This window comes from Drosophila rhopaloa, unplaced genomic scaffold, assembly GCF_018152115.1.
Source record: "Drosophila rhopaloa isolate 14029-0021.01 unplaced genomic scaffold, ASM1815211v1 contig_47, whole genome shotgun sequence".
NCBI lineage: Eukaryota > Metazoa > Arthropoda > Insecta > Diptera > Drosophilidae > Drosophila > Drosophila rhopaloa.
In genome coordinates, this window is record NW_025335142.1 from 838186 (window position 1) to 1117843 (window position 279658).

Consider the following 279658-nt stretch of genomic DNA (forward strand, 5'->3'; position numbering starts at 1 on the left):
ACTCATGACTCGTGGCATGATATGATGGAAGCGACACCGAAATATTAACGAAAATTGCATATGGAAGTGATCCATCATACTTCTCCTTCCAAACGAATATATAATGTGTGGCGCGACAAACTTGAAAAAAAAATTTTAAAAAGGGTTAATTTTGTGTGCAAAAACTTGAATACTCTAGCTGATAGGCCAATGTATTTAGTGATCTTATATCAAATAAAATTTGTAGCATCTATCGATACCTTACTTTTTTAAAAAACTTTGTAAAAATAAAAAATATTTTCTTCTTACCTAGTGGGTTACCATGGAAAATGAAAGAATATTGTTATCTGATTTAGAATATTTAATTCATCAATTTTATTTAAAAGTTATCCTAAATAGAGAATTAGAATAGTATTGATAAAACGGTACTTTAAATGAAATGTAAAGCCGGATATATTGAGTTTCTGTCTTGAAAATTTGATAGCATCTGTAGTAGAGTAATGATAAAAGCAAATATGTTTTGCAAACTTCAACCTATATCTTTTATACCCCACAAAGAGGTATAGAAGCAGATATCCCGCAGCTACGAGGCGACAATAAAAGTCACACGAAATCACAGTTAATCAACCGCAAACGGGGGCCCGAACTGATCCACCGAAACCCCTGTAATTGTGGCTATGAACACCACCACACCGACAAACCACCAGCGCCCTGTGTGTGTCTTTTACAATTAGATTACCAGAGTAGCTCCACGGACCCAAAATGAACTGATCCCGCGGCTGAGCTACTAAACTGTGTGGAGGCGCTTCACTTGTTTTGTTTATTATTTGTAGTACTTTTTATAATGGGCGCGAGTGAGATATGTAGCTAATCCATATAGTCAGACGGCTACTAAAGGTTCACGATTCACAATTGAATTATCACAGTTTGAAATGTCAAATGCACGCGCCTGTGCGACGCCCCCTTCCCCCACGAAACTACAGTTCATGATAATCCGCTCAAGTGTTTAACAAAAGTCACTCGGTTCGGTGTACTATTATTATTCCCCCACATTAATGAGTATAAAATCACACAAAAGACCGCCAAATCTATTGGAGTAATCGGTGTCAAATGAGCAACAAAAGGTGATGGAACAGAGAAGCCTTATAGGGGGCTCTACGGATTACCCAAGAAATTATAAGCCCGGGAATTACTTTAACTGTGGTTAGCACACAAATCCCAATACTTAAAGCTGTAAAGTTAATTGACATTTGATTCACAGATATGTCTTCGCAGTTTTATAATCAGTAATATATTAGCTGAAGCATGGCTGGGGCTTCTTATCACCCATTTCCTCCTATTCGAAATTTAAATTGTACCGGAAATCAGCCACGCACACAGTGATCATTGTTTGAGGGATACTATTTGAAAGAAGTAATACTTTTTTATACTAAAATATCTTTCAATTACCCACTAAAGTCCTTTATTTTATTCAGTATTTTAATTCCTAAATATTTATGGAATACACTTTTTTTATTCATTTGTAAAACATTTTACAAAAGTATCCTTTAGTTATTACTCAATCACTCTGTGCTTTGTTTTTTTCCAAAGACTTTTTTTGTAAACTTTGGAAACATTTATTAAAATATAAGGAAAAAATGCAATATAATATTTAAATATATGTAAAATATTTAATTATAGCTTAAGCTATTTCAATACATTGGGACTTTTATAGATCACCACGTTGCATTAATAGTTTTTGGCAGGTTTCACTTGCAATATTTATTATTTATTCATAAATACGCTAAATCAAATACAATTATAGATATCCACAAATCAGTGCGCTAATATCATTTGGCACATACAATATCCAGCGCTTGAATAGACTGACAACAAAGTGGCTAGAAGATTACGGCCGGTATCGTCATTCCGACTGTGGGCAACCCAAAAGGTCAATGACTAAGACGGAAGAGCATTTAGTTTAAGAGATATGGTGGGGAGTTTCTCTTAGGCGGATACACGTGCTTTATTTTTGGCACTCAAACTTCTGTCTAGCGAAATGTTTGCGGGGTCTTGCATCATGCGTTTGATAAAACCGGCAAGCGGAAGCCTCTGTGGAAAGTGCGGGCTCCTTTTACAGGTAACAGGTAAGATGTTTATGACCCAAAAGAGCGCGAGAGAGCAGCTGCTGCTTTCAAAAGAAAAAACCTAAAACAAAAACGAAATCTAAAAGCAGAAAAAACGACAATGCAAGCCCAAGTTGAAGCGGCAGCGCAGCCGGCAGAGCGACAGGCTTCGCTCATAAAGGGGGGTAAAATAATATTCCAAACTTAGTTTGAACTCGGAGCGTGCGGCGAGCGGTTCACCCGGCATTTGTAGTTTTTTCGGTTTTTTAAAAAAATCAACCAGTCTCCTTTTTCGGTTTCTTCGAATATACAAAGGTGCGGACAACATAATAGGACCACGTGTGTTTATATAGCTTATCGGTATTATAATATACATATACTATAACCCAATGAGAAAAGTGTGTGTGTTTGTGTACTGAAGAGCACTAAATTAGTTGAATCGCGGAACAAAACAGAGCTAAAAACCATGTGGACTGAATCGAACTGAACTGTATTCGAAGCTCCACATCAGCACAAAGAGAGTGCTGATAAAAAAAAAAACAGAGAACAGTTCATGAAAACCCCGATAAGAGCAATGCACTTAATTACATAAAAACCAACCGCAAAAAATCGGAAAAGTTATCTTAAAAAATTAAATCCTTAGGGGTCCTAGGAACTACCCCAACCACTCAACATACACATATCCTGAAAAATGGCGCGCGTTCAGGCCAGCGACTCCTTGATACCCCGCCAGGTGTTCGAGGTAATTCCGACGGAACCCAACAACTCCACGGCGGACAGCGGGAGCCAGGGTTCCGGGGTGAGGATGAAGAAGCAGATCGGCCTTCTCGACGGAGTGGCCATTATCGTGGGCGTAATCGTGGGCTCCGGCATCTTCGTCAGTCCCAAGGGAGTGCTCATGTTCTCCGGCTCCATTGGGCAGTCCCTCATCGTCTGGGTCCTCTGCGGCGTTCTGAGTATGGTGGGAGCCCTATGCTACGCGGAACTGGGTGAGTAACGACGCGCCATGTAAAGGGGTCGCCTCTGGAATTTTTTCTGCTTGTCGCTACCTATTCGATAATAAGCCCCCACGCCCAGTCAACATGGTTGTGCGGCGCTGGCAGTTATTGCTTCTGGCTGATGACAGCACTTCATGGGTCAGCATATGGCACATGGCGAGGTGGGGGAGTTGTTTACATAGGTGTAAGACAAGCACCTGTGGCAAGCACAGCACAATCGACGAACTGGAGCAAGAGCACTTCTCGCTGAGAATTGAAAAGAAAATGCTTGAGTCAGGAAAATCTGCTTATGGGGTTAAGGCTACAGATTATCCGCAAATCTAGAAATGCACTGAAACAAAATATATTCAGTTGTTTTGGGTGTACGTATTTTATAGGTTGCTTGTCAACTGCTAAGACGATTTTAATCATCAATGACTCTACATTTAATCTATAAAAATAATAGCCTTGGTACAAGCACGCACTGTTAATATTGGTTTTAATATAAAAATGGTGATTATTTCAGCGATGGCTTATTTTGAGTTTGAACTGTAATACGAAAAGTTCAAGTGACATCTGGTACTTGGATATTCCATAAATAAGCAGCAAGCGTTTTTAGTGGGAAATATTCAGCTTAGTTTCAATTAAAACGACTCAGATTCAAGAACCAAAAACGAAAATTCACTGTGAACTTTGGGTTAGCTCTCCCGCTGAGAGAATCTGTTGAGATTAGCTACTCCAACCAATTACCATGGAGACACATTTAAGGCATGGAAATTAACTAGGGTCCATCAAGATGCCCTCTTGAAGGGGCAGACAAACCAAATCAGTTCCAGTTCCCCAACGAAATGATGAACTGAATTTGATAGAAAGAGGGGACCAGAAAATGAGCCAGACAAAACATTCAATTATCAACGAACTAACACTGGTATCTCTTAGTATAGTGATCCCTTTTTTAGTTTAATTTATTATACTCATTAAATTCGGAAAGCTTAATAGTTTTCGTAAACAAAACTAGAAACCAAACTACTACTGAGTACATACATATGTACATACATACATTTCATAACCAACACAAAATACTTTTTTTATAAATAAGGATTCATAAAAATGGATTATTTCATTTGTGTGCTTTTGCAAAGAATTTTCAACCCTTTTAAGTCCAAAAAAATCTTATGATATTCGAATAGAATGAGAAATAAAATTATTCTCTTTTAAACCTTAAATAAACCCTCAGAAGATTAAACAATTTGAAGAGAACCATTTCTCTTTTTTTTACGTCATCTTTACCAAAGTATTCGTTTTCATTGAAAACCCGTTTATAATAAGCCTGGGAGACTCATTTCGATAACGTTTTCGGCAGACACAAATTAGCATATTTTTTTGAGTTTATCTTACGCAGGCTCAGTCTTAAAATATCTAAAGTAAATAATACGATTTTTTTAGTATGTTTTAAACCCACATTCAGATTTTTTTAAACAAATGTGGAGAGTTAGTAACCAAAACAGCTCCCTAATTTTATGTATTTTTAATCGAAATTATTAGATATTATTGACTAATTCGCCTAAGCAATCAATCAATCCTCTAAAAAGTTAACACCTATCCCTCTACAATAACTGTATGATAAATGGTATAAAAGAACGATCACTAATTGTTTGAACAACCCTCGTTAGGTAGACAAATATTTCTAAGCATTAGCGGAACTATGTCACGCTTATCAGTTTGCTACTGTTTTCAGCCCATGGGGAAAACTCTCTTATAATAATAATATCTTCTTAAGCTTCATCAGCATTGTGGTTAAAGTTATAAACAAATATTTATTTGAGGCATTAATCTTTACAAAAAGTAGATAAGTGTGCTGGGATTATATAAGACGTTTTAAATTAGCATACTCATTTAAAACTATTTTAAATATGATGATAATGTTTGTTAAAAGGTGAACTAATAAAATTATTAAATTCCGGTTCTTTATTGCATTTCCTTGTCTAATCATTGATATTTTCGCAGGCACGATGATACCTAAATCGGGCGGAGATTACGCCTATATAGGAACTGCATTTGGCCCCCTGCCTGCGTTTCTTTATCTGTGGGTGGCCCTGCTGATTTTGGTGCCCACGGGTAATGCCATCACGGCATTAACCTTCGCCCAATATCTGCTAAAACCTTTCTGGCCCTCCTGTGAAGCGCCCATCGAAGCGGTTCAGCTGCTGGCGGCTGCCATGATATGTAAGATCCGCTGATAGGCGGGATTAATCAGTTGTAGAACTACTATAGACTAATTGCTTGCCCTTTGACCCTAGGTGTGCTAACACTTATCAACTGCTATAATGTGAAGTGGGTGACACGTGTGACGGACATTTTTACGGGCACCAAAGTGGTTGCCCTGCTGGTGATCGTCGGAGCTGGAGTCTATTGGTTGTTGAAAGGACACACGGAGCACTGGGAGCAACCGTTCTCTGGAAGCCAAAAGGATTCCGGCTTTATAGCTCTGGCATTCTACAGCGGCCTCTTTTCATACTCTGGGTGGAACTACCTGAACTTCGTAACCGAGGAGCTCAAGGATCCGTACCGCAATCTTCCAAAGGCCATTTGCATATCTATGCCGGTGGTCACCATTATCTACATGATCACGAACATTGCATACTTTTCGGTGCTCTCTCCGGACGAGATTTTATCGTCGGACGCAGTGGCTGTCACTTTTGGGGACAAGATGCTGGGATTTCTGTCCTGGATAATGCCTTTCGCAGTGGCCTGCTCCACTTTCGGCTCCTTAAATGGAGCGATCTTCGCCTCCTCTCGACTTTTCTTCGTGGGTGCCAGGAACGGTCACCTACCTGCAGCTATTTCCCTGATCAACGTTAATTGTCTGACGCCTGTGCCGTCGCTGATATTCCTGGTGAGCTATAAGTGAATCCTACAATCAGGAACAACCACAAAATGCTTCCGCAAATATTAATTAAATTCCATTCCGTTAACATAATTAAGTTCTTAGTTTTCCCCTTTCCTTTCCAAAACATATAATTTAATGAAATGTGAAAATTACCACTAACATATTTATTGAGTTTAACTATTTAAGAATACTTTAAGTCAATCCCAGTATAGTGAACCGAGATATAAAGTTAAAACTTTAACCATTTTATTCGGTAACTACATAAGTTTAAAACAAGAGAGAACGCTATAGTCGGGTGCCCCGACTATCAGATACCCGTTACTCAGGTAATGGGAGTGCGAGGGAGATGGAGATAGAAACTTTGATCACGCATAACTTTTTAACGAATGGTCCGATTTGAAAAAGTTCTTCTACATTTCGATAGGTATTGATAAACACAATAAAACTGCATTTTTACTTTTCCGAAATATTTAAATTTTTAAAATCGTATATAAGCGATTGTGGGCGTTAAAGGGGGCGTGGCACCTTTTTGAAACAAACTTGCGCTGCGTAGGAACTCCTAGAATCTACATGCAAAATACCAATCTTCTAGCTTTTATAGTTTCCGAGATCTCAGCGTTCATACGGACGGACAGACAGACGGACAGACGGACATGGCTATATCGACTCGGCTAGTGACCCTGATCAAGAATATATATACTTTATAGGGTCGGAAACGCTTCCTTCTAGCTGATACATACTTTTGCACGAATACAATATACCCTTTTACTCTACGAGTAACGGGTATAACTATTAAACCAATTTAATTTTAAAACGACAGGAAAATTGTATATAAAAAATTAAATACAAAATATTTAATTTTATGAAATATTTAAAATGTATTATCTTAAAGTTCTTCTATTCATTTAGTAAGCATAACTTTTCTCTTCCAGGGCGTACTTACCATGCTACTGCTGTTTATCAAAGACACCTATGTCCTGATTAACTACGTCAGCTACGTGGAGGCTCTATTTACGCTAATCTCGGTATCCGGACTGCTGTGGCTGCGCTACAAACAACCTAAGACAGAGCGACCCATCAGAGTCAGTTTGGTACTGCCCATAATCTATCTGATCGTCTGCCTGTTCCTGGTGATCTCCTCATGCTCACAGTCGCCCTACGAAGTAGGAATAGGCACGATCATCATACTGTCTGGTATTCCAGTCTACTATCTAACAATTCACAATCCGGTCAAATGGTTAACGGACACGTCGCAGACCATCAACCTGTGGTGCTCCAAGTTCTTCATCTGTATGCCAAACCAGGAAAAGTTCGACTAGGATTGGAGGACTCTACGATTTAGTTGATGGTGTGCCTTTTGTAGATGTATCGATCAACACAGCTATCGAAGGAAATATCTCGTAGTTACCCTAAGTCTCAATTTACAAATAAGATAGTTAGCAACGCGAAATTTGGAAACCTACGCACAACATAACAAAAGTGTTATTGTATATAACTCAAATGCATTCTGGTAGGGAAGACTCTGCTAAATTTATTATTATAATTATTTTCTAATATATTACTATTGTATATTTCGCCCAAAAAAATAGTTCCTCGTCAAATCAAGAAAATGGAGACACACGAACAATGTCTATTAAATTAAATACGAACCAATTTTTATATATTATACATTTAATTAGGAGCTTATTTAGTAATTAATAAATATTATTAAAACAAGTAAAGATTGAGTTTGTTGTTTATAAGAAAGTTAATAATAAACCATATACAAATATAAAACTCAATGAGTATTTAATTTATCTGATTTTCGAATATTTCAGAGAAGGATGGCTTCGACGTCATCACTTTAAGCAGGGGAAAGTTCAAACCTGAGTTCGCTTTCCAGCTAGTTGGACCAATTATCACAACAGTTGGAATAAAGAAGATTTTAGAATTCGAATTCAGATAAACACTCAATCCTAATAACTCTGAATCCTTCAACTAATTCAATGAAATTTAAACAAGAAAGGAAAGCTAACTTCGGGCGAAGCCGAAGTTGATATACCCTTGCAGAATATTCTGTAAATTATACTCTCCAATATTATTCATATGATGCATTCTTAATACTCATAAAAAATCACAACTTCCTAACTTTAAAAACAAAGTTATCGCATTTTGGATCGTTCAGTTATATGGCAGCTATAGGATATAGTCAGCCGTTCCCGGCCGTTCCGACTTATATACTGCGTGCAAAGGAAAGAATGGTGTGTGCAAAGTTTCAATTCGATATCTTTAAAACTGAGAGACTAGAAAACAGAGAGACTGCGTAGAAACAGACATACGGACATGCTTATATCAACTCAGGAGCCGATCCTGATCATGAATATATATACTTTATAGGGTCGGAGATGTCTCCTTCAATGCGTTGCACACTTTTGACCAAAATTATAAACCTTCTGCAAGGGTATACAAATTACAATTAATATTTACATTTAATAAATACAATTTAAATTGATCTTTTTATTAAAGTGATTGTATTATTTTTCATACTTCCGCTTCCCAATATTCTTGAGTACGTTGTCCATTCCCTCGGAATGGACAATTGTTCCCTCACTTCGCATCGTACTGAGCGCGTAGGGCAGGTGCTTGGCGGGCAGCTGGAACTCGCGGACCAGGACTCGACACTGCTCCAGGGTCACCGCCATGCCGGTGCGATCCTTGGCGCTCTTGCAGGAGGTGAACCGCAGCCCGTCCATCAGCCGGCAGGCGTCCTTGGCCAGATGGAGTATCTTGACGTTCTTGGAGACGTTCGCCCGCAGCTTCTGCTCCATGAAGCCGAGGAACGACTGCAGCGACTCGCCGGCGTCGACGGAGCCGAGGCCCAGCTTCCGGTAGCGCCCGAAGTACTGGCTCAGGCGGAGATAGTTGTCCCAGTTGGAGCGGTGCTGCTCCCGCGTTTGACCCAGCGTCTCTGCAAAGCTGGCCTTCTCATTGATGCCGATGTTAAAGACGACCTGCGTGATTTTGGAGGAGATGGAGGTGCCATTTCCGGGCAGCACCTCCAACGCCTGCCGCGATCCTGTAATCCGGGGCGTCGGCGCCAGCGTTGCCTCGCCCTGTGCTCGCACCAACTGGAAACTGACGGCGGACAGGTCTTCTATGGCGATACACATGTTGCTCCACATGTCCGCCTCGTTTCCGTACAGCGTCAGCAGGCCCTCGAAGTAGGCCAGCGGCCCCAGGCCGCGGAGCATCACCAGGTAGCCCATGTCCAGCTCGCTGCCCCACAGCCGGAGCATCAGAGAGCTGACCAGCGCGGTCATGTGAGTGGCAGTGGTATATATAGTGGTATACACGGTGAATTTGAATCTTATAGAATTTTTACGAAGCAGGTTAGGTGATTATTTAAAGAACTTAATACATACTTTGCTTTGATCGAAATAGGAATTTGAAGTAAAAGGGAATACGTATGTGAAAATCATATATTCCGTTTAAAAAAACCCTACTCCAAAGCCAACTTTGAGAAGAAATTAAAGTTCAAAAAGTCGAAAAGATTAAAACAAGTGCCAAGGAACTATCTGGCTTTTTGATTTGGCTGATTTTCAACTTTTATTTTAATGTCCTCCGTCCCAGCCACTTCACTTAGTCAAATATGCAAATGGAATGCGTTCAAGTACTTGTTGAAAATTAAACGGAAATAATTGAATTATGCTTAAATCAAATGAGAAGCATTCGATTCAATTCAAACGAAAGGCAACAATCGCATTGAATAAATAAATATCTGAGCCCAGAAAAAGTAACCTATGGCGAGGAACATAATGTAAATATTTGCGTAATATACCATCATTTACATAAAGCATCAAGGAAAAACTGTTGGAATGAAAAACTCAACTCTTTTTTAAAAATAGTCATTTGACTAAGCCCGAGATCCTAACGAAGAATGATCCCCTTCCCGCGGAATCTCTGAAATGTAGTAATGTATGGTTTTTCCAAAAAAACAAGAAAGGAAAGCTAACTTCGGGCGGAGCCGACGTTGATATACCCTTGCAGAATATACTGTAAATTATACTCTCCAATATTATTCATATGATGCATTCTTTTTTTTTTTTTTTTAAGTAAAAAATTGTATATTTATTGCAAAATTTAACAGGTATACTGCTACCTATGTGGCAGCTTGAGCAGGTTGTAAATAAAGGGGATAACAAATTTTAGGTATAACCAGAAAGGAAAGCTAACTTCGGGCGGAGCCGAAGTTGATAAACCCTTGCAGAATACTCTGTAAATTATATTCTCCAAAATTCATATGATGCATTCTTAATACTCATAAAAATCCCAACTTCCTATCTTTAAAAACATCAAAGTTATGGCATTTCCAATCGTTCAGTTATATGGCAGCTATAAGATATATTCGGCCGATTCTTATGAAATTTGGTAGGTTGGATTGATTGGCCAAAAATAAAACCCATAGAAAATCCCAACTTCCTAATTTAACAAACACCAAAGTTATGGCCTTTCCGATCGTTCAGTTATATGGCAGCTATAGGATATAGTCGGCTGATCCGGCTCGTTCCGACTTATATACTACCTGCAATAGAAAGACAACTTTTGGGAAAGTTTCAAGCAGATATCTTTAAAACTGAGGCACTAGCTTGCGTAGAAACGGACAGACGGAAGGACAGACGGACGGACAGACGGACATGGTTAGATCGACTCTCCTGGTGATGCTGATCAAAAATATATATACTTTATAGGGTCGGAAATGTCTCCTTCACTGCGTTGCAAACTTTTGACTGAAATTATAATACCCTCTCCGACCCTATAAAGTATATATATTCTTGATCAGGATCACCTCCTGAGTTGATATAGCCATGTCCGTCTGTCCGTCTGTCTGTTTCTACGCAAACTAGTCCCTCAGTTTTAAAGATATCGAATTGAAACTTTGCACACACCCTTCTTTCCTTAGCACGCAGTATATATGTCGGAACGGCCGGGATCGGCCGACTATATCCTATAGCTGCCATATAACTGAATGATCGGAAATGCCATAACTTTGGTGTTTGTAAAGTTAGGAAGCTGGGATTTTCTATGGGTTTTATTTTTGGCCAATCAATCCAACCTACCAAATTTCATAAGAATCGGCCGAATATATCTTATAGCTGCCATATAACTGAACGATTGGAAATGCCATAACTTTGATGTTTTTAAAGATAGGAAGTTGGGATTTTTATGAGTATTAAGAATGCATCATATGAATTTTGGAGAATATAATTTACAGAGTATTCTGCAAGGGTTTATCAACTTCGGCTCCGCCCGAAGTTAGCTTTCCTTTCTGGTTATACCTAAAATTTGTTATCCCCTTTATTTACAACCTGCTCAAGCTGCCACATAGGTAGCAGTATACCTGTTAAATTTTGCAATAAATATACAATTTTTTACTTAAAAAAAAAAAAAAGAATGCATCATATGAATAATATTGGAGAGTATAATTTACAGTATATTCTGCAAGGGTATATCAACGTCGGCTCCGCCCGAAGTTAGCTTTCCTTTCTTGTTTTTTTGGAAAAACCATACATTACTACATTTCAGAGATTCCGCGGGAAGGGGATCATTCTTCGTTAGGATCTCGGGCTTAGTCAAATGACTATTTTTAAAAAAGAGTTGAGTTTTTCATTCCAACAGTTTTTCCTTGATGCTTTATGTAAATGATGGTATATTACGCAAATATTTACATTATGTTCCTCGCCATAGGTTACTTTTTCTGGGCTCAGATATTTATTTATTCAATGCGATTGTTGCCTTTCGTTTGAATTGAATCGAATGCTTCTCATTTGATTTAAGCATAATTCAATTATTTCCGTTTAATTTTCAACAAGTACTTGAACGCATTCCATTTGCATATTTGACTAAGTGAAGTGGCTGGGACGGAGGACATTAAAATAAAAGTTGAAAATCAGCCAAATCAAAAAAGCCAGATAGTTCCTTGGCACTTGTTTTAATCTTTTCGACTTTTTGAACTTTAATTTCTTCTCAAAGTTGGCTTTGGAGTAGGGTTTTTTAAACGGAATATATGATTTTCACATACGTATTCCCTTTTACTTCAAATTCCTATTTCGATCAAAGCAAAGTATGTATTAAGTTCTTTAAATAATCACCTAACCTGCTTCGTAAAAATTCTATAAGATTCAAATTCACAAAATTCAAATTCACCAGAAAGTTCCTTGGCACTTGTTTTTATCTTTTCGACTTTTTGAACTTTAAGAAGAAAGGGGCTTTGGAGTAGGGTTGCTTTAAACGGAATATATGATTTTCACAGTCGTATTCCCTTTTACTTTAAATTCCTTTTTCGATCAAAGCAAAGTATGTATTAAGTTCTTTAAATAATCACCTAACCTGCTTCGTAAAAATTCTTTTAGATTCAAATTCACCGTGCATACCACTATATATACCACTGCCACTCACATGACCGCGCTGGTTAGCTCTCTGATGCTCCGGCTGTGGGGCAGCGAGCTGGACATGGGCTACCTGGTGATGCTCCGCGACCTGGGGCCGCTGGCCTACTTCGAGGGCCTGCTGACGCTGTACGGAAACGAGGCGGACATGTGGAGCAACATGTGTATCGCCATAGAAGACCTGTCCGCCGTCAGTTTCCAGTTGGTGCGAGCACAGGGCGAGGCAACGCTGGCGCCGACGCCCCGGATTACAGGATCGCGGCAGGCGTTGGAGGTGCTGCCCGGAAATGGCACCTCCATCTCCTCCAAAATCACGCAGGTCTTTTTTAACATCGGCATCAATGAGAAGGCCAGCTTTGCAGAGACGCTGGGTCAAACGCGGGAGCAGCACCGCTCCAACTGGGACAACTATCTCCGCCTGAGCCAGTACTTCGGGCGCTACCGGAAGCTGGGCCTCGGCTCCGTCGACGCCGGCGAGTCGCTGCAGTCGTTCCTCGGCTTCATGGAGCAGCAGCTGCGGGCGAACGTCTCCAAGAACGTCAAGATACTCCATCTGGCCAAGGACGCCTGCCGGCTGATGGACGGGCTGCGGTTCACCTCCTGCAAGAGCGCCAAGGATCGCACCGGCATGGCGGTGACCCTGGAGCAGTGTCGAGTCCTGGTCCGCGAGTTCCAGCTGCCCGCCAAGCACCTGCCCTACGCGCTCAGTACGATGCGAAGTGAGGGAGCAATTGTCCATTCCAAGGGAATGGACAACGTACTCAAGAATATTGGGAAGCGGAAGTATGAAAAATAATAAAATCACTTTAATAAAAAAATCAATTTAAATGTAAATATTAATTGAAATTTTTATACCCTTGCAGAAGGTTTATAATTTTGGTCAAAAGTGTGCAACGCAGTGAAGGACATCTCCGACCCTATAAAGTATATATATTCTTGATCAGGGTCACCTCCTGAGTTGATATAAGCATGTCCGTCTGTCTGTCCGTCTGTCTGTTTCTACGCAAATTAGTCTCTCAGTTTTAAAGATATCGAATTGAAACTTTGCACACACCCTTCTTTCCTTTGCACGCAGTATATAAGTCGGATCGGCCGACTATATCCTATAGCTGCCATATAACTGAACGATTGAAAATGCTATAACTTTGGTGTTTTTAAAGTTAGGAAGTTGGGATTTTCTATGGATTTTATTTTTGGCCAATTATATCCTATAGCTGCCATATAACTGATTGATCGGAAATGTCATAACTTTGGTGTTTGTAAAGGAAGTTGTGATTTTCTATGGGTTTTATATTTGGCCAATCAATCCGACCTACCAAATGTCATAAGGATCGGCCGACTATATCCTATAGACGGACATGCTTATATCAACTCAGGAGGTGACCCTGATCAAGATATTATATACTTTATAGGATCGGAGATGTCTCCTTCAATGCGTTGCACACTATAGGATATAGTCGGCCGATCCCAGCCGTTCCGACTTACATATATACTTCGTGCAAAGAAAAGAAGGGTGTGTGCAGTTTCAATTCGATATCTTTAAAACTGAGAGACTAGTTTGCGTAGAAACAGACAGACGGACAGACAGACGGACATGCTTATATCAACTCAGGAGGTGACCCTGATCAAGAATATATATACTTTATAGGGTCGGAGATGTCTCCTTCAATGCGTTGCACACTTTTGACCAAAATTATAATAACCTCTGCAAGGGTATAAAAAGAAATTTTCTTACGCACGATGGACCAGAAAATATATTGCTCTTGTGAGTCTTGGCATGTGGTTTTCAACGTTAAATAATAATAGTTTAGATAGGCAGGTGCAGACAACTAAAATATAAACAAAGCTACATTTTCTCACACTTAGCTGGGTCAAAAGTCTCCACAAAGTTTCGAGAAATTTAAAGAACTTACTTTAATAGCAATTATGAACAGGCAAGTATGAAAAAGCACTACCCGTGGCCTTCATTTCCGGAAGAAAATCTATTTACAATGGAATTTTTACCAACGAACAAAAATGTATTGTTATATCTTAAATAATACAAAATAATGAATACATAATATTTGTATGCAATTAATAGGCTTGCACAGAGCGTGTGTTTAAGCATTTTTCCGTTTGAACCGTAGTAACGGCCAGACGATTTGAACTGTTTTAGCTGTCAAAATTACTGGTCAAGTGAAAGCTTTTCCGAAGCTTTACCCGAATAGCAGTTAAGTTGACAGCGAGTGCGCAGAGTGATGAGAAATCCCCGAGAGAGAGGGAGAAAGGAGAACCCGCCTCTCGCCGAAAGTCGTATAAAAGCGTTGCGTGGGCGAAACTGTCATTTCAAAAGACCGTTGAGCGGGATCGGTAGTTGGCCGCAGCGTTACGGATCGCACGCGTCTGTGAAAACTCGAGAAAATCCCGGTGAAACCCCGTGAAATGACGAGCGTCTAGTAGAGTGCGAGTTCGACATTAAATATTTACCACTCAAGTGTTCAGTTCATAAAGATGGCCAGAAAGCAGGTGCTAGTCCTAACCATCCTGTGCCTGGGTTCCTTTTTTTTCGGAACCGCACGGACTTCCACGGAATATAATCGCTACTTGGCCCAGATATTCCAAAAATACGGCAATGGCGGGACAATCAACTTTGAGGTAATAACCAATAAACCATCGAACTAGCCTTGTAAACACACACAAGAGTAATTTGAGCACAGGTAAACACAGGTAAACAAAGTCGGACACGGACAAAGCTTTTGCGGTTAATGTTATGGCAAAAAATTAGTGAGTTTGTGTCTTTTTTTTCGGACAGCAACAAAAACAAAGGGAGTTGGGGAGGCGGGGTTTATATAAATTAGAGTTCATCAAATATTTGAGCATTGTGAAAGTGAAGCCATTCTGTTCTGGCCAAGTTGCCAAACAAGCAAACAAAACACTCTCGGCAGTTATAAACGCGTCACTCTCAAAAAGGTTGTAATCTTTATAATACGCGGAGCAATTTTATAACACAGGGGGCGATGAGGAGCACTCGTCGTCTCGTTTGGAACGTATGATACAAAACGTAGACTTTATTGCGGCCATTATCATAAATTTAATCAAAATCCAGACAAACGAACAACACACAGTCTGATATACAGTGCGAGTCTTGAGCATCCACACGAGTGTCGTCGCAGTACCGTCCAACATCCTCCGTTATCCGAATCAGAGATTAGGAGATTAGCCCGATAAGTCTGTTTCCTCTAATGAGGATGATAGCCCGGCACAGCTGACGAAATATGTATAAGCCCTCATCAACAACTTTCGCAACGCGATCGTTATGCTTCTGGACTCCAAATTTATGGACAGACAGCCCGAGTCCATACAATCCGAGCCAATTGACATTACTCATGCGTATAGTCTACGCAATACGCTCTGTCCATTTAAATGGCACGTTACTAAAATGTTTCTACTTTTTACGCACTCGGCATACTAACACGAAAGGTCCCACCCCCTCCCAGGCCACCCACCTCATATTCTATTATCATTCTAATATTCCAATTTCGATTACATAGTATACTTGGCACACAAACAAATTTTCGCTGAATGAAAGTAAAACTGCCATTTGGTGGGTTGAAGAGCTCCATAATAAGTAGTTTTTTGGTTTGTTTTTTGCCGGCGCGTGTTGCTTAACGTTTGTTGATATGCAAATTCTGAAATCCTGATCTTGGTTAAGGAGCCACTCATCATTTACCTGACACACGCCCCAATCCCCGGCGACAGGTAGCTGTCAAGGCAATTAGATGGATTTCCCCTTCCCCCTGAAACCTCCACCCACTTTTCCAACAGCAAAAATGCGGCAGACAACAGGTATAACAATAAACAAATGGATTCAGATGTAAATATAATTGCTTGGCACGTTGACAAGTAAATCAAGTAATTATCTGTGATAGATCGAAGCCAAAGCAAATATGTACCTACTTTGACAAATTAGCAGAAATCTGTAGGTGCGAATTGTAGGCGGCAAAATTTGTAAAGTATTATTGTGAAAAATTGACAAAAAGTGGGGGTTTGTTTTGATGGAGATTTTAGGGAGGCCTCGAATCAAAACAGCTGACAATTGTTTTTTGCTGATGTCCCCAGATTATTTTCTATATAGGTTTAAAAAGTTCAAGGTTGATAACAATGTACAACATACAGCTTGAATAGTTTAGGGCAATAACACAAATTTCTACGTCAATAACTTTTGGCATATTAAAAGTAACCAATCAATAAATTCTAAAGCTTGACCAAAATGATGAAGTTTAAATAACTATCTAATGGTTGGTTTGTGTTTCATTTCAGCAAGTGGAAAAGAAAAGAAAAATATTTTAAAATTTAATTAGTGCTCTTCTACCACATCTCGATTTTTTTTTAATTCTTAGAAATTTAATTTTTGTTACAATGTTTATTTTAATTACTTATTTATTATTATTATTTTATTATAATTGATTATTTCATTAAGTAAATTATTTTTTAATTTCATTTCCAGGGTCTCGAGCATTTGATGTTTAGCTTGAACTTGGGCCAGATCCAGTTTGACCCCTCCCACACGATTGATCAGCATCGACCCGAAGGATACTCCAAGGAAATATCACACATAACAAATGTCAGTAGTTACTTTGAGCCAGCAAGAGGTAATGCCACCGATGAGGAAGTTTTGGAGGTGCAAATCTCTATGCCTTCTAGTAATCTCTCAAAGCCAGAGACGGGACCAGAAGTTCCGGAATTCCTGGAAATTCATGACCCCAAGCACAGGCACCCAAGGGAGAGCTCTGGTGAGTGTTGCCGTGTTATGTTTATTTTAGAAATGGCCTGGGTTATCTTTACGGTAGGGATTTGGCACTACACTTCTATACGTTGTGTTTACCCACCATCAGCGATGACTGATAATACTTCAGATAAGCTAGTAAAGACAACAATAGTCATAAACAGTAGGCTAACTTTCTTATTTAGCCAGGGTCTCAGGAATCCGAAAAGCCGAGAAATTCCAAGAATACTTGGATTAAAGCAATTATAAACAGGCACATGTGGTATCACCTAAATGTCGCATCAGAATGAAAGTATAAATACATATGTAGATGAAGCCGGGCCTCGACTCTTCCCATCAATTGGCCGATTTCCAAGTACAAGGCGACCGGCGACTGCGGTCTATCATCAATTCAATTATGCCATCCCATCCTCCCATCTCATTTGGTTGATAGGAAGTTCCGTCTGTGATCGCGGCCTTGTCGCATAAATTATCAGATATACATATATAAATTATCAGATGCGTATATCTTTCTCCTTTTGGGCAGTAAATGTAGCCGTAAATCAGCAGGTAGGGAAGATCATTGTGAGCAGGCGACGAAAACAGGGCGATAACACAATAAACGAACGCATTATGGATGCGGAAATCCAAAACAAAACAACAATTGAAACAGGTACAGATGCAGATCGAGAAACAAACAGGCCTCAATCGCTTCGTTTGTTATTTTTGTTGGTTGGGCTTTACAGTTAATTGAAGTGCACACAATCATTACAACGTTGTCCCATATAAAGTTGACGCTAAACAGCCGACTAAATTAATGGCAAGTTCGCACAAGTGAATTGGATAACAATCAACTGATGAGAAAGCAACGTGTAGGGATCGGAGAAATGTAATTTCTATTTCCGTAGAAAAATAGTAACAAAGCTTGAGAAGTAAACAAGATTTCTAAGGGAAAGAGGCACGAATAAAACCACTTAATAGTTTTTAAATAGAACTAACAGGTGCTACCCAGAAACTTAAAGAAGCTCTGAAATGAACTTTACATTTTAAGTCATTATTTAACTTATAAATTTAAAAGTGTTTTGGGCTTATTATGGTTTAACTAGGAAATGAGTATAAATATACATTGTTTACCTTGGACATAAATAAAATTTTTTAAACCTAATTACATTAACCATTTTTCTAAATTTGATTTTGAAGAAAGTGATAATAAGCAGCGTCTCCCACTTTCAGAGCCTGTGGCCGCTTGTTTATCTCCAAAGTCCCTGCTTTCTCTTCTCGTGGACCACAATGATCTCCACAAAAACATTGCCTACAAAAAACTGATCAAAAAGGATGGCCACGGTTCAACTGATACTATTCACAACTCGGAGGAGGAGTACAACGAATTCATCAACTCGGTGAGGATTACACCGCGCGCATTTATGAAACTCTGTCCAGCTTTACTGGCTCAAATCGATAATGGAGTTTGCAAGCAACCAGCTCCAAGATCAGAAAATCTTCACGATAAAAACCAAAAGATTTGGTACGGTAGGTATCCTTAAATGTATTCCTGTTAACAAAATAACTTACAGGCATTTTTTCAGCATGGATGTATGCCAGCATCTCCATGTTGATTCTCTCTGCATGCGGTTTGCTGGGAATTCTGCTGGTTCCTCTGATGAAGACAGCTGCCTACCAAGAAGTCCTCAAGTTCCTGGTGTCTATTGCAGTAGGCACTTTAGCCGGCGATGCCCTGATGCACTTGCTCCCCCATGCTCTTTTTAAGGAGGAGAAACATGAGGAGGAAGTGACTGGTATTAATCCCTTGGAATCGGATCACAAACACAGCAATGAGGCTGCCCTGCTCTGTGGTTGCTCCTTCTTGGCGGCCCTCTTCATGTATATGCTGGAGAATCTGATACCTTTGCTAAAAGGAGGCAAGCCAGGCCACGGACATAGCCATGGACATGGTCACAGCCACGGTCACGGTCACAGTCACAGTCAATCGGAAAAGCCAGCACAACAGGATGGTCCTGATTACCCAGCTCCTCGAGAACTTAATGTAATGCTCCAAGAGGCCAAGTTGGATGAGAAGACCCCTGATCGTCCACTCACACCAGTTGCCTTCATGGTGATCATAGGTGATGGGTTGCACAATCTCACCGATGGTCTGGCCATTGGCGCAGCTTTTGCCAGCGACCCAGTCACTGGATTTGCCACTGCTTTCGCAGTCCTTTGCCACGAATTGCCCCACGAGCTGGGGGATTTCGCTCTGCTCCTCCAAACAGGTGTGTCCATGCGAAGAGCCGTCTACATGAACATTGTAAGCTCAGTTCTCAGCTTCGTGGGAATGTCCGTGGGTCTCTTTATCGCCGGCATTGGTGACGGTATGACCCAATGGATTTATGCAGCCACCGCTGGTTCCTTCCTGTATATCGCCTTTGCCGATTTGGTGCCCACAATGAGTGTGGCCCACAATCCGGAGATGGCCAAAGATCCAAAGGGTATAATTATACAAATTATTGGTATCCTCCTGGGTGGACTGATAATGTTAGTTATTGCCCTGAAAGAGCACGATTTGGAGGGTCTGTTCAAGAGCTTTCAAAATAACTGATGGGAATCTCAAGCAGATAAAAATGTTATTTCTGTTTTTGTATTGTATATAGTAGCCTATAAGCATCTGTTTCTTTGAAATCTCCGATTCTCTGCCTTATTCAAGCATGCCTTAAATGTTAAAGATGAAATCGTTACCAAATGTTAAAGTCTGTATCCCTAGAATAAAATAGGTTTTTAAGGTGTTTTAAAGACCAAATTGAATGAAAAAAAAACTTTTTTTCCAAGTAAGATATACCCTAATAAAAACAATGTTTCTAAAAAACCATAAGTGTTTCATTGAATGAATTCAGCTTAATTTTGAACGCTGATTTATCAATTAAAAATAGTATGAGATTTCCAGAAATGCATTCCATAAGATAAGTTAATAAGTGGAAATTGTAAAAACTTTAATATTGGTTAGTATATAATTGTTAAAGACGAGTTTTTTTTGTAACAAATGATACGCTCTTTAATGATTTACCTGTTAACACTTATTGTATATATTTAAATATTAAAGAACGTTTTAAGATAATTGCAGTTGTTGTTGTTCCTCAAAAGGTTCATTGGGCAGGCGTGCGGGGCTCTACAAAAATTGTTTAAAAAACTGTCACAGAACCTTCTTATTTGATTAGCTAAAAAATACTTACAGGTTTCTTTGACCTCTCCTCTAGAATGCCGAATGCCACATGGTTCAGCTGGAAGCCAGAGGGCAGGGCTACTCCCTGAATGCGATAGAAGGCGCCTGCTGGGCCTTCCGCTGCAACATTGTAGGCCGCTGAGATTGTGCATTTGCCCAGAAAGCCAGTAGAGCCAACCATCGGACCACGTGAGATGTCGATGTGATCCCCGATTCGATACAAAGTGACTCTTCCATTGGTCTGCTGTGCAATGCTGGGCAACTGCTCACTCTTATACTTGGAATCCTTAAACATCTCCTGAGCGAGATCCTGCTGGACGTCCAAGCGCTCTATGCGTAGATCCTGTGCGGATAACTTAACCATTTCAGCCGAAATGGCGCGCATCTCCTCCTTTGATGGCTGCCAAGTCTGGGTCTGCAGTACAATGTCATGGACAAAGCTGCCCGATTTGACTGTGAAAATGCATAAAAAAGATTTGTTTTAGGGGAACCTTTTAAATGTATATAAATATTAATATAAATCTGTTGTGTTAATGAATACACTATTTCTATTTCTAATTAACATGTTTTTATTTTCAAGTCCATGAGATGTTGTTAACTGTCCAATATATCAAATAATGGTTCTTTGACTGTTTTTATACCCTTGCAGAGGGTATTATAATTTTGGTTAGAAGTTTGTAACGCAGTGAAGGAGACGTTTCCGACCCTATAAAGTATATATATTCTTGATCAGGATCAATAGGGGAGTCGATATAGCCATGTCCGTCTGTCCGTCTGTTTCAATACCGTTTGCGAGCTCAGTTTAAAAGCTAGCGATCTGAAACTTTCACACTCGTCCTAAAACATGTGTACGCATATCAAGTTTGAAAATCGCCCCGATCGGACGTCTATATCCTATAGCTCCCATAGGAACAATCGGATATATCTAGCAAGAATTGATGATATTTCGCCAGTGTAAAAGCTATTGACATAAATCTTTCCGAATCGTATTTTTTTATGCATACCTTGATCAGGGTAAAAGCGCGTGGCGATCGGACGTCTATATCCTATAGCTCCCATAGGAACAATAGGGTAAAATCGGTTTAAATTTTATGTTTTTCAGAATATTTCGCGCTGTGTAAAAGCTATTGCTATAAATTTTTTCAAATCGTATTTTTGTATGCATTCCTTCATCAAGGTAAAAGCGCGTGCTGATCGGACGTCTATATCCTATAGCTCCCATAGGAACAATCGGATATAACTTTCAAGAATGGAAGATATTTCGCGCAGTGTAAAAGCTATTAACATAAATCTTTCCAAATCTTATTTTTTTATGCATACCTTGATCAGGGTAAAAGCGCTTGGCGATCGGACGTCTATATCCTATAGCTCCCATTGGAACAATAGGGTGAAATCGGTTAAAATTTAATGATTTTTAGGATATTTCGCACAGTATATAAGCAATTGACATGAATCTTTCCAAATCGTATTTTTTTATGCATACCTTGATTGTCTATATCCTACAGCTTCCATAGGAACAACAGGGTGAAATCGGTCCAAATTTGATGATTTTCTGAATTTTTCGCGTAGTGTGTAAGCTACTGACATAAATTTTTCCAAGTCTTATTTATTTACGCATATCTTGATTAGGGTAAAAGCGCTTGCCGATCGGACGTCTATTTCTTATAGCTTCCGTAGGAAAAATAGTTAAAGGCTGCGAAAGTATCCCTTTTTTTCTATTTTTATATGACATTTTTGCAGTATAAAAGCAATTGACATTAAACGATGCAAATCTAGTTTATTTATGTATACCTTATTCCTTTCGCTACTTTTTCAGTTTTAGCAATTTCGGCAAAGTCTGCAAGGGTATTAAAACTGCGGCTTGCCGAAGTTAGCTTCCGTCCTCGTTAAAATTAAACTAGGGTGTATTTTATAGGTTGACTATATTCAAATTTGATTCACGCCAAGATGCTGATAAAGTTTTAGCTGTAGCCCGATTTGTTTGTAAAGGTATAGATCTAACAAGAAAAATAACTTCAAATGTAACAGCCGAGGCACGCCAATTTTTTTAAATAGCGTATTATTACAGAAAAAATTAATTTTAAATAAAAAGGTACCATAGTAATCTGAATTTCAGCTCTAGTTGTTATATTATTATTTGACCACGCTTTTCTCAAAAAATCTTTTCAGAATTATTTGGTCTTTGACTTTTTTTGTTTTGTACTGTAGTGTTTTTAATTGTCTCCTTAGATATTTTTAGGTAATTCGATAGGAAATTAATTTTTCTCAACCCCTCAAACTGCATTTGACTTTGTGAATGGGAAGCCGGGCCAAATAATATAGATATTTAAGCTTACTGTTCGGTCCTGGGAAGCTATGCAGTTGAAGATTGGCTTCCGGCTTAAAAGCACGGTTCAAGGCGGCGCCCAACATAAAACTGCAAGTACGCCAAAAGGCTCTGCAAGAAAGGTATTGAAATGATAACAATATTTATTTTTTTCCATATACAGAAGCACACCCACTTGTTGACCACGTGCGGCTCGGAGACATGGAAGTTGAGCAGCTGCAGAGTACAGGATTCCTGCAAAGGTCTGTGCATATCCCAGGGCACACTGCCGTCGACAAGGGCCAGTGCCGAGCGCTTGCAGTGTCCCTCACTCAGGTGCTGGGCACAATTGAAGGGCGTGGAGATGTTGCTGTTCATCACCAGAGTGACATCTTCGGGAAGTCCCAGGTAACGCACCTCGATCTTATCGATACGACCCACAGCATCCCGTTGCCGGCGCTGCTCCTGGTTGAATAGGTCGTTTCGCTTGGCTATCGAAGCGCTGAAGTTTGCTGTAAGTAAAAAGTTTAAATTCACATTAATATTCAAAGCTATTTTATTTGTGATACAATACCGAAATGAAAGTATTACAATTTAAAGGTAAGGCCCTTAAATTGATATTATTTGAAGTAAAAAAGGTCTTTAAATTTGTTATAAGACAAATCAAAAAAGGAAATTAACCTTTTGATCTAAGTTTAAATTCGTATACATTTTTAATAAGGATGCCAAATTTTTCGAATCATACAATTAAAACAAATTTTTGTATACTTATAATGCGAATATACATATATAAATATGTATTTTCACTTATTTTCTACTGATTTTCGGAATATATACAAGTATTAAAATTTGTCCCAGTCTAGCTATTTTCCGACGAAGCACTGCCGAACATGCCATCACTGCCACTGGAGCTCCGCCAAACGTGAGAGTGCACCGGCATTATGTAAACCGCTTCCTCGATCTCTGATCAATTAAAGGGCTCTTAATTGTCATTACTTACCATTAGTTCTGTATTGTTGGAGCTGTCGAAGGGCGCACCAGCTTGTTTTATGTAATTTTGTGGCCGCAGACATTGTAAATTACCAAAATACTCTCCAGGGATGCGATGAACAATGCCGATGGCAATAACCGAGGGCAGTAGAAGATTAATATATATCGATACTGTTGATTCGATAGTATTTTAAAATAAAAATTTGATTATGTTCAGATTTATAAACTGTTGGACACCAAAGGTTCAGTAAATTGAACAAATATTTATTTGCCAATATTTACAATAAAATGATTGCATAAAAAAAGGGTAATAAATTATTAGAACAACATTTATTTATTTTATATTATTTTTTTTGAAACATCCGCGATAGTCTTGAAATAATCGATATGGCCGTTTGCTCTAAACTATCGATGCCTTATCGATGTCACTTCCAGCTCTATCACGCCTTCAACAATTTTGATTGTCATTCCGCTTGGCAAAAAACAAGAAACTTAATTTTTCGTGTGAATATAATTAAAATAAAAAGCACAAACAATGGATTTGGATATGGCACGCGATCTGCCACGCGCTGGCTTTAATTTCGAGAACTGCAAGCGGTAAGAACTATCTAGGCTGTCCAGAAATCGTTGAGCGGCTTTTAATAAATACTCCTTATTTGCTTTCAGCAATACGACTCTTTTAACTAAGGGCTTCAAGCCACCGACCACAACCAAGACGGGAACCACCATCGTGGGCATTATCTTCAAGGACGGCGTTATCCTCGGCGCTGATACGCGTGCCACCGAGGGCCCCATCGTCTCAGACAAAAACTGCGCCAAGATTCACTACTTGGCCAAGAATATATAGTGAGTCCATAGGTGGCACACAGTGTGTCCATAAGGTTTAACGTTCTGATTTCACTAGAGAATGTCAGTAGCCGATATTGATTACCCTACTAAAACAGAGCCGCTTAACATACGAGCTGTAAGACTTTCAAAAACTTTTCCTCGCCGGTTTCTATGTTATAAAGACAAATGTAAAGATGTACTTACTAGGATTAGGTACACTTCTACATAACAAATTCAAATGAAATTATGTTGTTGACTGAGGAAGTGAAATCAGAATATATTATTGAACGTACAAAGGAACTACAGTCAACCCTTTCAAATTCAACTAATCGTTAAGTTTATCTAATTTTATTGAAAATAGAGAATGTGACAATGTAACATTTTTTGCCATAATTGTTTTTCAGATGTTTGGTGTTATACAAGTTTGACTGCAGTTCATTTGGTTCTGGAATTACAGATTCAAATAAAAAAGATCTTATTACTTAATCCTATATATATACTTTCGAAAAAACTCCTTGCAGTTGCTGTGGAGCTGGAACCGCTGCGGACACCGAGATGACCACAGATCTGATCTCCTCCCAGCTGGAGCTGCATCGTCTGCAAACGGAGCGCGAGGTCCGCGTGGTGGCCGCCAATGTGATGCTGAAGCAGATGCTCTTCCGGTACCAGGGTCACATCAGTGCCGCCTTGGTGCTCGGCGGAGTGGATAAGACCGGACCCCACATTTACTCCATCCACCCACATGGAAGCTCGGATAAGCTGCCTTATGCCACCATGGGATCGGGTTCCTTGGCTGCCATGACCGTGTTCGAAAGTCGCTGGAAACCCGACATGACCGAGGAGGAGGGCAAGAAACTGGTTCGCGATGCCATCGCTTCTGGAGTGTTCAACGATCTGGGATCCGGATCCAACATCGATTTGTGCGTGATTCGCAAAGGCAGCATGGAATATCTGCGCAATTACGAGCTGGCCAACAAGAAGGGCGAGCGCCAATTGGACTACCGCTTTAAGCACGGAACCACTCCCATCCTTCACACCACTGTCAAGGATTTGCTGGTCACCGAACGCGTCCAGGTGGTGCCTATGGAGACTTCTTAGATGGATTCCCTTTATACCTTTTCGTACATTTATTATATAAGGGCTTCAGCCCGGTGGATCTGCTAGGAGTGGTTCAATAAAGGAAGCCATGCTTCAACTCAAGTCAGAGTTTTATTCAGGAATTTTATTAGACTAGCGATACTCCTACAAGGACGATGCTTTGGTCATTAACGAACACTAGCCGGGGACCCAACAATTATTACATTACAATTTAATAAATGTCTTCAGAATTTAAGAAAACAACCAGTTAAAGCTTTGTTTTCAATTGGTTTGTAAAAAATACTTTTTAAAATGATTTAAATTGATACCATAGGCTTAACTTTTATAAATAAATTGAATACATTAATTTAAAGTAGTTGACTTCGATGAAAAGCAATAGTATTAATGTAGTACAGTCCCCGGCATAAACTAAATAATAACTTTAAAAGGACATTTCTCGTTCGGGATCTGTCACTAAAAGCTTAACGATTAATTTAGCTAATATCACATGGTATAGAGGGTCAATTCCTAACAGTTGAAGGCACTTTCCATCTCCTTAGACTAACAGATTAATTGGCACCAAGAATTCACTTGATTGAGTCAGATAATACACACTCCTCCTAGGGCTAACTTAAACTATGAACAATCTATAAGCTAACAGAAGTAGGGGGAGTATCCAAATGGTGTGACCACCATAAGATATTGCTCCATTTGGCGTGGGTTCTAGTAGATGCGATACCGTCAAACAGGAAAGGGCTAGATTGGTGGTGATCCTGGGGGATTGGGCGTTGATAAGGGAGGATATCTTCTCTGCCTCGCGGGTGCAGGCCTCCAACTGAAGGCGCGTGGGTCTTTTGATGCTACTGGAGGGCACCAAGGCCACAAAGATGCCTACTTCCATGGTGAGGAATCCAGTCAGCTGACATTCGCTGACCTGCACCAGTCCATCGAGTTGCTGGAGCACACCATGCAGGGTCAAAAGAGTGCTGCTCTGGGCCCTCAGTCCGTACATGGCCCGATCGAACTGCTTCCTGGAGTAAATGATCCTGAAGGCGCCACCAGCACACAAGGGGCAACATGCTCCTGGAGGGACTATCAAACGACAGTGCTTGGATGCGGGAGCTGGGCACTGGACAGTTCGGCAGCGTCGTCCCATGTCGCTGGCTAGCAGTCCCACCTCCCGACATCGACCCGAATAATCCACCATCACGTATTCAGCCTTAGCCGCATAACTACTCTTGTAGGTCACTCCATTGATGCCACAGACTGGTGAGGGTGAGGCAGCATGGCGAGTCGATTGGCACGCGGACCAATAGGCCACTTGCCCTTGCGGATTTGCTTTCACCAGAGCACAGGCATTGGGATGAGTGCGTCCTTGAGTATCGCATACCTCTCCCTGATGGAAGGAGGAACAGTTCGAAGCGGTCGCGTTGACTGCAATGAAGAAAGCATTATTAAGCGAGGATTCCAATATTTATGTTAGGTTATGCTATTTTTATCTGTTATTAATATTAATATTTTAATATTTTTTGTTGATCAACAAGCAACAATTTGGCTTGTTTTGGTCTAAACAATTTTACAATTTACAATTTAACGGAGTTTCAGAAATGTAAGTTTTGAATAGAATTATTCATCATATTTAATTGTTATTTATGCCTACTATTTTTACTGTTGTACATTAAAAACTTACATTTCTGAAACTCCGTTAAAATTGTAAATTGTAAAATTCTATTCATCATATTTAATTGTTCTTTATGCCTATTATTTTTAACATTGCTTAAAGCTTTTTAAAAATGAAAGGACTAACTTTTGATTGTCATGCGTCACTGCAATTAAAAAATGTTCAGGCAGTACAAGTGTATTAAAAGCTAATCGGACATTGCGAGACCATGACTGTGAGATTAGCAGGTAAATAAATCATGTCTTTTGTAATAATTAAGAAAATAAATCGATTGCTTAGTCCCCTGTAACTCACCACACACATACTGCAGACACGGCCGCTGCATGCTGGCCAGGCACACCTTCCTGTTGTCCAGACACAGCGTCCCAAGGGGACAACTATTCGGAGGAGCCGCCTGGCAGGCATTTCGGGCATTGCAGGCCCCGTAGACGTAGTCGCCCTCCGGTAAATGGCACTTGGCCACGCAGGCCGAAGGATAGGTGTTGCCGTTGGAGCCGCAAACGGGGACATAATGGGCTGGGCAATTGCACGGGAGACTGGTGTATCCCGAGTCCGCGAATCCCGGCAGCCGACACTGCTGCTTGGTGCAAGTGATCTCGCCGGCGAAGCAACTGCACAGGTTACATTCCAGGTAGAAGGAGGAGCCGTGCCGGTAGCTCCTGGCTCCAGGAAGGATGCAGTGGGAATGCATATAGCTCGGTAGGGGCTGACATTGCTCCAGGCGACCTTGCAAGCCACACGAGCAGACTATGTGTTCTGCTAGAGGAAGCTGACCCACTTCACTTTTTTTGTGCAGAGTGCTCTTTCCAAGTCGCACATACGAACCGAAGGGCACAAACAGCTTTGAGTCCTGTCCCAAATTGCAACCTGGTATGCAGGAGTAGCCTTGGTTTCCCCCCCGCTGCAGAATGCATACCTCGCTGCCATTGCAGGGTTTCTTCGAGCAGGGTGAGGTGATGCCTTGGGACTCCTCTGGACTGGCGTCCCCGGGTTTCAGATAGCTCTCTAGGGAAATGCAAGGCAGTGGGGCGTCCTCATCTTTTTCTTTTAGTCTAGAGCATATGTCCTTCGGTCGCTGGTGCTGCAGCGTCCAGTCCAGACACTCATCCAAGAGCTCATGGCAATCCTCACTGCAAATGCCATTGAAGAGACCCACTCGCGTGCAGGGCTTCAATTGGAGGGCACACACCAACGCCTGCCACTTTTCCGGAGCACACCGACTGGTGTTCTTGATGAAGAGCTCCTGCCCCAGGACCCTTACGGTTCCTCGCTGTTGCAGGAGCTGCAAGTCCTCTCGAGCAGCTGCATCATGTTCTGGCGTGCAGCTGCGAAAGAGTTCCGTAGGTCGATTGTTGAAGTTGGAGCAAAAACTGAGACCCTGACATCCCAGTTCACAAGGTGCATCTACACTTTCTATGCATCGTCGCAGTTCCCTTTCGCCTGGCTGATCCATGCACTCGTTTTCGAAACTGGATCGTGCTTCCCACCAATTGCTGGTGTAGATTTGGTTGCACAACCTTCGGCACTTGTGACTGACGGCTTGTTCACAACATTGTCTTTTACCCGCGTCCATTCCTAGATGATTGGGCTCTCCCAGAGACCCTCCTTTGCCAGATAAGTGGCCTTGGGAAAGGGATCCGCCAGCTCTTCCCGATCCTCCCGGGACATATAGTTTTCCGGTTACCGTGAGAAAACACTGCCAGAAGGGAAGTTGGGGCAAAGGAGAGCCACATCCTGCTGCCTCTAAGCGCGAGAAGATGACCTCACTCCGTTCCATCAGAGTGGCATTTTGGTGAAGGATGTTCCGGCAGGTATGACGACAATGCTCCTTGTTGCTGTACTCACAACAGGGGATATCTATGGGAACATGTTTTACATTTACCCTAAATATATTAACTTTATAACTTTTTGTCATTATATTTACTTACATTTCTCGGCATTTGCCAGTGGAGTCATGTCCGTGTGATTGTTTATGCACTGAATCACATCCGCGTTGCGATCTCCACAGGCTCCGTTGATGTCCACATGATCATGGTTGTCGTTCGCGGGTTCAAATACGGCGCGACAGCCCTGCAATTATTTTTAAAAATAATATTAATTCATAAATACACATGTTATAGGTCTTGCTCGAAATTATTTCTTTATTTATTTGAAGAGTCAATAAATGTATAGGTAGTTATAAAAAATACATTCACAAGCTTTTATTTATTTTGATCTTTAAATACCTTAAAGAAAATGTAATAAATTTGAGGTTTCATAGTTCCTTGACAAAAGCTTTTGCTTTAATATTTGCTTTTCAAAAATATTTATGTATCAAATAAGACTATTATGGAAAATAGTCACGAACAATAACTAATTAGCATATATATCTGCAAATACAGAAAATAAGTTTGCTTTTCTACTCAATTATTTCTAAGTTCCATGATCATGGCCATTGTGGAAAAATTGAACAGTTTATGTGAATAAAGAATTAAGTCTGGAAAAATGTAATGCCATCTGTAAAGGTGTAAAATCTTACGTTCTGTAAAAAAACTTAGAATCTTCATGCGAAATCCAAAAACTCTAGCTCTTTTAATTGCCGAGATCTCAACATTCTTACGGACGGACAGACGGACATGGCTCAATCGACTCGATTATTGACCCTGATCAAGAATATATTTACATATATTTAGGACTTTCCAATACACACAATAAACCTTTTTACTTTTCCAGTAACGGGTTTAATAATGGTATTAAATAATTATTAAGCTTAATTCACATCAATAAAACACGTTTATAAAGTGGTTCCAATGGAAATTAAGTATTGTAAAATATCCATCCAGGTAGAGGTTAATTTTTTCTTTGTAGGAGTAATCATTGGCTTATAACTAGACTCACCTCCAGACACTCGGAGGTGCGGGCTTGTCCGCAGCACTGATCCGCAGCCTCCTGGCGCTCCAGGCAGTCGTACAAAGTCTGTTCGTCGCTGCGACGACAATTCTGCACAGGTGAACGGTTCGACGTGGCGCAAACGTTGCGGCAATGTGGCAGGACTCCAAATTGGCAGCAACGCCTTCCCGACCAGTCCGCTCCGCGGGAGACCGCTGCGAATGAGAATGGATGTTATTGAATGGATTTTACGGCTGGAATTCCCCCACTCACCATCGAAAGTGCGGTTGACGCAGGTCCAGAATTCCACCTGGTGCAGTTGACAATATTTGCGCAGTTCCTCGCGACTATCGCCGCCAGCGCCATCGGCAAACTCTACCAGAGATAACTGGAAAAATATGCATAAATTGCAATATACAACAAGTTATTAATCGCAATCAAACTTAATCATCGGCCAAGCGCTTAACCCGCTCCTGACCCGCAACCTGTTGGGTTTCAAGTGCTCGGTGCGCAGTCTAACAGCCTTAACACTTTAAGAAATGAAACATTTTAAAGAAATCTGAAATAATTTGTCAACTAGCATTTGAAAAATAATTAAAAAGTAAGCAAAAGAACACCTTAACTTTAGAAAGCAGTAATTCTAATTTAGAAACTGAGTTATAATGGGCACTTATACTCTTTTTAAATTTTTGGAACCACGTTTTACCAAATTTAACTCATCTTTTGTTGAGTGCATAAGGTTATAATCAGGGTCGGGGTTGATTTTGGGGCAGGGTTCAAAACATGCAGGTTGCAGTTTTATCCTGCTCTTGTCGTTGTATTTTTTGGCGTATTATGTTACATTTCTGAATGCTGTATTCTTCCTGACACCATCATAAATAACATTTGCTGCTCTTTCTCTTTCTATTGATAAAGAACTGGCCCAGGGAACTTCAATAACAAATTTTCAGGCTCATTCCAGCCTGGGACTCACGTATCTGCCTCAGTAATCTGAGTAAAGCGATGTCTATTCAAGATACTTCGTGTGCTTGTCCTCGGAACTTGTCTGGATCTTGAGCCTGGTGGCATTCCCATAAATACAAATTAACATAAACTGGGGTGTAGATGCTGTGGGTTTAAGGGGGTCTGCATTTGGTAGAGGTTTGGTCGTAAGAATTAAAGAGATTGAGTTAGATTTAAGTAGCGTAAAATAATATATTTAAAGGGATTTCCCTTTCTAATTATATTTTAATTACCTATTTAAGTTTCCTCATGAATATAACACAAATATATTTTGAAAGAATTTTCAAAAAATGTACTGTACACTGTAAAACTCGTTGGTAAAACTTGTATATTCCTCTTAATACATTTTTTAATTTACATACACTGTTACTCCTTTAAAAGGGGAATCGCTTTTAAATCTTTGGTTCCTTGCTGGTTTATTTAGTTAAAATAAGATATATGTATTTAAAATTAACAATTGTAGCCGGTCACCGATGTAAAAAAAAAGTAAAATTTTATGGTACCTTTATCATCGACGCTCCTGGCTGGTACGCACTTCTCCCATGTGAGTTACCAGTCTGTTTTCCCTCTTGGAGCTACAAGCCACGAGCATGTCTGTTGCAGTTTTGTTAATGAAGTGTCCGTGGCCATGTCACGCACTCCCACACTCTCGGATAGATACATGGCATCCCACCGGAACCTCCTCTTCGAGGACAACCTGCGCACCACGGCATGAAATCCCATCAGATAGAGGCCCACAGAATTGTCTGTTGCAATTATCAGACCTCGAGCCACAAAACAGCATTTTGTCAATAATAAAATTCGCGTAAATTTTCACTTATCTCGGGGAGATCTCTCGTCTCGGGTTCGACTTTTCACACATTCAGGTACCGAAGAGAACAATTTGTGAGTGGGGAGTCGGATATCAAGGGGTCTCCTATTTCCCGACACCCACTTGTAAGATCCAGCTCTCTAATCTTTCGCACGAGAGGGAAAAGCAATTCAAAAGTGGATTTGGGGAACGCCTATGGGAACCGAACCGGTTGCCATTATCCTGTTTGTCAGTTTCAATTTGGCCGAAAGATTTAATGCCTTCATTTGCATTTCTAAATGAAAAGATTGGCAAAACCCCAGCCCACTTTCGGCTGGGAAAACTAATTGGTTTCGGGTGGAAAATGGTTATGATTACAAAGTTAAATGATGTCAGTGATTTGATTGCTGGCATTGCCTCCAACTAAATCGGGGCTAGGAACAGACTACCGACAACTGCACACACGACACTCGCTCTCAAAGACAACAAATTGATTTTCAGCCGGCTCGGCTTTATGAATGACTTTGAGTGGCAAACTGGTTGGTCTGGCTCTCGATCTGCAGACAGAAAAAAATAAATTACCGCGCAAAACCATTTCAATGGCTAGTAAAAATAATGTGATAAATCAAATATTCAAATAAATATATTTTAAAGATATTAAAAATTAATAATCCATTTGATATTAATGAAGAAGCCCTGATAGAGTGCAATATTTTCAAATTAAGGATCAAATATCTACCTACAAGTATAGAAAAAAAGATTTTATATATATATAAACTGATACGTTTGCTTTTAAATAATATTAACAATACCACCTCAGGACGCACAAATGTTTTAATTGTCACTCAATTAATTTTCTCTCTGTACAAGTCTGAGTGTTTGGTCTGGGTTCGGTCTTTGAGTTGCAATTACCTGTTTGCCAGTTTATGCTAATTAACAATGCAATTTGTGCGTATTTTTCTATCCTTTTTGGCACAAGGCTCTACAATCGGCAGTCAGCGGATGTGAATATGGGTATTCAAAGTTCTACCGAAATCAAGCGATCATTAAAACCTGTCATAATAATTTTCAATGGATTTTCTGCGTGTGACAGTCTGACGGATCAACGTTTATTGAATTCTAAATATATATTGCTTAGTATGCACCTCTCGCACACCGTTCATAAAAGAGAAAGAGGATTCATGGGCACATTAAAATACCAGGAAATGCATTGTGGCTCGATCAGTAGTTTTTCCACCATATCGGCTTGTTCAATCTGTATCTGATCTGCTGTCCGAGGTGTTCATACTTATGGCCGATTGCCTGTGGCTGGCGTTTAATATTTATGACAGACACATCATTTCCCTTCGAGTTGGTTTTGCCTGTGTCTAGGCGCCCCACACACACTGCATTTGGGTAAAATAGTTATGAGTAAACATATTTGGAAACACAAATTTATGCAGATGCCGTAAGAGGACTTACAAAAATTTTATAGATTTTTCGGAAAGGTAAAATTTTTAAACATTTATCTATTATAATATTTGTGAAGCCATCAATATCCCTTAAAATTGAGTTTATTCCATAAGTCGTTCTCATTCTTTATTTTTTATTTATTCATCTCTATTTATGTCAAATCTTTACCATATTTTTTTATAAAAATATCTTTAATTTACTTAGCCAAATAATAAAATTAATTAAAATCTTTAAATTTGCAATGGTTTTATTTTCGTTATCTATAGACCACTTTATTTTCATTTGCAAAACCCAATTTCAAAATTTACTTTGTGCAATAAAATCGTTGCCCCTGGCTGTACCACCCGTTGCAAGCACTCAACCATTCTTACGCATTTTTGATATATGATCAATCCTACCCACCAAGACCCCGATTCCCCCATCTCGATACTTACATTTTCGCATGCTGTGCGACATGAGCCGAAGACCTGATTGCAACATGTGAAGATATCTGCAAGAGAAGCAAACAAACAAAAAATAAGCATGTTGCGAGAGGAAAACAAGAAGTTAAGTAAGCAAAGTGCAGCATATCAGGGTTTAATGGCTTGGCTCACGCATTTTGACACCACTCAGTAAATTAAAATTAAAATAAATGCCACGGGAAACAGCGAGCGATCTGGCAGAGGATCGTTAAAGGAGTGGGTTGCAGTCAGATTTGCTTGATGCCCGATTCCCGATTGTGGTCATGATCGTGATCATGATCGCCACATGTTGGTCTGAATCAGTTCCAAGATACACTTCCTCCTCTGACACAAATCACACTGCGACTTTATGGAGGCGGGGTTTCACTTTTCGCACTAATTAGGTGGCTGGTCTGGTATGGTATCCTGCTTATCTACGAGTACTTCGGGTGACTGATTACTTATTAAGCACTTACGGCTTGTTTTTTTTTTTTTTTTTTTCTGTTTTCCCCTTTTTTCTGGCTGCGGTTCATTTGGAAGATTGCTCATTGGGTGTTGAACTTTTCTTGCGAAAAGAAATGGGGGACATGGTGAGATGTTCGGGCTTGGGACCAGAGATGAGAGTGTGATTTGATAGGCAATGAAAAAATATTTAAAAAAGTTGTAATAATCAAATTAATTAAGGATTAAAACCAGAGGGCATATACATTTTAGTATGTAAAATAGTTGAAATTAATGACATTACATTTTACGGACAAAAAAATTTCAAAACAAAGTGTTTTTTTTTTTAGTTTCAAAATATTTTATTTTTTGCTGAAATTAAATAATATTAGAGTATACTTTTCAAATAAAAATTATATATGTAATTATAACATTAAGTAATAAAAATTCCATCATTTAGATTTTTAAATCTTATACGATTTCAATAATCTATCACATGTCAATCGTAACAACTTGTCTCACCTACCTATTATTGACATCATTCTGATTGCCTTACAGATTGAACAACAAGATAGGCTGCTGCGTATATCCCAACCAGATGCATATGAATGAGATTGGTCGAAGAGATCCGGGAATCGTGATTCGAATAATATTGAGTGATCTCCGGGGAACCCTTAACACTTGATCACTTTCCTGTGATCACGCCACACCACGCATCACTGGTTGGAAGCGCTTCCCATGTCTGACATCTGCGACACATGTCCCCGATCTCCGGACTTGCAACTCCGGATCCGGGGACGTGGACGTGGACGTGTGACAGTTGGCTGGGCGTAAAGGGCGGGTTCAAAGAGTTTTGCTGAGTGCGTGAAAAATTCAGGTTTTGTCACTTGCGGCAGGAATTGGGGGGCTACTGAACTTCACAGAAGATCAAAAGCAGTGCCCATTAATTAAGTGTGCAATTGCGAAAGGAGGACAAGAACCATGGATGGGGAAGTGAAAACGGCTAAGTTTTCCCCCATTTCTTGTTCGGAAACTCACGTATTTTTGGCCCAGCCATTCCATTTCGGCCAAGCGAGTCCGGACAGTCGGGTTAAGTGACTAATTTTAGCGGAAATTTACTTTGAAGTCCACCAAAATAAATTTGGCCGCGGCCTATGAACATTGATTTGGGGAATCAAATGTGCAAATGCGAAACTGTGACAAATCGCTTGGAAAATGCCTTTTTGATTTGCCGGGCGTTGTCTTTTACCCCATTTGATTCTCCCCCGATTCTGATTCTGATTCAGTTTTTATTTGGCATTTATTTTTAAAACTGTTAATGTTTTCATTTGTGTTTGCTACTCTGCGTATTGTGTGTCGTCGGGTGCTATTTTTGTTATGTATCTTAGTTTCAGTTTTAGTTGCAAAGTTGCGCAGTCTTCCGATGCTGCTGCTTCTTTTTAACTCTGGCCAATGATCTAAGTTGCCTGTCAACGCACCACACAGAAAAAAAGGGATGTGCTTAAACGGTTTTATAAAATAATTAAAAATATTGTGTTTTGAATTTCAAATATTTATTTGATATTAATCAACAATAAAAATTGAAGAAAAAGGCAAAAAATGTTGATATTGAAAAAATTATAAAAAAAATATTTAAAATAAAATTAAAAGACTTAATCTAAGTGGATATAAGCTTGACCATATGATTGTAATGTGCAAAAATATCTTCCATAGGACAAATATAGAATTTGGGATTATTTTTTAAAGTCTCTGATTTTAAATATTTCAAAAAAATAACAACCTAGAAAAAGTCAATGAATGTGTCTGATATTCCTTTAATAACATTAGAAGCAATATATTTAAAAAAGATTTAAGGAATTTAGCTAAGTGGGTTTTAACTTATCCATATGATTGTGAAATGTAAAACTTCACTAAATTTAACGTAATTCGGGATAATTTTGTAAAAATTTTGTGTGTGCTATATTTTTTCAGTGCACAGTGGATCTGTGGAATGGGGTGACTTCTATAAATAAAGGAATCCACTCAATGGCCGTCTCCGATTCGCTGCCGCATGTCAAGTGTCACAGCTGATTTGTCGCCAAGTTCTCCGGCATTTGCAGAGATAACTCGCATCAAAAGAAGTGGACACATCCGACCACCCGTTTGATTAACGTGTGTGCAACAAAAATTATTGTTTAATAGCTTTTTTTACGGCATCGAATAAAAATCAACGCCACTTGCGGTGGCTATTTGTATGCAAAACACTTCAAATGCCGCACTATTCAAATCATTTCGGATGCACACCATCACGCAACGAACCCGAAGAATTTCCTTTTGCAAAAAGAGCGACAATCAGTTAAGCTCAAGGCGGCGACATATACGAGCAGGCCATAAAATTTCATTGGAAATCTAACACATTTATCATACACTGACACCCCAACCCCATCCCCAACCATAATTCACTCGGGCTGCGAGTTAATAAAACAGACGGTGGAGGAATAACCGAGCTGAAGGGGCCGAATCCGAAGTATATCTTGAGATACTACATGCTGGCGCCATCAGACAACGCAGCTTTGCAGCAATTTAAACTAATTTTTAACACAGTTTCAATTTAGATTCGAGCGCAAACACGCATTCGCTCGGATTCAGATGGACCTACATATCTGGAAACAGTGGCATCGTCATCATCATCAGCACTTTCAATTAAAACATTTCGTTCGCGCTCAAAAGGAAATTATTGCTTTTGATTAAGTGACTGGATGCGAGTGTGGACCGGAGTGTGGTTCCATTTACATGCAAATCAAAGTGGGAGGGGCCGTAAAAGTTTATATTTGTCGATTGCTCTATCTCGGCCGAACTGACCAGCCCTAAAAATGCGGGCCGGCGAAAGGGGAGTGAATGAACGCGACAGCGTTAAAACAAATAAATGAACCAGTTTTTGAAAATAGCAATAAACTCGAAAGACATGGAATATGAAGTGGATATGGCTTAGATATGCAAAATCGCGAAATGTATATGTTCGACAATAAATATATATTTGCGCTCAAAATATTTGAAATATCAAAGCCACTTTCTTTACTTACTACAAACTTAAAAAAAAAATTTGCTTATACTAAATATTTCACAGAAATAAAATAAGAATCTATTGTTGTACTTTTATTGTACTGTTATAAACTATATATTTAATAAGATGTTTAGATAATTTTCCTTTAAAGACCTAATTTCCAATAATTGCCAAAGATAAATTATCTTACAGTTTTTCTCCCTGCTCATTATATTAAAATTCTTCTTTGTTCAATAAAGTCATCAGCGGAACATTTTTTAAGATTACATTTTTTCTAAAATGTCCAATTATTTTAAATAACCCTATGTGCAGCCTAGCCATTTGTCATTCATGACATATGTGCGTTTAACTGATAGCGGCTGCTTTTGATGTGACAGCAAAGGTCACGGGTCTCAGAGGTCTTATCAACTTACCATGTGATTCTCCGGACGATCGCACAGACTCCGCAGCAGTGGTTTCGGAGCTATCGATTGCCTCACTGGTATCCGCATCCAGCCAATCGTAGTCATCCGAATCCAGGCTTACGGATGATGGCCTTCGACCGTTTTTCTTGGGTCCGCCGGACAAATGACGATGATGATCCGCGGAGGCATTGCTCTTGTTGTTACGGCGGCGCACCTGTCGCTCCCCGGAATACTGGGGATCGTTCTTGGTGCTCTGGTTTTCCTCCAACTGGCGGACAGCACTCACCACCCCAAAAGGCAGAAGGAGCAGCAGAATTCCACAGCCACTCAGGCGCATTATTATAGTTGTTTTGTCCGGGTTTTTGCTCACTAATTTATGCACTGAGTTGATGGTATTTTATTCTGATTATGTCGAGTGCATTTTGTGCACACTGATAAGAAGTTGCGGCCAAAGGAAATGAGTGTGTCACAAGTCAAATGTTTCACTGGGTTCATCTACATGGCCAATGGGCATCCGTTCGATAAGCGTTCCCTTACGCACTTTACTTTACAATATATACAAACTGATTTTCCTGCACAGAAAAAAATATTAATGTTCGGGTGTTAATTTAAAAGCCGACAATTAAAATATAAAGTTGGTTAAGCAACAGATAATCTGTTTAATATGGCATAAACAGAATATCTAGAAACTCATTATTTATTTTTATTATAACCATTATTAAATTAAGTGATTTTAATTTCTGTAAGATTTTATTTTCAGGTAAAATTCATAATACATATTATTAAAATAACTGAAATTACTTATGTTGTTGTTTATTAACGAATTATTCCAGAAGGACATATTAATGAAAACATTTTTTAAGGCCCTCAAGGAATCCATGTAAAATGCTTTCTTTATAAATTTAAAAACATTTTAAAGTTTTCATTTTGCATAGTGTAAATGTTTATGGACAGTGGGGCTGCAATGCTCGTTACTAGATAGTGATTGAAAAAACACAGACAAAAATGAAAAACGATTAAATTTAATGGTCTGCCGCACAAGGGACTCTATTGATAGGGAGTTGAGCTATCTGTTGAAATATACATAAGCAAATGTAATACTGTTTACGCGGTGGCGAGTGTGGAAGCATTCGGAAGACGCCTCCGCCTTCGCCACTTGTCCACACGATGTCACACAGTAATTAAGCCAATTGACCTCGCTTGGCCGCCAGTTTGGCAAAGCGATTTAAACTCTGCACTGCGTGCTCCTCCTTTCCACAAAGGCAAAGTAGCAAAGGCAGTGGCAGGCGGCAACGGCGACAACATTTTATTAAAAGTGAAAAATATAAATAAATAATATCAAAAAGCGCCAGTCGAAGCGGCCGACAAAGTGACACAAACGGAGGGGGACCCACTAATGACGAGACTCGTTTCGGGTTGGTACTTCAAGAGCCTTCTTTTCCACCCTTTTCTTTTTTTTCGCCTAGTGTCCTTGTACTTTGCACTCGAAAAAAGCTAGCCTAATTTAAAATTCCTTAAATATTTGATTAGAAAACAATGTAGTTGGTATTGCAGGAATATCATTTAAAAATAAAAATAAAATTTTCCACCATTCTTTTGAATTTAAAACGGTATTCCATCTATTCAAATTATTAATTAATTGTATAAATTTTAAAATTCATAAAATATTTTTAATTAAAAATAACGGAGGTTTACCTAAAAACAGTGGTTATATTTTTCTGGTATTTCCGCCAAATTCATGATTTAAATAAAACATTAAATAAAACGTAATTCAATGGGTATAAAAAATGTTTGAAAGCTAGAGGAGCCCTTGGACCTGGAATTTCCTGAATATTTGGAAATTGTTTACTGAGCTAATCCTTTTTAATCCTTCCGATACCCAACATGTATTTAAAAGAACATTGTCAAGTTCCCAAAATGTCCACACAATTGTTTTGAGTGTGCGTCTGTGCTTGTGTCAAAGCGCATAGGAAAGCAGGCAGGCGACAGAGAAAGGGGGAGTGGCGCTGGGAGGGGCGGGAAAGTAAGTGGCGGGCGGTGGGTGGTGCCGGGCTATCAGCATTGAGTTGAGCGGTGACTGTGCTTTGATGTCTTTCTAATTGCATATTTTACAGCGCCAGGGAGTCGTCCTCGCACACCCGCGCATCCGCATCCGCAACCAGTGCAGCCCAGCCATCCTGCAAAAGGATAGCACTTTCGGCGAGAGTGGAAAGTAGAGCTATTTGCTGTGATGTGGATGCCCCTATGCCCCGAGCCTCCCTCTGGCCTTTCCCTCAAAGACGCCGTCATCCAAAGTGGACCAGGACCTGGTTGGTTTGTCAACTTCAGCGTCAACGTCAGACGAACACGAGTAGGAGGAACACAAAGGCTGAGACAAAAGCGGCATGTTCAAAAACTAGACAAATATTAACTCATATGCAGCTTGAGGTTGAGCGGAGAAGAAGAAGCCTTTGTCTTTGGCATTACAGTCCTACTTCCATAAGTACATTTCCTACAAAATCCCCCTTTCTGAGTTTATTTAAGGGCATTCGAAACGACTTAAATATTAATATACTATTCGAATTCACAAAATTCAACAAAAAACTTCATCTGTCAAAGATATTTTTATACCTTTTCTTTCAATTGGCAAATAAAAACATCCAATAGATCTTAAAAAGTATAATATCTTTCTATCTATAAGTTACATTTTGAATGACATTTCACTTCACAAAATTTTTAATTTCAATATTGTTTTGTTAAAATATGTTAAGTACTTCAAGTTTTTGGTCGTCACTGTGCATGTACGATTGTGGCATCAACTCCGTTTTGATTGCAATGGGAGAACAATATGCACCACACAGAAAATTGCGCCACTTTGCAAAAGGGATGCAAAAGGAGCCGCAAAGGACCTGCACAAATATATTCATCCCAATATCCACACACACACACACACTCACAGCGCCCAAATGCATCCCATAATCACTTGTCGTTTGATTTGTTTACCGGGTTCACTGAGCTTTCTCGTTGAGTTTCACACTTTGGTTTGGATTGTGCCCAAATAAATATTTCATTTTCTTTAGGCTGATTGTCATTGGTTTTAGATGTATAATAAGATTAAACACTTTCGCTTTTATTTAATTTATTTATTTCGGTTCGCGATCATAAGATGTGACGCGCGACATTTTTTACGTCCGCACGATCCGACAGTTGGAAACAGTGTGAGCACCGATGAGAACGTACATTGTGTTATAAGCGACTCTGTCAATATACTGAGAGAATTTTATTGAACTTTGGTATTAGCATGCATTCAAAGTAACAAATTAAAAGTAAATCAAGTTAATGTTTTATATAAACTTAAAGTTAAATTAAAGTATATATTTATTTCTCTGTATACATTGTTTATCATTTCTAATTAAGAAGGTTGGTGAATGTCGGACGTGACAAAATTGGTCAGGACAACCATAGAATCCACAGTTAGCCGAAATAGTATCGTTATTTTTTTTATTTTTTTAACAGTTTAATTTATTAAGGGGAGATTGTTAAAACACTTGTGTTATTTATCATAACTATAGATAATAATATTTAAATAAACCAGAATACCTAAGGGTAAACAAAATAATTTCACAATTTTTAAAACTACTTTCTTTTGTAATTGAAATTTTAATTTAAATTATGTGTGAATTGTCCAGATTGTTAAAATTTTAAATTAACTCAGAAATACTAGGAAATAACCTTTAAAAATGTAATTGGTCGTAATTTTTTTTCTCCTCATTCAGTATAAAAGGTTAATTTAACAAAAATAATGGAATTGTCAAAAAGTGTTGCTGGCCAAGTTGTATAATTTAACTACAATTAATGGAAATATGGTTAAAAAATTATAGAAATAAATATTTAATGCTAACACATAAAACAATAAATTCCATTTTTAAAAATACTATGAGTCAACTCATGGTCAAGTCTTTGGTAGTTTTTAGCCGAGTCAAAAACCTGGTCAATTTACTTTCGCGTTGCCAACTAATCTTAACTGCTTTACAAGCAGTGTTGCATGCAGGATGTGGCGTTTATCAACTGCTTGGAAATTTAAGCGCGAAATTCAAAATGTTAGGGCTTGCCTCTGTCGTTGTTGAATTAATAATGGTATTACAATTTTTAAGACCATTAGCCTAAATAAAGATTACATACATTATTTTTCCACCCTTTCACAACAAAACAAGCTCTCGCCATGTTCCCTTTGTTTTTAGTTATTTATTTACCGAATAATTTAATTTCACATACATTTAAGTTTACATATACATTTTCATTCATATTAATATAGGTTGTTATGTAGTTTGTAAGTGTTTCATGGTTTAGTTTTCAACAGTGTTCCCATTAGGCTACAATAAATAAACACTATAAGTAGGAAATATATTTGTATATGCAGTTTTGTACATTTCGCTTTGCTTTTCGGTGTTTCTTTTATTTGCATTCCGAGTGCTTATTTCATGTTCTTTGTATAGTTGTAAAGTAAGAATGTTTTGCCTAAATCGGAGGTATTTCAGCATTTATCCTGTTGTTCTGTTGTTTCGGTATATTTTCGTAATGTCAGCAATGTTGTTCTTGTGTTTCGACTGGCATAGGACAAATTGAAACAGTTATGTAGAAGGATTCGTTTAGAAAAACTTGTATAAGTATAGTGTATAATATATATTTATTTATATGCTGGCTCCTTAGAGTATGTATTTTTTTGTCTAGTTAACACGTGCAGTGCTATATATTTTTCAAGTCTTGTTTAAGTTTAAATTACACACATTCAGTTTTTGTATTCTGCAATATTTACTGGGATTAAATAGCATATTTTACACATATTATAAGGTCTGACATCCCGAATTTCATGCGACAACATCAAAATTACGCTCATAGAGTTATGTGAAAGAAATTGGCCAGCCCTCTTTGCATTGCCCTTTCCGTTTCCCTTTCCCTTTTCATAAATTCTTATTCTTCAGATGCCTCGGAATACTCGTTGTAAGTACATATAAAATAGGTTAAAGTGCTCGAGAAATGCTCTTTGGTGTTCCTTGATAGACGTACTCGGCTGGAAGGAATATTTGTGTTTAACTTAACAATTAGCATAGGTTCTTGCCACTTCTCGCTCTTTTTCTGCGGGCAAAACTGTCAAACAGTTGACGACAAACGCACACAGGATCGAATGGCAAAAGGACAACAGGACAACAGGACGATGGCAATTTGTCAACTGTCGCCGGCACAAAAGGGCGACTCCTTCCAAGGGGAGGTTCGGGTTCGAGCTCCCTGCATGATTGACGACCACTCACCTATACGAATTATTATTCCCGGTGCGGTGTATTCATAATTATTTAAGAAATGCACACTTGAATGCCCTCCTCGGGGAAATAGGAGAAAAAGGAGGCGGCGGGCTCCTCAAGTGTCTGCTGAAGTCGATGGAAATGTCAAAATGCACAACAAAAGCAAACCGTTAAACCAATTACCCTCAGAAACACGTAATGTTTCCGTGGGCATTTCTTCGAAGTTTCTGTCGTTGCGTAGGAACTTTTGATTGAGCTTCTTGGAGGGCTAGTTAGCTTCAGCACGTATATATTGTACATTCATTCATATTTATATATAGATGAGATTTTGATTTCGTAGGACATTATAAGCTTCGGACGGTAGGCCGCCTAAAATGCAATTTGAAAATTCACACAGACACGGTTACATTAGTAGTACACCTATATAGACGCAATGTGGGAGCAATTGGATGTGTTTGGGAACCCATTAACGGGTTATACGGCCTAGCGGATATAGTGCCACATGGCCGTAGGCTTGCGGGCATTGTTAATCATGTCGTGCCAGTGCTGGCACCCGGTTCCACTCTCCTGGGGTCCCAATCCGCAGCACCCGATTTCCGTGGCCTCGCTGCCGGCTCCCACCACATAGATCTGCGGAGATGATATATAAAAATGTAGAGTGGCGGCAGGGGGTTTCAATTAAAACACGGACGGGCATTAAACCGGGGCTATTGCCCGGAATTAGCAGCCGAGCTGTTAAAAACGGCGGAGGCCACCGGTTTATGGCCCAGTCCGGCCGAAAGCCAACGGCTAAAGGCTAAAGGTTACCTCGATGGCTGCATTGTGGAGATAATTTGATTGCAAATTAAACGTGAACGCCTCGTTCCAAATGGGATTGGTGGGATCGTCAGACTTCGTGATGCTAGTCTTCTTTTTCTTAATACGTTTACCATTTTGAATCAGGTAGATCTGAAACAAAAACGAATAGGTTAATTAAAACTTTGGCTTAATAAATATAAATATTTTTAAAGATTGCGAAACGTTGTTACTTAGTTTAAAGAAAAAAAACTGGCTTAAATATTATACTTGAAACTTTGTTATTGAATATTAGAAAACCAATTTGTTTGCTTTGCAAACCTAGGTTTCTTTAGTATAAGTTAAGTTCAGAATCTTAATAAAGTTAGTTAAATTAAATGTTAAAATAAACAATTGTATGTCAACTAATAATGCTTTCAAACAGGAAAAGCTTTCTCTTTAAATAACTATTTTTGCAGTTCAAATTATAAAATTCATTTCCACATTCTGAAGTAAATAAAAATTAAGTTATTGGAAAAAAATAAAATTTGTATTTATGTTTGATCTAATACATAATATTTTTTTTTTTTAAGGCAACAGTAAAATGAGTTTTTCAAACTTCACATTCTTAAAGGAATTGGATTTTACCTTGACATAAGGTTCCTGAAGAGTGTCCAAGTTCCTAGCCTTCATTATGACAACAGTCAACCGCTCAGCCTGTGGCAAATAGTTGAGGGAGCAAAGCAGCTCCGGTCGATCTTCCTTGGGTTTCTTGGTACGCAGCAAGTCTCCCCAGATCTGTAAACATGTTATTTATACTCGCTGTCTAATGAATTAAAAAAAATGGTTACCTCCACTGATTTGGAAAGATCCAGACCATCCACAGATATGCGAACCTCTCCGATTATGTCGTTGTGCGAATAGCGATCGTAGTCGAGCACCTGGAGGATCAGCTCCTTTCCTTGGAGCTGGTCGCGGGAAACCGGGAACTTGAAGTGTTGGTCAAAGTAAGGATTCGATTCACCCCGATGGATGTGCGTCTGTCGCTTCCGGCTGTCGACTTCCGGTTGCAGCATCAGCCGGACGTAAGGATCCCGGAAGCCACCCTCCTCAATGGGACTGAGATTGTGAGCTACGATGAAGGGGTTGAAGTGGGGTTAGTGGAACCTTTAGTTTAGTGTACTCTTTAAATTTAAAGTTATCAGGAACATTTATTTTTCAATTTGGCTAATTGTTATAGACTTTGTGGGAAGGCGTAAATGGAGTTTTGTTTATTTTTATATTTCACTTATTTGTGTACACTTTGTGGACATCGCAAATAACGATTATTTTCGGCTTTTGCTTTTACATACTATATATAACGTTATTGACTGAAAACAAGAAAGAAAGCAAACAAGAAAGGAAAGCTAGCTTCGGGCGGAGCCGATGTTGAAATACCCTTGCAGAATATTCTGTAAATTATATTCTCCAAAACTATTTATATGATGCATTCTTAATACTCATAAAAAATCCCAAATTCCTAACTTTAAAAAGACCAAATTTATGGCATTTCCAACAGTTCAGATATATGGCAGCTATAGGATATAGTAGGCTGATCATTATGAAATTTGATAGGTCGGATTGATAGGCCAAATATAAAACCCATAGAAAATCCCAACTTCCTAACTTAACAAACACCAAAGTTATGGCATATCCGATCAATCAGTTGTATGTCAGCTATAGGATATAGTCGGCCGATCCCGGCCGTTCCGACATATATACTGCGTGCAAAGGAAAGAAGGGTGTGTGCAAAGTTTCAATTCGATAGCTTTAAAACTGAGAGACTAGTTTGCGTAGAAACAGACAGACGGACAGAGTATTCTATAGGTTTTATATTTGGCTAATCAATCCGGCCTACCAAATGTCACAAGGATCGGCCGACTATATCCTATAGCCGCCATATAACTGATTAATCGGAAATGCCATAACTTTGGTGTTTGTTTAGTTAGGAAGTTGGGATTTTCTATGGGTTTTATTTTTGGCCAATCAATCCGACCTACCAAATTTCATTAGGATCGGCCGACTATATCCTATACCTGCCATATAACTGAACGATTGAAAATGACATAACTTTGGTGTTTTTAAAGTTAGGAAGTTTGGATTTTTATACCCTTGCAGAGGGTATTATAATTTCAGTCAAAAGTTTGCAACGCAGTGAAGGAGACATTTCCGCCCTATAAAGTATATATATTCTTGATCAGGATCACCTCCTGAGTTGATATAGCCATGTCCGTCTGTCCGTCCGTCCGTCCGTTTCTACGCAAACTAGTCCCTCAGTTCTAAAGCTATCTGCTTGAAACTTTCCCAAAAATTGTCTTTCTATTACAGGTAGTATATAAGTCGGAACGAGCCGGATCGGGCGACTATATCATATAGCTGCCATATAACTGAAGTATTGGAAATGTCATAACTTTGGTGTTTTTAAAGCTAGGAAGTTGGGACTTTTTATGAGTATTAAGAATACATCATATGAATAATTTTGGAGAATATAATTTACAGAATATTCTGCAATGGTATATCAACTTCAGCTCCGTCCGAAGTTAGCTTTCCTTTCTTGTTATACCCTTGCAGAGGGTATTATAATTTTGGTCAAAAGTGTGCAACGCAGTGAAGGAGACGTCTCCGACCCTATAAAGTATATATATTCTTGATCAGGATCACCTCCTGAGTTGATATAGCCATGTCCGTCTGTCCGTCTGTCCGTCTGTCCGTCTGTCCGTCTGTCTGTTTCTACGCAAACTAGTCTCTCAGTTTTAAAGCTATCGAATTGAAACTTTGCACACACCCTTCTTTCCTTTGCACGCAGTATATAAGTCGGAACGGCCGGGATCGGCCGACTATATCCTATAGCTGCCATATAACTGATTGATCGGAAATGCCATAACTTTCGTGTTTGTAAAGTTAGGAAGTTGAGATTTTCTATGGGTTTTATATTTGGCCAATCAATCCGACTCACCAAATTTCATAAGGATCGGCCGACTATATCCTATAGCTGCCATATAACTGATTGATCGGAAATGCCATAACTTTCGTGTTTGTAAAGTTAGGAAGTTGAGATTTTCTATGGGTTTTATATTTGGCCAATCAATCCGACCTACCAAATTTCATAAGGATCGGCCGACTATATCCTATAGCTGCCATATAACTGATTGATCGGAAATGCCATAACTTTCGTGTTTGTAAAGTTAGGAAGTTGGGATTTTCTATGGGTTTTATATTTGGCCAATCAATCCGACCTACCAAATTTCATAAGGATCGGCCGACTATATCCTATAGCTGCCATATAACTGATTGATCGGAAATGCCATAACTTTCGTGTTTGTAAAGTTAGGAAGTTGGGATTTTTTATGAGTATTAAGAATGCATTATATGAATAATTTTGGAGAATATAATTTACAGAGTATTCTGCAAGGGTATATCAACTTCGGCTCCGCCCGAAGTTAGCTTTCCTTTCTTGTTTTTCTTTGATATAGATATCCGAATTTAATTTAATTAAAACCGTAATTCAATAGTATTTAAATATTACCAAATCCAAAAAAAAAAATTAAAAACAACAAAGTTATACGTTTTTTTTCCGATTGTTCCTATGGGAGCTATATATATAGTCGCCTGATCCGGCTCGTACTACCTGTGATAGAAAGACAACTTTTGGGAAAATTTCAAGCAGATAGCTTTAAAATGGACGAACGGACGAACAGACGGACATAGCTAGATTTATATACTTTATAGGGTCGGAAATGTCTTTTGACTGAAATTATAATACCCTCTGGAAGGGTATAAAAACAGATTTCAACTTGGCATAGCTAAACCAGTCAACAGTCTGATTTAGGATATTTTTTCCCAACAAATAAGTTCATACTATCAGAATGCGTCGTATGGATCTGAAAGTCCGCTGTATGGAAAGAAGGGTTGTGGAGTTTAATATTTCCCCGACTATGCCGATGAAGAAGCTGATGGAGGCATATGCCGAATATTATAATCTCAACCTAAGAAACATATACTTCAAGGCACGCAGGCTTCGAATCCAAAACAGCGATACGGCGGTATTTTTGGGTCTTCGCAACGGCGATACTATTGAGGTCAGAACAAACTACTATCAATTTCCATCAATATAATAACAAAAATAGCATAGTTAATCCAATGTTAATAATTTTTTTGTTCGTAAAATATTTGTTCAAATAATCCCTGTTCGTTATTTATTGTTAAAAATAAAATTTCTTGTATTAGATTGTTTAAAAAGATAATAAGCCACACCATTTTTGTTAAACTTCCAAAATCTCTTTTATTTTAGAAGCAGCGATAGTTTTTATGTTTTATTGGACACAAAATGTTAAATGCATACCTTCAATCAGATGCACCGTCAGATCGAACAGGTGATAGTCGTACTTGACGCGCAGGTGCAATCGACCCACGGCGTGGCTGGATTCAGGAGCAGTCAAATAAACGGGTCCGTCCGGCAATCGGTATAGATCTGGTTGGAGGGCGCCCAGCGGGGAGGCCGGACCCATGGCGGGATCCACTCCGGGCTGCGATCGCGGCGGTATTAGCAGCGGGGAAAGGCAGCGACCTCCGGCCACGCCCACGCCCTTTCCCGAGCCACCGCCCCCCATTCCCGATCCTCCGGCTAAGGATGCCAAGCTGCTCTGCGAAGGACTGGGCGTCCTGAGATCCCCCGGATCCACCGAGTGGGCGGGACTGCCGCAGCGGGCGTCTAGGGAAATGGTGCGCATTGGACTGGGCGATCTGGCCAAATGGTGCGGAAAGGCCGGCTCACTCGGCAAAGAGCTGCGTCCGTCCGGTCCAAAGGTGCGAATCTGTGGTGAGGAGCCGCGATGACCCTGTGACATAAAATATCAGCCAAATGTTAATAGAAAAACTTATCAAATACGAAACCTAATACATTTTTCTTGAAGATCAGCTAACTATTATCTTTGCATTTCAGGTTTTCAAAGTAATTCCATTTTGTGAATTAACAAAGCATCAATATATAATATTTTTAAACCCGAATTTGAAACATTTTTATTTTTATTTTTATAAAAAATATGTTTAGCTTTTAAAAACATTTTCTTAGATTTAAACATACATATTTTATGGAGTATTTTTAAAACATTTACTTTTCCATGATATATTAGTGCTGAAAGCCAAAGGTTTTACGGTGTAGGTAAGACAATTTTATTTTCCCTTGCAGTCTACAGTGCTCTGTATTTTTAAACGAGTCTTAAAGAGTATTCATAAGGATATTTAATTGGATTGGTTATAGTATTAAAAGCCACATCTCCATTTTAAATTAACATGAAAAAGTATAAATTTGTGTTCCTGCGTGACTAGCTGGGTTGTCTGTTTCACTCACCGAATGCCTCGATGGGGCACTGTCCACGCTGCTCTGGCTGGAGATGGACGGCGTGCGCTGGAGTCGCGGCGGGAAGGAGCGGCTCTGGTGGTGCAAGTGGAGCGGACTGTGGAACACCTCGGCGGGTCCGCGCAAGATGTCCGTTCCGGTGGCGGAAACCGAGCCCATGTGGTGGTGGTTAAAGCCCATGCCGCCGTGCATTCCATGCAACTGGCTGGCCGGCTGGATGGGCTGGCATTCCTTGGCAATGGCCACCTCCTGCGGGGAATTCGATAGGAGATATATATTAATGATTTTCCCGCAAAGAAATCCCCTTCTGAGATAAAAACCTCCGAGTCCGTGGGCAAATCACAGCTATCGCTGACACTACCGGCCGAAACGCTGCCTATTCCGCTGGTGGTCGAGGTGACCGACGAAGCCGACGGCGGCGGGGTCATGGGTTGCGGTGGGGGGTCGTGGACCCCTCCCCTGTCGGCAGGACGTGCACCGCCGACGCCCCGTTCCCCCAGCAGCGGTGGAGCCACCGCTCCCACCCGGCGATCCCTCATCCGCCGAGTTCCGATCGAGGGTTACTCGACGCACTGCGCCCACTCGCTCCTTGGCCATCCGCGACCAGGACTCGATGCGCTTGTGGGCCAGCCAACAGGCTGCCGGACCCAGACCGCTCATCTCTTCCTAATTGCCCAGCGACTGTGGTCGAGGGAGCTTCCCTGCGGAATAAAAGGGGTTTTGTTGCTTGGCTGCCTTGAATATTTGCGGGAAAGGAACCGCTGCTTCGCTGTTTTTAGCCTTATTACACTCGAAGAAAAAAAAACACAGTGCGAGCCCTCTACCCTTTTTTTTTGGCCACACAACTCAGATTTGCATAGGGCATACTTGTTTTCAAGTAATTTAATTTAAAGTTTTCTTTCCAATAGCAAATTTATAAACTATAAAAAAACATTGTAAAGATGAGGGGTTAACAAAATTTCTAAAATGTATTCTAGAAAATGAACGTGTAAGCTAAATATTTAAAAAAATAATATCTTTATTTAATAAACCCAGTATTACCCATATGAAATTCTGACCTTTTGCTATAATAGCACCTACAAGAATACTTTCATAGCCATTTCCGTAATATGGAAAACATTTTGATTTTAAAATAAGCTTTTATCTAGTATTTAATTTTGCTCTAGAAATTGAAATTTTGCAAGCCTATAGTAAATTATTGCGAGTGCAGTCGCACATTTGGTCACTGTTAATCCGCTTAGGCAAACTCACTCACATGCCATCAGATTCCTCAACCACCAAATAGGAAATGGAACAGGATGTGATGCCCTGCACAAGTGCGGTTTCAGGTTGGAAGCCACGAGATCACATTAAATATGCCCATGTAGGTCATGATGCAACATTTTGGCAAACCATCGCATCGATGTTAACTATCCGCATAAGAGAGTCCTTCAGTTTGACCTTTCTAGATGACTAGGACTAGTTTCTGGCAAGAAGCTATTCATTTTAAATGTTAATTTTTTAATATTTTTAGCCGTTTTCAAGGTTTTGAAACGAGAAACCCGGATGCAACCCCAGATGACGCCCTGACCTTCCAATTTCTGGCAATCAACCCCTTGCGACTCCCACTCAAAATCGTTTTTGTTAAACGCTTTGCGGGTGAATAGCAGCGAGGATAGCCAAAAGTTCTCCAATCTCTGCCCCACCTTCTCTTTTATTGGGAAACTGAATGGCAGGTGGCAGATGGAGATCCTTAGGGGCATAACCATGGAAACTGCACTAACGAACAAAGTGCGTCAGAGTGGTGGCAGCCCGCTAATCAGTCAGTTAACTAGTTCTGCCAGGCAGCACAATGTGTCCAAAGCGGATAATGCCCAATTCACCGAAAGGAACAATTACATAAAAAGAGTGAAAGGTGAAAGCAAAGCCGTTCTTAAAAGCATCCATCAACATTTTAGTTTCTACTATCTAGTAAGGAGGTCCAAGTGTGTGAAACCTGATAATAACAAATTGGATTTATATGAACGAAGCCGTTTGTAAAAATATACTTGAGTGCTACTCGACAATGCCGATTACCGTGCTGACAAAATTGATTTTGTTTTACATTCTTTAAAACAAGAGTAACCAATAAGGACCCCGATGATAATTAGTAAATTAATTTTAATTATTTAAAGCTCTAAATTAATTGTTTAACAAAATGAAAACAAAAGAAGCTGGTCCTTTCTAAATCAACATTGCTAGCTATAATTAAGTAGAACTCTAAATGAATCCACCAACAAAATTATTTTTTAGTAAAAAGGAAATTAAAATTTTTTATTTTATTAAAGTTTTAAGTAGATTCCTAAGCAATGGCGAATTCTTTAGAATAAGATGATAGTGAAGTTGCAAGTCGGAATTCAGTTCAAAATTGTAAGCTTAATAAATATTGTTAAAGTTTGTCATTAGTACTTGACAAACTACTTTCGTTAAAGCTAGACATAAAACCTACTTTAAGTAACTTTGAACACATTTTACCTCTAAGGTTTCATTTATAAATCTTTCATTTGAGAAGGCCAGGAGGCTCGACTTGAAAACATGGTCAAAATAGTGGCAGCTGCTGATGCTAATGAAAGTTTTATTTTAACTGCTTCCTGCTGCGTTTGCAAACTTCTGGTTAATATTAGACAGCCGTCTACAAGCCCATAAATATGCAGAGGAGGCTATTCCTCGGTCTCATCGCCCGACATCATGAATATGCAGACGAGGCATTCTCCGGCGAACCTCGCAATTCCCCAGCGGTCGATTTGTCTTGCAGTCCGCAGTCTGCCGTCCGCATTTCGATTCCGCCTTTTGCATTCCATTCCACTCCCAGAATTTTCACGTTTTTCGTTACGCAGCGTGCCGAATGGCGAAATGCGAATTCATTGGCATTTGTACACGCCCAAGTGCCGTAAAATAGTTGGGAATACAGGGATAGAGTACCCAATGTCGGGGAACTCGCACCGGGAAGAACCGTCGCGAGGGGTTGGGCAATACAAAAGTAAACAAAAAACTTATTTTTCAAGTATTAAATAAATTAAATGAAATTAAGCACGTGTAGCGAATGACATCAAAACATGGCAACGACCCTAGAGTAAGGGAGAGGGCTGCAGAGTGCGACAGAGAAGGAGAGCAGGAGGGGAGGAGGCGAAAGCAAGGACCAACCCTCAAATTAGTTTGGGATAATAAAACTGTGCTCGGTCAAAGAAAAATGTTGTCCAAGTCTTTGTCGCACACTGACAGCCCGAGTCCCTAATGTCCTTGTGTGCGGTGTGTCCTAGATCTAGTAAAAGGATTTTTATTGATTTCGTAATATTACTCTGAGTTATTCATCACTTTCATTGCTCTGTCTGTCGCCGATTTGGCTACTTATTTTTGAGGGGAAGTAGCACACATATGCACAGCTGTTGAAAAACACAATCTTATGTTTATTTTTAGAATACCATGGGCTGGAATAACTAGATACTAAATAAACTGTGGTAAAATAGGATAAACAATTAACCTCTATAGAATGTAACATTTTCTATTGCTTACTTATCAAAGAATTTAGTTTTTTATTAAACTTTTTATACTTTCACGAGTCATATGTACTTTTGCATAATATTTGGATGCTTCTGAGAAAAAAGCCTAAACTAACTTATGTTCCCTAGCTGTTTCATAGCTTACAAAAGATATTTCGATGATTGGCGACATTTTAAATTAACAAGCTTATATAATTTTAATAACCAAATTGTTGTTTGCCGAAACACACTCTCAATAAACTACCGCATTTTAAAATAAATTCTCCGGCTTTAACCATTAAAATTTAAATAAATTATAATCTCAGAACATTTCATTAAATAAGTCCCCTTATATCCAAATTAAAATCCGTTTAAAAACACTACGTTGTCTTATAAATTTGTTAGGGAGGGGTTTTTATAATTATGAGTCGAGTACAAAACTTAACAACATATATTTATTGTTATTAATCTTCAATTTCAAGGAGTTTCTGTTAAAAGCTACATCAAAAAAATTAGGTAGTGGGGCACATAATTGGAGACCAAGCTAATAAATGTTTAAAAAGGAAACCAATATGATTGTAAGGGTTGGATGCCTCAAACTCAGAACTATGGATGTTGCCCGATAATTGAGCATAACATTAAAACTTCCCTTTAAGGTATGTGTGCTACAATTAGTTTCACTTCCCCTTTAACGTATCCTACTATTAGAGAACTAAGTAGAGTGTTAGTTGAATTAATATCTGCTTAAAATGTGTCACACGGACTTTTATAAAAGTAGGTTTTTGAAGAATAAAATAAACAACTATTTTCACCCATAAACGACAACATAAACTAGTAATTTGGGTGTCAATTTCTGAGCTCTAAAGTGTGCATACTAATCCCCCTTTGATCCCCTCGAGTGTCAACCAAGTGTGTTGCACAACGCCGGGAATTTAAGGGCGAGAACTGCAAAAACATCAACGATAATTCCATTGAAATGCAGCCAACCGCACCGTTGCTAATTGACACCTATGTAAACTGCAATCAAAGCGACAAACAGCCAAGCCCACAGATTTCGCATTTATCACCCCATATAAATAGAAAACGAGCGAAAAATTCAGGGGAAAATACCCCAAAAAAAATGAAAACTAAATCGGGGGGTGGATGGAATCTCTAACGCAAAGGCAGCCGCATCAATTTCAGAAAAAGGTGCTGCATGTGGCAAATGCAACACATCATCGTCGTATCAATGAGCCTGATTTCAACCCTCAGGACATTCGAGTAGATAAATATAAAATTGAAATTTTCTAGCTTGTTTGATATTGCTGAAGGATTGATTAATGGGATTTTCTTGGCAAAAGCCCTCCTCGCCTAACTCCCCTTCTTCTACCTTTGTGCTAGAGCATTTCCACTTCGTTGTGCTATATTGCACTGAACTTTCAACTTTTCTCTTTCCCATTTCCTCTTCTGGTGGATATTTTTCCTTGAAGCTCTTGTTGGATTTTTCTGCTTTTGACTGCCAGCTATGAGTTTGCACACTAAGTGCTAAAACATTGGCTCCCAACGTTAAAGTGAAGTATGTATGTATGTGAACTTGGGCACATGAGTATATATAAACACGATAATGCTCTCAGCCAGCTCAGCTCAGACAATTCTGACACACTTCAAAGATGTTTCTTTAAACTAAAGATTGCACATAACATCCATGAGATACTTATGGACTTATAACGATGAACACATAGACATATGCAATGAAAGAGCATTGAATGTATAACGCTTTAAATATTAACTGATTTTTATTAAAGAGCTTTAGACAGCCAAGGGCCACGCAATTGTTTTATTTTTGTTGGTTAGAAAAGGTTAAGAAAAAAGGCCTTGTTAAGAACTATTTGGTTGTAAATTGTAAACTAAAAATGAAATTTACAAATTGCATACTAAAAAATTGGCTTAATTGATTTTCTTAGTATTATTGCATTTGTGTATACGGTTCGGAAATGAAGTTAATAAATTAACGATAAATATTATATAATTTAATAGTTAGGTCTTTAGTTTATTATTGATTTTAATCTTTGTTTTATTCTATTTCAACTGATTGGTTTCGTTAGATTATTTTATAAGGAAATTGTTATTACTCTTTTACATGAATTTTAGAAAAAAATATTGAAGACGTATCGTGCTATTTTTTTATCATTTAACTCTTTTTCTACCACGATTTATGTATGGAAAAATGGGTGAAAAATTAATCTGAATCCTGTTGAACTTTTTCGATTAAAGCGTTTGTATTTCGGTGAGCGAGTTCCTCGTAATCCTGCTGCATTCTAATTAGTTGCTCAAAGTCATTACAAACTTGTTGCCGCAGGAAGCAAAAGGGGGTGTTTGTAGTGTTCTTGGCATGTGGAAACTTTAATGGAAAACTTTCGATTAGCAGGCTGCGATAGTTTTGCTCAATCTTTTATTCTCGATTCTATCAGTAAGTTTATGTAGTTTCCAAATTGTTTAGTAATTCTACAAAAAATTCTGTAATGGCTGCCCGTCTGCTGAGTATCTTCAAATTGAGCGAGCACATCCTGCCCAGACGCAAGTTTGCCCATCAATCACTGTATTTTGCGAGGGGAATGGCTAAGAGAAAGGACCAAAGTCAAAACACCGAGAAAGGCAAGAAAACCTGTGCAAAGAATCAATTTTTTGGCGGATGCTTCAAGAGTGGGTAATCTTTAAAAAGATTTTAGTATTTACAGTTTAGCAATACTTTTAGAGTCGGAGCCTTTTAGAAGGGAGAACAAGAAGGAGAAAGGCAAACGCTGCCGAGATCCCTGCACAGATGGACCTTGCCGCCCTGAGAAATAGACGATTTTCCCCTCTTTAAAAATGGCCAATAGTTACAGTCTTTAGATAACCTTCAATAGTTTAAATTTGCATATGTTCACCAAAGTTATCTTCCGCTATGAAAATAATAATCTGTACACGCTTAAAATTCTAAGAAATTCTCGACGTAAATTAATTGAATTTCATCTGGATTGAAAAAAAACAAGTTTAATACAAGTTAATCGTAAAATTAATTAAAATGTCTCTTCAAAATTAATTAAAAGGGATACCCTATTCTCTTTTTAAGTCCGTCCAAATCATCATTACCTTAACTATCAATTAATTTTCAATTATAACTTTTAAAGTTATTTTAATTTTTTAAACGTTAGTTTTCATTAATTATTGGTTGGATAAACCAGTCTCTAATTCTAATTTAATTATTAAATTAAAATTATAAAAATTTTTAAATAAAAGTATATAATTTATATTTTGAATAAGTTAAAAAAAAAGGATACTTATTACAGAGGACCCATGCTATCCTGTTATATAGTACAAGCGATTTTGTTATAAAAAAAACTGTAAGGAAAAACCAATCCTCGGCTTAAAGTTTAATTTCCACTTAATCTTTTTGCCGCACTCCGCGTACACATATTACACTTTACATATGTGCGGTTACCTATCTGCATTTGAAGCCCCTGTGCTCGGCGAAATGTATGCGGGCAGATGTGTGTGTCATAATCGCAAACAAAGGATACGTGAGGTTGTCCGGTGAAAAACGCTCAGCATCTGTTGACACCTGAATAGGAGGAGGTGTCTCTGGCCCCGTCCCCGCCCCCGCCGCCCAACGATTTCGTAAGCCCCCTTTTTGGCTGTCAGTGGCAGACAGCGCCCGTGGCCGTGCCCCCCAAAGCTGCCATTGTGGTGCATACATTTTAATCCTATTAGCACAATAGTTACTGTTATTCCATATTGCAGTAATTTTTCTAGATTGCTCTCCCTGCCACGGACACGCCAACAGGAACGCCTGTCACTCCACCCCACCGACGTCCTTGAGCTTGACCACCAGCCCCATCCCCCTTTTAAGCCAAGGCTAAGCCCAGCCCACTCCTCTGGGGAAAATGGGAAATGGGGAAATGGAAATTGTCATCGCCGTTATTGTTGTTTCAGTTTCTGTTTAAGCTGCCTTTTTATTGTATGCACAAATATCCTGCGGTGTTGGCTGCTCTGGATGAATGGACAGGACACTTAGGTGTGGTCCTGCAGTCTTCGAATTGCTCGGCGCTGAAAGCTATTCTGCGTGTTTCGTGCAGGTGCCAAAGGCTTCAGCTGCTAAAATGTGGGCAAAATCGGGGCCAAAGTGGCAACGGTCGGTCAGTGAAAGGCGGTGACGAGATGGCAAGGCTTTGGCTCGCAATGAAAAAGGTTTTCGCATTCCTGAGTAGAGATTTACTGGGGCTCATTTGAATTCCAAAGTGAGTGAAGAAGGAGCAGGTTAAGTGCTTCCATAAAGTTGAAATAAACCAAGTTGGAATATGAGTTTTGTTTGGAAGTTCTACAAGTTCTACAAGGCTAAGAAAAATACTTTTTTTTAATTATATAAATGATGGTATCTTCTAGGTAATTGTTCAAAAATTATTGTCTTAATATAAACATAGTCAAGGCCACTATAACTTTAGATCATTAGAAAACTTTTGTTTTTTTTTATCCTCATACCTCGTAAATTGCGCTTGCTTACACGAAAAATAGATTCGTTTAAACAACCATAATTAATGACCAATTTCAAGTTTTCAAAAACTATTTACTACCTTTAAAATTTGTCCAAAAACCCGTTCTTGAGATAATATAACAAGTGGATAGCTTTTGTGTTATAGGTAAAAGTATTTTTAGTCAAATTAAAAGGGCTTAACCAAAAAAATATATAAATATAGGATCATAAAACGTAAAACCTTAATTCAGACCGTAAAAAATATTACTACGGTTCTTTGGATAATTTATTGAGTAAGATCTTCAGTTTAAGGGATATTAAATTATTTTGAGTTCAGAAAACCAAAACCAGCAAACTAGTGTTAATTATCTACTCAGAGAATCTGTTTATTACACATATATGTATTAATTACTAACTAAAGTGTGCCTAACTTAATCATTTAATTGCAATTACTATAATAACAGTAGACTGAATAGTAGAAGGTATCTATAAAATTGTTAACCATCAAGAGCTATCAAGAGAGAGAGAGAGTAGTTTTGGAACTAGTTAATATTCACTTTTGCCGGTGAACTTTCAATATAATATTGGCCTCCAACAAGCTATCACTCCATTTAAATGCTAATTTATTTAGTTTAAACTTTTCCAACTGCCATGCCTTTAGGGCAAACTTTACAAAACGTTAGTGGAAACTACTGACAAACTCATTAGGACCTCAGACCCAGCCCAACGCCAGGCTAATCCTTTGGCCAAAAAAAGGACAATTAACAATCAAATTAGGTATGCACGTCGACATTATTGTAGTTTGGACAAAAGCCAAACAATTGGCCGGGATAACTTTTGACACACGTCGTCTAAGCCGTAATCTGAGCCGGGCCGAAAGGAGGAGTCGGGAACGGAATCCGGAGTCCGGAATTAGGAACAAGCGAACAGCGGCAGACAAATGAACGGCAAACATACGCACAATAAGATTTCCGCTGCATAAGTCTTTTGTAATCTCATTTAAATAATTGCGACCAACAACAGTGGAAAAGCGAGCGAGATGGCACAAAACCAAATCCGCAAATCTCTGCTTCTAGCTGGACGGACAGACAATTGAACGTGGCCGGAAATTAAAATGTAAAACAGCAGCTCATTATACGCTCACCTACACACACTCACAAAAGGGACAGAGTGGGCCGTAGAAATGGAAAGAGACGGCGAAAGGCGAAGGACTCTCTGCCAGGACTCACTTAAACTGCAAAACGGTAATTCATCTTGCACTTTTTGTGGCTTTAAGGAAATTGGGTTGCTCGGTTTTACTCCTTCCGTGCGTGCACTTTATGATCCTGCCACACAATTTGTGCTGCCTGTTATTGCCCGACAGTTATGGAGGTTATATTGCGGAAGGAAACTAACATGCCAACTTTGTACCCCGGCCTTGATGCACTTTACTGGTTCCCCTGCCTCCGCAGAATAAAACTACACTTTATTGCAACAGCTAAAAAGCGGACGGCACGATATTGAGTGAGCACGATATGTCTTGGATTTGAATCTTGTTCGGTGACGCAGTTTTTAACAATTTTTTAAATCGGCTGTCCGATGCAACATATGGTCTTCGACAAAAAAATTGCAGTATGAACCTTTATTTTAATTATATAAAAATAAGAGACATATATTACAAAAGAGCCAAAACAGACAAGTCAAATTAAAACAAAACATTATTCAAGGGTTCCAATAATGAGAATTTGATTAATTTTTAATTTGTAAATTTGTTACATGGTCCCAAGCTGCTGTTGGAAACTTCTTAAAGAGTTTAAAATCTATATCACAGAAATGACAAACAAGTTTTTTCTAAACAAGCCTTATCTTTAAAGATATTTTCAAGATTCAAATAATAAATACGGAGGGTATAGGTAGCTAAACAACAATTTTTTTGGATGATATTTAACAGCTTCATTTGATTGAATTAGAAGTTCATGAGCTAAGATAAATAGTGAAATTCTTAATATCTTAAATCAAATATTAATGTCGAAAGATCCAGTATGAATTCCTCATGAAAGATGTTTGATTTTTGTAAAAAATAATACATTTCTACCTTATTCAAACACTCCGGATGCAATTTGAAGAATTATAAAAAAACTGAATATTTAACCCATCTGTATTTTTGTTATTTAAATTTCTAGATTCATTCATAAGGCTCGCTTTACAGCCTAACAAAAACTTTATCGTAGCTCACACAATTCGCCATTAAAAAGTTAAAGTTATGCATTACCAGCAGTCACATAAACCGATATAGTAAGCCATAAAAGCTAAATGGAGAATAAAATAGTTTTGCAATAGCCGACGGGTTGCAACAAGTGCTGCGAGCATTAAAGAACAAATGGGGAGGGATTTTCAACAGTTTTGAGCACATACTCTTGAAGAAAATCGGTGGGAAATGGCGCAGTTATTGTGTGGCGAGAAAAACCCTGATGCAACACTTGTCCTGGTAGGGGAAACTGCCGATGATAATCCGCTCATCAAACGTCAATACAGCTCTCATCGCTCCTGGAGGAAGGGTGTGCTCCGAGCCCGGATGCCTGTCTGTCAACTTGTTTACAAAGGCGAGATGCGAACGAGTCCTGCCGCAGTCCTTGTGGGGATACCCGGCGCAGAGACAGGACCTCGTCATCCGTAGCCACCCGGAGGCAAGAAACTAATCACCAATACAATGGAAATTGTGCGGCTGCAGTGCATCGATTGCATTTAGCGGTGGCAGCTTTTCCTGGTCTCCTTTCCTTAGCCATTATACTCGGATCCCTGGTAAATAACCCTGCGGCCACACGCAGTGGCTTACGAATGGGTTTGCCGGAATGTGTTTAATGCTATTTGCCCTATTCTCTAAAAAGTTTTTTGTGAAGCTATTATTTGGTTGCAGTCGCATTAATGGGATATTTTCCACAAACATTTTTTTTAAGATCTCTGAGTTCATTGAGAGCTGGATTATTCGGTTTTGTGAAGGGAGCCACTTGATGGGATTCCAGTACAAGAGGTTTCTAAGACAGGTTTTGAAATTATATTCTACTAATTTTCATCGTTCATAGCTTAATCTATAGAAATCATGTAAATGCTTATAGCTTTTTTTCATTTCTATGTTCTGTTCTCTTTGAGAATATAGTAACTATCATGTATTTATTAATTTGCCGAATGCTGAAAGTGATTTATTATTTGCAAGACTCACAAATTTTTTCCAAGTTAAATATTTAATGGATTTCTAAAGAAAACATACAAATTTATATCCAAAAAAGTGTTGGTGGATAATTGTTTATTTATTTAACACATGTGAATATGTAGACTTTTCTTTTGTATACTTTAAATTTGCATGGTCATTTGTCAATATTCTTTTGTAATAACACAGTACAAGTTTTAACTCTTAAATATTAAAACTAGGAAAAATACAGTTGTTAAAATGAAGGTATGACATGTTTATCGCACATTAAATCTGCTAAGCCAATTAAGATAAATTAAATGCATTTTATTCCCCTTCTGCATGAGTGTTGCCAATTTTCTTTAGCCCAGTTAGTTGTCAAAATCTGTTAGCAAACTTCCTCTATTGACAACTCACATGTGCTGCCTTAACTATTCCGACAATGACAGCCTTCTCTGCGGTTTGTATCGAAACAATATCGGATTCAATATTGCCATAAACAAATACAATGCAGGAGGGAAAATGGGGAAATGTATCTGGCAAATGTTTCTGCAAATCGCTGTGCGAAAGGAGCCAGTAAGGGATCAAAGCGAATCAACCGCCTTTCGACAATTTGGCCATTTAACCCTTCGCAAATCAAAGGACTATTGTTTGGGGGCCCGGCAACAGAAAGACAGAAATTGCACTGCGATGCATTGACATGATCCGATTTGCCATCTATATCCATTCACGGAGATGGATGCTGATGGCGACGGAGAATGTGTGTTGCATGCAGCTAGTTATTTGCCATCAATCTTGTTAGGGACTAAGAAAAGATTTGCTCGAGGAGCATTCGTCTGTGGCGCAAATCAAGGACATTCAGCGGCTTGAATCCAATCTCTTTCTCTAAGGACCTCCGCTCACTCCACGAAAATTCCCCCGTGGCATAAACTTTTCCAAGCCCCTTAAATGCTGTGACGTCAATGGCCTCGGTGTCTCGGTTCAGCTGTTTGTTTGTTGACTTTGCCCAAAAGAGTTTCAATTAGGCGCAACATTTTCTGTTTCAAAGTTTTAAATATAAACAGGGCCCATCTAAATTTCGGATGTGATTTTTCCCTTTCGTCGGCGATCTCCCATCGCAGCGATAATTTCATTTGGCTGAGCAAACTTAAATTTTGTTGGACAGTTGATTTTTGACAAGGGAATCACGTTGGGCAGTCATTTTGATATTAAAGTTAGCTTGTGCAAATTTAACATTGTTATACCTTTCGGTCAAATTCAATGGTAATGGTATTTAATGATACCACTAATGTTGCCGACTTAGTGAAATTTTGGATGATAAAACATTTCATAATAGACAATAAGTTATTAAAACGCATTTTTGGCATGGATGCAATGTACTAAAAAGAGAATTAAAATGCAATCAAAATGGGGAACCAATTTGGTGGTAAAACCACTCGAGATAAATTAGATGAATACCATAAACTGTACAATAATACCATAATAGAACAACCAACTTAGTTGGGGAATAGCCACAATGAAAATTGTTAAACGATAATCATGGCTAAAACTGGAGCAAATATTTTCTTTTTGATTTAATAGTTGCATAAAATGCATCTAATTAAATGTGTCAGTAAACACTATTGAAAAACAGAGATGGCAATCAGTTTTTGATATTTCGCCGCACCTGATGGACATTTCAATTGTCAGTTTCTGATGGACAAATTAATTATTGGCTGAAATTTGATTGCCTTTTGCCAGGGCAACAGGGCCCCAACTTTCAGCCCCCCATTACCAAAGCACCTCCAATTCGAATTCTCATCCTCCTTCATTTTTCCCCTGTTTAAAAAGGTCCTGACAAATCGATGAGTTGGGTTGTGTGAGTGTTCAGCGTGTTCGTGTGAGCCCAGAATCGTTATCAGGGCATCATTTTTGGCTTTCATCTCTCCGTCGCTGGGCTTCCAGCCCCCACCTCCCCATTACCACTCACCGCTTTCACCCAGGGCTTTCCCGCTGTCAACTGGCTATAAAAAATATTTTGAAAACTTTTTGCTTGCATACGCCTGAGTGCTTGATGTGTGCGGTTATATGGATTTCGCCCCACGGCCATGGCTCAAACCTGGAATCAGGCTTCAATATCTCGAATGGAACTGCAAATTTCCTGCGAATTTTTCGTGATTTCTTCTTCCCAGAACACAAGGCCATTTTATGGAAATCCGTTTTGTGGAAATATAAAAAATATATTGCTTTTTTATTGCATTTGGACTTTTGTGTTATTCTTTCATTTAATTACGTTTCTTTTTTTGCTAATCAAACTGATGGTGTGCTTTCATATACTTCGCAGGAATGATGGAAATACTTTCGCTTAGCTTTTGTTGAAAAAGTTGTTTGAACGAAAGTCGAAAATTCTTTTAGTTGGCATTTCCTCGAATGCAAAGGAAAACTTTTATATGTATATTTCTTTCTTGAATTGGCAACCACTATTGATTTTGGTCGACTGCAATCCCTGACTGAAGCCCAACAGCCAGCTGAACGTGATTCCATTTTAAATTCAGAGGGTGGCGGGCGGCTCTCACTACGCGCCTCCATGCATCTTAATTGCATTTGCATATTGCACCGACCATAAGTGCATTAAGCCTGGCCAGAACTCCCAGCTGATGCTGCCACATATCCTATGCACCCACACACATCCGCTGGCTCGTCATGGCCATTGTTTATTGTTTATTTATTGCGCTTTTAATTAACTGCAGACTGTATCTGTGTCAGTTTTTTGCCCCATCCGAAGGCCACCCACTTCACAGCACCTTCCCCCTGCCAGAGTGTTTGACCTTTTTTATGGATGACTTGAGGCCTGGTAAACAACACGTGCATATTGAAACAGTGAGTGGGAAAAGTTTCTGACCAGAACTAAAAAGTTATTTGCGAAGAGAGGCTTTTGTGAAGCAATTTGCTCTAGGAACATTTGTTTAAAACATTTTTAATTATAGATTAATCCATACATTGACGGATTAATTTAAGTATACTGAATTGAATAATTTATTTCAGAAAACTTCTGTTATACATTTTTTGATTTCAGGGAATGTTTAAATAAGCATCCCTGTAAAATTTAATTGTTCAGAGAGCTACTATCACAACAAGTGATCAATATTTACACATTTTCAAAGGACCAAAAAAAACCGACCTTTTTAATATTCATTGAATCCTGGGCGAGTTTATTTTGCATCACTGTAAGTCACGAATAAGCGGATTATGAAAAGTTTTCTTCCATATAGGTATCACTTTTAAAGTTTTTTCACGAATTTTTGTTTGACGTTTTTTATCCAGTTACTGTGCATACAATCATCTCCATTTATTTCATATTTTCTAAACTTTGATTTTTCAGGGCTGACTCAATCAAATCAAAACCAACAAACCAAATGTCCAACGGAAATCAAGTAAACTAATTTAACAGCACATACAAATCCTCGCATACGAGAGAAATTGCATTCATGTACGTGCAATTATTTGAACAAATCATATTACAAAACCCACTTCTTCACCTAAATGCAGTTTGTTCACTCTGAAAGTTATACCTCTTTCATCTAAGTTCCAAAATTTTAGTGATACGGTTTGCCGATAATTGCTCATTTGTTGTTAAAAACAAAAAAAAGTCATGTGATTTCGATAAGAGGGGATTTTTAAATATTCAAGCCCATTTTAAATTGATTTTATTTAATTGATTCTATTAAAGATCGACAAATATATTTATACTGAAATTATTAAATTGTAATTCATTTCCTCTATTAAAATAAAGGTACTTTTTTATCATTACGAATTTCATAAATTTATTAATTAAATGATTTCAGTATTGGATTTCCATAGGATATTTAAAAAAAATTTCAAGCATTGTTTCACTTTCTTTTGGGTTAATCATAATCCTTCTATTAACTTTTATACTTTCTCAAAATTCTCTTTACTAGCTATCATATTGTCTTTCAATTCACTATACTCATTTTCCATTTTTTCTTGTGCAGCGATGACCAGTTCCAGCTTGTTAAGCTTTTGGACGGAAATGCATGGGCTAACCGAGAGGAAATGGGGACGAATGGCAGGGATGAATATCCTGGGGGCGGGGATAACGCAATCAGCTCATACATATGCAATTTGCATGCATGAGCACTCCCTTCTATAGGGGCACGTGGGTGTCTGTGTGTGTATCTGAGCAACTGCCAGAGCTGAAAGATATTTGGCTTAGATGCAGCCAGAATGCAACTCGCATGCCAAATTAAGATTTACGACTTGCATGAGAGCAGTCAGCTGAAAAGAGAAAGAAAAAGTTGAAAAACTAGGGAAAATAGGGAAAGAGGAAAATCCAAATGCCACTGTCTCCTACACACGCAGCTGAAGATCCCACTTGAATTCCCCCATCACCAGTTTTTTTTTGTTTGGCCATATCCTCTTGTTTTCTTGGCCCGTGACTCGTTGCAGCCATTTTCGTCCTTCTAATTGTGACAAATTGTGTGGCATATGCAACATGTTCTATGTGCGTGTGTGTGCCAACGCGTGTCATAGGGCCTCTCACTCACACACACTCCCTATCTCTGTCTCCCGGGCTGCCATTTATTGTTATCCACAAAATGCTGACATATTTTTCTATTATACGCCGCTTCATTGATATAATTTATGGACTCCCTTCTAGGCAACCATATATAGAGACTGCGAGGGAGAGCTCCCAGAAGCCTTTCGTGTGCGTTTTTAATGGGCGATGAAGGGGGATAAGGATGCTGCTGAAGCACGTGAGCAACAGCAGGAACAACAATAACATTTAATAGGCGCATGGGAGCAGAGATGACTCCCTAAACATGTCCTGATTTGACTTCTCCTCGTACACAAAAAAATATTTTAAAAAAATCTATAACAAATATACAGTTATATTATAAAAAATATCTTCACTTTTAAGAATTGAATAAATGAAAAAATAAAACTCAAGCCTTAACTTTAAAATACATTTAGTAATATAAACCTCTTAGTGTGGACAATTTTTAAGCATATATTTATTTGGCAGTTACGATTGGGCTTTTCTTAGGATAATAGTATGTGTATGCAGCGATTTAAAATTTTTCCAAATATACAAAAATTTCCTTCCTATGCTTTTTGCTTCTAAATAATAAGTTACCAGTGTTCAATGCCTAAAACACTTGTAATAAAAACGATATGGGATTTTCAACACATTTTATATGATGAAGTGTTTACCTCTCTTTAAATGACGTTTAGATAAAGATACCCATTCCAATTTAAATATTTTGTATTGTGTAGAGGCTTGCCATCATCTCTGGTTAATAGCGAAATTCCCTTGCCACAAAGCCAGGCAGATGCTCCATTAACGCTCCCTGGCAGAGAAGGGACTGCCACCCAACGAATTTGTGCACTCGCCTGATTCGTTATCTATAAATAATTATATTAACTTTGCTTTTTGCTCTTGACTAGGCCTAAACACAAGCGGGCCGAGGGAATGACTCCCTAGAAGGACTCATCCGTCAGCGAGCTGCAGTTTAAGACTGGGATTGGAACTGAGTTCTTGGGACCGCGCCTAAAATCCAGCTTGGAGCACAGGGCGCATACGAAATTTTTGCGGCAATCCCTCCAAGAACAGCAAAACAGAATAGAAGAAAGAGACACACACAAAAAGAGACTAAGGGGAAAGGGCAAAATAGCATTAGGTTATATTCAAAAAGAGAACACTGCCTGAAAAATATTTGATAATATTGCTATTGATTTATTCTCATTAATGGCAAGGTTTGTAAATTTCTTTTAATTTTGTCAATGCTAAATACGAAAAAAAATTTTTTTTTTAAATAGCATGTAAGTAATAACTTACGAAAAAGTATTTTTTACAATTACAATTGCTTATTTGTACCCAAGGAAATAACTTTAGTTTAACTGGGTGAAAGTGGGTAAAAAACCATTGTCCGAGCCTTCTAGGAGTTAATTTCTTTCACCATAAAATCAAAAGTCACAAACATAAATCGTAGATTAAGAAATATACTCATTAAAATCTTTAAGCTGCACTCAACACAAAGATACCTACCTATTACAATAGATTCAAAAAATATTTTTTCTTAACGACCGCAACCTTTTTTTTAAAATTGGATTTTAAAAGCTAAAGAAATATTACTTTGCATTTGTTAATTGCCAAATCACTTATTAAATATAAATATCTGTACATAAAATACTATTATGCATTTTTAATTGCCAAATCACTTATAAAATACAAACATCTGTTCATAAAATACTTGTTTTTCTTTGTGCACTGCCTGTTTCTTGTTTGGGACAAAATTTTCAAGTTTTGTTTTTTTCTTCGCGTTGACGTGGAGAATTTAATCGAAATTCCAAAGATTTTCCAATTGCAATTTGGCCGTTAGATAGCGGTTCCTACCTCAGGCTATACTTAGGGATTTCCTCCCATGGAAAGGAAAACTAATTAATGCACAGTTAACTTTCCGTGGCTTTTGGTTCAATTAACTTTCCAATTAGCCCAAAGCAAACAAGATGCACGCACCTCATGAATATGTAGAAATTGATCTATGAGAAAGCCTTGCCTAGCTGCTGACACATTTGATTTGCTATGAAAATGAACTTGTAAATAATATATAAGACGGGATAAGTTTTCGCTAAGCGAAAGTAGGAGTGAGTGGGGCCAGAGAGCGAAAGCAGCGAAGCAACAGTTCCAAAGGTTTCTTTACCTACTTGATATTTCTTTTCTTTTTTCGGGGGGCAACAAGCACAACAGAAGGGATTAGAGAGCGCTCGGCCTAAACTTGGCTAACATTTTTCAGCATAAAACACTTGGCCATATTGCAGAGTCACACAAACACTCCAACACCGCCGCAAAAATATCAGGAGCAACGACTGTGACACGAAACTCAATTGAAAGTTAGCTCCTGGGTCCATTAATTGGTGTTCAGCGATTTCAGTTGTTGCCTTTCGTTTTGACCCGATGTAAAATCCGGTCCGCGAGTTGTTCTTCACTTGGGAGATGTACGCGTGCTACTGATTTTCCATTTTCACGCAGAGCCAACAAGTTGCAAAAAAGGGAACTTCATTCGAAAGAGCTTCGTCTTCGGCCTTGCCACTGCCGACACTAAAGGCAGCAGCGAGTGTTCTAGTGCCCCGAAATTGATGACTAGACACTTGAAAAAATTATGGAAATCTATCCTTATTTCAAAGAAAAATAAAATTAATTGCAGTCAAGAAGTAAAGCAAATAATTGACAGTAATTACATTTTTTTTTTCACAAAAAAAAATATGTTATTATCAAAGAAATTTGAAAGAAAATACCAATTCTTTGAAAATTTATTTAAAGAGTTATAATTTAGAAAACAAAGAAAAAAAATGAAAAATATAATTATTTTTTATTAGCTTAACAAATTATTTAATAACATGTTATTGAAATCCTAATATACAGATACATTTTTCGCACTGCCGCAGCAACAACTCAACACACACACAGAGACAAAAGTAGAGAGAGAAAGTATCAATCGTGCAAAGCTCCTTTGGCATTGAATTCTTTCATTGCTAACTTCGAAAGCTTTTTCGCAACTTGTTGCCTTGTGCGTTCCTTAATCAGCTGTTGCTCTCTCTCTACCTTTCTCTTCTGATTTCCAAGGATTTTCTTATCAGGGGAGTGGTTATAACATCCTATTAAGTAGGCTATAGTTTTAAATGGAGAAATTGGGAGTTGGAAGGATTATGCTTATAAATTTTTCTGAAACATGGGAATTGGGAAACTCCAGGACCCAAGAGATTAGTTCGAAAAAGCTCTGGTCAGCTTTTATTGGTGTACGTGTATGGGACTTCACCTTGAAAGCTCAGAGAAGTGAATTTAGAGAGCCAGAGATAAGAAATGTATATATCTGTATATTGGTGTGAGTGTGTGTGTGTGTCAGTGATTCAATTTGTTGAATACTTTTCGGCGTTTTTTCGTCTTAATGACCGACCATAACTGCGGCTCAAGTTACCCATAAGCGACCTTAATTGACGCACACAAGTGCGCTAGCAACTGTATCTTGCTCTCTGCCATTGCACAGTACCCCCTCCCCCATTAGCACCACATCTCCCCGCTTTTCGCTCACCTTATTTACCTGTTGTCATCTTTGCCCCTGAAAAAAGGACACAAAAACACGAAGCTATGGCGAACGCAAGTCCAACAACGACGCGGTTGACATTGAGCAAGCTGCAAAGTGAGTTTACCATGGCAATGGCATCGTGCTGCTTCTTTCTGTCAGGTTTTCTATACCCTTCTAGAGACTATTTTCGAATTACAAATACTCAATATTCAGATCCTAAAAATGCATACATTTTGCAACTGAATGCCACTCTTGTGACCGTGGTATATATCGGATCGAAATGAAATTCAGTGAATAGGTACAAATAAACAATATTTCATTCTTGAAGCACAATATTTAAAAAACAAAAAAAACTTAATATATAAATGTTTTCGTAATAATTTTAAATAATACATCGAAATCAACTTAAGGAGCTTTGGGGGTTCCCAAAAGGTTAAATTTGTAAAATAGTTAATTTTTTCAAAGATTCTAAAATTTATGAAATAATGGCCATTTCTGCATAGTATATAAATTTGCTAGTTTGATTCTAATGTCATCAAGATATCATTGTTGGGGCAAGAGATATCAGCGATACTCCTGTGCAAGACGAAACAGGTTTAAGCCAACGGGATAAAAAACTATAAAATATATTTTCAGTAATTTGCTTACATATTATTAAAGAACCTAGTTTTCACAGAAGGGTATTCATGTCATCGGTCTGCGCATCCTCCTATACCCAGTTGTTTTGCATTGTGTTTGCAGCAGACAAACAGACCGCATTCGATAGTGTAGGGCACTCCGAGTGGCGTTGCTATGAGTCTGTCCATAACCTAAATGTGTGCATATATTTACGTTTGTAAGTCGTGTGCCTGTAGATACTTTATCTGGACAGGAAACTTTTCAGGCAGACTACTTCAAGTTAAGAGGGCGGGACGAACAAAGGGAAGGACACCGGACCCAGACGTGTGCAGACGACTCATCGTAGGCTTCTTTTGAACGCACGATTTCCACATAGACAGACAAACAGGGGCGTGGCGAAAGAGGCTTGTATTGAAGAGTGGTGAGGGGAAAATAAGGAAGCGACTATCAAACTTTAAAAGATATTTATAAGAGGCTCCCATTACTCGCAACTTGAAAATATAAGTTCTTTCTTTTTGACAGAAAACTTTTCAAAAGAAAAAGTATGAAAAATTTACATTGAGGATTTAACTTTAATTATATTTGCTATTATTTTAAAATGTTAACATTTAGTTACTTTAAAATTAACTATACAAGCATTAACAAATTCTCACTTTAAATGCAAACAAAATTTTAATTTTTACCTAACATAAAACATATTATAGAGTTAAGATCTTTATTTTTATGATTCATAATTGCCTGGCTTAAAAAGCGTTTAAATTTAGTCATTTCTGTTCACATCGGATCATTTGTAACGAACTTAAGCAAAATTTCATGAAGTCCAACTTAAACTAACTTAAATTATCAAAATATTTATTTAGCATAAGTTAAGTTGGAGGTTTGTAACTATCGCCTAAAGGCCGTAATTCGAGACCTAGTTTTACTTAATTCGAACGGAACTATTGTGCCCCCACTTTTAATAATGTAAAGGATGTTGGAAAATCGTAACACTTGCAATCCAATTAATAAAAATGAAAACTTTTATAATGTTTTGGTTTTATTAAATTAATCGATTAATCGTATAAATTTAAATAAAATACCGTTCCGGAGGAAATGATATTAATTTGTTGTTGGTATTAGCACGGACTAAATTCTATTGAAAACTCGCCATGTATACATATGTATCCATATCTTTCTCAGAGTGTAGCGTAAGTTTACCATTTTTAAGTTATTCAAAACCCCTTTTCCAACCCCCATGCGAAGGAAAAAGTTTTGGGCCAGCCATCGGCAGGAAGCTTAGCTTGTTGCACATTGCCCTCTATCCATTTTTTTCTCTTCTTGTCAGTTTCACCGCCTTCCCCACATTTCCCTGGCTTTCGTTTCGTTTGCTCTTCATTTTTTTGTCCGTTTTTGTGATTCTGTTTCAGCAACAAGTTGCTTACATTTCGTAAGCCCGCCAGGCCACCTGTGCCAGCGACTATAACCCATTTGGAGGGGAAACGGGTGGGAAAGTGGGTGGTATAGTGGGGACTGGCGTTTGGTGGTGGCGCAAATTGTCAACGTAGTCGTCGCCTTTGCCCTGCAGATATGCTGGCATATTTATTTATGTGCTCTGCCAGTTCGCTGTTCTCGACTTGATTTCATTTCATCTCTGGCTGCTTTCTTCTTTTTTTTTTGTATTTTGGCTCTTTTAATAACAAAGCCCTGGCTGTTGTTTTCCCGTCTTCGTTATTTTTGTCGTATTTTTTGACTGAATTTAGGCTTTTTGTTGTATTTCAGCAGATGTTTTTCTTCAAGGGTTTCGCATTTATTCCCCATAAATGCTACATCCTCCTCAGCAAATACCTACTTATCCCGACTTTAATCTTAAAGATTAGCTAGCAAGGAAAGACGATTTTGCTTTAGCACCTCGTTTTTAGCGCGCTAGGCTTATACAGCCCATTTCCCATTTTCACCCAGCAGTTCATTCCCTTTTAGGCTATTTTTATTGCGGGTGTGTGAACTTTTTCTTTGTTTTGCTTTTGGTGGGCAAAAGTTTTGTCTAGAACGCTCTTCAATTTAAATTTCAAACGCTTTAATGTGTATTCCCAGTTTTTTCCCGGCATATAAATATAGGTACTTCTGCGTGAGCCATATGCCATGGGATTGTGTGTGTTTTAAGCTCTTTATATAATTGAAATCCGGACACGTGCCACTCAATGCGTATGCTGGCAATAAATTCAGTTTCACTTGTAATCTATACGCACATAAACAGATCCACATATATATTTCTGTTGATACCTCGCCATATGTAAATTCACTTGGCCATCGGTATCCTTTGGGACGGCCGAGAGATAGGACAATGTCCTCACAGTGTGTAGGCGCCTCCTGGCATATGCTCCAATCATAATTACATCGTCCTGAGCAGAAAGTCCTGTGCGTATGTTTATCTTATTCTTCTTGCTTGGCTGTCTTCGCCACTGAAAAAAATATGGTAGTACTCCCACTGGATTAAATTTTAGGTTGTTTTAAATAACTTTTCATTATGAATGAACGAAATTTCTTTAAGAACCTATTTACTAAATGGTATTTATGCTTCAAATAGAACTAAAGTGTTAATCGCCACTGGCGTCGACAGTGATGCAACAGAACTGGATTTTTTTTTGAAAATCAAAATTTTTTAATGAAAAAAAGATAGACTTCAAAGGCCCTCTAAAATGTAACAACATAAATATTAAATATAATTATATTTTCCGACTAAAACTAATTCATGAATAACATTAAATGTTTATTTAACACTTATATTCAAACACCATTGAATTAAATTCTTTATGGAAAAATGCAATTTAAAAAAAAGTTTTAAGATGTGAACTATGAGATGGCGATTAATAAACTAGAAGTAAATTATAGTTGTCATATCAGTGTCGTTCTGCTTAGTGTATTCTCTTTCAATGCCTAGTATGTCGTCAGTTGCATAACGAAGCGAGAAAACTCATTTTAAACAGGCGCCACTCGACGACTGTGGGGCGCCACAGAAATGGCCCCATCGTTCCGCTCCAGACCCCCGGATCCCAGGTCGTATTCCCGGCCAAGTCAACGTGCTGATGATGAGCCCTGTACCGTTACCAACAAGTTCATTAAATACAATGCACAGTGTGGCCAAGGACGATGACGTCCTGGCTCCAGATATCCTTCTAGGACAACCGATTACGAGTAGGTGAAAAACTGCCCTAAATGGAAGCTGGTGGGAGATAGAAGCTGCGGGATGCTGAGCAAATTGAAATCTTTTATGGAGGAATAATTATTAGAAACTGGCATTCTTGGGAATAATTGAAAGAGGACACACAGAGTTCCCAAACAGTTGGAAAACTTTAATGAAATTTGAGAAAGGAAGCTGGAGCATTGTTTTCCTTGAAAACCAATTTCATCGTATCATTTTATTTTCAAGGCCACACAAATGGTAGCTGTACATGTTACATTCGTTGGACAATCCCAAATTGTATTTTTCAGGTTTCATTAGTCTAAAAGATCCAGGGTTTCCGCCCGTTACTTGAAGAAATCCAAAAACGCGCTAAGAAAACCACGAAAATAATTGCTTTAAGTGCGGACAACTTTATGGTTTCACACATCCTGCGACCTAAAAAGCACTCCAAGGAGCAACAATGTTTAGAGGCCCCTTTAATGGGTCAATTAGCTGGTTCCACATATCGCGCGTAGGGGAGAAGTCCCCGATTGCGTGACCCAGAAACATCGGCGTTTTCCACTAGGATTTTTAAGGGTAAATTTGCCATAAATATGTGCTTAATCTAGGTCAAAACAAGGATACCGGAAGCCGTTTCGCTGGAACTAATTATTAAAAATAACAAAATAAAAAACAGAACTTTACGGCAAAGTCAAAGCCCATTTAGACCATGTTTACCTTTGCTTGACCAGCACAAAAACCCCCAGACTACTACAAACACATAAGCACATACAGTTAATTTATTTATTTTGTGTGCACGCTCTCATTTGCATAAGCTTAAAGGATTTTGGATTGCCAGCTTAGATTTACCTCAGTCTGTAGTTGTTTTATTGCTCACCGTATAATAACCCAATGGCCCCCAAATACTCAAAGTCTAACCCTGAAATCAAACAAAAAGGAATCCCCCCAAAAAGCTGCAAAAGCTTTGAAGCTCTGGAGGAAAATTGAGCAAATACAAAACTTTATGTCCTGAAAGTTCATTGGATGGAGTACTAAAAGTTTCACAGGGAAAGCCCCCAAAGCTTTTTGGAATTTCCCTTGGTTTTCTTAACTCAGAATTCCCTCATGGCTAAAATTGGAAAATATTTAAATAAAATACTTCAGACCACAACCGTTGCACCACAGGGAACTTGAGGATTTTCCATGCCTTGGAGACAGACTGTCTAGACAAGAATCCAGAACTGAACACCTGACAAATTTCTTCTTTTTCAGGTAAACGGCCAATTTTCAATGGAATTTCATTTGTTCTAGCCAGAAGCGTTGGCCTAATGATCTTTTAACAGGCCCAAAGTGCCTGGGGGAATTTCCCAGCCTTGACGCAGGCAGTGCAGCGCATTCATTCATGAGAGCGATTCAACAAGAAAGATTCCACTTTAAACTGAAGAGGTTCTGCACTTGAGCTGTATTCATTCATGAAGTGTCTGCGAGGCGGGAGCTCGACACGGCGAGGCATTTTGGAATCAGCGGGGCATTCGAAAGTTGGCAAGACATCTGGCTAAGGGAACTCAAAATGTAGGACCTACAGAGAAAAGGTGTATGCAAATTTGTTTACAGAAACAATTGTTGAAAAAATATTTCAGTGCGCTGAATGCTTTTGAAAATGTAGCATCGTTTAGTTAGGAGATTTATTTTCCGTCTAAGAATGAGATTATACAAAATGTAAATGCGAAAATATTAATTAAATATATGTAAATGGCTTTAAGGGGGCTTAGGTTAATTCGGGGTATAGTATTATTATTAGTAAATATGAAATATTAAATAGTTTTAGCAGGGCGTGAACTATTTAAACTTGTTCTTGATTTAAGCTTTTTTAATATTCTCTACTCGTTCTTTACCTAATATTATCATCCATTAATTCAGTTCCCATGCAATTTTCCCAATTACAGTCCTAATATCCACTTGACTTATTTTAAATGCTATCTGTGATTTTGAAAGAATCAATAAAAATCCATCTGATAAAGATCACCGAGACTGCGTAACACATTTGGCACAACAATTTTCACTACGCTCCTTGAATGAATTTGCAAAAAAATAACATATCCTGAAAAGAGTCAAGGAATCCTACCTGCTGATTCAGCACTTCAAACTCAAGGGCCGAGCTCTTCAGCTCAAGTGGAAGAGGCGCACACTTGAGCAAAGACACCGAGGACTCGACTAGATAACGATCGAGGACTTCGACCAGGTAAGAGGGAGTCCCAATTTTCGGGAATAGCAAAGAGAATGGAATGCCGAAATTCCGTTTAAAACCGCCGACTGGGCTATTTTGCCCATTGGCATTCCGATTTCCATTTTCGGACCGGAGGCCCAGAGGGGCGTAGGTGCAATTGCGTTTATTAGCACCGCACCCCTTGGGATCGGACAAAAGGATGAGTTAGTCCTCGTTTCGGTTCCAACTTAGAGGACCCATTGAGGAATTGTCCGCCGTTCAATGAATGCTGAATGAGTCGGCTCGGGCAGGTTTTGTTGCGCTTGATTCGTTTTGGGTTTGTCACCCATCCTGATTTTGGACAAATATCTGCCATATCTACGCTAAAGCATCGCCCGACTTGGCATCATCAATTTGTGCAATTTGAAGTGTCGTGGGAAATGCTTAAAAACTCTCCCCACTCCTCGGCAAATTGTGTCCTTGATTAATTAGAATTTTCAATGATTTGACAAAAATGATAAGGTGTCACCATTTGCGGTTAAATCTAGGTGGCAGACCACACAATTCGCCTAGGGACTTTTTTATATCTTTGCGGAACAAATTTCCTAACGGGACATTCAAATGTTTCGGCAATTTCTCAACGTACTTGAAAAAAATTGTATTAGATGTCCCCGCCAAAAAATGCGTATCAAAAAAATTTGTTGTAATGTTTAAATAGAAGCAAATTTCATGAGGGGAATTTTTAAAAACCCAACAATTAACTATGAAAATTCATGGTTATTTATACAATTTAGTTAACGCATTAGTTACTTAATAATTAGGTATACATAGAGCCGTTTAAATAAATAATAAATTAATTTTTGAATGATTCAAATCTCATACATATTGCCATGAAAAATATTTGTGGCAACTCCTTTTTAACAGAAACCAAATAATCGCCTTTTCAGGACTAACTACCTTCCAATGGACATCATCTCCAGGGATGTGCAAGCATCCTTCTGAACAGCCACTCACTAAGCTCTTCTAACAATCATCCTATGACAGATTTGCAAACGAGATTTGCCCAGAAAACATTTCCTATCCGACAATTTGTCAGGCCTGTCGACTTATCGGTCATCTGAGCAACTCAATTTTTGCCCATTTTATGCCAAAAAAGAGAATCCGTTGAGATGTGTGAAAAATTAAATCTGACAAATTTCCGGTTCGGTATTTACTGATTTCTCGATGAACGTATAAATTCTGAATATTATTTTCTGGGTGATTGGATTAACGGAAAGAATCGAACTAATGAAAAATATCAAACAATTTTCTCCAGCTCCTGGGCATAGGTGAGATTATGGGTGGCAATGTCCTTGGCAGGCACCTTCTCCAATGGTCTGGTATGTAGTCCGGCGTAGTCGTAGTTTCCCTCCTCATCCAGATCCCAATGACGCCTCTGGGCCAGGTCCAATAGCTCCTTAGATCCAGGACGAAGTCCCAAACGCTGGGCAGCCTGTTTGGGAGCCATCTTGAGGTATGACTTCTCCATGCAGGATGCGATCTCCTCGCGAGCCGTGTTCACCAGCATGTCCATGAAGTTCGAATAGATAACCGACGGCATGGAGTTCTTGGCTTGCAGTATCTTGTTGTACCTCCCCTCCATGTAGTAGTTCTCCAGAGCCAAAACGGGATTAATGAAGCTGTTGTGAAGCAACAAAGTCGACGGCAAACGCTCCAACTCGATGTGAAAATCAGCAATGCGATTGGTAGCCAGCATGTAGAGCAGATTCAGGCCCATGAACTTGTGCATGTGCTTGGATGACTCCAAATATTTATCGTAGTCGTAGTAGTAGGTGTTCAACTGGGCCATGTATCTCTCAAAAGCAGCGTAGTCCCTGATTGTGATGCTGTGCTCCACGGCAATCTCCAGCATCTCTCGGGATTTGATCAGTTGGTCCTTCTGGTTCGAACTCGATGCCACTTGAATGGTTCCGAAGTTGGACCTCACAAGCTCCAGTTTGAATCCATCCAGGAGTTGGGAGCAGTGGGCCAGATTCGGGGCATGTTTGCTCCACTCGTTCTTCAGTTCGGTGTACAGGTTCGACATGATCACATCAAAGGCTTAGCGACGACTAAATTTTCAGCTTGTAAAATTTGGTTCGTTTGTAATGACAGAACAATTTATGAAGTGAATATCCAAGCTTGCTTTGATTAAATGGTTGCCATGTAATTCTGTATTTAGTCAGTATTTTTGGAGAATAAATGTGCATTTAGCTCAGTGCTGACAGTATTCAAGGGTTACTCAGTAATTTTATATTTCGTCAGTATTTTGGAGAATGTATGTGCATTTAGCTCATTTTATTTCTAAATAATTAAAACTTTCTATCTATTTTAAATTTGACAGTTTTTATTTGAAAATAGGATGACCATTTTAAAGTAATAAAAAAAAATATACTCAAAATTTTGATCTCAAACTATAACATGTAGCTTAGAAGCTATTTAAATAAATTCAGAATTTTGATTAGTATTTAAGCTAGATGCTTGCAATTGATATTTGAAACCTTTAAAATTGAATTTTGATTTGTTTCTATTTCAAGAAATTGAGATTTTTGGCCAATAGTTTAGATCTTGTATTACCCCTTTTTGTAAATTCATCTTAATATTTCAAAAACATGAGTTTTCATTTTGATTACAATTTATTTAGTTTAACATAGTTAAGGCTAACAACAGACTAATTTCTACTGTACAATTGGTAAATTCTTTTTGTAGATTTTCCTACGCCTCCACTTTCAGCTCGTGTACGTTGATTTGCGGAGATACCGGAGAAGCCTGAGGACTTCCGTTGGAATTGGTGGACAGATTGAATGTGGGACTCTCGGAACCGCCCTTCTTCTGCTTGACTCGGCGATTCTGGAACCAGATCTTCACCTGCTTCTCGGAGAGACGCAGCCGGTTGGCGATCTCGATGCGACGAAGACGGGATAGGTAGGCATTGTGCGAGAATTCCCGCTCGAGTTCCAGCAATTGGGTGCTGGTGAAGGCGGTGCGAATCCTTTTGCTGGAGTCGGCATAGTCGTTGATCAGAGGTGTGATTTCCGTGGGTACTCCCGAAGACGGAATCTTGAGGGGTGAGCTGTTGGGCGAGCAGGAGGACTCGTGCTTGAACCGCTTTCCCTGGGGCTCGTCAAAGTGGTTGGTGTAATCCAGGGAGGCCGACGAAGAGGCCGAAGGAGAAGTGCAGAAGCTGCCGGGTTCGGGTAAAGGAAGGCCATTCACAACTGGAGATCCATAGAGGCTATGCAGCGGCAATTGCTGGGTGTTGCTGTTGGGATTGGCCGACAGCGGTGGCGATGGATAGCATCCTTCGTAGTTGCTGAAGCCGCTGGATTTCCTCTTGGTGGCGAACAGCTGGGCATATGGGTGATACAGGGAGCCGGGACTGGAGCTGACATGGGGATGTTGCTGCAAGGCAGCTGCTGCTGCTGCTGCGGCTGCTGCGGCAGCAGCCTGGTGTTGCTGCTGCTGCTGCTGTTGCTGCTGCTGGATGCCCAGGGAGAAGAGATAGCTGCCCACATAACTGGCTGGATATGGCAGCATGGGTATCGAGGGCAACATGGCAGCTGCGGCCACTGCAGCCGCGGCCGAGGAACTTGCTCCTGGTGATCCCAGTTTCTCCTTCTTCTGGCTCAGATTGGGCCTATCGCTGAGCAGGGAATCCATCAAAAAAGAGCGTGACATTTTCGTAAATTTCGTTTTCTGACTGACTTCGAGATGAGCTACTGAACACGATCGCTGACTGTGCGAGACTGTCTGGCTGCTGGGCCTCACGGGCCTTATATACCTCGAGACCCTGTTCCGGGGGTTGGTTTTCCACTTACCCACCCCTGAGGCCAATTCGAGGGTTGTTTGCCCCGAGTCTGTTCGGCCATTTAGTCACCATTTAGCGGCAACTGTTGCCATTTACGCTCCGCCCTTGTTCGATCACTCACAATGGCTCACAAAGGGCAGGTAAGCGATGCCTCACTGTATCTGTGTGAAGGAACAATGGCGAACCCCGGGTGCATGTGTGAGTAGGCTTGGGTGTGTGCGTGCTGTGTGCCGTATCCTTGCGGAACGAATCTTCCTTTTCCATTTCGTATTATCACTCGAGTTTAATTGAAAGTTGAGGAGAGTGCGTAAAAGCTTTTTAAACGAAACCAAATTAGTTCAGCGTAAGATACATCTAATTACTTGCTTCAGATTGGTATTAAATTAATTAAGATTGTGAAGAATTTAAAATGTATAAAACAAAATCAATTTAAATATTTTAAGTACCTATATTAAAATGAAAGGTGTTTCAATATTTTTAAATACATGCATTAAATATCTGAATGCAATTTAATTTACATTTTTTTGAGTAATTGAAATTAAATACTTTTAAAAATACAAATATATACTACACATTTATCAAAATTGTAATTTAGGACAGTCATTTGATTCATGAATCTTTTTTTTTTTAGAAGTTTTTAATCCATTAAGTAAAGGTCTTTGCGCACAATAGTAGCATGCGTTTCTTATACTATTTAGCAGTTTATTTTGTTTTCTTTATTAGTTCTTTTTTAAATAAAATATAATCCTAATTTACAGCATTTTAAAATAAATTAAATCGTTTGTTATATTATATTCATATAATATGCATTTAAAACCATTGGAAATAAAATGCATTGTAATATTTTAGAATCAAAAATCTTTAATTGCATTCCGCTTATCTTTATTTATTTATATAGTTTAGCAATTATAGTTATTAAAATTTCCCAATATTTAAAACTATTTCAAATTCAACCACTCTTCACTTTTGAATTATGGTAATTATCGAAGAAATGTTCTTAGGATTATCCCAATGATTCTTTTTTGAGATATGCATTTACGAAATCATCTGCTCAATACCCAAGACTTTTGCCCCACATCTTGTTTGTGATTTATGGCATAAAAAGAGAACCTCTTCAGTGACCCTCCACAATCGAATCGATTAATTTTACAACCATTGGAAAATGCAAGCCCTCATACCGTTTAATGCCAATTTCATGGCAACTTATGGCCCAAGTGGTCGCTGCCGAAATCCCGATTCTTACCTCTACATCTCCAACTCCCGATTTAAGGTCCCTCCGGCACATTCAGAAATATCTCTCCTTTGAGTCCTCGCCTTGGCGTAATTTTATTGATGCTTTCTTCTGCTTGTGCAACTACCGAGGAACAATGCGGCAAGGATCATCCATTCAGGACGGGATCGGCCCATTCATGGATGCAGTCCTTTGACAAATCCCAGACACGACGCACGTTGCGCCTTTGTTTGTGTGTGTTTTGGGCCAGGTCAGGCCATCTAAGCCAGACAGTCGGTCGCCGAATGTTGTTTTTGGGCTACATTACACAGAATTATGGCGGCAGTTTTATCATTTGTTAACTGACTTTAAGGATTTACCTATAATTGTCCTTTTCATGGCTTTGTGCCGAGGTGCGGCATTGTCAATGTCCTGGCAGTTGATCGTATGTTAAGTGGCTATAAAACGGATCACAATTGCTGACGTTAATTGTTAATTGTCGACCGACTTCTTCGTAGGCGATCCGTCTGTTCGCCTACTTTTTCGCCTACTTTTTAAGGTGTTGGCTTCTGCTTAATTGGCGGGACGTGCAAAAAAAATGAAAAGGAACGGCGCAGGACCCTGGTCAATTTATCGAGATCCAGAGCAGCTGCTGTTGTGTTAATATTTTTGCTGGAATTTCTTCTCTTTGGGCGTTGCGTTGGTCTCGTGCGAGAGGTCCTTTGACCAATTGTTTGGGCCACTTGAGATTTTCTCCATTGACCACTTCCGTTTTTTGTCTGCGATTATTTCACGCTCGATTGAGTCGGTTTCCTTCTTTCAGAATTAGATCGTGCTATTGACTTAGACTTTGTCTCTGGCTTATAAAGAAAACAAATGTTTCGGATTTGGAAATATGGAAATTTTTGGAACAGAAATACGTTTCTACAAGATAGCATCGCATTCATTCAAGCGAACAATTTCAATTTAATTGTGAACAAAACTCGCCTAAACGCTGAACAAATGAAAGCATATCGAAATGTTTACTTCCCCTCACTTTTTGATATGGATACAACGCAAAACTAACTGAGCCGGGGAAAACTTCAAACCGGATTTACCCATTAAAGGGGTGTTTCGAAAAGAATACGAACAGTGAACCACCACCGTCGAGGGTATTTGAAACCCTTATAGCTGGGCATTGGGTTAATCATTTATTGACATTAATTGGTTGTGACATTTGCATTTTGACTGATTGTTGTAGTTGCCATTGTTGCTACTTAGCCAAGGGTTTGTTTATCCACTCTCTCGGCTTGTAAATTTGTTGATTTAACAAATATGACTTCATTATATCCGAAGCAGTTTCATATAGGCAAATGCATGTGCTCGGATAAATTATTATTTACCCCTGAATAATTTACGAATGAGCTTTGAGGTTGAGTCTGGCCTCTCTGCGTGTTACTGAGTCAATAGGCCTCAGGGATTGCTTCGGGAAACTTGATATAGGATTGGTTGCATATTTCAATGGTTATTATTTCTGTACTGTGAAAAATTAAGTTATATTACCGAATAAACAAGTTTCAAGACCAGATATCTAAAATAAGGAATTTCCGCTTTGAATGTAAAGAAATCTAAAAATATAATAAAAATGTGATGTAATTGTATGGAACATTTAAGATAGCAATTAATATTATACATGAATAAATTGTTATTAAGCTCGAGTATCGAGGAAAAATAATTACTTATGATTGGTAGGTTTTAAAAACATGTTCCAAAAATTAGTTTTCAGCAACTTTGATCAACAAAGACTACAAACACAAACTTATAAACTGTTTCCAAAACCAAAATGTATTGAATTATGGTGTTTACAAAATGGATATTCAGGTCAAATGTTGTCATTCTTATTGATAAGCTTTTGATATACAAGTAATCAATTCTAATTGAATAAAGAAATTATTTAGTTTATATATAAATTTGATGAATGGTTTTCAATAAATAAATTACAAAAAATAAGTGACAACTGTAAGCAAAAGAATGTTGGTTATTCCTATCGGTTCTCCAAGTATAGAAAACAAATATCAAAGTATTGCACCGCCAAATGTTAAAAATACAAACCAAAACAAAAGGAACTTTTTCATTTTATTTGTCGAGTATTATTTTCATGAATGAAAAGTCAGTGGCTGGACAAAGGACACCCGAGAAAGGACCCTCACACAATCCGCACTTGCAGTGATCTGCAGTTTAGTTTCGTCCTTTGTCCGAGAAGGGCAATCCTCGCAAGGTAAAAATGCAGGTAAGGCGAAACTCAACAAAAAGAAGGACAAGGCCCGCCATTTAGATGGAGGTTTATATGCTTCTTTTTTAGCTGGGGTCAAGGCTGCTGCACAATGCTATTAATCAGGACACTCGAAGGTCCTTTTTATTGTGGTCAATGTTGTGGCTAGTTTGAAGGGCTTGTTTTGGGTGTGGAGTGTACGCCAAAGAGGGAGAGATCTGGAGTGGAGAATGTTGAGAGAGCCACCCCAACAAACCGAAAAAACACTTAAGTGTTTAAGTGTCTAATCAAATTATATAATAAATAGCAAACAAAACGAAACCAGAAACGCTTAGCACCCTTAAGTCCACCACTTACCCCCGCTGTCAACGACCGAAGCCAGTTAGTTAATAAAAACAGCATTTGCAATCATAAAACGCTTCACTGATCCTCCCCATCCGCCAGCACGCGTTGGGTTAGGTCGCCATCCATGGAAACAAGGTAGGATTTCGAATCGGAACAACCCTCCAGATCCGGCGGATGGCCGGGGTATATCAAATGCATAATGAAACAGATTTTGATACGGCCTCAGAGACTGCGCTGTGTTATTCATTCGATTGCAGCCGCTCGCACGGACAACAGCACATTTGTATCCTTGTGGTGGTCGGCGATCCTTTGGATTTCCCACGGATTCAAGATGGCTGCCCAACGCAGTTTTCTGCGTTGTGATTAATAGATATCAAAAACTGGCTTTGCATTTAACAAGACCACAATTATAAATAATTAATTTAATATTCTGCATGATTCATTATTAAATAACACACACATTTGTATCTCTTTTTTGGTGATAGATAAGAAAAAAATTTTATTGAAATGCATTCGAACTGTCTAATTTTTTACAAATTTTTATTGGCGATAAGAATAGTCTCATTGAAATTTCCCATATTTTTCCATGTGATAATACAACATTTAAACAATATGTGTGAAAATTTGAATCCAATAATATTGAAAAGTGAGTGAGATATAAATAATCTCCGGCGGCACCTCGAAAAAAATGTGGTTTGCGGCGTAAATCGTAACTAATCACAGAATCATTTGAATTGAAACAAGATAAAACGCTATAGTCGGGTGCCCCGACTATCAGATACCCGTTACTCAGGTAAAGGGAGTGCGAGGGAGATGGAGATAGAAACTTTGATCACGCATAACTTTTTAACGAATGGTCCGATTTGAAAAATGAAATGATAAACACAATAAAACTGCATTTTTACTTTTCTGAAATATTTAAATTTTTAAAATCGTATATAAGCGATTGTGGGCGTTAAAGGGGGCGTGGCACCTCTTTGAAACAAACTTGCGCTGCGTAGGAACTCCTACAATCTGCATGCAAAATGCCAATCTTCTAGCTTTTATAGTTTCCGAGATCTCAGCGTTCATACGGACGGACAGACAGACGGACAGACGGACAGACAGACAGACGGACATGGCTAGATCGACTCGGCTAGTGATCCTGATCAAGAATATATATACTTTATAGGGTCGGAAACGCTTCCTTCTAGCTGTTACATACTTTTGCACGAATACAATATACCCTATACCCTATATATATACTGTCTGTCCGTATGAACGCTGAGATCTCGGAAACTATAAAAGCTAGAAGATTGGCATTTTGCATGCAGATTCCAGGAGTTCCTACGCAGCGCAAGTTTGTTTCAAAGAGGTGCCACGCCCCCTTTAACGCCCACAATCGCTTATATACGATTTTAAAAATTTAAATATTTCAGAAAAGTAAAAATGCAGTTTTATTGTGTTTATCATTTCATTTTTCAAATCGGACCATTCGTTAAAAAGTTATGCGTGATCAAAGTTTCTATCTCCATCTCCCTCGCACTCCCTTTACCTGAGTAACGGGTATCTGATAGTCGGGGCACCCGACTATAGCGTTCTCTCTTGTTTTTTAATATGTTCGCATATATAAAAGCCTTCAAATTATTTCTTCTTATTTCAATCACATAGAGTGTATGTCCATTTTTTTCATTTGATTTGGCGGTGTGAAGTTTTATTTATGAATTTCTAATATATTCGCATAAGCCTCCAAAGCTTATATAAAAACACGTCAATGAATAATATAAAAATAATCAAGTAAATAATTCATGGTATTATTTACATACATGTAAGATATATGTAGAATGTGGTAGTTCTGAATATAACCGCCGGACTCATTTGAAATAGTGGCGCCACTGTAATGTAAGTATAGAATGGGTTCTACATTGATTCCCAGTATTTTTGTTTTATTAAAATGATAAATCATAATAAATTGTTTTTGAACTTAGCCCGTTTGTGGGGTCGTTGTTCTTGCACCACCCTCGTAAACTGTATTCAAAATACATTTGACCTATGTTATTTTCACCGGCTTGTCCTCCCACGCCAGTTAACCAACTTCTTGCTCCATTGCATTTCACTTGGGCCTGGTAGTGTCAGCATTGAATCTGCATCCCCACGGGGAGTCTCTAGCCGCCTAAGCCGCAATCACATCAGCGTTGACAGCCTGCGTCAGCCACCTACCTTCATCTGCAGCTTTCGCATTATGCGGGTCTCCTCCCAGCGGTCCAGTTCGTCCCACTCCTTGCCGCGCTTACGCAGGAGGTAGTAGCGGTACATGACGATTGTCACGGCCAGGATCAAAGCCAGGCCAGTACCGGCGGCGGCTCCCAGGACCGCTGAACTAACCATAACCATGTTGGCGGTGAGCTGAATTCACTAGAAACAAATACAGACAAACATTAATTTAAGCGAACAGTTTCAAGTAAACTTGATACAATTTTTGAATTACAGTTTTGTACAACTATTAAAATACTACTTTTATATTATTCAAAAATAAATAATTTTTTTACAATTACGTTAGCCCTTTTAAAGTTTTTTCAACCATTGTGACTTCTTGCCAAGTTTGTCAACTATTTGGAGCATATATTTTAAGACTTATAGGACCACTTTTTTGTAGGAAAATCAATAATCAATAAAAGGGTATTATAATAATTTCTTCATCTTGAATAAAACTATATTGTAAACCTATTATTTTGTAAACCCCTTAAAAAACATTCATATGTAAACAAACATTAATTTATTTTCTTCAATTAATTTTTATTAAAATCGAATATTATTCTTAAATTGCAAATCGAAAGGTCTTGCGCTTGGGGTGTTTGTTTTCACTCTGCCTGCAACTATTGTCCTCCACATTCTCAGAACTTCCACACGAGGCAATGGGCTCGTCGCTCTGCCTACTTTCAACGCTCTCGTTCTCCAGATCAAAACGATCTTCTCGATTTCGGGACTTTCCAGATGATTCAGCACAAGTGATTGACGCAAATATCAAAATAATACCCATACACGACCAAAATGGCAATGACGGACGCATGTTGAATGTGTGAAACTACTCAAATGCGTGGTTGGGAGCAAACTGCTTGAAGGTATAAGTTCAAAAAAACAAACTCGTACAGTTCTAACTTTTGTCTAGAGTCACAGCTGTGTAAACTTAACGGTCGTCGGAATTTCCCGTCTAACAAAATAAGTTGATATTGTGCTTAGGTACACGTCATTTATTTTGTGATTCAAAGCGTACACTAAAAATTCAAATTCATGTGATGAACATAACCATTTCTGAGTATGGCAAACCGTGGATATGCCTTAAAGTCGGGTTCATGGGCGGGATATTTGAGAAAATTCGCAGGTTGCGCATCAGTGGGCTTATCCAAAGTGGCATCATCTTCTTCTTCTTCCTCCTGCACTATGATCTCTCCATCTTCTCCAATTTCACCAGTTGGTTGTTGTGTTTCCTCCCCAGTCGGATCTTTAAGTTCCTCAGCCGTTGGCTCTTTGGCCTCCTTATTAGTTGGATCTGGTGAATAATATGTTTCGTTGGCCAATTTTTCCAGTAACTTCAATTCCTCCATTATTTTAGATATTTCCGTTTTATTAAGCGGTTTTCCTTCTTCCCGATTTCTTGTTTCGTTAAATGGCTTTGTGGAGATCAGGGCTATACCCAAAAAGGCGATCAGAATTAGAACACACAAGGCACGCATTTTTTCAACGTTTTGAACAAAACTGTTCAGCGCGTCATTGGAAACAACTGTTTTAAACCAATTTAAGTTTTGAAAATGAAGTTTATTTATTTAGAGAAGAGAGAGAAGTATGAAAAACAGGTTTATAAAGAAAGTTTAGAGGGCTTAGGCCTGGACAAAGCCGGGATGACGCCTGATCACAACTGGTCCATGACCTCCGAACCTGGGCCAGAAGACACGAACTTCCTTCTTGACTGGAGCAGCAGTGGTGGCGGCAGCATCATCGGTCTCTTCAGCATCGGTCTCTTCATCATCGGTCTCTTCATTGTCGGTATCATCAGTGGATTCTCCAGCGGATTTTTCAGTTTCATCGTCTGTGGATCCCTCGGACTTCTCTTCTCCACCAACCAATGAATCATTGGCAGTCAAATCCTGATCTGTACTCTCCGTCGCCTGCACATCCTCAGCAGGACGGGCAGCCACAAAGCCAACAGCCAGGAAGGCCAAAAGAGCAACGAAAATTAGGGAACGCATTTTAAACTTGAGTGTCAGAAGTTATTACGAAAACTGCTTTCCAATTTCACACAGCCCCCAGCTTTTTATAGGAAAAGTTTGGCAAATTTTGGTCGATTCATAGATTTTGCCAGAAATCTTTATTTACGCTTTTGGTATTTGAACAATTGCCTCGGTGGAAAGTTTTACAAGCGGGGGTGTTTATGTGTTTGACTTTTGCTTTTAAACAATACAGTAGGTTTATCTAAAAGGGTTCATGTCGATGCCTTGGTTGGGGCTGTATTTAAAACAACTGGACCGATACCACCCCATCTGGGCCACCAGGGAATTGGTCGAATAACCGGTTGATCACTAGAGTTTCCTTGGTCACTTCCACTGACTGTGGATGGAAAAAATGCTGTTACAACGGAAATGGCCAGAAAAGCCGCCAGGGCGTAAACTACTAAGAACCGCATTTGAATCATCTTGAAATTATCTGGACACTAAGCTAAAATGTTACCTTTTTATAAAAAAAAACTTAATATTTATATTTGTTTGGAGAAGTCTTACTTGCTCAGCTGTGCAATTTTTATTTCGCCATATTTGCAAATTAGTATTGCAGTTTTAATCTGTAAATATGTGTTTACATCGTCACCTGACGATAAAACCGATCTATTGATCAAAAGCTATACATACTGCATGGCTATACCACTTATAAAAATGTAACAAGTTTTTCACCTTATTTTGAAATTATATTTTTTTCGGCCTTAGGTATTACAATTTCAGTCAAAACTTTGCAACGCAGTGCCATGTCCGTCTCTCCATTTCAACGCATAGTACAGGGTCCGGCACTCGAAGTGTAACCAACTTCAGACCGCTCGCTCAGCTGACGCACGGGCATCAGCTGTCTGTAACTTAGCTAAATGACAGCTTAGAGTATTGTTTACAAGTGTACGAAAGCATTTTGCTGATAGTGAACCGAAGCAGCGTGAAGTCAGACTTGAGAGAGTGAAGGAGTTGCTTCGCTTGGCCGAAAGCGGTCAACTTCCGGACATTGTGTTTTCTGACGAGAAAATTTTTACAATTGAGCAATTTTTTTTTTTTTTTATAAAAGTAAAAAAAATTGTATATTTATTGCAAAACTTAACAGGTATACTGCTACCTATGTGGCAGCTTGAGCAGGTTGTAAATTACAGGGGAATAACAAAATTTAGGTTACAAGATTATACATTAATTCTATATTATTTACATTTTAAATCGTAAACTCTCAAAACGATAGAGTTTATTTGACGGATCGTTCATGCGAGAATTTGAGTCATCGATTAGCCACCAGGAGGCAGCACCCGCCACAGATAATGGATTGGGTCGCTGTAACCGCAGATGGGCGCTCTCCAATCGTTTTTATCGAGCCTGGCGTCAAAATAAATGCGCAATATTATCGGGAAAGTATTCTGAAAGTTGCTTTGAAGCCGTGGGCAGACAAACATTTTGGTGACAGACCATGGACGTTTCAACAGGACTCGGCACCATCTCACAAAGCTCGATTGAACCAAGAATGGCTGGAAAACAACGTTCCAAACTTCATAACGTCCACACAATGGCTCTCGAATTCACCAGACGCAAATCCGATGGATTATTCTCTTTGGGCCATTTTGGAGAGCAAGGTCCGCACTAAAAGATACACCAGTCTCGAGAAGCTTAAAAAAGCCGTTGTCCGCGAGTGGGCCAAAATACCTGCTAGTCACATTCGGGCAGCTTGCGATTCGTTTTTGGACCGTCTCAAGACCATAGTCAAGGCAAAAGGTGGAATTTTGTATTATTTTTACACATTTTGTACTTTGAATTGAGAAAAAGTAATTTTCCAAACGATTTAGGGATAGCACTGAAGCTAAATAGCGAAATCTAACAAAGGTCTAGTAATAATTATACCCGTTACTCGTAGAGTAAAAGGGTATATTGTATTCGTGCAAAAGTATGTAACAGCTAGAAGGAAGCGTTTCCGACCCTATAAAGTATATATATTCTTGATCAGGGTCACTAGCCGAGTCGATATAGCCATGTCCGTCTGTCCGTCTGTCCGTCTGTCTGTCTGTCCGTCTGTCCGTCCGTATGAACGCTGAGATCTCGGAAACTATAAAAGCTAGAAGATTGGCATTTTGCATGCAGATTCTAGGAGTTCCTACGCAGCGCAAGTTTGTTTCAAAAAGGTGCCACGCCCCCTTTAACGCCCACAATCGCTTATATACGATAAATTTAAATATTAAAAAAAAGTAAAAATGCAGTTTTATTGTGTTTATCAATACCTATCGAAATGTAGAAGAAATTTTTCAAATCGAACCATTCGTTAAAAAGTTATGCGTGATCAAAGTTTCTATCTCCATCTCCCTCGCACTCCCTTTACCTGAGTAACGGGTATCTGATAGTCGGGGCACCCGACTATAGCGTTCTCTCTTGTTTGTGAATTATTTTTAACCAATATAATATTATTAAATTTGTTACGTAACCAACACAAAAAGATAAATAAATTAATACGTCAATGAATTGTATAAATAAATAAATTATGACGGCAACCAAATTTAAACTGGGTTTTAGATAAATATTTAAGGTGTAATGTCATTTAGGTCTGAATTAATGTGTTGGTAAAAAAATTCCATAAAAATAATAATATTCGACTGTAATAAGCTATATATTTAACATCGAAAGATTTTTTTTTGTGAATACTACTAGTGCACAAGACAAACACAATTAAGTAAATGAGAAACAAGGAAAACAATATGATAAATAAAAACATACTTTAAGGCGTTTTCCTTAAAAGCTTAACAATCTTACAAATATGAATGTTTCTTCTTGGGGCCATCATATAAGTTAATTAAGGCTTAATTTTTGCAACACTTAATATTAATATCCTTGTTTTATTTTTAGAAAACATATTTTTATAACGGTGGAATAGAAGGCTTAGTCAAGGGCATGCCTTGGTCCATTGGCTCCGATCCTGGGAACATACGTTCAAGTTTGCTTCTTGGGTGGAGCATTCTCGTCCTGGTCGTCCGACTCGATGTTATATTCCTCATCGTCTCCTTTCGGATCTGTGTCTAAGTCATCTTCATTCTCCTTCTGGTCGCTTTTTGACTGATTGTCATCGACAGTTTGCGACCCGATGTTATCTTCCTCATCGTCCGTGTTGGGATCAATTTCTAAGTCATCTTCATTGATCTCGTCATCATCGCCACTATTGGGATCCTCCTGGTTTTCCTCACTAGCAGAATCCTGTTTCGGTTCATCATTGTTTTCTTCACCATTGTTGTTGGGAGAATCTATATTGGTATTTTCCTGAACAGCGGACTCCTCATCCTCAGTTGGACGCGCAGCCACTAGGCCAACAGCCAAGAAGGCCAAAAGACCAACGACAACAAGAAAGCGCATTTTTAATGTTTAGGTCTTCACAAGTTCAAAACAACTCTCCGATTTTACGCGATCATTCGCTTTTTATACGAAAAGTGCGCAGAATTTCGGCAGAATCATTTATTGTTATTCGAATAGTATTTAAACAATTGTTTATGATATTTTTTAATGACGCATTTTTGTGTATTATTAATATTCCAAGAATCAACTTGATGATTTGTCATTATGTTTTGCAATAACGAAACCACTTTTGCCCATAACCAAAGAAAAAAAATTTAAACAAATTTAGCTTTTAAACTGGGAATGCTTTGATCATAGACCTTTAATGGCCCTTCAAAGTTTATATTTTAATTTTTACTTTCTTTGCATATATGTCACCAATGCTGTCCTCAGAACGAATGGCTGTGACCAAGGACATGGACAGCAGAGCAATCAAGCAGAACATCCATATAAAGCGCATCCTGATCCAATTCAATAAACTTAACTTGCATTTAAAAGATATAGTTCGTCTTTTTATAGAAAAGCCCGCAATCACTTGTTTAAGTACAAGTTGTGCAATTATTTAGTTGCATCGTGTGTAGATACATTTCCTGTTTGTAAATTACCTTGCATATATATAGATCATAATTAAGAAGGTATGTTTGATCAATAATAACTACAGTAATTGAACAGCTTGAAAATGGTCAATGCTAATTAAAATACTATAGGATAAAATCCTCGGCAAAACTGTTAAAATAAAATATTACAAAACTATATAAATATGCACTATTTTATGTTAATCGTCTTGACAGCTCATATAGCTTATTCTAAAAGCCAGCTCAATTTTATCGGCACTATCCACTATTGCAAAAAATTTGAATTACAATTTCGCACAATCAAATCATGAGTAAGCGTCTTAAAATGTATTTAGTAAGTACCCAGAGGGAAAGTCAGTTATCTATTATTTAATGCGTAATGCATTTAATAATAACATACGACTCATTTTTTAGAATGTTCATTGGAAATTTTGTTAATTTTTAAAGTCTGGGGATAGCATAGCTCAAAAAAATTAATTGAACTGTTTTTGTTTTAAAATTATTCATTAAAATAATTTAAATAAATAAAAAATTAAAAGTCATTCCTCAGCGTAAATACATTTAATTAAAAAACCAATGTAAAAGCTATTTTAAAAGCTTTTTATACCCTTGCAGAGGGTATTATAATTTTGGTCAAAAGTGTGCAACGCAGTGAAGGAGACATCTCCGACCCTATAAAGTATATATATTCTTGATCAGGATCACCTCCTGAGTTGATATAGCCATGTCCGTCTGTCCGTCTGTCTGTCTGTCCGTCTGTCCGTCTGTCTGTCCGTCTGTCTGTCCGTCTGTCTGTCCGTCTGTCTGTTTCTACGCGAACTAGTCTCTCAGTTTTAAAGATATCGAATTGAAACTTTGCACACACCCTTCTTTCCTTTGCACGCAGTATATAAGTCGGAACGGCCGGGATCGGCCGACTATATCCTATAGCTGCCATATAACTGATTGATCGGAAATGCCATAACTCTGCTGTTTGTTAAGTTAGGAAGTTGGGACTCTCTATGGGTATTATATTTGGCCAATCAATCCGACGTACCAAATTTCATAAGGATCGGCCGACTATATCCTATAGCTGCTATATAACTGATTGATCGGAAATGCCATAACTTTGGTGTTTGTAAAGTTAGGAAGTTGGGATTTTCTATGGGTTTTATATTTGGCCAATTAATCCGACCTACCAAATTTCATAAGGATCGGCCGACTATATCTTATAGCTGCCATATAACTGATTGATCGGAAATGCCATAGCTTTAGTGTTTGTTAAGTTAGGAAGTTGGGATTTTCTATGGGTTTTATTTTTGCCCAATCAATCCGACATATCAAATTTCATAAGGATCGGCCGACTATATTCTATAGCTGCCATATACATAACTGAACGATTGGAAATGCCATAACTTTGGTGTTTTTAAAGTTGGGAAGTTGGGATTTTTTATGAGTATTAAGAATGCATCATATCAATAATTTTGGAGAATATAATTTGAAGAATATTCTGCAAGGGTATTTCAACTTCGGCTCCGCCCGAAGTTAGCTTTCCTTTCTTGTTTTATTTTATTGCTGTCCTGGGATCAACAGTTTAACATGTCTATTACATTTGTACATCTGTAAAATATTCGTAAATGTACGTATAAATATAATGGTTGAGTAAAAGGGTATATTGAATTTGTTAGAAAGTATGCAATAGGTAGAAGAAAGCGTTTCGACCCTATAAAGTATATATATTCTGATCATTATCAATAGCCGAGTCGATCACTCCGTCCGTCTCTCTATCCGTCCGTTTGAACGTAGAGATCTCGGAATCTACAAGACCAGGGGATTTCGGACTTGGCATGAATATTCTACGTTTTCTTAGTTTATTTATCAAAAGTTTACCACGCCCACAAATCACAAAACACCTTAGTTATAATAATAAGTAATAACCTTCAGTTATTGGGCGGAATATTTTAAAACCGCACTAAAAAAAAACTTACTCGGTCAATATGTATATGTAATTTTTAAGACATATTAAGACATTATGCTCTCAGCTTGCTGTGTTTGCACTGCAGTTCGGCAGATGGCGGTTTCTAAAATGTTTTTGTTTTTATCGAAAAGCATTCATCAACAAACTTTTAAAAATTTTAAAGGACTCATTTCTTATTTGGACAATAGTTTTACAATGACACATTTTTTTGTGAAACGAGGTTCCAGGGGCCAGAGCTGTTAAGCAGCAATTGAAGTTGTATAATACCAGTAATCTGGGTTTTGTGGTTGTTGGTTGACGATGATGATCACTTCTCCATCTGGTGCCGGAACCGGGCTTGCAGACACAAAAGTCATGGCCAAAATGCCAATCAGGACAAGTACCATTAAAAAACGCATCTTTCCGGCTTAGTTATATATTTTTATAAAATTTTCCCAATGCCCTTGCCTTTTATATGCAAATTTTTTGTCTTTTTAATTCTCTGTTTGCAAACTGTGCAATGACTGCACTTTATTTAGTAAACCAATATTTGAATAATAAAAAGCAAATATTTAATCGATAAAAAATCTATTGGTCTAAACTATTTCGTACCTATCATTTAAAAACATATTTGTACCATTTGATACTATTCTATATTCCTTCATCTGTTAAGATAACTAACAAGCTTTGTTAAACTAAAAACAAATTTAGAACATATTTTCATTAGAACTTGTTTTACATATAAACAACTGAATCCAACTAAAATAACCAAAAACAGTTGTTTTCATATAAAATAGGTTTTTTACATTGTTATATGGTATATAATATTTATGAAAAACACCAATTATGATTATTTATATCCAGGGTTTTATGTACTTGTAAACAAAATTATAACGTTTGGAATTGATGGGTGATAAGGTGAGTTTAATTGTGTGTACAGTTGTTTAAACTTCTAACAAAAGGTATAAAACGGGTAAGCTAAATCAACAAATGGATGGGTAAAGGTCGGTTTAAATTTTCAATCCAGCTACTCTATGTCTTCCTCGTTTTGTCTGCTTTCGTCGCGTTCTTCTTCAGCATCTTTCTTTGGTTCATCCTGTGATCCAGAGGCATCTGGCTCATCCTGGGACTCGGACTTATCTGCTTCCTGATCGTCTTCCTCATCTCCTTCAACGTTTTCCTTCTCATCTGCAATTCCTTTATCCTCATCTTGGTCGTTCAATTCATCAATATCGACGGGATTGGCGGAAACTGTGGCCAAAAGCACACATCCAAAGAGGGCAAGCAGCAAACAGGCACGCACGTTATAATTCAGTTTTAAACTGAGTTCAAGTCCGTAAATATTCTCTTTTATAGCAATTCGTTGATTAGCAAACAAATATAAGCTGACATAGGTAAAAATTTATTTGGCTTATTATATGTTTACACAGCGACAGCTGTTACCTTGGTTTGAGGCAAAAAACAAGGAAAGGTCGTGCGTAATCGTTTGGCTACCATACCTTTGAGGCCTTATAAGAATACTTTAGTTTTCGATTTTCAAAACATTAAAAATTAAAATTCTTCAAAAAACTTTTAAATTAGTGGTTACCAACCTTAATAGGTAGAAGTATTGAAAACATTATAAAATTGTTTTATAAAATATTATAAAATATGCTTAATTGCTGGAAGATATTTGTGGAATCATTAAAAAACCCTCAAAAGCCAAAGTTTATATACCCTTGCAGTAATTACAAAACGACTAATTCGATTTCTATGCCTATATTACTAAAAACAATGAAGCTATGTCGATTTCGCGCTGCATTTTACCATCGTTTCTATGGCAGCTACATGATATTGATGTCCAATTTTGACAAAACTAAAAGCGTAAATCTGATATATCTCAAATGAATATTTTTATAAACAGCAAAATAAAATATTAAAACAATTGTTTTTTTTTTTTTTTTACCTATGGGAGCTATATTATATACATAGATGTAATTCTATAGTTTTCAAATATTACCAAATCCCAAAGGACAAAAAAAAATTAAAAACAACAAAGGTATATTTAAAAAATTGTTTTTTTCCGATTGTTCCTATGGGAACTATATGATATAGTCGCCCGATCAAGCTCGTTCCGACTCATATACTACCTGCAATAGAAAGACAACTTTTGCAGATTGCAGAACACTTTAACTCTGGGGGACCAGTTTGCTTAGAAACGGACGGACATGGCTAGATCGACTCTCTTGTTGATGCTGATCAAGAATATATATACTTTATAGGGTCGGAAATGTCTCCTTCACTGCGTTGCAAACTTTTGACTGAAATTATAATACCCTCTGCAAGGGTATAAAAACGGAGTCAATATTACAATTTTTTGCAGAATAGATTTTATTATTCAAATTGTAAAGTACGCATTTTATATTTGAACAATTGCCTTAGTGGGAGGGGTTTAACAAGAATTGGGAGGGAAGATTCCAGGGGCCAGAGATGCTATAGGGAACATCATCCACTTGAAGTATACCAGTCCTCTGGGCTTTGTGTTTGCTGGTTAACGATGATGATCACTTCTCCATCTGGTGCCGGAAAAGGGCTTGCAGCCACAAAAGTCATGGCCAAAATGCCAATCAGGAGAAGTACCATTAAAAATTGCATCTTTCCGGCTTAGTAATAAATTCTTATAAAATTTTCCCAATGCCTTTGCCTTTTATATGCAAATTTGTTTGCTTTACAATTTTCTGTTTGCAAACTGTGCAATGACTGCACTCTATTTAGTAAGCCAATATTTGAAATATAAGGAGCAAATATTTAATCGATTTAACATCTAATGGACTATACTATTTAGTACCCCTCATTTAAAAAAAATATTTTTATCATTTCAAACTATGAAAATAATCCTTTTATAATCCATTATCGATTAAGTAAACAAGAAAGGAAAGCTAACTTCGGGCGGAGCCGAAGTTGAAATACCCTTGCAGAATATTCTGCAAATTATATTCTCCAAAATTATTCATATGATGCATTCTTAATACTCATACAAAATCCCACCTTCCTAACTTTAAAAACACCAAAGTTATGGCATTTCCAATCGTTCAGTTATATGGCAGCTATAAGATATAGTCGGCCGATCCTTATGAAATTTGGTAGGTCGGATTGATTAGCCAAAAAAAAAATCTCAACTTTCTAACTTTAAAAACACCAAAGTTATGGCATTTCCGATCGTTCAGTTATATGGCAGCTATATGATATAGTGGCCCGATCCGGCTCGTTCCGACTTATATACTACCTGCAATAGAAAGACAACTTTTGGGAAAGTTTCAAGCAGATAGCTTTAAAACTGAGGGACTAGTTTGCGTAGAAACGGACGGACAGACGGACGGACAGACGGACATGTCTAGATCGACTCTCCTGGTGATGCTGATCAAGAATATATATACTTTATAGGGTCGGAAATGACTGAAATTATAATACCCTCTGCAATGGTATAATAAGAAAGGAGAGCTAACTTCGGGCGGAGCCGAAGTTGATATACCCTTTACAGAATGTTCTGTAAATTATATTTTCCAAAATTATTCATATGATGCATTCTAAATACTTATAAAAAATCCCTACTTCCTAACTTTAAAAACACCAAAGGATATAGTCGGCCAATCTTTATGAAATTTGGTAGGTCGGATTGAATTGCCAAAAACAAAACCCATAAAAAATCCCAACTTCCCAACTTTTCAAATACCAAAGTTATGGCTTTTCCGATCAATCAGTTATATGGCGGCTATAGGATATAGTCGGCCGATCCCGCCCGTTCCGATTTATATACTGCGTGTAAAGGACCGAAGTGTGTCTGCAAAGTATCAATTCGATATCTTTTAAACTGAGAGACTAGTTCGCGTAGAAACAGACAGACGGACAGACGGATATGCTTATTTCAACTCAGGACGCGATCCTGATCAAGAATATATACACTTTATAGGGTCGAAGATGTCTCCTTCACTGCGTTGCACTCTTTTGACCAAAATTATAATACCCTCTGCAAGGGTATAAAAATATAAGCAATTTTGAGTACTTTTAAATATGTGCGAAATCAAAGTCCATATCAGCATGTAGATTCGCTTAAATAAAATTCAATTAGCTGAAAACCGTTCTTTGTACTTTTCGAATTTTCTTTTTAAAGTAGATAGAAGAGGCTATAAGTTGAGAAGGGGCAAGACCAAAAAGGAATAAAGCAATACAAATAATTAAAGTAAAACTAAGATTAATATAACATTTTATTAATTTTTGTCGTAATACTGACAAATAAACTTCCGTCTTTTGTTGCAGTCCCAATCGTTAATTTTGCCATGATAAATCTTAACACAGTCTTCGTCGTTCCAATTGTTAGGTTCTCCACGGGCCCAATCCAAAAATTGTGCTTTCTTGCCAGAGGCCACTTATACAAACTCGTTCTCCTTTTCCCGATCGTTAATGCCTATCCAAAATTGGTCAAAATTCCTGTCGAAAAAGGTCATTTGATCTATAAGTTTTTGCATTTCTTCTATGTTTTCGTAGTCCGCCAAGTGGCCGCCCAAACTACGGCAATGAGCTTCAGCATCAATCCATGTTTTATACATATGAATGATTTGCCACTTTTTCGACCCGATTGGCTTTGTTTCTTCTGGATTTTTGTCCATCATTGATTTGGTTTCTTGTTGCTTTCTGTCCCAAACGATTGCCATAGTGGTAAACTGGTTCCCCAGATCAGCTAGCTCATCAATCAGAGGGTTAAGCGCGGCTTGGCCCCGCACTGAGTCGGAGCGTCTGTAAGGACGCAAACTGAAGACGGATGTCCTTGGGATCCTACCAGGACCAAACCATTGCAAACCATTGCTGCCGACAACAAAAATAACTCAGCTAGCTTAGGCATTTTTAAAATATTTTCGACGTTTCAAGTCGAGAGCTTATATTGTACTAATTCTGCACTAGCTTTGCCGACCGAAAAAGAGCCCTACGGTCTTCCCGATAAGAAATTACCATATATTCTGAAACATATTTTGTGCCCCTTTTTAACGAAAAAATGGGTATATTTTTTTTGGACGTAAGTATGTTAGTTGAACCATCTGGATATTAAATAGAAAACAAGAAAGGAAAGCAAACTTCGGGCGGAGCCGAAGTTGATATACCCTTGCAGAATATTCTGTAAATTATATTCTCCAAAATTTATATGATGCATTCTTAATACTCATAAAAAAACCCAACTTCCCAACTTTAAAAACACCAAAGTTATGGCATTTCCAATCGTTCAGTTATATGGCAGCTATAAGATATAGTCGGCCGATCTTTATGAAATTTGGTAGGTCAGACTGATTGGCCAAACATAAAACCCATAGAAAATCACAACTTCCTAACTTTAAAAACACCAAAGTTATGGCATTTCCGATCGTTCAGTTATATGACAGCTATATGATATAGTGGCCCGATACGGCTCGTTCCAACTTATATACTACCTGCAATAGAAAGACAACTTTTGGGAAAGTTTCAAGCAGATAGCTTCAAAACTGAGGGACTAGTTTGCGTAGAAACGGACGGACGGACAGACGGACAAACGGACAGACGGACAGACGGGCGGACAGACGGACATGGCTAGATCGACTCTCCTGGTGATGCTGATCAAGAATATATATACTTTATAGGGTCGGAAATGTCTCCTTCACTGCGTTGCAAACTTTTGACTGAAATTATAATACCCTCTGCAAGGGTATAATAAATAGAGTACCGCACTTCTTACACCGATATTTGCAAAACTTCCGAAGACAATTTAAAGGCTAAGATATTACTAAAAACCGTACACTTGGCACTAATTTGTTCCATGTATCAGGAACAAATTAGTGCCAAGTGTAAGGTTTTTAAGTAAATCTTTAACTTGATATTACCAATTTTAATATCTTGATATAATTTTTTAATTGCCAGGATACATTTTGGTAGGGACAGTATGTAATGGGGTTCAGCTCGTTCATATCTTTTGTGCCTTGTACTTCCGTGCTTTTATTTTGCCATAAAATATAAGGAATTCTCTGCTTCCCGGATTAACTTATCAAAATTCACATTTAGCATTCTAATATTTTGCATTTGTTGTGGCCGTGGTATTTCCTGGGAGAGATAAGCATTTCAAGCCGAAAAATGAATCAGCAAAACTTAAATTTTTTCAAGAAACCAAAAAAAATTCAACAAATGAAAAAAATTCAGAAATTAATTTAATAAGAAATAAAGCAGACTTCGGCAAGCCGAAGTTTATATACCCTTGCAGTTATTACAAATCGACTACATTTCGATTTGTATGCCTTTATTACTAAAATAATGATTCTTTGGCAGCTATATGATATTGTTGTCCGATTTTAATTTAATTAAACCCGTAATTCTATAATACTTAAATTATACCAAATTCTAAAGAACAACAAAAAAAATTAAAAACAACAAAGTTATAATTTTTTTGAATTTGTTTTCCAATTGTTCTTATGGGAGTTATATGATATAGTCGCCCGATCCGGCTCGTTCCGACTTATACACTACCTGCAATAGAAAGAAAACTTTTCGGAAAGTTTTAAGCAAATAGCTTTAAAACTGAGGGACTAGTATGCGTAGAAACGGACGGACGGACAGACGGACAGATAGACTGACATGGCTAGATCGACTCTCCTGGTGATGCTGAACAAGAATATATATCCCTTATAGGGTCGGAAATGTCTCCTTCACTGCGTTGCAAACTGGTGACTAAAATGGGTATAAAACAAGGGTATAAAAACAAAGTTTCTTAAATTTTTTCAAGGTACACAAATAAATATATATGTAAAAAACATTTATTATGATTATTTTTTATTTTCAGAGTTTAACGTATTTGTTTAAAAATATAAAAACATTGGCTAAAGATGGCTTATAAAGTTTGTTTAATTATGTGAACAGTTGTTTAAACTTCTAACAAAAGGTATAAAACGGGTAAGCTAAATCAACAAATGGATGGGTAGAGGTCGGTATAAATTCTCAGTACAACTACTCGATGTCTTCCTCATTTTGGCTGCTTTCGTCGCGTTCTTCTTCAACATCTTTCTTTGGTTCATCCTGTGATCCAGAGGCATCTAAATCATCCTGGGACTTGGAAGTATCTGCTTCCTGATCGTCTTCCTCATCCTCTTCAAAGTTTTCCTTCTCATCTGCAATTCCTTTATCCTCATCTTCGTCGTTCAATTCATCAATATCGACGGGATTGGCGGAAACTGTGGCCAAAAGCACACATCCAAAGAGGGCAAGCAGCAACCAAGCACGCAAGTTCTTCTAATTCAGTTATAAACTGAGTCCTTCATAATTCGCTTTTATAGCTATTTGTTTATTAGTCAAAAATATAAGCCGGCATTGGCAAAAATTTATATGGCCTATTTATTGTTTACCCAGCGACAGCTGTGTCCTTAGTTTGGCCAACGGACCTGTGGAACCTTATAAGAGTACAGTGGAATTTGATTTCCTAAAGATGATAAATTATAAATTTTGAAACACTCTTAAATGATTTGAAAGAAGTATTGAAACCGTTATAAAATATGTATATTAATTCCAATATTTTTATTTCCTTAAAACGTATTTCAATGCCTAATATTCCCAAAATTCCCAATTTAAAGTTAATCACTCACATAAGGTTGCATGGAGATTTTTGTGAAAAAATTGAAGCCTTTGGAAACCCCTCAAAAGCACAAATTTATTTATTTCAAAAGTGATTCAATTTTAAATTTGAAAACTTGAAACATTGATGGTACCAAATTTCGGGTTGGAAAAAAACACAGTAACTTTTCAGAGTATGTATGGTTAAAAAACAAAAACCTAACTATATTAACTGTTAATACTTATTTTGAATTGCCTACTACAAACTTAGCTTATGATTCAGAACATATTGTTGAGGTGCTTAGTTCCTTTTCCTCGAATCAACTTGATATTTACACATGTGCTTAGCCTCATTTTTGGGGTAAACGAAGAACAAAATGTTTTACTACCAGAAAACTACATAGATTGTATAACCTTGGTGATTGTTAGCATAGTGTAACCATGTCACGATCAATCGCTCAATTTGAACCAGTTGTCAAAGATATAAAAACAAAGTCAAACGAGTGGGAAATCATAGTCTCAGTTGCACTCAGCCAATCTAGTTTTGCGAATCATGCGCTCCATATCTTTTGTCGTTGTGATCTTTGCCGGAATCCTGGCCTACAGCAATGCAGCTCCCCAGCTGAATTTGGGTTGGCTGCAGGCGCTCCTGGCGGAGGCTGGTCAAAGGAACACGACGGTTGAATTCGGAAACAACACGGTGATCATTTCGGGAGTGTCCAATGCCGTTGCCAACAGCAATGAAGGAACCATCCGTCCGACTCCCCCATCGAACCAATGGAATTATGAAGGATATAACCAATGGTATAACTACAGGTATCCCTACAACTATAACGGATTCTATCGCATAGTTCCCACTGTCAATGGAAAGATCGTCGATGAATCCCAAGAGATTTCCCATGAGGTTTCCCATGATCTAAGTGACGAGGAGTCTGGTGAGGATCAAGTTCACCAGGAGGATCAAACCGAAGAAGACCCAGAGGATGAGGCTGAACTCTCAGAGGATGAGCTCGACGAGGAAGATGAGGAGGAGGCGGAAGATAGGCCGCAGGACGAGTCCGAGGAGGCTGCCGCTGAAGAAACTGAATATGAGGATGAACAGAAGGATCCCGAGGAAGAGGCTGCTGACCAGGATTTGGAAGCCCTCGAGAAAGAGCTGGCCGATAAAGAAGCCGAACAAGACATTAGCCATATGAATACAAATCACTGACAATCAGCAAAATAGTCTTCACAAAACTGCAACATTTAAAAACTTTCATGACCAAAAACAACATGTAACACATTTCATTACATAGTTTTGGGATCATTCTTAATAAAAAACGACTATACAAGACAAAACTCAATCTTTTTTTGCAGCATAATTTTAGATGGCAAGACTAAAAGTATCTTCTGGATCGTTAATTTAAGTTAAGAAATTTTATTTTTTTACTGGTTACCTTAAAAACATTGGTAACAGACATAAGTTCGCAAAAATAAATATGGAATGTAATAAAATAAAAAGTTAAAAAATATATTTTTTATTAATTACAAATCAAATTGTTAACCAATTAAATAATGTACCTAATCTTTCAAGACTTCTCTTTGAAGCTTGTTTAAGAGTTAAAAACTGGAGTCGTTAACTTAAGTTGCTTATTTGCGTGCGGTCCCAACAAAGTGTAATGATGTTTATTTGAATGCACAATCTGCGGAAAATCAAGGGAAAAGTGAAAACAGTTACTGTTGGGTCGCTCAGATTCCATTTGGGAACCCAAGGACAAGGACAGCCTTTGACAACTTCTGCGCAATTGTAAACATTTCGAGCAGGTGGCTAAAAGGAAAGTGTTGTTGCCAACGGAGGAGTCAACAGGATGGTGGTGGCACGGCAGTCAGGTGCTCGGTTAACAAAGCGAATTGCATTATAATGCGGCGCGTGTTTGTAATTTTTAATGCCGACAATGAGATTAGTTGGTCGGTGGTTGGACATGGCGTTGGCTTAAACGGCATTCACATGCGCTTAACTCGATTGCCGTCGCTGGTCGAGAGTGTTTCGGCCATGTTTCACGTCGCCCATTTGCCTACGCCACCCCCAACCCCCAACCCACAGCTCAATGCCAATCAATGTCACGCACATAGATACTCGGTCACACTCACACCCCCACACACTCACCGATTCGAAGGGACATTCACGCACGCATTCCCCTGACAGGCGTCCGTAAGGACTTAATCATAATTTGATTCAAGTTCGACTTGGCCTCGTGCCACTGAACGGAAATCGTAGCATACATTTCAGCGCGCTATAAATAGGTTCTCAAAGAATTCGCTCCCCTGAGGTAGCTTAGGAATTTAAGGCAAACCTGACATAATTGGCATTCTTTTTCAATTATGCGGCATCAAGTTTGCTTAATTGAAGAATTTTCATTGGCCCAAATGGGATTAGGTGCACACCCTTACATTTGAAATGGATTAAAACAGTTCATATGCACCAAATTTAAAGTAGGGTCACGGGACTTCAAATTTCTACGGAGGGGGTTACATTTTTTGATTGCAAATTTGTTCTTTGTTGTTTTAAAACCAGTGCAAAGACTTTAAGTAAAATATTATAAAAGTTAATTTGGAAAGCATGTAATTTTTGTAATGTAATTGAAAAGAGCAGTTAGTAAAGAAAGAAAATAGAACATCTTAAATCAAGTATTAGTGTAAATACTAATCTTTTTTTACAAATCCCTTTACCTTTTATGACTTTCAGAATAAAGCATCAAGACTAATTTGCTTAAACATATTTATAATAAGTTTCTTAAAAGGTATTACATATACTAATTCCCAAATAAATATTTTAATGCATCATTAAAAATAACACTTTATACATGTTCATGTTTTTTGTCTGAACTTTATTTACAATTAATCAGAAAGCTCTATATATTTAATTATATGTGACATCCTTTGTAAGACTTTCATTATAATTCTCTACAGCAACGATAAATCAATTCAAAAGGTACGTCTAATTAAATGCGACCCTCAATTGAATTTCAATTGAATAAAGCTAAACGCAAGCGAATGGAATTCAATATAATGACATTAATTCCGCTCGGACCTTATTTAATTAAAATAGAAACCTTTTATTGATCAACGGCGCAGCTTAAACCACAATATGAAGACAAAGGGATATAAGCCACGGGAAGCGGCCATTTCCTTTGCTGACTCAGTGACCCAACCTAGGAGACAATTGCTCCATTTCTATATGGCTTGGTCAACAGTCCGTGCACCACATATTCACGTCCATTACACTTGACCCCATCGCAACCTCTCTGACCCCCTTTTAACCCTCCGATACCCCACTTACCCCCTTGCGAACCGATGGCATTCTTGCAGCCTGTACGTTTCGGGTTCAAAGTAATTCGCTTTATGACTGTGATTGCAATCGATTCCTTAGCCCAGTTAATGTTCGCCCATGTCGACTGACCCCGTTCGATTGACGGCGACCTTGCCCCAACTGCTGCCAATTAAAGTAATTCTCTTGGTGGTCCCACAATTTCAGCCAATTATCTAAAATTGAGCAGGAGAATATTTATTTTTTTGAAGCAATTTTCTATTTAATTTTGTAAACCTAAGAAAACAGTTTAGTGCCCCTAAATATTTAATCCTTATTGAATAAAATCGAACCAGCATATTAAAAACCAATATATATTTTTAAGCAAAGAATATAATAAAATTGATTGCCCACAAAAACAAAATGTTCGTTATATTAGTAAGTTGAGCACTTGCTAACCATTTTCCAAAGAAACAAAAAGTTATTTTGTTCAAAAAGTTCAATAACCAAATAGTCAAATAGTCTGAATTTTCATTATATTTCACATGCTTTATTATTGCTTCGATTCTATAAATAATTATTAACTATTAGTATAGTTGAATATAACTACAAATAATTTTGCAACATAAAATATATTACTTTTTTGACGCATAATTCCAGAAATTTTTTATTGCGACCTTTGCCAGGTCAAATTATTGAAATTGTCGCACAATTGCTATAATTCTTGTTGACACAGTTGACATGTTTTGGTCAATTTGCAACGACAAGGACCCCCCTGCGCGGTAATTTGCATACAAAAAATTACGAAACTTTGTCTAGTCCCGTGGGGAGTCGGGACCCCTCTGCGCCGGAGTATAAGGCATGTGTTGGCTTTAAATTATTATTTGTTGATTTTGCGGGTTCGCAGCACACTACTGGATGTCAGGCAAATACAAAGAGGAAAGCCTTTGTGGTTGGTTTATCAATGTTAGAAGGCATCATTTTACTGACAACTAGAATTTTATTCAAGCTTGCAATAAAATAAAGTCCGTACAAAATATTACACCAGCAATAAAACTAGACACAAAACCAAACGAAAGTGGCAAATTAGTATCATTCTTATGTTCTACTTTTAAAGCCCCAACCAATAATGTTTTTGACCAAGAAAATACCAAGGATACCCAGTGTTTACTTACAAAGTACCTAACATAACTCTAACTTAGCCTTCCCTTTATCAAACAGACATCCCATAACTGCGTTCATCTCCTGGGCAATCATTTCCTTAGACGTCGGGCGCTAATTTCTGTTTGCTTATAGGCCACACTTTCCCGATACTACTAGACCACTACCCTGCTCCTACAAATAAATACGACCCGTGGCTGCTCATGTGAAAACAGAAGTGTTCCCAATTGTTATGTCAATGATGGTGATGGCTGAGCTCTCATCAAGTCGGCTGAATGTCAGGACATCAGTGCCAGAAATCGCACAGCAAAAGGAAAAGAGAATTATTTGATAGCAGGATGCGCATAAAGAGCAATAAACCATTTCGACCAGTGTACACATATGCTGTCATGTGCCGGGGATTATTAGGGGCCAGCTCTCATATCTGATGTTTATTCATTACGTTCAGCTTATTAAGCCCACCATTGTGATTAGAATGAAGAAATAAAGCTTAGCAAGGTTCAGTGTGCTATCTTTTTTATTGGTTAAACATATCTTACATTTATTGTAGTTATTTAATATATAATAGTAGCATATATATTTTTTAATCGCCCCTTAAAAATATTAACCTAATAACTTAGCAAATCAAAAACCAACACAGGCTTTTTCACACCAAATGTTGAAATAAATGATACCAGTTTAAAACTTTACAAACCAGCTTTTAACTGAGAAATAGCTACATATGCTGACAATACTGACCAGGTCAAGGTTTTTTATTAGATCCAAAAATAGAGAGGTCTTTTACAACTCAACTTTTGGCATTTACATGTCTAATTGATGCAATTAAGCGAAACTGCAGAAGAAAGTACCCGCTGCATTCGACGTGAACTTTCATGGGCATTAATTCATTTGCATAGCCCAAAGCTCTTGGTGTGAAAGCGCTCATGAAAATAGGGGCTGGGATTTAAGGGGAGGATTCTGGGGACCGGAGAGGGAGTGGTCCGCTGGCGCCAGACCCTAAGTCCCGGCCAAAACCCTAAAAATAAACATGGAGCAGAAAGCACGTCACTACCATCCCAACCCCCACTTTTCCAGCGAGCATAGAAAGTCCCTCAATATGCTCAGATTACATAGGCAAAAACAAAAGAAATTTTTGTATACAAATAAACTGAGAGCAAAAATAACAATAAACCCCTCTTTTTATGTATTTTCCCATTGGTCCCATCGTTTAATGATTCAACAAGTGTGAAAGGGTTTTTTTTTAATCCATCTATCGCGGAACGTAAATTTACATAAAAACCCATCAAATTTCGATGAAAATTGCACCTGAAGTGAGGCGATCCTTGGCCAGGATCCGTTCAAACAATACCTATCCGTGAACGAAAAACGGTCCTTTGATTTTCATTTCTCCTCTCTTCTTCTATCCTCGAATTAACATTTTGATTGGATATTTCAATATTGCGCCATATGGAAGGCTGTTTCCCGACAGCTTTTGTCCGGGTTTGGGGCTGGTCAGAACTGGTGGCCCTGCCATGTCCGTGCTGGTGGATTGCGCACCTTTAATGGCCCACTGAGCTCTGTGTTTGCACTCTACTCAATACCTCAAACAGAGTATATAATATACGCTGTGATAAGATAGCAGGGCACTCGTTCTGGTTCGGGGACTAAAGTGGCCATAAATTAACACTTAACTTTGGCACAAGTCCTGAATCACAGGGGTTATCTTCTAACTCTAAAATCAACAATATAAAAGTATTTCATTTTTTGGGGTTCTAAAAACTGTTGCTGAAACCTAAGCTATTACACTTTTCTGCGGCACTTTCAAAGTAATCATTTTTCCTATGAACTAAACTTACTTGTTATTACTATGCTGCCTATATATAATCTCTTTCAAACATTTTAAATTCTTAAAATATTGCACTACTTTAAACTCGGATTAATTTTTTATAAATTTTAAACATTCACATTATCATCAAAATCTAAAATCGAAAAAAATTTTAAATTGATTTAAACATTCTTTTTATTTCCAACAACAGGATTACTGGAAACTAAACTTTTAAATACTATCCGACCCAACTTCCCTTTTTAAAAATTCAATGATTTGCTCAATATGTACATAACTTTATTAGAAGTTCATCCCATTTGCTGCTCAGTTCTCCTGGGTGGTGAACTAGTACTCGGCAGGATCAGCCACCACATCGGGGACAACGGCGGCATCCTCACCAGCTTGGTCACCGTTCACAGTGGTGGTGGTTGTGGTGGTGGAGGAGGATGAGGACGAGGCTTCGGGTGCGGATGCCACGACGGGCGTCACGACTGGCGTCACGACGGACTTAACCAATCGACGTCTAGGCAGATAGGGAGTTCCGTAATCGAGGTAGTTGTTGTTCCAGTAGCGAGGACTGTTCCAGGCTTGGGGATACCAGCCACCAGAGGATGCTCCATAATCGGGCCAGTAGCTGGGATAGTAGGGCAGAGTCGAAACTTGCGGCAGGATGTTCGGGGTTTCCACATCAGCAGCCACATCGACAGCCGGAACAATACCGGCACTCTTTACCAGCACAGATGGAACAATTCCGGCAGTACTCGCCAGCAGATCGGACGAAACAATTCCGGCATTCTTCACCAGCACGGAAGGGGGCTGCACCGCCAGCTTTAACTGAGCGGAGCGACCTAATCTTCCGCGAAGGGACAACTGGCCAGAGGACACTGCCACCAAACTGACACAAAGCAGAGCAACGAACAGACGCATTTTTCCAAGCGAACAACCTCTTTCAACTGGCTTTTGGTGTCCCGTGATCCCCCATTTATAGAGCTCCTCTTTTTGGGGTGTTATTTACTTTTCATTTTTAATCACTTCAAATATTGATTCAACTAAATTTCGTTTCTAAGAATCCGTGCAAATTATTTAACCACGTTTGCGTAGTTGCATGTTTATTTAGCTGGGTTTCTCTGTGGTCGGGGATTTGAATAGTTGTCATTAGCGGCTTGCCAGCAATTTTGGTTGTTTGAGGTCTCCATCTGTTCTATTGTTTCACACAATTCGGCAATTAAAATGTCTTCCATTTGAGCTTTCGGAGTATCCGGGTTTTTACTTAGGAGTGAAGAAAGACGTTTGAATAACGTAAACAACGAGGTTGAGTGAAAGACGTTGTTAAACAGTTTTTTTAGATTTTCTTGCCTAATACATTTTATTGATTGCACCTTTTTATAACACTTTTAAATCGTAAAACTACTTATTTTAAATTTTTACAAAATTGTCATTGCAATTAATAATTTAATATCATTATTTGAAGTTATATAATTTTGGGTGCTAAGCATTTTTCACTTCATAATTAATATAAATCTAAAACAGATGGGTCGGGATAACTGTCAAAGCTCACTGTTTTCTCCACCTGAAGCAAAAACTCCTCATCAGGAATATTATTTCCTTTAATTGATGCAAATAGCGCCACCCAGAAAAACACAACCAAAATTAGGAAATGCATCTTCTCGAAATTTAAAACTAAACCCAACTAAAGTTGCAAAGCTGGTTTATATATGGGAAGCCCACAATAAATTATGCCAGCTTAAAGCTAAACTAAAACTAAATGGCAATTTTAAAGGCTAATGAGAGCAGCTGGCCATAAGATGGTGGCCATAAACTAGCCAATTATAAATAAATGAGAGCTGTTGGGAAAGCGGATTACGAATGGTTGAATATGGAGCATTTCCATATGCCCACTTCCCAGCAGAGCTCCAATCAAGCTAATTGCGCGTGCTACACAGGGCAGTCAAAAGGTGGAATTACAAAGAAATGAGTAACACTGCTACCTGTCTGCGGGAAAAGAAAAGCACCCAAAGTCAGGTGGATACACAGCGAAAAGCAAGATAACTTCTGACTTCAATTTATATGTTGGAAAGATTTTGGCCTCATTAGGCATATTTAATTTGAATATCAACATTCATTAATATATTTTATAAAGTATTTGCCCATTAAAAAAATTATTTGATACTTTTACTATTTTTCATCCATATACTAATTATTAATTTGTTGGAAATTAAATGAATGCCAGACAGACGCCAAAGAAGAAAACCGCTAAGCATACGCAACGTGTGCTATCCTTTTGAAAAATATAGATTGAGTAACCATTTTGATATCAAAGCAGCATCAAATTAATTTTAAAACATATTATAATTTTTTTGTGTGTGTAAGCCGTCTTCTTAGCAGACAGCAAATAAATCAGAACTTTTCTCATCGCGCATACGCCATGCATGCCCGTCCTCAAAATGGATTAAGCCGGGGACTTAACCAGGCAGCATAATTAAAAAACTTAAAGCGAGTGCACAAGTGGGGGGAGTGGGAAGCAACAATAATGAACTTGTGTGGCGGCGGGGAAGCATGAAGGATGAAATTTAAGCCCTGGACATGTCAGTGACAAGCTGTCTCGCCATCGACTGGCTGTCTTTGCTCCTGCTCCGCCTTTTCACAGCTCCTTTTCCTTTTCATCGCTTCTCCGCCTGGTGACAGTGAAGCCATCCAAGCATGCCTCCCCATCCCGACACAGGCATCTGTAAAAGTTTGTTGCCTTGGTCAAGTTTTGGCCCCTGGGTTGGACAGAAATTAAGAACTTATAAATTCGAAAATTGCCACAGCAACTTTAACCAATTTGCAGATATCCCTTACCTGTTGACCACATACAGAACTTATTCACACACCCAGAGTGTGTGCCAATGTTTGATGTCATTAGATAGCCAAAAAAATAAAAGGAGCAGTCCCACAATTAGGTCTACAATCCCATGTAACGCCTACTAACTGGCCATGGACAAAAAAACTGCAGAGGCGTAACGAATATGGAGTAAAATTATACATTGAATACCAGTATATTGTTCACAGATAAGGAACCACAATCTTATCAACAAATAACAGATACAGCTAGATACACATGTGCGATAGGGAAGCGAAGCGAAAAGCAAACTTTCACTCTCAGGAAATGCAAAAAAACCAATGAAGGACCCAAATCAAAGAGCTCTTAAACTACTTTGGCCTTTGACCTGGCTAATTTTGCGGTGCTTTCGGCCCACCAGGCAAACAATCACAGATTTAATAAGCCAAGTCCCTGACTGTTGCCAAAAAAAGAGAAATATCAACTTCAATGGTTAATATTCAACAGGCAGACGAGGGCCTTTTGCTTGCCATAAAAAAATTCTGTCTTTGGCTCCTTTAGTGTTTAAATGGCTGGGATTAGGGACCCAACGACGCTTTAAGTGCGAATTTCAAGGCTTTTGCCTGATGCGATTACTTATCAAATTGGATTTCTTCATCGCCTTCCCCATCCTTGCGCCTTTATTTGTTCTGTGTTTGTCGATGGCTTAAAGTGACAGAAACATCTCCCACTTGAAACATTTTCAATTGGAGAATCAAAGTTTAGATATGAATCAAAGAATTGTTGTTTAACTTTTTTAATTGGTTTCAGCCAATTGGTAATTATCAGGGATTCAAGCCCGTTTGAGTTTAAAGAAAAGTGCAAAAAAATTTTTCAAAATAATTGAGTTTTTTTTTGAGCTGATTAGGTTATCAAGAACCATGACAAACTTTAGCTTTTTGACATTTTTTTTACAAGAACATTTTTAATATGAAACTACCGATTGATTAAATTATGGATCATCTGGTTTAAAAAATTGCATTCTAACTTCAAAATTGTAACATACATAACATACCTTAACAAATATTTTTTTAATATATCAAAGTATACTTAATTTTGTTGGTGCAAACCTTAAAGTTAAATTAAATAATTATTCCTTACCTTTCTACCCTTGATTCTTCAAACTCCAGCAGCCTTTTTTAAACAAAAATTAATTGTTTTCAGATGATTTTTCTTGTTTGTTTTACCCAAAATCGGGATAATTAATCATCTCTTTTGGCACAGTTCATTAACATTCAAAAGAAACTTTGAAAACCACTCCTGGCATATGCAAATCAAGCGAAAATTTAACACTCAAGCCGCAATAATCGAATTCACTGAGTTTCTTTTCAAAATATTTTTGATATTTATGCGAAAAGCAATCTATTCAAATGGCAGACGACTGAATCTCATTTTGTCCTAGCACACGCACCTTTTGACGGGAAAACCAAAACAAAACCCGGATCCGCATCCGAATCGAGACCGCTCGCAACCGCAGTAGCACAAATACAGGTTGGATGTAACAGGATGTTGGTAGGACCGCTTGCCACAACGACAGGATAGCCAATGCTAGACGATGCGCCATTCAACGCTACCATATGCTAGCGATTTCTGCCTGTCCACCGCCGATTCTACTGTTGCTGCAGGGAAAGCTCTGCTTTTCCGGCCGTAAGCCTTCGGCCAACTTCGGCTCCGGCCGACGGAAAGCTCCGCGACTCCTTATCAGTGGGCGGTGTGCTGATAACGAGCTGGCCAGCAATTATCAAGGGTATGCCAAAGGATACGTTCACTATTTCAGCGGGTTGGAGAGCCTTGTAGTAAATAAAATCAGAGGGATTTCCATATCAAACTTGCAATATTATTTACTATAATATAAAACTTAGGCAATAAAAAATAATTATTACAACATTTAGAAAAAATATTATACAAGAAATTAATTATTTTGAAATCTTTGAGGTAAACATTTATTGCTTTCTACATATTTTTAAGTTGTTGTACCCATTATGTAAATATATTTTTAAATCACAAAGAGAAATTTTAATTAGCTTTTAATTTTTATTTATCTGTTGTCGAATTGAATATACATTTTACATCAATTTCAATAAACCTTTTTATTATTTATTGGGCCAACAAATAATAATTTAAATCCAGACCAAATCATCATTGTCACAAACTTACTTAATGCGACAACGAACTACCTCCTTAACGAAATTAAAGAGTATTTTCAATTTCCCAGCTTACGTTGGCCGTGGCCTAAAGAGGGTTAAGGGCGGGTGGTTTTTGGAGCGAATCCCTGCTGGACGTGCAAAAACATTGCAGCTTTTGCGTTCATTTGACGAAGAGCCGCCCTGAGGCGAGGTGCTTTACTTTATGTCCGGCTTAGGTGTCCTTGCAGCACTTGACATTTGACCGATCAACCCCTCAAACCTGTTGAGCTAACCGGGCATTGGGAAATTGAAACAGCTGCATCCATTTTGCCCCTTGGCATATTGTTGAAGAACACTTTTTGTTTGGGTCCTTACGCTGTAAGTGCTTATTTACTTTATTCGTAATTTGGGCATATCAAGTATACGCAGTGGGTTTTCACTTCATTATTGTGATTATTTTATGACTCTTGAATTCTATTTTGGGAGCTGCCTCTATGTGAATTTCTTCTTATGTTTCTATTTACCTAAGAGGAATTTCATTGAAATTTAAAACAAAGTCATTTACCTTAATAACTTGAATGAAATCCCACATAAAAAGCTTAGTGTAATGGTTTGTATACTCACTTCCCCATTTTCATTTCCGCATATCCAGTATATGTTATGTGCTTTTTACCTCATTAACATGTTTTCTTTATTTAAGTATTGTGATGAACTGAATTCTAAATTGTCCAGTTAATCCTCAACCATAAGGCACATTCCATATATGTACAGAAAATTTCAAGTAAGGTCAATAAAAATAATAAACAGAACCGTTTTCAATATGAAATAAATTTTGGTTTAATCAACTTATCAGGAAACTTATACAGTCAAAATTTAAAAAAAACTAAATATAAGTCGAGCCAATCAAAATACTGGGACACGGATTAGGTTTATGCTTATGGCTACACTTGGGCGGTAAATACAAATAACACTTACAAGACGATTACATGTCTAAGTTTGGTGTGGTCGCGCGGACGCTTAAATTAGGTTACAACAGCTTAAGACTTAGTTTGGGGGAAATGGTACAGGTAATTAACACTAGAATGGATCGCCTGTTTTACATTCACGATGCTTTCATGCTACAAAGTGTCTTCGTTATGGCTTCACTTAAAGTTAGTGCCTTCAGTTGAGCTTTTCCGTTGACTGGGCTGTGCGATTTTTCCTAATGATGCCGCGCATGCGCTCTCTTCGGTTTCTGCATCGTTGGCCAGTCCAATCTGGCCAGCGAAGGCAGGTTGTTTTCACTATTGTTATTGGCGATGGTGCTCTGCAACGAAGATGATGGCGCTTGGAGGGTAAAATCCGATGGCAGCATTATCGGCTGCACAGTGCTGTAATTAACCATCGGCGGTGAGAGGGGCGCATAACTAAGGCGCCCCATGAGGTTGTTGTTATTGGTGGGTGGATTCGAGTTGGGCCCAGGCAGTGGGGATTGGGGAGGCGCCACATTCAGGTTTAGTCCAGGACTTCTAAAAATATGACTCAGATTAGTCCTCTTTCGTATAAAATGTGTTTTAAAGTTAATGGGTGAATTTTATCCAGTTTAAAGTGAGTTTGAAGCAGTATTGCAAAGAGTTTAAAAAATAATCATTAACTACATATTGATTGACCGTTAGAAAACCAAAAAATCAATACTTTTTGGCATCTAAAAACTGTTTAAAATATTAAGAGACTTAGGTGGACTATTATTGAATTGTCTGCAGTGTGAAAACGTTTTTATTTTAAAAACTTAAACACAGTCGAACTATCATAACTCGAACTTCGTAGAGAGATAGTATAAATACATGTGAAATGGCAGATGGTAGTTTGGGCAATAAAATTTTGACTGCATAACAAATAAAAATAATTTATTAGTAACAAAAAGAATGTGAACCCATTTGACCGTGATCAAAAGAGGTTTGCTCGCCTGAATTAAAGAGTTATAAAATAAATCTAGCTACTACTACTATTTGGTGACTAGGTCAAGTAAATTTATATTTAAACTTATATTCTCTATAAAAAGTGACCCAAAACTGAGTGAAAAAATTTAGGAACCCAGACCTTGTGGACACTATTTCTTGGCTAAATCGCCTTGCTTTAGCTTTACTTTCATATTGACAGTCACAAGGGGCATCTTAGAGCTTAGAGGGACGAGAGAATGATTGTTATGACAAGGCTTCTTTGTACAGCAGATTATTGTAGATAAAACCTGACGACCCTTACCTTTGCTGGGTGATTGTGAAGACCGACTTGCTCACAATCCGCTTGCCCGTGTGCCAGATGCGTCCAATGTATTTGATTCGCTGGATGGCAATGATGGCCAGGGCCACAGTCCTGAAAAAGGGGAAGAATTTGATCAGTTTAAAGTTATAGTTATTAAATGCAATTAAATTCCCAATAGAATTACGGACTTACTTGAACTTCTTTTTAATATTTCGCTGGGTAGGCTGCGCAGCACCACCTCGCAGATTCTGCAGTGCCAACTGCTCACTGGCCTGATAACCCTCCAAAGTGAGCTTCAGATACCTCTTCTGGTAGACCAGCGCCTTGCGATGCGACTCCACGCGTAAATAGCGGCCGATCAACTGCCGACAGCGCTCCTCCAGTTCAGTGACATTGGTGTTACCAGACCCACCCAACTCCTCGCACTTCTTCTGCAGGGCAATGCGCTCGCCCACCAGAAACTGGACAGTTTCCGCCATCTGTTTGTTCTCCTGGGTGTTCTCCGCCAACAGGGTGTTGATCTCCTTCATCTTCTGCAGGAACTGTGCCGGCACATTGTCATCGGTGCTGTGAGCCAATCGATCATTGGCCTGAGCTAGGGCCTCAGCTAGTTTGGCTTCCCTTTGACCGGAACGACTCACGTCAAAGCGCAATTGGGTAACCTTTTGCTCCAGGCAATCCCGCGATGCTTCGGCTGTCAACAGTTTTGACTTGAGTTCATGGATCTCGGCCTGGAGTTTAACATTCTCCTGGTGCTGACGAGTGCGGGTGTTGGCTCTTCGAGTTTCCGCCTCCTGGAGGGTAACTAGCCTCGCCTCCAAGCTCTCGATCTCGCTGGCCTGCAGTGTCAACCGCTCGTTGAAGTGTTCCAGCTCTGACTCAGCGGAGTCCTTATCCCGTGAAAGCTTTTCCATCTCTTGTTTGAGACGTTCGCAGTAAGCTACTCGTTCCTGGAGTTCCTTTTCGTACCGCTGACGTTCGCGCTCACTGCTACGCTGGGCATCCGCCGATCTCTCCCGTTCTCTTTCATTCTGAGCAGCCAGAAGTTTAATCTCACTGCGCAGACGATCTCCCAGTTCTGATTCGAAATCAGCTCGTGGGGACTTCCTGGGTGAGTCGCCCGGTGATTTGAGGAGCAGAGAACTATTCCTTCGACTTTCCGCTCGCTGCAGGGAAGTCAACTGCGTTTGAAGACGCTCACAGCGTTCCCGCTCCTGATCCAACTGCTTGTGGAGCTCGTCCTCCGCATCCAGAGCAGTCTCTAGTCGCTTTCGCATAGCCTCTATAATGACCACATCCTGCTCTTGAATGTCCTGTGAGTGCTGTTTTTCACCCAGTAGCTCCTTACTCATCGCCTCGCATTGTTCACGCTCCACGGACAATTGAGCTCGAAGGGCTTCCAATTGATTCAAGAGCTCCCGTTCGCCAAGGAAGTTCTCATCATCCGTTCCATTACCAGTTCCTGGCATGGTCTCCTCCTCCGTTTGCACTCCCTTCTGCCGCTTCTTGTCCAGATTGTTCTCCTCTTCACTTTCAATGGCTTTGAGAATATTGGAGTCCAGCTGAGCGGAGTAGTTTAATTCTTTTTCCACCTGTTGGGCAATCTCATCCACCGAATACTGCTTGGAGCTGTTTTCACTGTTCTTCAAACGCTCCATCTCTCGTTCTAGAGTGAGAACCTGCAGTTCCAGATCTCCGCATCGGCGAAGCGCAGCTTGAAGCTGATCGGCCTTGAGCTTGACTTCACTGTTGAGGATTTCCAGCTCTCGTTTGCGGGCAGCTGCTGCATCTTCGCATTGCTCATGGGCTGCACTAACGCAGTTCAGTTCCCTGCGAAGATTTTCCCGATCAGAGGCCTCCTGGGCAGCTGTCTCCAGAATCTTCGCCTCCAAAGACTCAATACGTAGCCTATATTTTATCTCACTCTCCTCGTGACTTTGCAGACTTTGGGCTTGACGACTTAGTTTCTCCTTTTCCTGCTCCAGTTGCTTTTGCAGGTCCTGTAACTTATTCTCCAGTTCACTCTCTTGTCGCTGCTTTTCCACCTGCAAATTGTTCAGCTGTTGTCGCAATTGATAGACTTCCGGGGGAGTCATTGGCCTGGGCATTTCTGGTGTACGCATCAGCACACTGGGTGTTTTTAGTTTTGAGTCTTCTGTTAGATTGGAGAAGTTGATCTGCCGCGGCACCAGACCAGGTGTGAGCCCATCGGTGCTCTGGGCAGTGACTCCCATGGCCTGGAAATAGTGGGGATGCTCAAAAGTGTTCACCGGATAGGGGGCTATAAAACCGCTTAGGTCGTCGGTACGTTTGAGCGTTAAGTTGGCCACTGCTTCCTTGGAGGTTTCCTGTAACAAAGAAAACATAAGAAGGGTTTATATAAGAAAATATTCTTCCACTTTGATGTGAAGTAAATGGCTTAACATGTAAGACTTATATCCTTTTTAAGTACCAAACACTTACCATTGTCTGGTGCAGGAAGACGCCCGCACCATCGCTCATCTGGAGGGGAGCGTTGAGACTCCGCATCGCCGCTCGTCGCTCCACATCCGGCTCGGGGAACTCGGTAATCGATCCGATATCGCTAAGAGTGCGGCCACTCAACTTGCCGCCACTCCCTTCCTGCTTTCCGCCGACTACTCCTGCCGCGGATGAAATCAGGGTGCCGTCCTGATGACTGGCCTGCAGTTCCTTCTCCTTGGCCTCCAGTTGATCGCGCAGGTGATCTATCTCATCGTTCTTGTCCGCCAGCATTGTTTCCATTAGATCCGGCAATGCCAGTCGGTTGATCATCTCTGTGCGTATCTTATCCTTCAGCTTGCCGATCTCTGCTCCCTTTTGCTGCACTTCAGCTTCCAGCTTGTCCACCAGACCGCGATCTGGTTGGGTGCGAACTGTGACTTCCGCCTCCAGTCGCGCTATCTCCTCCTGGCTGCGTTGCAGTTGCTGCCGCAAGGTGGCCATCTGCTTGTCCCGCGCAGACAATTGCTCGCCGAGATTCTGCACCTCACCCTGAAGTTCATGTACGCGGGTATTTAAGTCCGAGGTGCCAGCCCGATGCAGTTGCTCCGCTCGCTGGCGCTGCTCCTCCAAGCGGCTTTGGAGTGTGGAGATCCGCTGGGTTTGCTCATCCATTCGACCCTGAAGGGAGTCGCGTTCATGCTGGAGCTCCTGAAAAAGAAAATAAAATAAAATTGAATATTTAAAAAAAACTACATAGAATATTTAAATATTAAATTGGTTATTTTAATGATATAATTAATTAAATTAGTTTTATAAACAAGACTAAGCCAAAAATACTAAATTCATGTAAACCTTTGAGTCCAAAAAAAAAGTAAAAGAATAAATCTGATTATAATAAGATTATTTTCTGGAAAATTATATTTAAACCAAATCATTATCAGACTCAGTAATTTTTTTCCGGTTGTAGGATTCAACTTGATCAAGTGGTTAGTCTGCCTGTCAGTTTGTTTTCCCCGGTTTGAGTGGGTGAGTCAATGGCCGACCGTTTGACCGTTGGCTTCATCTGCATTTAACCCTTTCCAACTTCAATTAAAGTGGATATATGTATCGTATCTCCGCACCGTGGCTATGGGTGGCAAAAAAATAAAAGCTTCTGCTACAATATGTTCAATTTTCCATATCTAAACTAACGAGATTCCTTTTAAATGAATGGACATTATCTCGTTATTTTTATGATCCATAATAAAACTTTCAGTTTGTATATAAGAAGTTTACACTCCAGTTTTGAAATTCAACAAATCGTTCTTAAAACAATTTCTGTCATTTTACTCTTAAATGTAATTTAAATACTTTTTACATCTTGCTATTCACGAGTTCCCCCACTGTTTTCTGTATCTTCGCCTTTGTACTTGCATCTCTTGGCTGTTGTTTACTCGGTTTTGATCTATTTATATTCATGCGGGTATGAATGCAGCTTCCCCAGCAAACTGCTGCCCCCTTTCAACCATTCAGTCTCCCCTTTTCCAAACAACTCAGCGGGATGCGTGCCATAGCATAAAGAAATTTATAGAGGCATTACCGCATATTAGTGTTTCAATTGGGCTTCAGTGCGAGAATGCATATTGTAAACAAGCTGGACTACTATTTTTTAGAGTCGGATTCCAAGTGACAAAAGGTGCTCCCCTCAGTGGGTGATGAAAATGTGGCAGGTGCCAAGGCGCCAAATGATTTGATTTACAATTGATTTTCAAGTGGAACGAAAATGTGGGCGTGTAAGGAAGGCGGGGCAAACATATGCATCTATTTTTGAAGTGGAACAAACCGGGCATGTGGAAAGGGAACAGGGAGCGATTTATTTATGTGACAGAGTGTGCCAAATTCCCAAAAACTTGCTGCCATAAATCACATATCTCAACCAGAACAACCGCACATTGTCCATAGTTAAAGCATGAACCAAACATTATGGCAGTTGGCGGCACAACAAATTTAATTATATATTTATTTATTTTATGATTGCCTTCAGCAGAATTCATCAAAATGAATAAACATTCTCTGCCGCACATCAATTGTCGCTGAAAGAAACCTTGATTGGGTATTAAAAGCTCCATTTGAAAACTCACTCGCAGCGGAATCTTTGGACCCTGAAACATTTTCGAAACTTCCGCAACTTGCAGCTGAATTATAAGATTATTTTTCACAAAATTAAATATATCTGAAAATGAACTTATATGTTTGGCTAGCGATCCAAAATGATGTACATGACGGCGTACATTTCTCCCGATTCAACCGTTCACAGTGCCTTTCTGAAGGCAACTAAGAGATGCTCTCGATCGAGAAAGCCAGCCGGGTTTATCGCACAAATGTTCTTCTGGATGCTCAGTTGCCTTAGTACCGAAAACCAAGAGAGAAAAGCATCTAAATATACGAGCGAACGACCGTTGAATTGAAATTTTTCGGTTTAGCAAAGACAACAACATGACCGTTTCGAGTTCGAATAAATACAGGTTTGTGAACAGGATAGTTCGCACCTAAGCGGTCTCACAAACCTTAAATTGATGAATTAATTTAATTCATTAATTCAAAGTAACGGTTCCGCTAGCCGAAGTTTATATAAAATTGCCTAAAAAACATCTATGAATATACCCACGATTCTTAGATAGTTTTTATAAGTTCTAATGAGAAAAAAAAAGTTCGAAAGTAGGCTTCAAAATAGTACTCACGTAGTCAGACAATATTAAATACTCATTTAACTCATAGATATTATAGCAGCTAAGACTCGGTAAAATTATTTACCCTTTTTTTTTGGGTTTCCAATAATTTTAACTTCGCCTTTGAAGAATCCAATGGAGTCCGCTATTAAGATGAATCAAAACTTCGAGTCAATTGGAAAGACTTTTGTTGGACAATATTACACAAGATTCGATGACCCTGCAAAGCAAAACACTTTGGAGGAACTCTACAGCGACACCGAATCTTTAATGACTTTCGATGGACACCAGATTTTAGGCGGTAAGAAGATTTTGGAAAAAATAAAAAGTCTGCAATTCAAGAAGATCAATCGAGAGATATCTTCGGTGGATTCACAGCCAAGCCTTGATGGCGCTGTCATGGTCCACGTAGTGGGACGCCTGCAGTGCGACAAGAATCCATCAATCGCCTTTTCTCAAGTGTTTTTGCTTAAGCCCTCTAAAAATACTTTCTATGTTGTTCATGACATTTTTCGTATTGTCCCACAAAGCCGGGACTAAAAACATGAAAAAACAATGGAAAAAATTTGACCTCCTGAAAAAACAGAACTGGAAAAATATTCCCTTCCCATACAACTCTTAAAAGTTCATTGGAGAAATTAAATTTTCTGTACTTCTTGTTTTAAAAAATTAAGACGATTAAAAAAAATCGAAGTAATAAAAAGAAACATTTCAAATAGTACAGGTGTCTACAGTTTTAGAAAAAGGTGAAAGCAATTTTTTAAGAACCTAATTTTTTTCAACTGAATTTTGGTTGGAAAAGTTTTACTTTAAGCTACAAAATTTCTTACTAATTTTAGTATTAAGATGTTTAATAAAATTATCAACTTGTAACAAAAATTTTAAAAACTTGATCGATTGCCGCAAAAGCAAGTCCCTCAAAAAAATAATGAACATAAGTGGTTTTTATATGATTTTCATAATTTAAATTTTCTTCAAATGTGACTTAAAACTGTGCACATATTGAAAAGCATGAAGTCAATATTTAAAAGTATTTTTAAAACGTCAGCACTGGCTTTTTAACTGACCCTATTTTATTTTTTGGTTTACTTACCACACAACCGGCACGCATTTGATGGACCTGCATCTCCAGGTCGCGAATCCGCTTGATGGCCGCCTCCTCGACGCGAGTGTGCCGGTCTAGCTTCTCGGTGACCCGTTGCACACCCTCCACGGTGAGCGACGGATGCGAGGGTGAACCCACTGCCGTGTGATCCTTACTGCCATGAATGGAGACATCCTCGGTGACGCTTAAGCTGGCCGAATTGGAGGCGTTGTTGGAGTTGTGCAGGGATTCCAAGACCTTGGTCTTCTGATCCAGCGTGGTTTCAATATCTCTCAGTTTTTCCGCCACTTGACTCAAAACAGAGCCTTGTTCGGCAGTTGTTCTTCCCTGCTGCAACTTATCCTCTAGTATTCTTATACGGGATTGATAGCTCTCTCCAATGTCCGTCTTTAAACTGTGCACCTCCTGCTGCAGGGCATCGTTATCCCTCATCTGCAAACCCACATATTCCTCCAATTGTTTGGCCTTTTCTCCCAACACTTGTTCATTGAGTGCCTTGGTTTGGACTTGAGTTTCCAGTTCCGAGATGATCTCTCGCAGAACAAAGATTTTGTCTATCGAAGCCTTCAGTTCCACCTCGAATTTATCCCGCTTGGCATTCGCCTCGTTCAGCTGATAATTAACCTCTCGAAACTGGGCCTCTAGTTGGGCATACTGTATAAAAATAAGAACTTTATTAGCAATGTATTTCAAAAAAGGTAATTTATGGAAGAATGTGGTGTAAAGTGTGCGGGTGCGGAATTCCAGATTAGTGACAAACTTACATGCTTTCGTTTCGCTACCTTCAACTATTTTTTTTGCACGCAGTGGGTAAAGGGGTACAAGTGCAATAAATTTAAGTTTTAGTTGCGGTTTGGTTTATTGAGTGCATGCAAAGAGTTACAAATACATTATTTAGTTTGATTAACACAAATAACATTTAAGGTGATTGGGAGACCAAAAGAAAAATACTTAATTAATAAATAAATTAATAGACTTAAAAATTCTTAATAAATGCAGAAATACCTGTTGAAACGCGAGAGAAAAACTCCAAAAAATTAAGCAATAATAAAAGCGAGTAAGCCGCAGACTCTACTATATTAAATACATTTAATTTAAAATAAGTAATGCAACTTTCAGCATTTAGAAAACCATTGAATACTAATTTCCATGCTGATAAATCATACTGCACTATTTGAAATAATCAAAAACAGAACAAAAACAATCTTTTTCACGGAATTTGGCAACAACTCATAGATCATTTGGAAAAAAATTGCATATATCAGGTCGACATTGAAATTATTCCAACCACAATAGATCTTCAACTTGAGGTAGTGTGACTAAATGGAATCTGATTTAAAGGCTCCAACTCGCACACACTTAAGTGCCTATATCTTCGGGTCTATAAATATGTCGGCACATGCTTACAAAAGCTCTGGCATATACACACATGTATCGACGGTGCCCTTGACTCCGTTGAACAGCCCCCTAGAGGGATTTACAATTGAATTATGCCCAACAGGTGCCCCATGCTATTTGGTAAACTCTTTGTGGAAATGGCTTCCAGAATTCAATTATTTCGAAGCAGTTGTGTGTTAATATTTTGATAATGTGCGGGTTTGTGTCAGTTAATAAAAAGGAAGGCCACATGCTGGGGATACTTAAACAATAATATGCCTATAACCAAACTTATAACCAAAACTAGAGCTAAGGAATAATAATATTCAATAGATAGAAAGAATACAAGTAAAGAGATATGAAAAGACAGAGGAAGACTTTGTGAACCCAGGCAAAAACGCAAACGAAAGTCAAACAAAGCCCAAAATCGAGATCAAGAGCCCAGAGATCATAGATGAGAACCGTGGGCAGGACTCACCTCCTCGGAGGCATTGGCATAGGAGCTGTGCTCCTTCTCCTTGTCGCGCAACTGAGCCTTCAGCTGCTCTATTTCGCGCTGGAACTCATCGCGCTCTTGCTCACGCTCGGCGGCCTGATCCTCCAGGAATCGCCGTGTATCCTTTAGCTGCTTGTCAGCGGTATCGATCTGTGTTTTTGTGTGGTTATTGGTCAAAGGAGAGGGTATCGGAAGGTGATAATTTCTTTTAGAACCTGGCTTACAGACTAATCGAATTTATTTGGATCATGCGTTTAGCACTCAAAGAGAGACGTGGGGGAAAACTCAAAAAGGGAGGAAGATCGATTCTAAACTCACCTGAGATTGCAGATCCTCGCGGTCCTTTTTGCCACTCTCCACCACTTTGTCGCCCTCGCGACAAAAGTCTTCGATCATTTGTAGCAAGGTAACTGTGGAATTCCCCATATCCCTTGAAGGTTGCTCCTTCACAGGAGAGGATGAAAGCAAATGGCGCGCCCGCTCCTGGAGGGCTAGAAAACTGGCCGATGATTGATCCAATCCCTGATCCTGCAGGCTCTTCATCGGCCCCAGGCCATAGCCCTCATTGTAATCCGTGTGGTTCAGGGAATTTAGTTGAGAAAACTGATCCCTCAGAGCCTGCAATTCCTGTCCCAGTTCCGCATTGCGATCGATAGTGTGACTCAGTTGCTGTTGCAGATTCTGACGATCTGCTTCGGATTTAATCAGGCGGTTCTTTAGCTGAACAAGTTGGAAGGATAGTTCCGAGGCATTGCCCACATGCTGCTGGAGATCTGGAGGAAGCGATGTATGGGTTTTCCCCGCCTCCGGATTGCTGTTCTTCCGCTGATTGGCCACGCCCATTTGCTGGTCATTCAGGGAGTTTGTGCGCAGAAACTTGGACAGCACTTGTTGCTGTACCGCAGCTGTGGTCTTAAGACCGTCCTCTGCCTCGCAGCAGAGTTCGTGCTCCTGTTTCTCCGGCTCATCCAAATGTTCCGAGGACTCATCATGTGGCCGTTGCTTGTGCAAATCCTCTGACAAATGCAAAAGGTAGGAAGCTTCCGACTTTAACCGCTCTAGGCAATCGTTCAAATCAAAATCCTCACTTGGCTCTTCGTTGCTCTTACTGTCGATGAACTGCACCAAACTGGGATCGTCGACCACTTCCAGCAGACTGTGTACATCCGGCACTCGGAGCATTTGTTTTGTGTTGTTTAGGGAGCCACTGAGGGTAACCTCCAGGTCGTCCCCCGCATCCTGACTGCGACTGTGGAATAGAAGGCGTTGCACTTCTTCGGAGAGCGTGGCATTCAAATCCTCCTCACAGTTGGCCACACACTTCGCCAGTCGACAGAGCACGCTGCGGAAACTCTTGGACAGCTCCCTCAATCCATCTCGTTCGCAGATTACCTGCTCCAGGTCACGGGCGGCATCAAAGGTCAGGTGACGCTTGTTCTTCCGATTCAGCTGCTTCTCGTATTCCAATTTTATGCGCGACATCTGCGGCAGATTAACAAAACAAAGATTATTACCTTACAAATATAATGAAAAGTAATCAAATTAAAAATTTGGATTTGGAATTTAAGATATTCAGTCAATTTTAGATTTGTAAATAAATAAATAATTTAATTTATTCTTTTACATGATTTTATTAAAAACAAGAGAGAACGCTATTGTCGGGTGACCCGACTATCAGATACCCGTTACTCAGGTAAAGGGAGTGCGAGGGAGATGGAGATAGAAATTTTGATCACGCATAACTTTTTAACAAATGGTCCGATTTGAAAAATTTCTTCTACATTTCGATAGGTATTGATAAACACAATAAAACTGCATTTTTACTTTTCCGAAATATTTAAATTTTTAAAATCGTATATAAGCGATTGTGGGCGTTAAAGGGGGCGTGGCACCTTTTTGAAACAAACTTGCGCTGCGTAGGAACTCCTAGAATCTGCATGCAAAATGCCAATCCTCTAGCTTTTATAGTTTCCGAGATCTCAGCGTTCATACGGACGGACAGACAGACGGACAGACAGACGGACAGACGGACAGACGGACATGGCTATATCGACTCGGCTAGTGACCCTGATCAAGAATATATATACTTTATAGGGTCGGAAACGCTTCCTTCTAGCTGTTACATACTTTTGCACGAATACAATTCCGCTCAATTTAAGCGTTTTCAGATTTTCTCCGTTACTTTTTAATATCAAATTTATATTATATAAAATATATATAAATGTTTCCATCTTTAAACTCACCTCGTCGGCATGTTTAATATTCAGCTGAGTGATCTCCAGTTGACTCTTGGCCGTAAACTTCTCGCGCAGCAAGATCAGCTCCTTGGGCCAATTTTGATCGTCCACGGTATTTTCCGACAACAAATTCTGAAAATGCAAATTGTTTACATGGATTAAAAAGTTTTGTTTATGGACAATGTGTGAAAAGCTGTTGCAACATTCTGCTGCATATTGCATTCCAATTCTGGGAGACAGATCAAGCTTTCAGAAGAAACTTTTCCCGCCTTTCACCAAAGCATAAATATTTATGGTTTCAGCTCAAAATATTTACATGATATAGATGGGAAATGGTCTAAGCGTTTTTTTATTTTTGATCTTTCGTCTGCCTCATCCAAAGTCAGAGATATATCACAGTGTGTCGAATCCCTTGAGGGTGGCAAGACGGAAACAGAGCCAGATACATAAATCTTAATAAACGTCTTCCCCACCCAAACGCAGGAAAAGAAGAAAAAAGGGAGTGGGTGGGGTTGGAGTTTATTTTTGGATGAGTCTACACACCCTCGCTTATGAATTAAACATAAAATCGCATTAAATACAATTAAACGTAGCTCAAAAACGACGATTTGAAAGCAATTCAATGACTTATCATCACCAAGTTCTCTTATCTCTGAGAGTTTCTGCTCTACCTCTCTCGTTTGTTCTCTGAATCGCTCACTAAGGGGTCGTGATCCCGGCAGATTGTGAGTTTTCTTTGTTTTCAATATTTTCCAATATTTACTTGAGGCTTTACGTAGGCAAACAGTGCGGTACACATTTATGTGATCTTGATTGAATTGGAAAACTAAAATACAAGCAGTTTTCCGTTGAACTTAGGATTGTTGAACTTTAAAGGATTTCGTCAAGAAATTGACTGTTTACATATATTCATTAATACCTACATAAATCAAACTTTGTGCTTTCATAACTTAATTTATTCCATCAAAACTTATTTTCTTTATATTGAAGTATACTTTAAATTATTTATAACAATAAATAAATGAAATAAAGCGTCAATTTCCAGGTATACCTTTATTTATTTGGAAATAACACGAATTGCTAGAATTAAAGCTTTCCCGCCAACCTTTGTGTAAGTAAAATTTTTATTATATTTTCGTCACTTGCAATTCTACATTTCATGTGCACTCATCAAATAGTATATATAGGAATACGTGTATTTTGTGCAATGCTACTATGTATTTTTAGATTTTTGCATAACAAGACGCGGCAATAAATCTCCAAACGAGCTGCGAAATCTTTCGGCTAGTCCAAAATAGAAAGCATAGGGTTTTATAAAGTAGAACTCCGATCCTATTGGTCTATGTTAAGCAGCAAGGCCAGCAGGCTATATGCTTGATTCATGGTCTGAAATAAAGATTTCTTATAAAATGAATCTCCTAAAGCCACATAAACCTCTAGCAACCTTAGTGAACAGTAGTAACCCGACATGAAAAAAGCCACCGGCTTTTAAGGACATGGGACGATTTAAGTACATCATAAACATCAAGATGAGGCGTCGCATTCGAGCATTCATATCCGGCCAATCGGAATTATAAATTGAATTAGTCAAAATACTCGCCGAATCGATAACGGCATTACCATAGATGCTTGGCAGCATGATTTGCATGATCATGGCCAATAAATACTGAATCATGGCGGCAAACTTGCTCAGATCCTGCATGACTGGATTCTACGGTGATTAACAGAGTTTATTGCATTATATCCAGTAATAATTTCACACCACTCACCATCTGCATGCTATATATTGTAAAGCAAATGGTCAAGGAACTGACCAAGATTTGGGTTAAAGTACTTTTCGAAATGAAGGTCTCAATATCCAAAGCCTGTTGCTTTAGTCTCTGGTGGATTTGCACCAATTCCAAGAAGTCTTCCCTTAGCTTCTCATTATCATGCCGAAGGCTACTCAATCGTTGACCCAACATTCGCAGGCAAAGCGATAGATGCAGCATCATATACCAATTAACAGTATCCATGGTAATATTACAAATACATATAACCGGAATTGTTATAGCCTGATAAATAAATGGATACCAAAAGAGAGTCGGCTGCTTATAATCGAAGGGCATCCACATGTAAAAGGGTAATTGATTGGGGATATCAAACAAAGGTTGGATCACAACAAAAGGGATAACACCTCCGCTGCACATAGCGTAGAAAATGGAGACGCGGCTGAAACGTCGGTGCTCGAATTTCCACATGTCCACTTCCGGTTTGCTCCTCAACTCAAAAAGATCTGAAGAACTCCATTCCGTTAAAATCCGTTGAGCCACATGGGCATATTTCCAGTTATTGAGTGTCTTAGCCCCCAAGGCAGTCGTGGTCAAGCAGATTAGCAGGACATCGGAGGTATGTTGTATATCCCTGCTCATTATGGCCTCCACCCACAAAAGGACCACAAAGACCAAGGTAAAGGGAACATGCAGGAGATATCCCTGCCAGTTAGTCCAATTCGGTCTGGAGTCCAATTCGTTTTTTGGCCAAAGGCACCACCACGACAGAATTCCTGTCAAGCGTCGCACCGGTTGAATTCGGTCGTATTCCATGGCACAAGTCTAAACTCTGATTAATATAACCCCTTTGCTGATTTTCTTTATATAGGGTTGCCTTAATTGATTTGCTTAAATGCTTAATTTTAGGGGCGGTCCTGGTTCCGGAATATTTTCAATTAAAATTCACTTAGCCAAGACAGTTGGTTGATTTTACATGAAGCTTGGCTTGTTTTTAAAGACCCAGAAGTGAAAAGTAATTGGTTTTAAATAAACCTGCAAGTTACCTATATCCTTTTTTTAGGAAAAACTTTTTTCAAATGGTAAGGATACCAAATTTTGTTGAGAGGTAAATAAAAGGATAAAACAACTTGAATTAATTCCTAATAGTTATTTGTCAAATACTTATCCCTTTTTAAACATATACATTTGTAAAAGACTTTAGTTTAAAAAATTTATGGTAGCCTGCTGATAGTTCTTTTAACATCACTTAACTTTTTTAATTTAATTTCAATTGGATTATTGAAATTAACAGTTAAATTATTTAAGTAATAATTTATTGAAAACCTTTGCATGTGAATTTTACAATTTTTTTTCGCAAACCGTTAGTAAAGCTAGTTCTGATTTAAAATAAAATACCAACCACCATTAATCACAACTTAAAAACCTTTAAATTAACTCTTTTGTGATTTAAAATTATAGAATACTGAGTTTGGGAATAGAGCCCAAAGTGAATATCGATATTACAGCTCGCAACGAACGCTTCCTTAGTACTTTTCCAGGGCCTCGGGAAGTTGACTAAATATAACCCAAATAAAGATACTAAGAGAAACCGAAATTTGCGCCTTGAACAAAAATAAACTGCTCATGGACCGATTGTGGCTGGAAATGGAAATTCTTCGGTTTTAATTTCTTTTTTTGGGGAGAAAGAGCAACGACTTTTCAAGTCAATTGGGAGGAAAGACAAATCTTTGACAAAGTACAGACTGTTTGTTTATTTAGTCTGCGTTTTTTTGGAGTCTTTTGAGTGATGGGCTCTTAAAAAATGTAGTTTGTTTATTCATTTTCTTTGCTTACTTTTGAAGTTCCTTTTTTAGACACCGAGTTTCCTTTCACTTTCATTAATGTTGTAGCAAATAAAAACCGTTAGATTTGTAACAAGTACACGCACGTTACAATCATATCACTTGGTTTGTAAAGAATTATATTCAGTTCCTTTTAACTTTGGACAATGTTTAAGCACACAAAACCGTTAGATTTGAATCGCACAAAATTTCCAATTAATAGACACAATAACGCCATTCAATTTAGTTGTTTGTATATAGAATTATCTTCCGCTTCTTGGCAATGATTTGCATATTTAGCTTTTCACAAGAACCACTTGAAGATCCCGAAGATTTGTAGAATCTGTAGTGCGAATTCTCTTCCACTCTCGCGGGAAGTATGTTTGTATTTTTTTTAGATGAATGAATTATCCGCTATAGACGTACGCACGAGTTGAAGTAACGGAAAAGACTGATCTCCACCCAAAGCAGGCAGCCCATTATATTGTTGATCGGCGGAGAGAGCGCGGGAGATCGGAGAGAGAGTGTGTCAAGCAGTTCCCGCACTGCTTGTTTTCTATATCTTTCTCTGTGCGTGTTGGAATTAATTCAAATTTATGAGCGTTAATTTTGAAAAGTTATGTACCTACAGTTTCTTTCTCCTCTTGTGGGGTTGTTTCTGCACCACTTTTCCCCCTTTATTAAACTCCATCTGAGCCACACTTCCTGCTTTGACTTTATTATCTCCATTTCATGACTTGATTAGAGTGGTGTGAAGTAAATAAAATATACTATGACAACAGGACGAGCACATGTTTGCCTTTCAACGAGAATTTGGCGCGCTCTATATGTTGTTATGTATGTCTTTGCATTGCCATATATTCCGCAGAATGTCTGCGAAATTTGCTGTTGGCAAACAGAACGATCGGCAGATAGCCCCCACATGATACATATAAAAGACTATTTTCTGACAGCATAAGTGGGGCGGGAAATATTCGGCGAACAGTGGTAGGGTTTTGTACCATAGTAATTTTAGTTTTTCGCATTTGGATAGTGCCTAAACTTACAGTGGAATTAAAATATGTGTGTTAATTATGCAAGCAAATTAAAAGTCTACATGAGAATAAAATGGAATTTCGTTCAAAAGTAAAATTGTCACCAAATTGCAGTGCAATTATAATCAATTTTAATTCTTAAGTTCAAGCCTTACTTTATTTTAGTCCTTTAACTATAAAAAAAAATTGTTTAATCGAAATGACCTTTAACCATTGTCTACTTTTAACACAATCGCATATCCAGCAGTCTTTGACCTTCGATGGATTTATTTTGGTGTCGAACAAAAGAACAACAAAAAGTGTCTCTGACAAGCGCCATCCAAAGGGAGGTCTTTTCTATTTTATTTCGTATCCCCTGGCTGACACGTGGCCACCATATTTGGTGAGATGCTGAGGATTGATGCGGCTGCTGGAAAGGATTGAGGCATCTGTCAACAATTCTAGGGGATCATTGACTGACGGATATAAATAGAGCCATGCCCAGGTATCAAAGTGCGGACTGATTTAATGCTACATAATTCGAAGCGAGTTGAAAGTTCTTTTGGCACACGTTTGTGGTAGCATGATTTTCATGTTGCTCTGTTTTTAGCACTCTTTATTTTTCCTCTTGCTTTCATTTGTGTTTTGGCTACTTGACAAATTTTGCACGTTTTTTTCATGTGAGCTGCGTGCGGCGCGTTTAAAAATAAGTTATGCTCGCGAAGAGATTTTCGCAAGGGAGAACACTTTAAGATTCGACTAATCATTGAAGTGAATCACACATACTACGTTTACGTTTTATCTGTCCGGTAAAATTCATGAATTTAGCAAATAAAAGTCATCTTAATGGGAATGTAAATTTTTAAGTATATAAAGTAAAATTAATAATTAAAGCAAAAATTCGACAAAAAATTAAATCACAATATAAACAGTACATAAATAATAAAAAGCTTAAAAATATAATTTTAATTACAAATGATTAGTTTATTTTTGGAAACAAACTCATTTCAAACGAAAATAAGATGATTTTCTAAAAAACCTGTTTAAAAAATTTTTTGCCGAAATTTAAACGAAAATATGTTTTAAGAATATGCAACGAGTAACAGAAAATTTGCAATGAGTTAAAATATTAGAGTCATGCCACATGCCAGGATGCACCTGTTTGCCTGCTCCGCTCACCTGAATCTGCAGCTCCAACTCGGTGGCAATGTCCTGTCGAGCCAAGGTCAGTTGTTCCTGCAACCTCCTTTCGTACTCCTCGATGATACGCTGGACAACCTGTGATTCGTTATTAAAGTTCAGCTCGTCCTCATCGATGATGATCAGTGAGGTATTCGCGGGTCCATCTCCGGATCCCTTTTCCAGACAGGTACGAGCGGGTGATTCGGCTGCAGGCTGGGTTAGTTTATGCATTTGGGTGTTGATTGCAGGTAGTTACAATTGGTTTAGTTCGTTTTATTGGGTTATAAAATTCGGAGAGAAAAACAAGAATGGGCATGCAGTTAGCTCAGTTAGTCAAAACAAGCTTAAATATGAAACGTTGTTTGGAATTAAGATATTTGTATACATACGTTGTAGTCATCGTCACCCCGGCGCTCATAGAATTTAATACGATCGTTAAGCTTGCGCACCTGATCCTCGTGGGCGCGTCTTAGCTCCTTGATATGGGTTTGGTAGAAAATCTTTAGGTCGGCTACATCTACAGAATTCTGCAAAAAAAATTAAATTTTAAATATCTTATTTTCTATAAGTTAAGAGGGCATTGGTATTATATTAAATAATATATATATTATTCAAAAAAAACAAAATATAAACAACATAGTAAAACAAAAAATTGTCAATATTATATTTTAAAAAAATGTTTCATTAAAGTCGATTTACGCCTTTTTCGAATTTATTATAATTTTTTTAAAACCTAATTCAAACTTCGGTGTACTAAGTTTTAACCAAAATATTTTATTCTATAAAACCATGAAGTTAGATGATTTTTTGTTCAATTTTTCCGATCGTAAAAGATAGAATACGTGTATATTATTTCTATGACGGCATGCATATATGAAACAGTCCGAATTCTTGCCGCCTTACGTATATACTACCTGCAAAGGAATGAAGACTCTTGCTGAAGTTTAATATAAACAGATTTAAAACTGAGAGACTATTTTAGACACGAATGGACAGACGGAAGGACAGACGGACATGGCTAGATCGATCTAATGGTTGTTAATAATCAAGAATATATATACTGACCCTATTAGTCAAAAATATTTCCTATTATGTCTCTTTATCTCTCTATTATTATAAAATTAGAAAAAAATAAATTGAATTTCCAAAACGTGTCGTTTATAATATAAACATACAAATTATTTAAATCATTTATCTAAGATTGCTTATAGCTTTAATTTTGTAATTTTATGAAAAACAAGAAAGGAAAGCTAACTTCGGGCGGAGCGGAAAATAAAATCCATAGAAAATCCCAACTTCCTAACTTAACAAACACCAAAGTTATGGCCTTTCCGATCAATCAGTTATATGGCGGCTATAGGATATAGTCAGCCAATCCCTATAAAATTTGGTAGGTCGGATTAATTGGCCAAATATAAAACCCATAGAAAATCCCAACTTCCTAACTTTACAAACACCAAAGATATGGCATTTCCGATCAATCAGTTATATGGCAGCTATAGGATATAGTCGCCGATCCCGGCCGTTTCGACTTATATACTACGTGCAAAGGAAAGAAGGGTGTGTGCAGTTTCAATTCAATATCTTTAAAACTGAGAGACTAGTTCGCGTGGAAACAGACATACGGACAGACAGACAGACGGATAGACAGACGGACAGACGGACAGACAGACGGACAGATAGACGGACAGACAGACGGACATGCTTATATCAACTCAGGAGGTGATCCTGATCAAGAATATATATACTTTATAGGGTCGGAGATGCCTCCTTCACTGCGTTGCACACTTTTGACCAAAATTATAATACCCTCTGCAAGGGTATAAAAAGAAAACTTAAAATCTCACTCACATCTTTGCCAGCTTTTCCAGTGGTCTCCCCCAAGGAGTCCAGCCCACAAGGAGTCATCTGTCTGTGACTGGGACTGAGCAGCAGCTCAGCTCGCTTCCGTTTGCGTGGAGAAGGTTCCTTGGACGACGCCGCTGCCACCGGCTCCTCAGGCAACTGATCCATCTCGGAGCACTCTGAAGAGCTGTCCCCAGCCAGGTGCTGTGACTTGTGGGAGAAGACATCATCGGAGAACTGCTTCTCCAGATCGGCGCACTTGTGCTCGAAGTACTTGCGCAGTTCCTCCATCTGCTTGGTATGTTCTGCTTGCTGGATCTGTTCGCTGCTCTGTTTCTCGCTCTCCCACTGATCGCGGGCAATTTTCAGCTCCTGGGCGCCCAGATCTCGACACAACGATATCTGTTGGTTCAAATAGTCATCGAACTTGCGCTGAACCATGAGAAAGATCCGCTGTTCCGCTGGCACCAGGTAGGTGTGGAACTGCTCGATCTGCTTGCTGAACGCCGGCGTCCAATCTGGATTTATGGCCTGCATACCCAAGTCATCGTTGGTTTGGAACTGAGGCAACTGTCTTTCCTTGGAGCTGCGCGATCCCCGCTCCTCGTTGTCCGTGAGGAAATGGCGGTCCAAATCATCATCGCTTTCGCTGATCAAATCCATGGAGATCTCAGACAGTCGCTGACCCGGGTTGCATTCCTGGTCCGCCCAACCAACACTCGATCGCTTCACTGCCTCGATGGCCTCTTGAAGTTGCCGACGCAGATTCTGCACTTCGCCCCCAAGTCGATCTGAGTCCGTCTGTAACTTATTACGGACAACCATCGACTGTTGAAGGGAATCTGTAAGTTTGGCAATCGTCTCATCCCTTAGGGACATCTCCACGTATATGTCTAGAGTCTGTGGGGAAAGAGTTTTAATAAATAATCTTACGTACACAATTTGTATATATAGAAGATTCACTTACTGGGCCGCCTAATTCTTCCTGAAGAGTGCGATACTCCGTGGAGTTGGTCATTAGGGAACTAGAATCTCTAGCCGAGGCCGGACCCGCACTGGATTCCCTTCTGGCCGCCTCAAGTTGCAGATTCAACGAGGTCAGGCAGTTATCCTTGGTCTCCAGTTGGGTGTGCAGTTCCTGCACTTTGGCTTCCAGTTGCTTTAGCATGTTTAAGCTCACCAAACTGGAACTACTGCCTCCAGCTTTATTTGCTCCTGCCTGCAGGAGAGTCTTCGACTCATCCAGTGACAAAGAAGGAGGATCCTGCTCTTCTTCGATGGTTGTGCTCATGGAAAGCATTCTCTCGCTTTCTTCGGTGATATCCTCCAAAACATCCTTGGAGAATTCAGTAAGAGGCACTCGTTCCATTTGTTTAAGTTCCGAATTGGTGGAACTGCTGGTTACTTGTGTTTGATCTGCTTCCGTGGGCGAAAGTTTGGGGGCATTATCAATAATCATCTGCTGATTCATGGCCATCAATCGCAGCTTCATCAGTTGCAGGGAACTCTCCTCATCATCGTCATTGTCACTCTCATCCATTTCTAGAATAGTCAATTCCAAAGGTTCCAGTGGTTCTGGTTGGAGTCGTAAAGTGGTCAACGCTCTAGCTGCTTTGCGATCCATAATTTGAGGTTCCTGGACCGGAGGTAGCTTCAGGGTTTCCAATGTAGACGTAGGCCTGATAACCTCTTGAGCCTGATCCTCCTGTTCTTCATCTAAGTCCGTGATAAGGTCGACTTTCTGTGAAGTATCGACTGTTTCTTCAGCTTCGTAAGTCACTTCAATGGATTCATTTGTTGCCACGATCTCTTCCATTGAGTGATCTTGCTCTTCAGTTATTTGACTTTCATCCACATGAGTTTCCTGAGGAGCACTGGCACTAATAGCCTCACTACCCTCAGTCTTATCTTCCCTTCCCAGAACTGGTTCCTCACCCAACTCGGAAACATCATCCGTAGTGCTCTGATTACTCAAACTCTGATCTACTGAATCCTCATCCCCATGCAGGGAATGTACAGGTTTCCTCTGCTCCAAAGGCAAACTAATGTCAAAGTCATCATCATTTGAGGATAGACTAACCTCCACTTTGGAGGCAGCTGGTAGATCCGAACCCTCTTCGCTTTCATCCTCATCGGCAACCAGGAAATGCTGAGCCAATTGGCCACCAGATAGCTGAGCATCATCGATGCGAAACTCTACCGCATCCTCATCATCATCCTGATCACTGCTCAAACTTTTGGCACTTAATTCCTGCCCTTTTGGTCGGGCATAGGCAGCTGCTTCCGATAGAGATTCCAGCGGGGAATTCAGCTGCTCCTCCACCTCACTGATCTCGATGGCTTCCTCGATATCCTCCTCAATGCTACTGCTAGTTGTGGTCGTTGTCGTTGCGTTTGTTGCCACAACATCGGCACTGCTCGTCGTTGTTGCCGTCGTTGTGGTGGTTGTTGTCTGCAGCTCGGCCATGTCAATGGTCATGGAACTGGTGGGTTGTTCAATGCTAAACGACGTCACCGACTGATCCTCCTCCGAGAGACTGAGATTGTTCTGTCGCCTCAGTAGTTCGGCGGTGTCCGTGGAGGTAACGGCATATGGCGTACTACTCGATGTCACTTCTGTCCAACTGCTCCTCGAGATTATGTAAGTACGCGTGGAATCATTGTCGGAGTCGCAATCATCCGCAAGTTCCTTATCAAGCACAGTTGTAGCAGCATGCTTTAAACTCTTGGGGGACTGTTGCTCACTCGATGAAGTCGGCTTCTCAAATATAATATTTAGCGAGGGTATGAACTCAACTTCCACACAAGTTGCTTTGGCTCCAGTGGCACGAGATGTTGTTGCTGGGACTGATGTTGCTGCTGGGACTGATGTTGCTGCTGGGGATGTTGCTGTTGCTACTGATGTTGCTGGCAACTCTTCGACCGCTGCCGCTTCGATCGCCTTGTAGCTGACACTGGCACTGTGCGGCCGGAGCAATGATGTGATCTGAAATGTAAATAATGGAATTTTAATGGCAATTGTATGCATGTTTCCCCAGACCTATTTCTTTGATGAATAACAATAAAATCATTTCGTTGAATAGCATTTTATATGCAATAGCAATATCTGCTACTAGCAGTACAACCTAAGCAATTCCATAACCATATTATTTATGTGAAATAGATTTATTTACTATAATGAAAAAAGATTGATAGGAAAAATAATTTATTGCCTAAGAAATAATACCATTTAAGTTAGACATTCGTCTGAATACATTTCACCCCCCAAAAATCAGAGAGCATTCGGATTTGTTTGAACAACAAATGAAAACAAGAGCAAGTTTTAATTTTTCGTTGGCCCACTTGTTGTGCCACCAGGCCGTGCCACTTGAGTTAGAGGCAACACGAGTCTGCCGCCATAAATTTATATTCTAGATTTTGATTCGATTTAATGATGTCACCCAGTTGTCAACGTCCGAGACGCATTGTGAGAATTCTTTTCGGGGTTGCCCGTCTTTGTGGCCCACTAAACTTGGGCGATAGGTGTTAGGAAGCGACTTTATTACGTAAACAAATGCGATTAAAATACTAGGAAAGATATGGATATCTATTTAGCAACATCCAATTTCAAATTGACCTGCATCTCAAGTGTGGATCGGTGGCTATCTTTTGGAGAAGGGAAGACTACTGCCAACATCAATTCCTTGATGGATTGCAGCTGTGTCGGTTCTTGGTTTCCCTTTAAATTATAATTAGAAACATTTGAGGCATCTTTATGTTTGGTAATAAAGTTCACTCCGCGGAGGAGTTGCATATGTTTGAATTATTTATTTTTGGACTTGCCCACATTAATTAAGAAAGACGACTCTGTCCACTCGAGTGATCTATATGATGGAAGGTGTTTGAAACGTGTGCCACACATGCATCCGTTCCCAAATGAGTGAGGAAATATTTAGGAATTTTCCAATTACATTTTTCACAGCTGGAGATCTAATTAGATCGCGTGCATTCTATTATATATAGGCATATGCCAAGGCAATGCATTTAACGATAGAATAAAAAACTTTTTGAACTTTTTGCTTGAATCCAACAGTAGAAGTCTGTTATATGCAAAGTCAATTTTATGGGTAAAGTAAAAGTTTGAATACAATTTAATGTGTAATACAAAAATCTCATTAATATAGCCCTTTTTTATATCTATTTGCACAAGATAAAAAAAAATGTGCTTAAACTTTTGATAAATAATTATTTTTTGCGGTGTTATTCGGTTTACATGGTTTAATAATTTGCATTACTACTGTGATTGAACATCTGCAAAAGACAACATTTTCTACATTACTTATACACCATGTGGGTCAGGTCGTAACGCTTGATAAAGTTTTCAGAATATTAGTGGCAAATATTTGTGCCAAAGTTTTCCAATTCTCAGCCACATGGTAATTTGAACGTCCTTGAACTTGTCAGGCCAAAGACAATCGAAGCAGGAAGTCCCAGCCCAGCGGTATCCTTAAACGCGTATCGGGATAACAAGTTTGCCAACATAACCATGACAACGATTTTCTTCGAGTGTGCGTGCCCCGTTGAACGGAAAAGCGAAAACGAAAGTTTTCCCACCTCCTTGCAAAATTTTCAATTTGTTGCCATAGTTTAGTCCTCTATTTGGGGCCGTTGTTTGGGTGTGACACACATTTCAGCTGGATCGTCTGAGGTTTTTGCACTTCGGCGACTAATAACAACAATGCCACTCCCCCAGAAGGAAAGGGACGCAGGACCTAGCCCAACGTCTCATTTAATGGCGCTACTGCCTTTCCTTTGATTTTTCATAAGATATTGTCGATAAACCTTCAATAATGGCACGCATATTGGCGAAAATGATTAAATTAATGACTTCGCCAGGCGAAAAGTTGACAATGAAATATGTCGGATAAAAATAAACTGAGATTAGGGAAGGGAGTAGATTTTCTTTTGCGTTTTAAAAAAATTGTTATATCATTTTACAAGCTGAAACTTTTCTGCAGTAAAGGTGTTCCAATAATCTTGAAAATAAAAGTTATTTAACTCAATGATTGATTATTTTGTTGAATATTATTTCTTTACAAAAAAAATTAATATATATTTGAGAAAAGAAAAAGAAAAAGGTATCTAATTTTAAATATTTATTTATACCACCATTTTTAAATAACAATACAACAATTGATTTGTTTTTAAGCCGTTGCTTTTAAAAATAGTTCACTTTTTAATGTAGCTTTAGATAATATTATTATTAGTATTATTTATGAACCATTTCATTAAGGCTTCACTATTTTTAAAAACTAGAATTGAACAATGTACTTGATCTTCATAATACCAGGGCACCTCTCCATATTAACTGCACTACACTAACGAGCTCTAATGTGGCTCATTACCAAGCGGTTTCGAATGATATTAACACACTTTGGGTGTCGAATGATGCAAATGTCACCGGGAGATGTTAAAGATCACGTTGCCGACAATAACTCACATGCAATTTCCCCATTTCGATGCTCGCCTTTCATTCGATTCAATTCAGCGATGAAGTTATCTCAATTAAATGCAATTTACAGTCACTTAAAAAGTCCATATATCGACAATGCCTATTATGAGTTACATTGTGCCAAGTTCTACGTATATGCAAATTTCTTAAACAACTTCAACGGCAAAGGCACTGCACTTTTATCTTTTCAGAGCTATAAGTGTGTGGGCAACCGAAAGACGAGCGACGCGACCGCCTGCAGTGCAAGTTCTTTTATAAATAAAACGCCAGAAGACCCGTTCAATTGAAATCAGTCACTCAATCTGAGGAAAATCAAAAGAAAAGCGTTGGAAAAGAGCAGCCCCGGAGAGCTCGAGCGAACGAGTGAGAGCGAGTGCCGCGGAAATTTGCAACGCGGTTCCAAGCGGTTCCGTGCACCGAATGTTCGCTCCCATTTTTTATTTATAAACAAAATTTATATGTGGAACATAAACGCTGGTGTGTGTCCGTGTGTGTGGGCAACATTTGTTGCTAGAATGTCGATGGTGCAATGTTGATAAGGCAAGGAATATCCCCAAAACAGTTGATAACGCTTAATTGAGACTACCAAAATTACAGGAACTAAAAACAAAACATTGAGAAAAATATTGAAGAAACGTCAGATTCTCAAACCCTAAGTCAATTAAATATTTTTGAAAATTTGCTATTATGATAAAATTTGCTGGTATGATAAAAATTACATATTAGAATATATATATAATATATTAAATTTGTTATAATATATACATATATATATACATATATACATATTTCAACCTAAAACCAAATTTTCTAAAAATATTTACAGTTACTTGAAAACGAAACAAGAAAGGAAAGCTAACTTCGGGCGGAGCCGAAGTTGAAATACCCTTGCAGAATATTCTGCAAATTATATTCTCCAAAATTATTCATATGATGCATTTTTAATACTCATAAAAAATCCCACCTTCCTAACTTTAAAAACACCAAAGTTATTTCATTTCCGATCAATCAGTTATATGGCAGCTATAGGATATAGTCGGCCGATCCTTATGAAATTTAATATGTCGAATTGATTGGGCCAAAATAAAACCCATAGAAAATTCCAACTTCCTAACTTTACAAACACCAAAGTTATGGCATTTCCGATCAATCAGTTATATGGCAGCTATAGGATATAGTCGGCCGATCCTTATGAAATTTGGTAGGTCGGATTGATTGGCCAAATATAAAACCCATAGAAAATCCCAACTTTCTAACTTTACAAACACCAAAGTTATGGCATTTCCGATCAATCAGTTATATGGCAGCTATAGGATATAGTCGGCCGATCCTTATGAAATTTGACATTTCCGATCAATCAGTTATATGGCAGCTATAGGATATAGTCGGCCGATCCTTATGAAATTTGGTAGGTCGGATTGATTGGCCAAATATAAAACCCATAGAAAATCCCAACTTTCTAACTTTACAAACACCAAAGTTATGGCATTTCCGATCAATCAGTTATATGGCAGCTATAGGATATAGTCGGCCGATCCTTATGAAATTTGGTAGGTCGGATTGATTGGCCAAATATAAAACCCATAGAAAATCCCAACTTCCTAACTTTACAAACACGAAAGTTATGGCATTTCCGATCAATCAGTTATATGGCAGCTATAGGATATAGTCGGCGATCCCGGCCGTTCCGACTTATATACTGCGTGCAAAGGAAAGAAGGGTGTGTGCAAAGTTTCAATCCGATAGCTTTAAAACTGAGAGACTAGTTTGCGTAGAAACAGACAGACGGACAGACGGACAGACGGACAGACGGACATGGCTATATCAACTCAGGAGGTGATCCTGATCAAGAATATATATACTTTATAGGGTCGGAGATGTCTCCTTCACTGCGTTGCACACTTTTGACCAAAATTATAATACCCTCTGCAAGGGTATAAAAACGGGCCGTAAGAAACATTGTCAACTTTTAAGAAACACAATTTTAAAAGAGTATTTAAGATATTGAAATATATTAAATACATAACAAGATAGGAAAAACAATTATTTAAATTTATACTATTTGTTGGTCTGCCAACAATTGGTTTCCACTGTAGTTTGAATGAAATGTTCCAAAGGGCCTTGTGGTCATCTATTCAAAAGTTCAAAGGCGCATTCAATTTCGATTTCATTTGTAAACACACTTGAAACCCAACACAATCTGTTTGTGGATTGTATATTTACATAAATACATTTCATTGCATACTCTTCCCACTTTTTGTGGATCTCGTATGGTACATTCCCCGACTAAAAATGATGGATGTTCTGGGCTCTTAAATGGGTTAATACTTTAATGGATTCCCGTGCTTGTTTGCCTTACCCAATCGTATAGAGTGTACAGATTCATGGTGACTGCACTTGAACCAAATAATTAATGGCCTATTCCCTGGCTTCTTGACCGCCTTTGTTGACACTTGCGCCTGTCAGTTGTGCAGATTTCTATACGGTCTAGATGCGGGCCATACGCGATCCATTTTCTTGTTGATGTTTACGTTCGGATTTTGATGACACGATATTTCTTTATTTTCTCTGCTTGATTTGCTTATAAACACAGACGCACATACAACACCGAATAAATTTTTAGGTTATGTTGGAAAATTTACGTAAAATTTTAAGACTTTTCGAATTATACTTAGACAACACGATGAGGGGGACACTAGCTACTTAAACCGTGACTTTTAACCGAACATTATAATATTTTTTAGAACTCCTCGACGGAGAAAATTAATTTAGAATACGAACAAAAAAGATTAAACCAAAAAACAATAGTGCAACGGATCTGAAACAGTTGCACGTAATCGCGAACGCGATGCAACTGAGAACCAAATCCAATGCGAAGAGTCTTTTATTTTTGGGTATCGGGGGATAAACCCTCTCTTTTTCTCCCCTTTCAAACACTGTAACGCTCAGTGAAGCACAACACGAGATTGTTTAAAAATAATCAATCGTAAACAAAAACTGTTGCATTGGAATCGAATTAGGGAGAGTCGAACAGAGAAAAAGAGAAATCATTGTGGTTCCCATATCGCGAGAAACAAAGAGAAATCTGAGAGAAGAAACAGGAGGAAATAATTAAGTTTTATCGCCTGTTCTATAATTAAGTTTTAAGCAGAGATTCGGATTTAAAAACGTTATTTGATAGGGAATGATTTAAGGAAGTGTCAGCATATTAATGAGCATTTATTCATAGGCGAGGAAAACTTTCTTTTTATTCCAATTTGTCGGGGAGTTTTTCATATTCAATAAAAACGAAATCTTGTACATTTTAATATAAACTATTTATTTACATATATTTGTTATTGCTTGTCAATAGTTAGTCTTAAAGAACTCTGTGAATATCTAATCTGTAAAAAAATACAAAAATATTAATCTATTAGTGTAAATATGTATATACTTTAATACACGGTTCAACAATTGCTAGTCAGTTATTCTTTTGTAAACGCTTTTTATTTTATAAAATATGTTCATATTTTCAAGGCGTCCTGTCTTAAGGCGATTTCTGTTCCCTTAAGGGATAATATTGTCCTGGTTTTTTTTGTATATTCAATACAAATTTAAATGTCACTCCATTCCTTTTCATAAGTCTGTATATAATTTGGCAGATCGTCTGAGCATTTTTGTGTTAAATTAATATTCAGTTTGTCCTTGGTCCTAAAAAATTGAGCTAACGAACTTGAAATTCGATAGGTTTCTAACAATTTGAGCTTATTTTGCTTTGTAGCTTCTCTTTGCTACAAAATTATTTTAGTTAATCACATAAAAAGGGAGAAATAATTGTAAATCCCGTAAAAACTTTCAGGTCAATTTGGATTGCCGCCATCCTTTTGTTTAAACTTCGTGGAGTATTTGTAGAAATCGGACATCTCGAAGGGTTTTGTAACTTCTTTGTACGGCTGAAAAGTGGCCTGCTGGACTACGGTCATGTTCTTCGGCGACTCGATGCGAATTTCCGGAGATAGACTGGCTGTGGCCACGGTTAACGGTGGAGAAACCAAAGCTGTTTGAATCGCGCTGCCATGGCCAAGTCCACTTGTAATACAACTTCCACTGTGATTTAGGTTCTGGTTTTGACCCTGATGTGCAGGTGGAGGTCTGGGCGGCGGTGTAGGCTGCTGCATTTGACTTGGTTTAGGGGGTAAATTTCGAAGTGCTGGTATGTCCAGAGGTTCCAGCGGATATGACACCGAAATCCCCAATGTTTGCTCCATGGCATTGAGGTACGATGTCGATTGACTTAACAATGCTTTAGAGCTAGTGTTCACCGCATAGCTGGCACTAGGATAGTTTTGCGTAGGGCGCTGGTTAGACATGGAATAGTGACAACCCGATACCGACATGGACTGGGAAGAGAGCTTGGCTCGGGGTTTACTCGATACCATGGCAGCTGCTCCTGGATTACTACTTCCATTACTGCTGCCAGCTGGACTGTGCGGCTGTGAATCCATCTGCCTTATTACAGCTGGTCCATCTAGCGATGATTCTAGCCACTGCTTGGGTTTCGGTTTCTTTTCAATGGTGGTGGAGGAGGATGACAAAGAGATCTCATCATGCGGCGCATAGCGACTAGGTGGCATAGGCACCGCCAGCATATCGCTGGAGTGCGATTTCACCTCTATTATACCTAATTGAGGGGGCGTTAATGGAGCTATATGTGACTGGGAACGCCAGCGATATTGTTGCTGATGCTGAGCAGCTTCCATATCCACAGACACATAACTGGGCGCTAAGGATATTGCATCTAGTTGGCGCTGATGATGCAAAGGATTTCGCTGCTGCTGCTGCTCGTAGCTGAGATTGCTGGGCGAAGCCAGTGGGGAAACATACTTCTTGATGTTCTGACTTGATTTAATGAATCCGCCCTCATTGTAACTTTGATGTGTGGGCGATAAGTAATATTTATCGCACTGAACTATAATTGGCTGCTGCTGGGGAGCCACTTGTGGCGGTTGCCTTAATGTAGCCACATTCGAGGAGTTCGCTGAGTACATGGATATGACATCCGGCTGTGATCTCTGGTAGTTCATGTTCATCACCAGATGCGCTTGCTGCTGATGCTGCTGGCGCATATATTGCATTTGACTGGGCGTGGGAGTGGGTCGCTTTTTCAGGGCGCTCTTCACCAGCGGCGGTTGTTGTTGCGCCTGCTGCTGGGCCACACCTATCACCAGCATATCACCCGCCCCAGACGATGAAGAGGGCTGGAAATTGTCATATTCGGAACTGCGATTTGACAGCGTTTCCGACTGGCGATTGTTATTGCTGTTGGTCATCTGGCTTTCTCGACTTTCCCGGCTCGTTGTGCTTTGTTTCCTCCTCAAAATTGAGCTATTTTCCCTGGCCAAAGCCTGCAGCTGCTGTTCATGTTTGTACTGTTGGGCTAGTTGAACAAAAAATTCATTGACTGTCATTTGTTCGTAATTTCCATTGATAATGGCCGTCTCTTGTTTCTGGATTTGCTGCAACAGCCAGCTCTTTTCGCTCAGACGCTGCTCCAAAGCCTGTTTCCTGGCCTCCAGGTTTTCCTTCCTAACCTTAGGATCATCCTCGTTTTTATTGTTGTTGCTACTGCTGCTGTGGTTATTGTTTATATTATTACTATTGTTATTGTTGTTGTTGTTGTTGTTGTTGTTGAGGTTGTTCGTGGAGTTGCTTGTGGTTGCCGCATGTTCCTCATCTTTAAGACTGGCCATATTTCTGCTCTTGGGCGCTTTCAATTGCATCGCCAGTTGGTTGGGTTCGTCGGCTTCGTTGGTGGGTTGTTGGTGCGGATTTTGATTATTCGAAGGATCCTAAAAAAGACAAGTAGTCTTTAATCAGTCGGATCCTAAGCTGATTTAATTTTTATGTAATTTATGGATTTATTTTTGGGTATTTAATAGCTCTAATAAAAGGGGAAACCTCTATATTTTTTGAAAATACCTTAGTTGTCGAAAAAATTACCTATTTGGGAATTATCAAACGACTAATGGCAAAAAGTAAAACTGTTGATATTTTTGGGGCATCACAGAAAGTAACTATAATTAATATAATCAAAATGTGATAAGGTAAATTTTAAGTGTTTTTGTTTGTTGATATTTTGTACATTTAGATCAATTTTACTTTAAAAGTTTAACTGTATTTAAAATACATACAAATATGTTCTGAAATTCATAGAGCTTTTAACATACATTATGTCGTCTACGATCAAAATGAATATTTTGTTTAATTTAGGATTCCAAACTGAACAAAATCCAGTAAATTAGATTTACATGTGATAAGCCTGTATCAGAACTGTTGAATACCCGAAAATAAGTTTAATTTAGAGTTAGATTTTTGTATTAGGGACGTGCACTAGTTTATTAGATTTATTATGCTTTGTTGTTGAAATGTACAGACTTAGTTTTTGTTTGTTTCCGATTTCCACGCGTTTTGTCACACACCACAACCACTGTAAACCATGAAGCGAACCCTCTCCAAAAAATGGCCAGAACATTAACCCAAACATAGAGAAGCTCGATGAGGTGTTATTTGTTTTTCGGTGTGTGTTTTTATAACTTTTTTTTGTACAGTCTTGAGCTTGGCCTTCATAGACGGCGATGAGTTAATATCAAACGTGCAAAAGTCGTAAAAATAAGTGCGCCTACAGTGGCTGCTCGCTGAGAGGAACCAAACTGGTTTCTTCGCATATTAATTATTTTCCACTGTGGGGGATGGTTTCTAATTAAAGAGCCTCCACTGTGCATATTTAATGGTACAAATGGTGCACACACGCATGAACGTACAAAACAACTACACTTTAAACTACAAATAAATTATAATGCATAATTTAGACAAATTGATCGATTGGAAAAATTGGCCCACACAAAAACAACAATGAAAAACAGGTCAAGAACGGAAAACGGTTAAACAAAAAAACTTTTAACTCACCAACGGAGACCTTTGTTGTTATTGCTGCTGCTTTTGTGTGCCGTCGTAAAAACAAACAAGAACCGTTATGTGTGGCAGCACCTGTGAATGGGTTAATTTTTAATTGTTTGCAATAAAGATTTTAGCAAATTGTCAGTTAAAATGAATAATAGTTACTCAGTCGAGAGAAATAGGTAAGAGGAGCCAACCTTTTCGTTTTATCGCTCAAAATGCGGTCGCATAGCGTCGCTGTTGTTGCATCGCCGCGTCCTCTTACAGAAAAAAACAACAAAACTCTTCCTATTTTCCACTTTAACTGCTTGTTTTTCACTTTGTATGCTGCGCGGTTGAGCAATTTGGGTGTGCAGCATTTGAGTTCGGCTTAACTAAACCAAAAATTGAGCAAATTATACGGAAAACACGCAAGAAAACAGATTGCAATGCTGCGCCTACATAATTAAAGCTAGAGGTGGAATATCGGGGCAAGCATCGATGCCATCGATGTTTTCAAAGCATCGTACTATCGATGTTTTCCAACACTAAATGTCAAAATACATCTTTTTGAAACAGAAATGTTAAAAAACACATTAGAGATGGACGGTTTGATAAATCAATCGGCGGGACATAACTTCCAACACAGAACTCCCTTTTCATTTGTACATCGTTAACTGAGTTTGCATGTCGTTTTGTATGACGCCGGATTAAAACTACAGGGTCCGGCACTCGAAGTGTAACCAACTTCAGACCGCTCGTGCAGCTGACGCACGGGAATCTGCTGTATTGTTTACAAGTGCACGAAAGCATTTGGCTGATAGTAAACGAGAAAAAAAATATCAGCAATGGATTTCAAACGTAATAGTGTGATTGCATTACATTTAGCTGGAAAATCACAGCCATCGATTGTTCGTGAGCTTAAGCTTCTTAAAGTGAATAAAGTTTTCGTTTATCGCACCATAACTCGTTACAATGATACTGGTAGCATTGCAAAACGTCATGGAGGTGGTCATCAAAAGACTGCAACGTCACGTGAGATGGTTCAAAAAGTAAAGAAGCGACTTGAGCGAAATCCCCGACGAAGTGCCAATCAAATGGCAAAAGAACTGAAAATATCCGACCGTAGCATCCGCCGAATACTGAAAAATGACCTCAAGGTCAAGCCTTACAAGATCCAAAAGGCGCACGATCTTACATCGAAGCAGCGACAAGTCAGACTTGAGAGAGCGAAGGAGTTGCTTCGCTTGGCCGAAAGTGGTCAACTTCCGAACATTGTGTTTTCTGACAAGAACATTTTTACAATTGAGCAGCAATTCGTAAACTCTCAAAACGATAGAGTTAATTTGACGGATCGTTCATGCGAGAACCCGCCACAGATAATGGTTTGGGCCGCAGTAACCGCAGATGGGCGCTCTCCAATCATTTTTATCGAGCCTGGCGTCAAGGTAAATGCGCAATATTATCGCGAAAGTATTCTGAAAGTTGCTTTGAAGCCGTGGGCAGACAAACATTTCGGTGACAGACCATGGACGTTTCAACAGGACTCGGCACCATCTCACAAAGCTCGATTGAACCAAGAATGGCTGGAAAACAACGTTCCAAACTTCATAACGTCCACACAATAGCTCTCGAATTCACCAGACGCAAATCCGATGGATTATTCTCTTTGGGCCATTTTGGAGAGCAAAGTCCGCACTAAAAGATACACCAGTCTCGAGGCGCTTAAAAAAGCCGTTGTCCGCGAGTGGGCCAAAATACCTGCTAGTCACATTCGGGCAGCTTGCGATTCGTTTTTGGACCGTCTCAAGGCCATAGTCAAGGCAAAAGGTGGTCATATCGAGCAAAAGTGAATTGTTTCTGAATTTTTTATTATTTTTACACATTTTGTACTTTGAATTGAGTAAAAGTAATTTTCCAAACTAAATTTATGGCTTTTTTAAATGGTTACACTTCGAGTGCCGGACCCTGTAGAGTAGAACTATTCATATGGCAAAAAAAATTCCCACCCTAAAAAGCATTGGTTTGAATAGTTAATACTCCATAATTTATCTTTGAGAGCCCCGTATTCTGAATATTTATTAAACGTTAAACGGTACATTCAAAACGAAATGAATTTCAATTATAACTCTGTAAGAATTCATGGTTGGACCTATTTAAAAAATGTAGCATTCTAGCTGCTAAGATTAAAAAGTCATGGCAGCAAGCAATGCTTTCTTTTAAATTAATACAACAATGTTAAATAGTTATAGATTTAAACAGTGATAACCCAAAAAAAAAATTTACGTCACCGAAATTGAAAAATAATTAAGTTACGCGGTCTAAAAAATGATGTTGAATTATTAGCGATTCCGTCGTTTAGTTCCTTAAGCCCTAATTATCTATCATAAAATACATTTGCTCAAACAAGAACACTTGCAGTGAATCTAATAACCTCACTTATTTTACAAACAAAGGTGCTAATGTTGGGTTAGCATTTTTTTTTGTCAAATATCAATGCAACTAAAACTGGCAATGGGCGATTTTATAAAACGTTAACGCACAAAAAGTGCTGCTAAGATCAAATTCAAGACAGGATTCTTTAAATTATTGCAACAAGGCTTAAAAATTTCCCAAGAATCCACTTTAGCACATTTTTATTATAGGGTACATTGAACTCGTTTAAAAGTATATAACGGTAAAAAGGAACCCTTTCTTTACCCATTAAGTATATGAGTTTTATGAGTATGATCAGGATCAATACTCCAGTCAATCTTGCTGTGTCCGTTGTCTGCCCGCCCGTATGGACGTCGATATCTTTAAAATTATAAAGCCGAAGATTTGGGATTTAGCGTGCAGATAGATCCCTATCAGCTTGAGGGGCAGATGGGCCACCAAAGATTGTCGTAAAATTGTTGGGGCCATATTTATTTTTATTTTGTAAACAATTTTTAAAAGACGAGGCACTCGACTGTAGAATTTCTTCTAGTTTTAATCATAAATAGATTTAAATTTATATAGTTTGAAATCTTATTTAAATAATAATTGATCCGTAGTTTTTATTATTGTAAGCCCAATTTGAATAAGTTAAATAAATAAAATATTCCTTGTCACATTTTTAGACTACTGTCACAACTCATAACAGTGCTCATCCCAAAACCGCTCTGTTAACCGTAATCAGTGTTGGACATCGTCTGCAAATGCAGTGTTGAATGCCGGCCGCCGAACACTCATCAACCGACGGAATTGCAGCGCAAGTGAAGGTATTTCAACAGTGGCCAATTGGACGGTTTATTACATAAATTTGCGTTTTGCAGCTAAGAAAATACAACCGTCTTTATGTCATTGCAGTTGTTAAAAGCGCTACCCCACCTGCGCAGCGCCACATTAACTCTGAGAACTCAGATTGCGAGAACAACGTGGAGCAGCGAGCACATTGCCACGAAAGTGTTTTTTGGTACCACCACAAAGACAACCGCCGCAGCACCACCACCCTCCCAACCGCATCCCTCACCACCCAGTTGGGGCGCCAATAAGCAGAACAGAAAGGTCAAACTCAGATCCGCAGCTGCCGAGTTCATCATGTCGAATCCGGAAATCGAGGCCCAACTGGCTCCTTTGAGAGAGCGGGTTCAGGAGCAGGGAAACCTGGTGCGGGATCTTAAGGCCAAGGGAGCCCCCGAACTGGATGTTAAGAAAGCTGTTGCCGAGCTGAAGGCCCGCAAGAAGTTGCTGGAGGACAAGGAGCTCGCTCTGACCCCCAGTGTCGTTAGCTTCGATCGCGCGAAGATGGAGGATCTCTTGAAGCGCCGCTTCTTCTACGACCAAAGTTTTGCCATTTATGGCGGCATCACCGGGCAGTACGACTTTGGCCCCATGGGCTGCGCCCTTAAGTCCAACATACTGGCCCTGTGGCGTCAGTATTTCGCGCTCGAAGAGCAAATGCTGGAGGTTGATTGCTCTATTTTGACCCCAGAACCTGTGCTGAAGGCCTCTGGTCATGTGGAGCGCTTTGCCGACCTGATGGTCAAAGATGTCAAGACGGGCGAGTGCTTCCGCCTGGATCACCTCATCAAGCAGGCTCTGGAGAAGCTGTCCAAGGCCAAGGAGGCCACTCCTGCCCTGCAGGCCGAGTGCGAGGACATCATCATCAAGCTGGATGGCCTGAACAAACAGGAACTGGCCGATGTTCTGGCCAAATACAACATCAAATCCCCCCTGACCGGCAACGATTTGACGGAACCCATTGAATTCAACCTGATGTTTGCCACGCAAATCGGACCCACTGGCTTAGTCAAGGGTTTCCTGCGACCAGAAACTGCCCAGGGCATCTTCGTGAACTTCAAGCGCCTGCTTGAATTCAACCAGGGCAAGCTGCCCTTCGCCGTAGCGCAGATTGGCAACTCGTTCCGTAACGAAATCTCACCCAGATCGGGCTTGATTCGTGTGCGAGAGTTTACCATGGCGGAGATTGAACACTTTTGCGATCCCGTGCTCAAGGACCATCCCAAATTTGGCAATATCAAATCGGAGAAACTGACTCTTTACTCCGCCTGCAACCAGATGGATGGAAAGTCTGCCTCTCAGGTGGAAATCGGAGAGGCAGTGGCCACTAAGCTGGTGGCAAACGAAACCCTTGGCTATTACATGGCCCGCATCCAGCAGTTCCTGTTGGCCATCGGCATCAAAGCAGAGTGCTTGCGATTCCGCCAGCACATGTCCAACGAGATGGCTCACTACGCCTGCGATTGCTGGGATGCCGAGATCCTAACTTCCTACGGCTGGGTGGAGTGCGTGGGATGCGCCGATCGGAGTGCCTATGATTTGGGGCAGCATACGGCGGCCACTGGTGTGCGATTGGTGGCTGAGAAGCGTCTGCCGGCTCCCAAGACCGTGGAGGTGAGCGAAATTGTGCCGAACAAGCAGGCCTTGGGCAAGACCTTCAAAAAGGAGGCCAAGAATATCACTGATGCCTTGGCCAAGCTTTCCCTGGAGGAGATTACCAAGGTGGAGCAACAGCTAGCTGGCGATGGTCAATATAAACTGACCACTGCAGATGGCCAAAGCCATGAACTCGGCAAGGACTCCATTAGCGTGAAGCACTCTTCGAAAACGGTCCATGTGGAGGAGTTTATCCCGAGTGTGGTTGAGCCCTCATTCGGCATTGGACGCATCATGTACTCCTTGCTGGAGCACAGTTTCCAGTGCCGCGACGGCGACGAGCAGAGATGCTACTTCACCCTGCCCCCGCTGGTGGCGCCCATCAAGTGCTCCATCCTCCCGCTGTCCAACAACACCGACTTCCAGCCTTATACTCAGAAACTTTCATCGGCCCTCACCAAGGCGGAACTTTCGCACAAGGTGGACGACTCCAGCGGCTCCATTGGCAGGCGTTATGCCCGCACGGATGAGATTGCCATTCCCTACGGCATCACCGTGGACTTTGACACTCTAAAGGAGCCGCATACGGTGACTCTGCGGGATCGGAATACCATGAAGCAGGTGAGAGTCGGTCTGGAGGAAGTTGTGGGCGTGGTCAAGGACTTGTCAACGGCGAGAACTTCCTGGGAGAAGGTCACAGAGCAGTATCCTCTGTTCGAGCAGCAGGAGGCCAGCAAGTAACCGGATGATCAACGAGTTTCTCACGCTTGACACGCATTTACAGAGCTACAGAGTTTTCTATTTCTTTTATACATACATACGCTTAAAATTGAATAAACATGCAACATTTAATGCTTCGCACGCTGAAATTAAAGGTGGTTAACACATTTTATTTACTAGTTGGGATATTCTTCATTTTTTTGTAACAAAACGTGTATTTTTATTCAAAAATTTTTATTTTTCTTTTGATTTAGAATTGTGTTTGATAAGATCTGGCACCTTACTAAATACAAACACTGTCACTTACATTAAAAATCAATCAAAGTAAAGTATTAGCGGAATTATGTATGTACATACATATGTTAATTAAATCTATTAAAAGTGATAAACATTTTTTACAGTTGGTAATTCCAACTGCACCTTTGAGCTTCTTTGATATGCAACATCTGATGATATACTAGTATAGGCGTTTTGTCTTATTTATTTTTCCTTGGATTTCGAGCGTAATTCAAAGGTAACGGCATGCGTGGACTTTGTCCTCGTCGTTTACCAACACACATGGTATTCCCGGTATTTGACGACTAAAAAGAGGCGGTCATACTACCGGCGCCCCATCGCAGAAACGATACGTATTAAAAAAAACCAATCTCGAATTCAAGGCACCACGTGCAACGAAAGGCAAATAAACGGCGCAATTGTTGCTCGGAGTGGCTCAGATAACGGTAGACTAAGAGGCCCCCGCTAATAAAGCCGGGCTATACGATAATCCCCGCGAATTTGTAATCCCAAAGTTGGAGATTCGAGACGAAAAGATGAAATACATCCTGGTCACTGGCGGCGTCATTAGCGGGGTCGGAAAAGGTGTAATTGCCTCATCGTTCGGAACGCTCTTAAAATCCTGTGGTCTTGATGTCACCTCGATAAAAATTGATCCCTATATTAATATAGATGCTGGAACCTTTTCGCCTTATGAGCATGGTGAGTTCTTAAGTTCTGTTATACTATATGGTGTACATAATATATGTAGATATGCCCGCGACATTACCATTAGGGAAACGTCTATTTTGTTTTGGCAAATTTTCAATATTTCGGGCATCTGTGTTAGTGTGTGTGTTGGCGAGCGTCAGTATGTGCATTTATTGTTATAAGGTGTAAGCTGTTGTTGTTGTCAAAGGTCACGCGGCCACATGGCATGAGCGTCAAAGAGAGTGGCAGTGTTACCAAGCGGGTAAGGAGCGCTCACCCGCCAAAAAAAAAACAAGCAAAAAAAAAGCCCAAAAACCGAATCAAAACAAATAATCAAAACATGTAAATTGCATTCACCTCTAAGAATGCGAAAAAAAGATTCAAATTTAAATGCAAAAACTTGCACGCAAAAATTAAATCGTGATCAATTTAACATTTGTTCAGATTAAAAAATATAATTAAAATTAAGTTAACTATGTCATATATTTTTCCTTCTGTGTATTTAAATTTAAGACAGAGTGGCGTGTTTAACGTTTTGTGGGTGGGAGTGTAAGAGAGATAACCAGACAAACGGCCGCCTGTCAGCTGTTTACCCACTCTTCTCACCCACAGTCCCAACAACAATTAATAGCACGTGTTTCAGAATGTTGGACTTTAACTATAAAGTTGTGTATATAAACAAATCAACACTAGAAAAATCTATAATATAAATTAAAGATGCTTACCAAAAAAGACCAGCAACATTTTGCCTACGAATAGCTTGTTATTTCGTAAAAAGAGACGGGTTGAAATCTCTCTCTCTCTCTATCTCTCTTATTTCTTAATTGCACTCTCTGTTTATATATATGTAGCTCTCTTTAAAAAAAAATCCGCCCTCAACCGGCAACCATTGTTATTGTTATTGGTGTTGCTTGACATTGAAAATGAAAGTTTTTTTCCCCCGTTTCACTTGTTCTGCTTTGCTCGTTTCCTTCTTACTTTTGTTTTGATGCTTTTCTTTGTGTCTGTTGGTTGATGTTTTTATTTGTTTGGTTAAGGAAAGCGAAATGGTTCAAGAGCGCACAAAAACAAATTTTAAATTGATTTGAAGGCAGCGGCGGTTGAATTGAAACTAAAACCAAAATTCGGCAATTTGAAAGTCGCTGCTTAAGATAAGAAAGAACATTTTTAATCTATCGCGATAATGTGATATGTCATTGAGTAAATTTTGTGCCTGGTTTAACAGTTCATTGTACTTATGGGCATTTCCATTGCTGATCCGTGTTTTTCACTCAATTTTCCACTCTTACACACAAACACTCTTATTCTCTCCCCAAACTTTCCCACATCCGACCCTCTTTTCCCAAAAAAGAACTTCACCAAACTGGCGCAAGCGAGAACAACAACGAAAAATGAATAAACTGCAGCAGCGACACACACAAACTTACATATTTATGCAACGTGCCAATGCAATTACGATGCGTTTGTTTGTTTGGTGTGTGTGTTTTTGGGTGGTGGGCGTCAGTTTGCGACGTAGAGTTGACCTGCACAGTTTGTGAGGCCGCTCTACACGTGTGATTTGATATTTTTATAAATTAATCAAAAAGCTAAAATCGTGTTTTTAGTTAGAAAATGATAACGTTTTATTTGTTCATTGAGATTACTTAAGGATTACTTTGGGATAATTGAGTGAATTGTTGTTACATGATATTCTAGTTCTTTTGCCATTATGTATGTAAATATTTTTATATATTTTTACTTACGTACATATATGCTTCTTATATAAAAATACATGTTTGTTATAACTGTAAATATTGATAGTGTCGTTAAAAAACGTTGAATTTTGTTAATTGTTAAATTAAACATTTTTATTATTTCACTGTAAGTTAGATTATATTTATATATTTATTTTTACCTGTTCAATTATGACTCAGATTAATTGGAGTATGTAGGCCCATAAAACTTCAATGAGTTGAAAGAGCGGATAGCCTTTCGTTCATGTCCCCCCACAAGCCACCCTTCCGCTGACCCCACATTTCACAGGGGATTACCGTCTGCCTCCTGTCATTTGCATTTTTGCGCCCAGCTTCACTTTTTGGGGGTCGAATTGCACAAAATGCAATTCTGCTCATTTGTTATTGTGTTGTTGCCCGACTCGTTGCTGTTTTTGTTGTGAGTTTGAGTACACTGTCGACGTCGACGTCAGCGTCGACTGCGGCACATGCGTGTGCTTCATTTGTTTTGCGTTAATTTCGGTAGGGTGAGTGGGAGTGGGGAAGGGGGGAGATTGAAGATTGGAGTGGGAAATGGCAAGGGTCGCCATATTGGCCGCTGGAACGTTCCATCTTCTGAGGGTGTCTTCTTCTAGCTGGTGAGTGCTTTGTTGTTGCTTGGGCTTTTCGCGTGCTTTGCGCTCCGTCATGGCACCCTGCTTCCCGCCCACCGCTCCATCGGTCACATTAGCGTTTTTAGCCATAAAAGAGCCAAGCTCCTCTGCTCTCCGCTCTCTCTTTCGCTCTTTCTGTCTGCCCATTTGGTTGTGTGGCCGTCATCGGCGCGTCAACATCGTTAGCAGCTGTTGCTCTTTGCCTGTGCGCCATTAACTGCCGCCCCCTCTGCCGCTCCTCCCACTTCCTCCTTCCATCGGCCTGCATTTGCTTTGTTGCTGGATTTCTGCTTGCGCATTCGTTACGCTCACGTTTCGCGACGACAATAATGCTTTGGGCCTCTGCTGCTGCTGCCGTGTTGTTGTGGTTGTTTCTGCTGCCACCTCTGCCTGGCTCCTCTTCCTCTTTTTAAACTCACGCTCCTGCTCCGCCTTGTGCGTGTGCAGCGATATACGGTGATACCCTGCTAACGAGAACCTTAAACTGACGCACATGACCCACTACTTTTAAAAAGCATTTTTCCATAGTTGTTATTCAATTTAGCAAGACAACTTTAAGCTATAGGTAATTTCACTGCTTTGTTACAAACCAAATTGCATACCCTAAGGCGCATTTTTTTTGTATTGTTATTTCTTGACAATTTAAAACCCAAATTCAAAGTGTTGAAAACGTCTTTGCGAAAAGATTGCGATGTCTAAGCATGGGCACCTCTAAAAATCCAAAAGCCGTATAATTTTTTACCATTATGAGACAGAATTTGGTAAGCTTAAAAGGGGAAGGGAACACAACTAATTTTCATAAAAATTTGGTCGGAAATATCGATGTTTATTATACAGAGAACAAACAGTTAAAGAAAACTTTATAATAATAAATATTTTAGTAGAAGCCCGACTGTGCTCATATACATATGGTCCGCGTGTGCGAGCTTTTGTCTGTGTGTGAGTGTGCAAAAATTAAATGGAAAATACCATTTGGTGGCGGCTCTCCAACTCTCCAGCTCACCAGCTTGCCAGCAGGATGTGACCGTTGCTACGCGTTGCTGGCGTCTGAGGTTGAGTGGCTGCCACCCATCTACGCCTCTTCAGTCCCGCCTCCCACCGTTCCGCCCCCTCATTTGCTGTCACACGCACACACTAATACAGTTTACTGATGGACCCGCACGTGTCGCTGTATGCGTGTGTGTTCTATGGCTTCATAAGCTTCAATCTTGCGTCTGGTCAAAAGTTTGCCCACTTGCCATAACTTTAAGCATAGCTTACAAATCGCTTAAAGTAATTACGTCGGGCAGAAAGGAAATTACGGAGCACAGTAGCAGTTTGATAAATTAGCCTTCTCCCCATGTTCGAGAATCTTTGTTCTTTGTATGCATAGAAACATTTTTCTTCCATTTGTCTTAAAAAAAAACGTATTTATTGTTTTATATCTTAGACTTTTATCTGTTGATAATAAAAAAAGATAATATAACCAAGAGCACTGTTATGCAATTTGTCTTAAATTTTATAAATAATTATTCGAAGATACTGGGTTCAATTAACGGTAGTTATTTTAATCTTAAACTTCACCATATCAATAAATAAATTTAAAAAATAAATATCATTTAAAAAAATTGAAACTAGCAAACATACATATGTATGTATACCTGATTAAATCGTGCGTATAAAACATGAAGTAAGTCCATATACAGATAGCATAGAAAACGCTGTTGGATCCAATGAAGAAGCTAACGGCGATTGTGTAACTATGGGCACAAGTCTGCTTAATTGTAAGAAATTAAATTCGAAGCTGCTGCCCAATCGCACTTGCCCCTTATTATATAGCGTTATATTACAACCTCGCCAACCCGCCACCCACCTCACACTTATGGTGTCTGAGCGACAGGCGCCAGAAGAAGAGGAAGTGAGAAGCGGAGAGAGCGCAGAGCAAAGAAGAAGAGCGGTAGCCGTGGAGCCACAGCCAAATTCACATCGATTCGCTTTGCCCGGCGTTTGTTGCACCGCCCCCGTTGGTTCTTCTTCTTCTGCCGCTTTTGCTGCCTCCTGTCGCGTGATTTTAACGAGCCTCCTCTCTTCGGCCCCACCTCCCCCTCCCTCTCTTCATGGTTTATGCTTTTCGCTCGCTCGCTTCCGCGCGTTGATTGTTGTTGGCTGCGCATGCAGTAGGCAGGAGGAAAGAAGAAGGAAGAGCAGGGGGAAGAGAATGGGAGAGACCAGGAGGAAAGAAGGACGTAGGGAAGGGGGAAGAGTTGGGAGGAAGAGGAGCAGAGAAGAGCAGGCCACCGGCTCCACCTCACACAGACAGCACGGCTGGCTCTCACTCGCATGTATTTGTGTGGCCATGGGTGTGTGTGAGTGTGCGTGTGCTGGATAGCCGGCAATAATATGCCCAAAAGCAGCACCAACAACGGCAACAGCAAAAGCAACAACACGGGGAGCAGCGAGCAGAGCGAAGCAAATGGCGGCGGCCGTTTTTAGCGTTTGTGCGCGCTTCTCCACCTCCCCCTGCTGCACACATACATTAAGCATATATGTATGTATGTATGTATGTATGTGTCGCGCCGGCAAAAGCAAAAGCTTGTGGCGTGGCTTTGGCTCTCGCCTGAAACTAAACTGAACTGCCAGCCTGCTGACTGCTCTGCTCCCTGCTCTCCTCTCCTTTCCCTGCTCTCCACTCCTGACCCTCCCACTGGATGGCCTGGGCCTCCTCGCTGGCGTTTTTTGCGTTTCAGTGTGCGCTTCTCATACTCTCTCTTTTTTGAGTACTTCGAGTTGGAAAGGAGGTTCCTTGTTCCATCGAATCTCGAAAGAAATTAATAAGACTTTTTAGGAAAGGATGCTACTGGATCATGTTTGGAACTCGAAACCTCCCTTTGAGATCAACATGTAACATTGTTTTTTTTTTTACACTAGATCAGAAAGGCGTTAAAAAATTAAATCTAAACTACTTTTTGATAAAAAGCTCTCCAAAGTACGCTTACATTTTTTCAAATCATTAGTTAATAAATATAACCAAGATCTAGATATTTTCTGATCACCAAACCTGGTGTTTTAACCCCATTTCCGTTTAAGTCAATATAGCAATCAAAATTCCAAAAAAAAAAAATTCTTTAATTCAATATATGTATGTATCTTAGCTTTCCAACTTCTATAACTACCAAGTTCAAAATGAGTTGAATCAAATTAGTTTCACGATGTTTTTAATTTGTGGACACCACACTGAAGCTGGTTGTACACGATGAACCGGCAGCCGTTCAGCATGTGTACGTACATATTATTCAATATACATATACATATACATATATAATACATATGTTTGTATTCACAAACGTAAATATGTACAATATTCTATGTATCATTAGAATATCAATAGAATATATCTGATATTAACCCTGTTCAAACAGATATTTATAGTTTTTAAACTCAACTTAGAGATAAGCAACCAGTTATTCGCGGAAAGTGTATTACCATTTTCGTTCTCCCCTAGCCAGCCTTTTGTACTTTTTTTTTCCATATTATTTTGCCTGCCTGCTGCTGCTTGGCTGTTTGGCTGGCGTCGTTTCAGCTGCCGCCGCTAGTTGGCACGTTTTGTTGGCTGGCTCGCTTGGCTTTTGGGGCTTGTGGACCTGGCCGGGGATTGGGATTCGGAGTGGGAATGGGATTGGGTCTACGACTGCGACTGGGCCTGGGTCTGAACACGGCCTGCTCATGGCTCATGGCCCATGGCTCTCGGCTGATGGCTGCAGCCTGTCGCAGTGGCAAATAGCAGCGGGTGAGTAGGGGGGAGGAGAGCGGAGGAGGGGCAGAGCGGTCTGTGTGCGGCAGCGGTGGCGGCGCGTCAACGGCAGCAACAACAGCTACAACGCCGCGACAGCAGCAGCAGCGGCGCTTCGCACTTTGCTCTGCTGAATTTTCAATTTCAGTTGTAAGCTGACTGCAATCAGCAGTGGTTCGCATTTTGGTTCGGGAATTCGCAATTCCGCAGTTTCGGTTTCGGCATTTCTCGCTCGTGAAAACGCTCTCGGGACATAACGGAATATATACGGGCCGGCGCTGTCCGAGCGCACAAAAACTTTTCGATTATTATAAAGTTTGGCGGTAACACACGACGAACACCCACTGAACCACTGAGCCATTGTACCACCCACAAATCCCGTTAGTTGCGACTCCTGGCGCGCTAATTTTGCATATGTGTATGAGCGAGTGCGTTTCTATTGATTTTATAGAGCAACTATATAGTTTATTCTCTTGCCCCCCTGATCAGCCTATAAGGACTTTTCCTTTGCTCTTTATTCGTGTGCTAATTTCAATGACAGTTGAAGCGGGATGAGGGGGGCATTGATAAAAAACTAAAGTTTTGGTGGGAAAGGGGAAAACGATAGTTTTAGGCTGAATAGAGTAGGATTCTACAGTTAAACATTGGTAAAGTTTAAAGTTGAGAATATGGATGGAGAATTTAAAACCGAGGAAAAGAGGAAAGAACAAAATGTAAATCAAAAGGAGGGTGTAAAAGGAAACAGCTAGATTTTAAAGTCGATGGAGTGTGAAGAATACCAAGAGTTAAAAGTGCGTGAGCGGATATAGGCAGAACATTATTTAACCCATTACAGAATATTTATTAAAAAATATTTAATAAATCTGTTTTAAGATTTCTGTGACACTGCTTAAAAGTGTTATAATAATTAGCAGTAAATCTTAAATGTTAGGAAACAAAATTTAACTTTTAACTAACATTTATAAAAAAAAAATGTGAAGTTGTAAATACTCTTTTTTAATTTGATGATTTTATATTAACTTTTATAAGCAAATTCCTTTTGTTCTTTTTGATTACATGTAAGTTACTCTAAACTATTAAAATAATTAGTTTTAAAATGACTACGCTTAGGTTTTTAAATTGTTATCAAATTTTTAACCAAAAATTTTATAAACAGTATTTTTTAATCTACATTTTTTTTTAAAATTATATGTACATAAATTAGAAATGCTAATTTTTGGTTCCATGGGTTAAGTGCAAAAAGAGAGAAATAGGGAGCATCCAGAAGATTTCCAGCGTTCTGTATTCACACTCGATCAATACATCGCCTTTATGCAAGATCTGACCTATAAATAGTAGTGAAGCTGAAGCCATGTTTCTTATCTCGTTTTCCTCACTCGCTGATAAGCAGCGGGAAATCAAAGTTGAGGAAATGATTGCCAAATCCCCAGTGTTGGTCCACTTCAGTTGCCAATTTTGTAGCCACACAGCTTCCAGTCTGAATGATTGTGTGTGTGTGAGGCCTCATAACTTTCCACGGCGGGTCGAAACTTGTGAAATTCTTGGCTACCAGCAGAGGAGCTACCAAAGCACCTCGACAGCAGCTGGGCCAGCTTTTCAGTCCGCTTTTCACCCCCGTTTTCACCCCTCTTATAGCCCTACCCTCACCTAACACAACAACACACTGTCGCCGGCAGTTTTTGCCCATAAAAACGGCAACGGCAACGACGAAAACGAAAATTTAACGACTGCGCAACGTGACGCATTATTTGTCTGGCCTGGCGTGGCTTGGCTTGGCTTGGTTGGTCTCTGGTCTTCTGGTCTCTTGTCTGCCTGCCGACTGCTGCCTGCAGCAAAGCTATAGCTGCCGCCAGAAATTGCTTTTGCTCGCTGGAATATATATGTATATGTGTTTTTGCGGCCTGTGCCTCCGCATCCGCTGCCCGCACTCCGCCCTCCCCCTTGCACCTCCCCCAATCTGAAGACTCCACACTCCACGCTGCCGTTTTTAGTATTTCGCACTCTGTGCACGGCAAACATTTTTGCATGACTGACTGAATGCCGCCGCCTGCGCCTGACTCACTAACACATTCGCAAGCCCACAAGCCACACCGATGCACTGGGGCCAGACGATGCACTCGGAAAATATCAGTGCCAGTTGGTCCATTACATTTCATAAAATCTTTGGTATCTGCTTCATGCACTAAGTATGGATAGATTCTTAATTGCTTTTTTTTAGAATTCAAAATATTTAAAATACGAGAAAACTTTTTTTTTCTTTTCTTATAATCTTTTGGAGTAGGGATCAATTTACTGATATTATTACTTAGCCTATGTACAATTACTAACCATATGGTTAGTGGTACAATAAAGAAAAACATATTTAAGGGTCTTTTTGAGTGTTATGAAACCAATTCAATCGATTCAAACTTTTAAAACTTAAAATTTTTTTTTTTTTTTCATGAACAATTTATAAATAAACTCTTACTTTATTTTTAGTTTAGAAAGATCTCCGTATTTGTCACAGATTCCTACATATCCTTTATAATTTAGTAGGTTTTAATAATTTAAAATGTAGGATAGTTTTATTGTTTTAAAAGACTAACCTCTGTCACTGAAGTGGCATTGGTTTTTTAAGTATAGTACCCCAAACTACAAACAAAGTTAATTTTATGCACATTGTTTTCGAGTGTATCCAGTGCAGTATGTGAGAGAGGGGGCCGGGAGAATCATTGGCAGCGGAACCGGGAGCGTGAGCGGGATGGAGGGAATGGGAACAGCAGGCTCGTGGAGTAACTGTTGGCTGGTCTCTCGGTCGTCTGTCGACCGTCTCTGTCTGTCTGTCTCTGCGTCGCTGGCCTGGCGTGTTTATAATTTGATTTCGCTGCTTCTTTCCTGCCCCGACTTCTTCTTCTTCTTGTGGAAGCAGAGGGGGAGCTAGAGGGAGATGGGCGATTGGGGAGAGCAGAGCAAAGCGAGCAGCGCATTTCCTGTCGCTCCCAGCTCGTTTTTGGGCCTAGGCCTAAGGAAGGAATCTTAATGAAGTTATTGTGTTAACAGTTTGACGAGCACTAGATGCTCATTGATGGTCATGGATCGCAACTAACTCGCGGTTAGGAAGGGAACAGCTACCCCTTCCCCTCTGAGGAATTCCTTCTTACGCTACTGGACTGGAGTGACCAAAGAATAAACGATTGCTCTCTTTCCTCTCAGTGAGTTAGTCGTGGTGTGTGTTTTCCCATATGAGCATGCATTTGGCATTCACCGTTAGGCGGCGGACAAGTGAAACAGCAGGAGCTGTCCATTGAAAAAAGTGCGCGCGAAAGAAAGACAAAAAAGAAAGAGTGACCCAACTTTGAGCGCTTAAGATGGCGCCAAAAAAGTCCACCATTGTGCTCAATGTGGAGCAGTTCATTCACGACATCGAGGAGCGTCCAGCCATCTGGAACCGAAACTTCCACTGCAACAAGGCTTTCCTTGAGCAGATGTGGGACGAGCTGAGCGGAGCGCACAAGCTGCCGAGTAAGTATAAGCATATGGCCAAAGGAGTTCTCACAGTGTTGCCAACCGTTGTCAAAAAGTATAGCTTTAAAGATTTAATTGCCAAGAGTCTGAGGAAAACAAAAGCTTAAATATTTTTATTTTCTTCCAAACGCAGCCTGGTAATTTTTTTTTTTAATTTTAATAGATATAAAACAAAATATATAAGTTTTAGTTTCGTTGACCATGGTCATATATTACTCAGTTTACTTTATTAAAATCTATTTATTATATATTTAAAACTTATTTTAATAATTGAACATTTTTCCCAATAAATAAAAACCTTTTCCATAATTTGGGCAAAGAAAATATTTATGTATTCTAAAAATTAAATCATTTAAAGTTCAAGTTTTTAAAAAATATGCACAAGTGAATTACTCTATTGACTCAAAAAATGTTATAGTAAAACAAAAAGCAGCATCTTCAATATATAAAAAAAAGAAATTAAATAGTTTCCTGTCTTAATCAGATTTGGCGATTAAAACGCCAAGTTGGCAACACTGACATTGACTCCAAGCGTGAGCAAAGAGGTTTCTATCGTTATCCTACTCTCTCTCGCAGAGATCGTGCTCAAGGCCAAGTGGAAGGGACTTCGAGACAATTTTCGAGTAGAGTATAAAAGGATACCTCGAGCGGATAACGGTGATTTTATGGTAGATCCGGCAACCTTCGAGTCCAAGTGGCTGCATTATTATGCATTGTTGTTTCTAAGTGAGTTTTATGAGTTATTTAAAAAAAAAATATCTTTACTGAAATTTATTTTCATTACTTACCATAGCTGATCACATGCGCCATCGTTTGCCCAAAAACGAGCAGGATCAGTCCTTCTACTTCAACCAACAGAGCGAGGATTGTGAAAAGACGGTGGTGGAACCAGATTTGACCAACGGATTAATACGTCGCCTGCAGGACAGCGACGAGGATTACGATGAGGAGGACATGGAGGCGGAGGCGGATGGGGATGGGGAAGCCAGCGAAACCACCGTGGAGGAGGCAATGCCAACGCCACCGGCTGCCCATCAAATGAACCAAGTGAGCACCACACCACTGGCCACAGGAGCTTTGCGAGCCCAAGAGGAGGCCCATCAGCACGCTTTGATCAAGGCAGGATTACTGCGTGCCCAGTTGTTGGAACTGGAAAAAGAGGCCGAGGATCTGAGCAAAAAACCGCCACCTCCATCGCAACAGCCATCTCCAGCAGCTCCTTTATTGCAAATGCTGGTGGAACCTCCAGCTGCTCACTGTTCACCACCGCCAGTGGTGACCACTACATCCGCACAAGTACAACAACCCGGATCAGCGGCTGTTTTGGCGCCGGCAACGACTACATCTGCTTCATCTGTTTCCTCCAATGGAACGCCCATGGGTGGCAAGAGATCGGTGTCGCCACCGCCACTCTACAACAAGGCACATCATCCGCTGGCCACTCTGGCAGCAGCTCATCATGCGGCCAAAGAACGAAATGAGGATTTCGGTGCATCCTCTGCCGTGGGAGGAACCGGAGATCATCTCAGCTTCACCCAACACTCCTATGCCAATGGACTGATACCTGCCCTCAAGCTGAAGCGTCCACGTCTCTCCGAGGATAGCAACTTTAATGGATCCTCAACGATGGATGCTCCACTTGTACCGGAGGACGATGACTACCACTACTTGTTGAGCCTACATCCGTACATGAAGCAGCTGACGGCTGCTCAAAAGCTACGTATACGCACCAAGATACAAAAGCTCATCTTCAAGGAGCTCTACAAGGAGGATCTCGAGGAGTCCAAGTAGTGGAACACCCCAGAAAGAATAGATTAAGACCAAGACTGTACATACGCCCTGTAGTCTAGATCATAAGGATTATACTTAGTTTGTGTCCATGCCATGCTACTTGATTGATTTCTAGTTGAGCGCCACTCCAAGGGAAGCTGGGAGTGCGCCATTTACGCCTAAGCACAAATACCTTGGAAATAAAATTGTAACATTAAAAGGTTTCAAGTTTTTTCTCTGTTATGGGAGGGCTGGAATTGTTTAAACACGTGTTAATTGCTTTTCTTTTTATTTCCCAGGTGAGGTTTACGTTTTGGATGATGGCGCCGAGGTGGATCTGGATTTGGGAAACTATGAACGATTTCTGGATATCACCTTGCATCGGGACAACAACATAACTACGGGCAAGATCTACAAGTTGGTTATTGAGAAGGAGCGCACTGGCGAGTACTTGGGAAAAACCGTACAAGGTAAGGTAAATAGTTATTAAGTGTATTATGCAAGAAATTGTAAAGATTCAAGTTTTATAAACAAAATTTTTTAACAGTTTTTTTGTTTGTCCTTTTAACATATTTTTCGTATCCCTTTTTTCAATTTTTGTTTTCTTTTCTATGCTGTATTTTTAACGTTTTTTTCCTAAATCTGCAAATAAAAACCTGTACAACTTAAATAAATACTAATCCCCTCTATTTGTCTGACAGTTGTTCCACACATCACGGATGCCATCCAGGAGTGGGTGGAGCGCGTGGCGCAGACTCCTGTCCAGGGCTCCTCGAAGCCACAAGTGTGCGTTGTGGAATTGGGGGGAACCATTGGCGATATCGAGGGTATGCCCTTCGTAGAGGCTTTCCGTCAGTTCCAGTTCCGCGTGAAGCGGGAAAACTTCTGTTTGGCGCATGTATCACTGGTTCCGCTGCCCAAGGCCACCGGAGAACCAAAGACGAAACCCACCCAGAGTTCGGTGAGGGAACTAAGGGGTTGTGGCTTGAGTCCCGATCTGATTGTCTGCCGATCAGAGAAACCCATCGGACTGGAGGTCAAGGAGAAGATCAGCAACTTCTGCCACGTGGGTCCGGATCAGGTTATATGCATCCACGATTTGAGCTCCATTTATCATGTTCCGCTGCTAATGGAGCAGAATGGAGTGATCGAATACCTTAACGAGCGACTGCAGCTCAATATTGACATGAGCAAGAGGACCAAGTAAGTGTAAATGGGCCTTCATAATTTGAAATACCTGTACTAATATGTAACTCTTGCTGATTTCAGATGTCTGCAGCAGTGGCGTGATTTGGCACGCCGCACAGAGACTGTTCGACGCGAAGTATGCATTGCCGTTGTTGGCAAGTATACCAAATTTGCGGACTCGTATGCCTCCGTGGTGAAGGCACTGCAACATGCCGCCCTGGCTGCGAATCGCAAACTGGAACTGGTCTTTATCGAATCGTGCCAGCTGGAGGAGGAAACCCAGCTGACTGAGCCGAGCAAGTACCACAAGGAGTGGCAAAAGCTGTGCGAAAGCGACGGTATCCTTGTGCCAGGCGGCTTCGGCTCCCGCGGCATGGAAGGCAAAATCCGAGCTTGCCAGTGGGCGAGAGAGAATCAGAGGCCGCTGCTTGGCATCTGTTTGGGTCTGCAAGCTGCAGTGATTGAATTTGCCCGCAGTAAACTGGGTCTTAAGGATGCCAACACAACGGAAATCGATCCGAATACGGCCAATGCTTTAGTCATTGATATGCCAGAACATCACACAGGTCAACTCGGTGGCACTATGCGATTGGGCAAACGAACTACGGTTTTCGCTGAGGGTCCCAGTATCACCCGTAAATTGTATGGCAATCCCAAAACAGTGGAGGAGCGGCATCGACATCGTTACGAGGTTAATCCCAAGTATGTACCGCGGCTGGAGGAGCATGGCATGCGATTTGTGGGCACCGACGAAGACAAAACCAGGATGGAGATCATTGAGCTCAGTGGTCATCCGTATTTCGTGGCCACGCAATATCATCCAGAGTATTTGTCGCGTCCACTGAAGCCTTCGCCACCTTTCCTAGGCCTGATCCTGGCTTCCGTGGATCGGTTGACCCAATATATTCAGCGCGGTTGCCGCCTGTCGCCCCGCCAGTTATCCGATGCTTCTTCGGACGAGGAAGATAGTGTTGTGGGATTGGTCGGGGCAACCAAATCGCTGAGGATCTTAAAAATCCCAAGCACACCCAAGAACGGAATTTCGAATGGTTGCAATGGTAGCTCCAGCACATCCGATGGCGAAGGAGCCTGCGGAGGCGTTGATATCACCAATGGACACAAGTGAATTAAGGAACTGATCCCTAAGCCTGAACGTGTTTAAGATCTGATTAGCAGCCAGGCTCAAGTTATAACAATTTGCAGAAGTTTGCAATATCAGGAGCATTGGTGGGTGTGTATAATAGGGTAGTGTTGATATGAACACTATTTTGTTTTTCGAAGTGGCATAAAGTAAATCCACTTATAAAACTTTACAAATTAGTTATATTTAGTTAAATATTATTTCAATCTCCTTCGGAATAGAAAATAATTATACTTTTTATTCTTATGCTTCAGGATTCAAGTTTTTCGTATGTTTTATTATCTATTATTTTTAGTAAAGGCATTGAAAAATTGAATTTTACCCGATGAAGGTGAATACAAATTTCAATTTTGGACTTTATAAAGAGAAAAAATCGAAAGCAAAAATATTTTATAATTTTTCCAAAACACGACTATAAATAATTGCTTATATTCTGAATATTTAAGTTCATGTCCTTAATTTAAACCATATTTAAAGCAAACAAAACAAAATTTAAGCAATTACCTTATTCATATATATATATATATATTTTTAGATAAACAATGAAATAAATAAAAATACTTGATTATTATTTTGAATTTTGTGGGCTGCTGGAATAGTGTTGGAAATAGGTGTTCGAAAATCAAATGTTAATATCACTATCCCTTTTCCTCCCTTGGCGTCTTTCAAAAGCGGAAATTGTGTGTTTTGCCGCGCAAATTTCAAACTGAAATTCTGAGGTGTTCCTGAATATGGTTTTTGAAGTGCCATAAGATTAACGCCATAATAAATCTTCACAAATTTTCTTTAGTTGTTCTGTGAAATAAAATAAATGTTACGTTCAAATGGTGTTAAATGTTTATATCCTGTTATTAGAACCTTTAGGCTTTTTCAACCAAATAATTTAGTTTTTTATGTTCCTTCGACGTTGATGGCCTCAGCTTTTATGTTCTCAAAATTTTTGTTTCATTTCCTTCAAACTTGAATTTGTGGTATGGTCGGTAGACAATTGTTTTAAAAATAGACTGAAGCTTTTTGTCACCGAAGAAAGTGTCAACTAAATTTTGGAAAAGTTAAGGCGTCTAAACAAGTGTTTTCTATTTTTAATGACATGCAGATCAATACGGTAATGCTTTTAGGTTCTAGATCGTGAACTAATTTTCGATTTTAAATTTTTAGTTTTATCATTAATAAAAATTCAAATGTTTGGGATATACATGTTTGACTTAAATACAAAAATAAATCAAAACGTCTTACGGAAAAATGATTTTCTGTGGATAGAATTTGATTTAATAACATTTAAATGTATAAATAAATTTAAGAACCAATTACAAAATAAAAACTTAAATATTTTATAAAGCAAATTTTTTGAGAAACAAACCAAACCAAAAAAAAAAAAATTTTAAAAAAAGTGCAAAGGTTTGTTTAATTTTATCTGTTGGATTACATTGACAAATAAATTTCGAAAGAGCACCAGAGAAAGAGCTTTTAGTGTAATTTTCTGCTTGTTGACGCAATTAGTAAGGCAGAGAATTAATCAAACGCTGGTACTCGAGAATAATAATGGACGCCAACCCATGCGGATTCAGATACGGATTCAGATACCGGCTGGCGTTGTCAGACATCGGCCCGCGCCCAACAAAAATAGACAGGCATACATTTGGGCTTGCGTCCGCGAGGAGAAGCGATGGCTGGTGGCCAATTGAATCGAGGCAGATCGCAAATCTCAGAACAAGAACAATGCGCATTCTTCATTGTTCGTTCAATTGGGTAACGTGCTCTAGCTAATTTAGCAGTCGGAATAACTCAATCCCAAAAATATGAATCAGTCGGGGGTCCACAAAAAGAAGCCAAGGATTCGGAATCGGCAGAAGAACAAAATCAACCAGGTGCATCAAGACCAAGAGGAAAATTCTCTTAAAGGTGATGTCGTTCAGGTGGACATTGCTCCCAAAAGTGATAACGCTGAACCAAAAATTATTCAAAAAGTTAATGTCTCTCAAGTGGAAGGTCCTCTTAAAACAGATTGCCCACAGTTGAAAAGTCCCCCAAAAAGTGGAAACTCCCAGGTGGAAATGCCACCGAAAAGTGATCATTCCCAGGTGGAAAATCCTCAAGAGAACGAAACCATCAGGCTAATACAGCTACTATTGCGCAGGAAATTGTTGGCCAAAAACAAGGCAGCTGCAATCAGTGAAGCAGAGCCGGTCAATAATCAAGCCAAAATAGTAACCCAATTAAAGGAAACCAATGCTGAAGAAAGGAAACCAAAGGTTCCTAGTACTTCACAAACTCCAAAAACCCCAGCAGAATCCAAGACACCAGGAAAACCATTGAAGGATGTGAAGGCCGATGAAATGGATGAGCTGCTCAAATGTTTGGGTAGCAAGCTGCAAAAGGGTTAGTGGAGTTTATTTATACAAATGAATTGCCTTAATCATTTTGGGATTTAAAAATAGGAGGTGGAGAGTCCCCAGCAGCGGCACTATTCAGCAATCTCGGAAAGCTTTTCAGCCAAGCACCGCCCAGCGATGTGGAATCCTCGGATGAGGAGGCGGAGGAGTATGTGGAGTACATTTACAAGCCAAGGCAATATTTCATGGCCTCATTGTGCAATGTAGGTGGTGTTATTAACTAACTTAGGTACAAGGTACATGTTCTAAAATAGTTTAAAAAGGTTTTAAGTCAAATAATTTCTTGAAGAATAAAAAATGTTCAAAAATGTAAGTCCTTTTAACTAATATATTTTAACCATTACATACATACACAAGATCATTCCATAGTTCTATATAAAATATTTAGAAAACATCAAAACAAAATTTAATTGCGTGACTAAATTAAATACAAAATTATTAAATATGGAAAAATCTTATAAACATAGGTAAATAATTTTGGTTATGCTTAAAAAGAATACAAGTAGGTAAAATCTTGCGTATAAACATAAGTAAATCAATTTGGTTATGCTTAAAATAAATACAAATAGTTCGAATTTAGCTTATCAGTAATATCAAAGTTTATAAGTCAAAACTGAAGATAGGTTATTAAATACAAATCAGTGACCAAAGAAGATGTTGCTTAAACATTCATAGTAAGATATTATTATTTTAGTAGTTTTTAAATTCTAATATATTATTTAATATCTTTTAAACAGTTCTGCAAGGCGGATTTGTGCGGCCAAACCCGGATACCCTGTTCCCGCTGCGGACTGAGCTACTACTGCAGTGGAGGCCACATGAAAGACGACCAGGAGCACCGCCAGATGTGCTTCGCCCTGCGTAGAACGGTGGAGCGCAATGGTGAGGCCATTCTGTCAGCGAACCATAAATCACACTAATTGCAAATTATCGGGTGGCGGATGCAGGTCACGAGATGTTCTACAAGTGCGGCGACTTCAGTGGCGAGCAGTTCCGTTCCTACCGGATCGTGTGCATTCGCCAGGTGGAGAAGGAGATGAACCGCCCGCTCTCGGCAACGGAGCAGGAGCTGCTCCTCTTCCCAATGATCTGCAGTGAGCGCAAGTGCCGGGAGCACCGCTTCAAGAGCCTGTCCATCTGCGGCGGATGTGGCGAATGGGCCTTCTGCAAGGACAAGCCGGGTCATCGCAGCAAGGAGCACGCCAAGTGGTGCGGAGCCTACCAGCTCTTCAAGGCCTTCATCATGTTTCAGGCAAACTTCGGGCGGATGGAGCCATCGCTGCCCAATAAGGTTCTTAGTGAACTGCCCATGGCTTGCTCCAGCACCAAGCACATGATGAAGAAGCTCAATTTTAGTAAGTATACTTAATATATTAAGCCTAATAAAACTAAATAGTATAGCGCCTTTCCAGGGGAGAGAGGAACTCCGGAAAGTCTCACATTCTTTTTTGCATTTCATTATTCAAATTCTAAATAAAAAAACTGTATAATTCTCCATTTATTTAATTATTTTGTAAAAGTTCTAAACGTTTTAAATTTTGAATTTTCAATTTACTAAAAGAATAATCAAAAAATCATTAAGTATAATATAACTTTTAAGATATATTCAGTTACCCCAATCATTTGAGAAATGGCTTATTTTCTTCTCTAATGATCCCTTGAAATGACACCTTTTGCTTAAAAGACATATTATCGTCTTTTTTAAAAGATGTAAGAGATATCTTTCTAACAAATGCAGTTGGAAATTGGGTACAAATTCCAATCGCTGTTTATTTTTTTGTGGCTTTCAGATACACTCATATATAGTTCACAAAATAATATGTAGTTCACGAAATAACCAATTTCGGTTTTTTAATGAAAAATGTTGTGTGGCACCTATTTAAATTTACCAACTTTTTAAAGTTTGGTCGAGCTTTAATATCTACATTAACAAACGTTTTATTTCTAGTAAAATAAGTTAGAACAAAAATTTAAATTTGCATAATGAAAAACGGTAATTACTTTACTTTTAATTTTCATAATGAAAAACGGTAATTACTTTATAAAAAACAATCCTGCATAGAAAACTATTGCTTACGCCGTTTTCGTAAATTTTGGCTCTGACCTGTAATGTTTCCTTATTATACTTTATAATCTTATTTCCAATAATGCTACCATAGATGTTACCAATTTACCTTAGTATATTGTATAATCTTACATGCTTTACATTAATTGAAGTCAACATTAATTGAAGTTACTTGCTTTACTATAAAAACTTAAATATATTTTTATTTCTTACAGATGTTACCAATGAGTGCGAGTATGCAGCACTCACCCAGGTCTCGACAGGACCTCTAACTGCCTGGTTCGCCTTGAAGCTCTGCGAGCGATTAAGAGACTGTGAGGAGTTGACTCTGCATTTGATTGGCGCCGAGATTGAATTCGAGGTGGATATGTTGCAGAAGTGGGAACTATTCCTTCTCCACATAATGCCCACCGTGAACACTCTGAATGTGGTTTTTATTGGACCGGAACTTAACCCCAACAACATATCCTTTGAGCAGCTGAAGAAAATCAAGTAAGACAGGAAAATGTTACCAGTTTAGAGCCATGTTATAAAAGATAATGATAATTTTTAGGTGCTGCCGTTTGTGTCGAAAAGCTCAGAGAACTGTAAACTATCATTTTGAGAATGGACTGTATCACGATTACTGCAAGGAGCCGCATTTTCTTCAACCAAATTTGGGTGAGTTAACCTGTTTCTTAAAAAATCTTTTGTAAATTAACGATTTCTCTCAATAGTTTGCTTTTTCAACTCTGGTCTATACCGATCAACTGGGTTCGCCCTTGAGGACACTTGGCCAGACACCATTCAAGCCGCACTTAACATTAAATGCCCCATTGTGGTGACCTCATACACCAAGTATGAGGCTCCTCTGGACATGGTGCACTTCATCAACCAGTCTAATCGGCATTTGAATGTCGTACTGCCACCGACTACAAATCCATTTTCTTCGGAGAAGCCTGAACGTAATTTTATTTCGGACGATGAGACGCCTTTTATGTTCAAGAACTTTTATTGTTTTGTTGTTGAGTGAATGGTTGGAAAAGAAAATACACCTGTTTTAAACAACTTTGGCGTGTACAATCATTTCAAATCTTTTGCACATTAAGATCATGTCAAAAAACCAGCCAGTTTTTTAAAAAACTAAACGATTTTAAAATTGGCTTTTAATCTACGTCATATTAAAAAAAAACTTAATTTAATTTTAAATTTAATTTAAATTTAAATAACGTCATTTCCCAAAGTTAGCCAAGACTTAAACCAAATGAAATTGTGTTTTTTAGAACATTATTCGGGGCGAAGTATTATTTACGAGATAAACGACGGTCACACTTATCCGATTGTTTGACTCTTGGCGCATTACGTTTTGTTTATTTATTGCGTTTTAGAAAGTTTATAGGTCCCTAGTACGTTCTACCTATGAATATCAACGATGGCGACTTCAAGGACCTGCGCTGCAAGCTGGACATTATGGGTTTCACCCAAACACTGCCTGTTTTGGCCATTCCACTGGTTCAGGTGACATTGGCATACCCTGTAGTATTTTCTATTTTTTGGCATAACTTTTTGTTGAATTATCTTGTAGGCGGTTTTTGGTGACTTGATCAAGACGACGGAATGTTTAAGAGACACGAAAAAGAAGGTTGCCGAGTTGCTGGAGGTGGGTGTACCATACTATTAAGCGGTTTACTTCTAAACTTGTTATACCCTTCCAAACGGAGGGTACTATAGATTTGACCATGACATTGCAACGCAGTCGTTTCAACCTTATAACAGAGAGACTACGAAAACCAGACTCTCCATTTAAATGCTATCTGTTTGATCCTATTTATCATATATATGTCAGGGATTTGTAGTTGCTTTTAAATAAAAACTAACCGGCTAAATTTAATTCCAGCTTGAAATAATCGTGATATGATTTTATAAAACTAAAATTTAGAGAAATAGGAACGATCCAGCTAAAGTTCCATAAGTTCTTTGTTAGTCAATATAGAGACAAATTTTTGGTACATATTTATCTTTATTAAAATCGGAAGAAGGCATTCAAAAATGATTAAATATTTTTTGAAACTGCAAGGATGTATAAAGTCTGAAAAGTAATAATTCTAAATATAAGGATACAGAAACTTTGGCTAGTTGAAGCCACTGTCCTTTTACATTTGTTGTGCCTTAATTGGTTGCTAAGCAAACTCTTTGTTGTGGCTTTTGTTTCGGCAGGAGAAGACCTGTTGGGAGCTGGGCGTCGAACCATACAAGTGCGATAACTCTCGCCTGCTGGCCGAGTGCAATGAACTCCATCTACAGTTCTTGGGCGACAGGGAGGACTACGAGCTGCGCCTGTGCGGTAAGTACCAATCGATTCTACTTTTAGTTTTAACTAAGTTAAATCTTTTCGCAGAATCTGAACGCAAGATCCGAAATCTGGAAACAGACAAACAGCACTTGCAGAGCCACAACGATGGACTTCAAAACCAACTGGACGCTCTGCTCACCAAGCAAATGGTATCTTCCACCACGGCCAAAAAGGTGCCAACTGGCATAAGTCGCCAAAGTAGGTTTTAAAATCATACACCTTTGGTCATAGTTATAGCTTTAAAAGCTACTTTTCTAAACAACTTTTGATTCTTGCTAAGCCCATGAATACAACTATTTTCTCATAATAATCTCCCATTTTTTCTAGCTAAGAAACCCTTTATAACCACCGTACGTTCCGGCAATGTGCTGCCAACTGTACTGGGCAGCGTCACCTCGACCCTTAAATGCACAAAGTGTAATGCTGGGGTATTCCAAAAGACCACAACAACCACCAAAGATGGTGTTACAGTCACCCAAACCAGTGGCCAAGAGGAGCTGGACAAGATGCAGAATGACCTTACGACAGCTGGAGAACAACTTGAGTTCTACAAGCGGAAAGTAGAGGCCAGGAATCGAGAGATACGTCGACTAAATGATATGCTAGCAGGAGGACGACCTCCGGCAGCTCTGGCTAAGGATTGCTGCTACAAGGAGGTGGGCGCCCTGTCCCAGGACATTGATCTACTGCAGCGCGAAAAGAGCGATCTGATGTTGCAGGTCCGTGACTTCCAGGACAAGATGCACGATGCCATGCAACGGGCTCTGGGTTCCGAGGAGGACAAAAGGAAGCTGCAATCCCAGCTGGAAGAACTAAAAGAGGCTGCGCTGCAGGTAGAACAGCAGGCCAATGCGGAGATTGATGCCAAAGAGGTGGAACTTCGACATCTGCAGTTGGAACTTAAGAAGAAGGGCAAGGATCACCGACTGGCTGGTGGTTCTGCACCCAATCAAAGTGATAAGCACAATCTTAATGAACGATTAAATCTTTTAACACGCCGCGAAGAGGAACTAGAGGCCACCAATGAGAAGCACAAGAAGAAACTGCACAAAATGCAGGCCAAGATCTTGGAGCTACAAAAGGAGCTCAAAGATAAGAATCAGCATACCACTGTCACTCTGGACGAGGAGAAGATACGACTGACATCGGAGAGGGACTTTTTCCAAAAGGAGTATCTGCGTCTGATGAGTAAGTCCGGTTCGGAATCGGAGATCGCCTTCCTGCACGCCCAAATCAAATCCAAAGATGACGAGTTGAGGGCCCTTCGAACTGAATTGTTCCCCGGGGCAAAGATGCAGTTCTCGCCGCAGAAAAGCGTGCAGTATGAAACACTTCCGCCGGCCACTGCTTCCTCCTGTACCTCCACCGCGACTAGCAACCGGAGTGACTGCGTCCAGGCCGCCATCGCAAGGGTGGAGCGGGAACGAGACTGTGCCAGGTCGGAACTGGAACGCGTTCGCTGCGAGCGGGATACGCTGAGGGAGAAACAGCTTTGCTCCGTCCAACTTCACGCCGAGGAGCTGCAGGCCCTACGCATGCGCAACGAAGATCTCAACGATAGGCTGCGTCGGCTGGAAAAGGATAATAGGGATCTCAACTCAGCTCGCCTGCCGACGGAAACAAATTTGGTGCTGCTCAAGGAGGATTTGGTTCAGATGAGGAATCGTCTCGCTTCCATGCAAACTGAAATTGATCAGCTAAAAACAGAAAACAGTCAGATAACGTAAGTAAGATTGACAAATGGCTGAATCCCCTCTTGTAACTGTAGTCTGAAAGCCATTTCAGTTTCATACATAACTTGGCTAATCGGATTTTATAATGATTATTATTAATTAATTTAAAAATTTATCGGACAGCATGCTCAACGATCAAAATGAGCGCATCATAGCGGACTACAAGAGTAAACTTTTGGTGGCCGAGCGCCACCGACAGTCGGCTGATGTTCGAGCAAGCACCTTGGACTCCAGTCGGGAATCCAATCGCAACGAGGTCACCCAGCTCCGCACGGATATTGGAGCTCTGCGGCAGACATACATTTCACTAGAACACGAGAAGGATACGCTACTGGTACTTACATCTGATTCTACTTTCCTAGACATTTTTATATTGATTTGCTCTTTATAACAGCTTCAACTGGATAGCAAAACAGAGCGCGCTTATAAACTAGAATATGAACTAAAAGATTGCAAGGAGAAACGAAATACTCTGGAGCAAAGCGTAAAGGAATTGGAGGAACAAGTTCGGTAAGTTGAGAAATTTCGTTATCCATTTAGAGATTTCAATTTGACTGGAGTTCGTTAAAAGGCTACATAAAGTAGTTGTCTAAAAGGTTCTTAAACACACTGAGATGGTCAAAATTTCACATTTGCTTTTAGTATTAGCAAAGGTTTATAAAACTATATTGGCAAACCAAAAGATTGAACTTTCGCAGATTTATATATTTATAAAAGGTCTATAATTACCACTCAAATCCATTGCCGTTTAAAAACAGTTCAATATAATCTTCTTTAATGTACAAATATTTTAATGGTTTAGTCTTTCACATTGTTTTATTTGCCTTATGGGGAGTTCCCTTAAATACAACTCGTACATAAGTCGATGTAATACATTCATGGCACAATCTCTTCTTATCGAACACGTTAACCGAATATTTCTAAAAACCACCTAAAAGAGAACAAAATGGTTAATTGAATAACAAGTGATCGAATCGATCGAATAACACTCAGCATGCAACACAAAAACACAGAGAGAAAAGGTGTAGAATAGATCGAAATAGGGAGGCATGCGGAGGGGGAATAGGAGTCATCACAACCAGACAGAGGATAGTTGAAGATCGGGGGTTTTAGGTGGCCCCACCAAAGTGCAGATCATTGAGGAACTTTGAGTTGAGTCGCTCGTTGGTTAAATACCTCGCCAGGCTGACACTCGGAGCGCTGCAGTTGCTCATGCCGCGCCGATCCGCCTCCGAGGGCGTGTAACCAGGACGGCAGACGCACTTGGCCCGACTGGCATGGGCCAAAATCGAAGTGCCATTCGTTGTCTGCGACTTCAGTGGCTCCAGCCACTGACCCGCGCCGCAAGGTCCGCGACTATACAGCTTGTGGCACTGCCCATTGATCTCCACCATCCCGGGCGTGGATTCGCATATGTTCTGCTCCTTATCCGCTCCCTCTCCCGAGCACTGTTGGTCCAGATTGGTGAGCACCCCGGAACAGCCACACATCCCGTTGTAGGAGATGCCATCGATGGATGGCCTGGCGGTGAAGTCAAAGATCACCACTTGGTGCAGGGCACAGGGGCCTTGAGATCCAATCCTGTAGCAAGAGTCCTCCGCCGGGAAATACAGCCGGTTCTTGCCGCAGAAGTTGCGCACACAACTGGTCCCGTTGACCAGGAACTCACTGGAGCCACAGGGACCCCTTGTGTACAGGCGATAGCAGATGCCATCGCTCCAGGGGACATAGCCCTCCTTGCACTGGCATTGGGCTCGGGGCAACAGCAGCAGGGGGGTGCTAGTCGTATCCTGGACATCGTCTGGTATGCGGAAGATGTGGCCCGGCGGGCAGGGACCAGGAGTATCTGGAAAGGGGAGGAATATTACACATGAGAAGGAAAGAAAGCTGGATTTGATGTAATATAACACTTCTGAGGCAGCAATGAATATCTTAATTTGGTTAAAGTATATAGAAATGTTTCTATTTCAAAAATACAAATACTATTCCTCACTTCTAATCAGTTAATTTAATAAACACAAATTAATTATTACTTTATAAATATAAAATTAACTGATTAAATTAATTTAAAATATTACAAAATAGTGTTATTTTAGTGAGGAAGAGCATTGTATTCCAAAGCTCTTAGTTAACTCTCTATAACAGATACGTTTTTGCATTTCATGTCCAACAATGTCTGCATAGTTTGTGTGTAAGCATTGTCTTAAAAATGGTTTGATGATACTGCTTTCGAAGTGTAGTACTACATTGGGGGTTAGCCCAACCAAAACCCAATCCTACCCAGCTCGTAGCACATTTGCTGCGAAGCATGATAGTGCGGCAAGTGCCGCTGGCAATCGCATCGGCCGCCGGGCAAGAAGATGTGACCCGGCGTCGAGCAGGGTCCTTTGGTGTAGTGCTCGTAGCAGGACTCCTCCGCCGGATAATAGAACGAGGCCAACTCGCCCTCGTTCTCGCAGCGGCATTCGGCTAGTCCGTCCTCGTTTAGAACCAGAAGTTTTCCACGACTGCAGGGACCCTTGGCGTGCCTCGCATAGCACTTGTTGTCCCTCGGCCAGAAGATCATGTCCTCCGGGCAGTGCTGTGGTCGCTTGCAAGTGCCCCAACGATTTCCGGATCTGGAAAGGATTAGGCATTTTTTTGTACACACTATCAGTACAGTTGTAAACAATTTATAAATTTATTACATATTTAAAGAAATTGCATTATGATAAAACAAATACAATCTTGTTGATGTAAGGTTTTAAGGATTTTTCAGACTCAAATATATTTCACAATTAATATGGTCCAATGTAATGGTTTTAATAGGCAGTCTAAACAAGAGTCAAGAGTATTAGATAAAACATTCAGTAAGCTCTCAGAAACCAATTAGATAGCATTTCCAACTAAATTTAAATATCAAACACTTTTTATTGGCCACGTAGGCTACGAAAAAATTGCCTGGAGAAGACACACAAACGAAACCATGTCAGAGGAGTCTTTTTCAAAAGAATTAGGTCAACAGCGACCGTTGATGTCTGCAAGTGGGTTAGAAATTGTGTCAAGACCGGATGACAAGGACAGGGAACATAATGCTGGATCGCTCTTCGATTGTAACATATGCCTGGACACGGCTCATGATGCCGTGATCACTATGTGTGGCCACCTATTTTGCTGGCCGTGTCTGCATCAGTGGCTTTTGATGCAACCAAATCGCAAACTCTGCCCCGTTTGCAAAGCGGCCGTCGATAAGGATAAAGTAATACCCCTGTACGGACGGAATAATTCACGACAGGAGGATCCTCGCGATAGAATCCCACCTCGTCCCTCAGGAAACCGGACAGGACGAGCAGCTCCGGCAGACCAAACCTATGGATTTGGTGGAGGCTTTCACATGTCAGTTGGTCTTGGGTTTCCTTTTGGGTTCATAGCATCACTGAACTTGGGCGAGCACCGTGCTGCTGCTCCTAATCTCGGCAACCTTTCTAAACTGTTTCTCTATGTGGCCATTGTGCTCATCGGCTGGCTGATTTTTATATAGCAAGGTGACCATATCAAAACCTGTATAAAAAGAATGACGAACTATCTAGTTGCCAGTATCATCCCGCAAATGAAACAATCAAATTGAACAAATTAAAATTTTTTTTGTGATTATTAAAAATAAGTCAGCGTAGTTTTTTTAAAATTATTTTTGAGGAATAAAATTTGTACGACACTAAAAATTACTAATCACAAAGTAAATCTTAAACGGTTTCTTTCAAATCACAAAGTAAATCTATCACTATACATGTAATTTCTAAGAAACATTAGATGTGGTATTACTAGTTTCCTATCTCGTTTTGATGTACTTTTGTTTGATAAATCTGTAATACAGAAAAATTACAACTTTTGTTTAAGAGTATTGGCGATCAACTTGCATTTAATAATGACCTTCGGTCAGATCTATCAAAATGAGGCAAGTCAATTCTGTGAAAGTAAAACTGGATCTGGATTTACTTACGCCAACTCTAAATGCTACAAGTATTTAATTGCTATAATCGTTATATGACTTCCGTTATTGTTTAAGTGCATTAGAACTTTCTCTGGCACCGTAAAAGACGTTTAACAAGAAAGGAAAGCTAACTTCGGACGGAGCCGAAGTTGATATACCCTTCCAGAATATTCATATGATGCATTCTTAATACTCATAAAAAGTCCCAACTCCCTAACTTTAAAAACACCAAAGTTATGACATTTCCAATCGTTCCTTTATATGGCAGCTATAAGATATAGTCCGCCGATCCTTATGAAATTTGGTAGGTCGGATTGATTGGCCAAAAATAAAACCCATACTTCCTAACTTTACAAACACCAAAGCTATGGCATTTCCGATCAATCAGTTTTATGGCGGCTGTAGGATATAGTCGTCCGATCCTTATGAAATTCGGTAGGTCGGATTGATTAGCCAAAAATAAAACTCATAGAAAATCCCAACTTCCTAACTTTAAAAACACCAAAGTTATGGCTTTTCCGATCGTTCAGTTATATGGCAGCTATATGATATAGTTGCCCGATCCGGCTCGTTCCGACTTATATACTACCTGCAATAGAAAGACAACTTTTGGGAAAGATTCAAGCAGAAACGGACGGACGGACGGACGGACAGACGGACGGACAGACGGACGGACAGACGGACGGACAGACGGACAGACGGACATGGCTAGATCGACTCTCCTGGTGATGCTGATCAAGAATATATATACTTTATAGAGTCGGAAATGTCTCCTTCACTGCGTTGCAAACTTTTGACTGAAATTATAATAACCTCTGCAAGGGTATAAAAATGTATTTAACAGATGAAATCAAAAGTGCCAAAGTGAAAAAGAGAACGAACCAGTCGCATTTTATAGGGTCTTATGGAAACTTAACCTTAATTTCTTGGGTGGAAAACTCACCTCTTAACCTGATCTGGCATGGGCTGGAAGTACTCCTCGGGTTGGCAGGGTCCGCGTTCGTACAGCGTGTAGCAGACATTACTGGTCAGCGGACTGAGTGCTGTGCCCGGTGGACATCGGCACTCGGCCGCTGGAAGATCCTTCCGCCGCGCACTCACCGCCGTGGGACTCAGCTCCATGGTTTCCGGACATGGATGGCCGAGGGTGAAGATCTTGAAGCACTTTTTCAGCGGGGCCCAGTACAGAAGCTGCCAGCCACCTGACATGCTGGCGCAGGGATTCTTGGCGGGATCGCTCCACGGAGGTGGCACAATTCCGGCTGCCACCTGATGCGGATGTTGGCCGGTGGTCAGCAGGAGGAGCAGGCAGGTGAGGATGGAGCTGCCCGCCTGCAGAGCAGCCCAGCAGATGAGCACCTTGCGACGTCTCATGGTGGGTCTGAAAACGAAAGTGATTGATTAAGACTTTGGTGTCTATCTGCTGGAAACGGAACTACAGTAAAACCCACTAAGTTCGTCCAAATAAAATAGTGGTTTCTAGTATAGAGTTAAAGGGATAAACTACACTCGGTCAATAAATTATATGAACCTGTATATCTCTTACTTCATGTTACTCTAAAACCTAAAACACGCTTGTAATCTGTAAAAATCCATGGGATCTGAAACACTTAAAGCGATATTCATAGCAGTTTTGTGTTGACTTATCGAATTATATTAAAGCAAAGGTGACAAAACATCACAAAGCTGTTTGTATTGTGTTGGACCATTATTAACCGATTTGTATAATCAATAAATTATGCCATTTTTGAGGGTCATTTATTTTGAATTGTTTACCCAAAAATAAAGCATTGACGAAGCTAAAAAGATCAAATAATATTTTTAAGGTAAATTAAGTTTAATTAAGGGAAGTCGGACTGTAATTATTTTTCCACTGCTTCGAAAACATATCGGGGGTGGAAGCTCTCATTAAACCGGATGATGGATGACTTTTCCATTGTCGCCGGTGCTGTTTAAAAATCAATTCACCGCTGCAGCGGAGGGCTTTAAAGCGGGTCCAATTCGAATTAGCCAACCCTTTGGGGCAACTGATTATCATGTTGGCCGGACACCACCGCAAAAACGGCCAAAAACCCAAAACCAAAACACTGAAAACCAGTAAACGGTTCGCGCGCGGTTAACCATGACCCAAATACCCATTTATCTTGACTTCTCTTCGCCTCAGCCGCCGTCGGCTGGTCAGAAATCTTCTGCTCTTTTCCAGCTGGTGGTCATAATCGAGGGGCCTGCTTATGTAACCGCCTGCAGATGATGAAACATGTGGCAGCAGCAACAGCAACAGCCAGCGAAGCGATCACGCCGCCGGACTCGAAAGGTGCCACACTCTTGGGCGGTACGGGTTGCGTGATTTGTGGCCCGTTTGGGCCGCTGCTGCTAGACGCTGCATTGAGTGGCAACTGGTTTTTTGGTCTGCGGCTTACTGCAAGCCGGTCTGCGTCAGCGTTTGATTCTGGCTTCCCTGGGATTCTCCTGCCCATTTACTTCACTCGATTTCGCACCTTTCGTAAGCTCTTGGTTAACACACAAACTGGATTTAATTTGATCGCCTTTATATAAATCAATTAACCCGCTCAAAGGGTTTTGCTTATTATTGTTGTTGCTTTTGTCTTTGGTTTATTTCTGAGATTTGTTTGGTTATATTCTGTGATCAAACCTTTTTTTCTGGATTCTACTAACTACTTACGTTATTCATTAAAGCATTTAATTTATAAGTTTTCTGTGTTATATATTTTATTACGACTATTCTTTCCTCCATTTGTATGTATTACTATCATTTATCTTTTCAGTATACAAAATTATTAATCAGATACAAGTCAAAGAAATTATTTATTTATTTAGTCATGGTTATTTTGCTCTTTATTTTAATTGTTTAATAGGAACTTTCTTGGCTTAAGTTCTGGCTTTACGACCCATTTACTTTATTTAGTCACAGAAATAATTGCAACATCTTTGTTAGCATATAAACTTGATTTATTTTGGTCGGCTTTATAAACCTAATTAAGCAAATTAATGAGTTCATAATTGGATGTGAATTACTTGTGAAACCCCTTATCAATTATGACCGAAAATGTCAGTATAATTTTGTACATTTTCTTTTTCACTTTTATTCACTCTTTCACTTTGATTATTATTACTTAAGGCTTATTTTACTTCATTTTTATTTCGGTTTTTCTTCTATTGTGCCGCTTTTTTGTTTAGTTCAAATAAATAAACTGATTTTAGTTTTTTTTAATTTTATTGCTGTCCCCCACCTTTTATAATATTGTTATGAATTAATTTAAAACCATCATTCAGTTTATTAAGCTTTATAGACTTAGCGTCAACGAAAGCTATTAAAAAGTCTTTTAAGCCATAGTTGTTTAATTTGTATAATAACCCTAATTATCAAGTTATTAATTTGTTACGTTATTCCAATAATTTTATAAATACAACCCAGTCAGATTAATCTTAAATACTATGTTTTAATAAGATGTTTCTTACGATTTCTGCTATTCTTCAATTTAGATAATTGGTCTTGTTGTAACACTAATAAAATAATTTGAATAACTATAAGTGAATGCTTTAAAAAAATGATTCAAAAAATCGTTTTAATAAGTGAAATATTATTCAAACAAAACAAATTTTTAAAAACTAATGGTTTTCCCTTCTACCACAGATCTTTTAATTGATTTTTGTATTCTGTTATTTATACTCCTCTCAGTGGATTTTTAATCAACAAAATTTATAGTCTTTTAAGTGGCTTATTTTATTTATTTTCCTCAGTGGATTTTTATTCAACAGGCCAAAAATAAACCCAGCATAGATGGCTCAACAATGGATTACTCAGAATTAACTCGAGCAAATTTTCTTGGTTTCCTCTTTCACGTTGTATTTATTCTGGCTTTCTTGGGATTATCCCGCCCCTCATTTGCGATCGCACCTTTTGCAACTTCGTTGTTATAATATCCAAACTGGTTGGCGAGGGCTCAATTTGTTTTGATTTGGATTCAGCAATCACGCACAATAACAAAATCACGGAGATATTCGCTTCACTTTGCTTCAAATTGAGACGGTTCCCTAGGGCAGAACCGACTGCTGACTGCTGACTACTGACCACTGACCAGCGGACTAAACCAAGCGATCGCGGCGTCCGTTCGCTTGGGCAGGTAACAAACGTCTGGGCCTCGGGTTTGAGCCATGTTTCTGAGCCAACTCGTGCCGCTCTTGGCATATCCGCTCTTCCACACAGAGCCACAGAGGTGAGGCACTGAGCCCCGTTTTGTGTAAATGTGTTAACCACTTTGTTGGCCAAAAAGGTAACAACGAAATGTCAGTGGTTGTCTCAGCCACTCTCTTAGCCATCTCAGGTCTGCGTCAGCGGCAGTGACGGGTATTTGAACTTTGTTTAGCCTTAATGACTGACTGACGGACGACGATGGATACGGCTGTGCCGATGGCGACTTTGACTGCCTCTGTTGACTGCCGTGTGTTCTTGAGCTTCTGGCCAAGTGCGGATGTGTGTGGCTACGTGCCTGGCATCTGTAGTTAATACTAGATACGCCTAACCGCTTCTGCACTGCGATTCAAGATCTTGATTTATAAATGTTTTAATCTTGAAATATAAATCTTAAGGATGGCCAGACGACTAAATATCTTACTTGTAAAGTACTTATTAAATTGAATATAAAACAGTTGACAATCCCACGACTTTTCAACAGAAATACAAATTAATTTAAAAATATAAAAATCAAACAACTAAATCTTTTAAAAAATAAGGACTTGGATCAAATAATTGTGTGCAAATTATATTTATAGTTCAATTTAGAAGTTTTTTTTAAATAAATCGTTAAAAAACAGTTTCTTTTTAGTGAAAGTTCTTGAAACTTATCTTTATAATTGTTTTGCCTATTTAACTAAGGTTCGCGGTATATTTTGAGTGAATCAGTCGTAAATCTAAAAATTAAACCAATATTCGTCTAAATTCGAGGTGTTTATTGAAAAACTATAATCATTTAGTTCACTTTGAGTCTCTAAAACATAATTGATTTTTTCTAACTGCTCCTTTTCTAACTCAATATAAGGCAACATTTCTTTCCGTGTCTTTGTTTACTGACCCCCTCTTTATGGTCATCGGAAGAGGGTCAGGTTTTGGCAGGCAGTGGCATTGATTGCGCTACGCCTCAGCATTGATTCCGATTGATTTCCCCCTTTCCTCTGCTCTTCTCTTGCAGCAAACTGACCCACAGGAACCGGCAGCGCGATTCAGAACTGACGGAGACCTCGACGGAAAGTAAAACGCTGCGGCAGCAGATTGTGGCACTCAAAGCCAGCCGCGATGAGGCAATAGCAGAGAATCGGTGAGCAAAAAAGTCATTAGCGAGGTGAAGATATCATAGAACTGCTTCCGCGCTGGGGCAATCTTTTTTTCATCGATCATTAGGGGGTTTTTTATAATTTTCCATTGTGTCTGCATCATTTGTTGCCCCACAGTCGAATGATGGACCAATTGAGCGATGCCCAAGTGGAGGTAAGGACGTTGCAGAACAAGCTGGCGGACTCCGAGAAGCAGGTGGCCAACATGAAGCAGCAGCTGCACAAGTACGTCCAGGAGGTGAAAAAGGCCGAGGACCTGCTCACCCAGAAGGTTAGTTCATTTCTAAAATTAGTGCCTAAGTCCAAGTACTCGAGTCGGCATACAGGTGTCCTCTAAATTAAAGGATAAGGAGCGCGATGAGATGCTGGACCATTATCAGTGCCTAACACAAGACCAAGCGACGCTCGAGGGGAATAACCACAGTCTGGAGTGCGAGGCTGCCGAGTTTAGGTAAGTATTTCGTATGAAACAAACAGAAACGTAAAAAAAATCATTCCTTTGAATTTGGATTCAAAGTAATGCAATATCAGTCGACAATAGATCTGATTTAGTTGATAAGTTAAGCACTTGAAAAGGTTTAAGTCATTAAACAAATATGACATTTAATGACAGGAAATAATATGTCTTCGAACTAGTTTCATAACACTCCTCCACTCAGTGAAATCTAAATTTAGCTGATTAGATTAAAATAAATAAATTCGTTTAAGTTTTTTGTTGAGTTTTTTTAATTAGAAAACTGACTAGCTAATTATAAATAATCAAATAAGATAACAAAATTTAAATAAAACATAAAATTCAAATTTGGAAGGATAGCATGAACATTTCACATTATTATTACTTATATTTATTATTTTTTAACGCAGGCGACAGATCTGTGAGTTGGAGTGCGAGGTGCGCGGCTTGAAAGATCAGTTGCAGGGCCGCCAGTGTGCCTTGGACGATATGGAGGTGCAGCTGACCGCCGCCCGCGCCTCGACGAGATGTCTGGAGAGAGAACTGGAGAATGCCCGCGATGATCTGCGTGTCCAGAAGGTGGATCTCGAGGCCCGCAAGGAGCTGTGTGATAAGCTCGATGTGGAAAAGGGCAAGCTCAACGCGGAGCTAAACGAGGTCAACGAAATTCGTAAAAAGGTGAGCTTCAGCTCCGGTCCCGATCAGTATCAGTATCTCTATCCTAGCTAAAATTCTCCGCTGTAGTCTACTTCGCTTTCCATTTCTACTAATAATAATTTAAAAGTGCTTGTGAGTAACTCGGGTATATTTTCCATTTATTTGCATAAAATTATTACTATTTCAGCTTGAAAGACAATGCGAAAAACTGCGCGACGAGCTTCGGCAGAGCTCGGCTCTCAATCAGATCACCACCGAAACCACGGATCAGATGCTTGGACGCTTGCATAACGATCAGCAGCGTCAGGAGGACGGTGATATTAGGGCCAAAAACGAAATGGAGCGACTGCAACGTCAACTCCAACAGACTTTGGTGAGTTTGCTTATGAAGGGTAACCACTTTATGTTTGCTTTAATGGAGAATCCCAACTCCAATTGAGTAACCATTCCACAAAAACATTTATAGAGCAACCAAAAGACTTTTGTATTTCGCTTTAATAAACTCTAGTTTCAAATCTGAAAGTGAAAATCAAATGGTCGGATTTAATTAAAAATTTAACTAACGTCCATCTAGAGTCCTCCCTAAATAATTTGTTTATTTATCTTGTTAAATAACTTTTTTTAATCCAAATAATTTGGTCAATCCAGTTTAAAATGAATGCATGTTATTTCCCCTCAAACAGAGCCATTTGCAGGAAGAACGTGAACGCTGTAGAAACCAGGAGGAGTTGGCCAAAGAATTAGAGCTACAGGTTAGCAGTCTGCGTCGGAATCTCGCCGAGGATCGTTACAATCATGCAAGGACGCGCGAAGTTAGTCCCCGAGTGCCATCAACGACTCTTTAACTTTGTATTTGCATAACTATTGCTTGTTATATGTTTACTCAAATTTAATGTTTGACCGGAATATCTAAATTGTAAAAATATATGAAAAATTGGCAAATTGAATAAAAATGTGTTGAAACGCAGGACGGGACAATCTCTGGCGAAGGACTCTTATTGAAAGAAGCGACCTTATTTCTGGCACATGGCAGCCAGGTTTGTATAGGTCTTGTACATGCAGGGACAGGCATCGAATGGCGGAACCCGCATGTAGTCGTTCTTGGGAAGCTGCTCCTCGCAACTGGCGTAGTCATCATTGTAGTTGGACTCGTTGCACGTGTGCTCTGCCGAACTGCTAGATCCTGGGAAAACAAGTTTTATCAAATATTGCACAATATTTATTATGGAACTTAAATCAAAATAAATCCTTATATAAATATCTTATGCATCTTATTTTTTGTATACCCATTCAAAGGTTATTATAATCCCCTTCAAAATTTTTAAATGCAGGAAGGAGACATTTCCGAGCCTAAAGAGTATATATATTCTTGGTCCGTCTGTCCGTTCTTTTCTACGCTAACAAATCTCTCAGCTTTAACGCTATCTGGATAAAACGCTTCTTCTTTTGGAGGTAGAAAAGTAAAAACAAAATAAACAAAAAAAATAAAGAAAAAAACAAAAGAAAATAATAATAAATACAGAAATACTCCGAGAATTTATGTTTTTTTTTATCAGAATTACGGTTTTTTTATAAAAATCGGACGACTATAAAATATATCATTGGAACGATCAGAAAATGTATCAAAAATCGATATTTTATGTCTATAGGCATATACGCTTAAAAATCGAAATAATGTTGTTTCATGGAGTATTTCGTTTTTCAATAGCAACAAAGCGGTTTGCCGAAGTTTGTATTCTTTTTTGTTCAATCCAAAATCAGATTTAGCTATTAATTCTACTTTATAGTTCAAATATCTTGAATACTATTAATAACTGAATCACTTACTGCAAGTGTAGTTTTCATCCGTGTTGTCCGTCTCATTGCCCTGCTCTACCATGTGATACTTGAGGGCCCGCTTCCAATCGATAAGACTGTGACAGGTTTCCTGCACAAGCTCCTCCTTAGTCAGATCCCCACATTCGTCTTCAAAGGTAACTGTCCGAGTGCGCTTGTCGCAGATAGTCTCCAAAACAGGAACTTCTCCCTCCTCAATGCGTGGATGGCGTCTCGGGGAAGAAGACATGCACGACCTTGGGGAAAGCTGATCACAAACCTTACGAGGACTATCCAACCGCTGCTCCTCGTACTCAATTGGAGTCTCTACCCATCTCGTCTGAATTTGATCGGGAAAACTTGTGTATTCAGTGTTGGGATCCCTGAAAAACTCAGCATTTCTACGCATGCTTTGAATTTTCCGCTGGGATTCGTAGGCTTCCTGCCATTCGGAGCACTGATTACGATCGGATTCGTTGGGATCTTCAATAGAACATGAACTCGAAGACTTGTAATTGAGAGAATGGTTTCTGTTGGGACTTGTACTTCGAAAATCTGCGACAGCTGGTGGTGATATGTAATCATAGCATTCATTCATTTTCAAAGCTCTTTGACTAACTGGATTATAAGACTCTTTCGGTGTCCTGGGACTGTACTGCCTTAATTCGGAATTTTGAAGCTCTCTTGGATTAGACTGTTTATAAAATGGACGCGGTGAATCTTTTTGCGCTTTTTGTGTTTTTATTGGTGTTCTATAAGAATGTTCATTTAGATGCTCTTGCCTGCAAGCCAACGCCCCTCGCTCACTTATTTCATAGGCATTGCCATATCCTAACCTATAATTGGCATCCTTTCTCAGCTCGTTTTGAGTCCTGGGAGAACGTTGCATTCTATCGGGATAGTTCATCGCAGATTCGTCTTTGGAATTATGAGATCTGCTTTGCAAATTATATGTATCATTATGTTCTTCGTTGTAAGGTTTATCGCTATGCCTCGATCGATTATCGTAATATTGATTTTGAGCTATAGTTTCGAAACTTTCACTTGCATGGTGTAAAGGGGTATACTTGGCTCGAGATGGAGTTGGAAGTGGTGGATCCGGAGCTAAATCGATCTGTTTGGGGTGATGTTGCTGTTCCAGGCACACTTGCAATGATTTCTCGCACCTGGCTTGCGCCTCTGTCTGTGTACGTCTTTCCTCCCGACATGGAATATCGGTCTGGGTGTTCCTCGCTTCTCTTTGGACATGTCTCTCTGGAGGACTTCCCCGAATTCGAGGAGCATACGATGCATAACTAGTGCTTTGAATGCACTGGGGAGATTCTGACCGCTGAAAAGGGTGAGTTTTTAATTGGCTAACATCCTTCGGAATATTTTGCACAAAGATTCGCTCTGTTGAGACTTCCCGCCTTACCTGTTTTACGACCTTACAGTCTTTATCCTTATTCCTCAAGGATTTAAATTGCTGGGGATACATGATGCGACTCGCCTTTGAGGCACTTCTAGTTTTATGCAAGTATCTGTTGTCATCGGATTTTACGGGATTGGTGTAATTCCAGGGAGCAACCGATCTGGAATCGTTCAAGTACCGGTTATCAGCTTCCTTTGGCTTTGAATAACCGTAGTTGGTTCCAACATCTTTCCGAGATCGGTAGCTCCTGTCCTCGTAGCCACCATCTTCGATTGCCGGACCTGGATTTTTCTCTTCATAGTAATGACAATCTTCAGTTTTAGGAGAAGACGTGGGTAATACCTCGTCAGTCAATTGGTGATGATCACCCATTTTATTGTCGGTTACAGATTCCTGTTCATTCTGACGAGTACTTTCTTCATTGAATTCTTCGCAGCAGCAGAGATTTTTTATAGATATTAGCTGTTCATCAGTACTACTGTGATCTTCCATTTTATTCTGATCAACGTCGCAACAGCAGATATCTTCAATAGATCCTTGAACTTTTGTATCTTCCTGCGAGCTGTTCATTGCCCCAATCTGGTCCTCACACTGTTTTTTAACAGGTTGTTGGTCCACTTCCGTCTTGATCTCTTCTTTAAGTAACATTCTTGTGTAGGTGGGATTTGCCTCCACACCTGACCATCCACCGAGCTCACTCTTAGAATTCTCCTGATCGTACAGATTAAAATAATCCTGGTACATTCGGTCCTTAGTGTCATCCGTTTTCTCATCGCTGCACATCTTTGATGGAGCAGCTGCACCACTGGCATCCTTTAAAGACACAAAATCACTGACGAGAACATTTTCGGTTTTCGCTTTAGGCTTTCCTTGCCGGCGATCCTCTGAAGTTTTTTGCTCCTTCTTCAGGTTGACATTCAGTAACTTTTTATGACTCTGCACCTTGTGTTGGTCCAATGAGGCGGAATCAATGGTGGTACCACCAGCTCTGATCTTCATTTCCAGTTTCTTGTTGGTTGTGGATTTTTTACATCTGTCTGGACTCTTTTCCTCCCGGGACTTAGTTCGGGATAAAGACTCCCTTTGCTTACCTTGATTTTTGGGTGATAAAGCACGATCCGGCAAAAGGTTGGAGCACAAATGTCGACAGGTTTCCTGGGTGTTCAGATCTGTGACCGTTCGTTGGCAGGTTTGCCGTGGACATATGCAGTAAGGTATCCCAAACTGCATACCTTGATTGGGTGAAGTCTGGCCATAGAAACCACTGCAGCCGGAGAAGTGTTGCTGTTGTCCCATATTGCAGTTACAGGAGCAATTGCAATGAGAGGTGCCATTACCGTAGCTGTTTTGATACGTAGTACGATGGTTCTGTTCGCAGTTTCCGCAACAGTAACAGCATCCACCACTGGCTCTTCGGGAGAGTTCCGGGGGATCAATTGCTGGCGAAGACTTCACTGCAATGGTGCGGCATTTGGGTCCCTTGCTTTCTGGTTTGCGGGACCCCGAAAACACGTCTTTGGAACCAGAAACCGGACTTCTATTAGCGCCTAAGGGACTGACTCTCGCTTGATTGGCCTCAAAACTCTGCCCCCAAGTCATGCCCCTAGCGCTTGCCATCTCCGGGCTTCCGGATTTGCTACTGGTCTCCTTGCTTTTGAGGAAGTAGTTGCGGAAGTGTTTCAACCTTTCTATCTCATGTTCGATCTTCCGGTACAGGCTATTCACCTGCTGGCGGGTTCGCTGGATTTTCTCTAGGCCCAACGAGGAGGACGAGCGCTGCAACTTTGGCCGTTCGGAGGCGGAACCGGGAACTCCGACCGATGGATGTCGGTAGAGTTCCCTCACCTGCGCCGGGTTGTTCTTGATGTAGATCCTTTGGCGTCCCTCAATCGAGACGCGTTCCTGTCGTTCGAGTACTATGCTGCGACCTGTGGAAAGTGTTTTTACCGATTGTTCGACAACTTTTCAATGGATTGCCTACCTTGGACGTGTCTCTCTTTTCTCTCCATAGACTTCTCCTAAGCAGACTCGTAATCATTTAATTCGTAGAAAATATATTCGTTGTGCTTTCATCGATAGCTTCCTTTGATGTTTGTGGCTGTGCCTTCCGATTCGATATTAAAGGTTGTCAAGATTATTTAAGTGGAGCTGACAAAATGCTTCGCCTTAAACTTCCATTGAATTAATTAGGAAAAGTACTTTGAATTTCTTAGACATCAAAAATAATAAAATGAAACGCCAACTACCTATTTCAGGCGAAATCAAAGATATAATTCACCCAATGGATATTAAAACACTTGCTGCTTTGATTATTATTTTACGCACAATGTACACTAATAATTTCATTTTATTTCTTAAAATTGACATGGATGATGCCGGGGATTTGGTACGCGTTGACTTAAAGGGAATTGTGTATTGCAAATAAAAATGTAAACATAGAAATTAAAACTTTCAACAACTGCTAATTAACTACAATAAACCTAAGTATTACAGTGCTCAAACAGTTTTACAGAAGTCTCTTCAACAGAAAATTATAAATACTATTGCAGGCCATGATCATTGTGATTGGATCGGCAACTGGAACAAGAAATGGGTTTTGGTGGGGGCTTCCTAAACTAATCCTTCGATGTGGCATATGGCTCTGATCCGCTGGCACTAAACGCACTGCTGGACAATGGCGTGCTGACATCGCGACTCTCGCCGTTGAGCAAGTACACGGGCACATGGCTAGTCACAAGTTCAAGGTTGTGTGACGGGGAAAGTATCGCACTGCTGTCTTCGTCCTCGTCCGCTAGAACAGGAGCAGCGATCTCCAGTTCGTTGCCCACCTCGGGCACCATGTCCTGGTCAAATTCGTAGGCAGGCTCTGGTGTGATCTCGGCAACTGGGGCTGGCTCTTCATCTGGAGCTGGTTCTGGCTGTATGGGAGAGGTTTCGAGCGCAGGATCTGCTTCAAATGGTAATGGGTAAGCTAAAAGCACCTGCTTCTTTTTCTTATTTTTGATGTGCGTCCAAAGAGCCCGCTTTACACGCCGCCTTCGCTTGGGCTTTTTCCGTTTCGGAGATGCCTCGATTTTATTTTCAAACTGTTGGCTATCCATTAACTGCTTTTTATTTTCCTTGTCCTGTTGTTGCTTCTCCAGGATCTTTACCTTTCCTGGATGTTGATCCTCGTGATTTCGGTGTTCTTCGTCTTGATCAACTGCCTGAACTTGATCCTTGTGCTGAGTTAACTCTTCCTCGTCTGGGTCCTCTACCTGAGGTGTCTCTTCTCCTGGCTGGTGTTCATTTTTCCCCTGAAGTTGCTCATCCTCAGTCTCGTTTTTATTCTCTACCAAATTTTTCTCCTCTGCCTGCTGTTGATTGTGCAATTCCAGTTGATGTTCCTCCTGTAGCAGCTGCTCCTCCAGAAATTGCTGATGCTCCTGATCGTGCTCATGCTCATGCTCACGATGCTCATGGCGCTTCACCACTTCCTCCTTCTCTTCCATTTGCTTTTTCGTCTCTATATTCTCTGGTTTCTCCAGCTCCTTCACCTCCTCAGGCACCTTCTGATCCTTGCTGCGTTTCCGCACTTCTCGTTGCTGGTCCATCTCCTTCTGGGTAGTTTGTTCCTGTAACTTCCTGCTTGTATCCGCTTTTTCTGCTCTTTTTGACCTTACCAGGCTCTTGAGATTAAAACGTTTCAGTCTTATTTGGGGCAACCTTTGTGGCGCTGATTTCCGAATGATGGCCAAGTCCTCCTCCAGCTGTTGAACTTCCTTTCTTCGCTTGGCGTTTAAGACACGAAGCTTCCGGCATCGCTTCGTGGCCTGCTTGAGCAGCTTTTTCTGATCGACCAGCTTCTCCACCTCGTGGTTGGCTCTATCTACCTTTTTCTTTTGATTGTTCAACCTACGTCGGCGAATGCTCTCGCGCTGAAGAGTGAGCAGATGGTTATAGTAGCTCACTTCATCGCCATCAGCCTTGGACAAACAGCGACGACTAAAGCCCCAATCGCTGGAGCTCTGATTGTCAGTCGATACACTTTGTATCTGGCAAGGACTGCTCGAACTGTGCGTTGAAGCTGGTGGCGTAGGCAATGCAACTCTTTGCCCACGCGGCGTTGCCCGGATGCGGGTCGGCGTGGCTGAGATCTTGGTGGATGTGCCACTGGAGGCGTTGCTGGTGGTGGGTGTCAGCTGGCTAGCAGCGACATTTTTGACTTCATTCCTGGCTTTGATCTTGGCATCTAGCTTGGCGAACATTTTCGCGCTGGCCTTATGGTGCTCTGGACGGAGATTATAGTTAATTTATGAAAATCATAATTATCATATTTGGCATACCTGCTTTCCAGCGGAGGGATCCTGCACCACTCACCGAGGACTTGGTCATGTATTGCTTTATGGATGGCTTCTTGGATGCGCCTGCCTTGGCACTCGGGGCAGTGGCCCCCAGATGCCGGGGACTAAAGGTAACCTGTTTTTTTAGCAGCGACGACTCGCTGCAGTTGCTGTTCTGACTAGAAGATTGACGGCAGTGGTACAATGGGGTTCGTTGTCCGCTGGCATCGCTGGCACTGCTGCTCCGTGGAAAGAAGTTTTGACTGAGGGCACTGGGGTATGGGTTCTCCTCAATCAGATCCGGCTCTTCCTCCTCCAAGGTCTGCACGCACTGATCGACGAGATGCGGCGCTGTGGTCGACACCAAATGAAGGCTATCTCGGCGGCAGCTGTAACTGTTCACAATGCGCGGCACTGTGTAGGTGGTGGGTGGAATCACCGCCCTTTCGTACGTGCGCAGGTTGCTGGGATAGATCCGAGTGACGGGCACGGAGTCATCCTCGCCGAGGACCGTTGTCGCTGCCTGATTCGCCGAATCGTTGGAGTTGGAGTTTGAGATGATGCCATCCACATTGGCAGGCACATTGAAGTTCACCGAGAACATTTCCACATCGTCGTCAGAGTCGCGCAGCTCTACGATCTCAATGGAGTTGTCAATGCCGCTAAAGAGGGCATTGGCCCGCTTGCACGGCTCCAACTGACGGGCATTCTGGCAGAGATTCTGGAGGAAAACGGGCGGATGATTGTTTAGTGACGAAGTCGGAGTACCCGATATGTCCCACATAGGGCAACTGTCTTCATCATCGGAGCTGAGTACCTGTCAGGACGAAAGTTCAACAAGTAATGTAAGAGAAATAGTGCACGATCAAAGTCAACATGGATGGAATATTGTGGGGCACTCAGCTAAGGTTGTAGTCATTTTGGGACAGCGGAATGGAGCCGGCCACTGCCCGTCACGCGACTAACTGCGCCGGCAGTGGCTTCTGCCCCACTCGCTTGTCCGAATCAGACCTTTTACTAAGACATCATAGTTAAGCCAAAAAGAGCAACACGATGAAGGAAGCTTACTTTGATATCCAGTCATTGAAATTCATATTAAAGATTTACAATCATTAAACTAAAACACTTCTTTATATATAACAAGACCGAATAATTTAACTTTTTCTCACTGTGTTGCTATCTTGGGATGATAATTAAGACTAGACTTGGACTATCTGCATATTCATAAATGAAACGAGCAAACTAACCACTTCGTTGGACTGCGGTGGTCGGTTGTCCACCTTGCTGACCACATGCAAACTGGTGCAGCTACTCTTGCGCAGATGGTTCAATATGATTCGCGTGGCCGTGCTTCGGTCTGGAAATGTTGGCAAGTAGTGGGCATAGACACTTCTTAAGGCCAGGGATCTCGAGGGTCTCATGAACTTTTCGGCAAACTCTACGATTCGTTCCTTGACCGACTCATCCGACTCCAGGCGCTGCCAGTAGTAGAATATGAGTATGTATTCGATGTAGAGTTTATCTGGCAGTTCTGCTTGAATCATAACGCTGGGCATCGACCAGTGCGGAAAGAGGCAGCTGCGAAAGAAGAAAATAATTTTAAAGGGGGTTTACAAAAAAATATGGTATGTTTAAGAGCCAGATTAACCTTATCGAATACAATTCAGATAAATAATTTATTTAAGTAGAAGAAAGGCAATATAATTCTGGCTCTTAATTAAGTTAAAAATTATTCAGACAGATAGCTATTTTTCCCAGCGTTCTTTTTAAGTGAAATATTATAAATACATTTAATAGTTACTTTTAATTAATTAAGGTTGGTAGATTTGGAATTGACTGTCATAAATAAAGAAAAAAGATCTTGCCAAAAACAAGTTTAAAGCTTTTTAGTAGTATTCACTTTGTGTGTCATTTGATGCGGAGATGACATACCCTCTTTAATTATCTTGGTAAATAAATAGATACCATATGGGTTAAGTTGAACTGTTCCTACCTGTACAGCATGGACAAAATGCTGGCTCTGTTGAAGAGTTTGGGGGCTGCGAGGAGAGTGCGCAGCACGTGCTCCCGGTGAACGCCGGCTCCACCTTCTCCGTACTCCACGTAGAGCTTCAGGCAACTGTTGATACGATTGATGATGCACTCCTCGCTTTCTACCGGCTCCTGGGCGGAGCAAAGTTCGCAGGATATGTAGAAGCCGACAATGTGGCACATACGTTGCCTGTATACTTCGTCCTGCTGCAATGCCCGACCCTGGACCATGGTGTGGATGACGTCGGTGAGACCGGTTAAAATGCGCGCCAGCTTGCGACACTTCAGAGGCGAATACTGGGCCCGCTCGAACTCCTCCCGTATTGCACTGAAAGATTATTGAGGGTGGGTATTACTTTTGAGAACCTGGCTGTATGTATGAGTGTATATGTACTTACCCCTCGTACTGCATGAGCAGCCGGGCCATACGCTTATCAAAGCTATCATCGTTCAGGGCCGCAATGGCATCGTGAATCTTGCGCCGCGTCTCATCGAGATGGCCGAATTCCGGTTCCTCATGCAAATCCGGCTCTTTATTATCCGGCTCCTGGTCCCGCTCCGGATTAAGCGACGCGCACTCCGTGTCATCCGCATTGCCAAGAGTGCTGACCTTGTCGTATTCGTCCAGCGTACTGCCGCTGTTCCGCTTCCGGCTCCTGTTCCTGCCCACCAAGCAGCTCATGGCGCTGCGAAAATAAATGCAAATTTACTACATAATTTGGACCGACCGAAATAACTCGTTATTGCAGTGAAAGTCGGAGCGCCCCCGTCTTCGTCTCCCGAAGAAAAGGCCAAAAATGAAAGACATACCAACAAATTTTTATTTCTGCTGAGGATATCGCACTACGCAGGAAATTTCGATGGTCCGTGGTAAAGCTCTAACGCACTGCACACCTGACCGGGTCCAAACATATTATATTTGTAATATGTGCACTGTTTATATATATTTTTTGGATTTCGAGCAGGAGTAGTACCGATTAAGAGCTTCGTCGGATGAATGTTGCGTTTATGCGGCGCGCATCTGCAGTTAATCGCACATCGTGATATTTCCCTATTCATGTTGAATTAAAAGAGGTCGTCCCTTTAGAAATCCCTTGTTGAATAAAACACTAACTGATTTTCTGAATTGTTGCTTTATTTTAATGTTTGTTTCAGGAGTAGAACTCGCTTAATTTCCGTCATAATCATCTATAACTTCAAGCCAATTTATCTCAATGCGTGATTCAGGACAACGTGGGAACGAAACGCGCAGATGCCGTCGTTTTTCGGCAGTGTTGGTAAATGTTGTCCTGTTGCCGATAGGGCGTTTATGCAATGCGTTATCACAATTTCGCGAATTTCATAATTGTAATTTATTGAAACTTTACCTGCTAATTTATAACATTTTTATATATGTTATGCATATTTTTTTTCATAAAAAGCAAAACAAACTTTATTATGTGATATTAACTGATTTTGACAGATGTTTTTACAATTGAGTTAAAACCATACAATTACATTTTTCAAGTTATTAAAGCCAGGATAACCCTTGGTATAAACAGGAAATAGCAAGTTCACGAACAGAACATGCACTTATAACTTTCCCAACACTAAACAAACTGTTTATCCTCGATACCAATATCGATATTTTGTCAATACTATTAAAACTAAAATAATTCTATACTTAAATTAATTTTTCATTTTGTGTACAGTTTTTTCAGTATATATCTAGGAAAAAACGTATGGATTTAAAATTTAACCAAAAATAACTAGAGATATCAAATTTCGATAGCGATAGAAAGGCGGTAAAAAAATCGTTTTTTAAACTGAACATTTTAGACTGGTTGAAATCTTTGTAATTTGTGGTTAAATAAATAAAAGACTTTCCCCACCTGTTGGTTTACCATACAAACAAAGCAAATACAATTTATTAGTATTGGACAGCTTTCTCCAGTTATATATAGACACCTTATTTTGAAAGTTATTCGCTATATACATTTTTTAATATTTCACTCCCAATTCCTTAAAAACAAAACACAATCAATTTTTTTAATGTTGTTACCAACTTTATTTGTTACGTTCTTAATCAGTTCTTTCAATGATTCTAAAAATTCCAAAATAGAAAACTTAAAGAATTAGGTATTAAAATTTATCGCTTTCGTTTATTCTTCATTAAAACTGAATTTTAAGTTTACGCAGACAGCGGACGTAACATCGCGCGGAGAGCGTTTAAAATCTGCGTTGCAAGTGTACATACAACGAAAGTGTTAAGTATGCGAATAAAAAACCGAGGTCGGGCAAAAATGCTTCGATTGCGACGCTGACGACCAGCTGACCCAATCCAAGCGACTGACAAAAACTCAGCCCCCGGATGGGGAAACTCCGGACGCCCACATGCGCCGAAACGCTAGAAATAAACTACAGAATGTACGTTGCTAGTTGTGGCTTTTTGTTGTTTGTTACACGGATGTTGCTGTTCGTAGTTGTTGGATTTTCGTTTGTGTTTCTGTGTAGATGTGTGTGGGGGTGTGGTAGTTGTTGGATTTACAACTCGTCCTTCTTGGGCGCCTCCTCCTCCTCCTCGGTCTCCTCGGCGGGCTCGGAATCGGCCACCTCACCGTTGGCATCGAGGAACTTGACGAAATCGTCCAGAGTCCTGTCCAGATTGAAGTCGATAACCTTGTTGTCCTCCTTGCGGAAGTACTTGATTGTGGGGAAGGACGAGATCTTAATGTTCTCCAGCTCGTTGGCGGTGGAGTCCATCTTGGCGATGACGATGTCTTCGTTGTCCTTGTACTTCTCGGCCAGCTGGTCGTAGATGGGGGCCAGCTGCTTGCAGTGTCCGCACCATGGGGCGTAGAACTCGACCAGCACGCTCTTGCTCTTGTCTAGGGCAACGCTCTCAAAGTTGCTGGAGACCAGCACCTTGACGGGGTTCTTGTCCCAGTCCTCGGGCAGATCCTGGGACAGGAGGTGCTGCTTCAGCTTGCCGTCCAGGAACTTCTTGAGGAAGGCCTCGATGGTCTCGGCGGATAGATCGTTCGACTCGGGCTTGTACTTGGCCATGTCCTCCTCCAGCTTGATCAGACGGATGGTGGGAACCTCCTCCTTGTTCATGCCGAAGAACTCGAAGATGCGGGTGTGGTCCTCCTCGTCGGAAGAGATGGTCACGAACAGGATGTCGTCGCGGTACTGCTTGGCGATCTCCCTCAGGGGATCCACGTACTTCTCGATGTGGCCGGCCTCCTTGGACACGAAGAACAGCAGGTGCGACTTGATGGAGCCGCCGAAGATCTTGGAAGCGGACTCGTGGTTGAAGTCAACGATCAGGGGCAGCGACTGCACCTGGGCGAACTTCTTCAGGCTCTCCTCGGTCAGCTCACCCTCGAACACGGACTTCTTGTCGTCGAAGGGCTTGAACAGGATTACTCCATTGTCCTTGGCCTCGTACTTGGCAATCACGTCGGCATTGCTGCTCACACCGAAGACGAAAGAGTCCAGAGCGTTGGCGGCCTTGGTGAAGGTCTTGGCCTCCTCCGACTCGGCATCCTTGAAGAATCCAATGATGGCGATCTCGTTGTCCTTCAGGAACTGCTCGATTTCAGCCACGCTGGGGAGATCCTTGGCCGGTGGGCCGGTCTTCTTGGTCACCCAGGTGATGATGTCGGCAGACTGGCGGCCACCAGTGTACTCCACGGGAGCACCGCTGCGGAAGAACTTCAGAGTGGGGTAGCCGCGCACGGCGTACTGCTCGGCCAGCTCACCCTCGACGGTGGCATCGACCTTGGCCAGCTTGATGGGAGACTCCTTCTCGGCCAGCTGCTGGGCAGCCTTGGCGTACTCGGGAGCCAGAGCCTTGCAATGTCCGCACCATGGGGCGTCTGTAAAGATCAAGAACAGAGATAAAGATCAGCAAGTGGAAAGCAGTAGTTCTCAATCGTAGAACTTTTAAACAGGTTTGGAACAAGACCAACACAGGTATAAGCAATCGTGTTTTTAGTTTGTTTCTAACTTTAAGCGATTGAACAAAGGTACTTTATCGAGTTCATCATGGTATGACCTACACGTATGCTATAGGCAAACAAAGTATTTATAGACCCCAGATATAATTATTGTTTAATTGTTGAGAATTAAGTTGTTGAGCCTGTCACAATTTCATTTAAAGAATGGTAAACAAAATTGCCTCATGGTTAATTAAATGATACAGGTTTTTAAGAGCACGGAAAATGGGTTAAAAGCCTAATTGCATTCACTTTAGGATCTCTCCTGAAAGTAATTTAATTTTAAATTGTATGTTATTTGCGATACAAATTTAGATTAAAAAAAAAAAAATTAAAACAATTGAACTAATTGACTTACAAATTAAATAAAGCTATCTAGATAAATTAAATATCTGTCTGCGGGTAGTCAACCATTAAACACCTACTATATCATCGTTTTTTTTTGTTTACTAATGTATTAAACCACATTGTTATTAAAAACTTGGATAAAATCTACAAGTTTCAAAATGGTAATATTGAATTATCCACAATTTCTGTTTGCATCCGTTTACTCACTTCTAAATAAATGGCCAACTTGATTTAAACGCTAAAGCAATGTAAGAATAAAGTGAACATATTCATACTCCGGCTTCGTGCAACCCATCAGAGTAGTTTGTCGCTATAGTTTCTTTATCCCTTTTGTTTACATTAACTATTTTGAACCGTAATTAAATGGCGCGCACTAGGAGCTTGTCAGTCAAGTGTAAAATTCTAAATTTGGACCGACAATTATATGCGCTAGATTTGCCACGGATCTGGAACAGGGCCCCTAGAACCTGCCGCTATAACCTCCAGCAGATGTTGGCATTATGCAAATTCCACGTGTCTGATTCTCGTTGGGGGAATGTTCCTTGGAACCACGGATGCACTTTGGTGCGCATCCACGCACACAAAACCAAAACTGGAACTCTCAGATGACATAATGACTGGCTTGACAACGTCTACGAATTCGATTTAATCTTATATACACTGTTGCCTTATCGCCGGCTTCTGGCTCTCGATTTAGCTATAGATGCGGCTGACGTGGCCCTGGCATTGGTTCCGCTTCCAATTTTAGTCTCAGAGATAAGAGCTTGGATGAGCAGACAATTATCGACTTGGCTGACGTTGACACCTCAACAAAACCGCACTAAAACAACGACAAAAAGTGCGATTCTTAATTAAACAAATAAAGAGAAACGCTTGCATAAACAAACCACACAATACGCCATATTGTTGGCCCCCAGAGATGACATGCTAGCATATCTGTCGGTTTAAGGCCGAATCGGGGGGACTTTTTTGTATCTGATTCGGGTTTATCTTTCAAGTGCTTTTCACACTTGCATGATAAGAGGTGGTTTTATATTTTTTCAAACTGTCATGAATAGAACCAAAATCTTCATTGAAGATTTTTTTTGCTGCGGGTAGCCTATGAGAACGTATCTTTAAATAACAAAATGAAGATATTCTTTGTTCGAAAGTAACCAATGCTAAAGATGAGTTATTTTTCAAAACAAGCAAATAAAAAGCAAATGTTTACTTTACTTTACTTTCTCAATATTTAAATAATTAGCTATTTAAAATATTTATATTTGTAAAATACTGTTGATTTGAACAACTACGTAAAAACCATTTTTTAACACACTTAAATTTACATATTTTTTAATATAGAAATAGTAAGTTTCTGAATCATTTATTTATTAGCTAGTTTTGAACTTCTGCTAAAAATCTGCTGCAAGACCGTTGTATCTCTGAAAATTCGATTTTTACAAAACGCTAATTTTAAGCTATTTTCCCGCTAAATAATAATCTGTTGCTCGCACTAAGCACCACTGGCGGATAAACACCGTTAGGCACGCGCAGAGAAAAAGAGTTGAATGAACTTTCCATTGCGTGGAAGCAGCGCCGCCGTGGAAAAGGGACTGAAACCAGATTTGAAGTCAGATTTAGAACCAAAAATCCGAAGCGGAATAAAAATTGGACTAGAAAGCAAATGGCGAATAAAAAGTGGTTTCGGTTTGGTTTGGCTAACCTAGATTCGTGGGAGAAAGAAAGAAGAGTTGCCCGACGGCTTTTTGTTGCTATTTGTTTCAATACTCTCGTTTGGAGATTGTTGAAGCGGATATGTGATATGTGGCCACGCCCAGAGTTAGAACAATAATTAAAGTCGCCGATAAAAGTAAAGCATATGGAGAACTAATGCTTGTTGCGCACGAGCTTGTGTTTCCTTTGTCATTTTGCATTTTTGGATCTAAGAATTATAGCAGGTTTTTATGGCAGCAACAATAACAAAAAGTGCCGCAGTGTACTCCTGTCTCGCTTGCTCGCACAGGTGAGGAAAAGAGATGACACCTTATTGCGAGAGAGCGCTCTCTCCCCCCTCTTATACACTCTCTTTCCCACGATGATGCGAGAGATAAAAACGGTTAAACAAACGATAAATTGCAAGAAAATCAACTAAACAAATTTTCCAACCCCTAGTCTTGAACTTTTACTCCAATTGGATGACCAAACACTAGGCATTTGCATTGCATTAAGATTTTTTAGGTTTCCAGTTAACTACAACTGCCACGCAGACAGATTTTCTCTGACGCCTGGAAAGACCACGTAGCCGCTAAGCCGCATGAATCAGCAGCAAGTGCGAGCGAGAGGGTACGGCGGCCGGCGCTTTGATATTCGATTTTCGCCACTTTTTGTTAGGATTTATCAGATATGTATATTATTTGGGTACTTACAGAACTCGACCAGCACGAACTCGTTGTCGGCAATCAATTGCTTGAAGTTGTCCACCGTCGCCACCAAAACTCCGTCCTCAACTTTGACCTCCGCCTCGGCGTTAGCGGCCACGTAGGACGCCGCCAGGAAAAGTGCACAGATCAGGAATTTCATTGCGTCTTATTATAAACTCTATTTATTCTCCCTGCGTGGGTGCAGCACACTCGCCAACCAAAAACTGGGATTCGAACAACGATGAACTTGCCCGGTTGCAAGTAAAAACCCAAATGAAATTCGTCTGGTTTTAATCGGGATGATATATATATTGATATATACTAGAGCTGGAAGTAAAATGGTCTCAGTTATCGATAGTTGTTTGCTTTACAACACCATCGTTCATTTGGTGGGTACGTATGGCAATATTGCTTGGGACGGTTATTTCTTAAAATATATATGGCATAAACAACAATGGTTAAATCCATACTGTATTTATAGGTAAAATATGATCAAAATTTGGAGAATTTTTTACTCCCAAAATGTCAATATTTTCAAAAACATTTTAACGAAATTTTTCGTTAATTAAATGTCGACATAATAATACAATTTAAATCTTTTTTTAATATTTTCAGAATTTATTTTTCAACAACCTTTTAAATCCAAACCGCTTTTACAAATAAGCGTTGGCATTTTTAAATATTTGATCCTAGATAAAACGAAAGTATTTGTTAGCCAGTTCTTAAAAAATATAAACAAATATAGTATTCAGAAGTTTGAGCGGCAGCTCAGAAAATTTTCCTAATAAAAAATGTTCGTAAACAAATGCAAATATTTTTAGACTTATTCCCTATTTCCTGACTAAAAACTTAATTGCTTGACTTCCTTAATTAGCATGTTTTTAAAATTTTCTTGGTTCCATTTAACATTTTAAATTGTTTGCATTAGGTTAAATACTTCAATACTTTGTTATCTGACTAAAAACTCTAAACTAGAAGAGTAACAAGACATTGAGAAATCGTCGCTATTTTAAAACCCCACAACATGCAATTCATGTCATTCACCTTTAGAACAGAATGCTTTGTAGGGTTGTGTAAACATAAAACAAAATATTTTTGCTGTTGAACAATCTTCCTGCTTTCTCTGATAATACAAACATATAAATTAATAATATAAATAAAACTCATTTATTAAACAACATTACTCACATTAATTGTCAATTTAACATTGAATAAAGACGGAAGAATACAATAAAATGCATAAAAAATGCGGAATTCAGGAGTCACATTCAGCCACCTGTTGAACGCATTGTTGAACTATGGCAAATACTATCTCAGCGGTTTTTTCACTGCTAAATGGTTTATTTATTGGCGGTACATGAACGAACAGACTCCGTTTTTTGTCCATATCGAGGGATTTCAAATAGATATAGCCGCAAAGAAAGTTGCCCACGTTTTTGGAAGCCTTCGTTGCGCCCAGGGGCTTGAGATTATCATAATGGGGGGCTTTTATGGGGGCCACACACTCGTCGCATTGCTGATTTACAGCCGTCACAATCTTATCCACATCGAGCTCAGTTCGCAAGACATTGGCGTGTCCATTGTTCGGGAGTTCGCTACTTCCGTTGGGCAGTTTTTCTCCAGAATTATCGCCTCTTATGAACTTGTGATTATATGCCAGCTTCTCTACGTAGACACACTTTGCGATGCCCGAAACGCCGACATGTATGACCAGCTGGGGAAGAAATGATATCATCATTGGATTGGCTATTTACGGTTCAATTGAGAGCACAATTCTTACATCTGGCTGGCGTTTCCATATCTCCGTCACAGCCTCATCCACAGCAGCGTATTCCACGGCAACCAAGCGCTTCTCTAGATCGTATTCTACGCCATTGTGGGTAAGGACCTCCGGAAGAAGTTTCACAGCCTCCCAGCTTGCATTTACGGTTTCGTGGCCGAGGAATGGTCCGAATCCGGAGACCAATATTAGCTTTCGATTTCGATCCGACGACGCCATAACAAACACTTGAACTAAATATCCACCCCCACAAACTATCTTATATATACCATATGTTTGTCTTCTTCTTTCGGGATTGAAATGAACGTTTCCACTAGTCGACTTTTTTTGGTATAACAGACTTGAATAGTTTGAATTTGAGCAAAATGTTATTTAATTACAGTCTATACATTAACTAAAATGTAATATCATAAGTAATTATATATAAAATTATTTTGATGTTTTAAAGCAACAAAATTACCAACATGCTGTTTATTTATTTATTTATTATTTATTTATTTATATTTTAGATCTAATCAATTGTTTAGTCAGTACTTATAAATATTCTCAAAATCCTAACTTACTACTTAAAAAAGGAATAAAATTTAAAAAATCTCTAGCTTCTTGAATGCTTTAAAAGATTTAAGACATCCTTTAGTCCAAGAGGATTTTAACGCTTCAAATGTGTTTCTTAAAGTCATTTATTTAAGCTAAAACTAGTTAACAATTTCACTATTGTTTGGTAGCAAATAGAAAATTGGGAACTCAAGGGTTAATGGTAGGTATACAAGTAGCTATAGAATAGCGGATATTTTTTTCGGTATTTTTCCACCCTCAACTTTTGGGATTTTTCCCGAGTCAAAATGTTTCGGCGCAGTATGCGGCTCCAAACAGAGCAATAAACACTTTGAGCGAAAACAAAGATATAAATCCGTTCCGTACATTCCAGCGATCCGCGCAAATGCCACAGCAGACGAACGGCCCGCTACCAAATCGATAAAGCAGCGAACCAGATCCGTGCATAGGGAATCTCTAGGTGAGCATTACCTGGTGGTAATCTAATCGCAGCGGATAAGTTGAGGGCGCTCCTCTGCTGGCAGCGACGCCGGCAGAGCGCCACCCTACGCACACAGGTGAACTTTGCACATTAACTATTTATTAACCTCGAACAGGTCGTCGCTGGAGCAGGAAAAGTGAGGAAAAGCGGTAACAGTTGGCCCATTTCACACAGGAGACCATCTTGTAGAAGGAGTCCTTTTCCAATCGTTAACATGCTGTCGCGTCTGCAGGACTTCTTGTCACGCCACCGGCGGAAGTTCATAGTGACCGGCGTTTTGGTGGGCGGCACCATCTTTGCGGCGCGATACGCCCAGCGGCGCTTTGTGGAGTTCCAGGAGAAACAGGCCAGGGAGTTCTTCGAAAGGACACGCCGCATGACCCACTTTGAGTCGACGGAGAAGACCTGTAACCAGGTGATCCTTGGCATGGGCGAGGAAATGTGTCAGGCGGTACTGCGCGAGTGCAGCACGGATGAGCTCCTCGAGCAGCTGCGCCAGAATCCCAAGAACAAGCTGGAACTGTGGGAGGACATGAAGATTGTGGCGTTTACAAGGCTGGCCACCTACGTCTACGCCTCCTCCATGCTGGTTATTGCCCTCCGAGTGCAGTTAAATCTCCTAGGTGGCTATATCTACCGGGATATCATGACGGAGCAAAAACAAATCACAGACGAACTGAAGCAGCAGTACCTCTCTCTCATCCGGCACTTCATCACGGAGTCGGGCATTCGGGATCTTGCTCGCTATATACGCAGCCAGGTGATTGCCGTCATTAAGGCCATGCCGTTGTCCCAGCAACTGTCTCTCAACGACTTGGAGCAGCTCTTCTGGTCCTTGCAAATGGCCATCAATGCGGACACTCGTAGGGACCCCAATTCTCGGATGAGCAAGTACCTGCTGCCCAGCCAGAATCCCAGCCATTCGCCGCTGCTGCAGAAGATGTTCAACGAGACGTTGGATCTGCTGGAGAGCGAGGATGCCATTGGAGTGTGCTCGCACAATGTGAGCCGAGGATTTGTCTTGGCCTGCGATGCCATTGCCGAGTCAATGGGGGAAACTCTACAGCATCTGCCTCAAGCTGAGGTGCAAACCCAACAGGATAATCTGAAATTCAACCAGGCAGGAAGCTCCAGCAGCAGCAGTTCAAAGAGCCATAATCTGGAGAACAACAACTTGTTGAACATCAACCGGGTGCTGATGGCGCTGGCCAAGCTCATTCCAATCATCAGTGGCCTCACCTCAAGGGGTTTCGACAGTACATCACGGCCCCATAACCTGCCCACCCAGCTGCTCACCTTCTACGTGGTCGCCGAGAAGACGAAGACGCTGGGGGCCAACGTCTACGAAAGCTTCAGCTCTGCTTAGAAACTCGACAAAACTTGGATTATGCACCTGTGCATAGGCTAGGCTAAGATAATTGGAACATTATAGTTTATATACCTGTATATTTTTAATACGATCATAATTCTCGGAAGCGTTGTTTGTATGTCTGCTTGCACCCAGCCCGTTTTAAGTTTAGCTCCTAAGAATATTTAATCGAAAACGAGTGTAAGGTATGCTTAAGTTGATTTCCCAATAGAGTCCACGGGGAATCCTTCAAGACAGGGACACAGAAATCGAGTAACGTGAAGGCCTTTTAAAAAAACTGGAGAGTGTAATTTGTGCTTAGGGAATACAAAGAATAAGTGGAGGTTATCTGGTATTGAAAATAAATGGAAACGTAAATTATATGTGTAAGTGTAAAATCTTGTCAAAACATAGGAAGAGATTTTCAGAAATGTATTAAAGAAACATTCCGTTCGATTACAGAATTTACGGATCTAATGAATAACTTATCTTATTAAATGGATTGTACAATAAATGAAAACTTAATAAATTGACCATTCCTTTTTTAAGATGACCATGACTTTTCATATACAAAATTTTAGACTGAGCAAAGACGGAAGTTTTAAAATATCCTCTCATTACGACCCCGTCATAAAAACGCAATGACCGAAAATGCTTTAGGCTTAAAGTTAATATTTTTATCAAGATTTTTTATTCCTCCTGCAGCAATACTTAAAATAGGAAATAGTTGTCCTATTTCATCCTGCATTCGTAAAAAAGGACCAGACGTAAATAAAGCTTTTAAAATGGCGCATTAGTTTATATTTTTATTTTCATAATTTAAAAAGCCAATGTTTTTTTTAGAAGAAAATATTTATCGTCAAATTTTAAAGATTCGTCTATTTTTGGTACTGGTCTAATTTTTTCTTTGAATTAAAACAAGAAATTCCGAAGGCTCAATTTCTGACAACCTCAAAATGGATGTAAATAAAATAAAGGTAACTATTAAATCATGGAATTTGAGTCCAATTTGAAGAGTTGAGTTTTTATAGCAAGCTTAGTGGAGACATGAACCGCAGTAAACGGCTGTCTCCGCTATCAGTAAAAAGGGGGTGGCAAAAAACCGCCCTGTGATAAGACAGCTGTGACTTTTGTTTGTTTGCCATTTCTCTTGTTCTTACCGCTCTCTTTCTCTCTTACACTTGCGCATAAAAGCCGCAAAAGAAAGTTTATCATAATTTTAAAAATATGTTTAAAATATGCCGTTATTAAATAACAAAAATTATAGCTGAAGCCATTGATTTAATCAATTAGTTTTATATTAACATTATATTAGACGCATTTACATATCTCGCTCTCTCTTTCTCCGGCTTGGGCGCTCTCCCAGGTTCTCTCTCTCTCTCACTCCTTTGGGTGCCCAGCTGTCTGGTAAAAAGAACACATTTACATTTCCATTTTGGGCGCAGTTGCAAAAGTTACGTGAAAAGGATAAGGACATCAGTTACTTTTATACCCTCTGCGTGTCTGTATGTGTGTGTGCGGAAAAATAATTTAAATTACCTTAAACAAACCACTGAAATCCACAAGCTAAGCAAAGTTTCAAATTGTGTGCAAATATGACAAAGATTGCGAAAGGTGCACATATTAGTATAGCCAACAAAAAAAGAAGAAAAATCTAAGGACCCACAACAAACAAATAAACAACAACAACAACGGCGGCTCAATTGTGTAAGTGCACATGCAAAATGTTTATTGACCAGTCGAGAGGTCTTAAAGCCCACTTAACCCATCAACTTTTGTACAACGGACCATAAAAATTATTGATTAAGACAAAAAAGAAAATCATAGACATGTATGAACACGTGAGTGAAAAAGACAGACTTATCGGTATATTGGTAGCGGGACAGACAGTGCGTGCGTAAAAGGGGGTGGGAATGTGGGAGGGGAAAGTGGGAGGGGGAATGTGGGAAACTGGTAAGGGAGACACCAGTCATATATGGGGTAAAAATATGAACACTTTATTGTTAGAAGGGCCAAAAGTGAACAACAAACTAACAAGTTGCAAAGTCACAATCAAGAATTCCTCATAGTCCTTCAAAAGGAAACCGAACACATAACAATAATGAACATAATAGTTTCGGAGAATGAAGTTTAGGATACCCTTAAAAATCTTAACAAACCAGATTGAACCATCATCATCTTTCTTGAAAATAAACAAATTATGTATGTACAAATATATAAATTAAGGGCAAGATCTCATCTAATCTATGAGATCGAAAATGATAAAAGTAGACCTTTTTCTATTAGTATAGCTTATAAAATATTAGAAAGATATTTAATCTTGGGGTTCACCGATAAATCATTATCATATCTAACAAATGTGGCGATAAAAATAAGGTGAAAGTAAACGATTTTCATCAACAAGGATTTGTTAGTATTAAGCTTAAAATACAATTATTTAAGAATACGGAATAACAATAGAAAATACGTTGCTTAAATCTATTCCAAATTAGAATACCCTACTAGAAAGTGTATATAAACTTGTAGCCCAGAAAGTCAAGTGCGGCAGCGTGAGGACAACAAAGAAATGACATTTTCCTCAGCCAAAGTCCGTGTGGGATATTCAAGAAAAACAATGCATGCAAGTCAGAGAAACACTACACCCACCACCCTCCACAAGTTTTCCCTCTTGGTGCTTGAGCCCCTATATTGTACATACGTATATAGGCATATTGACATACTAAAGGCGTAGATCAAGTGCCATGACAAGAGGCCACAGCAACTAACTAAATATAAACACATAAATTAAGGAAGCGTAAGCAGGAGACACGATTCTAGAGGGAAAAAGGTGCGTCAAAATCCGGGTAAAGCCATTACGGCGGATACGATAGCAAATTTCTTTGGTTTTGATGGATTGGGTAATTTGAGAATTTACACGCCGAAGACTTTATTTATTATTTTTAATCTGGAACAAATTTACCGTTTGTATTACATACTCTTTAAAGAGCAACCTTACATATATGTACATACATTTCTTTAAGGAAAATAAAATCAAACCAATTTGATATCCAAATCCTTGCAAAAAAGATGTGCATTATAATTAAAATTAGAATATTTATTATGTTATTATTATGTTATTTTGTCTTAAAACTAAATATACTAAAAAAAAAAATTTTTTTTAATAAATTCCTTGTGTTTTTAAAAACTAATATTTAGAGAATTTAATACCTTTCCTATAATTAATTTTATAAATAGCAAACCAAAACATATAAAACAAAATATTTAATAATGTGAATACTATTTAAATCAAAACAAAATGGTTTGTAATTAATGATTTGAATTGTTTAATTATAAAAGTCTATTATTCTTAGTTTTACGTTGGTGCTAGACAAAACAAACTTTGCCCATTTTAGACATCATTTTGACTTAATTCATAGAAATTTATTTTTTGATCTTATACTTTTTTTCCTCTGATTAGCAAACATTTCCTTTTCAAATAATTTTATTATTATCGAATGTAAATTAGTACAAACGAAACCTTATTAAATAAACAGAAATGATAAGATTTAATAGAGTAAGTTCTTGAGTTTTGGAATCCTATCAGCACGGAATAGGGAAAGTGCAGTTCGTTTGCTGAATCGAATTGTATGTGTATTTACAAGGAATCTCAACTGCTAAGAAAACTTGATGTACTATATGCATGCTTTTGCTAATTAGCGTAACCGTGGATAACCGGATAATAGTTTAGTGAGTTTTGCAAGACTTATTGTGCAGGTAAACAGTACCATGCAGTTCGTAAAGTAAATTAAAAACTTATGGCGCTATGACATAGGGTTTAGAACAGTGTTATAATCAATAAAGTGAATTGTAAGGTTAATAAATAAGCTTGTATCATGTTCTACTCGGACTTTTGTAAGGGATAATAGGGAGTGCGCCAGCAAGGAGTTTCTCAACCCCTTCGGACTATTGATGCCTTCCATGTCGTTTTGTTTGCCCATGCCTCTTTCCCGTTCCCGTTTCCATTGCCTTCCCTATATACTTTCCATCGGAGTCCTACTTTTGCAACATGAATGAATGACTCTAACTACATTTTTCATGCAAGCCGAGGGATCCACTCTGGTTATCCCCACTCCTTAAAGCATTCGCTTTTCTCCTGCTGTTTGCTTGTCAAAAACGTCAAAAATACGATAGTGAAGACCTTAATGAAGAACAGGGTGGCCTGCGGGCTACACTGAGGTAAAAATATTTAACTTGTACTAAAAAATCCTTTATGATTTTACTTACCTTTCTTAAGTTATTTTTCCATAGTCCCTACTTGTGTTTCTTTGAAATTGAACATTTATCACATTCAATTATTTTCAAGTCGAATTAATATATTTTCTTATTTATTTAAATTGTAATGTTAGCATAAGCCAACTTTGAAAATTGAGTAAAAAAGCTTATTGTGCACAAAAAGATCCCAATGTTTAGAAACTACATACTTATTTTCTACGATAAGCTAAAACTTCTAGGGTTTCGGGAAAAAAAGAGTAATTGTCAATGATTTCATTAAATTAATAAAGTAATGTATTTTAAATTGTTACATTTACGTAAAAAAATGTTGAAATTATAATGTTGGTAATTCCAAGTGTAGAATAGTTGCGAATTGGAGCGGGCAACTTGAGAGTGGTGCAGGCCCCAACCACAACTCGCACCACACCACCTTATTTGCATGGCTACCAAAGTAGTGTAGACCCCCAAACCCCAGACCTCAGACCCTAAGTGATGTTGCAACCGCCGGCGGAATGACTCACACAGTTGCACTACCACATAGAGGCGCACGGAATAGTGCCATAAATGACATGTGATAGATGGATGGACACTTGGTGAGGGCTTTGGGGGATTAGCCAGGAATGTGCCCCAAATGAAGCTGCACCCGCCTTCGCCGTCTCCTGTAATTAGGCTGCCTTCGGGGCAGGTCCATAAAAGCCGTTGATAGTAGTCAGCTCTGAGACTATCTATTGCCTGAAGAAGGGGGTTTCCTCCACCCACACTTTTTCAACCACTTCACTGGATTCTCTGGCCCCCTCGTTAGGTTTATTACGTATACGCCCCGCTGGTCGATGTGGAACAGCTCTTGAGGCGAGACAGCCATCTGCCTCAATATTTGGTCTGGGCAAATAGGAATTGTCCGAGTTCGAATACTTTCATTGAGTGAACGTAAGAGACTCTTGCCTCTCCCACATGTTGCTAATATACATTTTGCCAGACTTGAGACAATCATTTTATCACATGCCCTGCCGCTCGAATCGGAACTAATGTCATCCAATTCAATCGTTCAACCATAACTAATGAGAGAAAACTAAATAATTATGTCGATCATCATTATAGCAAAACAAAGCCAAACCAATACACTATAAATCAGGAAACATTAACAAATTCCCAGGGAGTTTGTATGCTTCGAATGAGAAATATGCTTCAAGAAATAAGAGAAAGCGGCACAAAGTGGAATTTCGTGTATTCTTGCTTTCAAACAAATTTAATCGAAAAATTCAAATTTATTGAACCTAATGTATTTTAGTTTTCCTAAAACATTGTTACCTTATATTATTTTTGAAAAACTGCAGAAAACGTTACACTGCATATCAATATTTAATTTAAAAGCCGTGCAGTGAATAATGTACCTCCAAACGTTGAAATGAAAACTTTTTAAACCCAAGCGCAGTTCGCGCGGAGAGTCCAAACGATCAACACGAATGGAGTTGAGTTCGGAACCAAAATTAAGAGTATAATCAGCCAAAATGAATTACACGGGTAATTAGTGCCAGAATTTTGGGGCTTTGACAGAGTTGGAGTACGAAAGAGAGTCGGATATTTGCATTTATAATCTAGTATCACATTTGTTTATATTATATATCCCGCACAGCACAATGACAAACGCCAGCTGAAGAAGACGTAGTCAGTTGATTGGCCCCCGAAACCCGTAGTCTAGAGCCCCATCGCTGAGGAGTGGGTGTGGTCATCATGCGACGTCCAAAAATATCCCTCAAGAAGTACTTCTATTTCACACTGATCTGCGCCCTCCTCCTCATATTCGGTTTCAGTATCAAGTAAGTAAGAGAACGTGTCGATTATAAAAAGTAGTCCCGATCAAATATTGATCTTCGGGTACCCAAGAGGTAGAGAAAAGCGGAGACTATTCCGGTTCTGGGAAATATATAATTGGTATTATTAAATTAGAGCCTCAAAAACAAGAAAGGAAAGCTAACTTGTGGTTGAAATATACTTTGTATACTCTGTAAATTATATTATTATTAAAAATCTTAACTTTTTTAGGGAAGGGGAAAATAGAAATTTGATCACGCATAACTTTTTAACGAATGGTTCGATTTGAAAATTTCTTATACATTTCGATAGGTATATGATAAACACAATAAAATGCATTTTTACTTTTCCGAAATATTTAAATTTTTAAAATCGTATATAAGCGATTGTGGGCGGGATTTTGAAACAAACTTGCGCTGCGTAGGAACTTCTAAAATCTACACGCAAAATGCCAATCCTCTAGCTTTTATAGTATCCGAGATCTCAGCGTTCATACGGACAGACAGACAGACAGACGAAAAGACAGACGGACAGACGGACATGGCTAGATCGACTCGGCTAGTGATCCTGATCAAGAATATATACTTTATAGGGTTTTTGCACGAATACAATATACCCTTTTACTCTACGAGTAACGCGTATAAAAACACCAAAGTTATGGCAGCTATAGGATATAGTCGGCCGATCCTTATGAAATTTGGTAGGTCGGATTGATTGGTCAAATATAAAACCCATAGAAAATCCCAGCTTCCTAACTTAACAAACACCAAAGTAATGGCATTTCCGATCAATCAGTTATATGGCAGCTAGTAGATAGTCGGCCGATCCCGGCCGTTCCGACATATATAACTGAAAGGAAAGGGGTGTGTGCAAAGTTTCAATTCGAGCTTTAAAACTGAGAGACTAGTTTGCGTAGAAACAGACAGACGGACGGACGGACATGGTATATAACTCAGAGGTGATCCTGATCAAGAATATATATACTTTATAGGGTCGGAGATGTCTCCTTCACTGCGTTGCACACTTTTGACCAAAAGTATAATACCCTCTGCAAGGGTATAATAATAATGATGGATTAATGTCAGTATTTGATTACTCAGCTTTGCAATCGTTTCTGAATTAATTTAAAGAGTTTAAAATTTCAATAAGATGAATTCAAAAATCGAATATGAAACGTATTACATTTATCATAAAAAAAAAAAATATTAAATAAATATTTATGGTGGTATTAAAATCTTTAAATATATAAGTTTAATCTTAAGTTAGACTTTGAGCGAAGGGACAGGCAGGTATAAATATAGTTCCCATAGGAATTTGTGATTCTTATTGCAAAGAGTAAAGGTTATGAGCAGACATTCATTAAAAATATAATTTATTTAATCAATAATAAACAGAGAGCACGAAATATGGAAGACGCGGGGTCCAAGATCGTCACAAATAACCACTCAGCAGCAGCACACCCAGCACCTGCATCAACTGCAGTCCATGGAGGAGGAGCATCAAGTGGCCACCAGTTCCACGCCGACGCCAGCCGCAGCCACTCTGCTCCCTGAAGCGGCTGGTAATTTGGTCGAGGAGCCGGATCAGGCGGTTCTGGAGGAGGAGGAGAGCGAGGCCGATCGGCTGCAAGAGCCGCCGGCGGAAAAGGCCTGGTTCTTCAAGAACGGCGAGTACTACCCCAAGCCAGCGAAGACCTACAGCAATCGCAAGGCCAGGAAGCGACATGCTCCCCGGTTGCTACCCCACCAGGATCTCTTTTCCGATCGGATCGTCAACCAGCTGATGTACGTGCCGCACAACTACGAGGAGATCAAGTCCAGCGGCAAACTGAAGACCATCCTCCTCTACAACGGACTCGGTCCCTGGAACGTGAAGAAGGGTCGCGACGTCTTCCTGAAAGCCAAGTGTCCCGTGGACACCTGCGAACTGACTGCCAATCGCGATCTGGCCAGCTCGGCCGACATGGTCCTCTACAAGGATCACTACATCCCCACGGGCATTCGGCGGCCCAGCAACTCCAAGCAGGTCACCATGCTCTACTATCTGGAGTGCCCGTACCACACGCAGAACGTCAAGGTGCCCGATGCCATCAACTGGACGGCCACTTACAGGTAAGTCTCAATTAAAAAAAAAAAACCTAAAAATCATCAAAAAATTTAAAAAGCCAAATATGTTGTAGTGATTATATTATAATTTAAGCAGTTTCCTAGATTTAGCTTTGATTTTAACATCTGTATAACCCAATCAGATTTGCTATAATGAAACTTCTAAGATTGTACTTCGAAGAATTTTGTATATAAATTTGTAGAGAAAGAACATTATTGAAACTTCTTAAAGTTTGAAAAAACATTTTTACAATTCTTAAAGTTTGATTCCACCAAACAGGAATCCAAATAATAACACGAGTGCTAAGGCTATCGATAGGCTAATTAAAAATTTGTTTTGTGTAGAATATTAACCTTGTTTCCTTTTTTTTTGCAGGCGGGACAGTACTATTGTTGCGCCGTATGAAAAATGGCAGTACTACGATACAAAGGTGCAGCAGCTGGAGCAAGACATAAACTACTCCGTCAACAAGACCAAGAAGGTGGCTTGGTTTGTTTCCAACTGTGGGGCTAGGAATGGCCGTCTCCAGTACGCCCATCAGCTGCAAAAGCACATCGAGGTAAGGATGATCCGACATATTATTCTAGTCAGTATTGAACATATTCGAGTTAATCAATTATACTTATGCAAATAAAACTGTAAGTCTATACACGAAATTATCAATCATATTTAGATGATGTGGTTAATGCATATATATTGCTAATTGTTGTAATTAAAATCCAAATTACGTTCTATAAATTTGAATGATACTTTTGTGCATAGATTGCCATTCAATTCTTTTAAGTTTTTTCACTTGTTAAAGAAACTCTAAACAACTTAAAAATGGAACATAAATGTGTTTTGTAATATATATATAATTATTAAATTGGTATTCCAATAAACTTTATCCCTTTTCAACTAAATAATCTCCATAAATTCCACCCACCAGGTTGACATCTACGGGGCGTGTGGCAATTTCAAGTGTTCACGGAGTACGGCGGACAAGTGTTTCGAGATCCTCGACAACGACTATAAATTCTACCTGGCGTTCGAGAACTCCAACTGCAAGGACTACATCACGGAGAAGTTCTTTGTGAACGCACTGAACCGCAGGGTCCTGCCCATTGTGATGGGTGCCCGTCCCGAGGATTACGAGGTGAGTGCCCCGCGACGATCCTACATTCACGTGGACGAGTTCGCCTCGCCGAAGGAGTTGGCGGAGTATCTGCACATCCTGGATCGCGACGACGAGCTGTACAACTCGTACTTCAAGTGGAAGGGCACCGGGGAGTTCATCAACACGTACTACTGGTGTCGGGTGTGTGCCACCCTGCACAACGAGGAGCAGCTGCGGAAACCCCGGTGGTACTCGGATCTCAACGACTGGTGGCGGGGACCCGGAGTCTGCACCACGAGATCCTGGCGGAACTTTAAGGCACGCAAGGACATTATCAGCGACTCCAGCGACGACTGAGTCCAAGTGCTCGAAGCGATCCAGATCGTGGGCATGGGCATGGCGTAGATCAGAAGTCAGCACCAGGCATTTTAGTGAGTCATTCGCTTCTGAAAAGTTGTTTTGTAGGTATCACCATCTCCACTTTCACTATCACTATCCACAGGATGGGTCCATTTTGCTTCGAGAAATACAAATTAGTGCAATATGCCGTCTTTAAAAAAATTACCCTTACCCCAAAGACTTGTTTTAAAACTTTAAGTACGAAAAGAGAAGAGCAATGAATAATGGCCAAATATTTATTATTAAAGTCTGTAGTATTAATTTTAGTTCTTCTTCTAAGATCTCCAATAATTAGTTTTAGTCGTCAAGGCTAACAAATTTGACTTAGTAATTTTAATTCAATTATTCAAATTTTGTTTTCTCAAAACAAACGACCCATCCTTCGCTATCCATGTGTAAAGAGTCGCTTCGTTTTTGCCGGAGTTTTACGTAAATGTTTTTTGTAGTTAGTTAGTAAGTAAACCAAAGCTCACAACTTGCGTAGCCGGGTTAATCAAATCAAACCGAGAAGGCGAGGAGGTAAGGAGCGTTTAAGCACTGGCCCATAGACTAAAAGATCCCCGTGCTGATCGTTGTAACATATACAATACCAGATGCATAAGAGAACCTAGTAACCTAGCCTAGTTATTTATGGGTATACAAATGATATGTATACATAGTTCGGTAATTTATATAGTTGTTTAAACTAAAAGCAAGTCCAAAATAGACCATAACAAGATAAAGAGAGGCAAGCAAGTTAAAGTAGTTCGACATTATATGGCTAAACTGCTATGATAAGAGCTAATTAGCTTAGTTCTTTTGTAAGTGTTTTTTGTAAGCAACCAGCAGCTGATGGATTGTCCTCAAATATGTTGCCTGTTAATAGAGCGTGTTTTCATTTTAAAATTTCCTTTTCGGTCTTAGATCTTATCTATCTTGGCTTTTAGTTGAAATGTTAGCTGTATAGAGCTACTTAAAAAGGTTTCCCAGCCTGTTGACTTAACTACTTACTCTATAACAAATTCGCACAAGCTAATATATATATCTGATCTAATACAAATACAATCTGCATTCCTATTTTTCACAAAATAACATATGGCGTATTATTTCAATTCAAACAGCGCATATGTGTGTTTTGACAAATTTTAGCAATATTTGTATTTATTGTGTAACATTTAATTTATAAGTATTGAATAATATCATCTGTGTGTGTATTTTGATTGTGAACTTGTTTCAATTTTAATTTTTACTGTGATACAAATAATAATAATTATAATAAACAAAAATTAAACAGTGGCAACTAATGGCAAACAATTTAAAATGTTTTCACTTGGTGTAGATTTATTGGGCCTGACACATGTAATAATTCAGAGAACTTAAGATAGATGGTTTAAAAAAAATTATACATATTGAAATACTGAAAAATGCTTAGAAAACAACGTATACTGCAAGGAACAGCAGAGCTGCCCTATAACGAATTACAACTACACATATCCGAAATTGTTAGCATGTCTCCATAAATATATGATAGCCTCAAATATAGAATCCAGAACTTTAAACATGGCACATTTTTAGCTGCTTTAGTAAATCCTTTAGAGCATCTAATTTCTCCTTCTTGGAATCTTCTTTTCCTGCGGTTGCAGCTACAATCTTTGCTGTAATTTTGCGCTGCAGAGCAATGGCTTCGACTTTCTTGGAAAGCTACAAAAAAAAAACGATTCTTTAAACTAGTTTTTATGATGAAAGACAAAAAGCACCCACCTCGTAGGCCCGCTTGATAATTCCTTGGGGCATTCCAGCTAGCTTGGCAGCATTGAAACCATAAGATTTCGGACAAGCCCCTGCTGTGTACTTGTATAGGAACGTAACTGTTTCTTGGGTTGGATCCGCGTTGTCCTCATTCTCCACCATGCACGCCATGTGGCCCAGGGTTATCCTCTTGTCGTTATGGAAGAAGTCAATCAGATTGTGGTAGTGCGTAGAGAACAAAGTGCGACACTTGAGATTCGCCAGGAAGTTGACCACAGAGGCCGCAATGGCTGTGCCATCATAGGTGGCGGTTCCCCTGCCCAATTCGTCAAGCAACACAAGCGAATGGCATGTGGCGTGCTTGAGAATAAGGGAGGTTTCGTTTAGCTCCACGAGGAAGGTACTGTGCCCGGCAAGAATATCATCTTGGGCACCTAGACGCGTGAAAATTCTGTCAACCAATGAAAGGCGGCAGCTTGCAGCGGGAATGTGGGCACCCTAAAATGGAATTCATAACTTAAACCATCTTTAAGAGATATTCAAACTATACTTACAATTTGCGCCATGATCACAAGCAGTCCTAGTTCCCTCATGAGGGTGCTCTTGCCGCCCATATTTGGACCTGTAAGCAGGGATAGCGGTGCCTCCGAGTTTGTACCCAATTCCAAGCCATTAGGAATGTAGGTGGATGCGTTGACACAGGGATGGTAGCCCTCCTCCAGCTGTATGAACGGCTGCTCCACTCCAGAGACCAGCTCTGGCACACAGATGACCATCTGTTGACCTGCATACTCCGCCAGGGAGCCAAGGACATCCAGGTTGGCCACACAGTCGATGCACTGCTTCCACTGCTCATAATGATTGGAGAACTTCTCGAAGAGGCGGCGCGCCAAGTCCTTAAGAACCATATTCCTTGTGTCTTCTGCCTGCTGCATATCCTTAAGCAGAGCTCGAGTTTCCGCGGTGGTGTAGCGACGTGAGGGTTTCTTGCCCTTGGTCTGTCCCTCCAACGAATAGGACTTATTGGCCTTGACGGCGTGGCTTTCAGGGACATCCAACTGATAACGTTTCTTGTCGCTTCCAAAATAGGTAATTCGACAGCCAAAGTGTCGCTCCTGCTCCACAAGATAGGTCTTTAGGCGTTCCTCGATCTCGTTTATAGAATCCATCGCCGAATCGTACTCAGCATCCATTCCTGCTTGAGGAGCAATAACTCCCGTTTTGGCCGCTGCGTCATGATCAAAAGCAGTCTCAAAGTATTTCAGCTCCTTGGTAAGATCAGGAAATGATCCTCCAGATTCTGGCAGCTGGGTAATCCTTTTAAGCAAAGCTGTTTCACACTGATGGAACATCGTAGGAAGTTTGGTTAGAGCATTAAATCCCTTAAGAACGGCCATGAAGCCCAGTAGTTTCTGCTTGTTGTATATCTTCTCCTCGAAAAGAATGGCCCGGGAGTCGGGATGATCCATCAGCTTAATTTGCTTGTTGCCAAACAGGTGAATCTGCGCTAGATTTCGCTCAAAATCAGGCATGGGTCCGAGTAAAGCACGCATTTCCTGCAGTTCGCTGGGCATCCGAATCAGTTCACCAATGGCTTCTTGCCGCTCCTTGATGACGACCACATCGCAGCTCGGAGCACATAGCCAGTGGTGGAGTAGTCGCTTTCCAAACTTGGTGCAGCAGTGGTCCAATGAGGAGAGCAAAGTGTGATCCTCGCCAATAATTCTCAGATTCGACAAGGTAGTGGCATCCAACACCATGTGGGAACGTCTCAATGTGGACGCTGCAGCCGGTTTGGCATCTGCTAGTTGATCGGGTGGCACATAAAGTTGGTAACGTGCCATGGGCAGCACCTTGGGCTCCAACTTGCATTTGTGGATGAAGAAGATGCATTGGCCAAGGGCTTTTAAGGCCAGCTTGTAGTTATCGTTGGGTGTAAGTCCCAAATGATCCGAATCGGATTGCATGGTTCGCAGAACCAATGGCCAGTTGTCATCGGAACCGTTTCCTGCATAGTAGCGTTCCGCCAACAGTTTCAGGGTCTTTTCTGCGTTGCAAGCTTGCGACCCATTACTGGGCGTCTGCTCCTTAAGGATTCCCCCCAGTACAGTGCGTACAATTTGCTGGGAACGCTGGCTTAAAGCGGATTTCTCGTTTATGAGCTGAGTAGTGAAAAGGCATTAGTTGTTAACCCCGTAATGAATGCATAAAATAATTTACCAGCACGGGCATATGATGTGAAAGCAGGGTGAGCAGTCGGGAGCAGTTCTTGTCGTCCTCAAACTCGCCCAAATGGAAATCGCCAATGGACGTGTCGATGAAACACACGCCAAACCGACTCCAAGTGCCCTCGTCCTGCTCGACCAAGGCCAACATATAGTTGGGCTGATGATTGGGTCCGATCTTGCACTGTGAGCCAAAGACCTGGGTGCCACGATTGGTGATCTGGCAGATCTCTCGGGCCACCACTTTATCAAACTTGGAAGCCTTTGATCTGCTTGCAACGTTCGGTCATCATGTCTGGGGTTTCTGTTTGCTCCACGCGAGCCACCTGGAGGATAATCTGTGATAAGATTTACTGCGCAAAATAACTTCCCTAAAAAAAGCTCACCTTAAAGCCCCTGTCTACGAGGATAGTGGACATTTTGTCGAAGGATATCTCCGGGAATCCCGAGTGCGCAAACTCACCGCGCATGTATGTAAAGCCCAGCTCCTTGACACCCACATCCGCGTCCATGTGATAAAGTTCATAGAACTTTCCCACCTTGAAGAACAAAACGCAGTCGTAGCTTTTTGATTTGAGGACCCACCACTGGCGAACTCCTGGAGATAAGCCATTAAGAAATTTCTCCGGTACGTGCAGGGTGCTCTTATCGTAGTCTGGGTGATCTGGCCGCCGACCCGCATTGTCCTTGATCTTGTCCGGCTGCAGGAACTCCAGTTTCTGGTGTGGCCACACCACAGGCTCATCCAGAGTGGAGGTTGTGGTCACTATATCATCATAAGATGCGTCCTTCTTGGCATTGCTCTGCAGATTCTTTAATTTCTCCTGGAAAGTTGAACCCTCAGCCAGCTGAGTAGATGACTCTAACTTGACCTTCTTGCTCGAGGGTTCATTGTTGTTGTTGTTGAGGATCTTGGACTTTTTGCGGGATTTCTTGGGCGTAGGACTATCCACGCTATCCACGGACATGTCATTCTCGCTGGGCTCTACCTCTTCCTCGCCGCTGCTGGCGCTATCGTCGCTGCCTTCATTGGCATCTGGTTCGTATTCCGACGCGCAATCGGAGAAGTCGTCCTCCGACTTGGTCTCCTCCATTTCCGGTTCGCTGTCGGTTTCAGGCTGAACGATGCGCTTCCGCTTGCGCTGGCCATTGGTCTTTTCATCGTCTGAGCCGCCGGAAATGGGCAGCTTTCTCTTGGCCGATGGTTTGGAATCCTTCGTTTGGGATTCCTTTGGCTGCTGGTTGTTGAGATTCTCCTTTTCTGTGGTGTCTGATTCTGTTTTCACGCTAGGTGTCAGTTTCTTCTTGTCGACAGCTGGCGATTTGGCGAAATAATTAAACAACGTATTCGTAGGCGTTCCGCCCACACTTGTGTTCAACTTCTTGGACATGATTCTGAATAAGAAATGATTGCCAAAATGCGCAAAAACCAGGATGAAGACGCCGAGATTATGCGCCAAAAAGTTGGAAGGCTGCCAGATCTTGAACACAAGAAAAGTGGTATGCCAGACTGCAGATAGAAAACGGGTAATTTTTAAAGTTACAACGGTATCCATGAGGATAGAACACCTAATATTGTAAAGGTAAATTGTAAAAGTTTTTAAATTTGCTGAGTAAAATCGGTAAAAACTTACTTAAAATTTCTTTGGGCTTAGTTTTAAAACTTCGGACGAAAATATCATTTTCTTTCTTTCTTTTATGTTTTTTAGTTCACATGCTAAGATCATTTTTAATTCTGCTCCTTTACCATTATTGTGAACATAGCTGTATAATTTGTTTTCGGTATATTTCGGCATTTATTTTGTGTTAGCCTTTTGGTGTATTTAAGCGGTCACGTTGCGGTCACACTATTTCCAGCACGCAGGAAAATAAAAAAAAATTTCACTAGTTTTAGTAAATAAACTTGAAAATAACACAAAATGTCGCTGGCAGACGAGCTATTAGCCGACCTCGAGGAGGACAACGACAATGAGCTGGAGGAGGATGATGCAGAGATGGCCAGTGCAGAGGACGAAAGTGTAAGTCACCAAATCGAGAGAATCTTTCTTTTACCAAAGGATTCCCCTCCCACAGTTGCTGGCGGAGAAGTTGGCCAAGCCTGCTCCGAATCTGATGGAAGTGGATGTGACTGTGCAATCGGTGCGGGAACTTTGCAAGCTGCGAGACTCGGATCGCCTGCGGAATACCCTGCAGCAGATCGAGCACTATGCCAGTCGTCAGAGAACCGCAGCCGAAATGCTGGGATCTGTGGAATCCGATCCGGAGTACTGCCTCATCGTGGATGCAAATGCCATTGCCGTCGACATCGACAATGAGATCTCCATCGTTCACAAGTTCACCAAGGAGAAGTACCAGAAGCGATTCCCTGAGCTGGACTCTTTGATTGTGGGCGAAATTGAGTACTTGCTGGCGGTCAAAGAGCTAGGCAATGACTTGGACCAGGTCAAAAGCAACGAGAAGCTGCAGGCAATACTCACACAGGCCACCATTATGATTGTGTCCGTCACGGCATCAACCACACAAGGGTGAGTTGGCATCCTTTACAATCCCATAAAAACTTAAATCCTATTCCTTTCGTAGCACCATGCTTACGCCTGCGGAAAAGGCCAAGATCGATGAGGCCTGCGAGATGGCCATCGAGCTGAACAACTTCAAATCTAAAATCTACGAATATGTAGAAAGTCGCATGACTTTCATAGCCCCCAACCTTTCCATGATTGTCGGAGCATCCACAGCTGCCAAACTCTTGGGCATCGCTGGTGGCCTCTCTAAGCTTTCCAAAATGCCCGCCTGTAATGTACAAGTTTTGGGTTCACAAAAGAAAACCTTGTCGGGTTTCTCGCAGACGCAGATGTTGCCACACACTGGCTACGTTTATTACTCTCAGATTGTCCAGGATACAGCACCAGATTTGCGACGCAAGGCAGCTCGTTTGGTTGCCGCCAAATCAGTGTTAGCTGCTCGTGTGGATGCCTGCCATGAGAGTGTGCACGGGGAGATCGGTCTGCGATTCAAGGAAGATGTGGAAAAGAAGCTTGACAAGTTGCAGGAGCCGCCGCCGGTGAAGTTTATCAAGCCGTTGCCCAAACCCATCGAGGGAAGCAAGAAGAAGCGAGGAGGCAAACGCGTGCGCAAGATGAAGGAGCGATATGCCTTGACAGAGTTCCGCAAGCAGGCAAACCGCATGAATTTCGGAGATGTAAGTGGAAATTTCTACTTATAATCGTTTACCAACTAATTCGCAATCATTCCACTTCCCTTATAGATCGAAGAGGATGCCTACCAAGGGGATTTGGGCTACTCCCGTGGAACCATCGGCAAGACAGGCACCGGGCGCATTCGTTTGCCCCAGGTGGATGAGAAGACCAAAGTACGCATTAGTAAGACGCTGCACAAGAACCTCCAGAAGCAGCAAGTGTACGGAGGAAACACCACAGTCAAGCGGCAAATCTCAGGAACAGCATCTAGTGTGGCTTTTACGCCACTGCAAGGCCTGGAGATTGTAAATCCCCAGGCAGCGGAACGTTCGCAGACGGAAGCCAATGCCAAATACTTTTCAAACACATCCGGATTCCTCTCCGTGGGACAGAGAACCACATAAGGCAGAGTCTCAATCCACTTTCTATAAAATTAAGCACTTTTATTTGGAGATTTGTCGAATGTATAATGAGTTAGGCGTAGTAAAGCTGCAAGGAAGCCGCAGAAGAGATTCAAATTGTTGTTAGCTGAGCTTTCCCACCTCCAGTTTACGTTGAATGGCCTCCCAGGAGTTGTTCAGCAGCACGGCCAGAATGCCGGCCACCGTGAAGACGCCTCCAATGATGGAACAGCAGTTCGTGGCGAAGTGGCCAAAGGAGCTGGGAGTACAAAATGGATTCAATAAATATTGTAATTAAATATAAGCACTGTTTAACTGACTTGTGCTTCTCCGCATATTTCACCATCAACGGCGAGAGTTCGTAGCTGAAGAATATGCCCGGCATTCCGCGCTCGCGATCCGAAAGATCTTTGCGATATCGCGTCACCGAGAACTGATTCGTGTATATGGGCTCACTGCCTCGCATATATAAAGTAGGTACAATTTTTAAATAATAATTAAACATTTCACTTTTAGTCTCTGCAACAATAAAAATTGAGAATTTGGTTTAATGGGATTTATGTAAAATATTAGTATTTTAAAAAAGATCAGAGTTGACATTAACAATTTTTAAAAATATCACGTTTTATGTTTGCTGTTTGCCTTAGAAAACTATTTAACAATTAAATAACTTGCTGATTATACATTACTTAGCTTTGGTAAAATAATAATCAAATTTTAAAACCTTATTAGAAACATTTTTATTTTATATATGTATATAACTTGTTAACAGTTTTGTTGTCGCTTTTACAGGATTTGATCTTAATAGTTCTTCTTGCAAGTCTATCGAAACATTTTTCTTTGCAATAAAGACGTGGTAATAATTTTTCATTATTAAAATTAGGCAAACAAAAAACCCTTTTAATTATTTTGTGGATTAGCTTTTAAATGTTTTAAAACAACTAAAATTCCTATTTTTTCTTTATAACTGGCTAAAATCTGTTCTTAGGATTTGAAATCGTTGTCCATATTATAAAAAAAAAAAAAATATTCATGGGGGTTGAATTTATTTGAATATCCAAGGAACATTTTTTTTAATAATAAAAATAGTAAGTTTAAAATATGGTAATTTAAAAATGCCCGCTCTTAGTTAGCGCCACCTGTCCTTTATGCGTAGAACCAGCCAAGTTGACTGAAAAACAACGTGGCAACCTTTTGCTCATTTGACAGCTCACGCACACAATATAACATTCTCACATTCATGACCGCTCGACGAATTGTGCCGAAATAGAGTAATTCCTAAAATAAACGGACCTTTAGGCACCTATTGTAACGTTCGGACGTGAACCGGAGCAGCGAAGCTTGCTAATTGGCAGGATCCATTTATAAAGCAGGAGAACGAGAGGAACCAAGGACCTTGCGGCATGCCACTGCCCACGAGCTCTTTTTCCCAACAGGGACCCACATGCTTCGATAAGATGAAGACGGGCTTCATCATCGGATTCTGTGTGGGAATGGCGAGCGGAGCGGTCTTCGGTGGATTCTCGGCACTCAGGTGGGTTGGACTTTGCACCCGGATGGTCTAATCACCACTCCTTCATTGGAGTGACGCAAGTAGAGGCCGGGCATTATGTAATTACACCGGCTAACTAATGAACCATAACAAATCTCACTTCAGATACGGACTACGTGGACGGGAGCTGATCAACAATGTGGGCAAGACCATGGTCCAGGGCGGCGGAACCTTCGGGACCTTTATGGCCATCGGCACTGGGATTCGCTGCTGATACTACTGCATTTGACTAGAGTTACTAAAAACCAAACCTTAAGCCCTACTCCAATCTTGTTTAAATTACGTTAAGTTATTGCAATAGAGATGTTAAAGAGATACCTTATGGGCTTTGTGTGTTTACTCACCTGTCACGTCCACTCGCAGACCATCCAAAGGATGCGTCTTGGCGAACTCTATCTTTTCGCCAAAGGACAGGTGATTGATTGTGTGCGATAGCTTCACATTGCTGAACTGGAAGTCGTGGATATGAAACTGGCGGATGGAGAAACTCTTGCCGGGCGCAAAGTGGAAGCTGCCGGCCATGCGGTTCACCTCCAGGTGGCCCTGGATGCGACAGCCCTCCTTAAAGGCGTCCTCGTCGCTGCGCTTGTACTTGCCCTTGCACTGCTCGATTTTGTCCACTTGGACGTTCCACTTGCGCAGCCGGTAGGCATCGAGTACCTCCTCGCACGTGTTGCAGCAGCTGGAGTATAGGGATATTAGTGTTAAAAAGGGGATTACAGTGGGGAAAAGTAGTATAACTAGAAATTAAAGGGTTTACTGAAGCAAAGAGAGGTTTAGTTCTGAAATAGAGTCTTAAAAGTTTAAATGAATACAAATAAGCATCGTTTTAGCTAGGTCTTAGTGAGATTCTAACAATTACAAATAAAACGTGCTTATATTATTATTATTATTATATTGATTGTCCGTTATAGTATGGAAAATTTGTTTAACAAATGTATTCTAGGTCATGTTCAAAGCGATAATTACAAAAACTGTTATTTGAGGTGAGCTGAACTTTTTTTCTAATCACTAGATCTAGGAAATTGCTTATTCAAATGGATTGTTTTGCAAGTTATAAGCTTGAATTATGGGCAAAAATAACTGGAGACTTCTATTGAAATTGAACTACAAAAGTTGAAGCTGTAAAAGCGAGATTTAATTCAAAATACCTTATTGATTTCAATATAAACGAACTCTCAGCCAAAATTTGTAATAGTGAAGTTCCAAATTTGAGATATTAAACTAAATTTCAAGGTTAATGTGTTTAGATACAACTAATAGTATTTGAATATATTTATATTATTACTGCAAATGTAAATGTTATCACAGCTAACCTGAGTAACAGAAAAATTCTGGTTATAAAGTTTAAATTTTTAAAAAAAAAATTTTGGGGGAAAGTTTTCAGCAAAATTTCACTTACTGGGTGCCATTGTGCTCCGCGCCGTAGCAACTGCCGCAGGTGACGTTCTTATTGGGCGGCGACACTGCCACGATCTCCTTGATGGGCGTTTCCTTGAGGGGTTCCCCTTAAGGTCCAATCGGTGCTTGAAAACGTCGTGGTCGACCCTTAAGTGGGTGTCCCCCGATGAGTCCATCGCATCCAGAGAAATATAATTGCAGGCCAAATTATGCAGGGTCACGTCCAGATTGATTCTCAACTTTTGACCCCTCGTTGTGTCAACAAAAAGTTCTTCATTTAGGTTGGGTCGCATGTAGTTTAGGAACTCCAAGAAGATCAGCAGACTGATAATGCTGGTGCTGATGATTGTAACTGAAAATCGGGAAAAAGCCGGTTGTTTGGGATTCTTATCGGAACAATGCATTTTACACCTGCACTCACCAGCTGCTCCGCCCACTGTGCGCACGCTAAAATCGTCCAGGGTGCGCGGATAGGCGTCTAAGCGACGCAGCACATCGGCGAACTTCATCTTGTACACAAATAACACACAAAAACACGAGTTGGAAACGTAAACAATAAAAATTACATCTTTTTCGCCGAGCAGGTGACGTGTTGCAATTAGCGTTGCCAGACAGCCGCAATGGGTTGGCCAATCATATGTTCGATTAATAGCAATCGTCATCGGAATAAGTTTCTACATCGCAGAGAGTTTACTTTACTTTACTTTATACCTTTAAACCGTTAAATTACTTTGCTATGAGCTATTTATTTACCATTTTAAGTGCCTTGCAATGTAAGCACATTTAAATACCGAAACACCACTCAAAAATCAATTAAAATGCTGCTGTCAAAAAATATGGCTATAATATGTAATATTCATACATACAATCTAATTTATCTGCAGGCTAAATCTCCAGTGTCTAGCTTTTGTAGTTTCCGGAATTTTGAGGTTTTACTGCTATACGACTCGAGTATTGATCCTGATCTAGAATATATATAATTTAAAGGGTCTTAATTTTAATTAATATACCTTCCATATACCCATACAAATCGATATATAGTATATTACATTTTTGTTATAGCTGCAAGGGTATATAAGCTTCGGGCTGCTAAATTCCTCTTCTTATCTTGTTTTTAAATATGTCTGAGAATTTTTGGTCATCTCATTTGAATTTTCGACCACTGTATACTACAGTGAAAGAGAATTATTCGACCTTATAATATTTATATATATTTTTTTTTAGGTTTTTCCTCTGATAAGAGTTAAATAACTTTTAGTTATTCAGAATAACAGAAATTTGAGAAAAGTTGATGCTGATAATATTTGAATGGATTGCAGTATAATTTTACCGACTATATTACTCATGCATTAAGAAGTTACAAATCGAAAGAACATTTTTTCTAGTAAAGAAAAGTTTAAACCTGCCTATACTCTCTTATAGTATATGAATTTGGAATACATTAATGGCAATGACAAAAACCAAACACTTTTGGTTTATATGTAGTTTTAGTCAAACTTTATCTTAAATCCAATCGAATTTAAAGAACAATTTTAAGTTAAGAGTTTTTTTGGTTTTCCCCTTCATTAGCTGTAGCTTTTCCCCATTGATTACGCATACGTCGCGTTGGCCCGGCGATAATTAAGGCCTCCGTCTGGCCACCCTTTCCAACGGCCACGAATAATGTTTAATAGTGTTGTCATGTCTTGGGGCTGTGGTTGCGCATACATTAGGCAGGCGAAGGCAACCCACCGGCGGCACCAGTACCCTTGAGCCGCCACCTTAACCCACTGCTGCTGCTGTGGACCACAGGCGACCGCGTCTAATTTTATAATACATGTTAAACAGATGAAAGGTTAATTGAAAGGAACCACAAGTTTCGACAGCCCACGCATCCAATGGTTAGCTTTTAGGGGTTGTAGCCCCAACCCTCAACCCATGCAAAAGCAAGAATAATAGGAGACCGTGGGTTATCCCAGGGGATTTTGGTTAGAGTTAAAAGTTTTCGCTTAAATATAAATCACCAAATGGCTTGCCGCTTGACTGATTGAGGCAGAAACCCGAGAATAGGGTCCATGAACCCAAAATCTATGCACGGTCGCGAGTAATTGTATGTAGGTGTAGAACATACCGCGACTTTGTGTAATTACCAATTAAGCTCAAGTCCCTAAAGCTGTCTCATTTTCTTTGGCACTCTCTAGTTTCCTTTGTTTCCCTTCTGCTGGCTTGACCTTTTTTTGCAATTACCTGAACAGAAATCTGTAAAATCAGGCAAGGCAGCAGATGACAAAGATTAGCTAGCGGTAATTTTACACTTTTTTACTTTCTAAATTGGAGTAAATGGATTGGGAAGAGTATAAGATGGAGAATGTGCCATAAAGTAGAAAAATATAAGGCTTACAACCTGAATTAACAATGTGACTAATTTTTAATTCAATTCAACAGTTGGGTTTTTAATTACATAACCTAGAAAATCACCCCGAAAAACGTTTTTAAAGATTATGAATTATTTTGGTAATTTCATTTCAATAGTAAATTAAATTGTAATTATAAGTAAAATAGTAGTAGCAAAGTAGTAGAAAAATACGTTTGTAGTCATAAACAGCTTTAATTAGTTGTTGTTAAGTTTAAAAAATTATTGATTATAAATTCAATTTCTTTAAGCATTTTGGCCTATTTTTAGATCTTGTTTTTCCCTTGGCTTCTCAGTCTGATAAGTTCATAGCCCTTTCTATTGTACCCCTGTTATGGTAGCCCAACTTATGGCCATAGGGCATTCGGGCTTTCGCAATGGCCATTTCCCTCGACCCCGCCCCTCGAACACCCCTCTTATCTTTCGCTAATTTGCATTTCTAACCATTTCGCTCTAGCCAATTCGCGTCATTTCTTATTTGAAACAATGAGCCCAACAGCAGCCAGAACAAATAGCGGAGAAGGAGTCATTGTGCTCGGCTTTGCAGGCAATAAAGGACTCCGGAGACAAAAGAGCCGGAGAAAGAAAGAGAGAGCGTGTCAAGAAACTTGGGCCCGGACGGAGAAGGAGAAAGAGAAAGAAAGCCAGAAAGAAGTTGGCGTAAAGCAGCTTAAACAATCAGGACTGCCTAATGGATATTGACACTTTAATGCCCTGGCCACCGACTCATTCTCTGATTCTGATTTCGAATCCGCACCGACAAAAAAAATGATGATTTATAAAATAACAAAACAATCCAGTTGAAGATATGAACAAAATGTATATATGTATAAATAATTCTACAGAGACATTAACCCACATTCATATTCCTAAGGTCAAAGCTTTAACATCATTTATCGGAACAATAATGTGAAAATATGAGTGAAAATCTGTAATAAATCAACAATTATCTGTAGTTATACATAAATATTTATTTCTTTTAGTTGGCGATTCATTAAGATTTATAAATAGGCCGATTAAAGTGAAACATGTATGTTCGCAATTAAAAATATGAACAATATTGTTATTTATTGAAGAGAATCAAAATAAAACCATATTGATAACAGCTTTAAACTAAAAAAAAGTTCTAAGAAGAAAAATTTTTAAAACATCAAATTATTTATGGTTTTGGTATTAAATTTGGTATCAAGTATAACAACGATTGTAGGTTAATAAGTACTTAAGTATTTGTTACATTTATTTGATAAACAACTATTATCGTCTATATAGCTTATTGCGCTAGTTGACATGGTTATATCGTTGTTTATTAAATACATTTTTCAAATAGTAAAGAACTTATTAAAATAATTTTAACACATTTTTAAATTCAATATTACACATTTACTGTTTTCATCTAAATAATTTAGGAGAATAAATGAAAATACAAGAACAGCCAAAAATAGTATTAACAACCTTAAAAAACATTGAACACATAAAATACTAATGAGTAAAGCGTTGTTTGTGAGGCATAATAGGACTTTTTCTCTGTGTACTTTTCAAACTGGTAATGGAGTGGGGAAGTGGGGGCAGGATCCATCCGTGCAGATGTCCTGGTCTAATTCGGTTCGGTTTTCAGCTTTCCATGGCACATACACATTTTTTTCCTGGGCCGCATTCTTTGCTTTAAACAAAATTGCAGTGCCGAAATTAATTATAGAGCCGCCGCACCCGAGCCATATTTAATTAAACGTGGACATTTTAAACTGGGAACAACCGAACCAGTGAACCACCCAAGAACGTGGAGCCAAAAGGCGTAATTAATTAGTAGAGACGTGCCAAATAATTGCGGCAGAAGTAACTTTTTCCTTTTTTCGGGCGACTCCTTTATTATTTCGCTGGTCAAGGAATGTTTCAATTACGTGTATTGCTGATGGGCGATGGGTTTGGGGTTTACGGGGTGGTTTTTGCAGCAGGACTAAACTTTTCGCCAACGGGCCAGGTGGAAATTAATTAAATTAGCAGGCGTCATTTTGGAAAAGTGTCGCGCAAGGACTTGAAATTTATTCGTGCCTTTGCCGGTTTCCTGTCATTCAACCAACACCCAAAAGCCCCCCAGAAAATTGCCAAAATGTGCCCGAAAATTCGCATACATAACCTCGGCATCCGGTGGCCAAAACCGAAAACGTCATTTCCGACAAATTAGTCCAGTCAACTGTGCCACGATATATTGTGCTCGGCGAATTCCAGCCTTTATATCGTATGTGTGTTTCAGTGAACGATTTCAAATCGCTGCCCACGTTTTAAGCATATTTCCTGGTTTAGGATGCCAAATCCTTTTCTGTCTGCCCCATTTGGCGACAAAAGTTTCGAAAGCGTTACGAAATTTACCACTTCCTGCACCCCTTCGCAATGATTCGGTTGCATTATCATTTATGAACATCCATAATGATTTCTTCTGCTCGTTACTTCTAATTGTCGCGCCAATTAATTGCATTTGCAATGTGTTATAATTAGGGGCGCATTATGGGGTACAGCTCACTCTCAATCGATGGTCTTTAATTGTAATGGAGAGTGGGTTCAAATTTAAAATGCTTTTGTCGAATGATTACGATTCAACATGATTTTGATTGCTTTGTTTAACGAAAACCTTTGAGGGTTAATTTAATTTCAGTTTAGTTCCTATATTAAACTTGGATAATAATGCTTGAATTGATGCTTTTTTTAAATTTGAAACCAATTTAATCACAATACCGACATTATTAACATCTATCTATTTACTTCACGTCCACATTGAAGCACATTTTATAAGATATTTTATAACGTCTATTTTTAAATTACTTAAATACTAACAAAAATTTAAAGTTAATTAGAAAAAAATATTTTATATATTTAAGTGTGTAAGTAAAAAGTACGCCTTTTCCCAGTTAGCTTTATTACGAAAATACAAATTCAAGAACAACTTGAAACTCACTTTTATGGAAAATATTATGTTTTTAGCAATTGCATCACATGCTATGACTTATGAGGAATATTAATACAGAAGCATATATAATTAAAAAGTGTACAATTTTTTTTAGCACTTTGTTGTTTTTATGTTTTAATTTTATTTATTTGGGATGAACCGATTTTATGAAATAATTGAAACGCATTTATTGGTGCGAAAAAACGCGTAACTTTTGCACATTGGGAATACTTTTTAAGCCCATCTGGAAATCGGTTTTGTTCGAGCCTTTTATATTCTCCAATACTTTTTGCACTTTAACCATTTTGTGGGCTGGACCGCGACAATGGGTTCTTTATGCAGACGCTGTCGGGGTGAGAAATAGATGAATGGGCGCCAACCTTTAACCCCTTTTGTGTGGGCGTCCATTTTTCGCCTATTTTTGTTTATTTTCTGGGTGAAAATTTGTATTCCTTTTTTTCGCGTACTCGCGGGTCACGTCAACAGAAGTGCATACTTTTGTTGTCGCTGGCTGCTGCCGACCCGCAACATGAAAAACAAGAGAGAACGCTATAGTCGGGTGCCCCGATTATCAGATACCCGTTACTCAGGTAAAGGGAGTGCGAGGGAGATGGAGATAGAAACTTTAATCACGCATAACTTTTTAACGAATGGTCCGATTTGAAAAATTTCTTCTACATTTCGATAGGTATTGATAAACACAATAAAACTGCATTTTTACTTTTCCGAAATATTTAAATTTTTAAAATCGTATATAAGCGATTGTGGGCGTTAAAGGGGGCGTGGCACCATTTTGAAACAAACTTGCGCTGCGTAGGAACTTCTAAAATCTACATGCAAAATGCCAATCTTCTAGCTTTTATAGTTTCCGAGATCTCAGCGTTCATACGGACAGACAGACGGACAGACAGACGGACAGACGGACAGACGGACAGACAGACGGACAGACGGACATGGCTAGTTCGACTCGGCTAGTGATCCTGAACAAGAATATATATACTTTATAGGTTTTTTCCTGTTACATACTTTTCAGAATACAATATACCCTTTTACTCTACGAGTAACGGGTATAATTATTTACATAAATATCCGCGCTGTCAATTGTGTGTTGTGGCATGTAAAGTGACAGTAGCAGCGCAAAATGGCGTCTCTGCCGATGCCTCTGTCTCTGCCGCAGCCTCTGCCTGCGTCGTACGTGACTGCACATTTTTTTTCGCCACTCGCCGCCCCAAAAAGTGGGCGGGGCTATCAAATGCAAATGCATTGTGTATGTCGCTGCACGGAAAAAAAATACCCTATTTGCTAATTGTTTAAGTTTTTTCCCAAATCCACAAACATACGTTTAGAAGATTATTTTTAATGTCTATTAACTTATTTCAGCTAGCAGTATTTTCAAGGAATTTGATGATTAAAAAAGACTATTATATTTCTGAAATAATAAATTCTGGTTGTATGCGGTTTCGGTTGGTGTTCCGGATTTTACAATTTTAGTCACTTTTTCGAATTTTATAAATATAGCTTCGAGCTGGTAAATTACAATTTAAAGGCCCTTTAACAATAAAATAATTTTTGAAAATTATTTTTGTTTTACTCTAATTATACAATGCATTTGCTTCTTTATTAACTGTTTTATTAGTTACATTCATTCATTTAAAACTACAGTCCATAGTGGAATCCTTTTTAAGAAGCAATAAAAACAAGAACGAAATTTGGAATCTTGGGTGATCAAGAGCGATAGGAAATTTATGGAGACTTGTAATCAGTTAAATAGTGAATACGTTTTTGATAATGAATTAAAGAGTGATGAATGAAATAAATATAAAGATGGATGCTATAAGTTATAGTCACCTCCATCCGAAATGATACAAGACATAATATTGGGGAAAAACAGCGAGATCGTTCTCATAGCAGCTATTGGATATAGGCAGAAGATCGGCAAAATGTTCACATGATAAATGTAAGCATAAAATAATACAATTTTGAAAGTTTTATGTTGATGGCTATTACATTGCACGAATAAACTGCTGGTACTTTGCAGCAACCTGTATTAGATAAATCTCTAGATATAGGTCCAAAAATGTAAACATTTTTTTTTAAATATAACATTTTAATAAATTTGGTCCCAATTGTTCCTTGGCAGCTATATCAGCGTCTGATCTGCATACTCATATAAAAACGATTGCGAATGTTAACTTTAAAGTAAATATTGCATTTCTATTTTCTTCTATTTTACTTTTTTTAATATTAAATTTCAAGAATTTCTTTTGTATTATTTCTTAGTTTATTATATATTCTGATTTTTCAAAATTAAATCATGATAATGATAACCTGATTATGAAATTAGCCAATTAATAATGCAATATGATGGCATTCTTTCTCGAGGTGTATTTGAATAATAGTCGAGCGGGTTGCAGTGCGGTTTGAAGGGTATGCGGTGTGTCAGCGGCGGTCAGACGTCAACGTTATTGCTGCCAAAGTTTTCAATTTTCCACTTAATTGCTTTCAATTAAGCAAAGAGTCCTCTTTAGTCCCCCACACGAACTCAACTCAACTCAACTCGACTCGACTCCTTGCCTCAAGCCCGACCCCACTGCCTATACGTTTGTAAATGTCCGTGTGCGTCTCGTTATGTCCGTTCAATTAAATTACACACTAAAGCGCTGCGCTGCAGCCGAGTCCTGAAAGTCCTGCCCGTCCGTCAGCCCAGTCAGTCCATCCAGCTCGTGTCACAACCTCTGGAAAGGACCTCACCGCATTGTTATCATTGTCGAGAAGCTGCAGCTTCGGCCTCTGCTGCTTTTGCTGGCAAAACCTTTTTGAATCGGAATACAGTGGTTCTAAAATGTGACTATCGTAATCAAATCCCTACAGGATCTTGTTAACTGTATTAATTATGTTGTTTTATTAAAATGTTGTATTTTTATTTTTATTGTAAAATTTGGACAACAAGTCCAAGTAAGAAGAGAAGAGCATTTAATTAGGTTTCGAGAAACAGTACCAGTATTGGAGACTATGCAAATTTAAAAGTATAATCAAACATTTAAATTAAAATAAATTTAACAAAAAACGTGATTTTTATATGGTTACAAAAATACAAAAAGTATACTGTGAATTTCATTAACTGAGCAGTTGTTAAATTCACACAATAATAATTTTTAGGTATGACTAAAACGTAATGTGCATTTTTAGATACACAAATCTTTCAGAAAAAAAAAATATTAATCGTTTTGTTAATTACTTTGTTGTGTACTCTGTTTTAAATAAATGTATTATACTGAAAAACGTTGTTTGAATGTAGCACTTCAGTGGAGCGTGACCCAATTGGGAGGTCTATTTGACTGTAAAAACTCTCCCAATTAGTCGCCTTTTGATCGAGTTACAAATTATAGAGTAAACATTGAAATTAAGCAAAGTGACGTGATGATGGTTAATTTTCCTTCACAGTTCGGCTTCTGCGAGTTTGTTGTTTGCTGTTTGTTTGTTTGTTTGTTGCAGGTTGCTGGCCGGGGATGCGTCGCTGCGTGTTTTTGACAGTAAGCGGGGCTTGTGGGCGCCTTGGTTGTTGCACTTGCCCCTTTAGAGCGCGGGGCCAAAGGTCACCGGAGAGCAAGCGAGATGCGAGGCAAACAAATGAACAAATAAACAAACAGAGCCACGTTAACCCGCTCCAAAAACGGACGACTACGAGGTCCAGGCTCCTTTGAGCCGGCCCTTTCCCATTGCACAATATGCAAAGGAGCGTGTAATACGACTGTCTGCATTCCCCAATGTCTCACTCTTTTTCTCCAAGTGTACAGAAGCGGTCATCATAATGATACAGTTAAAAAGTATTGAAATTCGTTTTCTAAACATTGTATTGATCATGAACGATGTAATGATTATTAAACAGTAGTTGTTATGTTTAATCCACAAATACTTTATTTATAAAATTACATATTTTTAAAGCCCGAAACAATTTTCTTAAACTATTTGTATCTTTTTGTAAGATTTATTTAGAAATATTATGTATCCTAACATAAAAGTAATAAGTATCTTTTTGAACTTAGGATTGCATGTGAAATAATTCTGCGAATGAGTTTAAGGAGAATTTTAAGGCGACCATCTTTAAATATCCTGAAGCATTGATATGGTTTATGAAACACATTGCAGCTACAACTTTTTAGTAAATGGTTTCTGATATTAGAGTTACGTTTTCTTATTTTCACCTAGCACACCCAGAAAACTAATAAGTTGTAAAACTAACACAAAAATTCTTCCTTATTTTCCACTTTTTTAAATAAATTTTTCATAATTCGTTCATAAATTAAAAGCTGGTCGAGCTTTTGTATAAAATAATACCGCTAGGATCCTTGATTAAGAAAAACGGTATTGAAATTCCGTTCTTAAACTAATACAAAACTATTTAAAGCTGATATTATAAGTTCCAAAAAAGGCAGAAAAAATGGTAAAAAGGCACAAAAACACATTTTAAGCCTTTTTATCTGAGTGCATTTATAAAAATAATTCATCCTAAAAATCAAACTACGCAAAAGTTATCGGCGGTTGCCTTTTAAAATATACTATTTTCTTTACTTTTTGTTTATAACGCTCACTAATTTTGTGACCGCATTTGTCTGTGAGCTGTACTTAACAACAAGTGCTGGATGCGGTTGGCTAATGCTGGAAAAAGTCTCACACTTTGCACCTCACAACTGACCAGAGTGCAGAGCTCAAAAAGCGCCCAAAAACAACCCAAATCCACCCAAAACCACCCTGCACCAACCCTCCCTTCACGCACAGTCACTCACACACACACACATACACATACAGGTGGAGATTTCGGCTCCTTTGCAAAGGGGCAAAAGGATATTTTAATTACATTTACGCAAAATTGCAAAATTGAATGAAGCCATGGTCAGGTGGGCGGAAATGTTTGTGTGTGGATTTCGATGGCGATTGTGGAGGAGTGCGAATCCTTTAAGCTGTAATGTAAACAAGTGAAAAGCATTACTAAGACAGCAGGAAATCTGTTTAAGGTTATTAAACAACCATGACGGCCCCTGGATGCATTTCATTTGGCCCCTCCCTCCATTGTAATTACACCAGGTCGGTGAGTCACAGTAAATTGCTCATTTACTGCAGAGAGGTATGACGACCGGAATCTGGTCAAGTGTGGATAAGTCCCGAACAATGAGGCGGTCTGGACGGAGATTGATTTGAGGGGAATTCGAAAGTAACACTCAGGACTTAAGCCTTGGCAAACTTAGGCATTCCCTTTGAAAACAGAGTTTCTGAGATGGCTGAGAACGAGACAGAGTGGCCTACAACTGATTATATACATACATCATAAACGGATACTGCGTTTGTTTGACAAGGCAACTGCAGCTGTTGTGAAATCAATTAAAATTTTCATGTTGAGAGTTTTTGAAAAGTACAAATTTTAAAGTGTACATATACAATTTAAAAATATTAATATTGACCAATTTTTTGAACATAGAAAAAATATTTTAGACATTTTTTCAACTGTATGACATTTTTTCATGTTGAGAGTTTTTAAAAAGTACAAATTTTATAGTGTACATATACAATTTAAAAATATTAATATTGACCAAATTTTTGAACATAGAAAAATATATTTTAGATATTTTTTCAACTGTATGAAAAAAAACAAAACATAAGTAAAAGTAAAGTTAAATAAAACAAACTTATAACACTATCTTTTCAAAAGATACCGCCTAATTTAATAAAAAGAAGATTACATAAGCCAATTTAAAATTTATTAAAGTAATTATATAAAGAGCAAATACCTATTTTACAAAATGGACTCAAAAAAAGAAAACAAAAGAATTTTTTTTGCTATTTATTTACATTTACTCGCAATCTTCTGCAGCAAGCTTGTGAAACTATAAATCCGTTGGAAAATTTAATTTCTGATCATTCGGTTCGTTGCGTAGGTAGGACTCATTTCAGCACTTACCGATGGTCAGAGGGGGTCTGTTGGCCCAAACCCACTTCCCACTCCTGGCCACCTGTACATGCGGCACAGCAGTTGGCCAGGTCCGCGCAAACCAACACGAAACGAAATGGAAAACGAACCCATTGGAACGGAAATTACGAAAAGAATCTATTTAAAATAACAATTTCTAAACAAATCAAAAAATAAAGTTATAAAAATTGAACAAGAAAATATTTTGAATCTAAATCGACTATCTATAATCTTTAAATTCTTAGCTGTGTAGTTGTTAATAAATATTGATAAGATTTTAGCCTCACCAAAAAAATCGATAAATTAATTAATATTTTAAAATGGCTTATAAGTTCATAAAAAAGTGTAATTTAAAATTAGCTTTTACTAAAATGAATGCTTCTTTTACTGTATAATATTTTTGGACCAGTGTAGAAAAAGAAAGCCTCACTGAGTAAGCCTAATCGAACACGTTTCATATGACTGCGGCGCTAAAGATTACATTTTAATCTCTCTGCATCCCCGTCTCGCTCCCACCGTCGTTGCCCTCTCTTTCTTCCGCCTCTTGGCATGGCAACTAATCAATGCCCCGTACTTGAATTTAACTTGCTTGTAATTGGGCAGCGATAGAGAGATTCGACCGGCGACGACAGCCAGGCGATAAATGTCCAAAAAATTCTAGCCGCGTACAATGCTCCCCTCTTTCCCTCTTTTCATCTGCCGTCCTTTTCTTGGTGTGTTTGTTGTCCGGCGGTGTGAAATTACCGTTTAATGAAAAAAGCTCCAACAGCTTCTCCCCAACGAAAGGAAAAAATAAAACGCACGCGAAAAGATACAGCCACTATTATCTGTGACCAGGTGCGTAGTCGAAAAACTTCAACGGGTACCAGTACTGCACATGGAAAAATATATATATTTTTAAAATATCTTAAAATATTTGAATATTTGTAATTTCTAGTCGGAAGAAAGTATTTTTTATTGAAAAATATTAAATTTAAAATAATTTTTATTAATTGTAATTGTACAACTTATTTTATTTCCTTATTTCCATTTGTTGTAAAAAAATTTCACTGATTAATTTCAATACGTACAAATATTTGTTATAAAAATTGTGAATTTGTTTCAAAAAATAAATTAATGAAAGCTCAATCAAAAAGTGTGTTAATAAAGTCAAGAGATTTTCCAACATGAATTTAGAATTCTTTAGGGCCGACTTTCTTCTAGATTATTTGACAAATACATTTTTATTTTTTGTAGTTTCATTCATTTAAAAAATTACTTTGGTAACAATAAAATAAACATTTTAACAATGTTTGGGTTAGCATACAAAATTCACTTTACAATAATTGTATATATAACCATTACTAATCTATCTTTTAAACCAAGTTGTTCTTTTTGATACCCTAGAGATTTGGAATTTAAGAAAAAGATTCTAACGAAACTCTGTCATGTCACATTCAGACAAGGTAGAGGCAAGTAATCATCTATCGGCGGACCAGTTGAACAATTATTTCCGAAGTTATTAAGAAGTTAAATTTAAATCGATTATCAGTGATGTCATTGCAAACAGTTATGTTTAAATGTATAACAGGATAGAAATACGAGGAAGTCGTTCGACTGAGCTTTATAGGCATACCTAATCTGCAAATTTTAAGTATCGTTTATTAATAAAAATGTTTAACTTTTTTCTCCACGTGATGCTCACATTCTCCGATAGCTAGATCTGCCGCCTGGGTCGATAAAGTTATGCAACATTCTTAAGGGGGCCGATTTCCCGACGCCCCTGGCCATGATTGTGGCATAGTCGCAGTCACAGTCGGAATCAGAATCGGAATCGAAATCAGAATCAGAATCAGAATCGGAGAGCGCGTAGGTAGTTGGATATTTTCTGCTAAAATGCGGGAAATTGCCACCGCTGCAAACTCACATACAAACGCAGCACGTGACAAGGTGAAATGAAATAAGAAGCCATCAGCGGATGGCCGCAGATGCCCGAGGTTCAGTTCCTCGATTCGGCTTGCAGTTACAGATACGGATAGTACTGCGGAAGATACATGACGATACAACATCTTATTAGTTTTTAGTGCGTCGATGTCGGCTGCTAGATGGTTTTAGCATCCAAGTGCAGCAGCAGCGGCGAAATTTGCATACCAGTCGGGCGAATATTCTGCCGGCTACCGTTGACATCCTATTGCATTCCTCAGTGTCACTGGCTTTATTGGTTTTGGCCGGAACTCTGGGACCTAGTCATTACAGCTTTTCTATAGATTTATGTTTTTGTTAAATATACTACTTTAGTTAACTTAAAACCCTCTCCAATGATAAAAACAGCAGAAGTTTAAAGAGAAGCGAAATATATAAGTATAAGTTTTTAGTTTTAATAAAACCTGTGCAAAAATTGTATAATTTTTTTTTGGTGCACATTAAAACCACAAAAATGTATTAAATTTTGATTACAAATAATAGAAGGTATAAAAACTTAAAAATACATTTTTATGGAATACAAAAACGGTAGAACAAATACCAAATTAAGGATTAAGGACATATTTAACTTACGATTATATCAATGCATGGATTTAAGATTGATTTGTAGATTGGGACTTTTATTGTTAAATCGAGCATTTATTGTTCAAAACTTGAGTAAGCCCGTTGTAGCTCAGCCTTTTTAACAGTTTAAGATTGAATGCATAATATTTTGTAATAAAATCTTAAAATATATCGATTTAAATTTGGAACAACCACAATTTAGGCGTAAAATCGGATTTGGCCAGACCTTATCCGCAACTCTCCTGATCGTCTTCCAACCTTGATTATTCAGACGCTTAACCGGCTACTGCCACGCTCAATGACAGTTAACCCATTGCAATTGCATTACCGACACCGCCGGCCAGAAAGAAAACCCTATTAACCTTAGCAACTCCCGATGTTAACTAGAAACGGCGGGGGTTAGTGATATACTGATATACAGGGTATTGGAACTGGCCACTTCCTCATATCATCCTGCTGCTGCTGCTGCGATTGGTGTTGCTTTTATTTTATTGCAGCTGCCTTCGAGTGAAACTCCGGTCGCACTTTGCACAATTTACGTGCACATAAATTACCATTAATTAAATATTTCTGCGCTAATGCCGACCGAGCGGCGAGTGGCCTTCCCTTCCCGGTAATCACGGCGACTTTTGGTCATTCCTGGGGACTGGGAAGTGGACTTCTGTAAACCGACAAGTGACACAGACACGGGGATCTGAGTATGCACAGAGAAAAATACATTAGCATGCAAGGATGGAAAATGGAAGCTAAAGATAAAAATGAACTATATACATATATATAAACCAATTAAGTGAGCAATTTCGGTTTTTGTTTTATTTGAAATTGAAAGATTTGTAAGCTCAGCTTAAAATAATATTATTATTTCAATGTGTCGTATATAAGTTAAATCAATATCAAATTCGTATACTAGTAAATTTTTTTCTTTTTTGAAGTTGTACCTATTTTAGTCGAAAAGAAGAAATTTCAAATATCAAAGGTAATAAAAACATATCATTTGAACTTAAATCTATTTTAATCAAAAAGAACAAATCATAAATTTCAAAAGTCAATATGAAATCAACACTGTTATTGAATTATAATATATACTTTTGAATTTATTTCGAAAGTCACAAATAAATGCTATTTGCAAATAAAAAAACTAAATTCAAAACAAACTCAAGTGCTATTTTGGGCTCTGTAGAACCTTCCACCAATACAGCTAAGGACGTTCATTAGGCTTAATGTAGCGAAGCAGTCGTATAAAGAGGGTTGCCCCGCCCCTCCCTTTTTGCATATGACAAACGCGCAGGCGCGTGGCCCCAACGAGATTTCAGGCTACCAGCTCGGCTCCTTGGGGCCTTTAAATTTATGGAATTATGAATAATATCTTAAGAGGGCCCCGAGGGCGGCCACCGGGCACTGAAACTCGAACCGCAGAGTCCGACGGTCCGACTGCAGTCCGCTCCAAGTTGAAGTTGAAGTTGAAGTTGGGTTAGTTCTGCTGGCTGATTGCCCGCGACGGTGACGAATCGATTGATGTCTCGCTTTGAGTTATCACGTCGCTTGTCTTCGGCAACTTTTAACAAGGCCCTATCCTTATCCCTTGCGCACACTGAGAGAAATATGTATGTCGCTTGAAGTCGGAAATAAACATTGATTTATGTTGGCTTGAGCCGAATTGAACTGATTCCCGAAAAATATTTAGTTAATAGCTCATTAACACTAACATTATTATTATTTGAATATATTTTTATTACAACAATTAATTTATATTTGATGTTGACAAATACTCGGACTCCAGTATAACAAATTCGAATCCTTTTATAATGAAAACTTTTTTTAATGTGTATTATTTTTTAAAATTAAAAAAAATTTTTTTTTTAAACCATTATTTTTTAAGAAAAAACAATTTTTGTCTCTATTTTACTTTAAGTTTTTTTGCTATTAGGAAAAAATGCTAAAAAAAAACAAAGCAACAGTAATTGTTATTCGGTTTTATTCTAAAGTAGATTCTGACTTAGTATATATTTTTTCAGTGCAGTCACATATTCCTACATAGTAGGGTTGTTTAAACATCGATGGTGGACACTATCGATGTTTTCGGCTATCGATGGTGGCCACTATCGATACTATCGATAGTATCGAACATTTTGAAAGCTAAAAAAAATAAAACTAAATATTAATAGTAACAAATTCAGAATCGTATTTTATTTCACTGGACGCATTTACGATTATACATAACAAACGAAAAAATAAAGACTTCATATTAATAACATATTAAAAAATAAGAAATTCATAAAAAAAAAAAAGGAAAATTATAAGAGATACACGTTTCTTAAAAAAAGGTATTTTTGGTTAATACATAATACATGTTAATTAAAATTGCTAAAGGTCCACGTTTTTGTTCAAAAACAATAGCCGGTTTACATTTTCCGGCTTTAGCAACAAATCTGAACTAATAATATAATGTAAATATAGTCAAAAGTTTTGCAGTGTGACCTTAAAGTGGAAAATTCTAGCAAGCTTCCAGAAATATACCACAATATACAAATTTTTTTGTTCAAATATACCACAAATACTTAGAAAAAAATATTCATTTTCTGAAACGATAGTATCGATGGTGGCCCAAAACCATCGATGTTTGCTAAATTTTTCGACCATCGATACTATCGATAGTACCATCGATTTTTTTAACAACCCTACTACATAGATGCCATATCTGTTCTTGTCGTGCGCTGCATTTTTGATGAAAATCACTTATAATCCCATCAACATTCCCCATCTCGCTCTCCAATTGAAAGTTAATGTCTTGTCTTCGGTGGGAAGTGGGGGATAGGGGCGCCGAAGAGGGGAGTTATGAGGCGGGAGGCCCAAAACTTCGTCTTGTGTTTGTTTTGCCCGTCGTCCGTTGCTTTTTATTGATGATGTCTTTGTTTATTTGTTGTTCCCATGTTGTCGCATTGTTTGTTGTCATTGCTGCCGCTGTTGTTCTTGTTGGACGCGCTTCAGCAATTTGTTGTTAAATATATCATGAAAAGCAAAGCCAACGCAAACACATCAAACGCCAATGCCAAGCCAGCATCGGGCACTAAATAATTACCGAACAACATCCGGTGCTCCGACACCGAGGACATCAAGGGGAATCCCCCCGGGTTTTCCCGCTCGTCGAGAGTTGACAAAGTGCTTCACTTAATATCGCATGACGCCTTCCAATGATGGCATCGCGAGAGAAAGAACTCGGATGATTCTTCTTCGGTATTATAAACACATTCACTTAAACGAGCTGAGGGCGAATGATCTCCTAGCCGAAGGGATTAGGGGAATGTTTAGTGGTAGCAGATGGGTGCGAAGAAATTTGGATGGGCTTATATGCTCACTCGGATATTATCAATTTGGTGGGATATTCACAACTCTAAAGTTTTGGAACTCAAAAACCAGGAACTACCAGGAAATCAGATTAATAATTGCATTTAATGTTAAATTGTTCTCAAATCTGTGTAAAATCGTTAGAATATACCAATATTTTAAAATTTAAAATTTCTGCGGCAATAAAATATTACAAAAACCTTAAAGCATAATCTTAATATTGTTAAGGTAATATATAAAAGTATTATGTACACACATTTTACATTTCATTAAACTACCGATTTTCAAATAATTGATCAACTCAAAGAAACAAATAAATATACGAAAATAAATCTCAAACGTTGTAAACACTTATCTACATTGTATATCACATTGTCGTACATTTGTCATAATCTTCAGATCATAAAGTAGTACGATTTGTAATTGCCTTCACTAATATACGACTAATCGCCATATAATTCACGCGATTTGGCAGCTGCCACGCCCCCGTCCAAAATAGAAATCTCGAAATGCTAAGCGCGAATTCCTTTGACAAAATCCACGCCATATACGCCCGTCGTGTATTTTTCTTGTCGGTTATGGTATTTGTTTTTTGTTGACATTTTGCCATATGATTTCCATAAGCTGCCACAGCCGCAGCGTCTGTTATGGACAAGTATTGGACCCGCTCGCACATGTTGCTGCTTATTTTAAGATGCGATATACGGCCATATACAAATACAACATATCCAAATCCCCGACACCGCAACGCACTTAGTTACCAACTGAGGCAGAGCCAGCGACGTCAGCTTGCAGTGACAATTGTCAATGAAGTTTCCGTAATAAATTTTCGTCTTTGGGCTGTCTGTGCGCCCCTCCTTACACCTCCTTTTCCCCCATTTTCCCCGCATTTTCCCGCTTTTCCCCGCCAGCGACACTCCCCTCTTGGAACCAGCGACTTACTCGACACGTTTGTCGGTTTTATTCGTATCTTTGTGGATAGTGATGCTAGAAATATATTCCAACATCAGGATACTTCCATATTTTTACAACCTGTTTAAGTCTCATAAGTCCTGTATTAACACTATTTATTAAGAAAATGGTTTCAATACTTACAATATTTTTTTTAGTTTCTTATATATTTTATAATTATATTTTTTGTATACGCTTTTATATTTTATGTATAGTTTTAGGTTTAACTTAACTTCCTCAGTATTTAAGGGATACAACCTAAATCGATTTATATACAGGTGTTTTGGTTTAGGTAAATCCATTTTTTTCAGTCTTTGCTTAGAGTCTCAGTAAATAAACTATGCAACTATGATTTCTTCCAACTTTTTTTGACAACCACTTGTATTTTTTATATAATTGTTAATTAATAAAATATATTTAGAGTTATAAATTCGAGGTCCTATTCATTTTTTTTTATGCTAAAATCTCAACAAATGTTGTAATTTTATACACTTTGAAAAAAATCATAAGTGTTGGAAAAAGAGTGCTGGTCTTCAATTCCGGATGTAATCCTACTTTAACTGGCAAGTGCTTAAACATTTATGAAAAGTGTGATAAGTCTTAAAAAAAACTGATCTTATTATTTCTATTGAGAAAGATAATATAGAGTGCTTTTACATGGACTTTATTATGACATGATATCGTTAAATTTACTTGCAAGTATAATTAATAAATTTGATAAATATATAATATATAATGCCTAGAGTGCTTGAGATCAATTTAAATATATAAAATCTTAAAAATTTGTATAAAATGTGCAGTAATATGTGCAATAAATATGTGCCATTGGAGCGATCTAGCCAAAAAGGCCAAAACAGCAGCACTAGAGTATGTGTTTCTGGGTTGCATGAAACATGGACCCGCGAGAAGTGGAGTCCACGGCTCGTTTGCCACGCCACGAGGATTTGGTGTCGCGGCTTTTTATGAGGATCAGCTGCAGTTGCGGCCATATAAAACAAACACACGATGGGTGAAATCTATGGCCGATGCCCGGCCGAACTGCTTATACCCTCTAAAAAAAAGCGCCAGGAGGGGGATCTTAAGATTGCTGGTGCTTTGAGTCTGCCCTGAGATGTTTACGATGTTGTAAATCATGTGACAGATATGTGCGAACTAGTTTCAGGTGTCGGGTTAAGATTGTGCTTAAGTACCTTCGGAAATAGCAATAGCTATTAAAATCCTCGCTCTAAATGCTTAAAAGAAAGCGATCAGCTTCTTTCCGGGTTTTTGGTCGCAAGTTATTTGTTTTTCCGCGTTATTATTACAGACTATATTTCTTTGATGGCTATCATAGGTTACCAAAAGATATAAAAGCCAACATAATATCGGATATATTATTCTAGGAAATAAACGTGCATAAATTAGGAGATATAATGAACATAACTGATCGCATCCTTTAATAATTTTATCTCCTAATTTACCTAGTTTTGATATCTTCCTTGAGTAAAGTTGTTCATTAAGTAAAAAAATAATAAATAATTAAAATATATTATTATCTTTAAGTTATGTAAATATCCATTCAATTATGTTTTCATTATTTATTATTTAGTCCGATTTTGTTGAAAATGATTATAATACATTTGTGCACATATTTTCATCGTGGGTATTTAAAGTTTAATTATGTTTTTCGCAGAGTTTAAAGTCAAGTTGATTTTTCAAATTTGTCTTTCAAAAATGCTATGACAATTAAAACTGAAAATTTATGACAAGAGGCTTTTATAGCCTTAAGGATACAAGTACTTCCCCGTAGTGATCGTACCCCCCAAATAGAGGATAAAACAAACATTCGCCTCGATTCGCTTGGCGGCTGAATGATGGCAGAAGTTGGTCTTTTAATATGCAAAATTCACAGCATTAATTACACTTGCTGCGAGTCGTTCGCGATGTCTTTGAAGCAGCTAACAACATGGCCGCCTCCTGAAAATCCGACACCATATCGGGAGGGGAATGGAAAAGTCCGGGCAGCGTTTCCCACTCAATTACCTTGACGCTGCGCCCGCTGGTGGCATAAATCATTTACCATAAAAACGTCGCCTTGTCTACACTTTTCCTTTTCATATGCCAAAAATAAGCAAGCGCTTACGAAACACTCGGATGGTGGGGGAAAATACAACTCCTCCAAGAGGGACCCATTCAATAATATCTGGATTCCCCTCCTCCTTCCACCCACCGTCCACCATACACCATCCTCCATCCATATCCATCCACCTTCGAGTGTAGCATGTTTTCAATGTCTATTTTTGGGCGTCGCACGTTTGTGTTTTACTCTTTTTTTGGGATAAATGTCTAAAGCGGAGACTCTTGCTTGTGGCCCCTCGTCTCTGGTTTTCTGTGGCATTCATAAATATTCCCAGGCGAGCGTTGAAAAGTTGCCTCGACCAAAGTTGGCCACAAATTGTTTTCCATGACTGTTTTTGTCCGTCTGCTTGTCTGTGTGTGTGTCGCCCCCTGGCGGTGATTTTGCGCAACTCGCTGCACGCTCCATAATTCAATCAATTAATATCATTATTATTATTGACTGGCCATTGTTTGCCCGGCCCTGACTCTCGGGTAATTAATTACAATAATTAGAATTTAACAAGCCGTGTTTTGGGGCTACCTCCCGAATTCCACCCACCTTTTCGAACAGCTGTCAGCCATCATCGTGGGGAATTCCTCTCGGATTTCATTTCCCTTCCAATTTTTTAAGTGAAACCATTTGCAGAGGTCACAAATTTGTTCAGTGAGGCAGGCATTCAATTTGTTTATTTTTTCTATTTGTTTGTTTTTTTTTGGGGGACCATGCTTCTCTGGGGGAAATCAAGCGTTGGGTAGTTCCCTGTGAATTTATGGTGGGAAATGCGTTGGACTAGTTGCTCTGTTTATATTTGGGTATTTGAGACAAATCAAATGCTTAAGAGATCGAAAAAATGTGTTTATAATAAGTCAGCTAATGGGCAGAAAACCACGAAAAGGGGTCTGTGTATATCATTTACATGGGGGAATTCTTTTGGGGTTTTTGTTTAAATAAGTCTGTTTGGTATCATAGCTCGTGGGAAGTTGAGGGCGAGAAAGGCAATCGGAATTTGAGCCACGAAATTAAAAAGATTACAGTTGTCTTCACGGATTAAAGTTTAGGTAATTGTTTTTTTTAATTAACTTAGACGATGTTAGGAACCCAACTCAGAGGTTTTTATATCTTTAATTTATTTTCATATTATAAGGATGTGAGCTTTTTTTGCTAAAATAGGAATACGAATGATACAAGCTCCTGGCAAGAAAAAGGTATTCTTACTCACTACGCAATCAAGTTCTCAATGCTTTATCAGAATCGGATGAATGGCAGCACTTAAAATACGAACAAACTAAAATTAATTTATATAATTTAATTTTACAAAATACAAATAAAACAAAAGTTTAAATACCGAATTTCGAAAAATAGCAATAACGAAAAATAGACTTTCTAAAATAAAATGGTGTTTAAGTATATAAGAGGGGTTTTCTTTAATAAAAAGTTGATACGAAGACATCTGCCACTTTTTATTTTTACTACGACAACTTCTCCAAAATAAACTAATGGCTTTCAAAAAATAAACAACCTGTTAGTACCTTTAACATCTGTTTAAATGATACGTTTACGGTTTCCTTCAACCATTTAAAGCTTCGTTGGAAAACCCCATAATCCTGCTGTAAAGGATCTCGTTAAGATAGGGATCTTTAATTAAAAAACCATTAACGAAACCAACAGATTTTAAGAGGCCTAACCCCAGGATCGATACGAGTGTGATGCGATAGGATTGGGTTAGGTGATGTTCGGTTAATAATGAGAGAAAGGTAGACTACGAGTTCAATTTTACCCAATCGATCGCCGGTGGTTGCCCAGAAGCTATAAACTGTTTTGAGTAGGGACAATTGAGGCAACAGCTGGCAGCGTGGTCTTAATGACATGGGATCGCCTTGCGGAGCGAACCCGTTACGCCCTGGCCAGATCCTCAATGGCCAATTGGCACTCTGGACCCAGGGGCGTATTAATTTATGTATAACTTATAAACTGGAGGGCCATTAACATGTCCCATTGCCGCTGGCGACTTCCGCACCAAAACGTCAAACTCGGGGCGACACCTTCTAGATGAGAACTGGCCCTGATGTTAGGATATATATCCCTCCGATCCCCGATTCCCCGTCGCCCCTTTTTTGGGTTATTCGAGCCATATGCTCGGGTGAAAACGACAAGTCTTTGCATTCGCTCTCTCCGTGTCTTTGTCTCTCGTAAAAACTTTAAAAACAGGCCGCGCTAAAAGCAAAATTCGATTCTTTGCCATTTCCATTTCCACTGAGTAACAAACAACCGTTGCAAGATGGAACTGGCACTGGATATGGCTTTTACCAATGCGGATGGGAGTGGGAATAAGACCAGGGCCCGATCCAGACCCTGACTTTAAGACGGGAACAGAGCCGAAGACCATGACCAAAGACCAAAGATCCAAATGGCCCGAGTCGTTGCATGTTTCTTACTTGATTTTCTGCTATAAATTAAAGGACTTTAATGACACTTTGGACGACGACGATCGCCAGGCGAATTGTTCGCTTTGAGACTGCGTCCGAAGCTGCGGCTGTGTGCGATGCAAAGTCATTCTCCATGGGTGCGAAAATGCCACGCAATGTCCAATAACAAAAACGCCACACTGAGATAAAGAATCATGCCTTAGAAATTAGTTTAATTTTTATATATAATAATTTAAAGTGATGTTAAGATTCTAAAATTTAGAAATCCTCTAGTTAGCAAGTTTTTATTTTAATCAAATGGCTTCAAAATCATTTAAGCTTAAAGTCCACCAAAGTTCAATAACTTTGACTAGACTCTCCCAATTTAACCAATACAAATAGACTAATTAGTTAATAAACTAAACTTAAAAATGTTTAGTTTTATATGTACATATAAAGTTTAAAAATTATACTCTTTATTCTTTTTAGTCATATTAACTTTGCATATATAAAGTAAATTAATGTTTGCATTGACTTACATATATCTAAAAAATATTAGAAGGCGACTGGAGATGGGTAACATGGCTATCTTCTACATCCATAGATTACGAGGAAATGTTTTTAAAACCATTTTTTTGAAGTGCATAAACACCAACAGCCCTCGACCATTGTATGACCAATAGAATGTGGATTTCAGACGCAGGCTGTGACTGAAACTGAGGCTCTGGGCTCGGAACGCGGCCTTCCTCGCTTCGAGTGCAGGAAATTCATTAAGTGTATTTATTGCTTCGATTAAGATGGACACTTCTCACCTGCAAAAGAGGTCCGGGGACCCGGCCCCGAGATCTGGTCCGGCTGGAGTTGGTTGGCCTTCGATGCGATCCGTTTTGGCTCGGTTCAATTCAGATCGGCTCGGTTCGTTCTCCATTCGACTGGGATTGTACATAAATTTCAGGTCTCTCACAATGTTTACACAATGTCGCCGTCGTTTTTGTTAAGATTGGCACCGCCGAGGCCCACTCCCCTGGGCTGCAAATATGCAGATGAAATCACCCAAAAACATTATGCGTTGATAATTAAGCCAAGGAATCTCAATTCTTAGTGCCAGGCTTGTCTTGTCGCCTTTTAAGTATTTGAGATGTGCGAGAGGGCCGGCAACAGGCATCAAGAAAGAGACGGCAGCAGGCGGATGAGACGGAGGAAGACAGCGTCCAATTCACTCATTTCAATTTTATTGTTATTCGCCTCTTTTATGGCCTGGCTACAGTGGGAATTGGTTAAGGTGGAGGAATTTATTACAGTTACTGTTTACAGGATTAGCCGGGGAATCGAATCTCTGGCCGATACAGTAGCCGGGGCCAGTGATCCAACTGGAAATGGGATAAGGTAATGGCCAGAACGAGACAGGCTTCGCTTTTCCCCACTGCCATTATCTCAAAGATCTAGCAGGCAAGTGCAATTGACCGAAGAACCTGATTAAGGGAAGTAAGTACGTTCTGTGGAAATTTAACAACAAGGTTGGACTGATATCAATATTGATCTAATCAAATTATGGCAAATAACAAATTATAAAGTCAATAAATAACAATATAGTTTAATTTAAAGTTAGCACATATTTCGGAATTAAATAATATTTCTTAGTTTTTAGTTGCGCTTTTATAAAAGCAGTCAGCACTAATTTTCCTTCCTTTTTTGCATAGTTATTGCTTTATAAAATATTCAGTAAATTTGTTTTTTTTTTTTAAAAGGTAACCTACATATAAAAAAAAAACAAACAAGATGTTTATGAACATTTAAGAAAAAAAAGCAAATTATTAAATAAAGTTGTTATTATAAAAAAACATAAACAAAATATATCACTATTTATGTATATATGAGTACTTAAAATTATAATAAATACTGTAAGCAGCATCTTTTATATTTTTTGAAGAAAAAAGAGAGAACGCTATGTGGGTCATATGAAGTTTACGTTTGTAAAAACACTAACTTTTTAAAATGGTGTTTGAAAATTTTCTTCTACATTTCGATAGGTATTGATAAACACAATAGAACTGATTTTCGAAATTTAAATTTTAAAATCTATATTTAAGCGATTGTGGGCGTTAAAGGGTTGCCCTTTATAAAACAAACTTTGCGTAGGAATAGTCTGCTGCAAATGCCTCTTTTAGTTAAAAAGTTTCCGAGACCTAAGTATACGGAAGACAAAAAAACATGGTATATAACAAGATGTTTAGTCGGAAACCTCTTTAAAAGTTTTCACGAATATATTTTTATTAAGAGTCACGGGTATAAACGTTCCATACTGATTGGTAATGAAGTTTACGTTTAAAAACACCGATATGGTCTTTCTCTCCCGCGTTGCTTTCAGCGGAAACATTTGGCTTTGATGATGTGCAATGCAATATAGATTCCGCAGCGAGTGCTCGTACCCTTTCCGCCGTCGGACATTCAGTGACCCTCCCACCTGGACCATCGAGGAGCCCCTATTTAATGTCCATGTTGTTGGTTTTATGAGTCAGCAGAGCCTGGGCTCGAAAGCCTGAGCAGTTGAGAACGGCTGAGGCTGCAGTAAATTTAAACTTGCAATTGTTTTAATTGCCCGGGCCCGTCGTGTTCGCATATTTATGGCATAACGGAAATGAGTTAATAACAAAGTACGAGCCAAACAGGCAAACAACAGAACGGAATCACTGTCCGGACGCCAAGACAAAGACGGGCGGAGATTTAATACCTGACAGGGATAAACGTTTCTGTCCAACTGCGATTCCGATTCCGATGGGATTCCATCTGCGGGAAATTCCCGCCCCCTTTTGGGTTGGAGCTGGATCGAGGTGGGCTGGCGTTGTCATTTAAATGAAATTACTGTCAGATTTTACAGAAATAAAATTTCGAAATTACGTCGGTTTTATGTACTCCTATTTCCCCGTGCCTGCAATTTCGCTTCTAAGATTTTCCGTATGGCGAAAACACACAGAAAAGTTCTGGTATTCCGTCGGTCATCGCGCCCGTAAAATTTATGACCATACACACTGGACAACATAATTCGGTGTGGATATTTCAAAGAGCTTTTGGCTCTGGCGGATTAAGAACGCGTGTTGCCGGCGAAAAGCGGGCGTGAAAGGGGATAAGGTGTCTTACATACATGATATGTGTGTTTTTACAGCAGCGGATAAACCCCTTTGAAGGGCGGCGAGGGGTGTGCAGTGGTTATATTTATATGGGTTTTCAATTGTGGCCGGGAATATTGTACTTTCAGCGCTCACGGGAGTTGAATAAATCAGGAGTAATACGATATTAATGGGGAGTAATATATGCAGGTATGGGAAAGGGAGTTGGGAATGCTTAACTTATTTCTTAATTTCCTTTATTCATGTTTCGTTACTAAAAGGACTTACAAATATTCTTTTTATAAAAACTAAAATATGCATTCAATATACAAACTTTTTTTTGTTATTTGAAATCAAAATGCTAAGTAAGGTTTAAAAAAAGCTCGCAATAAAAAATATTTTTTTATTTTGTTTAAAATAAAATATAGCTTTTAGCATCACTTTTAGTTTAGTTTAGTTTGTTTGCCATTACGTTGTATGTACAATTCGATTAATGCAGAGTCTGAAAGCACAAAGCTTTGACAGGTAGGTATTAAAATGTATTTTCCCCAGATTTCCGCCCAAGCCCAACTTTATTTTCTATATAACCCATCCCGTGACACTCTGATCACCAAAGCGTTGGCCAGAAAACCATTAAGTGCTCACCAGGATTGCAGCCATCGAACGCCCCCGAAAGCAATCGATTCACGTGCCATATTGAGTTGTTCGGATAGCCACTTTTTTCGATTCGACAGCGGACATTAAACAAATCCATTGACCGGTAACAGGAAGAGGAACGGAAACCGAAACAGAAACACGCAAATCTTGATTGAATCAACTTAATTTAGATCAGAGCCGGTGATTCGTGTGTGGTCGTAAAAAGCGCGACATATTGGGATTGGGACCTCGGACTTATCACACGTCGGTGTCTGTGGGTTATCCTTGCCCATCGGTTCGTATGCCGGTATCTGTAAACTTTTATGACACGTGGTGGAGTTGCCACAACAAATAACAGCAAACAACAAACAACAAACAGCAAATGGCAAACAACAAACAACGACCAACAACCGGCAAAATCGACAACGGGAACAACAAGAGTTGTTTAATAATAATAAAAACAAATGAAAAGAGCATGTAGTTGGTGGCAGCAGCACCACAACAAAGGTGGCTATGGCTATTGCTCCAGGGGTCAGGGGTCAGTGGGTGGCACGATGGCGGGGTGCTGGGGTGTTGCCAATAGTGGTGCAGAGTGGATTGCGGCTCCTATGTGATAGGAATGCCATTTTGCATGTGGCTCGGTGTGACAAAGCAGCAACCAATTACCAAATACGAAAAATGACAACTTGCAACAAAAGCGACAAAAAAAAGAAACAAGTTACAAAATCTGCTACACTAAGGGAAACTACTAATAAAATTTATTATTTATTTGTTTGGAGATAAAACGTTTACCAACAGTTCTATAAGTTCGTTCGCTATAACTTTATATGACATACAATTTATTAACTAACTAACTTGGCTCTTGATTTGATCTTTTCTGAAAATGTTAAGAAAAGCTCAACCAATCAAATACGTCAAAAGAAATGGATTATTTTATATGTAGAATCAGAATGTTTCCAATAGTTGGAACAATTGAAAGTAAGCATTTTAAAAAAGTAGTATTAGCAGACAAAATCAAAATAATCAAAGAATCTAAAGATATTTTTCAGAAATATCTTTTAGACAAAAATGTATTTGCGGAGCTATTACGTAGAAACAGAAAAAATACTGAAACTTTACTGGTCTGATTTTGATTGATCTATAGTTTCTCTTAGAGAAATCCGTTTTTAGTCAGCTCAAGGTTTAAAAAAAAAATATTTAATTTATTGTCCGAAAAGCATTTTATTTCTCTTATACAAACATCATTTATGGGCATGATTTTTTTTTAGTTTAAGAATTATTTTATTTTATTAATTTGTATCAGTGTAAAGAGTGGTAGAGAGGGTAAATAGGGAGTTAGTAGGTGTCGCTGGGACGGCTGCAACAGCAACCAGCAAAACTTCCACTAACCGCAGCTCAAAACATTATCCTGTGCCGTGCCACCAATTTGACTTGATAGTTGGCACAGCCTTGCCCCGTACCGCACCCCCTCCCCTTGGGCTCCCCCCTCCAGCTCTTACCCCTCTGGCAATTGACACGTTAGCTTGGACGCTATGGCAGCAGCCGGCACAACAACTGAATATCCACTTTGGCCAGGAGCAGCCGCACTGTCCCGCTCCGATTTAGTTGGGCTTTGGTTTGGTTCGGCTTGGTTTGTTTGTTTTACGACCATGTTGCACCTTCTGACCGAACCTGGAACCTGGAATCTCGGCCTGCTTGAATCTGGCTGCGTGAGTCGATCGTGAGGGTCTCCTCGTAAAATTATTAGAGGCACAACTAATCTGTAGAAAGACCTATTTTCTTCAAAAGCCGATCTTTACTGATTTGAAACTATAAACTTATTCTAATATCTAAAAATGTGTATAGAATGTTATATGAGTTAAGAACATTAGAAGACTGGAAAGAAGTTTTCGTACATATTTAAATATAATCTATATTCCTCAAATGAAGATTTTAATAATTAGCCAACTCGCTATAACTATTATAAGTTTTTTGTTAAACCATATTCCGTTATATCAATTACATACAAACAGGATGGTATTTATAATTTAATTTTTAAATTTTAGTGGATTGTAATAAAATATTTGAACAAAATGGAAATAAATCTAGAATATTCAAAGAATTTAATTATTTCCATATTTAAGAATTTACCGTGGCGTATTAAAAGATAGTTTTGAGCTTTGTGCCTATAACTATTGTAGATAATTGGTTTTTTTAAAAATATTCAAGTCCATGTGGTCAATTAAAAGGCCTCAAAAGTATATATTGATTGTTCTGATGACCGCAAATTCTGTTTCTGTCACGCTGCCACCTCTCCTGCAAATCCCACTCAAATTTGTTTGGCCCAGCCGCAGCCGTTGGTACGTGATTCCATCAAACATAAAAAGAGGAAATTTAACAAAATAAACAAGAGACAAGGAAAGCCAACCAAAAAACAAATGAAAAAGCGAAGCCAAAACCGACTCGAACCCGAAAAGAATTTCCAAATCGAATGCAAAAATTGTGCAAACTCGTGAATACAAAATGCTTTGTAGCCAGAACAGTCGGAGACAAAACTAAAGCTACAACTAAAAATTGTATTTTAGAGGGGAAAGAAGCCAGCGTTATCTGTCGAAAGTCGAAATGAAATCACAGACATCGAGATGGAATGGTTCGAGATGGGATGGAATGGGATGGGCAGCTGGGAGTCGTCTGGTGTCGCCTCTGTTTCTGGTTTTTGGTCTGACGACCAATTTCTGGTCGGTGGCAAACTGAATTATATTTTGAGGGGGTGCCACTCCCCTCAAAACTGCCTCCACCCTGGCCTTTTTCCAGCCATTTCCCCCCTGCCGACTGTTTTTATGTGTTTTGATGTTGTCAAGCAATTAAAAATTTTGTGCCAATGCCTTTAATAGACATTTTTGTTTTGTATTTCCTAGGTTTTACTTGCGACATTTATGCGATATTCATTTCCAGTGGAGAGAGAATGGCAAATGGGGAATGCGAATTTGAATGTGTGTGGCATTTATGGGTTTTTGTTTCACAGAAGAGGGAAGGGATTCAGGCCGAACAGGAAGCCCGACATGAGTGATACACACATTTGGGGTAAATAATTGAAAGACTTCTGATGCAAAATGTGATTTCAATGCAACTCAAGGAGCAGCGGATGACAAAGGAATAAATCGCATACAGATAACCAAAAGCAATTTGCCAGAAACTTCTTTAAACTGAGGATTACCCTAATGCCTTACAAATTGCTCTAAGATAATAGGATAAATGTTCAGTTTTATTTGAAGACTTGGATGCAAATAGTGAAATCAAAAATGGGTTAGATTTCTGTTTGTCCTAACTTGACATTATTGGAGCAATTTAAATGTTGAATGAATATAAACTGATGACCTTACAATTTGGTCTTAGTCAATAGGATAAATGTATGGTTTTGTTTTAAGATTTTGATGACTCTGTGTGAATCAAATGTGGGTAATTGATATTGGTGAATCAGGCTCGTACTTGGAATAATAAACGTGTATGGAATGTCTATAGAATGTACAAAAATTTAATCCGAAAATCTGTTATATTACATTATTTTCAATGTACCTTTTATTTGCCTTAAAATGCTGCGATCATTTTATTTATTTAAGGTAATTAAAGTGGGACTTAAAATTTTTAAAGGTTAAATTTAAGCCCCAATGATGGCACCTTAATGAAGCCAAATTTAAAAGATACTAAAGAAGCTATCCAGCTGGTAATTGCAATTTATATAAATGTCTGAAATCGAATACACTTAACCCGCGCGGAATTCCCTTATATTAACCATTAAAGATCTGGTCATTAGAACGCCTCGATCATTGGCAATTACCGTGAGGGAATGGCATTTGCGGTTATGTCTGCAAGCCGCTTTAAATAGCAACAGTAACATCAACAATAACCGTATAAACAAGCGCTCTCCCAAATAGATACGCATAATTTCGAGGCAATCCAATATTTAGCGATCACCACCGGCTACCTACAAGATCATTTATGGATATATGGCCCCCCATGGACATGGTTTCGCTGGTGTTGATGCCGGCGATGCGAAACCCAGCAAAGTCGTTACACTTTTTACGAGTCGCAGTCTTGCCATGGAAAATCGCATTAGTTAATCCGACAGATACATATGCAAAAAAAGCGTAAGAAAAGGAACGGAGAACTCCAAATGGAGTAAAGGAAAAAGAAGTCCCTCCACAGGGAAAAACCCAGTAATAAAATTTGTATAATTTCTTATTTGCAATAGTATTTCAATAATGAATTTAATCTTTAATTTTATGTATAATTTTAGGCCATTTAAACATATTGTATTGTACTAATTATATACCTAAAATAACTATAAGTTAATGACCCTAAAATCTTAAAATCCTTGCTTGAATTGATAAATTTAAATGTATTAGAAGTTTATATTTGTGTAGTGACTGCAATAATAGCATTACAAAAGTATAAAGGTCTGCGGCCTTACATTTCTTGCAAAAAGAAATCCGAAATTTATTAAATATGGGAAAAATATTAGGTTTAAGCGAATTGGATAGAAAGTAAATAGCAAATAAACCGATTTAGTTCAAATGTTTTCTTCGTGTGCATGAGTTCTTCATATGCGAGTATGATAATTTCATTGGAGTTTTTCCTGGGCCCTCGGCTGTGCTTATTTAACTATTACCACTTCCTTCGCCGGCAATGGTCGATGGTTTCAGCTGATTTATTGTTTGTCATACGCTTTGAAATTGCGCTTTAAATTTTGCACCGCTTCTTGCAGCTCGCAACTTGGAAGTTGCAAGTTGCAAGTTGCAACAATTACATGGCCATGGCCATGAGGCCACAGCCATTGTTATCTTTTTTTGCATGGTTAGTGTGGATGGCAGGGTTCCATTTCGAAACGTTTCGTTTCGTTTTGCCAACCCCTTTGGAAGCCCCGCGCTATTGACTATTTTTTTTCGCGCTTAAGTTGTCGTCGTCGTTATATTCCTTCCTGTCTGTCAGTCGCTGAATTCCTGAGCCGGTCCCCAACTCCATCTCCAGCTCCATCTCTTGTCGTTCGTCGTTCTGTGATTTATAAAAGCACGGACGACGACTCGGCGGAGCTGGAATGATTCTTCGACGCTGGGCCCCGAAAGAATTTGCAGCTCCACGGAGGAGGAGAAAGAGACGGGGCGCCCAGGAGTGAGAAAGACGGCAAGAAACATGAAGAAGCTTTTAACGAACTCTTTTCATTTGTACTTTGGTACGTAGTATGATGACAAGGTTTTTTATTTTCTCCGCTCTCAACTTCTTTGAATGCCCTGCGAAAGGGTACAAAAACCCGGCCATGGAGCTTGGGAAAGGAACTAGAGATGCTGAGCTGGTTTTTATAACATTTAAATGCGTTTCTTACATTTTTGCTTGCTTCAAAGGATCAAGAAGATAGGTCTTAATCATTTCGTCTTGAGTTTATTTTTGATTTGCTTACCTTTAGGGGTTTGTTTCATTAAATAAAGGTAATATCTAAGATATTTTTAAAAAGTGTTTTCTTCAAAAACAAAATAAAAATTGAATATTAAAACTATGATCATCATTAAATGGTTTCAACGTTTTAAATTTAAAAATTTGGAATAGCTAGTAGAGAATGTCATTTTGGCACCTAAAGAAAGTGGTTTCGTTATTTTAATTTCCATAAAAGTCTTTAATTTAGTAAAATAGTCAAGAGTATCCAAATCTTCGCTGTATCCAAAAAAAAACACTTCCCTTATCGCTTCCTTTGCTTTTGGTTATGCATATGTATCGTCTCTTAGGATCGCTCGATTCGGTATTTCTTTTGCCGTTTCCCTTGATTTCTTCCAGGTTGGTGTATTAAAATTTTGCTAAACAAAAATTTGTGTGTGTGGTTCGGGGTCTGGGTCTCCAGATGCCTACGACTACTACTACTCCTTGACGAGAGGTTCCTGGACCCCCGAGTTCCCAGTTCCCAGTTCTCGGTTCTCAGTTCCCAATGTCGGTTTGTCTGGCGGCATCGACAGCGACATATCGACATCGGACTGGGTGCATCGGTGAGTTGAAGAAGTGATGACAACAACGACGTATGAGCACCCGGGTTTGTGCCGCATTTAAATTTCAAATTGGTTCGTTAACATGAAGTTAACATATCTGCTAATTGCTGATTGCCAAAGTCGCTCGCTGCCAGAGACCCACAACCAAAGAGGAAGCTCCGTTGCAAACCGAGCCGAACCGAACCCCAAAGATTCGGAGGGGAGCAGATGCCCAGATACTGGTACTCGGTTAGCAGCTACCAATGTAGTCCGGGCCAGTATCTTGATGCCTCTGTGCAGGCAACGGCAGCATCCACAACAGTAACAAGTTGCAAGGCTATGGTATGGAGTATGTCGACTGTAAGATACCTGGTATTTGAATCTTGGAAAAGAAGGCGACATTAACAAGTTGCGAAAAATACTGATATGGACTTTATTACTTACATTGGGGGTTACAAAATATCATTAATCATTTTTACCAAATTCAATTAATTTATTGATTTCATAAATCTTTTTAAAACACATCCAAAAGCCTTTTGCTAAATCAGAATTATTACATTTGGTAAAATCAAACATTTTCAAAGTTCAATTTTTTATCAAAGGATGACAAAGGATAACAAGCACAGTTTTAACATTTTCTGTGGTCTCTATAGAATCATGAATTTAAGATGTATTATAAATCTAAGATAATATAAAAAAGTCGAACTTAGTTTTCCGAAACAAGAAAACAAATTCCAAATATTTAATTTTATTGTGATTAAAATTCAAAGCTCAATATTTTTTTTCTTTTTTGGAAAATACCAGTTTAAAGACTAAACTTGTTGATATCATAGTGACTGAGCAGCAAAAATAAATTGATATTAAGTTTAATACAAAAATGAATAGTGTACTTTATATCAGATATCAGTATTGAGTGTTATAAAAGCCATTAATAGTGTACTCTAAGTTACTTTAAATATGCTTTATTCAAGTATACTCAATAGTAACCATCTAGTGGGTATGACAAGAACAGAAAAAACAAAAACACTGGCGGCAGCAGCAACAACAAGTGTGGCAGGTATATTGCAGTCGGCTGGATCGGCGTCCTCCTCGAAATGAGCGTATCTAATAGATACTTGCACACGCAGTGGAAACTGCAGGAGTAGCAACGCCGTCACCATCCCATTCCTACCCATCCCATCCCCAGAAGCTTTTCCTTTTCTGCCTTTCTTATGGAAATTTGATGTTGTTGGAAAGTTAAGTTCATTAAGTGTTAGTATTTGAACCTCTGGCAGACAGCCTTGCCATCGATACCAATCTCAGGTGCTCCTGCTCCTTCTCTTCCTCCTTTTGGTTGGCCAACTGCTGATGATGAGCAAATTCAAGTGTTTTCGGCCAGCCGGTGGGCTTGGCCCGATCCGTTTAGTTGGCCTCCACTTGCAGCTCCGGTATTTGGGCATTTGGCCATTTGGGAACACACGCACGCAGCGCAGACACCTTTGATAAGCAACCAATTGATGCACACACGCCCATGGGCGGGTTTCTAGATGGGCTGGGGCACCTGGGAAAGCGTATTGGAAATTAACTGACATAACTGGGGACCCCAGGAGGGGCATATCGAGAATAGCCGGGGACTGGGCACGAGACAGGAGCCTCCTTGTGGCATTCCTCGTCAGTCTGCCAAGTTTTGGAAAATCCCCAAAAGTGGCTTCCTCGGCATACAAACATGGCTTGCATAATTTTCAGAGTACCTATGATGGACGTTGCTTATTTTTCGATTTATTAACTGTTTATATCAGCTTTTATTCAAGTAGTTTTTTGACAAACAATGTATAACGTTTACATTTTTTTAAATAGCTTACAAAAATAACAAACGAATAAATAATTTTTGGTTTTTCTGCAATGCAATGAAAAATAGCAATATTATAAAGATTCTCAAAAATGTTATATTATTTAGTTTCACCAGCAGACAATTAAGTCATAGCTAATTTACTTAAGCCTTTGTTTTAGTTTATTTAAGTTTACTTAGAGCTTTTATTTTATTGGAATGTTAGAGATTTTAAATGATTTTTTTTGGTCAGAAGAATTTTTGTGTATAGCTTCAACAAAATGTCTGCCTTATTGAGATGTGCAAATTTAATTTAAAGCTGTAAATGACTTTTAATTTGTAATCAAGCAGAATATACCTTAGGTTTATTGAACCTAAAGCTTAAATTGATTAGTAATATGTAAAAAAGAAAACCTTCTTTTGAATAATATAAGCAGCTATTGTCCCAAAGCTATTGTTTACTATCCCAAATTTTCATGGGAATGTGACTCTTCAATGTCAGCACATCGGTCCGCTTCCTGATTTCACCAGAACCCCAGAGAATTTCGGCGCAAAAACCATCTGTCAGTCGCCGCACATCCTCCCCCGTCTCCAAAACATATTCCCATTCGCCCATCCGACACTTCCACTAACCCAAGGCCAAAAGTATTTCGCAAAGCCTTACAATAACAAACAACCAAAAAATAACAACACATTCAGCAACAACAAACAAGCGAGGACTGGGAAAAAATTATGAAATATGCAAAGCAATAAACAATTTAAAATCAAATAAAAAGACAGCTTCATATGCAACCCGAATCCGACTCCGAAAATCGCACCAAAAAAAGAGCAGACAAAAACCAGAACAAAATAAATAAAATAAAAAAGGAGAAAAAATATCAATATTTTATGCTTTAAGCATTTGTTTGCTTAGAACGACCCCCGAAAAGCCGAAATCCACCAGACGAAGTGGAACGGCGATCGGAGTTGTAGTCGCCGGACTCAGAGTTGGACCACATTGGACCACATGGCACACTCGGAGTCGGAGCTCCTCTGGCCGACTGTGTCCCCCAAGGTCCCGCCCCCCTCGGAACCCCCTTTGTGGAGCTGGGTGCCTACTACTGTTGCGGCTGCCGGTTCGTTGTTGTCTAAATTTATGATTATTGCCCTGCCAAGCATCTTACGAGCAACGGCAAAAAAAACATACCAGCGGCGGACTCAATTCGACTTGGCTCAGCCGAAAAAAATCAGACGGAAGAGAAGGTTATCGAAATCCATATACCCTTCGGATGGAACTTGCCTATCAGCAAAAATTGTACAAACAATCTAGTAATTTATACTCGAGTTTTGTTTATACAATAATTCTGTCTAATTTTTCTATATTTATCTCTACAGCTTTTGTAGTTTCACAGACTCCAAAAACATTTTTTTTAACAAGTTCGATTTTGCTTAGAACTACTTTCTTGCAATACTTGTTCTTAAAAATAGGCTTTAATTATAATTTTTTTTTTAGGTAATACCACAATAATTATCAGTAATTTGTCACAGAAAATCAAAATAATTTATTAGTATACAAAATTAAATTGAACTTACTTGAATATAATTTAGATCTAATTTTTAATAATAATTTAGTGATCTAAATATGATTTCTCATTTTTGTTTACACTCCTACAAGGGACCGAAAATAATCGCCCTTTAATACTTATTTTATACAATTAGCTGATTTAAATACACTGTGTGGGTAAGCGTGAATATAGCTTTATTTATTATCCAATTTTACAAGGGTGAAAATAGTTTTTTTTATGAGTTGTGTGTTATGAATAAAAATCGCATTAGCTGTTTAAAATAAAAGTATCAAATAACGATTACTTTCGGTCTCTAATTTAAAATAAATTTAATTTCAATATTTACATTTTCTTTAAGTGTTGGTTTCAGTGAGAGCAGTAATAGATTAAATTCAGCTTTCTGAATTAAATTACCCGGTATACATATAAGTCCCTGATAAAAATTAAGACCCCCAGATAGGGTATTGAAAATGCAACGAATATGTGGGGAGGCGGGAGGGCAGCGGTCGAAGTGATGTGATTCTGCAGTTATAAAAATTGGATTTTGCGCGCAACTTAATCACATTTTCGCCTCCAACTCGAGAGACTCTCAAACTTGTGCTTTTTCCCCGTGCCACCTCCTCAGCCATTTCAGCTATTTTATTGCCGCCGACTCATTGTGACGATTTTTTGCCGAGTGTATGTGAGTGTGTGCCTGAGTGAGGTTCGCTTAGAGATTCCTCTTTGCGGTGGCTCCTTGTGTGCTGGGCGAAAATTTACGATTATATCGAAATCTGATGGTTTATATGCCAGACTCTCTGAGGCCGAAAAAAGAGGAAAAACAAAAAGGCACATTCATAGAGCCTCTACTTTGTATGTCCAACTAGCAGCAGGAAGATTTACGGAAAAAATTAATTTACGATTCCAGTGAAATCAAACTACGTAGTCGCCGTGTCTTTACTATGCCATCAACACAGTTTTATTTAAATTCGAGTTCCGTAATTAGTTTCCAAACACTGACGACTGGAAATCGAGAAGATTTGGTCGAATGTCGATTAGGGCGCAAGAGATAAAACCCGTTTAATTTCGTTTAATGCCCCGCAATGATTAACCAATAATGATAATGGATGTAGGGAAAAGTTTATAAATGCAATTGCATTTAATTCGTTGGCTGGGTAACTCACTTTTATGAGCTTCACAGAGAATCACCCGAAATACAGTGGAAGGGAATGCAATTGGGAGTGTATTGATAAGCGACTTAAGGGTTAGATAATAAAATTAAATGGAGATAGGTGGACCGTTTCTGTGAGAACTGCGTAATGAGTTTTAAGGGCAGTCATAAACAAAATGCGTAATCCCAAGATCAACTGAGACGCGGGAGTACTTATATCTTCATTTTATATGTGTGGGAAGTTCTTTGGTCTGACGACATGTCTTAGATGTTTCTGAGTAAAGTAAATTACAGTGCATTTATGCAAGAATTCTCTTCGAATGACTCGGCTCATATTCTTGGTTTCATTTATGAATAAAGTAGCTCGGGTTTTGAAACAAGGGGAAAAACTGAATGAAGTAAGGTGGGCATAACAAGTGGCATCAAATGATAAGAGTCGTTCTTTCGATCGTTTACAAACCATAAAACCATACGTTCATGCAATAACAATATGCAAATGCTCGAAGATAAAAAAGCGATAAAAACGTGCAATGTTTTTAAAGCGTAAGTGCAATGTAAGGTTGCAAAAAAATAAACAATAGCCGGAGATTAATTAATACATTGCAAAGTATAGTTGTCGAGCATGAATTTGTACCAGGTAAAAATGTAAAGTTAAGTGCTTCACCTTTTATGTATGTGTAAAAGTTATATGATCTAAATAAAGTGACTCATAGACCGCCTGCTGATTGAGCGATTCCTAAGCGTTTTGGGGCAAGGGTCATTAAGCAGGAATTCTCCCCATAAACAGGATCGCTAAGCGTTACACCTAATTAAGTATGGCGATGCCCGCACACCCGCACACACAATGCACCATAAACGACAAACAAGTGCCGTAAAGCGCGGAATAAAATAAAATATTAACAATCTAATCCAATAAAAAAGAGTTGTAAATGTGCCAGGCGAATGGCGACAAGAGCCCAAACAAGCCACAAAACGAGTGCGTTATACGCAGGCAGGCAGGCAGTCATAGTCATCATGCCAATCCAACCCAGTGCGACCAATCCCATACCATAATGCCATATAGTGTGCTATACTGCCATCCAATGAAGAGCTGGCTTTCAATGCTCCCCGCTCTGTTCTGTACTGAACTGCTCTGCTCGATTCCACAATAAAAGACGACGGCACTTGAAGGTTTTAACGGATAGTTATGCGATAGTTACGGCTGCCATATATATATTTAGATGGCTGAATTGCAATCGTGAGAATTGCTCAGATGAGTGTTCTAACGGTTTATGCAAAGCATGGTCACACCACCTCCCCCTCCCATCACACGAATTTCAAATGTCGAAAGGAGCCAATTAGCATGCACTAAAAGTGCAAAATGCATTCTGCAAGCCAGGGCATTACATTTCATTACATGCATTCGACGAACGACGGGGCACGCATTGTAAAACATGAACGGGTAAAGGAAAATAAATAGAAATAAAATAAGGGAACATGGGTTCCCAAAGTCTGGCTGACCATTTAAATGAAGCTACGATTACTGGCACTACTAAAGTCGTACGTCGAGACTTTTCGGGCCATGTAATTGAAATGTGCGACTGGGCCGGCCGAAAGCGAGTGCAACTATAAAATTAGTTTTCATGGCGTTAAGAACAGCGTTTCCAAGTAACGAAGGGCCGAGCCAAGTCAAGAATTCAATTTAATGCATTCAGGTCTCCTCTCGGGGTTCTTTAATTTTATGGTCGCCAGGCGAGCGCATAAAAAGGTTATCGGCATTTAAAAGGGCAACTATAAAAAAGCCAACCCGAGCTATTAAATAGCATTATTTACACTCGGGGAGCTGTCCGTCCGTCTATTTTTTTTCTGTCCGCTTGTCCGTTGCATGGGAGAGTGCCGAAAGTGCGTGCAGTGTCCGGGTAATTGGAACAATTCCGCTTCTTGGACAATGATAAGCATTACTATTACTTCTTCATGGGGACAAGCGAACAGAGTCAAGTGCACCGCCTCCCCCTTATTGACAGAAATTCTCAGCTGGGCCTTGGTCTCCGGTCCCTGGGATTAGACCCGGCCAAGATTGCGTGCCAACGGAAGCCTCCCGGGCACGATCACAAATATAATAAAAATATAAGCACACTCATATTTTCATAATTGGCCAAACTGCTCCGCTGGGCAATTATCATAATTGCATAATTTTCGTTCTAAACAAGCCCAAAAAGAGCAGACATAAAATAAATAACACACATGACAGCCAATGGGTGAGTTTCGTGCACTGCGAGAAGTCGAAGATCTCAGATTCGTTGTTTTGATTAGCATGGGAAATTGTGGAAATAATACTGGAGAGCTGTGATAGGGGAACATAATTCTAATAATTAAAAAAATACAAGGGATCCTTTAATGGTCGTTTTCTTTATTTGGTATGTATATATATACATACATAAAAACATTTTTTAATTTATCTAATAAATATTCCAAAACAGTTACATTATAAAACTAAAAATATTTGTATAGCTTAAAAATTAAAAGTAAAAGATCGAAAAAATAATAAGCCGGAAAGCTATAATGAAGTGAGGGTTTAAAATAATCTAATATATTAGGCTTTTATTGTATAATCCTGTAATATATTAACAAAATATTTTGTTTTTAAAATAATAATATGAATTACAAAATATTTCTAAGTTAAAGCAATAATAATCCTACATATTCCTATCCTAACTGTATTGATCATAACCATTCTAATCATTATAATAATAACCTTTTCCTTTAAAATAAATCCCTTCAAATTCAATGAGTACCTTTGTCTGTGAATTTTCTCTCTCTGCATGGAAACTTAGCTAAATTTATATGTTTACTGTTGGATTTATGTCTCTCAGACGCCGGCGCAGCAGCCGGGAGCTCAGGTTCGGCCACATATTCAGATTCAGGTTCGGTTAGGGTTTTCGGTTTGGGTTTGCGACTGGAACTGGGCCTGAGGTTCGGGTTACCGCCTGTCCAGGAAACAATTATCCACATGCTTGTTTGCCCGATTGGGGGAGCGTTCTCTACGGAAGCGCTGATTCCAGGGGCGTCGGTTAAGGGGGAGCATAGTGAGTTAGCCCGAGGGATCCCTGAACCGGGTTCCACGCTGGAATGGAGATCTCCAGGTCGAGTAGAGCGTCCAAACCGCTTCGTTCGCTGCGCATGCGCGTTTAATTTGCTGCGGCCGGCCGCCTGTTTTCGGTTTCATTTTTTGGGACAGCGAAAATGAGCGAGAGGCGGTTGATTCAAATTAGCCACGTCTCCTCGGAGGAGAAATATCAGGCAGTGGCAGCAAGACAATGGAATGAGCAGGCGGTGCCCGGGGGCGTGTACCAGGCCGAAAAGACTCGGGGTTCGGAGCAGGAGTTGGAGTTGGCCAACCAGACCGGCCAAGCTAACCCAACCAACCAGCCAACCAAAGAGCCACGACTCCAGCTCCAGCTCCAGCTCCTCCTGTCCGAAACTGCCTTTATGTGCATATGCGTTTCACTCGCTGATTATAGGGTCGAAATTGCCGGGTTCAACAAGATTATTAATGTGCGCCAGCTTGTTTATACAGATACACATATGCAGATACACCTACAGCGGGGGCCAAAATAATACTAATTGGCTTTGGCAATATTCAAAAAAGTTTATACATTATATTTAGTGTGTTTCATTATCCTGTCAATAAAAAACCAGTTGCTATTATATTCCAATTATAAAAGGCATAAATGTGACGAAGGTAATTTAAGCCGCTGCATACGACTTCTTCAAAACAACCTTTTCGCAATTAAAAATAATCGAAATATGTTGTTAAAATATGGGATAGGTGTTTATCTTAAATTGTCAAAAAATTTTATGTTTTCGACTACGGTAGGAACTAAAAACTAATCGTAGGATATCAAGTTATTAAATACCCAATTGTTAAATGAAAATGTTAAGCAGTTAACTTGCTTACAATCAAAGTTTAATAAACAAATAATATTTAGTTGCTGCTATTAAAAATATGTACCAAAGATTAATGGTTATTAAAAAGTTTTTATATTTCACAAACCTTTAAGTACATTTTTATTAATACTTTTTATCACCAAATTTATTTAAGGATTGCCATCAATTTACTGTACTATATTATTAAGACGAATTAATTTTTAAGGGGCACAATTAATAAGAAAAAAATTACTTTTATGTACAAATAATTTGTAATAAGTTTTAAAAATATTATAATATTATGAAGACGACCGCAACTGTATATGCGTATGTGAGTGGTGCCTTTGTTCTTGTTTCGTTTTCGGAAATAAATTGGGGAATGGCTGCAGCCCTAAAATAATTTACCTCTTAACCGTTGTTTGTTTAACCCAAAAAGCAAATTAAATGCGAATGACAAACAGACGGAGTGGATGGGATGGGATTGGATTGGACTGGACAAGCAACACCGATGGAGACGCCAACAAATCAACGACACCCACACCGAAGAGTGCGAAAATAATGTTATAAATACTTGTGATCCCCGGCTCCCAGATCTGTGGAAGAAAGACTGTTTTGCGTAGGCCGGTCACTCAGTCCCGGTTCGGGTTTAAGGTCCAAACAAAAAGAAAACCCGGCCCGAAAAAATGTTGGTTCTGTTTTTCGTTTTATTTTTTTTTAGATACATATGTTCATATGCTGACATATCCGCAATGTGGCAGCATAATATAAATTGACATTGACAGTTGACATTTGTGGTACATAAATGTTAGCCCAGGCCGTTCATATATCATGATGACCATCAGCTCTCAGCCCCAGCATCTCGGAAACCCAGAAACAACAGCAGGCGGCGTCTTACTTATAGACCCGACCAGGTTTTTTAGCTTTCTTTCTCTGGCTTTTTTCTTTCCGTATTTTCGAGACCGAGACACATTTTTTGTTTTGTAAGTTTTCAAGTTAATTTGTTGTTGATAGGTTGACATTTTCAATTGGGGCAAACAAGGCGTTCGCTGCATGTGGTGGAAGAATTTTCTGTTCATCCGAGATGAAATGAGATGAGGCGGAGTGGAATGGACTGGCCGATAGGTGACCGCAATTCAATTTGAGTGAAGGAATTGTGGCCAAAATAATTATACACTAATGAGGCACCGTCTCGTATCGAAAATTGTAATTGATGAAATTGTAAGCTTCTTTTTGTTTTCACAAGTAATGATTGAATGAGCTGCGTGTTGTTATTGATAGAGTGGAGTGTTTGAGACACTCGAGTGACGTTAAGTCGGCCTACTGGTGGGTAGATGTTGGTCAATGGTAATACCTCCGATGAACATATGTGCCTCGAAGCCTTGATAACATCTTTTGAAAGTGAAGGCAAAGGTGTTTTCATGTACAAATACTTTGTAACTGGTGGAATGAGAAGGAAAAACAATGACATTGCTCTTGAGATTGTCTAAGAAGAATAAAATAATAATATAGACAATGTGATAAGTTTGAAATAACAAGAAGGCAAGGTTGAACGAATTTCAAAACAAAAGAAAGTACGAATATAATAATGTGTAAATTTAGTAAATATTTCATACCCCTTTGAGATTCAAAATATTTAAAATATTAATAAGAACGGGTAAAACCGAAATATAGATTAAGAATATAGATGATGTAAGATGTCTTTTCCAAAACCAGATTCCACCACAATTTCTCAGGCACTTGAATTTTTAAAATTTAATTTTTGATCTGCTTGTTACTTTGAAAGACCGATTTTTCCAAGCACGTCACGCCATAAAGAATTCAACTTTAGTGCTTCCTCCCAATTGAATCGAACCGAGTGAGAACGATCCCAATCAAAAATCAAATCAGTGCTCACCCCTCCACTTGCCCGGGTTCCAGAACCCCAGTCTTTGATCCGATCTAATTAGTATGCCCGCTCATGCCTGCATATATGAAGCGATGGAGGTGCGTCTGGAATCGCATAGCCAGGATGACGATGGATTTGAACAGGAAAACGAAAGAACCTCCAGAGTCAAGCAGTCTGCTCCTGGGGAGACACTCAGTCTAAGCCAGGGAATATGGTAATTGCCCCTTGGAATTAATGATTCTCTGTTTTTTTTTTGGATCTCTTATCGCTGCATGTAGCCCATTATTTAAACTCCGTTGCCTTGATCCTTTGACCCGCACTCTCCATTCGGCCTTTTATCCACCGCTCTCTGTAACCCAAATCAAATAGGTAGAGCAAAGGAAACCCAATTTGATAACATTTTAGATAAGAATCAATCGCATCGCTGATGGTACTCTAAAAAAGTTCAAAAATAAACACATGCAACAGCACATAGAGAAAATATTAATCTCTTAAAAATAGCAAGAATTCAGTATGGGCAGTTAGAGCAGTTCAAATCATTTACTTTGTAAGCTTATAAATTATTTAAGTGGGTCTAAATTATATCAAAGTAAAACCTTCATATATGAAACGTATTGGTTTATATTTTTAAAAAGTACTTGTATTTATAAGTTTAAGAAGAAAGGTTATTTCAAATCTACAGTAATTGAAAAGAATTTGGTATTACCCCTATAAATATTTTTAACGAATACATTTATAAAACAAATAATACATTGCGTTCAAAAATATAGTATTTATTTAATGAAAAATTAATTAATTAGCTTGTGGATTTAAAAATAAATGAATAACATCAATAAAACGATGTAGGTCATAGATGCTTAAGATATTTTCTCTATGTGTATTTCATGCACAGACTAAAGCTAAACTCGAAATTTATTCAAATTAGGCTAGGGTTAAGGTTATGGTAGAGTAGTTCACAGTGCGCGACACCTTGCGGCACTCGGCATTGACAGCAAGAACAACAACACGCATGTTGCACTCAACGCAACAACGCACACGGCAACAACAGCAACAACAATGGGCAGCAACAACAGCGAGTACCATCGGTAACAACAATGGAACACACTAATGCCATATAACCCACTCCATCTGACCGGTCAAAAAGAGTTGCAGAGGTGTTCCTCCCATCCCGAAATTGGAATTCTGTCCCCCGGTTATTGTTATTTGGGTGCTTCTTCTTTTGTTATTGTGTCGTTGTTTTTGTTACTCTCTGTTGTTATTTTTCTGAACTTGTTTCGTATCGTAAATTCAATAATTTTGACATTTTATTGCATTTTTATTACGTTTTGTGAGATCATTAAACGTTTTTATGAGTTTTCTTTGTCGCTATTTGCTGCCCTCGGAACTTTTTCTGTTCTCCTTTTTTTTGGGGCTTGTTCATTTCGATTGTGTTTTTAGATGCTCTTCAAGCGAAAGAGTTGAGTCGAGTTGAGTGGGTTTAGTGGCTCTGATGGATGCATTTGTTTCCGATGGGATTTGATGGAGATTAGGAGTCACATATTTATGGCACTTTGCTCGGGCGAAGTAATTAATGATCTGAGTGATTGATTTGTCAATGAAGCTGTTGAAGTTAATCTCTGGCGAGAGGCTGATTACTGTCGAGTTTTAACAGCGGAAATGCAAATTAAGTGGATTTTTTTATTGTCAATTAGACACAATCAAACATAAATCTTAAGTTAGCACCTTAAAATATTAAATGTTTTTGGAGCTTACTTGAATATTAATGAATAAGTGAAAGTGTACTGTAATCTACATAAAATTTTACAGGAAAATCTGTTTTAAGTGATATTGTCTATATACTTTATTGGCAATGTCTAACTTAGAAAGCTTCGAAATGGAGAGACAAAATAGTACTGTTTTCTAAATAGCCAATATAATATCGAACTTTATTATTTTAATTTTTTCCTTAATAAACTACATTAATATTTATTTTAAAGATATATTTTTTAAAACTCTTTTATATTATTTATTTTGTTACCGTTGTATAATTTTAATAAAGAAGGTAACCATTTTAAATAACATAAAAGATTTTAAGATATATATCTTAAAAATAAATATGAATATAGTTTATTATGGTATACATTTTAATAGAATGTCTTTGACTTAGATAGCAATTTTTATCGGTCGACTTTATTTAATTAGTATAAGCTTGTAGAAAAACATGTAGAAAAACAGTATTGTTTAGAATATAGCACTTGATCAAACACTGTGATTATTATATTTTTTTAAGTTATTAAAAAACATGTAACAAATTTTTTTGTAAGTTCGTGCTGGCAATAGTCCCTTTAGTTAGGGTATTACCACTTTCACGTAGTCCCAACCCTTTTTGGGGATCGCATTTCGTTCTCGGGTCATCATTCTTGCACTGGTCGTTTGATGTCAATAATAAAAGTCGTTGTTCCTAAGAAGGCCAGACTTTGAGGGGGCAGACGCAGGGAACGTGCATATTAAATGCCTGTCTTCCGCGACCTTTTCGGACCTGGCCCTTTCGCCGGGCTAACAGCCATGAAATTAGACGCACACACATGTGACCGGCGAAAGGGTTCAAATGGCTGGGGGAGGAGGTCAAACCTGATGGCCGATTGAAAAGTAAAATTCGAAACTTAATTACCTGGGGCAGGTTCAACTTGAACTTCCCTAACAAACAGCTGACAGTTGGGAAACACCCGCGCAGTTAGGCCAGAAATGTGTTGGATGAGCTGGAGGAGGGTTTCCGAGTTAATGGCTAATGGTCGGCGATGCTCTTCGATTTTCTCATGTGTAAAATTGCTGTAAGCTGGCCCATCCGTGCACTCTGTTGTTTTGTTAATTTGTTTAATTGTCTTGCATTTTTTGGGACTGCCGAGTCATGTGAACGAACATCTTGTGCGGTTCGATGAGGTGAACGCAATGAACCCTAAAAACGCTTGCACATCCGTCGCAGTGAAGCAAAACCATTGTTGCGTTTTGTTTCGTTTCATTTCGAGTTATTCAAAATAGCCTCCTGTGGGTTCCATTGTCCAAAAGAAAAAAAATACGACTTGGGGAAAAAACAGAAAAAGAAAGACACATCAGGTGTACCCAAAGCACTAATGAAACTCATCGGGAAAAAGAAAAACTTTTCTTTTTTTGGGAAGTATTTCAACGATTCCAAATCGATCGTGAGCACTCTCCGCTGGAGACGAAGATCCATCTTTTGTGCGGAGCTGTGAAAAATACCAAACAACAAGCGACTTAAATGGCGCTCTTTTGGGGGCCCCGAATAATAATAATAATCACAAAGGCGGGGGTACAAAGGGTGCTCCAACTTCAACACCCCTCCCTTCCCCAGCCCACCTGTCCCTCAAAAAGAAACTACAAAGCCATGAATAAGTAACATGTGTATACACTTGTACAATGCGCACGGGATTCCGATATGGTAATTCATGGCTTTCAAACGTTTTCGGTGATTCAAAGTCTGAATGGCTGTTTGATTGAAGGAGTGAATATTTTTTGATTTTTATTGAACCGCTGGTGTCTAAATTTGGGCAGCGATCAAAGACCGTGGATTTATTGCATTTGGCTTGTGAAGCTGTACATTCTTTTTTCTGGGCTTAATTAAGACGGGTAAATTTTTCATACAATGTAAAAGTGTGTTTAAGATTGAGATACAATGTAAAAGTGTGTTTAAGATTGAGATTTATTTAATTGTACTACAAAACAGTTTTATGTATTACAAAATTTATTTCAGAACTAATTTGAACCAATTTTGAATTCAAAAATATTATAAATAAAAAAATATTTCACTGCACACCGTTTATTTAAAAAAAGGTAAACCTTTTCAAAACCCCCTCCCAAGAGAATATATTAAACATTAACAAATTTGTCAAACAAGCTAAATTAATCATATAAGGTAAAAATACACACGTTTCGAGTCGAAGGCCCCGTTAGATAGTAATCATAAAAATTCATTAGATTTAGTATTGTATACTTGTTTTAATTTTGTTAAATAAAATAAAAAATAGGTAATAAATATTTGAAATATTTAGAGTCATTTTTTGTGGATATAAACTATTTGTATCCAGAAATGACTTTTTTAAGTACATTTATAATCTTAGCTAACATGTATATCATTCTTGACTAACATCCTAATTTGTAAGATAATAAATATGTTTTGCTAAGAATGAAAAAAAACAAATTCAAATTTTTTGAAAGCACTTCTAGCTAGGGATGGTTATTTTATGTTTTTAATGGATATATCCATTATAACGTTTCCCTTTTCGTTATTTTCACATTACGTACATGACGTACTTAATAAAACATTCTCGAAAATTAACACATTTCTTGTCAGTGCGGTTTCAATTGGTCATGATTAAGTGCGACTTGAAATAGCAAACCACGTCATAAAAATGATATTTATCCTGTACAAAGCCCTCATAAATTTCAGAACCCCTACATCAGCACTATTCGGCCCCCTGGTCCTGTATTCTAATTAATACGACACCTTTTATTCCAGCAGATATTCTCATTAATTGTCAAGCTTTTTATCATTTGTCAGTGGAATTGGACAAATTAATAAATTTCCATGGGCAAATGTGGACAGTTGAGTGAAAAATTAGACAGTTAAACGGAGCCACCCCTAGATAAACACGGTACCCCCATAACTATGCTAATTATGTGAGATACAGAGCTGGACTAGATGCAAGGGCATACTTTAATAAAAACGTTATAATAATTCACTTTCCGGAGGAATTTATTGACCTGCCTGACACACCGAGAGAGAGGGCTAGAAAAGGAGATAGAGTCCGCGATAGTCGGTTAACCTGAAAGGCTGCACATGCTCAATGGGCGACATGTGACGATCCGGTCCTATACCATATCCTATGGACGTGGAGGGCTGGGGTTACTTTCGCATACCGACCGCAGCCAGCACACGCAACCAGATGGAACTGACAGGGGTTAAGGGTGCGAAAGAGACCACACCGCCACAGAGCCACACCGACAGAGACGGGAACAGTACGAGTATAAATTTAATTTAGTCGGCCGCTCGGTCGGCTGTTTGCGCCTAACAATTAAAAGGCAAACTTCAACTAGAAACAATTTTCAAGATGAATACAAGCAGATAAGACGCGAGGGGCACTGGAGGGTTAAGGCTGGGGCCGAGACGAGGGTCGCTGCTTTTGGCATTTACGCATGGCATGCAGTTGACGCCCAGCACTCGGCTTTTGGACCGCGTTTCGTATGCGCCGGCGTCTTTCCCTTTTGATCGCCCCTCCCCTGCTCTACGATCGACCCAGGTGAGGTGGTATAAACTATCAACCTAAAAAACTAGCTAGATGAAACCAGAAAAATAGCTAAAACTGGATATATAGTTCCACATTAATTAAAGCACAAGTTCGATCAGATAATACATTGTTTGTTTGAGTTTTCATTAATGATTTCATAATTTTCTTAAGTATTTACAATATATTTGGATTCTACAAATAGTTATATTTATACACCAACCTGAGTGCTAAAGCTCAGAAAATAAATTTTTATTGATTTCGGGGCTATTAATATGTTTATATAAATATTACAAAATAAAAAAATTTTAATATTTTCTTTTATGTATTTTTTTGTTGTAACCACCAAAAATAGCATCTATCTGTTATTCTGTAGAATCTTGTCAAATTTTCATCCGAAAAGGAGTCATTAAAGATAAATTGATTTACAATTTGGCAATATGTTTAAAAACAAGAAAGGAAAGCTAACTTCGGGCGGAGCCGAAGTTGATATACCCTTGCAGAATACTCTGTAAATTATATTCTCCAAAATTATTCATATGATGCATTCTTAATACTCATAAAAAATCCGAACTTCCTAACTTTAACAACAACAAAGTTATGGCATTTCCAATCGTTCAGTTATATGGCAGCTATAGGATATAGTCGGCCGATCCTTATGAAATTTGGTAGGTCGGATTGATTGGCCAAAAATAAAATCCATAGAAAATCCCAACTTCCTAACTTTACAAACACCAAAGTTATGGCATTTCCGATCAATCAGTTATATGGCAGCTATAGGATATAGTCGGCCGATCCTTATGAAATTTGGTAGGTCGGATTGATTGGCCAAAAATAAAATCCATAGAAAATCCCAACTTTCTAACTTTACAAACACCAAAGTTATGGCATTTCCGATCAATCAGTTATATGGCAGCTATAGGATATAGTCGGCCGATCCTTATGAAATTTGGTAGGTCGGATTGATTGGCCAAATATAAAACCCATAGAAAATCCCAACTTCCTAACTTTACAAACACGAAAGTTATGGCATTTCCGATCAATCAGTTATATGGCAGCTATAGGATATAGTCGGCCGATCCCGGCCGTTCCGACTTATATACTGCGTGCAAAGGAAAGAAGGGTGTGTGCAAAGTTTCAATCCGATAGCTTTAAAACTGAGAGACTAGTTCGCGTAGAAACAGACAGACGGACAGACAGACGGACAGACGGACAGACGGACAGACGGACAGACGGACATGGCTATATCAACTCAGGAGGTGATCCTGATCAAGAATATATATACTTTATAGGGTCGGAGATGTCTCCTTCACTGCGTTGCACACTTTTGACCAAAATTATAATACCCTCTGCAAGGGTATAAAAATATTTTTGTATTTTATACCTTATTTTTTTTTTACCATCCAATAATGGCATAAATGTGTTTTTACTTAGTTTCTTTTCACATTTCCATGAAATAAGAGACATTAAAGACAGATTTATTTATATTACATCATGACATCATTTTTATAAAATTTTCTGTTCCGTTAACATTTAATTCTGGCCCATCAAACCTACATATATCCACTGTTTTTGAGAGTAAGCCAGCTAAGCTGCCAGCACTGACATGGTCGACTGCAGTGACACAGCAAATGCGTGTCCCTACTCGAATACCTGACGCAAAAAATGTTAATAAAAATCATTTAGACAAAAGAAACTGAAATAAACTAACTGGTGGGGGAGACTGACTGACTGACTGAGCAGTGTTGCAGTTCAAATTGTGTGTGAGACCATTTCTCAGCTCGTTTCTTAAGCGTTTCAAATTTACGGAAAAAAGTCAAGAAGAATGTTGAAGCCATGGAATATTAATTTGGGGCAGGTAGAGATATGCAAATGAATTCGTTTGAACGTTAATGAGTTGAAAAACGCCTCCTGTCTTTGTTTTTTTCCAGTTTCTGCTGCTCGGAAACTCTGCTGTCGGTTCGCTACTGAACTTAGGTTTGGTTTGGTTCACTTCAATATTAATTAAAGAAAAAGATTTTCGTTCGCCTCGCTCTGCTTTACTCCTATATTTTTTTGTGTTTTTCTGCTACTCATTCTCTAGTGGCCGCTGCCGTCGTCAGCATTTTATTTCCTTTAATTAATCATATGCAATTTGGAGTCTGAGATCTCTCGAGCTGCTCCGCTCGTTCCGCCGGCCGTTGATCCACTTAATTATTTAGCAATTTATTCTCACAATTGTTAACAATTTTTTTATTGCTGCCCGCCTGCACGTTTTGCGTAGTTTGGTAGCCAGCGTCGGTGTTTTCGCTGCTTTGTTGGTTTTTCCACAGTTTTGTGTCATTAAACTAATGAAATTAGGAGTGCTGGCGAGCGAAACTCTATGCTGATAAGGCGCAACTATTAAGGTTTTTTGCCCCATGCGTTTTATATTTGGTTTTTTTCGGCGGGTAATTAAAGCGTAATTAATGGTCGGGCTTCCGATTCGATATGGGGAGCCTGCCCACCGCCTCCTTGGGCGGCATCTGTATTTATTTTTTCGTATCTGTGTGTGGTGTGCGATTAATCAAGATCAATTAAAAAGAGTTCAAACTATTGAACTATGCGCGTATAACAAGGCACTCGTTTCATGGGAAGCAGAATAATATAAAAGTTAAAGTCTTTTCCAATCCATCATGATTGTTTTGGGAGGACGGCTGGCTGGTCGTGTGATTGGAATTTTCAGGGGTTGAGTGGGATATTCTTTGCCTCGTTAAGTGCGCGATAAAAAATAAAGTTTAAATTACATTGGAAAAAAGGTTTTAAGTGCTCTCAGTTTTCATTTTAAATGCGTTTGTCTATATTAAGATACATAACTCTGTTACTTTATTGCTTTAAATAATTCCGATTGCCCTAGCATAAATATTATTACCGCTTTAAGTTCAAAACCTTGAATGCTACGCATTGTCAAATAAAGCATATCTTATTAATAACAAAAATTAAATACTTTTCAATTTATAATTAGTATTTTATATTTCCCATGCCTTAAAAGTTGTATATTTTATTGAATTTATTTAATTATCGAATACCGGAAGTGCTCGTGCTTTTAAAGTAATTGTTTTGCAGAATTAACGTTTGCACCATTTTAATGCACATACTATCACTTGTTTTTTTATTACTTCAATGTGTTCCAGGTGCATATGAACAAACACACAAAATCTCACGTTTTCAGCTCAGATATTCCATTTAAATAAGTTCTTCATTTTTCTTTTGACTTTATGTTTTTTTGTACCTGCATATGCTATCATTTGCTAGATATCTTCTTAAGCTAAAAAACACATCGCACTTTACTTCTATAATACAATTTTATCCAGAAAACAACACCTCCTCTGCAGTGTGAATAATTGCCATATCAGCATTTTATTTAATTTGCTTAAATTCGGTTATCTTTAAACACGGAATTGTGTCATGAAAATGTCAAAACATAAAAAGAGCAATAATTTAAACAGAGCTTCGAGCTGAATAACCATTCAATTTACTTATTCAAGATAACAAACCGTCCGTAAGCCAATTCTCAAAATATTCACATTAATTCTCAAAACAAAAACCTAACAAAAAAATAATAACGAATTTAAATATATGCATATAGTGCCGAAAATCAATCAATTTGTGTATTTTATGTGCCATCATGTTTTCGTGCCCGTGTTTTTTTGGGGTGGCTGGCATTTTCAATTGCCATTTAATTAATTAATCGACTTTAAAATTGTCATTTCAAATGTTTATCACTTATTAAAAATCTATGCGCAAACACACAAAAAGCTGAACACAAAAGGCCAAGCGACAGGCGCATAAATTTCCCATGGCCCGAATCAAATAAATTTCTATAGATATTTGGCAAATAAATTCAGTTAAACACCAGCAGATCAGCTCTGTTCGGTCTGACTTGGCCTAAACGAGGTCCAGTTCCAGTTTAGATCGCTTGACAGTGATAAGCTGGGGGCGCTGCTGATGGCGTTGGCCACACGCATTAATTTCGCTTTTGGCTTTCATTAACAAAACTACGGCGAAACATGAAGACAGGCCGGCAGAAATACAGAAACACAGAACTACACGAACAAATAATAAAAACCTTAAGAAAGAAAAATGTTTCTTGTGATTGCGTCGGCCGCTGGCCGGGGGTTTGGTTTGGTTTTGGTTTTGGTTGATTTTTTCTTGCTCTGGGAGGCAACTCGCTAAAAACTCGGACACGCCACATTCGCATTCAGGCTGGAGTTGGTTATGGTTCAGGGGATCATTTGGCAGATCGTGACACGAAAGTGTATAAGATAGTAACTTTTAACGAAGCAAGGAGAAAATTTAGCGGTTTTAAATAAGGAGCACAATATTTTTGAAAAAAGTTAGGCAAATATTTGAGGAGGTGTTTCAAAATAAATGGTTCACATCACAATATAAAGTTTTATGTGACTAAAGAATTGAAAGAAGAATTTTTACCTAACTAAAACTAAGTGTCGTATTATTTAGTGTAATCAAAATGTCTAAAAAACAAACTTGTTAGGATTGTGGCTTTATTACTAATATTTTTGGCACTCTTTTCATACTGAGAGTATTTTTTAAAAAATGCTAAAATACGTTTTTGTTTTTAATATTTAAATTAAAGCTTATATTCAATATAAATTCTGTCTTCACATGTGTTCTTAAATAAAATGATTTCATATTGAATAATTTTAAATATTTTATTTCCACATTTCCTAAACCGTTATTAAATTTAAGTAATTTTTAAGTATTGATATTAATTGGTTTTCATCCCGAATTAATCCTCCCTTTAAGTACTTGCCAATTCGAGTCCCTCACGTTTCCATCTTCAGAATTGTAACCTGGGCTGGTTCGCCCGCTGTTACTGTTGGTTTGTCTTATGAGTTGTCTGACGCACGATGACGTTTAAATTTCAAATGATTGATTCCCCGCTGGCAAAAACTTTGATTAAAGCCGCACAACGGCAGCGGCAGCTCCGTAGTATAGTGGACACGCCCAGTTGAGTTTTCCCGCAGATCCCCGGGAAGAGTACGAGTCCGAGAACGAGTATATGGCGGATATAGGGGCTGACGGGAATACTTGGCCATAGACAGATGCAGAGACAGGCCTATTTGCGTGCTTAAATATTTTAATTAAAGTACAGACCAAGACAGCGGGCCATGTTAGCTGGCCGAGTCAAAATATTTGGAGGCCCCCATCTCCACACTCGGCCCCTCCCCATTGGCTTGTTTTAATTGCAGTTTACATGTCTATTAACAGGCATCCATCCATGTTGACGGGCAACTATTTTCCCCGCGTTTTCTTGTTTTTTCCACCGCTTTTAATTGCAACTGTCATCAGGTGGCCGGCGGTAATTGACGTCCTGCTAAATCGCCTCCAAATATTTCACCAACCGAAATTGGCATAAAGGCATATGCTAAAAAACCGGTGGAAAAGGGGGGCCAGACCGCACTGAATGAGCTGTCAAGACACCCGACCCGTATGACTGGCGCTCTTATAAAAAATGCGACGCCTTCAATCGATCAAAGCCAATAAACCGCAGAAAATGCTCGAATTTCCCCGTCGACTGGCGGTGTCATATGCGAAATTAACACAACAATCATTTCACACGCCCATCCAGCGGCAGGTGGAAGTCGCCCAAGTCCACATAATTGAATCGGATTCGATTTAATCGATTGCGATTCGGCTTATGTTGCCAAAAGGACGCTCTAATTGGGATGATCGTGTTACGATTGTCGGTTAGATATGTGCTGGAAATTCGAGTGGGAAATGAACAAAAATTAAATCGAATTGTAATCAATCGGCGGTTGAAATATGATTTAGAGGGAAATGTTTGACCCCAATTGTTTTCTGGATGTGTAAATTTATTTAATCTGTGTAACTATATAAAATTAGATAGGCATTTAACGTGAAAGCGTTCTGTTACACATAAAAGAAGAATTGGTCAGATTGATTGACCAATGGAAAATGGTTACTCTTGAGGCATACGTTTACTTAGGGCTAGTATTAAAAATATATATTTAACACTTAAAACCAGTTTTACGAGTTTCACGAGTTTATGGATTCTTGTAATGAACTATATTATTAGTAAATGATTACAAAAACGGCAAATCAAACAAAAAGGTAAAATCTTTTTTTTAGTTAAAAAATTAAATGTTTGGGAATACTTGGGTTTTAGTAGGAGTATGTGCAGATTTTCTACTAAAAATATTGAGTAAAGAACTGTCTTTATTTTTCTGTGTCTTACTAGTGGAAGACTTAGACCCTAAGTCTTGGTGCACCGTTCGCTTGAATCAGTTGAGAATTATAAATGTATAAGTGGAGAGAAACAAAAAAATTCCATTATTTTAGTATATTACTACTTTTTTCAATAGTTCCAAAACTATTGTGCATAAGTGTGCACATTGTTCAATTTGACCATGCCAAATTTTTTTTTGTTTTGCTAAATTATAATACATTATTCCTTTTAAACTTTGGGTATCCCCTTTCTTGTTTTACATATTTCAAAGTAAGCCAATCTAAACAACTCCCTATTCGATCATTCATAATAATATCACAGCCCCAACCAGACTCAAGTTTCAGAACTAAAAACTCGAATACAAAATAATAATAAAATCACCAAAATGCGAATGCTCAATTTGAACCAACTCGCTCCTGATTTTACCACCCTGGCGGTGGTATCCGGTGGCTACCGTAATTTCTCCCTGTCGGATTTGCGTGGCAGATATGTTCTGCTGGTGTTTTATCCGGCCGACTTTTCGTTCGTCTGCCCCACGGAGTTGCAGGCGTTCAGCGACAGAGCCCCGGAGTTCCGGAACGTGGGTTGCGAGGTCCTGGCCTGCTCCACTGACAGTCAGTATGTGCACTGCGCCTGGATGAGTACGCCGCGGAAGTTAGGAGGTCTGGGGGAATTGGACATTCCCCTGCTGGCTGACAAGTCAATGAAGATAGCCAGGGACTACGGAGTCCTCGATGAGACCACAGGATTGGCCCTCCGTGCCCTGTTCATCATCGATCGCGAGGGACATATTCGTCAGATCACCATTAACGACATGGGCGTCGGCCGCAGCGTGGATGAGGCACTGCGTCTGGTCCAGGCCTTCCAGTTCAGCGACGAGTTCGGAGAAGTCTGCCCGGCCAATTGGCGTCCAGGGGGCAAGACCATGAAGGCGGATGCCTCCGGAAAGGAGGAGTACTTCAAGCATGCAACTTAAACCCATAATATAAAAACTTTCCCGCGAGTGCAAGCTACCAAATAAACCATAAACATATCTATGCAAAGCATCGCGTTTTATTAAAACCTCTTTACCGTTTGCGAGCATTGGCAATCGTCTTTATTTTATGTGTACGCAGATCACAATTGAAAATTAGTTTTGAAAAACGACACTGATCGGACGTCTATATCCAATAGCTGCCATGGGAACGAAATCCAATTGCTGTCATGGGAACAGAACGCGGGTTGTTATAGAAATTGGAAACAAAATCTCTAATTTTGGCCTATAATTATGTTTCTATAATATTTCGATCCTATCTTCTGGTATATTCTTGTCATATATTTCCCATATTGTTCAAAAGCTATTGACAAATGACTTTTTATGTTAAAAAATCTTGCTCTTCTGACGACTATATCCTATATCCGTCGTAGGAACGATTGGGTAAAATCAGCTAAATGTTGCTGTTATATAAAAACAATGCGAGATATTTTAATATAAATGTTTTTATTTTTAGTTTTGATAATTGAGAATAATTTGGATTGTCTCAAATTGATTATAAGCATAATGGACATTTTTCCTTATTTTAAGATATTTTGTAAAGAATAAAAAATCAATTTAAGCTTACATTCTTAGCAGACCTTTACCACCTTTTATTGAATTTAAGCATTCCACCCAAAATATAATCGGCAATCAGCAAAGGGCAACTTCAATTTTTATTATAGGTATGGACATGCCAAAAATACCCGAAGCCGATGGCAAAACGAAGGAGCGACAAAAATTATATCTGAAATGAATACTTATTATTATCGCACGAAAGACTTGCCGCCGTTTGTCATCAAGGTCTTGCTTAATGGATGTGGTTAAATTTTTTCAACTTATATAAAATATTTTCGCAGCTGTGGTTGTTTTTTCGGGCTACCGCAGATTCGCAGACTCTGGCTGTGAGAGGAAGCAGTCGGCGAGGTGCGATCGAGATCGCTTCACTTGGATCCCAGTTTTCTCTGCAGAGAAAAAAAAAGGTTAAGACTCTGAATTTGGTAAGAAATGGTAGTAAAGTAACGTGAAAAATAGCCGATTTGTAGATACACATACA

The 279658-nt window shown here is 39.3% G+C and overlaps 39 protein-coding genes across 62 annotated transcripts; 16 read left to right on the top strand and 23 right to left on the bottom strand.

Moving 5' to 3' along the window:
• The first annotated feature begins 2280 nt into the window (after positions 1-2280).
• LOC108043806 (Y+L amino acid transporter 2) lies at positions 2281-7690 on the top strand. Its single transcript, XM_044461699.1, has 4 exons — positions 2281-3073; positions 5069-5287; positions 5362-5957; positions 6884-7690. Exons 1-4 carry the CDS (start codon positions 2776-2778, stop codon positions 7268-7270), a joined length of 1500 nt encoding a protein of 499 aa, XP_044317634.1. The 5' UTR covers positions 2281-2775; the 3' UTR covers positions 7271-7690.
• Positions 7691-12042: 4352 nt separating this feature from the next.
• LOC108047383 (inositol polyphosphate-4-phosphatase type I A-like) lies at positions 12043-13172 on the top strand. Its single transcript, XM_044461635.1, has 2 exons — positions 12043-12051; positions 12341-13172. The coding sequence occupies exon 2, from the start codon at positions 12387-12389 to the stop codon at positions 13170-13172; it is 786 nt and encodes a 261-aa protein (XP_044317570.1). The 5' UTR covers positions 12043-12051; positions 12341-12386.
• Positions 13173-14717: 1545 nt separating this feature from the next.
• LOC108047386 (zinc transporter ZIP10) lies at positions 14718-19980 on the top strand. Its single transcript, XM_017127542.2, has 4 exons — positions 14718-15010; positions 16863-17148; positions 18354-18650; positions 18707-19980. Exons 1-4 carry the CDS (start codon positions 14867-14869, stop codon positions 19714-19716), a joined length of 1737 nt encoding a protein of 578 aa, XP_016983031.2. The 5' UTR covers positions 14718-14866; the 3' UTR covers positions 19717-19980.
• Positions 19981-20113: 133 nt separating this feature from the next.
• On the bottom strand, positions 20114-23764 carry LOC108047387 (39S ribosomal protein L39, mitochondrial). Its single transcript, XM_017127543.2, has 5 exons — positions 23640-23764; positions 22836-23151; positions 22671-22771; positions 20345-20787; positions 20114-20280 (listed from the first exon to the last, which is right to left on the bottom strand). The coding sequence occupies exons 1-5, from the start codon at positions 23710-23712 to the stop codon at positions 20221-20223; spliced, it is 993 nt and encodes a 330-aa protein (XP_016983032.2). The 5' UTR covers positions 23713-23764; the 3' UTR covers positions 20114-20220.
• Positions 23765-24053: 289 nt separating this feature from the next.
• LOC108047385 (proteasome subunit beta type-7) lies at positions 24054-25657 on the top strand. Its single transcript, XM_017127541.2, has 3 exons — positions 24054-24226; positions 24296-24475; positions 24979-25657. Exons 1-3 carry the CDS (start codon positions 24165-24167, stop codon positions 25553-25555), a joined length of 819 nt encoding a protein of 272 aa, XP_016983030.1. The 5' UTR covers positions 24054-24164; the 3' UTR covers positions 25556-25657.
• Positions 25658-25765: 108 nt separating this feature from the next.
• On the bottom strand, positions 25766-40833 carry LOC108047384 (reversion-inducing cysteine-rich protein with Kazal motifs). 4 transcript variants are annotated; one of them, XM_017127537.2, is made up of 8 exons: positions 40638-40833; positions 37665-38227; positions 33762-33817; positions 30357-30471; positions 30093-30298; positions 29144-29285; positions 27510-29072; positions 25766-26968 (listed from the first exon to the last, which is right to left on the bottom strand). In XM_017127537.2, exons 2-8 carry the CDS (start codon positions 37990-37992, stop codon positions 26166-26168), a joined length of 3213 nt encoding a protein of 1070 aa, XP_016983026.2. In that variant the 5' UTR covers positions 37993-38227; positions 40638-40833; the 3' UTR covers positions 25766-26165. The 4 variants fall into 4 exon arrangements, with proteins under 4 accessions (XP_016983026.2, XP_016983028.2, XP_016983027.2 ...); XM_017127539.2 differs by having other exon boundaries at positions 40592-40833; XM_017127538.2 differs by having other exon boundaries at positions 40409-40833.
• Positions 40834-41859: 1026 nt separating this feature from the next.
• On the bottom strand, positions 41860-110507 carry LOC108047382 (synaptotagmin-5). Its single transcript, XM_044461535.1, has 8 exons — positions 109867-110507; positions 84158-84352; positions 49098-49355; positions 48090-48585; positions 44560-44840; positions 44357-44506; positions 43742-43882; positions 41860-43564 (listed from the first exon to the last, which is right to left on the bottom strand). Exons 2-8 carry the CDS (start codon positions 84329-84331, stop codon positions 43418-43420), a joined length of 1647 nt encoding a protein of 548 aa, XP_044317470.1. The 5' UTR covers positions 84332-84352; positions 109867-110507; the 3' UTR covers positions 41860-43417.
• Positions 55027-55641, top strand: LOC108038535. The gene is made up of 2 exons (XM_017115363.2): positions 55027-55285; positions 55338-55641. Exons 1-2 carry the CDS (start codon positions 55105-55107, stop codon positions 55427-55429), a joined length of 273 nt encoding a protein of 90 aa, XP_016970852.1. The 5' UTR covers positions 55027-55104; the 3' UTR covers positions 55430-55641.
• On the bottom strand, positions 75501-76477 carry LOC108043379 (26S proteasome non-ATPase regulatory subunit 8). The gene has a single exon (XM_017122070.2). The coding sequence runs from the start codon at positions 76389-76391 to the stop codon at positions 75603-75605; it is 789 nt and encodes a 262-aa protein (XP_016977559.2). The 5' UTR covers positions 76392-76477; the 3' UTR covers positions 75501-75602.
• LOC108043372 (homeobox protein Hox-B4) lies at positions 77016-78037 on the bottom strand. Its single transcript, XM_017122057.2, has one exon. It carries the CDS (start codon positions 78020-78022, stop codon positions 77060-77062), a length of 963 nt encoding a protein of 320 aa, XP_016977546.1. The 5' UTR covers positions 78023-78037; the 3' UTR covers positions 77016-77059.
• Positions 84713-85165, bottom strand: LOC123038072. The gene has a single exon (XM_044461537.1). The coding sequence runs from the start codon at positions 85005-85007 to the stop codon at positions 84756-84758; it is 252 nt and encodes an 83-aa protein (XP_044317472.1). The 5' UTR covers positions 85008-85165; the 3' UTR covers positions 84713-84755.
• Positions 85166-85706, bottom strand: LOC108038202. The gene has a single exon (XM_017114949.1). The coding sequence runs from the start codon at positions 85669-85671 to the stop codon at positions 85213-85215; it is 459 nt and encodes a 152-aa protein (XP_016970438.1). The 5' UTR covers positions 85672-85706; the 3' UTR covers positions 85166-85212.
• On the bottom strand, positions 85733-86235 carry LOC108038204 (nucleophosmin). Its single transcript, XM_017114950.2, has one exon. The coding sequence runs from the start codon at positions 86182-86184 to the stop codon at positions 85816-85818; it is 369 nt and encodes a 122-aa protein (XP_016970439.1). The 5' UTR covers positions 86185-86235; the 3' UTR covers positions 85733-85815.
• Positions 86271-86618, bottom strand: LOC108038205. The gene has a single exon (XM_017114951.2). It carries the CDS (start codon positions 86616-86618, stop codon positions 86418-86420), a length of 201 nt encoding a protein of 66 aa, XP_016970440.1. The 3' UTR covers positions 86271-86417.
• LOC123038071 (prostatic spermine-binding protein) lies at positions 89023-89583 on the bottom strand. Its single transcript, XM_044461536.1, has one exon. The coding sequence runs from the start codon at positions 89563-89565 to the stop codon at positions 89149-89151; it is 417 nt and encodes a 138-aa protein (XP_044317471.1). The 5' UTR covers positions 89566-89583; the 3' UTR covers positions 89023-89148.
• Positions 92229-92492, bottom strand: LOC108039187. The gene has a single exon (XM_017116112.2). The coding sequence runs from the start codon at positions 92472-92474 to the stop codon at positions 92316-92318; it is 159 nt and encodes a 52-aa protein (XP_016971601.1). The 5' UTR covers positions 92475-92492; the 3' UTR covers positions 92229-92315.
• On the bottom strand, positions 98952-99698 carry LOC108047305 (glutamic acid-rich protein). Its single transcript, XM_044461636.1, has 2 exons — positions 99687-99698; positions 98952-99336 (listed from the first exon to the last, which is right to left on the bottom strand). The coding sequence occupies exons 1-2, from the start codon at positions 99696-99698 to the stop codon at positions 99055-99057; spliced, it is 294 nt and encodes a 97-aa protein (XP_044317571.1). The 3' UTR covers positions 98952-99054.
• LOC108045955 (acidic leucine-rich nuclear phosphoprotein 32 family member E) lies at positions 100155-100992 on the top strand. The gene has a single exon (XM_017125447.2). It carries the CDS (start codon positions 100208-100210, stop codon positions 100862-100864), a length of 657 nt encoding a protein of 218 aa, XP_016980936.2. The 5' UTR covers positions 100155-100207; the 3' UTR covers positions 100865-100992.
• Positions 106181-107569, bottom strand: LOC108045953. Its single transcript, XM_017125445.2, has one exon. The coding sequence runs from the start codon at positions 106830-106832 to the stop codon at positions 106251-106253; it is 582 nt and encodes a 193-aa protein (XP_016980934.1). The 5' UTR covers positions 106833-107569; the 3' UTR covers positions 106181-106250.
• A 1196-nt stretch (positions 110508-111703) lies between the features above and the next one.
• Positions 111704-139481, bottom strand: LOC108045956 (pericentrin). Of its 10 annotated transcripts, none has more exons than XM_017125448.2 (14): positions 139001-139481; positions 132118-134136; positions 131157-132050; positions 129695-129832; positions 129303-129518; positions 123525-123650; positions 121600-122763; positions 121264-121431; positions 120173-120196; positions 119397-120062; positions 115596-116303; positions 113325-115480; positions 113133-113243; positions 111704-112399 (listed from the first exon to the last, which is right to left on the bottom strand). In XM_017125448.2, exons 1-14 carry the CDS (start codon positions 139025-139027, stop codon positions 112093-112095), a joined length of 8724 nt encoding a protein of 2907 aa, XP_016980937.2. In that variant the 5' UTR covers positions 139028-139481; the 3' UTR covers positions 111704-112092. The 10 variants fall into 10 exon arrangements, with proteins under 10 accessions (XP_016980937.2, XP_016980938.2, XP_016980943.2 ...); XM_017125449.2 differs by lacking the exon at positions 139001-139481 and adding an exon at positions 136630-136859; XM_017125454.2 differs by lacking the exon at positions 129303-129518.
• Positions 118314-136923, top strand: LOC108045963 (probable nuclear transport factor 2). 2 transcript variants are annotated; one of them, XM_017125465.1, is made up of 2 exons: positions 118314-118374; positions 118433-119029. In XM_017125465.1, exon 2 carries the CDS (start codon positions 118439-118441, stop codon positions 118841-118843), a length of 405 nt encoding a protein of 134 aa, XP_016980954.1. In that variant the 5' UTR covers positions 118314-118374; positions 118433-118438; the 3' UTR covers positions 118844-119029. The 2 variants fall into 2 exon arrangements, with proteins under 2 accessions (XP_016980954.1, XP_016980955.1); XM_017125466.2 differs by adding an exon at positions 136833-136923 and having other exon boundaries at positions 118360-118604.
• LOC108045960 (putative odorant receptor 71a) lies at positions 124851-126103 on the bottom strand. 2 transcript variants are annotated; one of them, XM_017125463.2, is made up of 3 exons: positions 125333-126103; positions 124963-125229; positions 124851-124904 (listed from the first exon to the last, which is right to left on the bottom strand). In XM_017125463.2, the coding sequence occupies exons 1-3, from the start codon at positions 126101-126103 to the stop codon at positions 124851-124853; spliced, it is 1092 nt and encodes a 363-aa protein (XP_016980952.2). The 2 variants fall into 2 exon arrangements, with proteins under 2 accessions (XP_016980952.2, XP_016980950.2); XM_017125461.2 differs by having other exon boundaries at positions 125288-126103.
• Positions 139482-139904: 423 nt separating the features above from the next.
• Positions 139905-144039, bottom strand: LOC108045959 (putative uncharacterized protein DDB_G0289263). 2 transcript variants are annotated; one of them, XM_017125459.2, is made up of 3 exons: positions 143775-144039; positions 143587-143667; positions 139905-142469 (listed from the first exon to the last, which is right to left on the bottom strand). In XM_017125459.2, exon 3 carries the CDS (start codon positions 142398-142400, stop codon positions 140481-140483), a length of 1920 nt encoding a protein of 639 aa, XP_016980948.2. In that variant the 5' UTR covers positions 142401-142469; positions 143587-143667; positions 143775-144039; the 3' UTR covers positions 139905-140480. The 2 variants fall into 2 exon arrangements, with proteins under 2 accessions (XP_016980948.2, XP_016980949.2); XM_017125460.2 differs by lacking the exon at positions 143587-143667.
• Positions 144040-146689: 2650 nt separating this feature from the next.
• Positions 146690-149290, top strand: LOC108045958 (glycine--tRNA ligase). Its single transcript, XM_017125458.2, has 2 exons — positions 146690-146798; positions 146887-149290. The coding sequence occupies exons 1-2, from the start codon at positions 146748-146750 to the stop codon at positions 149155-149157; spliced, it is 2322 nt and encodes a 773-aa protein (XP_016980947.2). The 5' UTR covers positions 146690-146747; the 3' UTR covers positions 149158-149290.
• A 435-nt stretch (positions 149291-149725) lies between these two features.
• LOC108045964 (CTP synthase) lies at positions 149726-164095 on the top strand. 3 transcript variants are annotated; one of them, XM_017125470.2, is made up of 5 exons: positions 156406-156559; positions 159429-159737; positions 161810-161980; positions 162212-162713; positions 162780-164095. In XM_017125470.2, the coding sequence occupies exons 2-5, from the start codon at positions 159584-159586 to the stop codon at positions 163822-163824; spliced, it is 1872 nt and encodes a 623-aa protein (XP_016980959.2). In that variant the 5' UTR covers positions 156406-156559; positions 159429-159583; the 3' UTR covers positions 163825-164095. The 3 variants fall into 3 exon arrangements, with proteins under 3 accessions (XP_016980957.2, XP_016980958.1, XP_016980959.2); XM_017125468.2 differs by lacking the exons at positions 156406-156559; positions 159429-159737 and adding an exon at positions 149726-150114; XM_017125469.1 differs by lacking the exons at positions 161810-161980; positions 162212-162713; positions 162780-164095 and adding exons at positions 160317-160466; positions 160534-161732 and having other exon boundaries at positions 156402-156559.
• Positions 164096-165466: 1371 nt separating this feature from the next.
• On the top strand, positions 165467-169344 carry LOC108045951. Its single transcript, XM_044461578.1, has 7 exons — positions 165467-166218; positions 166278-166435; positions 166970-167114; positions 167180-167587; positions 168513-168789; positions 168851-168957; positions 169014-169344. Exons 1-7 carry the CDS (start codon positions 165639-165641, stop codon positions 169307-169309), a joined length of 1971 nt encoding a protein of 656 aa, XP_044317513.1. The 5' UTR covers positions 165467-165638; the 3' UTR covers positions 169310-169344.
• A 274-nt stretch (positions 169345-169618) lies between these two features.
• Positions 169619-183739, top strand: LOC108045965 (centrosomal protein of 135 kDa). Of its 3 annotated transcripts, none has more exons than XM_044461555.1 (13): positions 169619-169794; positions 169862-169936; positions 170494-170620; positions 170675-170827; positions 170957-172352; positions 172486-172696; positions 172757-172872; positions 181543-181668; positions 181802-181955; positions 182011-182135; positions 182549-182816; positions 182983-183168; positions 183479-183739. In XM_044461555.1, exons 1-13 carry the CDS (start codon positions 169696-169698, stop codon positions 183638-183640), a joined length of 3198 nt encoding a protein of 1065 aa, XP_044317490.1. In that variant the 5' UTR covers positions 169619-169695; the 3' UTR covers positions 183641-183739. The 3 variants fall into 3 exon arrangements, 2 of the variants coding, with proteins under 2 accessions (XP_044317490.1, XP_044317491.1); XM_044461556.1 differs by having other exon boundaries at positions 182029-182135; XR_006417740.1 differs by lacking the exon at positions 183479-183739 and having other exon boundaries at positions 182029-182135; positions 182549-182927; positions 182983-183074.
• Positions 173151-180480, bottom strand: LOC108045966. Of its 3 annotated transcripts, XM_017125475.2 has the most exons (5): positions 180252-180480; positions 177276-177713; positions 174643-174980; positions 173539-174208; positions 173151-173293 (listed from the first exon to the last, which is right to left on the bottom strand). In XM_017125475.2, exons 2-5 carry the CDS (start codon positions 177704-177706, stop codon positions 173269-173271), a joined length of 1464 nt encoding a protein of 487 aa, XP_016980964.2. In that variant the 5' UTR covers positions 177707-177713; positions 180252-180480; the 3' UTR covers positions 173151-173268. The 3 variants fall into 3 exon arrangements, with proteins under 3 accessions (XP_016980964.2, XP_016980961.2, XP_016980963.2); XM_017125472.2 differs by having other exon boundaries at positions 173151-174208; XM_017125474.2 differs by having other exon boundaries at positions 173151-174208; positions 180433-180478.
• Positions 183642-188200, bottom strand: LOC108045950. 2 transcript variants are annotated; one of them, XM_044461554.1, is made up of 4 exons: positions 188003-188200; positions 186025-187949; positions 184623-185940; positions 183642-183978 (listed from the first exon to the last, which is right to left on the bottom strand). In XM_044461554.1, the coding sequence occupies exons 1-4, from the start codon at positions 188028-188030 to the stop codon at positions 183809-183811; spliced, it is 3441 nt and encodes a 1146-aa protein (XP_044317489.1). In that variant the 5' UTR covers positions 188031-188200; the 3' UTR covers positions 183642-183808. The 2 variants fall into 2 exon arrangements, with proteins under 2 accessions (XP_044317489.1, XP_044317488.1); XM_044461553.1 differs by having other exon boundaries at positions 184623-187949.
• A 125-nt stretch (positions 188201-188325) lies between these two features.
• LOC108045969 lies at positions 188326-193604 on the bottom strand. The gene is made up of 6 exons (XM_017125477.2): positions 193185-193604; positions 192773-193060; positions 192337-192702; positions 191591-191921; positions 190347-191160; positions 188326-190291 (listed from the first exon to the last, which is right to left on the bottom strand). Exons 2-6 carry the CDS (start codon positions 193054-193056, stop codon positions 188637-188639), a joined length of 3450 nt encoding a protein of 1149 aa, XP_016980966.2. The 5' UTR covers positions 193057-193060; positions 193185-193604; the 3' UTR covers positions 188326-188636.
• Positions 193605-194397: 793 nt separating this feature from the next.
• LOC108045968 (protein disulfide-isomerase) lies at positions 194398-199385 on the bottom strand. Its single transcript, XM_017125476.2, has 2 exons — positions 199108-199385; positions 194398-196234 (listed from the first exon to the last, which is right to left on the bottom strand). The coding sequence occupies exons 1-2, from the start codon at positions 199259-199261 to the stop codon at positions 194898-194900; spliced, it is 1491 nt and encodes a 496-aa protein (XP_016980965.1). The 5' UTR covers positions 199262-199385; the 3' UTR covers positions 194398-194897.
• Positions 199386-200245: 860 nt separating this feature from the next.
• LOC108045954 (pyroglutamyl-peptidase 1) lies at positions 200246-201138 on the bottom strand. The gene is made up of 2 exons (XM_017125446.2): positions 200882-201138; positions 200246-200815 (listed from the first exon to the last, which is right to left on the bottom strand). Exons 1-2 carry the CDS (start codon positions 201098-201100, stop codon positions 200357-200359), a joined length of 678 nt encoding a protein of 225 aa, XP_016980935.2. The 5' UTR covers positions 201101-201138; the 3' UTR covers positions 200246-200356.
• A 582-nt stretch (positions 201139-201720) lies between these two features.
• Positions 201721-203815, top strand: LOC108045970 (peroxisomal biogenesis factor 3). Its single transcript, XM_017125478.2, has 2 exons — positions 201721-201896; positions 202033-203815. The coding sequence occupies exon 2, from the start codon at positions 202132-202134 to the stop codon at positions 203281-203283; it is 1152 nt and encodes a 383-aa protein (XP_016980967.1). The 5' UTR covers positions 201721-201896; positions 202033-202131; the 3' UTR covers positions 203284-203815.
• Positions 203816-204696: 881 nt separating this feature from the next.
• Positions 204697-213907, top strand: LOC108037115 (glycoprotein 3-alpha-L-fucosyltransferase A). Of its 2 annotated transcripts, none has more exons than XM_044461548.1 (5): positions 204697-204972; positions 209150-209333; positions 210723-211439; positions 211810-211993; positions 212363-213907. In XM_044461548.1, the coding sequence occupies exons 2-5, from the start codon at positions 209248-209250 to the stop codon at positions 212885-212887; spliced, it is 1512 nt and encodes a 503-aa protein (XP_044317483.1). In that variant the 5' UTR covers positions 204697-204972; positions 209150-209247; the 3' UTR covers positions 212888-213907. The 2 variants fall into 2 exon arrangements, with proteins under 2 accessions (XP_044317483.1, XP_044317484.1); XM_044461549.1 differs by lacking the exon at positions 204697-204972 and adding an exon at positions 208956-209037.
• Positions 213908-214229: 322 nt separating this feature from the next.
• On the bottom strand, positions 214230-218362 carry LOC108037116 (probable DNA mismatch repair protein Msh6). The gene is given in 6 exon segments (XM_017113598.2): positions 214230-214609; positions 214670-215155; positions 215212-216819; positions 216878-217147; positions 217149-217208; positions 217269-218362. Coding segments are annotated over 6 exon segments (3576 nt in total). The 5' UTR covers positions 218274-218362; the 3' UTR covers positions 214230-214462.
• A 343-nt stretch (positions 218363-218705) lies between these two features.
• Positions 218706-220591, top strand: LOC108041276 (U4/U6 small nuclear ribonucleoprotein Prp31). Its single transcript, XM_044461670.1, has 4 exons — positions 218706-218900; positions 218956-219407; positions 219463-220081; positions 220148-220591. Exons 1-4 carry the CDS (start codon positions 218802-218804, stop codon positions 220481-220483), a joined length of 1506 nt encoding a protein of 501 aa, XP_044317605.1. The 5' UTR covers positions 218706-218801; the 3' UTR covers positions 220484-220591.
• LOC108041275 (endoplasmic reticulum-Golgi intermediate compartment protein 3) lies at positions 220502-224055 on the bottom strand. Its single transcript, XM_044461671.1, is given in 6 exon segments — positions 220502-220739; positions 220801-220999; positions 222377-222714; positions 223435-223543; positions 223546-223785; positions 223855-224055. Coding segments are annotated over 6 exon segments (1110 nt in total). The 5' UTR covers positions 223943-224055; the 3' UTR covers positions 220502-220603.
• LOC108041277 (reactive oxygen species modulator 1) lies at positions 221684-222354 on the top strand. Its single transcript, XM_017119160.2, has 2 exons — positions 221684-222014; positions 222138-222354. Exons 1-2 carry the CDS (start codon positions 221884-221886, stop codon positions 222244-222246), a joined length of 240 nt encoding a protein of 79 aa, XP_016974649.1. The 5' UTR covers positions 221684-221883; the 3' UTR covers positions 222247-222354.
• Positions 224056-277922: 53867 nt separating the features above from the next.
• LOC108038399 (peroxiredoxin 1) lies at positions 277923-278632 on the top strand. Its single transcript, XM_017115185.2, has one exon. It carries the CDS (start codon positions 277975-277977, stop codon positions 278563-278565), a length of 591 nt encoding a protein of 196 aa, XP_016970674.1. The 5' UTR covers positions 277923-277974; the 3' UTR covers positions 278566-278632.
• The last annotated feature ends 1026 nt before the right edge of the window (positions 278633-279658 follow it).

What these genes read in the sequence shown, in the direction of transcription:
- LOC108043806 (XM_044461699.1), top strand. Translation starts at nt 2,776, where the DNA reads ATGGCGCGCGTTCAGGCCAGCGACTCCTTGATACCCCGCCAGGTGTTC. An exon ending in CCTATGCTACGCGGAACTGG is followed by an intron (nt 3,074 to 5,068) that starts GTGAGTAACGAC and finishes ATATTTTCGCAG; the next exon opens with GCACGATGATACCTAAATCG. An exon ending in GCTGGCGGCTGCCATGATAT is followed by an intron (nt 5,288 to 5,361) that starts GTAAGATCCGCT and finishes CTTTGACCCTAG; the next exon opens with GTGTGCTAACACTTATCAAC.
- LOC108047383 (XM_044461635.1), top strand. Translation starts at nt 12,387, where the DNA reads ATGACCGCGCTGGTTAGCTCTCTGATGCTCCGGCTGTGGGGCAGCGAG.
- LOC108047386 (XM_017127542.2), top strand. Translation starts at nt 14,867, where the DNA reads ATGGCCAGAAAGCAGGTGCTAGTCCTAACCATCCTGTGCCTGGGTTCC. An exon ending in GCGGGACAATCAACTTTGAG is followed by an intron (nt 15,011 to 16,862) that starts GTAATAACCAAT and finishes TTTCATTTCCAG; the next exon opens with GGTCTCGAGCATTTGATGTT. An exon ending in AAACCAAAAGATTTGGTACG is followed by an intron (nt 18,651 to 18,706) that starts GTAGGTATCCTT and finishes GCATTTTTTCAG; the next exon opens with CATGGATGTATGCCAGCATC.
- LOC108047387 (XM_017127543.2), bottom strand. Translation starts at nt 23,712, where the DNA reads ATGTCTGCGGCCACAAAATTACATAAAACAAGCTGGTGCGCCCTTCGA. An exon ending in CCAACAATACAGAACTAATG is followed by an intron (nt 23,152 to 23,639) that starts GTAAGTAATGAC and finishes TTTTACTTACAG; the next exon opens with CAAACTTCAGCGCTTCGATA. An exon ending in AGGAGAGGTCAAAGAAACCT is followed by an intron (nt 20,281 to 20,344) that starts GTAAGTATTTTT and finishes CAATTTTTGTAG; the next exon opens with AGCCCCGCACGCCTGCCCAA.
- LOC108047385 (XM_017127541.2), top strand. Translation starts at nt 24,165, where the DNA reads ATGGATTTGGATATGGCACGCGATCTGCCACGCGCTGGCTTTAATTTC. An exon ending in AATTTCGAGAACTGCAAGCG is followed by an intron (nt 24,227 to 24,295) that starts GTAAGAACTATC and finishes ATTTGCTTTCAG; the next exon opens with CAATACGACTCTTTTAACTA. An exon ending in TACTTGGCCAAGAATATATA is followed by an intron (nt 24,476 to 24,978) that starts GTGAGTCCATAG and finishes AACTCCTTGCAG; the next exon opens with TTGCTGTGGAGCTGGAACCG.
- LOC108047384 (XM_017127537.2), bottom strand. Translation starts at nt 37,992, where the DNA reads ATGCGCCTGAGTGGCTGTGGAATTCTGCTGCTCCTTCTGCCTTTTGGG. An exon ending in CGTCAACCGCACTTTCGATG is followed by an intron (nt 30,299 to 30,356) that starts GTGAGTGGGGGA and finishes TCTCATTCGCAG; the next exon opens with CGGTCTCCCGCGGAGCGGAC. An exon ending in GCACCTCCGAGTGTCTGGAG is followed by an intron (nt 29,286 to 30,092) that starts GTGAGTCTAGTT and finishes AAATAATTGCAG; the next exon opens with GGCTGTCGCGCCGTATTTGA.
- LOC108038535 (XM_017115363.2), top strand. Translation starts at nt 55,105, where the DNA reads ATGGCTGCCCGTCTGCTGAGTATCTTCAAATTGAGCGAGCACATCCTG. An exon ending in TTTTGGCGGATGCTTCAAGA is followed by an intron (nt 55,286 to 55,337) that starts GTGGGTAATCTT and finishes CAATACTTTTAG; the next exon opens with AGTCGGAGCCTTTTAGAAGG.
- LOC108043379 (XM_017122070.2), bottom strand. Translation starts at nt 76,391, where the DNA reads ATGTCGAACCTGTACACCGAACTGAAGAACGAGTGGAGCAAACATGCC.
- LOC108043372 (XM_017122057.2), bottom strand. Translation starts at nt 78,022, where the DNA reads ATGTCACGCTCTTTTTTGATGGATTCCCTGCTCAGCGATAGGCCCAAT.
- LOC108047382 (XM_044461535.1), bottom strand. Translation starts at nt 84,331, where the DNA reads ATGGTTATGGTTAGTTCAGCGGTCCTGGGAGCCGCCGCCGGTACTGGC. An exon ending in TGCGAAAGCTGCAGATGAAG is followed by an intron (nt 49,356 to 84,157) that starts GTAGGTGGCTGA and finishes AATTCCCCGCAG; the next exon opens with GAGGTGGCCATTGCCAAGGA. An exon ending in GTGCCCCATCGAGGCATTCG is followed by an intron (nt 48,586 to 49,097) that starts GTGAGTGAAACA and finishes TTTATGTCACAG; the next exon opens with GGTCATCGCGGCTCCTCACC.
- LOC123038072 (XM_044461537.1), bottom strand. Translation starts at nt 85,007, where the DNA reads ATGCGTCCGTCATTGCCATTTTGGTCGTGTATGGGTATTATTTTGATA.
- LOC108038202 (XM_017114949.1), bottom strand. Translation starts at nt 85,671, where the DNA reads ATGCGTGCCTTGTGTGTTCTAATTCTGATCGCCTTTTTGGGTATAGCC.
- LOC108038204 (XM_017114950.2), bottom strand. Translation starts at nt 86,184, where the DNA reads ATGCGTTCCCTAATTTTCGTTGCTCTTTTGGCCTTCCTGGCTGTTGGC.
- LOC108038205 (XM_017114951.2), bottom strand. Translation starts at nt 86,618, where the DNA reads ATGCGGTTCTTAGTAGTTTACGCCCTGGCGGCTTTTCTGGCCATTTCC.
- LOC123038071 (XM_044461536.1), bottom strand. Translation starts at nt 89,565, where the DNA reads ATGCGCTTTCTTGTTGTCGTTGGTCTTTTGGCCTTCTTGGCTGTTGGC.
- LOC108039187 (XM_017116112.2), bottom strand. Translation starts at nt 92,474, where the DNA reads ATGCGTTTTTTAATGGTACTTGTCCTGATTGGCATTTTGGCCATGACT.
- LOC108045955 (XM_017125447.2), top strand. Translation starts at nt 100,208, where the DNA reads ATGCGCTCCATATCTTTTGTCGTTGTGATCTTTGCCGGAATCCTGGCC.
- LOC108045953 (XM_017125445.2), bottom strand. Translation starts at nt 106,832, where the DNA reads ATGCGTCTGTTCGTTGCTCTGCTTTGTGTCAGTTTGGTGGCAGTGTCC.
- LOC108045963 (XM_017125465.1), top strand. Translation starts at nt 118,439, where the DNA reads ATGGAGTCCGCTATTAAGATGAATCAAAACTTCGAGTCAATTGGAAAG.
- LOC108045960 (XM_017125461.2), bottom strand. Translation starts at nt 126,103, where the DNA reads ATGGAATACGACCGAATTCAACCGGTGCGACGCTTGACAGGAATTCTG. An exon ending in CAATATATAGCATGCAGATG is followed by an intron (nt 125,230 to 125,287) that starts GTGAGTGGTGTG and finishes TAATCACCGTAG; the next exon opens with AATCCAGTCATGCAGGATCT. An exon ending in GGTTACTACTGTTCACTAAG is followed by an intron (nt 124,905 to 124,962) that starts GTTGCTAGAGGT and finishes TCTTTATTTCAG; the next exon opens with ACCATGAATCAAGCATATAG.
- LOC108045956 (XM_017125448.2), bottom strand. Translation starts at nt 139,027, where the DNA reads ATGAATCTGTACACTCTATACGATTGG. An exon ending in CTGGAAAAGCTGGCAAAGAT is followed by an intron (nt 129,833 to 131,156) that starts GTGAGTGAGATT and finishes TTTTTTTTGCAG; the next exon opens with AATTCTGTAGATGTAGCCGA. An exon ending in TTCACAATCACCCAGCAAAG is followed by an intron (nt 112,400 to 113,132) that starts GTAAGGGTCGTC and finishes TCATATTTTTAG; the next exon opens with AAGTCCTGGACTAAACCTGA.
- LOC108045959 (XM_017125460.2), bottom strand. Translation starts at nt 142,400, where the DNA reads ATGCAATTGAAAGCGCCCAAGAGCAGAAATATGGCCAGTCTTAAAGAT.
- LOC108045958 (XM_017125458.2), top strand. Translation starts at nt 146,748, where the DNA reads ATGCCGGCCGCCGAACACTCATCAACCGACGGAATTGCAGCGCAAGTG. An exon ending in GAATTGCAGCGCAAGTGAAG is followed by an intron (nt 146,799 to 146,886) that starts GTATTTCAACAG and finishes ATGTCATTGCAG; the next exon opens with TTGTTAAAAGCGCTACCCCA.
- LOC108045964 (XM_017125468.2), top strand. Translation starts at nt 149,949, where the DNA reads ATGAAATACATCCTGGTCACTGGCGGCGTCATTAGCGGGGTCGGAAAA. An exon ending in CTTTTCGCCTTATGAGCATG is followed by an intron (nt 150,115 to 161,809) that starts GTGAGTTCTTAA and finishes TTTATTTCCCAG; the next exon opens with GTGAGGTTTACGTTTTGGAT. An exon ending in GACATGAGCAAGAGGACCAA is followed by an intron (nt 162,714 to 162,779) that starts GTAAGTGTAAAT and finishes TGCTGATTTCAG; the next exon opens with ATGTCTGCAGCAGTGGCGTG.
- LOC108045951 (XM_044461578.1), top strand. Translation starts at nt 165,639, where the DNA reads ATGAATCAGTCGGGGGTCCACAAAAAGAAGCCAAGGATTCGGAATCGG. An exon ending in GGGTAGCAAGCTGCAAAAGG is followed by an intron (nt 166,219 to 166,277) that starts GTTAGTGGAGTT and finishes ATTTAAAAATAG; the next exon opens with GAGGTGGAGAGTCCCCAGCA. An exon ending in GAGCAGCTGAAGAAAATCAA is followed by an intron (nt 168,790 to 168,850) that starts GTAAGACAGGAA and finishes GATAATTTTTAG; the next exon opens with GTGCTGCCGTTTGTGTCGAA.
- LOC108045965 (XM_044461555.1), top strand. Translation starts at nt 169,696, where the DNA reads ATGAATATCAACGATGGCGACTTCAAGGACCTGCGCTGCAAGCTGGAC. An exon ending in TGGCCATTCCACTGGTTCAG is followed by an intron (nt 169,795 to 169,861) that starts GTGACATTGGCA and finishes ATTATCTTGTAG; the next exon opens with GCGGTTTTTGGTGACTTGAT. An exon ending in ACGAGAAGGATACGCTACTG is followed by an intron (nt 172,697 to 172,756) that starts GTACTTACATCT and finishes TCTTTATAACAG; the next exon opens with CTTCAACTGGATAGCAAAAC.
- LOC108045966 (XM_017125472.2), bottom strand. Translation starts at nt 177,706, where the DNA reads ATGAGACGTCGCAAGGTGCTCATCTGCTGGGCTGCTCTGCAGGCGGGC. An exon ending in ATGCCAGATCAGGTTAAGAG is followed by an intron (nt 174,981 to 177,275) that starts GTGAGTTTTCCA and finishes AATCCTTTCCAG; the next exon opens with ATCCGGAAATCGTTGGGGCA. An exon ending in GCAAATGTGCTACGAGCTGG is followed by an intron (nt 174,209 to 174,642) that starts GTAGGATTGGGT and finishes TCCCCTTTCCAG; the next exon opens with ATACTCCTGGTCCCTGCCCG.
- LOC108045950 (XM_044461553.1), bottom strand. Translation starts at nt 188,030, where the DNA reads ATGGAGAGAAAAGAGAGACACGTCCAAG. An exon ending in AAAAGAGAGACACGTCCAAG is followed by an intron (nt 187,950 to 188,002) that starts GTAGGCAATCCA and finishes CACTTTCCACAG; the next exon opens with GTCGCAGCATAGTACTCGAA. An exon ending in GGATGAAAACTACACTTGCA is followed by an intron (nt 183,979 to 184,622) that starts GTAAGTGATTCA and finishes TTGTTTTCCCAG; the next exon opens with GATCTAGCAGTTCGGCAGAG.
- LOC108045969 (XM_017125477.2), bottom strand. Translation starts at nt 193,056, where the DNA reads ATGAGCTGCTTGGTGGGCAGGAACAGGAGCCGGAAGCGGAACAGCGGC. An exon ending in CTGCTCATGCAGTACGAGGG is followed by an intron (nt 192,703 to 192,772) that starts GTAAGTACATAT and finishes ATAATCTTTCAG; the next exon opens with TGCAATACGGGAGGAGTTCG. An exon ending in ATCCCTCCGCTGGAAAGCAG is followed by an intron (nt 190,292 to 190,346) that starts GTATGCCAAATA and finishes ATCTCCGTCCAG; the next exon opens with AGCACCATAAGGCCAGCGCG.
- LOC108045968 (XM_017125476.2), bottom strand. Translation starts at nt 199,261, where the DNA reads ATGAAATTCCTGATCTGTGCACTTTTCCTGGCGGCGTCCTACGTGGCC. An exon ending in GTTCGTGCTGGTCGAGTTCT is followed by an intron (nt 196,235 to 199,107) that starts GTAAGTACCCAA and finishes TGATCTTTACAG; the next exon opens with ACGCCCCATGGTGCGGACAT.
- LOC108045954 (XM_017125446.2), bottom strand. Translation starts at nt 201,100, where the DNA reads ATGGCGTCGTCGGATCGAAATCGAAAGCTAATATTGGTCTCCGGATTC. An exon ending in TATGGAAACGCCAGCCAGAT is followed by an intron (nt 200,816 to 200,881) that starts GTAAGAATTGTG and finishes TTTCTTCCCCAG; the next exon opens with CTGGTCATACATGTCGGCGT.
- LOC108045970 (XM_017125478.2), top strand. Translation starts at nt 202,132, where the DNA reads ATGCTGTCGCGTCTGCAGGACTTCTTGTCACGCCACCGGCGGAAGTTC.
- LOC108037115 (XM_044461548.1), top strand. Translation starts at nt 209,248, where the DNA reads ATGCGACGTCCAAAAATATCCCTCAAGAAGTACTTCTATTTCACACTG. An exon ending in ATATTCGGTTTCAGTATCAA is followed by an intron (nt 209,334 to 210,722) that starts GTAAGTAAGAGA and finishes AATAATAAACAG; the next exon opens with AGAGCACGAAATATGGAAGA. An exon ending in AACTGGACGGCCACTTACAG is followed by an intron (nt 211,440 to 211,809) that starts GTAAGTCTCAAT and finishes TTTTTTTTGCAG; the next exon opens with GCGGGACAGTACTATTGTTG.
- LOC108041276 (XM_044461670.1), top strand. Translation starts at nt 218,802, where the DNA reads ATGTCGCTGGCAGACGAGCTATTAGCCGACCTCGAGGAGGACAACGAC. An exon ending in CCAGTGCAGAGGACGAAAGT is followed by an intron (nt 218,901 to 218,955) that starts GTAAGTCACCAA and finishes CCCCTCCCACAG; the next exon opens with TTGCTGGCGGAGAAGTTGGC. An exon ending in ACGGCATCAACCACACAAGG is followed by an intron (nt 219,408 to 219,462) that starts GTGAGTTGGCAT and finishes TTCCTTTCGTAG; the next exon opens with CACCATGCTTACGCCTGCGG.
- LOC108041277 (XM_017119160.2), top strand. Translation starts at nt 221,884, where the DNA reads ATGCCACTGCCCACGAGCTCTTTTTCCCAACAGGGACCCACATGCTTC. An exon ending in GGTGGATTCTCGGCACTCAG is followed by an intron (nt 222,015 to 222,137) that starts GTGGGTTGGACT and finishes ATCTCACTTCAG; the next exon opens with ATACGGACTACGTGGACGGG.
- LOC108038399 (XM_017115185.2), top strand. Translation starts at nt 277,975, where the DNA reads ATGCGAATGCTCAATTTGAACCAACTCGCTCCTGATTTTACCACCCTG.